Genomic DNA, 288,358 nt, shown 5'->3' on the forward strand with positions numbered 1-288,358 from the left:
TGCAGTTAACTTTAGCTCGCTCTCATTGGTCTTTCTCCTCCCGCCGAATCCCGTGGCTCCTCCTGCGTGCGATCCCCCGATGGCCGCTCCTTCAGCCAATGCTCCCGGAGTCATCTCGTCTCGCTCAGCACCATCTGCTTCTAAAACATTCCATTCATGCACAACCCCCGCAACCAGTTTCGCGCCACCAGTCACACTCTCAGCATTTTACAATATCACATTTTCATACATTGGATGCACCAACATCTAATGAACTATGTTAAGCTCAAACTCTTATATTCCTTTAATAGTCAAAAGTATGAAATCCTTTAAGTGTAACTGAAGTTTAGACCATGCTAATGACCAGACACTCAGGAGAGGAATGCAGGAAGATTAGATCACAGCTGCACCACAGGAGGTGTGAACGAGACCCCTCTGAAACAATGGACTTCCATGCCAGGATCACAAAAGTGGCTCCGAGCAGTCTAACCTTTGTTCAGTTTTAAATTGACTGCCATTTACATTATCCTTTAATATATATATATATATATGTATATGTATGTAACACGAGACAATCTCGCTTGGCCACAGATATTCGCTTTTCCATTAGAATTTTTTGCGGCCAAATGGCGCTAATGAGACTGGTTTTCCGAATCATATAGAAGGTGGTACCCCATCACCAGCTAATTGGGGCTCTGTGGGTCTACTCCCTCACTATCATCTGATTGTCTAATAGTAAATGAACGCTGAGTTAATTTTGAACTAATTGTGCTCTTATTTAACTTTTCAACTTCAGGATCATTTTTTCTCCGCTGCGAAGGGAAAAATCCCTGCGACTGGCTATATCCAGGAACGTTTTCTGAACCTCCAACGGAAAGTCAGCAAACAAAAAGGAGGGAGAGCTGTCACTGTTCACAAAGTGTCTGGAAAGGCTCATAACTCACTTTGTGGTCGTGGAATTACTGTCATTGGTAAGAGCATCTCAACTCAACTGTATTTATAAAGCACTTTAAGACAACCACCGCTGTATGCATACTGCTGTACATGGAGAAATGTAAGTTATACAACAACCAAAAAATAAAACAAATTAATAATGAAGACAGTAAAAAGCATAAAAACAGTAAAACCAAAAAACAAAGTCTTTTGGTGATTCAAAAGCCAAAGAATAAAAAATTATTTTAAGACTAGTTTTAAAGATGGGAAGGGAGGGGGCTTGCCTAACGTTTCGCGGGAGATAATCCAAAGAGTGCGAATATATATATATATATATATAGCATAGATGACGCAGACTTTGGCCAGCAGGGTGTGCGAACATGCACTCTGCAATGCCCCAAAGGGACAGGCTCACTAGTCGAGAGAGTTGTTCAGTCTATCGAATAGGCATGCCGCATAGGCATGCCTTGTTAGTTTTGGGGGAAATTTGAGACTTCTAAGTGTGCCTTATAGTCGCGAATATACGGTAGGTCTAATTAGACTTGGTATAGTTTAACTATTGGATGGTGATGCACATTTAATTTTGCATCTGACTGGTCTAATTTAAATAGAAGCATACAATTCCAAAAGAAAATTATTGCATGTCTGCGATATACATATTCCATGTGCCAATATTGATCCTGATAGAGTGTGCTGCACTAATTAGATGTCCCTTGTGATGTTGTTGCTTTAAATTACTTATCTGTGGTAGAATGGTAAATGTCAGTTTTTAAATTTCAGCACCAGATGTTATGGAAGCCACGATAACAGAAAAGCGCAACTGGCTTAAGCACAATATAGAGCCCCGACACCTAATGAGGACCTACATGGCAGACACCAGACAGTCCAGGATGTACTGGATACATGGAGCTGAGCAACCATCCATAAGTGAGATTTTGACTGCCTATCCTCGTTTTGCAGATCCAGATGCTTACATATGGGTAAGCTATGCGTGCGTTACTTTTTGTTAAGATCACTATTTAGGACACTTTCTTTGACTTTCTAATTTTTGTCCTTTTAATTTTTTTAACAGATTGATGAAGACTTTCAGATGCTGTTCAGTGATGTGACGAGCCACTTTACGTCTAAGTGGGAGAGTTATGCCAAAAAGTTACTACCACAGCTGAAAATGGACTGCAAGGACAGCTCTGCGAAGCAGCTGCTAGCAGAGCTATTCAACCCCAATTTGTCACCTGGTTCCAAACTGGACATGATGGAAATGCAGGAGGAATATTTGCCATCTCAGGGTGAGTGTGATTACTAGTATAATTTAACACTCAAGCACTCCTTAAAAAGTCACTTTGTAACTCTTGAAGCCATTTTTGACACCGGGTTCCATTTCCAAACAATAAAGACAAAAAACACAACTAAGTCATCGCTGTGTAAGAAGTATGTCCAATTTGGTAATTTAAAAAAAAAATAGTGTTAATGGAATGTCTCTAAAGGCCTCAACACACCAATGCGGGGTTGGCTGTTCTGACCAACTTTCGCATTGGACCGGAAAATGACGAAAGCACACACCGCAAAAGGCGACAGAGGCGCAAACTACTCCGCACCTTCTGCGCATGCGTGTGAAGTAGTACCCCTCCATGCCATTGGCAGCGATAGTCAATGCGTAGCCTTTGACGTTGATGTGAAATAATATTTTTTCTTGAATGGAAGTGATTACTTAGCGCTCTTCTGTCCAACCAGCTATTATGTGTATAGAAATGTGAAAATGAACAAAGTTCATTTAGTCCTTGAGAAATAAATACCTTCAATTTTCACAGTTTTTTTGCTCTCGTCACTTCCTATTCTTGTCCAGTGCACTGATTCGCTAGAATTAAACACGACAGCCTTAGCCGATTGGACGTGTTGAATCTGCTGAACATGCCCCGCCCCTATATAAGTAGCGCGTCAACTAGAAATGGTCCCAGTCTGTCAAGCGGCTCATCATAGTCATACAACAATTACAGATTTTGCAACTCAGTGCACACGTAAGGTGCGACAGATTATAAGGCGCCCCGTCCATGTTGAACAAAATTTAAGACTTTTAAGAGTGCCTTATCGTCGTGAAAATACGGTATTACAGGGAGGAGAATTTTCCGTCAATTTGAAAATTTTGGACATATTCGGAGGATCAAAGGCTTAATTGCATTTTATCAAAACTGATCAATATATTAGAATTTTGCATTGGGGCTGCTGGTCTGGTTACTGCCATTATTACTTCTTTCTTTTTTAATTTTCCACATTGCAGAAGAAATTGCAGCAACCATCTTATTTTTGCTGCCAGCCTTGCTGCCCCCACGACTAGTGTCAACACAGTCAACCAAGAAAAAATGGAGGCCCACCATTGCAGAGGGACGCAGGGCATTCATTGACCTACAGATGGTGTGCATGTCCAAGATTAGCTGGATGCTTATGTTTTTAAGAGTCTTGACACATATAGCAAATTGAAATTAGTACTTGCATGTTTTAGCCATTCTGTTTTGAAATGCAGTAAACTGTATTTTCTATTCTCATTCCAGCCTGGAACATACCTCCTTGCTTATAAAAGGAAACGGGAGGAGGAATGTGAAAAGAGAGGGATCACACACCAGCCCCAAATAGTTGCCTCTGGGGCCACAGTCTTGGCAGCAAATATGTTTTACCTCCTTTATGATGATGTAATCTGCCAATTCGATTCTCTTATCAAAACGGTAGATATCTGCTTTAAGTTATTTTTTGTTTTTAATGTGGAATACCCAGCAGAAGTTGCAGATGTATGGATGTTTCTTCAGAGGGGTGTGTATGGCATTGTCACAACCTCTGATGTCTTGACCCCACGAGTTAAAGAACTAGTTGGACTCATAAAAACAAAATAGTGATTGTTGTATCGCAACATCAATAGTTCCAAATATTATGTTCTAAAACGTTTTGTATACTGCAATGTATTGTATTATAGTATTATGTATGTATTGTTGTATATAGTTTATTGTTGTTGAAATGAAAATAAAGTGCATTGGTGTTTTAACCTTGGTCATTTATTTACTCCAGATATGGGTGTTAAATTTCAAGCCTGCAGTGGCAATATTAATGGTCCAATATAACCAATTAAAATAGTCATTATAACCAATATAGATGGTTCTGATCCAGCCAATTTATATTGGTTACTCCCATTAGGGTTCTACACAAATTAACCAATATCTTGGTCAAAAGGACTGATGTGTATTGGTTGGAACCAACAAACAATAAACATTGGTTGAAAACACTATCAATTCTCAATTGGTTGTTTTAACCAAAAGATCAGTCGGACACATAACTACCAACTAGATTGGTCATTTTTTTGGTTAATCTCACCAATCCTTTTTTAGAGTGTACCAACCCCCCCTTTTTGCAGAACAGGAGCACGCAGTGGCGGTCCCCTCCGTTCAGGAGCACATCCGTCGGGCCAAGGGAGTCTGGGCGGAGGTAAAAGCTTCCCTCACCCGCTCGGCGCAGCGGAACAAGCTCCGACCGTCATCGAACCCCGGCCCCCGACTACCAGGCCGGTCAACTGGTCTGGCTCTCGACCCGCGACCTTCCCCTCCTAACCGAGTCACGTAAGCTGTCCCCGCGATACATTGGTCCCTTCCCCATCACCAAAATCATCAACCCCTGCTCCGTCAGGCTCAAGCTTCCCGATTCCCTCAAAATCCACCCTACATTTCACGTTTCTCTCCTCAAGCCGGTGTCTTCCAGCCCTCTAAGCCCTCCGACCATCTCCCCTCCACCCCCCCTGATGATCGACGACCACCCAGCTTTTACTGTGTCCAGAGTGTTGGACGTGAGGCGTCGGGGGAGGGGTTTCCAGTACCTTGTAGACTGGGAGGGTTACGGTCCGGAGGAACGCTCATGGATCCCCCGCAAGCTCTTCTTGAGCGACTCCCCGATCCGGGAGTTTTATGCCCTACACCCAGACAAGCCAGGTAGGACGCCAGGAGGCGTCCGTTGAGGGGGGGGGGGGGTACTGTGGGGGTTCGGGTTTGGGGGGGGGGCCTGGCGAGTTTCTCTCTTTTCAGATTTCCGGCAATCTCCCGCCAGGCACACCTCCGGCTGGAGAGGGCGTCGGCTCCCGCACAGCTGCAGCTTGTCAACAGCAATCACCGCGGGGTTTAAAAGCTCAGCGCTGCCAGGAGCCAGACGCCGGATGATCCCGTGACCTACCGTGGTACCCGGCTCATGTCGTCGTTCGCCTCGCACACGCCTGGTTCGAGTGACAAGCTCTCCGAGTTAACCCCTGTCTGTCCTCGTTCTCCCTCCAGCCGCCCAGCGCCTGTCCGAGCCCGACCCTCAGCCGCCGAGTTCCAGAGCGCCATTCGCATCTCGGCCGTTCCTACGCCGCCTGCCTGCCATTCTCCGCTTCCGCCGGCTCGCCGCCGTCTTCGCCTCCACGCCGATCTCCTCGCCCGCGCTCATCCCGCCACAGCGCCGGTCTGCTCTCCGCCCGTCACCCCCGCTGCACCTCCGCCGGCGCGCATCTCTCCACTGCTGCGGGCGCACTTGCACCGCCTCGCCGCTCCACCACCTGCCCTCCTTCCCTGGCTTCCGAGCCCGCTCCTCTCCCCCCGATCCTATCAATAAATCTACCTCAATGCTTGCCTGTGGGTCCAGTCTTCCTCCCGCTCAGTTCTTAGAACCGCCACACTCTTGTTGTGATGAATACATTGTTTGTAGCTGTTTTCCGAAACCACCAAGGAAGATGTGGATATTTTGATCCGCATGCTCGACAATGCGATGGGCTTCCTGCTGCTCACGGTACGTCACACGGTACAGCTGTAATGGTGCTTTTTACATTTCTGAATGATCTGATAGATAAGTTGGTACAGGTTTTCACCGCAGCTGGCACTTCTCCTACAACCCAGTATGAATTGATGCCGGTAATATTTCAACCTGTTGATGACACCGCCAGTGACCACGAGATGGCGCCATGCGCAGATTGGTCTCGTTTGACAACGCGCAATGAAGACACTACGCAGGTATGTCCAAAATTGCTTGGCCCACGACTGCTGAAAATGGAGATAAAGGACAGGAGAAAATTTTCAAGACGAATTAAAGCTCGGGAAAAAAATAAACCATAAGATAACGGGGAAAGCTATAAAGCAGACAACAAGGCGATTAAATGTCAACATGAAAAACAAGGAAATATACAGACAAACTCCAGAGATCAGACGACGTAAACAGTCTTACATGATGACTCGCTATCATCAAGACCTAAATATTTGTGTAAAAAAAAAGGCACTTGTTATGAAACGCTATTACAAAGATGACGCGATTAAAATAAGGCAGTGCGCCAATATCAATAAGCGATACAGTTTGGATAACGATTTTAGGAACAAAAAGTGCTCCTATAGTAGACAGAGACATTGTGAAAATGCTGATGCGTTCCGGACCAAACTGCGCTCCTATATTAAACAGAGATATAGATGTGATGATGACTTTAGAACCAAACAGCGCTCCTATATCAAAAATAGATATAGTCATGATGATGACTTTCGAACCAAACAGTGCTACTATATCAAACAGAGATATAGTCGTGATGATGACTTTAGAACCAAACAGCGCTCCTATATCAAAAATAGATATAGTCGTGATGATGACTTTAGAACCAAACAGCGCTCCTATATCAAACAGAGATATAGTCGTGATGATGATTTTAGAACCAAACAGCGCTCCTATATTAAACAACGTTATGCAAATGACCCAGCATTCAGAGACAAGCAAAAGGAAAAAATGAGATTGCTATGGCGAGCGAACCACGATGCAGCGAGAACTAATACAAACCGCGCCGCGATGAAACTGCTTCAAAGATATAGAATCATCAACAGACTATGTAGAGAAAGAAATGACCGACAATCATGAAAGCCGTTGAGCTATTTAAAGGTCAGGTAAAAAACGGACCAACTTTCATTTGCACGGTTTGCCACCGAGCGTTATTTCCGAATCAAGTACGTAAGCTGTCCCAATATAAAAAAAACAAGCCAATTGTTGCAAGTTGCCTCACAGGAAAGTTTGTTCACGTTTGTGATCAACAGTGTAAGACATTGTGCAGAGTTCCGGATGAGAGAAAGCTTGAGTGGATATGCCACACCTGCCATGCGCATCTCAAAGATGGTAAAATGCCAGCGCTCGCCGTGGCTAACAATCTCCAACTTGCGGACATTCCTGCTGAATTGTGTGATTTAAACATACTGGAGAGACATCTTGTTTCCAAAAGCATTTCATTTGCCAAAATTGTACCTCTTCCAAAGGGTCAACAACGAGCCATTCGAGGAAATGTCGTGTGCGTGCCATCGGAAGTACAAGAGACGGTCAACGTCTTGCCCAGAGTAAGAAGTCGCTCTCAATTGTTGAGAGTGAAACTGAAGCGACGACTTTCCTACAAAGGCCATCAGCTCTTTCAAACTGTGACTTGGTCGAACCTGGTGAGTGCCCTGATTAAACTGAAACAAATTCACCCGCAGTACAGAGACATTACCATTTGCGACGACGCCGACCTTTGCGACCCGACCCTCACTGATGACAAGAGTAGCTCCGATGAAGAAGAAATGCGTGAACGTGACTACGATGAGGAAGATCTGATGGAGATCGACCGATTTGAGAGCGATGCCGTTCTAAACGGTGAGAGTGTTAAACCGCAGCGACGACAAAATGCCGAAACCGCAGAAGAAGGCGACGAAGCGAACGGCGGAGTTATCCTCGAGTCTTGTCTCCAACCGAATGACGTGTCGGAGGAAATAATGAGTTTCACTGAGGGAATTTACTCCGTCGCTCCCGCGGAAAGAAATAACCCGGTAAGTTTTTTCAAGACTCCCAAACTCGAAGCCATGGCGTTTCCTGTCCAGTTTCCAACTGGGAAAAACACCCTCGATGAGGACAGACCGATTAAACTCACGCCGAGCAAATATTTCAAAACGCGTCTGTGTTGCGTGGATGAGCGTTTTGCCAGAGATACAAATTACCTGTTTTTCGCTCAGTTTGTGGCTGAAATCTACCAGGCGACGTCAAGCATGAGAATCCAGCTGCGCAAAGGTAAACCTTTTACCAGGGATGGTCGCAGAATAAACAATTCTATGTTGCAGGATAAGCGGGAAGTTGAAAAGCTGGTGCGCAGCAAAGACGCGATCCGCTTCATGACGCCGTTGAGAGGCACGCCAGCCTATTGGCAAAGAACCACAAAAGATCTTTTTGCCATGATCCGACAGCTGGGCACACCCACGTTCTTCTGCACATTTTCTGCTGCTGAAATGCGTTGGCCGGAGGGCATCACTGCCATTAAAGCACAACAAGGTGAGCAGGTGAATTTTGCTGAACTCGACTGGGCCACCAAGTGTGAAATCCTACGCAGCAATCCTGTGACGACTATGCGCATGTTTGACAAACGTGTGGAAGCTCTATTCCGAGATCTGATCCTGTCTCCGGCACAACCGATCGGTAAAGTTGTTGACTATTTTTACAGATTAGTATGTATGACAAAGTATGAGTGTCAACATTTGCTAATAATCCTCAAGAAACCACTGCCATGCAACAGCCGGTCCCAAGATGCGGAAAGAAAGGAATCCAAACTATTTTGACCCCATTGACTTTGATTCTACCTTTTGTTGAAATACTGTATTTTTGTGGGTAATGACATTTCTTTTATTTATTTTTTTGTGTGTATTTTTCCCTCTTGTTTGTATTATTGTTTTTCATTTGTAAATGTATGATTGAAGTTTGTATTGTGAGTTATACCTAAATCTGATGTTTTTTTTTTGAGCAACAGTACATAACTCCTTGTAAAATATGCTATATGAATAAAGTAGCGCTGTCTTGTATTGTACTCGGGGGCGCAACTGCAACTAGTATGTTGAGTTTATCAGCAAACTGTAAAGAAAATAATTAGAATAAAAAAATACCACACATTTAAGTGTCTTTAAAACATAAAAACGTGTTTCCATTAATTGTTAATTGCCGTCAGCCGTGGGTATGCGTAATTGCCGTCAGCCGTGGGTATGCGTCAAGGGCTATATAAACGTGAGAAACTTGCCGTTGGTCTTTTCAACTTGACTGACTACAAGGTAGGATGATTGATTGGCTTAGACACCTGTATTTTTCTCCCTAGAATATTTTCACATCTACCTTGCTCAAAGGTATTTTCGCTGTGATTTAATTAATTTTAAATTCGACGTTTTTCTTTATGCCACAAAAAAATTGTTAATTGCCGACAGCCGTCGGTAGGTGCTGGCGTTTTTCATTCTGATGACAAGGTTGGATGGTTAATTAGTTTAGACGTACCCCAGGGTATATGCACGTCTGCTTTTATTTAATTTTTAACTTGAAAATGTTTTTAATGTAACAAAAATAAATAAATTTCATCACTTCCAAAAGGAATTGTAAAAATGAAAATGGGTTATTCATTTAACCTAACATGTTGACTCAAACGAATAACCCACAAGACAACCAGTTTAAGTTTATTTTACTAAACATTTTTGTTTCGTTATCCACTTGACCCGAAAATGTTTGGTTAGCAACCTTTTTACTTTTTATCCATGTTGCCATATTTTTTATCTAACTGATATTGTGGTGTAGGTCTAAATTCTTCCCTTAATTTTCCCCCCCGTTTCTCCAGCATGGAACAAATCTTCACCATGAAGATTGCTGCGCCGCTTAGGGCGAAGGTGGTGGCCATGAGCGCCACCACGGCATACCGAAATTGGACTCTTTAAGAGGACGGGACGATGGCGGCTGGGTCCACTTTCAAAAACGTGAACGTAGCCCTCAGTGATGGAAAAACGCACTGCCGCATGGTGCTTTTTGAAGCTCTGGCCTCGGAGGTTTCCGAGGGCCAGAGCTTCTTATTAAAAAAATATACTGTTGGGAGGGATGAGCGGGTCCACCTCTCCCGCCCAGACACTGAATTATTTCGTTGTGCAGACGTAACAGTGTCTGGGGAGTTGGGGGAGGAGGCCGCCCGGCTCATCCTTCCCATTGCCAGGACAGTCCACATCCGGGACGTTCCCCAGGAACGGGGTCCTGGTCAACATCGAAGGCGTCATCACTGAAGTAATGTATCACACTCGCACCGTCTCAGTGTGTGCGTGATAAAATTGTTTAATCCTTTTGTTTCTCCCTTAGATCAAAGCCATCAGGATGGTGAGGGTGCGAGGCCAGCTCGTGCCCATGGGTGTCATCCTCCTCCAAAAAGTGAATATTTTGCGTTTTACCTCAACTATTGTAATCTAAATATGCTGCAGCGGGCAATTCTCATTGTACGTTTTGTATTACAGGACGGGGCGTCGGCAAAGGTGGTGCGTTGGAGGGAGGCGAATCTCTTTGTCGTTTACGTGGGCCAAAAGGTGAAGGTGACCCACCTTGTGGGCAAGCCTTCACCCTATGGCTTCTCCCTCCAAACGACCAACTCCACCGAGATCAAAGTAAGTAGGCCGGCTAATACAAAATGTGTAGAAAAAAATCAACTAGATTGAAATATTTCCATTGACAGACTTTAATATCTATTCACCACCCGTTTTCTGAATTTCGTAATTTTACGTTGGAAAGGTGAACCGTGATTACCTGAACACCTGTTATTTTCAGTCGACAGCGAGTGTCAAACGGGCACGTTTGTGTTGCTCTCGGGTGTGATAGTAGAAGTCATGAAAATAAAACTGTTCATCCTACGTCTGTTCATAAAGTGTTCTTTTACACAGGAATTGGAAGATACCCCCTTCCTGGTGGTGGGCTACAGACTTCGGGGGGACCTGGTGGAAGTCATAGACGGGGACGACAATACAAGATCACTCCCTCTCGCCACCTGGAGGGAGCGATTCCCCGAGGACCCCCTCGTCCCCCAAGAGGGATTTGTTTTGTAATTACAGTGGAACCTCGGTTCTCGACCATAATCCGTTCCTGAACCCTGTTCGAAAAGCGAATTGTTCGAACACCGAAACCACTCCTTTGCTGCTTGCACTGACTTTCTTTGGAGGCATGATTAGGGGCTAAAACACTTCGTACACCGATATAAAACGCGAGAGCAAAACGCAGCACGTCCGCACGCGACAACAGTTGGTCATAAAGAGAGAAAGAGAGCGATCTACACCCGTACGCCGCTCAGCCCCCACCCTCGCGTGCGCACTCACGCGTCATACCGGCGTTCGAACTCCGAGGTTTGTTCGAACTGCGAAGCAAGAATTTCTCTTTTTTTTTTGTTTGAACTCCGATTTGTTTGACCTCAGAGTCGTTCCAGAACCGAGGTTCCACTGTATTTATTTAATGCTTAAAAAAATAAAACTTTTTATTTCCATATTGTGTCTTAACTTGATTTCTTTATTTAATCTGGTTTAACAAGATTCAGCATGCACACGCATACTCATCACCCCGTTCATACTCACTCCTTCCACGGATACACGCGCGTGGGGGCGGTCCCACGCAACGCACACGCACGCTAACCACTTGCACACCATTTCCTTTTATCCCGCATGCTACTCCTTCCACATTTTTCTTCGGATTCTCACCGTTCCAACTTCTCCAATCGCTTCCAAAAAAGAACGCCATGCGGGCTTCTTTTCCATTTAGTGTTATTCAACATACTTCCACCTTCCATCATTCACTATCAATCCACATTCTCATTCAATTCTATTCTCTACGATTCAAACTCATTCAATTTCATTCTCTATGATTCAAAAATCATTCAATTTCATTCCACATGCTTCCACCCAGATGGCTTCAACTCCGGAGCCTTCACACGCGATTTCTCCAGAAATTGCATTCTCTAGTTTAATGTGCGTTGCAAGTGGGAATGTCGAATTTTCATGACCTACACAAGTTCAACACATTTAAATAAGTCATAAATGTAGCATATGAGAATAGTAAACACAATCACATGTCTTCACTGTGCAAACTACTACTAGTTTCATTTGATAAATGTATTTTGTTTAATAAATGCAGTGACAAACATGTCAGGGTTTTGGTATGGAGGTTGAGTGAGAGGAGGACCCAGATACAGTGAAGTGAGGCAGGAGTAACTTCATGGAAATTAAAGGTAAAGAAAACAAAGCACACAAGGCATGGGGAAAAAACTAAAATATCAAACGTACAAAACAGGCATTTAAAAAAAACACAAGGACTAGGACTCGTCTTATTTCGACAAGGCGCGACAGGCAGGACAGCTAACTGGGACACTGAACCAAAGAGAACTGAAAGCAAACAAGGAACTATATACAAACAAAGTAACGAGACAACAAGGAACACCTGGACAAGACACAAAGGGTTGGAGGGAGCTGATTGCTTCACACAAGGGAATGGGGCTCCAAGCACAGCTGGACACAATCAGGTTTAACAAGAGACACACACCAAACACAAGGAAAAAAATTAAACTAAATACGAAACCAAAAACAACATACATACACCATGACATATGAACCTGTAATTAATTGGCATTCTGCTACCACGACATATTACAATCCTTCATAACCTAAACACTCACTTGTGCTCAGAAAGCCATAAGTCCTCTGAATTGGGGTACTTCTGGACCACACTAAGTCAAACTTTTTCAATGCGATTTCTTGACTTCAACATAGCACAATATGCCAGTTTGTCTCCAAATGTAATCAAACCTAACCACTTTCTCCTGTTCTGAAAGCAGTAATTGCTTCATGTTGGGTAGTTCTGGTCATTTTGCAGACAACAGTGAGAAGAAGTTTTTCATTTTAATTTTGTCACTTAAAAAAGCAAAAGATCAACAATTACTCACCAAGTTTAGTAAACTTAAGCAGTCTGAAAGCAGTAAGAACTTCTTGTTCAGATATTTCTTTGTGTACTGCGTTTGGCTGTTTTTGCAATATTGAAACATTTGTAAAATGTTCTACAAGTCATATTGTGATGGCCTGAAATGGAACCGATGTTTTTCTTTGGGTTCGGGTCAACCTAACCCTAAGTTTTCCTCTCTCACACCTTGAGAGCAAAACACGGGAATCTGTTGAAGTGTGGACTTCTGTCTTGCCTGACAAATACAATTTAAAACAAAAAACAAAGACTTTGAAGAAATGTTGTGCATGGCTGATTTTTCATATACATTGGTGTTGATGAGGAAGACACGGGCATGGAGCAACGACTTTTCTGCGATCGACCTTGTTTTGACATCATTTGTTTTTAACTGGAATTAAAGCGAAGCCTTTTTTTGTTCAACTCCAACTGTGTCGTTTTTTTGGTGTTGTCATTGCTGGAATGAAAGACTCGTCAAAGAAAGGCACCAGTCAGGATTTTCATGCCCTGCTCACATAGCGACAAAAAAAGAGTGTAAGTTGCTCCGACAGTGCATAATGTTTAAAAAGATAAATTCAAGATAAGAAAAGAAAAAATTAAATAAAACATTTGTTACACTCCATTCCCTGACATTGCAGTATTTTCTCAAGATAAGACATGCGATGAAGTCCTATTTCATACTTTTGTGATTTTGTGAATTGTTGCTGCAGATGAAATGTTCTTGGTACCAAATAACATATTGTCAGCCTCTTAAAAATAATGTCCCTAGTCATATTTTGACAAAGTATTATTTAACAAGTCCTTACACAATCAATGTACAGCACTAATACTGCTTTCAGACTGCAGATGAGTGCTGAAGTTTACTAAACTTGGTGAAACGGTTGGGTGGAACTGTAATGGTGCGAAAAGGACCCAAGAGCAATCGGAATATGAGAAGGGGTTTATTTTGGGGGAAGCAAGTGAAGGCAGTGGATCCGGAGTTCAGCAGGGCCAGGCGGTGGAGTGGTCGACGCGGTCCGGTCTTCAAGGGCAGGAGGTGGGGATACGGGGCTTGGCCAGACAGGCAGATGGCTTGAGGAAGCACACAACAAATAAATGATCTGAGGAAGGACATAGTGGTTCAACAACCTGAGCCTCGGCGATGGATTCAGATGAGCCGTTCTAATTTTCTGAAGCATCCCTCCATCGTCTCCCTATTCTCTGGAGGAATAATACCTTGCTGCGGTCCCAACTGAGAGAGGAAAATTTAGGGTTAGGGATAGAGATAGGATTAGGGTTAACCTAACCCTAATCCAAAGAGAGGCCATAACAATGTGACTTGCTGAACATTATAAAAATGTTTCAGTTTTGCAAAACAGACAAACACAGTTCGGAAAGTACCCAGATCTACCTTAACAAGAAGAACTTACTGCTTTCAGACTACAGATGATTGCTTCGGTTTACTGTACGGTGAGGAATTGGGATCTTTTGCTTATTTTAAACGAATAAATTGAATTAAAAAACTTCTAACAGTAGTACGCAAAATGACCAGAACTACCCAATATGAAGCAATTACTGCTTTCAGAACAGGAGAAAGTGGTTTGGTTTGATTACATTTGGAGACAAACTGGCATATTGTGCTCTGTTGAAGTCAGGAAATTGCATTGAAAAAGTTTGACCAAGTGTGGTCCAGAAGTACCCCAATCAGGAGTACCTATGGCTTTTTGAACAAAAGTGAGTGCTTATGTAGCGGATCCCAATCTGGTCACCGCTGGCAGATGTATAAATAATCGTGGAAATATAAGAAATAATACACATTAACTAGAAAATGCAATTCCTGAAGAAATTGTGTGTGAAGGCGGAGAAGTTGGATTTTTTTTTGTGGAATGACATTGAATGATTTTGAATGACACTGAATGTTTTTGAATAATATTGAATGACACTGAAATATTGAATGAGGTTGAATGAATTTGAATCATATTGAATGATTTTGAATGATAGTGAATGAAATTGAATGTTATTAAATCAAAGTGAATAATATTGACTGATGTTGTGAGAAGTTAGAACAATTAATGTCAAAACACTCTTCAAATACATGTTGTTTGATGTGCAGAGCATGATTTACACCTCACCATTTTATTGCATGCACTAAGCAGGTTAGACATTTTTCTGTCCATGGGATGGCGTAGTCAAGAAAAATGAATCATCTCGAAGCCCATATGTGTGCTAAGTATTCCCCTGCAGGGCTTGACTGCTTTATGGGGCTTATTTTGCAATCACTAGTTTCAGATAGTTATAATTTTTGAAAGAGCATTTTTGTTTTATGTTTTTCATTATCGAAATGTTTTTTTTCTATTCTAGTTTTTAGTTCTTTTTCGTTTACTAAAATAACCTTGGGCTGCACCCACTATCACAGCAACGGCTCACCATATTTTGGCCGGCTAATTTGTCAGAGAGAAGACAGCGACAACGGATGGCCCAATCGCAATAAACACTCTACACCATACGTGTACACGCGGTGTTGGAGAGCACATGTTACAAGCGTACCGATATTGCAGAATTGGGACAATGCGTGTGATGTCACCAACTTCCTCTTCTTATTAGAATTAGAATTAGAATTAGAAATCCCTTTATTGTCATTGTACTCAAGTGTGTTATTATTATTTAGTTAATTGTAACAATTTTGTCGTTGACTTAAGTAATGTAGTGGTTAAGTAAAAACCCTGGCTTGGGACCCACCGAAAGGAGCTATTGCTCCATTTGTACTATTTGCGGCGGTCACACGATCTGCGGCCCCTGCACAAAATGTCGCAAAGTACGGTAGCAGCACTTGGACAAAACACGTAGGTGACTTTAAAACAGTGATGAAAATTGTACACAGGCAACTGATAAATATGTCACAATTCGATATGTACATTTGAAGAGAATTTATTTTCGACATGGGCCCAAGAATTCCACCGAACATCGTCAGTTTCCTGGTATTTTGGTTAAATCCGCAAATAATTGTGGACAGTATACTTTGGCTGCGCGCTCCAACAATTTTACTATATACTTCAATGAGAGTGTAGCGTGGGAATCGAGATTTGCGCGAGCCCTTTAAACACACCCTAACACGAAGCTGACCAACCGCCACAGCTAGTGATGGGTAGATGAGGCATCCTGTATCGTTTCGTCACAGTGACGCACTGTATTGACACTGTGTTGCTGAATACTGACACCTGGCGGACTTGCAGGAAACATTTGACAGGGTCATCTGACACTGATCTGTCAAACTAATTTTATCCAATTCCATTGATTAGGCATTTCCATTCACATTATTTTTACATATACGTACTTTCATAAAAAAAAATCTTTGATATTCGAGATGCAGTTGATAAATTAAGTAAAAATCTGTCTGAATGCCTAAGTAAAAGTGTTGTGAATGACAATGGACTCATTGTAATTTAAGATTTTTATTGAAAAAAATTAGTTTCTCCAGGGTTTTGTTATTCAGTCTATTTCTTTTTTTTTAGGCAATTTCCCCCGCCTTTATTCCAAAAAAATAGTTTCTCCAGCGTTTTGTTATTCAGTCTATTTCTTTTTTTTTAGGCAATTTCCCCCGCCTTTATTAAAAAAAAATATGTTTCTCCAGCGTTTTGTTATTCAGTCTATTTCTTTTTTTTGAGGCAATTTCCCCCGCCTTTATTCCAAAAAAATATGTTTCTCCAGCATTTTGTTATTCAGTCTATTTCTTTTTTTTTTTTTAGGCAATTTCCCCCGCCTTTGAGCAGATCCTCTCACAAGGCACTGAAGAGGCCGGCGTGCACAAAACCTGTGTGGCCAATATAAATAGGTGAGGGAACGTTGCCTCCATGGACTTCCAGTATAAGAGCGGGTCTTCCGTACGTGCAACGTGTCCTGGTGACCTATAGCGCTGCACCTATGAGTGCGCACACGGCAGAAAACTTGCGTTTACCAGTGACGTCTCCCATCTTGCGGATATTTAACGCAGAGCAACGCGCCAATAACTCGATGCTTGTTTTGAGCATCCATCCTGTTGACAGATGCGCTTTCTTATAAACATAGTTTGGCGAGCGACCGCTGTGTCGACACGGTTCCGGTAGTGGTCACGTGACTTTCTTAAAGCAAGTACGCGCACCGACACGGGGTTTGCCCTGGAAGCTTGGCGCACACAACGACTCCTCAATGTCGCTGGACCCATCACTAGCCACAGCCTTTTAATGACGAAATTATGAAAAAAAAACAAAAATACTGTCAAACAACATACCATTAAAAAAATTACCATAAACTAACATATACAAACGTTTATACTCAAGAACATTATTCTCAGGTTGCCCAAAAGACGATGACACGGGAGCGCCTTGGTCATGTTCATCTTCTGTGTGTAGGCGCATGACGTTTTAAGGTGCTTGCCCGTCACCTGCTGGGCTGAACTATGTATTAAATAAGAAAAGCAAATTGTTGAATGTTGTTTCCCCATGAAGACTGAATTGTAAAATACCCGGAGATGGCTTCCCTGTGCATTAAAAAAAATTTCAGATTGTCCTTTTTTGTTAAGATAATTGTTTAATATTGTAAGTGGTAATCGAGTTTCTGTCAGGTTTAAATTCCCTGACGCCGTTTGGGAGAGCTTTCTTTCTAAAGGTGGCCGAGGCCAGAAGGAACCAGGCAAGGTTGTTCATTTTTACCGGTCGCGAGCGGGAGAGAGGCAGAGAGCAGACAGGCAACTCGCTCAGTTCAGCTCCGCGCACCCTCTGGCCTTCCGCCCCGCCGCCTCCTCTTTTATTAGAGCTTGAAGCAAACTCATAACGAAACAGAAACTAACTCATCATGGCTTACAACGAAAGCAAGGAAACAGAAACTTAACTCATAACGAAAGTTTAGATTAGACAACAAAAACTCAACTCGAGAGCAAAAATGTAGGGGTGTGTGCGTGTGCAATCATTAATGCAATTGGTGTATAAAAACATGATTAGAAATACACAAACTGATTATATAAGGTTACTTGAGGTTATTATGATCTTCAGATTATCTTACAGTTTAAGATATTATTTGAACCAGTGGAGGGCCGTGCATTTCACACCTGGGCCTTCAGTGAAGTCCTACTTCGTCCTACTTGAATAAATCCCCCTCATAATACCATCATTTATGACACCACGGCTGGATAAACAATATAGAGAAACACACTTACACGGCACTGAGCGAGTGTTGGACGATATAGCTTCTCTTGAAAGGTCCGTCTTGAAAATGGCCCTGCATGTGTATCTTCAATTAACCTACACTTTTCCCTCCTTCAGCCACAGTGGTTTAAAAAAACAAGAATATATTTGTGATTTTCGAACGGTCGCCAGTCACGGCTTCCGGGTGTGTTGATTCCGCATAGCGCTGCCCCCTCACCAGTAAGTATCCGATCACAAGACGCTTCATCATCTTCAAGGGCAGCAAGAAGGCTCACTGTAACCAACTCGTGATCTAATTGGCTATCGCAACTGTCTATCAAATCTGAAATCTCATTTACTTTGACAAAAGACGTACAAATTATTATAATTATTATTTTTTTATTTTATTGTTGAAATATACCAAAAATTAAAGCACATATTGAATATAACTGCTTAGTTGAACAACACGAGTTAGGAAAGCAAAAAAATAAAGATAAAGAATTAAAAATAAAATAAATAAATATATAAAACAATAAACAGGTAAGAACAATGTGAGGATCTGTCAGGGTCGCCCGGAGGGCGGTGTGGAGAAGGACCCAGGAATGCGGGGAAGCCAGGCAAGGGGTAACTTAAAAGGATTTTAATGAGTGAACTAAAACGGACAACAAGGTGCTGGGAGAAACAAACAAACGTGACCAAGTGCCAACATAACAAAGACAGACTAAACATGACTAAACCGAATAAACTGACGAAGAAACAGGGAAAAGGACAAATCGCGATGAGCGATGGCATGAACGAGAGCGAGAATGAAATCAAGGAGCGGCCGTGACATTCCTCCAAGGGAAGCAATGTTCCGACGCCCAGCAGTTGGTCCTGAGCGCATAAATAGTCCGGGTAATTAGGGGAGCAAATGGGAGTCAGGTGTGAGGCTGGTGGGGAACGAGCGCTGAAGGACACGCCCCCACTCAGATGACAAAATAAACAAACAAAGACCAGGCATGGGAAACGGAACGTGACAAAAAAAACAACAAAAGACCTGGCATGACCGCCACGGGTCATGACAGGATCTTAATCTAGAAGGGCAAAATGTTCCATTAAACAAAAAAATCTCTGGGCATTATTGTTCGTCATGTCAGCAAAGGATCTTTAGCTTTTTGAGGGATTGGATACGATAAATACTGTTTACTTATTTTTTTGTTCTTTTTGCCTCAGCAGGACTGAAAACACGTTAGAACATAGTTTCTTTTCAAGGTAAGCATAGCATCTTTAAGTGAAAACCGTTCTAACAAATTTATTGGAAAATTGATTACTATCAAAATTGAATCCCTCCACAGACAGCGGCCTCATGTCCGACACATTCTGATACACCACCAGTTGTTGAGTCATTGCTTTTAAGGGGGCTGGAATGGCTTTAATTACTTTATTGTCTTCACTAGCTGAGCACAGAAATTTGTATTTAACACAGAAGTCACTATGAGTTAAAAAATACCTTGTTCATTCATTAAATGAGAAATGGACCAAATTCTTTTATCCATCCAGCTACCCAAAAACAATGACTTGCAGTTGAACAAAAGATAACTTGCGGAATTCTGATTGGATAAAAACTCACACCTAAAAAGACAACGCTTGGATCGAACATGACATCAATGTGGAGAATAAGATCATTTTTTCTTGATTATGTTAGGCCAGCAGAGAAGGCCTTGACGGCCCGATACTGAGATGAACATATTCAACGTTACCTTTTGTGTAGTAATGACTGATAATGTTAGATTGTTTGCTAATGGAGTCAATTAAATAAGCACTAAACTGTATTATTCACTATTCATCAAAAATCAAAGCTGAAACCCATGAAAATAGGGTTAGCCTCAAAATGATTCCTCAAACTTTTCATTTTTACGCAAAAGAAATAAAAAAACGAATACATGACACATTAATAACATTTAAAATAAAGTGACACTCGAAAAATGACATTTGTTTTCTTTTTATTTTATGTGAAGTGTGTGGGCGTGTGTGTGTGTGCAAGAGTGTATTATATCTGAATGTGTGTTATAATGCCATTTGTTTTGGTAGCCTCAATAGCCAGCCCTGCTGGCGGTATTGCTGGGGGCTCCTCAAAACATTCCCTCCAGACATTGATGGGAATGGAGGTCGAGTCCCCGTTGAGGTCCACTACCTCAATGTGGTCGTTTATAACTGCAAATCCCAAAATATTCAACGTAACGGTGGAGTTGCAGCCCTGTTGATGAAAAATAGTTTTAGTGATTTAGAACCCACTTTTACCAAAGAGGGGAAATAACAAAGTACAATCTTGTATCCAGCACTTTGTACTTGGCTGAGTATTACTTAACCTACTGCTTACTGCTTTCATGAAGGACTCAAGAAATCAGAGAATAATTACTGTTAGTAGGCTGAATTCAGATGATTTGGACAATTTTAAATTAAACAATGGCTCGAGATGATTACTTGTTGACTTGCATAGTTGTTGTTTAATTTGAATTGATTAGTTAATCTTGACACCACAACTACTAATGGTCAGTCTGTTTTGAGAGGCAGCAAACACACTCCTACAATTAATTTATGAATGCAGCCTTCATTGTTGTAAACTGTTGACATCTTCCCTGTATGCAACAATTAAAAAGGGCCTTAGTACAGGCACCACAGATATGTAGCGACCTTTTGAGTACCATTGACCAAGAGCCATTAATTTACTCACTGTAATTTCCGAAAATTGGGTCGTGTGGAGGGTCAACCCAATATGGTTCATCTTGGCCTTTAAGTGGGTGAAAATATATCCATTGCCAACCTCTAGATGTACCAAATTGGCCTCCCGCCAAATGCCTATCTTGACCTCCACATCGTTCTGCAATAGTTAGAAAAATGCATATTCAGGGTGTATAATTGAAATGCATAAAAAGGAAAACTATAAATGATGTACTTACTTTTTTTATGGTCACATTGCGCATGGGCACAGGCGGGGCCCCACGTAGCCGCACCATGCGAATTGGACGTATCTAATGTGGACCAAATAGAAAAAAAGCTAAAAAAAACATTTGTATGTTTGCGCAAATGATGCGTGTGCGAACAGAACTGACAGAGGCTGACACGGAAGAACAAAACAGAAAGAAAACTGGGTTATATTGCAATGCTTAATGCAAGGGAACACATGTTTTTATATGCATCAATGTCATTCTGGTCGAGAATTAACAATTCATTCAAGCACGATTCGATTTGATATTTATCTTTTTTTTTTTATTTCTGCCATGTCTCTGTGCACTTGTGTGGTGCTGCAGCCATCCACAAACACAATATGCATTGATGTTTAGCGCAAGCGTGTAAATGTTTAGCGAGTTTTTAATGGAACCAGAAACTATAGAATATGCAGAGTTGCACTGCTACTTTGAAACTACTCATCCATCCATCCATTATCAGTACCGCTTGTCCTCACAAGGGTCACGGGGGCTGCTGGAGCCTATCCCAGCTATCATCGGGCAGTAGGTGGGGTACACCCTGAACTGGTTGCCAGCCAATCACACGGCACGCATAGACAATCAACCATCATCCACGCACACACCCATTCCTCAGGGCAATTTAGAGTGTTCAATCAACCTTCCATGCATGTTTTTGGAATGTGGGAGGAAACCGAAGTACCCGGAGCAAGGCCACATAGGTACGGGAGAACTTGCAAACTCCTCACAGGAAGGCCGGAGCCGGAATCGAACACACGACCTCTGCACGGTGAGGCCATTGTGCTAACCAGTTGTCCACCGTGACGCCCGTGAAACTACCCATGAGCCCCAACAGAAATCTGTGTGGCCCCACTTAAGTGATTTATGTGATATTCTAAAATATATTTTCAAAATATTTCCTCAGGCCCCTATCTGAACCAAGCAACCCCCTTTAGCCCCAGAAAAGAAAAAATATCTCCAAACTGTCCCTGGTTGGAAGGCAATGTTTATTCTGAGGGAATGTTAATATATTTTCCCCACATCTTACCTCTGGAGCGCCTATGTGTGTGTGTGTGGGTGTGTATGTGTGAAATATACTTACGTCGGTTATGTGCCCATCCACGGTCACCATCTCCCCAGGAGCCATTTGTGCGACCTCCAGAGGAGATGATGAGGTTGAGACCGGGAATACCAACGCACGTGCCGCAGCCTCCATATCAGCATCGATGGTGACGACGGGGCCCACATATATTTTGGATTTGGGGCGGGTAAGCAGAAAAGAGTCTTGACCCGCCCCAAATCCAAAATGCGCAAAGACATAGCTGTTGCCCTCTGTGACGAGGGCCGCCAGTGTGTCAAAGAGACACACGGTGTAATTTTTTGCCCCGTCACAGAGGGCAACAGTGAAATTATTGTAGGCCCCATTCATGGCCAAGGTGCCATTTGGTGTCAGGGACCAATTTTTGGCCCGGACCTGGAGCTTCTTGGCCACCACTTTTGCAATAAGGAGATTTGTCGTCATCCTGAAAGAGAAAGTTTTGAAACAATTAAAATCTATTATTTTATTTCTTATCGGTGGATATTTTGAGCGGTTTATATCGATATAAAATAGATTTCTGATGTTCTTTACATCCCTGGTAGTTAACCATGGAACTTTCAAATGATTTAATCATTAATCTCATATTTAGTTGTCATCAAAATATCGCACTTGACACACGTTCACATTTTTTCACTGTCTACATAGCAAAGACATCAAAGGTATTTTAAAAATTGACAAAGGTTAAGTCATACCACAACTGCTACAAAACTCCCCACAACAATGCAGAACTTATTGTATTTGTAATTGAATAAAATGTCAGCTGAGGCTGCTTGCAAAGATTTTAACCATCCACCAGGTGTCAGTGATGAACATACAGAATCAACAGATCAGGAATGTGCAGCTGCTATTGCAGATAGTGGAGTTTACTAAAGTGGTTCAGCAACATTTACTGGCTTGCGGTTGGAGCTTACGTAGCTAATTAATAGAATTGTACCGATACCACTACTAGTATCAGTATCAATACGATACACCATTAAAACACTGGTATCGACAAATACGAACAAATAATGTGCCGATACCATTTGGCGATACTCTAATTGAAGTGTCTCACTCTCACAAACATGAAGAGTGACGGAAATTGGCTGTTTATTCAACATCCTCTCGGATTTTGAACCGCTTCTGAATACTGGGGCAAAGATGGTTATTGTATGCTTTTTACATCACGTGTGCTGTTTTACACTCGACAAAGCCGTAGAATTTCAGTGTTTAATTTGACAAATGATGGATTGGTTGGTTCTAGATCATTTGCAAAGATGATATGTTGGTATGGCTCTTTTTTTCTTATAGATAGGCTAAGCATTTGTTGTCTATGTATTTCACCATATCTCCGCACAATAAGTAACGGAGGGCAGTAATAATGAACAGTATAATTTACGATTAATTTTTTAGGAGATCCTTAGTTTTATAAAGCATACCAATAGTTGCACATATTATACACTTAACACTTTCTGTTGGCACTTCTCAGCATGGATTTCATCAATAACAAGACCCAGAAATTGTAATTCATTTACATGTTACGTCTCGCCTCGACTATTGTAACGCTTTGTTCTCGGGTCTCCCCATGTCGAGTATTAAAAGTCTGCAGTTAGTTCAAAATGCAGCAGCTAGACTCTTAACTAAGACGAGAAAGTTTGATCATATTACCCCGATATTAGCCAATTTGCATTGGCTTCCGGTCCACTTGAGATGTGATTTTAAAGTTCTGCTACTTACTTTTAAAATATTGCACGGCTTAGCACCTTCTTATCTCGTTGACCTCGTGGTACCATATGTTCCGTCCCGAAACCTTCGCTCACAAAATGCTGGTCTTTTAGTGATCCCGCGAGCCAAAAAGAAGTCCGCAGGTTCTAGAGCGTTCTCTATTCGGGCACCAATGCTTTGGAATGCACTACCCTCAGATATTAGAGGCGCCACCTCAGTAGAAATGTTCAAAACACTATTAAAGACGCATTTATACTCTTGTGCATTTAGCTGAAATATTTGTTGGCCTGTTTACTGCCGCTTTTTTTTTCTTTTGTTTTCTTTTCTGCCCCCTTTTCCCCCGGCTGGGGGATTAGGTGACGGTGACCCACTAGGAAGTTTAAGGCATTGACCAACTGGGCATGCACCTGTTCCAGTGATGTCGTCTTCCTGCAGCGCGACATTTGATCAATTTATTTATATACTTTAGCATCTAATTTAATTATTTGTTGGCCTGTTTACTGCCGCTTCTTCTCTTTTCTGCCCCCTCCTTCCCCTGCTTGGGAATTAGGTGATGGGGACATGCTTTGAAGATTAAGGCACTGACGAACCGGGAAGGGACCTGCTCTGCCGAAGTCGTCTTCATGCAGCGCCTTTTCTGATTTCCTTATATTTCAGCACTTCATTGAACTACTTGTTGGCCTGTTTGCTATTTCTGTTCTTTCTTTTCTGTTCCCAATTCCCCGAATTAGGTGATGGCGATTCACTTGGAAGTGGCTAACTGAATTTACACCAACTGACCGGTACAAGATCGAAGGCTCATCTTCGGATATGCTGCCATGGATATTACGGCCCTGGATGAGGACCCACTCCACTGAAGTCATCTTCCTGCAGCACTTCATTCAATTGACTCTTATATTATCTCATCTATTATTGCATAGCATCATTGTATGTGTCAAATGTTGCCCAGTTGGCATCCATTGCAGCCTGGTCATCCTGGAAGGGGGATTCCCCCATCTGTGGTCCCTTCTCAAGGTTTCTCACTTTTCCCCTAATGAGGTTTTGTGAGTTTTTCCTTGCCCTCCTGGGGGTTAAGATTGGGGATGTCGATTGTGGCTATGTAAAGCCCTTTGAGACTGTCTGTGATTAAGGGCTATACAAATAAAATTGACTTGACTTGACTTGACATTGGTTTTAATTTTTTAAAGAGCGTTTTTGTTTTATATTTTCATTTTCAAAAATGTGCTTTCTATTCTAGTTATTTAGTCAGAGAGAAGACCGCGACAAAGAATGGCCCAATCGAAATAAACACTCGACATCATATGTACCTTGTTGAAGTGTACACGTGGTGTCAGAGAGCACAGGTTACAAGCGTACCAATATTGCAAAATTGGGACTATGCGTGTGACGTAATCGACTTCCGTCTCTGATGTCATCGAGAATGGCGGCACGTTTTTGTTTTTTAAATAACAATTCTTCAGTTTAAAGTGACATTCAAACTTAAGTAATGAAGAAGTCAAGTAAAAACTCAGGGACGGCCTTCCCACTGATAGGAGCTATGGCTCCATTTGAACCATTTGCGGCGCCTAATCGATCTGCAGCATATGCAAAAGGTCGCCAAGTACGGTAGCTGCACTTGGACAAAACAAGTGGATGACTTTAAACATTAATCGAAATTACACACATACAACTGATAAATTATGTAATAATTTGATATGTACACTTGAAGAGACTCGTTTTTTCGTCACCGACGCAAGAATTCCACCGAACATCGCCAGTTTCATGGTATGTTGGTCAAATCCTAAAAGAATTGTCGGCAATATGCTTTGGCTGTGCTCTCAAACACTTGTACGCCGTACATACGTCATGAGAGTGTAGTGTGGGTATCGGGTGTCATGATCCGTCTCTGTCTCGCCACGTGTTTTTCGGTCTCTGTTTTTGTTTTCTCAGCTGACCCGTGGGCGTGTCTCCCGGCATTTTCATCATGCCATGTTTTCACGGCCGGAGAGGTACGCCCACCGGTCACTCAGCTGTAACCTGTCATGTCTTGATTGCCGCCCTGTATTTAAGCCTCACGCCACGTACCACGCCTTGTATTGATTTCTCGAACCTCTTGTTATGACCCTTGTTACGCCCATTGACTACGCATCGCGCCCTGCTCTCGTCGGATCCCTTCGCTCGTTTCTGATTGACTCCCCTTGCCCTTTTGCGGCAAGCGATTTCCGTTCTCGTTCTCCTTTCTTGCGTTGCAAGCTCTTTTTGTTGTCGATATCGTTTCCCCCCTGGAGTGGATTTGCCCTCCAGCGCTTTATGTTGTCCTTCGTCGGCTCCACGCCAATTTGCATTGTAAGTACCTGTGTTCTAATAAACATCCTGTTAAACGCTGCATCTCCTGTGTCCGCGGTTAAAGGGTTCCATCTACACTGCTTTCTCAGCCGCGGCTGGGGAAGCAGCTCCTTACAGAATAATCCGACCACCATGGACCCTGCGGACGCAGCGAGAGTGTATAGAGCCTTGGCCAGTCAAGGAGAGATGGTGGGGCAGCAGTCGGCGGAACTCGCGGAGCTCCGCAGCGTCGTCGGCCAGCTGTCCCACCGCCTCGAGATTCTCGACACCCACCTTGGTAGCCTCCTGCCGTGGACCGGCGAAACCCCCGATCCGACGGTTCTCGCGGCCGGAGCCTCCCCAACCGCCTTTTTCGGACGGGAGCCAAATTTACCACACCCCCCTCGCTACGGAGGGGAGCCCGGCACTTGCGCGCAATTTATTCACCAGTGCCGTCTGATCTTCGATCAGCAACCAATCACCTATGCTCACGACAGCGCCAAGGTGGCATTCATGATGAGCCTGTTGACCGGCCAAGCCAGCGCCTGAGCAATGCCCGGTCCGATCTTCGTTCCTCCTTTCCCGCTTTCCTGGAGGAATTCGAGCGGGTTTTCCACCACCCAGTTCAGGGGAGGGCGGCGGGGGGGGAACTCCTCGACTGCACCCAGGGCAGCCGATCCGTTGCTGACTACTCGATCGCCTTCCGCATTTGCGCGGCGGAGAGCGGATTTAATGACGTTGCCTTACGGACTTTGTTCCGCCGCGGACTCAATACGGCCCTGAAGGACGAGCTCGCCGTTCGCGAGGACTCCTCCTCCCTGGAGGAGCTCATCTCCTTGGCAATCCGCTTGGACAATCGCCTGCGAGAGAGACGCCAGGAGAGGGGAGCTGAGCAGCCGCGCACCGAGGCGGCGCGTCATCCGGTCGCCGCCTTTCGCCCCGCCGACGAGCCAATGCAGCTGGGAGGGGGCCGGCTGGATTCGACGGAGCGCCAAAGACGTCTGCGTTCCGGATCGTGTTTCTACTGCGGCACGTCTGGTCACCGCGTGTCCTCCTGCCCGGCACGCCCCCCACGCGGCTCTCCGCCGGCAACCCCCAAGGAACTCTGTAAGTCGTCCGCCGTGCCACCCGATCCTCCCTCCCCTCAGGGGGAGGTCGCCGACGATCTCCCTACCGATCGGGGGGATACGGAGCCCGAAGCACCTAAGAGAATTGAGTTGAGTGGAGAGGTAATCGCTCCGGGCGCCCGGTATAGCGTCCAGTCGTTAGTGGACTCCGGCGCCGACGACTGCTTTATTGACCCCGGGTTGGTCGCCAAGTTAGGTTGCACGGTAGAAACTCTCGCGAAGCCCAAGAGGGTCTGTGACCTCGACGGGCAGCTCCTGGCGGAGATCAGGCAGGTAACCCCCCCACTTACGTTAAGAGTCCTAGGCAACCACGTAGAGAGGCGGGCGGTTTTTGTTATGCCGTCCAGAGCGGCCCCCATCGTTCTCTGTCTACCCTGGTTACGTCGCCACCGACCCGTCATCGATTGGGACCGGTTGTCTATCGACAACTGGAGCCCCCATTGTCACGCAAATTGCTTACGCGCGGCGGAGGAGGGGCCGAGCCCCCGGTCCTCAACCCCCGAGGTGATCTGTCTCGATAACGTGCCCCGAGTCTACCACGACCTCCGGGGGTTTTTTAGTAAAGATAGGGCCCAGTCCCTGCCTCCCCACCGCCCGTACGACTGCGCCATAGATTTGGTGCCCGGCGCGCCCCTCCCATCGGCGCGCCCATATAAGCTCTCTCAGCCGGAGCAAGCTGCGATGAAGGCGTATATTTCCGAGTCCCTTGCGGCAGGGCTGATTAGGCCGTCGAAGTCCCCGGTAGGCTCGGGCTTCTTCTTCGTTCCAAAGAAGGATAAGACATTACGCCCATGTGTAGATTACAAGGGGTTAAACGAAATCACGGTAAAGAACCGGTACCCTCTCCCGCTGCTCGACTCCGCTTTCGCCCGCTGCAATCCGCCACGGTGTTCACAAAATTAGATCTGCGCAGTGCCTACCATTTAGTGCGCATTAGGGAGGGGGACGAGTGGAAGACCGCGTTCAAAACCCCCATAGGGCACTTCGAGTACCGGGTCATGCCTTTTGGGTTGACCAACGCCCCCGCCGAATTTAATTAACGACGTGCTCCGCGACATGTTAAACGTCTCGTGTTTCGTCTACCTCGACGATATCTTGATTTTCTCTCGCTCCATCGAGGAGCACCAGCACCACGTCCGGGCCGTGTTACAGCGCCTTCTCCAGAACCGCCTATACGTGAAAGCGGAGAAGTGCGAGTTTCACGCACGCTCGGTTCAATTTTTGGGCTTCATAGTAGAGGAGGGGCAGCTTAAGGCCGATCCGGCCAAGATAAGCGCTGTGGTGGATTGGCCGACACCCACAAACCGTAAACAGCTCCAACGTTTTCTCGGGTTCGCTAATTTCTATCGACGCTTTATTCAGGACTACAGCCGCCGAGCGCTACCCCTTACGCGCCTCACATCCACCAAGACGGGCTTTGCGTGGGATCGGGCTGCTGAAGACGCGTTTTCGGCCCTCAAGAAAGCTTTCACTAACCCGCCCGTTTTACACCATGCTAACCCCGATCTCCCTTTCATGGTAGAAGTAGACGCGTCTGATTCAGGGGTGGGGGCGGTGCTGTCCCAGCGCTCCCCGGTCGACCAGAGGCTCCACCCCTGCGCCTTCTTTTCTCGCCGCCTCACCCCTGCCGAGGCCAACTATGACGTGGGGAACCGGGAGCTGCTGGCCGTCGTCATCGCCCTCCAGGAATGGCGCCACTGGCTGGAGGGCGCGCCCCATCCGTTCACCGTGTACACCGACCACAAGAACCTGTCATATATCCGATCCGTCAAGAGACTAAGTCCACGCCTGGCACGGTGGTCCTTGCTCCTCAGCCGCTTTGACTACGTTCTGACCTACCGACCCGGCTCCCAGAACCTCAAGTCCGACGCCCTGTCAAGAGTCCACGATCCCGTGGCGGAGGAGGCGGAACCGGACAGCGTCATCCCGGACCACCGCCTGGTGGGATCCCTGCGCTGGGAAATCGAGCAACGCATTCAGCGGGCACAGGAAGGCGACGGCGAACCATCTGGATGCCCGGCGGGCCGGTTGTTCGTGCCGGATCAGCTTCGCGGGGAGGTACTAAAGTGGGGACACTCCTCCCGGGTGGGCTGTCACCCCGGAGTTCGCCGCACCCTCGGCCTCGTCGCCCAGCGCTTCTGGTGGCCCGAGCTAAGGGCCGACGTCAAGGACTATGTCAAGGCCTGCCCCGCCTGCGCGACGAGCAAGGCGTCGCACCAGCCGCCGGCAGGGCTACTTCATCCATTACCTATTCCTACCCGACCTTGGTCACACATCGCCTTGGACTTCGTGACCGGCCTGCCCCCCTCCAGGGGCAACTCTGTCATCCTCACCGTCGTCGATCGTTTTTCCAAGTCCGCTCATTTCGTCGCCCTGCCGAAACTCCCCTCGGCTCTTGAAACCGCTAAATTGCTGATTTTACATGTCTTCAGGCTCCATGGGATTCCTGCCGACCTTGTGTCGGACCGCGGCCCGCAGTTCGTCTCACGGGTCTGGAAGCTGTTCTGCCGAGCGCTGGGGGCCACGTCAAGCCTGTCCTCCGGGTACCACCCCTAGTCGAACGGGCAGTCCGAGAGGGCCAACCAGGACCTAGAGGCCACACTTCGGTGCGTATGCAGCGACCGACCATCGTCATGGGCGGACCACTTGCCCTGGGTGGAATACGCCCACAATACTCTGGTGTCGTCGGCCACGGGACAGTCGCCCTTCATGGCGGCCTACGGCTACCAGCCCCCGCTCTTCCCGTCCCAGGAGGGGATGGTCGAGGTACCCTCCGTCCAGCTGCACCTCAAGCGCGCCCACCATGTCTGGCGGGAGGCCAGAGCGGCCTTGTCCCGCACCGCCGAACGCAACCGGCAGATCGCTGACCGCCGTCGCCGACCGGCCCCGACCTACCACTCGGGCGACAAGGTATGGCTCTCGTCCCGCGATCTCAACCTTGCAGGCTCCTCACGCAAGCTGGGTCCACGCTTCTTGGGCCCGTTCGAGGTCGACTCCGTCATCAACCCGGTGGCGGTCAAGCTCAAGCTCCCGACTACCATGAAGGTCCACCCCGTCTTCCACGTGTCCCTCCTCAAGCCCGCCTCCTCCTGCCCACTGCTTCCTCCATCCGCCCCACCTCCACCGCCGAGGATCATCGAGGGAGGTCCGGTGTACACGGTGCGGGAGATTCTGGACTCCAGGCGCAGGGGCCGGGGTGTGCAGTACCTGGTAGACTGGGAAGGCTACGGACCGGAGGAGCGCCAATGGGTCCCCCGCTCCTGGATTATGGACCCCACTCTTATGAAAGACTTCCATGATAGCCACCCCGGCAAGCCAGGTAGTCCGCCAGGAGGCGTCCGTTAAGGGGGGGTACTGTCATGATCCGTCTCTGTCTCGCCACGTGTTTTTCGGTCTCTGTTTTTGTTTTCTCAGCTGACCCGTGGGCGTGTCTCCCGGCATTTTCATCATGCCATGTTTTCACGGCCGGAGAGGCACGCCCACCGGTCACTCAGCTGTATCCTGTCATGTCTTGATTGCCGCCCTGTATTTAAGCCTCACGCCACGTACCACGCCTTGTATTGATTTCTCGAACCTCTTGTTATGACCCTCGTTACGCCCATTGACTACGCATCGCGCCCTGCTCTCGTCGGATCCCTTCGCTCATTTCTGATTGACTCCCCTTGCCCTTTTGCGGCAAGCGATTTCCGTTCTCGTTCTCCTTTCTTGCGTTGCAAGCTCTTTTTGTTGTCGATATCGTTTCCCCCCTGGAGTGGATTTGCCCTCCAGCGCTTTATGTTGTCCTTCGTCGGCTCCACGCCAATTTGCATTGTAAGTACCTGTGTTCTAATAAACATCCTGTTAAACGCTGCATCTCCTGTGTCCGCGGTTAAAGGGTTCCATCTACACTGCTTTCTCAGCCGCGGCTGGGGAAGCAGCTCCTTACATCGGGATTGAGCCACTCGCCTTGCACGAGACCTTGAAACACACATACACGCGCACACACCCCCACACACGCTCACACCCCCACACACGAAGGTGACCCTCCAACCCCCACAGCCATTTAATGACACAATTAATAAAATAAACTAAAATAATGTCAAACAACAGCCAATTAAAAAAATGAATCCCCTCATACGTACATTCAAGTGACTGAAAACAACCCCCCCTCACCAACTTTTATCCTCAAGAACATAATTCTCAGGTTGACCGACAGAAGAGGGAGAACCTCCATCACATTCTTCTTTCGTGGTCGGCGGATGACATCTGACGTTTTGAGGTGCTCGTCTGCCACCTGCTGTGCTGAACTATGTATTAAACAAGAAAATCAAATTGTTGAATGTTTTCCCATGAAGACTGAATTGTAAAATACCCAGAGATGGCTTACCTGTTTTACTGTGCATAAACATTTTTCCGATTGTGCTTTTTGTTGAGATAACTGTTTAATATTGAAATTGCACACGGAACTGGTAATTGAGTTACAGATACTATATTAACATACTAAATGTTAAGTTTTGTACAGTAATGATTGATAAGGGTGCATAGTTAGTTAATTGAGTCAATTAAATAAGCGCTGAACTGTATTATTCACTATCCATCAAAAATAAAAGCTGAAACCCATGAGACGAGGCGAAGCGCCAAAATGAATCCACAAACTTTCACATTTTTAGGATATGAATTTTTATTTTTAATGATGTGGTGTGTGTGGGTGTGGATGTGAATGACAAGGTTACTAAAATGTCATTTGAAACAATTAATGTTGAATACTCAATGTCCAAGGTAAAGTATCAAAAGGAAGGTCTTATTTCTATACTGCAAAATCAAACTAGCACAATTTGTTTTGCTCCAGGAAACTCATTCGAATGAAACGGATGAACATTTTTGGACAACTTAATCTTGAGACAAAATATTTTTTTCACATGGTACTTCATCATCTGCTGGTGTAGCAATTCTATTCAATAATCAAGCCAAAATAATTACTACTATATCTGATGATCTGATCTGGGGAATATTTATGGTCATTGCAGCATAGCACAAAATAAGTCTCCTCTCTAAAATAAAAGAAGTGATACATATTTTATTTGGAGTTGAAGTATCAGAAAACATTATTTTAGGAGGCGACTGGAATATGGTTAAAGACGAATGGCTCGACAGATTTCCCAGCAAGTATAATTCTCTACACCTAAAATGTACATTGTCCCATTACTATGACTTCTTAAATCTTATTGACCCATGGCAGACAAAGAAATCCAGATAAAAGACAATATAGCTGGTTCAAACTAGATTGTTCAGCAAAGTCCAGACTAGATTGCTGGTTAATTTTGATGATGTACGCAATCAAATTTCCAAATGTGAAATACAGTGAACCCCCGCTACTTCGCGGTTCACCTTTCGTGGGTTCAGTGCTTCGCGGGTCTAAAAAATATTCGGGAGCATTGTAGTTTCGCCGAGCGGCACAAGGGGGCGCTGAAGCGGTTAGACGGCCGGCGTGCGCCGAAGAGGAGAGTGGCCGAAGAAGAGCAGGTTCCCCCGGACACGATTGGTGGCGACGGACACGATCGGACACCGTGCGTGAGCTCCGAAGGAGACCGGCCGGCGTGCGTGGTAGTTAAGCCGAATAGGAGCACCTTTCGCCCGGGCAACGGCGGAGAGCGAGGCTGTCAGTTATGAATGAATAAATAAATAAATGAAGAATGCCACCTTTCATTTCACTATCATGATCCGTGCCTGTCATGCCGCGTGTGTTTTTGTTTTTTCAGCTGTGTGGGCGTTCCTCCAGCGATCGTCTCACGCCATGCCATCAGCTGCTGCGAGACGCGCTGATTACACTGACTATATTGTGATTATAATAAATATTGTAACGTTGTATAATAAATCAGGCCAATTTGTCCATCAGCGAACGCTTTTATTATTAAGCCAAAAACGGCTGCTGTTGGCCGCAACCACGCCGATCAGAGAGAGAGCAACACAACGACAACAACATAACGTTCACTCCCCTGCTGCCTTCACAGCCTCCACAGAAAAGAGGAAAACACAGAACCCTTGAACTATTTACAAAGTCGCTACACTATCTTTGTATCACCACCTTTTTTCCCGTGTCTGCGTTTGGAGAGTCCTGTTCAATCCTCCAGTACTGCTGGAGGATCATAACATTCACAGGGCACACCGGACGGCATACCAGCAGGTAAAAGTCGAAGTAATTAAATAAATACAAAAAGAAGTAATTGAATAAATACAAAAATAATGGCTGGGGAATAAAAAAATAATAAGTTTTAATAATAATTTGTTTTTTTGTTATAACATGAATTTCACTCTCTCCCTCTCTTCCAGTATATATATATATATATATATATATATATATACATATATATATATATAGGTGCGAAGTATATATACACACGGTGTTTTTTTTTTTTTTGTTTGTTTTTTAAGGTGCGACGCTACTTCGCGGATTTTCAGATTTCGCGGGTGGTCTCGGTCCCCATTAACCGCGATAACCGGGGGTTCACTGTATTACCTTCACGTAACGCCTCTCCCAAAACCTGCCAGAAAAAAATGGATACCGGAAAATCCTCTGTGTTTCGATTTTTGTCAAGGCATTGAGGACCTTATAAAAAACACCCTTGAAAATGAATCATTTGAGTAATGTACCCAAAAATTTGAATTTTTGACATATTAAATTCGTCAATATTCAATTTTGTATACTGAGCAATTTAAAAAGAAAAACTATTGAAGAAGAAAAGATAAAAGACAAACTTGCAATTGCTTTGTGTCCTACAATCTCAGACAATGACCTTAAACCTTTGCAACTACAAGGAAAATTTGATCAAATGTATGGAAGGAAAGTTCAAAGGGATAGAGGATGGTGAAAAAAAACATTGCATACTGAAGTATTGTATTACGGTTAGTGTTATTATTTTAAACATTAACGTGACGGAATGTCAATCAGTAAATAAAAGCAGGTTCATATTAATGGCAGGTGTTAAACATTGATTAAACAAGAAGCATTTATCAAATGGAACTAGAAGCCCTTTTATACTGTCTGTGATTAAGGGCTATACAAATAAAATTGACTTGACTAGAAGGACCGTGAACAGTATAGACTTGGATTGGATGATATTTCCTGATTATCATATATTTCTCATATGCTAGATTGATATTACTTAGTTAAACTGTGTCGAATTTTCCTTTGTAGACAACGCACGCACATAGTATTTTCATGACCAACACTCACATTTACAGCGCACACTTACTCATAGACAGAACAAATATGATAAAGCACATTTGGCACATGGGCTTGAGAGCTGCAGACACTACGAATTGGCCATGGAGGGCTCACTAGGACGTCATTGCAAAAAGACACGATAATTTGGGATCAGATCGGAGATGTTTTAATAATAATAATAAGAATAATATTCCCTTTATTAGTCCCACAATGGGGAAATCAAGATTCGAACCCAGGCCTCCTGGGGAGACTGGGTCCTGAACGCGGCGCCTTAGACCACTCGGTTTTTGTGCAAATCTAAACAACTGCTTCTGGTTTTATAACCGGTTTTTGATCAATGGAGTTTTATATCGCAGTCAAAACTACGACAGACTGAAGAAGAGGTACAATAGTGCTATATGCTTGAAAGATGGCACATTTTGTTTCATCAAAGATCTGGTTGTTTTCAAACAAGCATGTTCACATCCGTTTTCTGCATTTTGTTCATGTGCCAAACTATGTTGCGTTTTAGTTGAGGCTCTTACTAAATCAGTTAACCCAGTATGTACAAACTCACAGATCAATGTGAAAAGTACATTCATATATGGTGTAAAGGACTATGGGCCTATTAGCGAATTTGTTTTGCAATACAGTGAACCCTCGGTTATCGCGGTTAATGGGGACCGAGACCACCCGCGAAAACTGAAAATCCGCGAAGTAGCGGCGCACCTTAAAAAATGTTAAAAAAAAAAAAAAGTGCGAAGTAGCGGCGCACCTTCAAAAATGCTCAAAAAAATAAATAAAATATATATATATATATATATATACGGGTAGAGAGAGAGAGAGAGTGAAATTCATGTTATAACAAAAAAACAAAACAAATTATTATTAAAACTTATTTTTTTATTCCCCAGCCATTATTTTTGTATTTATTTAATTACTTCGACTTTTACCTGCTGGTACGCCGTTCGGTGTGCCCTGTGAAATGAAAGGTGGCATTCTTCATTTATTTATTTATTCATTCATAACTGACAGCCTCGCGCTCCGCTCATGCCCGGGCGGAAGTTGTTCCTCTTCGGCTTAACTGCCACGCACGCCGGCCGGTCTCCTCCGGAGCTCTTGCACGGTCCCGAGCGAAGCGAAATGTCGCCGCGCCCGTGCCCGGGGAAGGTGCTCCTCTACGGCTTAACTGCCACGCACGCTGGCCGGAGCTCTGGTACGGTCCGAACCGCGCAAAACGTCGCCCCAAATCGTGCCCGGGGGAACATGCTCTTCTTCGTCCACTCTCTTCTTCGTCCACTCTCCTCTTCCCTAACCGCTCCAGCGCCCCCTTGTGCCGCTCGGCGAAACTACAATGCCCCGAATATTTTTTAGACCCGCGAAGCACTGAAGCGAAAGGTGAAGCGTGAAGTAGCGAGGGTTCACTGTACCAGACTTTTTTTTTTTACTTCCTGTTGGGCGGAAGTTTTACTTTGAAGGAACACGGAAGTGGATAACTACTGAATGGATGCTGTTTGACAGTCCGTATCAAGACGATTCGGAAGAAAGAAAAAAAGGATTCTCCGACGACAAGATTGATAATTTAAAGATACTTAGCCCGGTTGAAAGTGTCAATAAGGTGAATATTTGTGTTTATCGGTCTACAGATTTCTGATTTGAATATGCGTTTAATTAAGTGCACTTTGCATGTATAGAGAGAATTGAAACTCGTGGCGTCATGTTTGTTTATTTTTTAGCGCCAGGTGTAAGAGGTTTTGTGTGTACGAGACAAAAGGAATAAAAGGAGAAACTTCGGACCACCAGTAAAGCTTCATTATTTCAACCGACGCTACATATGATGTTAAAAGAATGGAAATAATTTCAGCTGTCTGGCCTGAAATGTCTTGTTGAAACACATGATGCTGTGTATATGACGCCACTGCCAAATCCTTATGAAAGGGACTAAAACCTGGATTAATCAAGTCAAGTCAAATGTTTCTGAATCTTTTTGTGTGTTTTTAATGTATATAAAGAATGCAGTTGAGCACATTTACGGCGCAATTGTAAACCTGAAAACTACAGCACTATAATGTTCAACATGTACAACTTAAAGCCAACTGCTTTTCAGTATAGTGAAAAACATGTTTGTTCTTCTAACGTTAATGCAAACATGAATCGGAAACGACCAATATGGACAGGGCTAAGTATTCGCACTTTGTGGTAGAGTACAATATATGCTTTCATATAGATGTAAGTCGCAGTATTAATGTCCTTATAACCTTGTATTTTTCCTGTGTACTTTACAGAAGGAACGAGTATACTTTAAGCTTCCATGTAAGTAAAATTTTATCTTGGACTTTTCTGTATACTTTTCAGTACAAGCCAAGTATTTTTAAGCATACTTCTGTGAAGTTTATAAAACCTAGTATTTTTAAGTACACTTAAAGTATACTGCCTATGTTTTAGTATAAAACAAGTATACTTGCAGTATACTTAGATAAACTTCTTTTTCGTAAGGGTTGATAAGGCTATTTTATGTGTTTAAAACTAGACCGCTCACCAGGGACAGATGGCTTAGCTGGCAACTTTTACAGACACTTCTGGAAATCACATAGGAACATACTTTTTCAAGTTTTTAAGGGAACAATCAATAATCTAATCCTATTAACGAGAACGAAACAAGGTATGATCGCTCTAATCCCGAAACTGGACAAAAATCCAAAGCTATGAAAGCATTGTACTTCTAAATAATAACTACAAGCGACAAACATACACATATAATGACAGACTTTAAGAAATTAAATACTAATTATCTGTGAAACACAATCGGGCTTTGTAAACAAAAGATCAATTCAAATTGACATCAAATTCGTTAAAGACCTCTTAGATTATTATGATGAGATAGAAGACCAGGGTGGCACGGTGGACGACTGGTTAGCACGATGGCCTCACAGTGAGAGACAGCATCGGTCGTGGGTTCAATCCCGGCTCCGGCCATCCTCTGTGGAGTTTGCATGCTCTTCCCGTGCCTGCGTTGATTTCCTCCAGGTACTCCGGTTTCCTCCCACATTCCAAATACATGCATGGCAGGCTGATTGATTATGAATGTGAGCGTGAATGGTTGTTTGTTTCTGTGTGCCCTGCAATTGTCTGGCAACCAGTTCAGGGTGTCCCCCGCCTACTGCCCGATGATAGCTGGGATAGACTCCAGCAGCCCCGCGACCCTTGTGAGGACAAGCGGTACAGATAATGGATGGATGGATGGATAGAAGACCAAGGATTCATCCTCTTCATTGACTTTCAAAAGGCTTTTGATAAATTGGAAAATCAGTTACTTTTTGAATTGTTGCCTGCACATGGCTTTGAACCTCGATTCTGCGAGAACATTGAAACTTTTTATACTGAGCCTATAAGTACAGTCATACTCCCAACCGGCACTGTGTGATACCCACTGTGTGTGATCACAGTGGTGTATGTTTTTTAAAAAATTTTTTGTCAAGACATCTGAGACTGATTTTTATTTCCCCTCTGATATTCTGGCGTGTCAGACAATCATTCAACTTGGTCAGGAGATGGCAGTGTGAGCCGAGTGGTAAGCCTGCGACACCTGCGATGGTCGTCAATCGCGCATGCGCGCAGCCATTTCCTCATTGCCGATGAGAATTGGCGAACAACCGACTGCAGTGTCGCTGGCTCTACACCACCTCACACTTTAACCTGTTTTTCAGGTGGGTAAAGGTTTACAAATTAACATTATAATGTGATTATATAGACGTTTACTTTATATTTCATTGTTGCATCATAGCTCTTCATAAAATGAGTATATAACCGTTTTGTATCGTCGTCTTGTGTTGCCGGTGTAGGTACTAGATGTGGACGGGTCGATAGAAGTGGACGGGATCCTTCGGAGGCTGCGCGCTTGCTAATGACGCCACACGTTAACACGTATTTTCAAATATATTTCTTTGCCCAGTGGTTCACTCAGGCTACAAGATTGTAGGAATAGAATGTCTGTATATAGTGTAAAACATTTCTTAATAAAACATTCCCAAATTTTTCCTCCGACCCTTAACCGGTCTGATTCCCAAAGCAACGTAGCATTAACGTGACGTTTTCTACAGGCACGCAGAGGACACCAAACGAAAAAAAAAAAAAAAGGATGATCCTCGCAAAATTAGCAGTAAATGTTCTACTTTATTATTATTGTTTTAATTGTGATTATTTCGTAACTCAGAACATACAAATGTAACAAACAGGGGTGACAAAAATGGAGTCAAAGGTCATCAGCAGACGCGAAGGCTACCGAAGGACCCCTCCACATCTAGCAAACCCAATTTTCTCTATTATTTTTCGTTATTTTTTTAATGGCTTTATTTAACATTTGCACAACTCACAAAAATAGCATTTTTACAATCAAATGAAACAGAACAATGTATGAACGAAATGCACATTAACAAGAACAACAAAAATACAACAACAATACAACCAACCTAATACAATAATTACGCTGTAATTTGACATTTTATCTGAAAAAACAAAGGACTCAACACTTTAACACATTCCCAATTTGGTCAGGGGTGACAGAAAACGTCTCAGCTAAGTGTGACAACGTGTGCAGACTTTTCTTGTTTTTCACGAGGGACAGTACATCTCAAACAAAAACACACAAAGAAGAGAAGAAGAATGAAATAAATTTGCCTTATGAATGTGGAATTTCCCCAAAAGTAAATTAGTAACATTCATCACATAACGGAGTGATACATCTTCAGAGTCAAAACAGTTATGCTATCTTTAGACTCAATCGTTATACATTTGCCGGTGTTTGTCAAAATAAAGTCCCTTACATCACTCCAAAACTTAGATGTAACTGAGCAGCGACAAAATAAGTGAATGGTGGTTTCCGGATCAATTTGGCAAAAGGAACAAGTTGCACTAATATCAACAAAATTGGAAATAATTACCTTACTTGGATAGATATTGTGTAAGATTTTGAAATGAATTTCTTTGCACTTATTTGAGATACAGAATTTAAAGGGGTATAACCAAGCTCTGTTCCAATTGATATCATCAAGAACTGTCTCCAATGTCCAAATTCATTATGGTCCTTTATTCCTAACAATATTTTCAAGAAAGTAGGAGGTTTGAAATTTTGGCTTGGATGTAACTATTCAGTAACAAAATTGCCAATCAAACTCTCCGAATTCTGTGAGCGTAAAAGTCTCTATAATGGGCATAACTTTAATTGCAGATCTTTTTGATCATAATGGAAATCTCTGTAGTTCTGAAGACTTCATGAAAACAAAAATCTTTCCAATCCCACATAAAGAATTTTCTTCTGTTACAAAAGGATTGCCCACAGGCATAATTGTATTAATGAAATCCTGCGTGGTTGCCATTTCTTTTCGATTTAAGCAATCCTTGTACATAAGAAATAAAACATCCTTAATTATATCACATCCAGGTGACTTCATTCGTTTCATCGAATGAACAGCATCAGTAATTTCTTCACAAGAAAGCTCATTATCGCAATTTTCTTGAAATTGGGCAGATATTTTTGGAATAAACTGGCCAATTTTCTCCATAATTGTGTCACATTTTGCTTGGTCAAACACTGAGGTGTATATTTGCCATAAGATGAAGTAACACATTTTGAAATCTCAGCAGGGTCTGTACTGATTGTGTCATTAATATTGAGAGAGACAATGTTATTGCGTCGCCTATTTCTTTTTTCGAGACCAAAAAAGTAACTTGAATTCCTTTCGCCTTCTTCTAACCACTTAGTTCTGGACCTGATAAAAGCACCTTTGGCCAAATTAATATACATATGATCTAAACCGTCACTGAGATTTTGAAACTCTCTTTTCTCGTCTTCAGATAATATTTGTTTGGAATTCAACTGTCGCAGTTGGGTCAACAAACGATCATCTTTACTCGTGTTTGGCTTCTTGTTTTCCTTAGGCCTTTTCATCGCAGAATCTCTCACTTTAAATGTAAAGAATTCCCATTTCTGGATTGGGTACATTTCTTTCGCATTAAAGATATCCTCAGCAAGTAATTCTACACTTTCTTTAAATTGTTTGTCTTTCAAAATATTATTATTTAACTTCCAATACCCCCTAATATTTGTCTTTTCTTTCGAACCCTTCAATCTTAAATGTTCAGACAGCGGAGCATGGGCATGAGATACGTCAGATATATACTGTTACCCTTTTGTGGATAACAACCAAAGATCAATCCTTGACTAAACGGATCTACTCATGTTGGTTCATGTGTAGTCTCTGGCATCAGGGTTCATGAATCTCCAATCATCCGAAAGCACATTTGTCACATAAAAATAAAGTGGGTTGAAATCCAGAGTTTGAAAGAGTTCTTGGAGGCCACCGATCCATTTCTTCATCTGGAGCGTCATTTTAGTCTCCACCAATGACAAAAATATATTCCTTGTATTTTTCCTTTAGATTATCCAATTTAAGAGAAAGTTTAGAAATAGCTCTTTTGCTTGTCCAGATCTATTGGGTCCATAAACATTGCAAATAATAAACGTCATATTGTCCACTTTCACAACCAAAATGATCCATCTCCCCTCCACATCGAGCCAATGTTCCAAAACGTCCCCATTAAACTTGTTCAATAAAACCGCAACTCCAGCAGAGTGATTTGAGTCGAAAAAGATAATTGGTCCCCCCCGTTGTGATTTCCAGAACTTTTCATCATCGCTGCATGAGTGTGTTTCTTGTCAAAAAATTAAGTTTACATTATAGCGTCTACAAAAAAGGAATACAGCTTTTCGCTTTGTTTTATCGCGCAACCCCCTGACATTTGTTGAACATAAGCTTAAGGCACTAAACTCAAATTTTGTCATAAATCAGCGTTGAATAATGTCAACAACAACAAATAAATATAGATAGAGATAAAAATAGAAAAAAAATAAAATGCGCTAACCAACAGTAGCTCGAGCTTCAACTACGAGTACCTTGTAAAAAAAAAATTGTATTGTAAACCAGGATCTGTTAAACATCATCACCAGTGTAACTTGTTAACGAGAGAACCTTTGATAAGAAACCAGTTGGGTACACATCTTCATCAGTCGGTCGTCGTCACCTTCTTCCCCTCGATGTACGCGTCGGGACCACAAAAGCCAGCCCGCTTCCCCTGTCTCCTAGCAGCCTCCTCCAGTGGTCAAAGCTTGTTTCGTTGCAACTTGTGACTGAGCGTCAGATCCTCCTTGACAATAAGTTTCTTCTCTTTCAAGATCTTGTGATCTCGTGATGTTCTCCACAGTTTGTCTTTGAAAGATCTCATAGTAAATTGAATGACGACGGGCCGAGTTTCATCCTCGCGCCTGACTCCAACTCTGTGAACTATGTCAACAAGAAAGCCCAGTTTCTCCTTATCTTCTGGTGCAAGTGTTGCAAGGAGCCGGCATACTTCTTTTCGAATATTCTCTGTGACCGTCTCCTTCATCGCATACAGGCGTAGATTCCATCTCCGGCTGTAGCGCTCCGCATCCTCACTCTGTCTCCGCAGCCCTTGAGACTTGTTCTCCAGCAGTGTCCAACTTTATTTTGTTGCTCCTTATGTCTTCTTCATTCTTCTCTACCCTTATCTCGATTCCGTTCATGTGCTCCCATATCTCATTGATGACTTTTGTATTTTGAGACAAATTCAGCTCAAGAGCAGTGAAACGCGCCGTCAGTTCAACGACAGCTTTCAGAATGTCAGCATTTGAGAGGTTCACGGGCTCAGAGTCCATTTTATTCGCACTGCAGACCTCTTCGTGCTCCTTTGCTTTCGTACATTGTTTTTTCCCAGATGGACTGCTGAGTGGTGACTCGGAGAGCGGTGCGCACAAGCCATCAAATGTTTCAATTTCCTGGCTCAACAGAGACATATTCTTGTCGATACGTTTACTATCTCTTTTTCCTGACATCACTGCCACAATCTATTGGTGGATATCAAGGCCCGAAAGTTGCTATTTAGCAGTCAGTCAATTAGCAACTTTTTCTCCTTGACGAATTCACACTAACAACCACGTTAGCTGCTATTTTTTTGGTTCACATAGCAATATAACATATCTCGAGTCTGGTTTATCCGCCTTTTTTTAACGTGATACAGAATAGTTTCGGAGCTCGCTACGCATCCACCGCCCAGGACGCCATCTTGACCGCCTCTCCCGTCTAGCAATCCGTCCCTATCTAGTACCTACACCGAGCGTCGAGCAGTGGAATAGCGTCTACTTGGTGAAGTGAGCCGTGACATGGCTGTGTTATAGCTTTCCCATCCAAATAGGATGTTAATATTAAACTACTACGTGGTTCAAACTTTGTAAAAAATATTTAACTGACTAAAAAGCATTTCAATTGTTATATTTTGTACTGTATACTAGTGCTGTCAAGCGATTAAAATATTTAATTATAATTCATCGCATTTTTCATAATTAACTCGTAGTTAATCGCACATTTTATTCATTGTAAAAAAAAAAATCCCTCCCATTTTTTTGTACATTATGTCTATAATTCAATGTTTTATTGAATTGCAATACCTTTAAATTGATTTTTTTGTTTTTATGCAAATACTTAATTTTTTTAATTGAAAAAACAAATCATAGTATTTGACTCAAAACAGCATCTCAACAGCCTTTCTAAGGGATCAAATTGGAGTCATATAAGAAATATAAAATGCCAACAAAGTGCAAATGAAATGGGTCAAAATAATGGGCTGTCATACCGAGGGTACCGAGTGCGACTGCTTCCGCCTTCTCCGCTTCCTGCAAGTCTTGAATGCGGGTTGCAATGGTGTATCTCGAGGACAATTTGTAAGTGCAGTCGTTGGATGCAATGCGAAGTATTTCAGCCAGACCTTCGTCCTCCACGATCCGAACAGGCAGTGGCCACCCACTTAACGATGGCTTCGGTGAGTCTCTTTTAAATTGACCCATCCATCGGTTTCTGTCGCAAATTATCCATGGATGCCTGGGTTCGACAAGGGGCTGGAGAATTGGCATCAGGGGTGTGCTTGGCCATCAAATGGTATTTTAAACTGGATGTGCTGTGATGGGAGTTCAGTTCACGATGGCAATACCATTAATAACGCGTTTTTCTGACACCTCTACTATATACGTATTGTTGGAGTTGAGTCACAGAGGAAAATAAAAAGTAGTTGGTAAATGAACCTTAAAAGCCAAACTTACTCCAATGCGAGTTCGTTTTTTTGTACTCAAGAAGAAAAGGTTCAAATAAAGACCCAACAACTGATTAAAGCTCCGATATTTAGTTTCTTCGATTTCTGGAGTTCAGGAAATAGTACAAAGACAGATATCTGGGCAGCTTTTTCTTAATCTCACGAGAAACTGTACTCGGGCGAGCACAGCCGAAAAATGGCGCGCATCTTTCAGCCCAGTTTCAGATTTTATTGGAGTTTTTTTATGTCAAGGATAACGTAGGTTGAATCGGTCGTCTTCGCTCCCTCCCACGGCACGGGTCCACGTACAAGGGAAGATCCTCTCCAGTTTAGTTATCGTCTGGAAGGTTGATTCACGTCTGCTCCCCAAGACTGGCCCGCCAAGGCTGGAATTCTCCGGCGGGCAGTCTCTTTGTCTCTCGTGCTGGCATTTCCCTGTAATCTTGTCGGTGTGCATGTGTGCGTTTGTATGTGCGTGTGTGTGTGCTCCAACCTCAAATTGTTATGTCTTTCGGAATGCCTTTTTACGATAGCGTCCCTGTGACACCTCCAGTACCAAATTCGGTATGTTTGCATCTCTACAGCCAATGTGGAGAATGTGCTTTGTCGTATTTGTCCATGAATTGCTGTGAATGTGAGTGCAGGTTATGGAAATGCGATATGTGCAAGTTTGTCTCACGACTGAAAATTTCAACAAAGTTCACACATTAAAACTAAGTAGAATAAATTTAGCATATGCGAATAATATAATAAATCAGTAAACATCAGGACTACAATCCCAGTCATTCTTGTGACCTGTGCTTCTAGTTTCTATTTATAAATGCTTCTTGTTTAATCAATGTTTAACATATTCAGCAAATATGAACCTGCTAAATTAAATAATCGACGTTCTGTCCCGTAAGTGTTTAAATTAATGCCAGTAATCGTAATACAATCCTTCAGTGAGGTGCACTCTATAGGGGTAGAAGGAAATGTCATCATTGATTCACATAACCTGAGATCTTCTCATATACGCTCCATGTTTTAAACTTTGATCATATAAAAGTGCGATTTTCAGCAATTAGTGTCACATTGGAGCTTTTAATCAAATCGTAACAGAAAAAGCAGGTTGACTAAAAAGGCCTAAGTAAAAGTGTGAGCTGCGCTTTGAAAATTAATAGATTTGTGTTCCAGTCGCACGTTTTACCTGGTCAGTCAGGTATGTGGTCATCAATGCGCTGCCACTGGACACAGCACGTGCAAGGTTACTGAAAAGCTTTGGGAGATGGAAGTTGCAATTCACATGTTGAAAAGTTATCGAACCTTGTTCAGGTAATGCTGAATCTGAATCTCTACCATGAAACATGAACCTTACTCCCTAAGAGCATTGCTAAAAAAAAATTGCTTAACTTACCTGTGAACACTTACCTTAGCTAAAAAGTGTCAAGGAGTAACAGGAATTTCTAGTAGCGACTTACTGTATGTAAGGAACATATGAACATGAACAACGCAAGCAGAAAAAAGAAAAACAAAAAACATAAACTCACAGTCCAAACATAACTGCCGAGCTTCCCCACCAAAAAACAAGACATGCAAGCAAGCATCTAAGGTATTTGGTTCTCATAGCAGGATTACATGGTCAAATATTTTTTTATTAAACAAACATGCAAGGGATAAAGAGTCAAATTTGAAAGCACACTACTTTAAACGTAAACATCGAAACTCGTTTAAATCCAGTAGTAGACCTTTACGGCTCTTAGACCCAGACTTAGATATCAACAAAAGGAACCAGTAATCATCTTTCTGTTAAAAACCTGAAGACTTCAAGGTAGCGGCCATCTCCAAAGCCACTAGGGTGGATTGAATCAAAATACTGCATAATCGTCAGTCTTAGGAGTTTTATTAATTGGAGTTGCAAAAAGTTTGGTTCAAGACCCAAATCAATTTGAAAAAAAAAATCATACAAATTACAGTGATAGTAATTTGCATATTCATAAATGGAGAGAAGCATGAATATTTGTTTCAAAAGTAGTTTTCAACTGATTGCCCTCATTCACCCACCATTGACCCTTTGCATGTTATTTCACAGCCTGCGTAGGAACTCCCTCTGGCTTGCAACCAGTTCAGAATGCGCCCCGCATACTGCTCAAAGACAGCTGGGAAAGGCTCCAGCACACCTGCGACCCTCGTGAGGAGAAGCGGATTGGTAAACGGATGGATGTACATTTCAGATCCGGAAATTATGTCAAAACAGATTTACTCACACAGTGCCCAGGGAGCAAAGCAGGGAGAAGCGCCACATCTTTGGATGCAAAGTCACACTGAAGAAAACATAAACTAAAGACTTCAGAGAGGAACTTAATTGATTGTGAGTAATAATCTGACATAATTTATACCTCAGCTTTTAAATTGTGGGAGAGGGCTCATATGGAGGAACCCAGGTTACCACCACATCGCCATCCACAGGCACGGTTGCAATGCCCTATATTCGAAAGCAGATGCTTAACACACTCTGTCTAGGCAGCATAACTGTGCCGCGACACACCAGTGTGGACATGGTGTGGCCAGTTAGCGTGCATGTGTGTGGAGTTCCCAAATGGTGTCGCTTAAAAACAAATGTTGCTCACTTGCTGGTGTGTTTTGGTTCGTGTTTTTATTTTTTTTTGCACTGGTGATGATGGACAGTCCAATTCGGCAGGTGAGTTGTTACGCACTCCTTGGCGCGTTCCGACTTCCATGGCCACCGTCCTGCTGTCTATATCGACCAACACCTTTTCTAGGGTCTGATGAGCGTCAGCATCGGGCGCGCTAACCCGGCGTTCAGTTCATCCCCCAGCGCCAGTTCTGCTTACCAAAAGTGGCCCACTAGGCGGCTCGCATTCCACGCCAGCGAGCCGGGCCTCTTACCCATTTAAAGTTTGAGGAAAAATAAAATAAAATAAAATTTATGAGGCACATAATGATACGGTGCAGTGACTGGATGGTTTCTTATCACAAAAGGGAGCACAGAGATATTGTCAGGTGTGCCGTGGGAAATAATGCAATTTGTGTGCCTGTGCGGTCTCGCGCCTGGCAAAGTAATCATGTAGTACTCTTCCATACCAGTAATCGGCAACAGCAGCAGCTGATACCTAATTGCCTGGTGCTTGGAGACAAGCAAATTAGTGACGCATTCGTGAGCTGGATCCATTGTCAGGTGCACCAAAGTCTCTGTAAGTGAAGGGGGAAAAAAAACTGATATGATCATTATGCACTGTTTTTTTATACTGCAAACCCCTCGTATTCAAAACTTTACCAGCAGACCTCGTTCCTGTGTTGGATGATGTTGTGCGCATGGTAAAATTTGCGAAAAGTCGCATATTTGCGGCTTTGAGGAACTGGTAGCGGAGCATAAAGCCTCGCTGTTTCATACGGACGTCCGATGGTTGTCCAGCGGCAAGGTGCGGGCCGGTGTGTATGAGCTGCGAGAAGAACTTAGTGTTTCTGACAAATGAGGGGTCCGCTTACGCAATGCTGATTGCAAGCTATGAGTGGTGTGCAAGGCTGGCATACCTGGCATATATTTTTCATTTTCTGACTGAACTGAACTTTTTTTCCCGATGTAACAAAAGAAAAATGTATTTTACATCAAAAAGGAATTGGCAAAAAAAAATAGTAGGATACATATCCAGTCTTACAAAACATAATCAAGTGCCATTTATAGTTTTAAAACATAAAAAAATCCGTCCAATTGTTTATTGTCGTCGGTATAAATATATTTAAAAAGTAATCTCATCAAAAAGAAATTGGCAAAAAAGTAGGATATATATTCTCTTACAAAATATAGTTATGTGTCGTTTATACCTTAAAAAGAAAAAATCCATAATTTCATTAATTGTTCATTGTCGTCAGTATGTCAAGGGCGTTTGGGCTGATCACCGTGACGTAGGTGGCCATTTTTCATTCTACAGTTGACTGACCAAGAGGTAGGATGATTTATTAGTTTAGACATACAGAAAACTCCTTTTTGTACTCTGCAGTGTTCTCTGTAAAACACCATTATTCATTTATTAGTCTGTAATTGTTAGTATGTAACTGTCCCTTTATCAGGTAGAAAACCGAATATGCCAATTTGGTTAACTTTAGCTGTGCTGTACATGTTGACTGTAATTGATGTCAGAGTCGCAAATTTTGATTTTGGTTGTAGGTCTAAATTAAATTCATATTCTTTCACATTTGGCTCAACAAATGGCCTTTGTTGAATATCTAATTCTGAATATTCATTTTAATTTAGCATTCCTCCTTCATCAAGGGTTGCTAGCTAAGTGCGCACATGGCGATCGATAACTCTTACACAACACACAGTCACGTATAATGAATGAACATTTATTTAAATATTCCATATTCAACACTTTTCCATGTGATCTTTCGTTTATTTGCGCACCTTTATTTATTTATTTTTGCTCATAAGTCGTCCAAAGTTATTGTAAGCTCCCCCCCCTCCAAAAGAGACACCGTGGGAAAATGAATGTGTGAATCTCATTCATTTTCCCACGGTTTCGCGGTGGAGGTCGGAGGGGAGCGGAGCGATGAGCGCATGCGCGGAGTTTCCTGGTCAGGAACAGGGACTGGGGTTCCTTCGAAGATAAAAAAACTCCAAGAGCGCATTGCTTCACTCTTATGGTTCGGAAACTCGGGGAGTGTTCAAATTTGCCGTTGAAGTTTTTCAGTATGGCCCAAAAGAAGCAGTTCCGGAGCATGCTCTCTGGATCCGATCCTGTTGGGGATGCGGTGCGCAAAGTGCGTCAGGGAGAACGGGTGGAAAGAGTTCAAGCATGAGCTGCGGATTGCTTTAGAACATTGGGTAGGGATCGCTAAATAATGGGAGGGTAGCGTGCACCTGTTCTTCAAGACACACACTTCTCAAGTCGTGTTCGTCAGAGTGATGGATTATTTAATTAAATATGGAATTAAATAAATCAGATAAATAAATATACGCACCATTAAATATTTAGATAAGTGACATTAATTAAATGTTTCATGTATTAAGTAAATATGAAATTAAATAAATCAATGTGTCATTAATTAATTACATTACCATTATATGTAAAAATATGAATTTATAATTATTTCAGAATTAAACATTTAATTAATTAATTACTATTGTATCATGGTGTATTTTTTTTTATTTAATCTTGGCACTTTCATCCTCTGTAGAACTTCACTGAAGGCCTACGTGTTAAATGCACGGCCCGCCACTGCATTATTCAATATAAGCTTCCAAAAATGTGTTTGGAATTAAACATCAAAATAAGTGGTCTACCTCTTTGCGATGGATTTAAAACCGACAACAACCAAAAATGAATTACAAATACCAATTATTTTTATGTTCTTATGACCTTCATAGCCCACCGTTTAATTATGTCGTGGTCCGCGGCTTTGGACTGTTTTGCAGTTAAGTATGCATCCGACACTGAATGGCTTTTTTTAAGGACACTGCCACAACCTTTGCGCATTTTGAGGGACCAAGTTACGAGATTCCAAAAATGATCAACTGCACGCGATGTTAGACTCTCGTGGTTGTGAAAAAATGCTTCATGCGTGTTGATGTGGCAGCAGTTGCGTTTTGCTGAGTTATGTACGAGTTTTATGATATGCGTCACGCACGAGATTTCTCTCTCTCTCTCTCTCTCGGTTTTGTAAGAATAAAAATTTGAATTTAATGGCGGTCTGACGCGTGTCTTTTGAAGATGCTACAGTACATTTTCTCACTTTTATTCATATGATTTCGGTCCCTTCTACATTAAAAAAATGGATTGTTGCTCAAGACAAGTGGAAATTGTTTACAAGTATTTATTTTAGTATTCATGGATAGTTCCATTGGCATAGTGCATAGTTTTTGGTTCAATTTAAAATGCACGAAACATTTACACACTTGCACTAAACAATGCATATTGCGTTCGTAGAGGGCTTACAGCACCACACAAACACACAGAGACGAGCATGGCAGCAATTAAAAAAAAATAAATTAAATTATTGAATCATATCAGGAACTGAAAATTTTGTTGTTAAATGTCAAAGTAGGACGCATTCAATATGCTCTGCTTCAGCTATTCTCCTTCAACACTGATATCTTAAAGTATACCTGGAAAGAAAAAATAATAATTCATTGTTTTTCCACTTTCTCTTTCAGAATGGCATCAAATATCATAAAAGCAAAGGCAGTCGCAGTACGGGAGGCTGTTAGGGCCAAAAATTGGTCCCTCTCCACTGACGGCTCCCTCAAAGATTAGATTAGAAATCCCTTTATTGTCATTGTACTCAAGTGTGCAACGAGATTAGAGGCCGTTGGGACGTACAAAAATAAAACTGTTGCCCTCTGTGGCCACCATTTTCAAAATGTGGTTGTTTGAGAATTTGGCTGCCCAAGTCACAGAGGGCAACAGTTTTGTCTTTCTTAATTTTGGCTTTCAGCCAGGGCAGGAGTCCGCCCTTCTCACCCGGCCCAATTCAAAAATCTACGTTGGCGCAGCTATAGAGGTCACCGCTGCACTGGAGGAGCAGGCCAGGCTACTCCTATTTCCGCCGTCCTCAGGAGGTGAAGGATTACCCTCCTGAGGGGATGGTGTCCTTGGAGGGGCAAATAGTAGATGTAAGTTTATTGCACGCATGCATACACAAATTTACAAATGTACACGCACACACACAAACACACATGCACGCATGCACATACATACACTTGTGAACACATTAACATTCCCTCAGAATTAACCTTGCGTTCCAACCAGGGACAGCTACAGGATTTTTTTTCTCTCTCCTGAGGCTAAAGATGGGCTTGATTGATTCAGATAGGGGCTGCGAAAATATTTTTTAAATATATTTTCGAATATCACTTAACTGGGACTACGCCGATTTCTGTTGGGGCTCGATCACCCTACATCCCTTGCTCCTATTTAGCGTCATCCCTGGTTCCGATGCAATAATTGCATTTTCCTGCAATCCTGTTTTTTGAGCAATGGAATAAATTTTTTAATTAATAATTTTTTTCAAATGCAAGATACAGTCCTTCTGGGTCTACTTTCAAATAAACAAATGAAGCGCCCCAGGCACTTGAGGCTTCAAAAGTCACTTTTATGGTTGACTAAAACGAAATAATCCAAAGTCTTTTTATTTCATTCATTCATATTACACATTCAAAAATTGGATTGGTGCCCAAGGAAACTGAAATATGTTCACAAGTATTTCTTTTATTATTCATAAGTAGTTTCATAGTAATAGTTCAACTTGGCATCGTGTATAGCTATTGGTTCCATTTAAAATGCACGAAACATTAACTCGCTTGCGCTAAACATCAATGCGTATTGCGTTTGTGCATGGCTGCAGCACCACATGAGTGCACAGAGACAAGCATGGCAGCAATTAAAAAAAATAAAAATATCAAATCGAATCATGCTTGAGTGAATTGTTAGATCCCCACCAGACTGACATTGATGCATATTAAACATGTGTTCCCTTGCATTAAGCATTGCGATATAATACAATCCAATTTTATTTAAATAGCCCATTTGACAACAGCTGGAGCTGTAACAGAACGCTTTCCATATGCCGTCAAATAAATTAGCAGGTAATTAGAACACAAATCAAAACACATAAACACATTTGCACATTTAGCTGAATCGCGACAGTCTCATGTTGAGTCGAAAGCAAAAGAATAAAAATGTGTTTTTAAATAGGTTTTAAAAATGGAAAGAGATGGGAGCTCATTCATTCTGACACAATCATTGCAATGTGCTATTGCGAGGGTACCCTCTTTTCTTTTTGTTGTTCTTCCGTGTCAGTTCTGTTTGCACACACATCATGCGCACAGACATACAAATGTTTTTGGGGTTTTTTCCTATTTGTTCCACATTAGATGCGTCCAATTTGCATGGTGCGGCTGCGTGGGGCCCGGCCTGTGCCCATGCGCAACGTGACCATAATAAAAGTAAGTACATCATTTATAGTTTTCCTGTTTTTGCATTTCATTCATACACACTGAATATGCCTTTTTAAACTATTGCAGGACGATGTGCAGGTGAATGTTGCAATCTGGAAAGAGGCCAATTTGGTCAAAATCGCATCGGGATGCAGCTACAATTTCACACACCTCATCGTGCGGAAAAATGATTTCGGGTTGAACCTCCAAACAACCCAATACACTGAAATCAAAGTGAGTAAATACATTGCTCTAGATCAATGGTAGTCAAAAGGTTGCTACATACTTGTGGTCCCCGTACTAAGGCCCTTTTTAATATCAACCCAGAACAGGTGTTCCCCATCCTTATTTATACTTATTATTTAATTTCTTCAAGAGATCTTGGGTAAAAGTTGTTTCCAATTCACAAAAACTGTTTTTCTTTGACAGAGCTGTAACTATCAGAAAACCATCCCAATAATTGGATATTCTGTGGTGGAGTCGAAGGTGGAGGTGGTGGATGCAGCGGGTCAGCTGACCGAAATTCCCCTCAATGTCTGGGAACAGACTTTTCCTCACCCCCCAATCACCCCCCCTGGTGATAATGGACTCTCTGTGATGATAATGTCAGAGGGAGAAATTATCCAACTACAACAATAATACAAACACACGCACACACACGCACACACACCCCGACCTGCATATACACATGCATACACACACGCACACATGCACACCGACATGATTACAGAGGAATGCCAGCGGGGAGAGAGACGGAGAGACTGCCCGCCGGAGAAGGCCAGCCTTGGAGTGCCAGTCTTGGGGACCAGACAGGAATCAACCATCCAGACGATGACGAAACTGGGGAGGACCTTCCCTTGGACGTGGACCCATGCCGTGAGAGGGAGCGAGGACGACGGGTTCAACCGATTAAACCTACATTACCCTTGACATAAAAAACTCCTATAAAAACTGAAGCGAGGCTGAAAGATGGCACGCATTTTTCGACTGTGCTCGCCCGAGTGCAATGTCCCGTGAGATTAAGAAAAAGCCGCCCAGATATCTGTCTTTGTACTATTTCCTGAACTCCAGAAATTTTAGAAACTAAATATCGGAACTCTAATCAGTTGTTGAGTCTTTATTTGACCCTTTTCTTCTTGAGTACAAAAAACGAACACGCATCTCATTTCCACGGTGACTCAACTTCAACACCGGATCTGATACACATGGATCAGACAGGTTTTATAAGGTTCAGACAAACTCAAGATAACATTAGAAAAACACGACACATAATAAGCCAAATTACTGAACAAAATCTAGTGACCTTAATTTTAAGTTTAGATGCCGAGAAGGCATTCGACTCAGTGAGGTGGTCATAACTATTCAAGGTACTTGCAAAATTCGGTTTCCACACAAGCTTGTTCGACATTTTTTCCGCCCTATACAAATCTCCCTCTGCTAGACTCAAGGTTAATGGTGTGATGAGTGATGAGTGGTGTGCAAGGCTGGCATACCTGGCATATATTTTTCATTTTCGTAGGTGGCCATTTTTCATTCTTCTGTTGACTGACCAAGAGGTAGGATGATTTATTAGTTGAGACATACAGAAAACTCCTTTTGAACTTTTTGTACTCTGCAGTGTTCTCTGTAAAACACCATTATTCATTTATTAGTCTGTAATTGTTAGTATGTAACTGTCCCTTTATCAGGTAGAAAACCGAATATGCCAATTTGGTTAACTTTAGCTGTGCTGTACATGTTGACTGTAATTGATGTCAGAGTCGCAAATTTTTATTTTGGTCGTAGGTCTAAATTAAATTCATATTCTTTCACATTTGGCTCAACAAATGGCCTTTGTTGAATATCTAATTCTGAATATTCATTTTAATTTAGCATTCCTCCTTCATCACGGGTTTCTGGCTAGGTGCGCACATGGCGATCGCTAACTCTTACACAACACACAGTCACTGTCAGGGTTCGCCGGTCGGCGAGGAGGAGGTGGACCCAAAATGCGAGGAAGCAGGAGAAGGTGAAGTTAAGGGAATTTATTAAGGGACCGAAAATAATGACAAACAATGCGGCAGGGTGCAAAATAACAAAGTCGAACTAAATGTGACTAAACAGAACAAAAAACCGAGGAACAAAGACAGTGACAAAAACTAGGGACAAGAGCGGGAGCAAGAGCGGGGGCGAGAACAAGAGGATGAACGTGAACGAGATCAGGGAGCGGTCGTGACAGTCCAAACGGAGCAATGCACCGACAATGAGTTGTTGGAGTGAGGTGTTCATATAGTCCAGTAATTAGGGGAGCAGATGGGCATCAGGTGTGTGAGGCTAACGGGGAACAGGTGCGTGGCTGGTGGGGAACGAGTGCTGAAGGGAAACGCCCCACTCAGCTGACCAAATAAACAGAATGAAGACATGGCAGGGAGGTGAAGAAAAACAATAACAAAAACACTGACATGACCAACACGGGTCACGTATAATGAATAAAAATTTATTTAAATATTCCATATTCAACACATGCGATCTTTCGTTTATTTGCACACCTTTATTTATTTATTTTTGCTCATAAGTCGTCCAAAGTTATTTTAAGTCACCCCCCCCCTCCAAAAGAGACAAATCATAATGAATGTGTGAATCTCATTCATTTTCCCACGGTTTCGCGGTGGGGGTAGGAGGGGAGCGGAGGGAAGGGGAGGGGAAGGGAGCGATGAGCGCATGCGCGGGTTTTCCTTGTCAGGAACAGGGACTGGGGTTCCTTCGAAGAAAAAAAACTCCAAGAGCGAATTGCTTCACTCTTCTGGTTCGGAAACTCGAGGAGTGTTCAAATTTGCCGTTGAAGTTTTTCAGTATGGCCCAAAAGAAGCAGTTCCGGAGCATGCTCTCTGGAACTGCTCCAGTTGGGGATGTGGTGCGCAAAGTGCGTCAGGGAGAACAGGTGGAAACAGTTCAAGCAAGAGCTGCGGATTGCTTTAGAACAGAGGTATTCAATTAAAAGTCACAGGTCCACGACTAAAATTTTTTCCAATTAAAAGGTCCGAACCAAAGTCTGTCTAGCCTATGTTCACATTTTTATGTAGTTTCAATATTTAGTCATTTTCAACAGAGCGCACGCATATACTAAATATTTAGCAATGTTCCCATGAAACACCTTTGCCAGTCAAACAAATATAAGGCGTTTATTTCACATTCAAGAAAATGTGGCTCCAGGAACTCAAGGGTGCCACTTCCGGAAAAAATAGTAAAATATCTCCTGCGGAAATATATCAAGTGCTAAGCATTGAGTGAACAACTTTTACCGTTTTTTTCTTAAATCAAAGAGTCATCAGCCTAAAAAAAACGGAAAGCCTAATTATCAAAGGTAACACAGGTCAACATGTTCAGGACACAATCAATATAAATGGCTGTCCTCATGAAAAACTAAGTCAAAATGAGCTTTGACACCACTTTTTCTTTTGAATATTTTTTTAACTTCTCCGAATGAGAAAAATTAGTTTGTGACTGCCCTGCCAGTGACTTAAATCTGGGTTGGAACGACGTCGGGGCCATTGGGATTTGGTAGATTATTTCACACATCTGGGCTTTGTGTTTTCCTTTAAATAATGTTTGTGCAACCAAATTTAAGCACTCCTTCACAACTTCCCCATCACTGAATGTTTTTTTTTTTTTTATGTTTCTCCAAAATCCATGATACTTTTAGTGAACATTCATTTGCATGCCGCTGGGCTGTAAACGAAAATGTAAAAATCTGTTATACTGCACTCGAAGTTCGATGTTTTTGCGTGCGCTCACCTCAAACTTCAGCAGATAACTTTGCACAAAAGGGCGGTGCTTTGTTTCGTAGTGGTTTTGGAGAATATGATGCACACTGGTTTTGGTTTGGTTTCTGCTGCAGCCAGAACAAAACTAAATTTCTCCATCCATTCATTTAAAACAAGACGCATCGACCTCGCTAACTTTTTAGCAAGGCATACTGTCAGCAGCACTCTCTACTGGTCTGCGGCGCAATTGGCAGTGGATCGTAAACAAAAGATTTGATTGGCTCAAATTAGTGACGCCTTTTCCGCATTAACTAGAATTGCGGCGTCAACGTTTGCGAATGCGCCCTGAGAAAAAATTCATCATAGATTGGTCATGGGTCCGGTCCGAACCATCTGTCGGTCCGGATCCGGACCGCGGTCCGCCATTTGGTGATGCCTGCTTTAGAACAGAGGGTAGGGATTGCGAAATAATGGGAGGGTAGCGTGCACCTGTTCTTCGAAGACACACACTTCTCAAGTCGCACCCAGAGAGAGAGAGAGTATTTTATTTTATTTTTTGCCAAGATGGCGGCGCGTATGGACGCAGCGGCTCAGGGCTCTCCCCACCAGTCTCTAATCTCGTTGCACACTGTACAATGACAAAGGGATTTCTGACTGAAAGTCCCCAAATGAAATTAATAAACCATGAAATGTTTAATCAAATTTGTAATTAATTACTTGTTTAATCCATTAAATATGGACTAAAATAAATCCGATGAATAAATAAATGCAAATTTAAATATTTAGATAAAAGTGTCATGAATTAAATGTTTCATTTATTAATTAAAGATGGAATTTAATAAATCAGTGTGTCATTGATTAAATTACCAATGAATATTTGGATATATTTCCATATGTAATTATTTCTAAATGAAACATTTAATGACAATTTTATAATGTTGTATTTATTTATTTAATTTTGGCACTTTCAGTCCTCCAGAGAACTTCACTGAAAGCCTCCTGTTAAATGGGGCCTGCCACTGCTCCTCGCCTCGCACACGCACTTTCTACACGCGCACACAAGCACACTCCTATCCCACGCACACAGCCCAAAAGACACGCACGTATATTCACTCCTCCGAGCACGCGAACGCATGCGCGCGCACACACTCCTCACGCAGCACTCACCAAGTCTCGAGTTTGCTCTGGTTATTAAATTTGTGTTTAATTCTATTATATGAAATAAATCCAATGGGACGTGGTATGTGCATGCTAAAATTTTTGCAGTTTTGACAAAAGATGTGTCATTGCAAGTTTAAGAATGCTTTTTACATAAAACCTATTTTCTCCCATGGATATTTGCACCTCTGCTTTGCATTTTCCTTTTCATTTAATATTAACTTTATTCTTTTTCCCAATGAAAGAAAAGAAAAATATATTTTAAATGTCATCACACCAAAAAGGATTTGGCAAAAAAATAGTTGGCTATATATCCAGTCTTACAAAACATAGTCAAGTGGCATTTATAGTTTTAAAACAAAACAACAAAAACATCCAGTATTTCATTAATTGTTTATTGTTGTCGGCGTTTGGGCTGATCCCCGTGACGTAGGTGGCCATTTGTTCATTCTACAGTTGACTGACCACGAGGTAGGATGATATATTAGTTTAGACCTACAGAAAATGTAGGAAAATATTCCCTGTAAAATACCATTATTACATGTATTTATTTATTTATTATTCTGTAATTTCTTTTGTGTAATTGTCCCTTTATCAGGTGGAAAATCTAAAATGCCAATTTGGTTACCTTTAGTTGTGCTGTCCATGTTGACTGTAATTGATATGTCAGAGTCCAAAAATTTGATTTTGGTCGTAGATCTTAAATTAAATCCACTTTCTTTCAAATTTGGCTCAACAAATGGCCTTTGTTGAATATCTAATTTTGAATATTCATTTTAATTAAGCATTCATCCTTCATCAACGGTTGCTAGCGAGGTGCGCACAAGATGCATGCTAGGTAGGCGAACCGTGAGATGACTTGGGACGACTTATGACAAAAAAAAATAAAAATAAAAACAAAGTTGCGCAAATAAACGAAAGATCACATGAAAAAGTGTTGAATATGGAATATTTAAATAAGTGTTCATTAATTTTTACATGACTGTGTGTCGTGTGCTGAGGATCACATTGACTTTCTGAAAGTAACTTTATGTAATCAGTTTTGTGTATTTCTAATCATCATCTATAGAATACTTGTATCAGTAATGATTGCACACACACAGACGCTTACACTTTTGTTTTAGGCTTTCATTGTCAGTCGCTTTCCAGTCTTCTGGAAATCAGTTTAGCCTAAAACAGACCTGTATTGTCAGTTGTCAGTTAACCACCTGTTTCCAGGAGTCAAACACGAATAAAAGAGGAAGTGGCGGGATTGAGAGACCAGAGAGAGAAGTGAGCAAGGCTGAACTAAGCAAGACGCTTTGTCTTCTCTGCTGTATCTCTCTCTCCCGTTCGCGACCGGTCAGAACGAAAACCATGCCTGATTTATTTCTGATTTTCAGCCATTTTTATTAAGTTATTACAGTCCAAGAAAGGCGTCAGGGCATTTAAACCTGACACATTAATCCCCTTGTTGTTGTGTGCTTCCTCAAGCCATCTGCCTGTCTGGCCAAGCCCCGTATCCCCACCTCCTGCCCTTGAAGACCGGACCGCGTCGACCACTCCACCGCCTGGCCCTGCTGACCGCCGGATCCACTGCCTTCACTTGCTTCCCCCAAAATAAACCCCTTCTCATATTCCGATTGCTCTTGGGTCTTTTTCGCATCATTACAGTTCCACCCAACCGTTACACCAAGTTTAGTAAACTTCAGCACTCATCTGCAGTCTGAAAGCAGTATTAGTGCTGTACATTTATTGTGTAAGGACTTGTTAAATAATACTTTGTCAAAATATGACTAGGGACATTATTTTTAAGAGGCTGACAATATGTTATTTGGTACCAAGAACATTTCATCTGCAGCAACAATTCACAAAATCACAAAAGTATGAAATAGGACTTCATCGCATCTTGAGAAAATACTGCAATGTCAGGGAATGGAGTGTAACAAATGTTTTATTTAATTTTTTCTTTTCTTATCTTGAATTTATCTTTTTCACATTATGCACTGTCGGAGCAACTTACACTCTTTTTTTGTCGCTATGTGAGCAGGGCATGAAAATCCTGACTGGTGCCTTTCTTTGACGAGTCTTTCATTCCAGCAATGACAACACCAAAAAAACGACGCCGTTGGAGTTGAACAAAAAAAGGCTTCGTTTTAATTCCAGTTAAAAACAAATGATGTCAAAACAAGGTCGATCGCAGAAAAGTCGTTGCTCCATGCCCAACGTGTCTTCCTCATCAACACCAATGTATACGAAAAATCAGCCATGCACATTTGTTCAAAGTCTTTGTTTTTTGTTTTTAATTGTATTTGTCAGGCAAGACAGAAGTCCACACTTCAACAGATTCCTGTGTTTTGCCCTCGAAGTATGAGAGAGGAAAACCTAGGGTTAGGTTTACCCGAACCCAAAGAAAAACATCGGTTCCATTTCAGGCCATCACAATATGACTTGTAGAACATTTTACAAATGTTTCAATATTGCAAAAACAGCCAAACGCAGTACACAAAGTTACCAGAAATATCTGAACAAGAAGTTCTTACTGCTTTCAGACTGCTTAAATTTACGAAACTTGGTGAGTAATTGTTGATCTTTTGCTTTATTTAAGTGACAAAATTAAAATGAAAAACTTCTCAGCACTGTTGTCTGCAAAATGACCAGAACTACCCAACATGAAGCAATTACTGCTTTCAGAACAGTAGAAAGTGGTTCGGTTTGATTACATTTGGAGACAAACTGGCATATTGTGCTATGTTGGAGTCAAGAAATCGCATTGAAAAAGTTTGACTTAGTGTGGTCCAGAAGTACCCCAATTCAGAGGACTTATGGCTTTCTGAGCACAAGTGAGTGTTTAGGTTATGAAGGATTGTAATATGTCGTGGTAGCAGAATGCCAATTAATTACAGGTTCATATGTCATGGTGTATGTATGTTGTTTTTGGTTTAGTATTTAGTTTAATATTTTTCCTTGTGTTTGGTGTGTGTCTCTTGTTAAACCTGATTGTGTCCAGCTGTGCTTGGAGCCCCATTCCCTTGTGTGAAGCAATCAGCTCCCTCCAACCCTTTGTGTCTTGTCCAGGTGTTCCTTGTTGTCTCGTTACTTTGTTTGTATATAGTTCCTTGTTTGCTTTCAGTTCTCTTTGGTTCAGTGTCCCAGTTAGCTGTCCTGCCTGTCGCGCCTTGTCGAAATAAGACTAGTCTTTGTGTTTTTTTGATCCCTGTTGTTTTGTACGTTTGATATTTTAGTTTTTTCCCCATGCCTTGTGTGCTTTGTTTTCTTTACCTTTAATTTCCATGAAGTTACTCCTGCCTCACTTCACTGTATCTGGGTCCTCCTCTCACTCAACCTCCATACCAAAACCCTGACATTATGTTTGTCACTGCATTTATTAAACAAAATACATTTACCAAATGAAACTAGTAGTAGTTTGCACAGTGAAGACATGTGATTGTGTTTACTATTCTCATATGCTAGATTTATGACTTATTTAAATGTGTTGAACTTGTGTAGGTCATGAAAATTCGACATTCCCACTTGCAACACACATTAAACTAGAGAATGCAATTTCTGGAGAAATCGCGTGTGAAGGCTCCGGAGTTGAAGCCATCTGGGTGGAAGCATGTGGAAGGAAATTGAATGATTTTTGAATCATAGAGAATGAAATTGAATGAGTTTGAATCGTAGAGAATAGAATTGAATGAGAATGTGGAATGATTGTGAATGATGGAAGGTGGGAGGATGTTGAATGATATTGAATGAGTTTGAATTATAGCAAATAGAATTGAATGAGAATGTGGATTGATAGTGAATGGCGGAAGGATGTTGAATGATAGTAAATGATGTTGAATAACACTAAATGGAAATGGAAAAGAAGCCCGCATGGCGTTCTTTATTGGAAGCGATTGGAGAAGTTGGAACGGTGAGAATCCGAAGAAAAATGTGGAAGGAGTAGCATGCGGGATAAAAGGAAATGGTGTGCGTGTGCATGCTGAATCTTGTTAAACCAGATTAAATAAAGAAATCAAGTTAAGACACAATATGGAAATAAAAAGTTTTATTTTTTTAAGCATTAAATAAATACAGTGGAACCTCGGTTCTCGAACGACTCTGAGGTCGAACAAATCAGAGTTCGAACAAAAACGCTCTCGCGTTTTATATAGGTGTACGAAGTGTTTTAGCCCCTAATCATGCCTCCAAAGAAAGTCAGTGCAAGCAGCAAAGGAATGGTTTCGGTGTTCGAACAATTCGCTTTTCGAACAGGGTTCAGTAACGGATTATGGTCGAGAACCGAGGTTCCACTGTAATTACAAAAAAAATCCCTCTTGGGGGATGAGGGGGTCCTCGGGGAATTGCTCCCTCCAGGTGGCGAGAGGGAGTGATTTTGTATTGTCGTCCCTGTCTATGACTTCCACCAGGTCCCCCCGAAGTCTGTAGCCCACCACCAGGAAGGGGGTATCTTCCAATTCCTGTGTAAAAGAACACTTTATGAACAGACGTAGGATGAACAGTTTTATTTTCATGACTTCTACTATCACACCCGAGAGCAACACAAACGTGCCCGTTTGACACTCGCTGTCGACTGAAAATAACAGGTGTTCAGGTAATCACGGTTCACCTTTCCAACGTAAAATTACGAAATTCAGAAAACGGGTGGTGAATAGATATTAAAGTCTGTCAATGGAAATATTTCAATCTAGTTGATTTTTTTCTACACATTTTGTATTAGCCGGCCTACTTACTTTGATCTCGGTGGGTCACCTTCACCCTTTGGCCCACGTAAACGACAAAGAGATTCGCCTCCCTCCAACGCACCACCTTTGCCGACGCCCCGTCCTGTAATACAAAACGTACAATGAGAATTGCCCGCTGCAGCATATTTAGATTACAATAGTTGAGGTAAAACGCAAAATATTCACTTTTTGGAGGAGGATGACGCGCCCATGGGCACGAGCTGGCCTCGCACCCTCACCATCCTGATGGCTCGGATCTAAGGGAGAAACAAAAGGATTAAACAATTTTATCACGCACACACTGAGACTGTGCGAGTGTGATACATTACTTCAGTGATGACGCCTTCGATGTTTACCAGGACCCCGTCCTCCTGGGGAACGTCCCGGATGTGGACTGTCCTGGCAATGGGAAGGATGAGCCGGGCGGCCTCCTCCCCCAACTCCCCAGACACTGTTACGTCCGCACAACGAAATAATTCAGTGTCTGGGCGGGAGAGGAGGACCCGCTCATCCCTCCCAACAGTATATTTTTTTAATAATAAAGGATTTTATAAGCTTGACTACAAGTGACATGTATTCAGTTTAATGCAATAAAGATATATACTGATTGGGCTTTAAATCAATGCATGAGAAAAGGTCAGGCCAGGCTGTGTGAAATGCATGGGTGGCAGATGTTTTGTGCAGGATGAGCCGCACGTCGGAGAACTGAGTGTGCAGACGCGAAGGGTCCCGGACTTCGATCAAGGCCACCCGTCTGTTGTTGTGTGAGATGGTCACACGGTCGACCGTGAGAGCAGAATAACAGATCCAGTGGTTCATCGGCAGTGGAGCGCACAAACAACTGCCATGGCGCGCACCGTGGGAAGAGCCGACACGTCACCTTGCGGGCAGAAGACGTCCACTAAGAGAAAGCTAAAGTTAACTGCAGATGACACATAGCCAATAGGGGAAGAGTAGGAAGTCTTGGCTTTGTTTGCTGTAATGTATAAATGATCCTGGGCAACTTAGGGGGGGGGTTGTTTTTTTCCTGTTGGTTGCTGTAACCGGGCCTCTTAGACTTTGTATTAGATCTCCTGTTAAGAATAAATCCACTCCCGTGTGAAGTTGCCGGCATCCTGGTCATCTTTCTCTCAAAACGAGCGCGCATAATTGTTGGAAGAATGGAGGTTGTGTTTGGTTAACCATTAATGGAGTCAGATAATTAATTCGAACTATTTTGGTAAACTTTTGGTACATTTAAAGTTAAAAACTCCAACAATTTATGGTGACCTCGACGTGATCGGAGGGAGAGGACTACAAAAGAAATCCACAGACTTCGAATAAGAGAACCACAGGGTCTGGGACCCAGGGTCAGGGACCCGTATCCACACCAAGTGACGACTTGTTGAACGGAAAGGAAATCCCGACTTAGACCTGTTTTCCTCTGGTGGTACCACATCTAAAAGGTAAGCAGAATACCTGTTACTACATGTCTGAATTCTGCACAATTGGGGAAAAATAAATGTAACAGAGGAAAACGGGGATAATTGGGAAATTAAATTTTAAAAGTGTGGATTGTGACACGGTGTAAAATCTGGGATTTACGTGTCACGGTGATACGGTGTAAAATCTGGGATTTACGTATCACGGTAATAAGGTGTAAAATCTGGGATTTACTTATTACTAAATTTGTGGTTCTGATACGGTGTAAAATCTGGGATTTACGTATCGCGAAGTCGTAATAAGGTGTAAAATCTGGGATTTACTTATTACAAAAATAGTCTGAGACTATATGTGGTATTGATACGGTGTAAAATCTGGGATTTACGTATCGCAAAGTCGTAATAAGGTGTAAAATCTGGGATTTACTTATTACAAAAATAGTCTGAGACTATATGTGGTATTGATACGGTGTAAAATCTGGGATTTACGTATCGCAATTTGTGTGCAAGTGTAAGCAGTGTGATTGGTGTGATATAATTTGGACTGTTTTGTTTGATATTTGGCTGGGACGCACCGGAGTGGATTGTTCAGGAGGAGTGGGGATAGGTGAGATATGGGGCTCGGTTGCGATGAACCGTATGAAAGTGATGGTGTGAGGCAAGAAATTGATGGACATTATGTGAAGTTGGAGACGCAATTAATGAGTGGAATTGAGGAGAAAAAAGATAAACAAAAAAAAAAGAGAGCAAAAGAGAGGTATCGGAAGGTGTTGTTGAAATTACAAGTGGATGACCACATGGGATATGATTAAGTTGGCTAAGCAGGTGCAAAAGAAAGAGAGGAAAATGTTGAATGACATCAAACAATTGAAAAGGGGCAAAAGATAAAGCTAAATGGATTCGGAAAGGTAAAATGGAAAAAGAATTGGCAATGGTGGAGGAGGACAGACTTAGTGTGCATCAAGTGGCGACAATGGCGACAGCATTGGCAAACATAAAATTGGAAGGAAAGGTTAAGAAGGTTGTGAAAGTGGATAAGAAGGAGAGGCACGTGAGAAAAAGGAGATGTTGAATGTTGTGGAGGGTTGTGCAAGTGACAAGATTGGTAAAGGGTGATATTGAACTGGTCGTTGAACCTTTGGCGTATATTTGTAGTCAATCATGTATGTCAGGGGTTTCCAGGCAAAAAGAAAATGGCAAAAGTTATTCCAGTTTTGTTATATTATTGATTGAGCTCACTTTGCTTGTTGGTGCTCGGCTCGGCTGGTTAGCACGTGGCTGCGGCCATCCAGAGTGGAGTTGTTTTAGGAATACTGTTCGGAATATTACAGTTTGAAAACTGACAAGTTTAAAACTACTTATTTTGAGACTATTGTCATTGATATGGGCCTACTAGTATTTTAGTAGTTTTCTAAATCTGGTCACGTAAAATGTTCCTGTTCTATCGGTAGATAATATTATTTATTTTCTTTATGATTTTTCTGAGTTATGATTTTTCCCTGATGAATTCTAGACAAATAGGAGGGGAAAACACTGAGGCCCTGAGTGGCCCACGGCCCCTATGTTTGTTTCCATACAACCCATCCCTTCACAGCCCAGTTTGTCTCTTTTCATGACACTCAGCTCCTCACTGTGTGTGTGTCTGTGTTCCCTTTGGCTGATAAACATAGCTGGTTGTTTGGTCTACGATAGTTTTGTTTACTTTCTTTGCTGCCTACTCTCTGTAGGTTATTGTTAATTTGATTCTCCTTGTGATGTGGCATGAAGAAAAATTTTTAAGGATCCATTGGCATAAATAATGAGGAATTTGTGTTCCCCATAAGAAAATATGAGCCTTGATAGGAGATTGGTTTACCAAATATAAAGTTGGATTAAAAAGTTCTGTAGATGATTTATTAACTGATGTGAATTAAATGTGACAAAGGTGGAAGACAGATGTTTTATGACTGTACGACGCGAACTCTGACATGACAACTTTTAAGGGACATGACAGCATTTCCATAAATGCCAGACTGCTAACATCCACATCTATGAGGTGTTTGACGTCACAGGTGCAGGATCGTCAGCCACGTCCAGGAGAAACGACATCACGGGGACTCAATGGGAAAATCAAGAGACCCACAGTAGTAAATTTTGGCATACGCTGGCTAAATTGAGGCAAAATTATGGATCTGCCAGCACAAGTCTTAGTGAAACCAAGGCGGACGCGCCAAGGGAGGGGTCTCTGTGTGGAATTGGAAAGTGGAAATTATCTTTTTGGGTAAGGAATTAGATACCTAGAGGTGAATGAAAGTGTGAAAGAAAAAGTGTTTGTATGTCTATGTGGTTTGAGTGAATGTTTAAGGGACGGGCGGCCTCAGGAAAGAAACCTGATTAAGTGCACCGACAAGCCCTTACAGTACGTAGGGTGCAATGGGCGGACAGGCCTGATCAACCTGAATCCCTATTGCACTCCCGAGTATTGATTTCCAAATTATTATTGGTGACAGATTGGAGTAATTAAATTCAAGCATCAAGTGAATGGTTCATTGACGTTATTACACAAAATGTATGCAAAACTGAAAGTTTCAGAATGGAGGTAATTTGGCCCTTCTCACTGGCAATTGCTACTCCTCCAGCTCTCTCCACAGGTTTGAAGGGACATGTGACCTGTGTGTCCAGAAGGCCGGAGAACGCTTCAAATAGCGCCTCATCACGCCCAGGTTCTCCTCAACAAAGAGGGAGAATAAGATAGTTGTTGATTTAGCCTGCTTTTGTGCCCAGCAGGTTTTATGATTCACATTGGGTGCACGACTAGATAACACACACCCAGTCCAGGATAGGGCAAAATTTTGTTGGATTGTTTAGACGTTTCCATGTAATATGGCACCACAGCAGTGATACTTGAAGTTAATGTCAGTTAAGTGGGGCAGTTGCGCTGTTTTCATGAAAAATTACTCACTTAATGCGAGGGTTGGTCCTCCGTAGGGGGATGCGAGAGTTACATTCGGGACAAAATTTACTTGTCAGGAACTGTCCTCACTTGAGGCCGAGGCCAGACTTACAGACCAGCATGATGGTCATCGGCTGAATGGGGACACCTCAGGTGAGATTGGCCGTGCCGTGCATCAGAGTATTTCTGGCCCCGTTGGGGCCGATGTTGCTGTGTCTTTCAGATGGGGAGGGGAGGAGACAGGCCTGGTCTATGTGGCCAGGGTGAGATGTGAATGGAGTGAGCCTTCCGGAAGTGACCCGTCAATAATGTCGTCATGACACAGCTGTTCCAGTGGGCCGTCCTCATGGGCGTGCCCCTTCCGGGTGCAGACATCATGCGAAGCAGTCCATCAATGAAAAAATGCTAAATCGGTCTAAGTAGAGCACATTTTGTACACAATTTTGCACAACATCAGAAAAGGAAAATATGGGAGTGGATTAAGGAGCGTTACTAAAAATTGTTGTACTCGCAGGTTAAGGAGGCCAAGAGAGATAAAAAAAAAAAAGGGGGAGCAGCGAAGGCAGCAGCCCATGGCTGCCATTGGAACTGCTCCTTCCACTTCTGCTGCTCGTAGGCAAGGTTCGGGTGACGCGGCGCCACAGCAGACCGGCGGTCCATAGCAGGGCGGTCAACGAGGTCGGGATTGCGGTAACAGAGGTAGGGGTGGTTATAGACAGGGGTTGTGAGTGGGGTGTGCTCGTGCTGCGGGGTGTGGGGTCACTGGGTGATGGGCTGTCCATGCTGAGCCACTTTCTGGAATGTGGCATCCTCTGGTCCGGTGCCATATCTGTCGCAAGGAGCGCTCCACCAGCGCAGGGGGCGCCACCGTTACCCACTCCCAACGCACTATTGACACCAACCCGCTGGTACCCCATTCCATGACAGGGGGCCACGGAGCTTCAGCGTTCGAGGACTGGCAGGTCCCTGCATTCCGGGGACGGTGGATGGACAGATTTTCGATGGTGCTGGATATTAGGGCGAGCTATGAGCTCCTTCCGCATCTCCCAGTGAGCCTTGTGGACTCTCGAGATTGCCTGAGTCACTGCCCTAGACTGAACGAACACTGGAATTCGAGTGGCATTTCTGGATGGGACTGAACTTGACTGTGCCTATCCTTCGGAGGGAGCATATGTCGTGCTCTCTTCCTTCCCAGTGGCTGAACTAAACTGAAACATCTGAGGGCAGCTCTGAAACCTGGTTCTTCATCCTCCCGCGGTGGGTATGCCCTGTTCCTGCTCTGGTCTGAGTGGTGTAGCAACCTCCACCCATTCAATTCACCAATTGACATTACATTGTACATGTGGTCACACATGGTTTGGTTTATCAAAATGCATTCATCTAAATTTAGGCAGGAGTAGATCTTCCATTAGGATTATATATTTGTTATGTCTACCGGCGTTGCCTCGTACGCCTGCCTTGTCCCTGAGCAGCGGAAATGGTATGAATTGTTTACTTTCACCGAGCCACAAATCACATTGAATATCGATGCACATCATCATACAAAAGATCTAGGCCCCATAGTTGTTGAATACTCCGCGTCACTATCAGAATATCATATTTTAACACCCACTACAAATTCTTCGGCTTTGGAAACATCCAAAATTTCACAAGACGGGTCACTCGGAAGAGGTAATTCGGTGTGTGTATTGTTTTTACTGTCTCTACACCCTCCCCAGTTGACAGAAGCAGTGTGGGCACGGCCTGGAGGTGGATTGAAGCATTCGGGAGACAATGGGAGGTGAAGACTGGTCTTGGAGCTGTCTATGTCTTGAAGAGCACCTATTCTTCCCGTTAAAAAAAAAAAAAGGTTTAATTGGGTATCTGCGTTATTATAGTTTTGGGAATTTTTATTTTAAGCATAAATGGTTACTATTTCATTTGGGTTGCTTTAAATATTTGTCAAAAAACAGTCAAAATTAGAGCGTTAGCTCGAGGCTTAAATTGTAATCTCTAAACACAGTTAGATATTTGAACTCAGTGAACTAAATTTTATTTAATCCAGGAATGATTTGCCTATGTTGCGAAGCCAGATTCTAGTGTTGTGCCATATTAGCTGGATATCATTAGGACATTATTGCGAACCAACACTGCTTATGGTGATTATCAGCAAAACTAAATTTATACGTTGGAGAATTGTTTCTGGGGCCAATGCCTGTGAGGATGACACGGTCTAGATTATATTCGAAGAAAGCTATTACAACAGTCTGGGAATTGAAATAGATATAATATTTGGTGGGTTTACGTTAATTAAAATATATTATTCAAGTGACTGATACAAGCTTCACAAACAAATTGAAAAAAGGTGATTGAATACAATTAGTTATGGTATTATTGTGATTATTTAGCATGCATTTTTTGAAGGATTGTAGAACGATTGCTGGCATTATTTTAAACACTTACGGGACAGAAGGTCAAATATTTAATTTAGCAGGTTCATATGTACTAAGTATGTTAAACATTAATTAAACAGAAAGCATTTATCAAATGAAAATACGGTGCAATTAGATACAAAAGGTTGTAAGTGGTTCTATTACACACAACTTCAACCCGCACCGGAGTTCTTTCCCCGATATGGTGAGCCTGAAGGTTGACCGCCCGGATGGGCAGGTCAAGAGAGGGGGAGATACTGACCAATTGAAACACATACAAATCAAACATAAAAATGGACACGGCTGTCCTTTTCCTTATTATTTCTGAATTATAGGCTTGCTTTCTACGCTTTTAGTATGTTTGCTTCTAATCTATGAGACTGTTTTTTAGACAGACGGAGGGGAGACAAAAATTGTGATGTTACAGTACCACTGCAACCAGACGGTCATGTACGAGGAACGGGAGGACAGCTCGGATAGGTTGACAGACGCACAGGTGATATTGTTTTATAAAATTTGTGACCAAGACCCCGAGGTTGGTATATATGCGAAATTATTCAATCACACAATTGATTTAGAGAATTTAAGTGATTGATAATAAGGTGGCCAAGCAAAATTTTACATGTTTGAAGTTGAATGGAGCAGGACACACAATTGGACAAATACCGTGGGATTGGTGTGAAACGAATGTGTCTCTTCCAGCAGGACCCCCGCTTTCCCGTGCAGACGTCTGGTTGTGTTATGGTGGAAAATTTCTATACGACAGGCTGCCGACCAATGCCTCTGGCAGGTGTGCCCTGGTGACTTTAATTATGCCGGTGAGTGTGACACCTGTAGATTTGGACCAGTTAAATTGGGATCAATTAGAGGCGGTACATAAACAATTGTCAAAAACCTTATTAATAATGTTTCAAAATAGGATTGCTTTAGATAGGTTATTGGCTGAAAAACAAGGAGTGTGCGGGATATTTCGGGATCAATGTTTCATCCCAAACAACACGGCACCGGATGGGCGTCTCACCAAGGCATTGGAAGGTTTGCAAACTTTGAACAAGGGGATGAAAGAACATTCAGGTGGAGATTCGGAAATGTGGTCAGGATGGTTGAATGTCTTTGCTAAATGGACAGGTCTGATTAGCTCTATATTAATCGTAGTGGCAGTATTTACAGCTATTATGGTGCTTTGCGGATGTTGTTGTATACCTTGTATCAGATCTCTTACAGTTAAAACCCTCGAGCGCACCTTGGGCCCGCTGCCACCGAGTGGCAAGTACATGATCCCCCTGTCGGACCCAGAGCCGGTTCCTCTGGCAAACAGAAGGTCCATGGGGTCCAGCGGAGTAAGTGGTAATGGCCTCAGTTGTCTGAGGCCATGAGAGGGATTAAAATTTTATATATCATTCCACATCTTTTATTTTTTACTGTTATTATTTTTCTCTTATTATTTTGGCGGGGGTGATGGCCTCAGTTCGCTGAGGCCATGAGAGGGATTAAAGGATTTTATAAGCTTGACTACAAGTGACATGTATTCAGTTTAATGCAATAAAGATATATACTGATTGGGCTTTAAATCAATGCATGAGAAAAGGTCAGGCCAGGCTGTGTGAAATGCATGGGTGGCAGATGTTTTGTGCAGGATGAGCCGCACGTCGGAGAACTGAGTGTGCAGACGCGAAGGGTCCCGGACTTCGATCAAGGCCACCCGTCTGTTGTTGTGTGAGATGGTCACACGGTCGACCGTGAGAGCAGAATAACAGATCCAGTGGTTCATCGGCAGTGGAGCGCACAAACAACTGCCATGGCGCGCACCGTGGGAAGAGCCGACACGTCACCTTGCGGGCAGAAGACGTCCACTAAGAGAAAGCTAAAGTTAACTGCAGATGACACATAGCCAATAGGGGAAGAGTAGGAAGTCTTGGCTTTGTTTGCTGTAATGTATAAATGATCCTGGGCAACTTAGGGGGGGGGGTTGTTTTTTTCCTGTTGGTTGCTGTAACCGGGCCTCTCAGACTTTGTATTAGATCTCCTGTTAAGAATAAATCCACTCCCGTGTGAAGTTGCCGGCATCCTGGTCATCTTTCTCTCAAAACGAGCGCGCATAATTGTTGGAAGAATGGAGGTTGTGTTTGGTTAACCATTAATGGAGTCAGATAATTAATTCGAACTATTTTGGTAAACTTTTGGTACATTTAAAGTTAAAAACTCCAACAATAAGAAGCTCTGGCCCTCGGAAACCTCAGTGGCCAGAGCTTCAAAAAGCACCATGCGGCAGTGCGTTTTTCCATCACTGAGGGCCATGTTCACGTTTTTGAAAGTGGACCCAGCCGCCATCGTCCCATCCTCTTTGAGAGTCCAATTTCGGTATGCGGTAGTGGCGCTCATGGCCACCACCTTCGCCCTCAGCGGTGCAGCAATCTTCGTGGTGAAAATTTGTTCCATGCTGGAGAAATGGGGGGAAAATTAAGGGAAAAATTTAGACCTACACCACAATATCAGTTAGATAAAAAATATGGCAACATGGATAAAATGTAAAAAGGTTGCTAACCAAACATTTTCGGGTCAAGTGGATAACGAAACAAAAATGTTTAGTAAAATAAACTTAAACTGGTTGTCTTGTGGGTTATTCGTTTGAGTCAACATGTTAGGTTAAATGAATAACCCATTTTCATTTTTACAATTCCTTTTTGAAGTGATGAAATTTATTTATTTTTGTTACATTATAAACATTAAGTTAAAAATAAAATAAAAGCAGACGTGCAATATACCCTAGGGTACGTCTAAACTAATTAACCATCCAACCTTGTCATCAGAATGAAAAACGCCAGCACCTACCGACGGCTGTCGGCAATTAACAATTTTTTTGTAGCATCAAGGAAAAACGTCGAATTTAAAATTAATTAAATCACAGCGAAAATACCTTTGAGCAAGGTAGATGTGAAAATATTCTAGGGAGAAAAATACAGGTGTCTAAGCCAATCAATCATCCTACCTTGTAGTCAGTCAAGTTGAAAAGACCAACGGCAAGTTTCTCACGTTCATATAGCCCTTGACGCATACCCACGGCTGACGGCAATTAACAATTAATGGAAACACGTTTTTATGTTTTAAAGACACTTAAATGTGTGGTATTTTTTTGACAATTCATTTTTTGATACTAATTATTTTCTTTACAGTTTGCTGATAAACTCAACATACTAGTTGCAGTTGCGCCCCCCGAGTACAATAAAAGACAGCGCTACTTTATTCATATAGCATATTTTACAAGGAGTTATGTACTGTTGCTCCAAAAAAAAAAACATCAGATTAAGGTATAACTCACAATACAAAATATCTGTTGCAACTTCAATCATACATTTACAAATGAAAAACAATAATACAAACAAGAAGGAAAAATACACACACAAAAAAATAAATAAAAGAAATGTCATTACCCACAAAAATACAGTATTTCAACAAAAGGTAGAATCAAAGTCAATGGGGTCAAAATAGTTTGGATTCCTTTCTTTCCGCATCTTGGGACCGGCTGTTGCATGGCAGTGGTTTCTTGAGGATTATTAGCAAATGTTGACACTGATACTTTGTCATACATATGGGACAGTATGTTCAAAAAGTGCGACATTATTATTAACACATTTTGACAATTATGGCCCTGAGCTGAATTTTACATAAATAAAAAAAAAATACAATAAAAATTGTTGGAATTTTTTTTTAAGCTAAATGGAAAAAGCATTCATATATAAGATGAAAAAAAAAATCCAAAATGAAGACAGTTACCACCATCAGTGCAAATATTGAATACTTGTGTAATCGGTTCAAAACTCAGTAGGAATTTCGATCAATAATTATTTGCTTTTTTTGCTATAAAAACCAATGAACATTTTTTGGCTGGCAGTTGTTAGGTCGAAATGGCAGCATAAGGTTTCATGTTTCAAATGTGAGGAGGAGCGGTGAGGAAAGATGTGCATGCACACGCCATTAAAATCATTATTTTGAGCAATCGTACAGTGGAGAGACAGCATTTCATCAAACTAAGTTCCCTCAACTTCCGAAATGATGAAAAACGTGAATTAATAAACAAACAGATGTATCAAAGCAAGTGTAAAAAAAATTTTAATGAAAAAGAATCTTTCAGGTCAAACAGTTTCGCCGCTCACTTGGACAAAATTTTAATGTTCAAACCACTACCCAGGGAGAGAACACAAACCTCTGAGATAGGATCCACAGCTTTATGACGTCATCAACCAGAGTGGGCAATTCTATCTAAAAAAGAATGTGAAGTTAACATCATTGCACCTCAATGACAGTAAGGAATGTAAATGTTACCTTGCCTGTCGCACTGACAATGGTTTGATCCTGGAGCAGATCATTTTTATTGCCATTTATTATGGAAAATGTTTGCATAATCACCAACAAATGGAGGTTGATCACACTCCAACAAGACTGTCGACCGCACAAATTAGATGTAAAATAAATAAATAAATAAATGGCTGTTGCATCCACTAAAGTCTTCAAAAATCGTTCACACTGCAACCTTTCTAAGAATCATCATCACTAATAATGGCATTAATTTAGACAATCTAGCTGTACAGAGAACCGTATGGGGATTGTTTTAGAAGACTTGACTTTTCAAAAAATAGAAAATGGTCTGAAGAGAACAGAAAACAGACTATTTGATCCTTGGGAGAACATGTCACGAGCCTTCTAAGCAGGTCAGCAAGTCCTTCCGTCGTCGGGCAAGCAAAGCAGGTTTCATCGCGCTTTCTCACGAGGGCGACTGAGCTTCCGACAGTTCTTTGTCTCGACGAACAGAGCGTGATGAGCCAACAGGGGCGGTGGACAACGCACTAACGGAAATAAATAAGTGGTGAGGCGCATATTCTACGAGTCTTTTTGAAGAGAAAAGGAAATTACAGGATGACCAACTTACCTTTTCCTTTCAATAAATAGAAACAGTCCGAAGAGAACAGAGAACAGGCTTGACTTGGCTCTTAGGAGAAAATTAGTGCCATGGACCTTCCAAACGCGTCTGCAAGGCCTTTCTTCGTCAGCAAGCACAGCCACGTCTCATGGAGAGCTCATACCGGGGTGACCGAGCTTTCTTCTCTTCCACGTCCAGACGAACGGAGGATGCGGAGCCGCGGGCCACGTGAAGAATGTTCTAACAAAAAAATAAAGTTGGTGGTGAGGACAAAAGCTGACAAAGTGTAAAATTACGGACGTTTCCTGCCAAAGTTCAATTCGGCGAGAAGGGAAAGAAGTACCGCACGGTTGCCACCCTGGTTTCGGATTCAGTGTTCCCTGACAAGTGTTTTGGCGCCTGTCCTCCAAATCTTTTGGTTGAGAGAAGAGCATAATACAGGATCAGCGAGTCAAAATTTAGGCGGTGCTGAGACAGGTTTTGCTGTGACTCACAATATATTAAAAAAAATCATGATCATTTTTTTTTCTTAAATCGCTTAACAGTTAATGAATATGTCACACTAATACAGTAGAAAATAGATCAATGAGGGACACAAACTCACATACCCGTTACCTCCGATCTTTCTCCAGAATGAAGGACCTGTTAAAAGTATAGGACAGTAAAATTCTAACATTTACTGGCTTTACAAAAAAGAAAGGAGCCGTTTAATGATGAGCTACCTACCTTTTCTCTTCAATAAATAGAAATGGTCCCAAGAGAATAGAGAACAGACTTTACTTGAGCCGAAGGAGAACACTAGTGCCGCGGACCTCGGAAACTCTGCAGCAAGTTCTTCCTTCGTCAGGCGAAAGCGGCCACGTCTCATTGAGAGCTCGTAGCAGGGTGACCGAGCTTCCATCTCTTCTTTGTCTGCACGGTTGCCACCCTGGTTTTCGGGGTCAGTGTTCCATGTTGTACTCTTTTGTGCGCCCGTTTGCCGAATCTGATGGCGGAGAAAAGGCAGACATGGGACCGGTGAGTCAAAATCCTCCCAAGGATCTAGGTACAATAGTTAGGTACACACATACCCGTGACCTCCATTGCGGTGTGAGCAGCTAAGGTGTATTTTTTTTGCTTGTTTTTTCCCCTCGTCCTCCCAGGGGTTAGAAACGGGGGATGTTAATTTTTGTCAATGAAGCCCGATGCCAATGAGGCCCTTTGAGACGTTGCTGTGGTTTTATTTTCTCCAGAACAAAGACCTGTTAAAAGCAGAAGAGAGTAAAATGACATTTACTGTCATTACAAAAAAAGATCTGTTTAACAATGGCTCACTTACCTTGTCAGTTTTCTGTTCTCATCCCATGCCAACGATCGGTACGTTTAAAATGTTAAAAAAAGTTACAAATCTAACCACTCTCTCTTCCCTCGACGTCACTTTCGCCGACCCCTCCACTTGCCTTCCTGCGACCCTCCACCGACCGACTGTTGGACCTCCTTAATTCCCTCTCTCTCACTCCTCCCAATGCTCTTCTGCCACTCACCTTCTAGTTCACACGCTAAACCAGGGGTCCTCAATCCTGTTCCTCGAGGGCCGGTGTCCTGCAGGTTTTCCATCTCTCCCTGCTGCAACACAGCTGATTCAAATGATCAGATAATCAGCAAGGTCTGCAGAAGCTAGATAACGATCGCTCAGGTGTGTTCCACCAGGGAGAGGTGGAAAACGGGCAGGACACCGGCCCTCGAGGAACAGGATTGAAGACCCCTGCGCTAAACCATCTTCACTCCAAATCTCATCTCAAAATCTCAAACCAACTGGAACCCATGACAACTTTTAATCATTTAAATCTCACTCTGTATTGCTTTACTTACTGCCATATTTCATTATTTGGATATCATGTATCTGAGATTTACAAGCACTATATCACAATAAAAATTAAAAAATCCACCACCGTCTCTGCCCTTCATTCACTCTGTCGATGAGTCCGCAGTCCACCGCTCCCTCTCGCCGTTGTTTACTCTCACACATCCTTCTCAAGTCAACCGAACTTCTCACACTGATTTTTGGGCTTTTCTGTTTCAGTCTTACTTGTCCCAGTAAGATGTTTGAAATTTTCATTTGCAGCATTGATCGGCTCGCACCCAACTTTTCGCGGGCGTCCGACCGAAACCTCCGCCTTCACACAACGAGAAAATGCGATTCCCGAAGAAATTGCGTGTGAAGGCAGAAAAGCTGGATTTTTTGGGGGGGAATTATTTTGAATGACACTGAATGTTTTTGAAAAATCCTGAATAACACTGAAATGTTGAATGGGGTTGAATGAATTTGAATCATAGTGAATGAAATTGAATGATTTTGAATCATCCATCCATCCATCCATTATCCGCCGCTTATCCGGGGTCGTGGAGGCAGCAGCTTCAGCAGGGAAGCCCAGACTTCCCGCTCCCCAGCCACATCTTCCAGCTCTGCCGGAGGGATGCCGAGGCGTTCCCAGGCCAGCTGGGAGACGTAGACGAACCTCTTCGTCATGATAGCATCAGCTGTTTGTGTGTTCCGGTCTGAGAGTGTCTGCTAAATGGCTGACGTAGTCAACATCTTATATTATGTCTAGAGACGTATTGATTGAAATACAACAATTCTGTTCATACCTGTTGGCTCTCCACCAGGGATGTAAAGAGTCATCGAAACTCAATTTAACATCGATATAAACTGCTCAAAATATGTATCGATGTGAAGAATCGATTGGCAAAACCATGTTAACCAAAGCCATTCTCTCACTACGGCAATGCCATGCACGAGATGACTCGGCGATGCATATGATTGTACTCGATCATAATGGTATTGGCGATAGTGGTAGGTGCGTGTTGTGTTAAACCGTTCCTGCTTGCCGCCCAACCATGGTCGGGAAACGCTCCTCTTACAGAGCACAGAGAGACAGGGATCGCATTGCAGTTTAGGGCTTAACAATTGATCATTTTAGGAATGAAATCGCGACCTCAGACGCGTTTTCGAGATTGTCAAAGCTGGGTCATAAAAAAAAAAAAAAAGCGTTGTGGTGCGTCTTCTTTCACCGCTGCTTGAGCGCTCGGCGCTAAGCTATCTTGCGAACTCTGTCGCAATAAATAATTGATAGCCTGGTGGCATGGATCGATATTTTAAAACAACACACATAATGGATTGGCCTTGTCGTCACCGTCTGTATTTAATCTCTCCTGTGCTGTGTGTGGGGGCAGATAAAAAGTGAAGTTGACTTTAGTTTTACTCATCCATCCAAAAGAGAATATAAGAAATCAAAGCTTCTGAACATTAAATGAAATTTACTTTCCACAGTTCAGAACCCATATAACTTACCGTAGTCAAATGTATTTAGAATGCTGCATGCTTGTCATTAACTATGGTAATGAAATGTTTTTGAGTTTGAGTACTGAACACTCAAACAAATATGTTACTGAAATCAAAAATGTCCAAGTCACACTTTTTACGAGAGGAGTTGTTTTTTTTTTGTCAACTAAAGTTGACTTATATTTTACAATGTAGTACTACCACTATACAAAGTACCAAGTTTTTATCATTTTTGAGGGTGACTCACAAAAAAAACTACAAAAATTGTCACGGTTCGCCGTTCGGCGAAGAGGGGGTGGACCCAGAAAGCGAGGAAGCAGGGAACGGGTAAACTTAAAGGGAATTTATTACACTTAACAACGAGGACAAACAACGTGGCGTGGACAAACTAACGTGGCAGGGTGCAAAGTAACAAAGACAGACAAAACGTGACCTAACAGAACGAAAAGGACAAGTGACGAGGATCGTGACAAACGCTAGGGACCGTGAGCTTGAGCATGGGGCAAGAGCATGGGGCTAGAGCATGGGGCCAGAGCATGGGGCCAGAGCATGGGGCCAGAGCATGGGGCCAGAGCATGGGGCCAGAGCATGGGGCTAGAGCATGGGGCTAGAGACAAAACGAGAGAGAGAAGGAGGGTGGTCGAGAGAGTCCGTAACGGGCGTAGCAGGAGGAATGTTCCGACGCTGAGCTGTCGGCAAGGGGTGCTTAAATAGTCCATGATTAGGGGAGCAGATGGGAGTCAGGTGCGCTAATGATAACGGGGAACAGGTGCGTGTCTGGTGAGACAGAGTGCTGAGGGGAAACGCCCTACTCAGCTGACAAACATAAACAAAAGTGCACATGGCAGGAATGTGACAAAAACAATAACAAAAACACTGACCTGACCGACACGGGTCATGACAAAAATAAAATACTGTAAATTAAATTTGACAACACGCCATATAAACATACCATAGTATTTTTCCATTGTAGCAAAATTCAAACATGAAAACCTTCAGGGCATCATGGTAGAGTCTCAGTCTGTTTTCACGTTCCTGTTTGCTTATAACTTCACCTCGATATTCAATAAGAAAGTCTCCCTTCTGAAAGCGGCAGCAACTGAACACTCCTCGACCTTACAAGGGAAAGAATTAGGATGAATTAGAATCATTAAATTAAAACAATGGTGAAAACAAGGCTCAAACTAAAGAAGTGATTGCCAATCCTCACCTTAAAATGAATTTATATATTTTATGAGGAACCTATCCTTGTCCTTGCCCAAGGATGAAAAATATGCTACCTCTTCTTTGGGTTTAACCTTAGTTCCTTGTGGCCTCATTGCTGACATATCTTGCTGAAGATGAAGACCTAAAGAAAGCCATAAGGCGGGAATTACAAGTTAAACTATCCGGTGTATAATTACTTGGTGCAGATCTGTTTAGCAGTTATATTTCAGTCTTTCAGTGTACCATGAGAGCCTATGTAGTAAATACAATACAAAACTAAATAAAATATATTGCATGTGTCACAGCACAGCTCTACTAAACGTCGGTAGAAATGAGGTGTAAATATACACTCATAGACTACAATGTTTTCATTAAAAGAGTTCAGATTTAAGTAAAAACAAATGCAGCATTTTACCAAATCATGAGTGCAGAAGTCCTCGAATTTTGTCCATATTGATTACACCTAGTCATTATTTAGAACATTTCAATTATTATTATTTAAAACAGCAAAGGCAATTGAACTTTAAATGAATAGACAAAATTACAGCTCAGCTTGGAAATTGCAGTGCGATGTTGTTTTCGGCTAGATTTATTTACCTGACATGTTTCGGCGAGTCTTTCGCCTTCTTCAGGGTGTCGCATGATGGTGTCTTGTTACTCGTCTTTATCAGCTGATGTTCCATGAGGGCGTGACTTACCTGTCAAAAATAATGTCAAGTCACGCCCCCCGGGGAGCCTTCATCCTGTCAACCACCTGGAGCAGCATCTTGGAGGAGTGAACGGACAGCATTATGACCATCGGCCAATCAAAAGCTGTGAAATATAGACTGTGTGAATTATTAAGTAGGGGGTGCAATACAAGGTCCTGCCTACAGGGGCGTTTTCTCACACAATAATACACAACATTCATGTTATTGTGGTTTAAAGGGACATTGGCTAAAATTTGGAATTTGAGCATTCTACACCCTTAGAAACATGATAGCATTGTCCGAATTACGAGGACATGGGTTGCGTCCTCGTAATTCAAATTGTCCTTGCAGTGTTGCGTGTATTCAGGTCAAATGTCCCTGCAATGCATGAAAACAAACATACACACACACACACACATCTGTTTTATGGATTCAATTAGTTTGGAGGATTACAACTCCCAGACGATTGCCCGACCTCATCTTCTTCCGGCTCAGAGCCACGCAGTCATATCGAAATTAATACTTTTGAAATTAATCCCAAATGCTGGTATATTCAATTAATAGCCCATGGCAAAAACGGAGGACATATTCCCGAAAATTATAGGTGGTTTTAGTTTTGTAAACATAAAAAGTAGTTTCAGATACAGTGACGGGCCATGCATTTCACACGCAGGCCTTCAGTGAAGTCCTACTTAGTCTGACTTGAATAAACACCCCTCAGAACACCATAATTTCACCATAATCACAACGGCTGGAGAAATAATATACAGAAACACACTTGCACACTACTGAGTGAGTGTTGGACGACCTAACTTCTCTTGAAAGGTCCGCCGTGAAAATGGCCTCGCAAGTATATCTGAAATTAAATTCCCTACATTGGTTTTAATTTTTTAAAGAGCGTTTTTGTTTTATATTTTCATTTTCAAAAATGTGCTTTCTATTCTAGTTATTTAGTTCGTTTTCGTTTACTAAAATAACCTTGTGCTGCACCTGCTATCGCAGCAACTGCTCACCATATTTTGGCCACGGAATATGCCAATTGGTCAGAGAGAAGACCGCGACAAAGAATGGCCCAATCGAAATAAACACTCGACATCATATGTACCTTGTTGAAGTGTACACGTGGTGTCAGAGAGCACAGGTTACAAGCGTACCAATATTGCAAAATTGGGACTATGCGTGTGACGTAACCGACTTCCGTCTCTGATGTCATCGAGAATGGCGGCACGTTTTTGTTTTTTAAATAACAATTCTTCAGTTTCAAGTGACATTCAAACTTAAGTAATGAAGAAGTCAAGTAAAAACTCAGGGACGGCCTTCCCACTGATAGGAGCTATGGCTCCATTTGAACCATTTGCGGCGCCTAATCGATCTGCAGCATATGCAAAAGGTCGCCAAGTACGGTAGCTGCACTTGGACAAAACAAGTGGGTGACTTTAAACATTAATCGAAATTACACACATACAACTGATAAATTATGTAATAATTTGATATGTACAATTGAAGAGACTCATTTTTTCGTCACCGACGCAAGAATTCCACCGAACATCGCCAGTTTCATGGTATGTTGGTCAAATCCTAAAAGAATTGTCGGCAATATGCTTTGGCTGTGCTCTCAAACACTTGTACGCCGTACATACGTCATGAGAGTGTAGTGTGGGTATCGGGTGTCATGATCCGTCTCTGTCTCGCCACGTGTTTTCCGGTCTCTGTTTTTGTTTTCTCAGCTGACCCGTGGGCGTGTCTCCCGGCATTTTCATCATGCCATGTTTTCACGGCCGGAGAGGCACCCCCACCGGTCACTCAGCTGTATCCTGTCATGTCTTGATTGCCGCCCTGTATTTAAGCTAGTCAGTGTCGGATTATTCCTTCCGATTGCTCACGCCACGTACCACGCCTTGTATTGATTTTTCGAACCTCTTGTTATGACCCTCGTTACGCCCATTGACTACGCATCGCGCCCTGCTCTCGTCGGATCCCTTCGCTCGTTTCTGATTGACTCCCCTTGCCCTTTTGCGGCAAGCGATTTCCGTTCTCGTTCTCCTTTCTTGCGTTGCAAGCTCTTTTTGTTGTCGATATTGTTTCCCCCCTGGAGTGGATTTGCCCTCCAGCGCTTTATGTTGTCCTTCGTCGGCTCCACGCCAATTTGCATTGTAAGTACCTGTGTTCTAATAAACATCCTGTTAAACGCTGCATCTCCTGTGTCCGCGGTTAAAGGGTTCCATCTACACTGCTTTCTCAGCCGCGGCTGGGGAAGCAGCTCCTTACAGAATAATCCGACCACCATGGACCCTGCGGACGCAGCGAGAGTGTATAGAGCCTTGGCCAGTCAAGGAGAGATGGTGGGGCAGCAGTCGGCGGAACTCGCGGAGCTCCGCAGCGTCGTTGGCCAGCTGTCCCACCGCCTCGAGATTCTCGACACCCACCTTGGCAGCCTCCTGCCGCGGACCGGCGAAACCCCCGATCCGACGGTTCTCGCGGCCGGAGCCTCCCCAACCGCCTTTTTCGGACGGGAGCCAAATTTACCACACCCCCCTCGCTACGGAGGGGAGCCCGGCACTTGCGCGCAATTTATTCACCAGTGCCGTCTGATCTTCGATCAGCAACCAATCACCTATGCTCACGACAGCGCCAAGGTGGCATTCATGATGAGCCTGTTGACCGGCCAAGCCAGCGCCTGGGCCGTGGCAGTGAGCAATGCCCGGTCCGATCTTCGTTCCTCCTTTCCCGCTTTCCTGGAGGAATTTGAGCGGGTTTTCCACCACCCAGTTCAGGGGAGGGCGGCGGGGGGGGAACTCCTCGACTGCACCCAGGGCAGCCGATCCGTTGCTGACTACTCGATCGCCTTCCGCATTTGCGCGGCGGAGAGCGGATTTAATGACGTTTCCTTACGGACTTTGTTCCGCCGCGGACTCAATACGGCCCTGAAGGACGAGCTCTCCGTTCGCGAGGACTCCTCCTCCCTGGAGGAGCTCATCTCCCTGGCAATCCGCTTGGACAATCGCCTGCGAGAGAGACGCCGGGAGAGGGGAGCTGAGCAGCCGCGCACCGAGGCGGCGCGTCATCCGGTCGCCGCCTTTCGCCCCGCCGACGAGCCGATGCAGCTGGGAGGGGGCCGGCTGGATTCGACGGAGCGCCAAAGACGTCTGCGTTCCGGATCGTGTTTCTACTGCGGCGCGTCTGGTCACCGCGTGTCCTCCTGCCCGGCACGCCCCCCACGCGGCTCTCCGCCGGCAACCCCCAAGGAACTCTGTAAGTCGTCCGCCGTGCCACCCGATCCTCCCTCCCCTCAGGGGGAGGTCGCCGACGATCTCCCTACCGATAGGGGGGATACGGAGCCCGAAGCACCTAAGACTTGAGTTGAGTGGAGAGGTAATCGCTCCGGGCGCCCGGTATAGCGTCCAGTCGTTAGTGGACTCCGGCGCCGACGACTGCTTTATTGACCCCGGGTTGGTCGCCAAGTTAGGTTGCACGGTAGAAACTCTCGCGAAGCCCAAGAGGGTCTGTGACCTCGACGGGCAGCTCCTGGCGGAGATCAGGCAGGTAACCCCCCCACTCACGTTAAGAGTCCTAGGCAACCACGTAGAGAGGCGGGCGTTTTTTGTTATGCCGTCCAGAGCGGCCCCCATCGTTCTCGGTCTACCCTGGTTACGTCGCCACCGACCCGTCATCGATTGGGACCGGTTGTCTATCGACAACTGGAGCCCCCATTGTCACGCAAATTGCTTACGCGCGGCGGAGGAGGGGCCGAGCCCCCGGTCCTCAACCCCCGAGGTGATCTGTCTCGATAACGTGCCCCGAGTCTACCACGACCTCCGGGGGGTTTTTAGTAAAGATAGGGCCCAGTCCCTGCCTCCCCACCGCCCGTACGACTGCGCCATAGATTTGGTGCCCGGCGCGCCCCTCCCATCGGCGCGCCTATATAAGCTCTCTCAGCCGGAGCAAGCGGCGATGAAGGCGTATATTTCCGAGTCCCTTGCGGCAGGGCTGATTAGGCCGTCGAAGTCCCCGGTAGACAACGCACGCACATAGTATTTTCATGACCAACACTCACATTTACAGCGCACACTTACTCATAGACAGAACAAATATGATAAAGCACATTTGGCACATGGGCTTGAGAGCTGCAGACACTACGAATTGGCCACTGGAGGGCTCACTAGGACGTCATTGCAAAAAGACACGATAATTTGGGATCAGATCGGAGATGTTTTAATAATAATAATAATAATAATATTCCCTTTATTAGTCCCACAATGGGGAAATTCAAGATTCGAACCCAGGCCTCCTGGGGAGACTGGGTCCTGAACGCGGCGCCTTAGACCACTCGGTTTCTGTGCAAATCTAAACAACTGCTTCCGGTTTTATAACCGGTTTTTGATCAATGGAGTTTTATATCGCAGTCAAAACTATGACAGACTGAAGAAGAGGTACAATAGTGCTATATGCTTGAAAGATGGCACATTTTGTTTCATCAAAGATCTGGTTGTTTTCAAACAAGCATGTTCACATCCGTTTTCTGCATTTTGTTCATGTGCCAAACTATGTTGCGTTTTAGTTGAGGCTCTTACTAAATCAGTTATCCCAGTATGTACAAACTAGCAGATCAATGTGAAAAGTACATTCATATATGGTGTAAAGGACTATGGGCCTATTAGCGAATTTGTTTTGCAATACAGTGAACCCTCGGTTATCGCGGTTAATGGGGACCGAGACCATCCGCGAAAACTGAAAATCCGCGAAGTAGCGGCGCACCTTCAAAAATGTTTAAAAAAAAAAAAAGTGCGAAGTAGCGGCGCACCTTCAAAAATGCTTAAAAAGAAAATAATATATATATATATATATATATACGGGTAGAGAGAGAGAGAGAGAGTGAAATTCATGTTATAATAAAAAAACTAAACAAATTATTATTAAAACTTGTTTTTTTATTCCCCAACCATTATTTTTGTATTTATTCAATTACTTCTTTTTGTATTTATTTAATTACTTCGACTTTTACCTGCTGGTACGCCGTCCGGTGTGCCCTGTGAAATGAAAGGTGGCATTCTTCATTTATTTATTTATTCATTCATAACTGACAGTCTCGCGCTCCGCTCATGCCCGGGCGGAAGTTGTTCCTCTTCGGCTTAACTGCCACGCACGCCGGCCGGTCTCCTCCGGAGCTCTCGCACGGCCCCGAGCGAAGCGAAATGTCGCCGCGCTCGTGCCCGGGCGGAAGGTGCTCCTATTCGGCTTAACTGTGACACACGCCCGCCCTCCTCCTCCGGAGCTTCCATTCGGTTAAACTTAGGGGCCGCTTGGCACCGCCCGTGCCCGGGGAAGGTGCTCCTCTACGGCTTAACTGCCACGCACGCCGGCCGGAGCTCTGGTACAGTCCGAACCGCGCGAAACGTCGCCCCAAATCGTGCCCGGGGGAACGTGCTCTTCTTCGTCCACTCTCTTCTTCGTCCACTCTCCTCTTCGGCACACGCCGGCCGTCTAACCGCTCCAGCGCCCCCTTGTGCCGCTCGGCGAAACTACAATGCCACCGAATATTTTTTAGACCCGCGAAGCACTGAAGCGAAAAGTGAAGCGCGAAGTAGCGAGGGTTCACTGTACCAGACTTTTTTTTTTTACTTCCTGTTGGGCGGAAGTTTTACTTTGAAGGAACACGGAAGTGGATAACTACTGAATGGATGCTGTTTGACAGTCCGTATCAAGACGATTCGGAAGAAAGAAAAAAAGGATTCTCCGACGACAAGATTGATAATTTAAAGATACTTAGCCCGGTTGAAAGTGTCAATAAGGTGAATATTTGTGTTTATCGGTCTACAGATTTATGTTTCTGATTTGAATATGCGTTTAATTAAGTGCACTTTGCATGTATAGAGAGAATTGAAACTCGTGGCGTCATGTTTGTTTATTTTTTAGCGCCAGGTGTAAGAGGTTTTGTGTGTACGAGACAAAAGGAATAAAAGGAGAAACTTCGGACCACCAGTAAAGCTTCATTATTTCAACCGACGCTACATATGATGTTAAAAGAATGGAAATAATTTCAGCTGTCTGGCCTGAAATGTCTTGTTGAAACACATGATGCTGTGTATATGACGCCACTGCCAAATCCTTATGAAAGGGACTAAAACCTGGATTAATCAAGTCAAGTCAAATGTTTCTGAATCTTTTTGTGTGTTTTTAATGTATATAAAGAATGCAGTTGAGCACATTTACGGCGCAATTGTAAACCTGAAAACTACAGCACTATAATGTTCAACATGTACAACTTAAAGCCAACTGCTTTTCAGTATAGTGAAAAACATGTTTGTTCTTCTAACGTTAATGCAAACATGAATCGGAAACGACCAATATGGACAGGGCTAAGTATTCCCACTTTGTGGTAGAGTACAATATATGCTTTCATATAGATGTAAGTCGCAGTATTAATGTCCTTATAACCTTGTATTTTTCCTGTGTACTTTACAGAAGGAACGAGTATACTTTAAGCTTCCATGTAAGTAAAATTTTATCTTGGACTTTTCTGTATACTTTTCAGTACAAGCCAAGTATTTTTAAGCATACTTCTGTGAAGTTTATAAAACCTAGTATTTCTAAGTACACTTAAAGTATACTGCCTATGTTTTAGTATAAAACAAGTATACTTGCAGTATACTTAGATAAACTTCTTTTTCGTAAGGGTTGATAAGGCTATTTTATGTGTTTAAAACTAGACCGCTCACCAGGGACAGATGGCTTAGCTGGCAACTTTTACAGACACTTCTGGAAATCACATAGGAACATACTTTTTCAAGTTTTTAAGGAAACAATCAATAATCTAATCCTATTAACGAGAACGAAACAAGGTATGATCCCTCTAATCCCGAAACTGGACAAAAATCCAAAGCTATGAAAGCATTGTACTTCTAAATAATAACTACAAGCGACAAACATACATATATAATGACAGACTTTAAGAAATTAAATACTAATTATCCGTGAAACACAATCAGGCTTTGTAAACAAAAGATCAATTCATATTGACATCAAATTCGTTAAAGACCTCTTAGATTATTATGATGCGATAGAAGACCCGGGTGGCACGGTGGGCGACTGGTTAGCACGATGGCCTCACAGTGAGAGACAGCATCGGTCGTGGGTTCAATCCCGGCTCCGGCCATCCTGTGTGGAGTTTGCATGCTCTTCCCGTGCCTGCGTTGGTTTCCTCCAGGTACTCCGGTTTCCTCCCACATTCCAAATACATGCATGGCAGGCTGATTGATTATGAATGTGAGCGTGAATGGTTGTTTGTTTCTGTGTGCCCTGCAATGGGCTGGCAACCAGTTCAGGGTGTCCCCCGCCTACTGCCCGATGATAGCTGGGATAGACTCCAGCAGCCCCGCGACCCTTGTGAGGACGAGCGGTACAGAGAATGGATGGATGGATGGATAGAAGACCAAGGATTCATCCTATTCATTGACTTTCAAAAGGCTTTTGATAAATTGGAAAATCAGTTACTTTTTGAATTGTTGCCTGCACATGGTTTTGAACCTTGATTCTGCGAGAACATTAAAACTTTTTATACTGAGCCTATAAGTACAGTCATACTCCCAACCGGCACTGTGTGATACCCACTGTGTGTGATCACAGTGGTGTATGTTTTTTTTTTTTTTTTTTTGTCAAGACATCTGAGACTGATTTTTATTTCCCCTCTGATATTCTGGCGTGTCAGACAATCATTCAACTTGGTCAGGAGATGGCAGTGTGAGCCGAGTGGTAAGCCTGCGACACCTGCGATGGTCGTCAATCGCGCATGCGCGCAGCCATTTCCTCATTGCCGATGAGAATTGGCGAACAACCGACTGCAGTGTCGCTGGCTCTACACCACCTCACACTTTAACCTGTTTTTCAGGTGGGTAAAGGTTTACAAATTAACATTATAATGTGATTATATAGACGTTTACTTTATATTTCATTGTTGCATCATAGCTCTTCATAAAATGAGTATATAACCGTTTTGTATCGTCGTCTTGTGTTGCCGGTGTAGGTACTAGATGTGGACGGGATCCTTCGGAGGCTGCGCGCTTGCTAATGACGTCACACGTATTTTCAAATATATTTCTTTGCCCAGTGGTTCACTCAGGCTACAAGATTGTAGGAATAGAATGTCTGTATATAGTGTAAAACATTTCTTAATAAAACATTCCCAAATTTTTCCTCCGACCCTTAACCGGTCTGATTCCCAAAGCAACGTAGCATTGACGTGACGTTTTCTACAGGCACGCAGAGGACACCAAACGAAAAAAAAAAAAAAAAGGATGATCCTCGCAAAAGTAGCAGTAAATGTTTTACTTTATTATTATTGTTTTAATTGTGATTATTTCGTAACTCAGAACATACAAATGTAACAAACAGGGGTGACAAACATGGAGTCAAAGGTCATCAGCAGATGCGAAGGCTACCGAAGGACCCCTCCACATCTAGCAAACCCAATTTTCTCTTTATTATTTTTCGTTATTTTTTTAATGGCTTTATTTAACATTTGCACAACTTACAAAAATAGCATTTTTACAATCAAATGAAACAGACCAATGTATGAACGAAATGCACATTAACAAGAACAACAAAAATACAACAACAATACAACCAACCTAATACAATAATTACGCTGTAATTTGACATTTTATCTGAAAAAACAAAGGACTCAACACTTTAACACATTCCCAATTTGGTCAGGGGTGACAGAAAACGTCTCAGCAAAGTGTGACAACGTGTGCAGACTTTTCTTGTTTTTCACGAGGGACAGTACATGTACATATGAATGCAGCTCAAACAAAAACACACAAAGAAGAGGAGAAGAATGAAAGAAATTTGCCTTATGAATGTGGAATTTCCCCAAAAGTAAATTAGTAACATTCATCACATAACGGAGTGATACATCTTCAGAGTCAAAACAGTTATGCTATCTTTAGACTCAATCGTTATACATTTGCCGGTGTTTGTCAAAATAAAGTCCCTTACATCACTCCAAAACTTAGATGTAACTGAGCAGCGACAAAATAAGTGAATGGTGGTTTCCGGATCAATTTGGCAAAAGGAACAAGTTGCACTAATATCAACAAAATTGGAAATAATTACCTTACTTGGATAGATATTGTGTAAGATTTTGAAATGAATTTCTTTGCACTTATTTGAGATACAGAATTTAAAGGGGTATAACCAAGCTCTGTTCCAATTGATATCACCAAGAACTGTCTCCAATGTCCAAATTCATTATGGTCCTTTATTCCTTACAATATTTTCAAGAAAGTAGGAGGTTTGAAATTTTGGCTTGGATGTAACTATTCAGTAACAAAATTGCCAATCAAACTCTACGAATTCTGTGAGCGTAAAAGTCTCTATAATGGGCATAACTTTAATTGCAGATCTTTTTGATCATAATGGCAATCTCTATAGTTCTGAAGACTTTATGAAAACAAAAATCTTTCCAATCCCACATAAAGAATTTTCTTCTGTTACAAAAGGATTGCCCATAGGCATAATTGTATTAATGAAATCCTGCGTGGTTGCCATTTCTTTTCGATTTAAGCAATCCTTGTACATAAGAAATAAAACATCCTTAATTATATCACATCCAGGTGACTTCATTCGTTTCATCGAATGAACAGCATCAGTAATTTCTTCACAAGAAAGCTCATTATCGCAATTTTCTTGAAATTGGGCCGATATTTTTGGAATAAACTGGCCAATTTTCTCCATAATTGTGTCACATTTTGCTTGGTCAAACACTGAGGTGTATATTTGCCATAAGATGAAGTAACACATTTTGAAATCTCAGCAGGGTCTGTACTGATTGTGTCATTAATATTGAGAGAGACAATGTTATTGCGTCGCCTATTTCTTTTTTCGAGACCAAAAAAGTAACTTGAATTCCTTTCGCCTTCTTCTAACCACTTAGTTCTGGACCTGATAAAAGCACCTTTGGCCAAATTAATATACATATGATCTAAACCGTCACTGAGATTTTGAAACTCTCTTTTCTCGTCTTCAGATAATATTTGTTTAGAATTCAACTGTCGCAGTTGGGTCAACAAACGATCATCTTTACTCGTGTTTGGCTTCTTGTTTTCCTTAGGCCTTTTCATCGCAGAATCTCTCACTTTAAATGTAAAGAATTCCCATTTCTGGATTGGGTACATTTCTTTCGCATTAAAGATATCCTCAGCAAGTAATTCTACACTTTCTTTAAATTGTTTGTCTTTCAAAATATTATTATTTAACTTCCAATACCCCCTAATATTTGTCTTTTCTTTCGAACCCTTCAATCTTAAATGTATGACTTTGTGGTCAGACAGCGGAGCATGGGCATGAGATACGTCAGATATATACTGTTACCCTTTTGTGGATAACAACCAAAGATCAATCCTTGACTAAACGGATCTACTCATGTTGGTCCATGTGTAGTCTCTGGCATCAGGGTTCATGAATCTCCAAGCATCCGAAAGCATATTTGTCACATAAAAATAAAGTGGGTTGAAATCCAGAGTTTGAAAGAGTTCTTGGAGGCCACCGATCCATTTCTTCATCTGGAGCGTCATTTTAGTCTCCACCAATGACAAATATAGATTCCTTGTATTTTTCCTTTAGATTATCCAATTTAAGAGAAAGTTTAGAAATAGCTCTTTTGCTTGTCCAGATCTATTGGGTCCATAAACATTGCAAATAATAAACGTCATATTGTCCACTTTCACAACCAAAATGATCCATCTCCCCTCCACATCGAGCCAATGTTCCAAAACGTCCCCATTAAACTTGTTCAATAAAACCGCAACTCCAGCAGAGTGATTTGAGTCGTGCGAAAAAAATAATTGGTCCCCCCCGTTGTGATTTCCAGAACTTTTCATCATCGCTGCATGAGTGTGTTTCTTGTCAAAAAATTAAGTTTACATTATAGCGTCTACAAAAAAGGAATACAGCTTTTCGCTTTGTTTTATCGCACAACCCCCTGACATTTGTTGAACATAAGCTTAAGGCACTAAACTCAAATTTTGTCATAAATCAGCGTTGAATAATGTCAACAACAACAAATAAATATAGATAGAGATTAAAAAAATAAAATGCGCTAACCAACAGTAGCTCGAGCTTCAACTACGAGTACCTTGTAAAAAAAAAAATTGTATTGTAAACCAGGATCTGTTAAACATCATCACCAGTGTAACTTGTTAACGAGAGAACCTTTGATAAGAAACCAGTTGGGTACACATCTTCATCAGTCGGTCGTCGTCACCTTCTTCCCCTCGATGTACGCGTCGGGACCACAAAAGCCAGCCCGCTTTCCCTGTCTCCTAGCAGCCTCCTCCAGTGGTCAAAGCTTGTTTCGTTGCAACTTGTGACTGAGCGTCAGATCCTCCTTGACAATAAGTTTCTTCTCTTTCAAGATCTTGTGATCTCGTGATGTTCTCCACAGTTTGTCTTTGAAAGATCTCATAGTAAATTGAATGACGACGGGCCGAGTTTCATCCTCGCGCCTGACTCCAACTCTGTGAACTATGTCAACAAGAAAGCCCAGTTTCTCCTTATCTTCTGGTGCAAGTGTTGCAAGGAGCCGGCATACTTCTTTTCGAATATTCTCTGTGACCGTCTCCTTCATCCCATACAGGCGTAGATTCCATCTCCGGCTGTAGCGCTCCGCATCCTCACTCTGTCTCCGCAGCCCCTGAGACTTGTTCTCCAGCGGTGTCCAACTTTATTTTGTTGCTCCTTATGTCTTCTTCATTCTTCTCTACCCTTATCTCGATTCCGTTCATGTGCTCCCATATCTCATTGATGACTTTTGTATTTTGAGACAAATTCAGCTCAAGAGCAGTGAAACGCGCCGTCAGTTCAACGACAGCTTTCAGAATGTCAGCATTTGAGAGGTTCACGGGCTCAGAGTCCATTTTATTCGCACTGCAGACCTCTTCGTGCTCCTTTGCTTTCGTACATTGTTTTTTCCCAGATGGACTGCTGAGTGGTGACTCGGAGAGCGGTGCGCACAAGCCATCAAATGTTTCAATTTCCTGGTTCAACAGAGACAGAGGCCGTGTCCAAATTAACAGGCTGTGACCTCCGAAGGCTGCTTTTTCGGCCGCATGACGTCACTTTCGGCGGGACACGACCGCGCGTGGTGTCCAAATTCACGGCTGTCACGTGCGACCTTCGAATCCAGCCTTGGAATTGGTCTTCGTTTCCATGGAGCCAAGGCCGCTTGGCGCAACATTTACGTTACGCCCCCATATACTTTGCTCCTCTGTTCGACGCAGGTGATAAGTATTTGCGGTGGATTTATAAACGGCTTGGATAATCAATGGATAATCAGCGACGAGCGCCAGACCGAAGGCATCGGCTTAGCAAAACATTTGTATTATTTCATTTTAAACGATGGAACGCGAACTTTTCTTCATTTTATTTCACTTTTTAGTTTATTTCCATTTTGTTCTTGAGGAGAGGAGGATCACGCTTTCCCATCGCAGAGTTGTCCTTTATCGAAGGAATTAAGTAAGTTCTTAATCCGTCTATCAGCATTTTCACACTATTACCAACATTGACAGGTCAATAGGGTTATAACGTGATTGTTACAGATGAACTAAAAACATCAGTAGTACATGTGTTAGCTTCATAATAGAACGAATATTGAATGGAAATGATAAAATTATATACATTCTGAAAGAGTTTTTATGAATTTAGATACTTGTGACGGCTTTATTGCCCCCGTGATTAGTTTATACATATGGCAAAACACCAGAATACCACTAGAGAGTTTAGGGCCAGAGTTATTAAAATTAAGTTGGTGATACTGTAGGAATGATGCAAGCAAACGAAACAAGTACAATAATTAATGCGTTCATGTTTTTTTTTTTTTTTTATTCAAAACATTAACAGCCAAGAAGTCCATACTGCAGGACAAACCTGGGTGTGCCAGTGTTGGATCGTTTTTTCAATGGAGAGGATCTCCAAACAGACTTTCGCCTGAGCAGGGACTCATTCAGAGTGTTGCTGAACCTCCTGGACCAAGACCGACGACATGGATGGGGTGTCGAGATAGAGGTCCTTGTCTTTCTCTTCTGGCTGGCGAGTGGGGCATCATATCGGGTGGTGGCACGAGCATTTGGGATGCCGCGGTCCACTGTCCACGACATCATCCACCGGGTCACTGGGGAAGTGGTGGCTCTTCGCCACAGAGTTATCCACTTCCCCAACACTGCAGGAGACCTTCAGGCAGTGACCCAGGGATTTGCAGGGCTGGCGAAGCACCATGCATTTGCAAGAGCTGCTGGAGCAATAGATGGTTGTCATGTCCGAATCAAGCCTCCAAGTGGCCCTGATGGTCATGACTACAAGAACCGCAAGCTTTTCAGCAGCATAATCATGCAAGCTGTGTGTGACCATCAGGGTCGCTTTCTGGACATATACGTGGGTTGGCCTGGATCAGTCCACGACTCCAGGGTCCTCCGGCACAGCCCTCTTTACCAAAGAGGGCTGTATCCTCCTCCAGGGCACTTCATCTTGGCAGATGGAGGGTATCCGTGCCTCCAGCGACCACTCCCCCTCATCACTCCTTACAAGCGGCCGGTGCAGGGCGTGGGGGCCCGGCGCTTCAAAGTTCATCATTCCAAGGCACGCTCAATAATTTTGGAATGATGAAGGTGAGATTCCGGGCCATCTTTTTCCACGCCCTGGAGGTGCACCACACCTTTGCACCACATAAAATAAATAAAAAAGTATAATTGATACTTATACTTTCAATATGTTGCTCTTTATTCAGGATCAAATCATGTCCTGTTCAGTGCAATAACTATCAAATATAGCTAATATACAGCATTTCCTTTTTATTTCTTTTAGGTCATCGCTGCCTGTGCCGTCCTCCACAACATCTGCCTTGGGGTGGGAGACCTCATGGCCTCGGAGGACGAAGGGGAAGAGGAGGCTGCTGTGGAAGAGGTGGCTGACACAGTCGCTGGAGTGCAGTGGAGGGACCACCTGTCTGCTCAGGTGTCTGCCCTGGAGGAGGTACCAGAGGACCACGAGTATATTTAGGTATTTAAATACTTTTAACTGCACAATGGTATTTGAGCAATCATCCCATCAAATATGCCACAAAATAATCTTTAACTGAATCATCAAACAGCACAGCCACACAAACATGGCAAAATATCAGAAGATGGAAAAATAGATTCATATACAATGTAATGAATGGTTAATAAATCTATCCCATCTTTTGTAGTGACATGGCAGCCATCCCTGCAAACCCCCACGTAATGGATGATGTAGTGGACACTGCAACCGGTATGATGCCCCACTTCAAGTCACGAGATGAAGATCAGGACTCTTGCTCGTGCCCCATCCATGTCATGGGTCCTGGAACAAAGTTTCCATCCATGCTCCAAATGAGTCCCTGCTCAGGCGAAAATTGGCAAAACAGCACTGACACACTCGGGTTTATCCTGCAACAGTTATGAACTGGGAAATGCTTTTTTATTTTCTGTGAATAGTTACTGTGAATTATAATGTACTAAATGTATGTCTTGTTTGTCCACCAGTTTTTCAATAAATTAAGTTTGTAAGCAAAACAGACATGGTGGAGTCTTCATATTATTGTAAAAGTTTTGGTCTTTCACAAACCTGGGCTTTTTCACTTTTGTCTGAAGAAGCTAATCTCAAGATGTGACTGGGATACGAACTAGTTCATCTGTTTTAAAAGTACCCCGGTTTTTGTTTACTCTTAAATGAATGTTATCTAAATTTCAGTCTTGAACACCAAGCATATTTCCCTCATTTTTTATTTTGATCCATCATCTTTTCCATCAAACTGAAAAACCTTTCAAATGTCTCCCTCCTCTCAGTTGCCCTTCCCTCCTCTGCCAACCTCTGTCTCTCCAATTCCTGTCTCCGCATTGCCAAGTCGAGTCTGTATAGTTTGATCATTTCATCCTCTCTCCTTCGCTTTCTCCCTCTCGGTCGTTGCTCCGGCTGTTGGCCTCGCTCTTCTTCTTCTTCTACGACTTCTTCTTCTTCTTCCTCCTCCTCCTCCTCTTGCGCCACCCTGGCCCGACTTGGCCCTGGGAGTTCTTCAGGGATGGCCTGACTTGGCCCTGGTCTTTCCTCAGGGATGGAGGCAATTAGGACAGGGGGGGTGATGGACGGTCTCTGTCCGAGCACTCCATCCATGAGGGCGAAGTATCGGCAGTAGCTCTCCCTGCCACCCCTTCGCCAGTGCCTGGATTTTTGCAATCTTTTATATGAAAAGAAGCAAAAAGATAAAACAATTATATCTTCATTTTCACACACAAGAAAAAGAAATGTGGACTTCCATACTTTATACTTCATTTTTAAATTATCCCATTTTTTTTTTGCCTGCAGGGGCGTCACTTTGCCCTGCAGCTCAAGCTTTTCAACGATGATCCTGTATTAAATAAATAAAAATGCATGCAAAAATAAAGGATGAAAAAATGGGTAAAAAAGATGCAAACATTAGTCAGAAATCCTGGTGTTATGGGTAACATGCAGATTTACGCACTTCAGTACATTAGTTCATGACCGTTTCAGTGCGTTTTATCATGTTAATGTGGAGGGTGATTCGTATATTATTCATCAATATCAGTAATTGGGGAGCACATTGCAGGAGGTACATGGAATTTATACAGGGCACATTCTGTGCTAGGATAAACAGCTGCGTGTTAGCGCAAATCTAATTCAAACACAAATGGCTGATGAATGGAAACTAAAATTGCTATAGTGGGCCTCGCCATTCTTATGCGTTTTCTTTTTGATATTTTGAGTTTAAATGGATGTAAATGAGACAATAACCTGTCAAATATTTTTCCCGATAGTAATTGTATTTTTACCTCCATGCTGTGGCTGCGGAGAACTTGGCCTCCGTAAAGAGGCTGTCGTACTCCCCGCGCAGCTTGATCAGCCGCGCGGTCATCTCCTTGCTCCCTAAAACATAAGGGAAAGATTAAATAAAATAATGCTAACATGCAGAAATAAGACAATTGAAATGTTTCAGCCGTACCTCCTATGCAATAGTTCTTAGAGCTACCTAAGTTATATTTGGCCGATATCGCAACTAATAAAATTATCTTAATCTGGAGCTAAATATCCAAACATTGCTGCCCAATATTTCTCATGAGTGATGTTTTAATATTGCATATAAATAACTTAAAATACTTACATCTGAAAGTGCACTCCGATGAGGCGGAACACGTGGCTTCGGTAGTTTGCATCTTGCGAGTGTAGAACGGCGTAGAAGAAGAGCGAGGCTTTTAAGGCTGCGAAGGTTGCATGCTCGTAGCCTTCACTCAGGGCCCGTTTCCATGGAAACTCCATGGAAACGAGGACAGATTATAAGGCTAGTACTCGGAGGCCGCGTGAATTTGGACACCGGTGTAAGCATTCTTGTCGCACCGGAAGTGACGTCTTCTGTCAGCCATATTGGACATCGAAGGACGCAGCCTAATTATTTGTACGTAGCTATCGAGCCTGTCCAAATTCACCACGGGTTATGCAGTCCATATAAGGCTACATGAGGAGGAGCCTTCTTAGGCTTCGAGGACCCAGCCTGCGAACTGGCCTTCGGAGGTCGCAGCCTGTTAATTTGGACACGGCCATATTCTTGTCGATACGTTTACTATCTCTTTTTCCTGACATCACTGCCACAATCTATTGGTGGATATCAAGGCCCGAAAGTTGCTATTTAGCAGTCAGTCAATTAGCAACTTTTTCTCCTTGACGAATTCACACTAACAACCACGTTAGCTGCTATTTTTTTGGTTCACATAGCAATATAACATATCTCGAGTCTGGTTTATCCGCCTTTTTTTAACGTGATACAGAATAGTTTCGGAGCTCGCTACGCATTCACCGCCCAGGACGCCATCTTGACCGCCTCTCCCGTCTAGCAATCCGTCCCTATCTAGTACCTACACCGGGCGTCGAGCAGTGGAATAGCGTCTACTTGGTGAAGTGAGCCGTGACATGGCTGTGTTATAGCTTTCCCATCCAAATAGGATGTTAATATTAAACTACTACGTGGTTCAAACTTTGTAAAAAATATTTAACTGACTAAAAAGCATTTCAATTGTTATATTTTGTACTGTATACTAGTGCTGTCAAGCGATTAAAATATTTAATTATAATTCATCGCATTTTTCATAATTAACTCGTAGTTAATCGCACATTTTATTCATTGTAAAAAAAAAATCCCTATATTCGTTGTAAAAAAAATCCCTCCCATTTTTTGTACATTATGTATATAATTCAATATTTTATTGAATTGCAATACCTTTAAATTGATTTTTTTGTTTTTATGCAAATACTTAATTTTTTTAATTGAAAAAACAAATCATAGTATTTGACTCAAAACAGCATCTCAACAGCCTTTCTAAGGGATCAAATTGGAGTCATATAAGAAATATAAAATGCAAACAAAGTGCAAATGAAATGGGTCAAAATAATGGGCTGTCATACCGAGGGTACCGAGTGCGACTGCTTCCGCCTTCTCCGCTTCCTGCAAGTCTTGAATGCGGGTTGCAATGGTGTATCTCGAGGACAATTTGTAAGTGCAGTCGTTGGATGCAATGCAAAGTATTTCAGCCAGACCTTCGTCCTCCACGATCCGAACAGGCAGTGGCCACCCACTTAACGATGGCTTCGGTGAGTCTCTTTTAAATTGACCCATCCATCGGTTTCTACGCAAATTATCCATGGATGCCTGGGTTTGACAAGGGGCTGGAGAATTGGCATCAGGGGTGTGCTTGGCCATCAAATGGTATTTTAAACTGGATGTGCTGTGATGGGAGTTCAGTTCACGATGGCAATACACACAACTGACTTTGCTCTTATCAACGACACCATTGAGGTAACTTTTTTTTAAATAAAACTTGCCATTCAGAATTTAATTTGCGTCATTTTTACCACTCACCATGATGCTTTTAGTTCTATAAACTGGCAAAAACTCCACACAGGAAGCCCATGCAGGTGTGTCCTAAATTTCGCGTGCTTGATGTTTTTTTCCGGTCTCATAAGCGTCAGCGCTACGTCATAGGTCTACATTTTTTATTAGAACAAGATGTTAAAAAAATTGACAGCGTTAAAAGTGGGTTGGATTAAGCCCATTAATAACGCGTTTTTCTGACACCTCTACTATATACGTATTGTTGGAGTTGAGTCACCGAGGAAAATAAAAAGTAGTTGGTAAATGAACCTTAAAAGCCAAACTTACTCCAATGCGTGTTCGTTTTTTTTGTACTCAAGAAGAAAAGGTTCAAATAAAGACCCAACAACTGATTAAAGCTCCGATATTTAGTTTCTTTGATTTCTGGAGTTCAGGAAATAGTACAAAGACAGATATCTGGGCAGCTTTTTCTTAATCTCACGAGAAACTGTACTCGGGCGAGCACAGTCGAAAAATGGCGCGCATCTTTCAGCCCAGTTTCAGATTTTATTGGAGTTTTTTTATGTCAAGGATAACGTAGGTTGAATCGGTCGTCTTCGCTCCCTCCCACGGCACGGGTCCACGTCCAAGGGAAGATCCTCTCCAGCTTATTCATGGTCTGGAAGGTTGATTCACGTCTGCTCCCCAAGACTGCCCGCCGGAGAATTCCAGCCTTGGCGGGCCAGTCTCTTTGTCTCTCGTGCTGGCATTTCCCTGTAATCTTGTCGGTGTGCATGTGTGCGTTTGTATGTGCGTGTGTGTGTGCTCCAATCCCAAATTGTTATGTCTTTCGGAATGCCTTTTTACGATAGCGTCCCTGTGACACCTCCAGTACCAAATTCGGTATGTTTGCATCTCTACAGCCAATGTGGAGAATGTGCTTTGTCGTATTTGTCCATGAATTGCTGTGAATGTGAGTGCAGGTTATGGAAATGCGATATGTGCAAGTTTGTCTCACGACTGAAAATTTCAACAAAGTTCACACATTAAAACTAAGTAGAATAAATTTAGCATATGCGAATAATATAATAAATCAGTAAACATCAGGACTACAATCCCAGTCATTCTTGTGACCTGTGCTTCTAGTTTCTATTTATAAATGCTTCTTGTTTAATCAATGTTTAACATACTCAGCAAATATGAACCTGCTAAATTAAATAATCGACGTTCTGTCCCGTAAGTGTTTAAATTAATGCCAGTAATCGTAATACAATCCTTCAGTGAGGTGCACTCTATAGGGGTAGAAGGAAATGTCATCATTGATTCACATAACCTGAGATCTTCTCATATACGCTCCATGTTTTAAACTTTGATCATATAAAAGTGCAATTTTCAGCAATTAGTGTCACATTGGAGCTTTTAATCAAATCGTAACAGAAAAAGCAGGTTGACTAAAAAGGCCTAAGTAAAAGTGTGAGCTGCGCTTTGAAAATTAATAGATTTGTGTTCCAGTCGCACGTTTTACCTGGTCAGTCAGGTATGTGGTCATCAATGCGCTGCCACTGGACACAGCACGTGCAAGGTTACTGAAAAGCTTTGGGAGATGGAAGTTGCAATTCACATGTTGAAAAGTTATCGAACCTTGTTCAGGTAATGCTGAATCTGAATCTCTACCATGAAACATGAACCTTACTCCCTAAGAGCATTGCTAAAAAAAAATTGCTTAACTTACCTGTGAACACTTACCTTAGCTAAAAAGTGTCAAGGAGTAACAGGAATTTCTAGTAGCGACTTACTGTATGTAAGGAACATATGAACATGAACAACGCAAGCAGAAAAAAGAAAAACAAAAAACATAAACTAACAGTCCGAACATAACTGCCGAGCTTCCCCACCAAAAAACAAGACATGCAAGCAAGCATCTACGGTCTTTGGTTCTCATAGCAGGATTACATGGTCAAATATTTTTTTATTAAACAAACATGCAAGGGATAAAGAGTCAAATTTGAAAGCACACTACTTTAAACGTAAACATGGAAACTGGTTTAAATCCAGTAGTAGACCTTTACGGCTCTTAGACCCAGACTTAGATATCAACAAAAGGAACCAGTAATCATCTTTCTGTTAAAAACCTGAAGACTTCAAGGTAGCGGCCATCTCCAAAGCCACTAGGGTGGATTGAATCAAAATACTGCATAATCGTCAGTCTTAGGAGTTTTATTAATTGGAGTTGCAAAAAGTTTGGTTCAAGACCCAAATCAATTTGAAAAAAAAAAATCATACGAATTACAGTGATAGTAATTTGCATATTTATAAATCGAGAGAAGCATGAATATTTGTTTCAAAAGTAGTTTTCAACTGATTGCCCTCATTCACCCACCATTGACCCTTTACATGTTATTTCACAGCCTGCGTAGGAACTCCCTCTGGCTTGCAACCAGTTCAGAATGCGCCCCGCCTACTGCTCAAAGACAGCTGGGAAAGGCTCCAGCACACCTGCGACCCTCGTGAGGAGAAACGGATGGATGTACATTTCAGATCCGGAAATTCTGTCAAAACAGATTTACTCACACAGTGCCCAGGGAGCAAAGCAGGGAGAAGCGCCACATCTTTGGATGCAAAGTTACACTGAAGAAAACATAAACTAAAGACTTCAGAGAGGAACTTAATTGATTGTGAGTAATAATCTGACATAATTTATACCTCAGCTTTTAAATTGTGGGAGAGGGCTCATATGGAGGAACCCAGGTTACCACCACATCGCCATCCACAGGCACGGTTGCAATGCCCTATATTCGAAAGCAGATGCTTAACACACTCTGTCTAGGCAGCATAACTGTGCCGCGACACACCAGTGTGGACATGGTGTGGCCAGTTAGCGTGCATGTGTGTGGAGTTCCCAAATGGTGTCGCTTAAAAACAAATGCTGCTCACTTGCTGGTGTGTTTTGGTTCGTGTTTTTTTTTTTTTTTTTGCACTGTTGATGATGGACAGTCCAATTCGGCAGGTGAGTTGTTACGCACTCCTTGGCGCGTTCCGACTTCCATGGCCACCGTCCTGCTGTCTATATCGACCAACACCTTTTCTGGGGTCTGATGAGCGTCAGCATCGGGCGCGCTAACCCGACGTTCAGTTCATGCCCCAGCGCCAGTTCTGCTTACCAAAAGTGGCCCACTGGGCGGCTCGCATTCCACGCCCGGCTCCACGCCAGCGAGCCGGGCCTCTTACCCATTTAAAGTTTGAGGAAAAATAAAATAAAATACAATTTATGAGGCACATAATGATACGGTGCAGTGACTGGATGGTTTCTTATCACAAAAGGGAGCACAGAGATATTGTCAGGTGTGCCGTGGGAAATTATCCAATTTGTGTGCCTGTGCGGTCTCGCGCCTGGCAAAGTAATCATGTAGTACTCTTCCATACCAGTAATCGGCAACAGCAGCAGCTGATACCTAATTGCCTGGTGCTTGGAGACAAGCAAATTAGTGACGCATTCGTGAGTTGGAGCCATTGTCAGGTGCACCAAAGTCTCTGTAAGTGAAGGGGGAAAAAAAACTGATATGATCATTATGCACTGTTTTTTTATACTGCAAACCCCTCGTATTCAAAACTTTACCAGCAGACCTCGTTCCTGTGTTGGATGATGTTGTGCGCATGGTAAAATTTGCGAAAAGTCGCATATTTGCGGCTTTGAGGAAATGGTAGCGGAGCATAAAGCCTCGCTGTTTCATACGGACGTCCGATGGTTGTCCCGCGGCAAGGTGCGGGCCGGTGTGTATGAGCTGCGAGAAGAACTTAGTGTTTCTGACAAATGAGGGGTCCGCTTCCGCAATGCTGATTGCAAGCTATGAGTGGTGTGCAAGGCTGGCATACCTGGCATATATTTTTCATTTTCTGACTGAACTGAACTTTTTTTCCCGATGTAACAAAAGAAAAATGTATTTTACATCAAAAAGGAATTGGCAAAAAAAAATAGTAGGATACATATCCAGTCTTACAAAACATAATCAAGTGCCATTTATAGTTTTAAAACATAAAAAAATCCATCCAATTGTTTATTGTCGTCTGTATAAATATATTTAAAATGTAATCTCATCAAAAAGAAATTGGCAAAAAAGTAGGATATATATTCTCTTACAAAATATAGTTATGTGTCGTTTATACCTTAAAAAGAAAAAATCCATAATTTCATTAATTGTTTATTGTCGTCAGTATGTCAAGGGCGTTTGGGCTGATCACCGTGACGTAGGTGGCCATTTTTCATTCTACAGTTGACTGACCAAGAGGTAGGATGATTTATTAGTTTAGACATACAGAAAACTCCTTTTGAACTTTTTGTACTCTGCAGTGTTCTCTGTAAAACATCATTATTCATTTATTAGTCTGTAATTGTTAGTATGTAACTGTCCCTTTATCAGGTAGAAAACCGAATATGCCAATTTGGTTAACTTTAGCTGTGCTGTACATGTTGACTGTAATTGATGTCAGAGTCGCAAATTTTGATTTTGGTCGTAGGTCTAAATTAAATTCATATTCTTTCACATTTGGCTCAACAAATGGCCTTTGTTGAATATCTAATTCTGAATATTCATTTTAATTTAGCATTCCTCCTTCATCAAGGGTTGCTCGCTCAGTGCGCACATGGCGATCGATAACTCTTACACAACACACAGTCACGTATAATGAATGAACATTTATTTAAATATTCCATATTCAACACTTTTCCATGTGATCTTTCGTTTATTTGCGCACCTTTATTTATTTATTTTTGCTCATAAGTCGTCCAAAGTTATTGTAAGCTCCCCCCCCTCCAAAAGAGACACCGTGGGAAAATGAATGTGTGAATCTCATTCATTTTCCCACGGTTTCGCGGTGGAGGTCGGAGGGGAGCGGAGCGATGAGCGCATGCGCGAAGTTTCCTGGTCAGGAACAGGGACTGGGGTTCCTTCGAAGATAAAAAAAACTCCAAGAGCGCATTGCTTCACTCTTATGGTTCGGAAACTCAGGGAGTGTTCAAATTTGCCGTTGAAGTTTTTCAGTATGGCCCAAAAGAAGCAGTTCCGGAGCATGCTCTCTGGAGCCGATCCTGTTGGGGATGCGGTGCGCAAAGTGCGTCAGGGAGAACAGGTGGAAAGAGTTCAAGCATGAGCTGCGGATTGCTTTAGAACATAGGGTAGGGATCGCTAAATAATGGGAGGGTAGCGTGCACCTGTTCTTCGAAGACACACACTTCTCAAGTCGTGTTAGTCGGAGTGATGCATTATTTAATTAAATATGGAATTAAATAAATCAGATAAATAAATATACGCACCATTAAATATTTAGATAAAAGTGACATTAATTCAATGTTTCATGTATTAAGTAAATATTAAATTAAATAAATCAATGTGTCATTAATTAATTACATTACCATTATATGTAAAAATATGAATTTATAATTATTTCAGAATTAAACATTTAATTAATTAATTACTATTGTATCATGGTGTATTTTTTTTTATTTAATCTTGGCACTTTCATCCTCTGTAGAACTTCACTGAAGGCCTACGTGTTAAATGCACGGCCCGCCACTGCATTATTCAATATAAGCTTCCAGAAATGTGTTTGGAATGAAACATCAAAATAAGTGGTCTACCTCTTTGCAATGGATTTAAAACAGACAGCAACAACCAAAAATGAATTACAAATACCAATTATTTTTATGTTCTTATGACCTTCATATCCCACCGTTTAATTATGTCGTGGTCCGCGGCTTTGGACTGTTTTGTAGTTAAGTATGCATCCGACACTGAATGGCTTTTTTTAAGGACACTGCCACAACCTTTGCGCATTTTGAGGGACCAAGTTACGAGATTCCAAAAATGATCAACTGCACGCGATGTTAGACTCTCGTGGTTGTGAAAAAATGCTTCATGCGTGTTGATGTGGCAGCAGTTGCGTTTTGCTGAGTTATGTACGAGTTTTATGATATGCGTCACGCACGAGATTTCTCTCTCTCTCTCTCTCTCGGTTTTGTAAGAATAAAAATTAGAATTTAATGGCGGTCTGACATGTCTTTTGAAGATGCTACAGTACATTTTCTCACTTTTATTCATATGATTTCGGTCCCTTCTACATTAAAAAAATGGATTGTTGCTCAAGACAAGTGGAAATTGTTTACAAGTATTTATTTTAGTATTCATGGATAGTTCCATTGGCATAGTGTATAGTTTTTGGTTCAATTTAAAATGCACGAAACATTTACACACTTGCGCTAAACAATGCATATTGCGTTCGTAGAGGGCTTACAGCACCACACAAACACACAGAGACGAGCATGGCAGCAATTAAAAAATTTTTTTTTTAATTATTGAATCACATTCAATATGCCCTGTTTCTGCTATTCTCTTTCAACACTGATATCTTAAAGTATACCTGGAAAGAAAAAATAATTCTTTGTTTTTACACTTTCAGAATGGCATCAAATATTATCAAAGCGAAGGCAGTTGCAATCCGGGAGGCTGTTAGGGCCAAAAATTGGTCCCTCAGCCTGGATGGCTCCCTCAAAGCCATTGGGACACATCTAAACAAAACTGTTGCCCTCTGTGACGGGACAAACATATTCAAAATGGTCTTATTTGAGAATTTGTCTGCCCAAGTCACAGAGGGCAACAGTTTTGTGTTTCTAAATTTTGGCTTTCAGCCAGGGCAGGAGACCACACTCCTCACCCGGCCCAATTCCAAAATATTTGTTGGCGCCGCAGTAGAGGTCACTGCGGAACTTGAGGAGCAGGCCAGGCTACGCCTATTTCCACCGTCAGTGACATCATCTCCTCAGGAGGTGAAGGATTCCCCCCCTGAAGGGATGGTGTCCTTGGAGGGGCAAATAGTGGATGTAAGTTTAGTGCACGCATGCATACACAAACTTACAAATGTACACGCACACACACAAACACACATGCACGTATGCGCATACATACACTTGTGAACACATTAACATTCCTTCAGAATTAACCTTGCGTTCCAACCAGGGACAGCTCAAGGATTTTTTTTCTCTCTCCTGAGGCTAAAGATGGGCTTGATTGATTCAGATAAGGGCTGCGAAAATATTTTTTAAATATATTTTCGAATATCACTTAACTGGGACTACGCCGATTTCTGTTGGGGCTCGATCACCCTACATCCCTTGCTCCATATAAAACATGTGTTCCCTTGCATTAAGCATTGCGATATAATACAATACAATTTTATTTAAATAGCCCATTTGACAACAGCTGGAGCTGTAACAGAACGCTTTCCATATGCCGTCAAATAAATTAGCAGGTAATTAGAACACAAATTAAAACACATTTACACATTTAGCTGAATCGCGACAGTCTCATGTTGAGTCGAAAGCAAAAGAATAAAAATATGTTTTCAAACAGGTTTTAAAAATGGAAAGAGATGGGAGCTCATTCATTCTGACACAATCATTGCAATGTGCTATTTATTGCGAGGGTACCCACTTTTCTTTTTGTTGTTCTTCCGTGTCAGTTCTGTTTGCACACACATCATGCGCACAGACATACAAATGTTTTTGGGGTTTTTTCAATTTGGTCCACATTGGATGCGTCCAATTCGCATGGTGCGGCTGCGTGGGGCCCGGCCTGTGCCAATACGCAACGTGACCATAATAAAAGTAAGTACATCATTTATAGTTTTCCTGTTTTTGCATTTCATTCATACACACTGAATATGCATTTTTAAACTATTGCAGGACGATGTGCAGGTGAATGTTGCAATCTGGAAAGAGGCCAATTTGGTCAAAATCGCATCGGGATGCAGCTACAATTTCACACACCTCATCGTGCGCTACAACGATTTTGGGTTGACCCTCCAAACAACCCAATTCACAGAAATCAAAGTGAGTAAATACATTGCTCTAGATCAATGGTAGTCAAAAGGTTGCTACATACTTGTGGTCCATGTACTAAGGCCCTTTTTAATATCAACCCAGAACAGGTGTTCCCCATCCTGATTTATACTTATTAATTCATTACTAAAAGAGATCTTGGGTAAAAGTTGTTTCCAATTCACAAAAACGGTTTTTCTTCGACAGAGCTGTAACTACGAGAAAACAATTGCAATAATTGGATTTTCGGTGGTGGAGTCAAAGGTGGAGGTGGTGGATGAAGCGGGTCAGCTCATTGAAATTCCCCTCAACATCTGGGAGAATCGCCCCAATGTGGAGGAGCGACTCACTCCTTGGCAAGTAGGAATTCGGACACGGACCGCAGTCAGCAAGTTTCTGGCCAGGAGAGATGAAACCCCAGTGAACAGGTCTGATCTCTGAACCTCCAATTCTCCCCGGGCCTTTTATTGAGAATCATAAGTCACGTCGACATGTGCCGACACATTACAATTAATACAGAAATCAATACAGGTTTACACAACAGTATCAAAGGTACATGAAATCTCAAAGGTATGTGTATTCTGGTCCTAGCCGATGTTTGTCCGGTCCACATCTGTCTCCTTTCATGTTTATTTAGAGTGGAGTTTGTTCGGTTGCCCTGACCTGAGTGGTTGCCTCAACCTAGGTGCAGGTGGCTGTGTTGTTTGGTTCCCAGATTTGTTGGTTAATGAATGAACCGAAATTAGCAACAATATCTCATAATATAGTGTTGTGTGGTGTGAGTCTTTATTCTTTTGTAATGTTGAGTGATGTTTAGACTTTGTGTGATATTTGACTGTTGTGATATTAGGTTTATTCCTGATTACATTTGATAACATGATTGCTCCTATAATATTCTTCACAATCTGGGAACATACTTTTCCTCAACCCCCCACTCTCCCCCCTGGTGATAATGGACTGTCTATCAAGATAACTATGTCAGAGGGAGAAATTGTCCAACTCCAACAATAATACAAACACACGCACACACCACATCATTAAAAATAAAAATTCATATCCTAAAAATTTTAAAGTTTGTGGATAGATTTTGGCGCTTCACCTAGTCTCATGGGTTTCAGCTTTTATTTTTGATGGATAGTGAATAATACAGTTCAGCGCTTATTTAATTGACTCAATTAACTAACTATGCACCATTATCAATCATTACTGTACAAAACTTAACATTTAATATGTTAATATAGTATCTGTAACTCAATTACCAGTTACGTGTGCAACTTCAATATTAAACAGTTATCTCAACAAAAAGGACAATCGGGAAAATGTTTATGCACAGTAAAACAGGTAAGCCATCTCTGGGTATTTTAAAATTCAGTCTTCATGGGAAAACATTCAACAATTTGATTTTCTCGTTTAATACATAGTTCAGCACAGCAGGTGGCAGACGAGCACCTTAAAACGTCAGATGTCTTCCGCCTACCACGAAAGAAGAACGTGATGGAGGTTCTCCCTCTTCTGTCGGTCAACCTGAGAATTATGTTCTTGAGGATAAAAGTTGGTGAGGTGGGGTTGTTTTCAGTCGCTTGAATATAAGTATGAGGGAATTTATTTTTTTTAATTGGTTGTTGTTTGACATTATTTTGGTTTATTTTATTAATTGTGTCATTAAATGGCTGTGGGGGTTGGATGGTCACCTTCGTGCGTGCGCGTGTTTCAGGGTCTCGTGAAAGGCGAGTGGCCCAATCCCGATACCCACACTACACTCTCATGACGTATGTACGGCGTACAAGTGTTTGAGAGCGCAGCCGAAGCATATTGCCTACAATTCTTTGAGGATTTGACCGAAATACCATGAAACTGGCGATGTTCGGTATAATTCTTGCGTCCGTGACGAAAGAATGAGTCTCTTCAAGTGTATATATCGAATTATTACATAATTTATCAGTTGAAGGTGTGTAATATCGATTGTTTTAAAGTCACTTAGGTGTTTTGTCCAAGTGCAACTTGGCCACCTTTTGCGTATGCCGCAGATCGATTAGGCGCCGCAAATGGTTGAAATGGAACCATAGCTCCTATCAGTGGGAAGACCGTCCCCGAGTTTTTACTTTACTTCTTCATTACTTAAGTTTGAATGTCACTTTAAACTGAAGAATTGTTATTTACAAAACAAAAACGTGCCGCCATTCTCGATGACATCAGAGGTGGAAGTCGGTTACGTCACACGCATAGTCACAATTTTGCAATATTGGTACCCTTGTAACCTGTGCTCTCTGACACCACGTGTACACTTCAACGAGGTACGTATGATGTCGAGTGTTTATTGCGATTGGGCCATTCTTTGTCACAGTCTTCTCTCTGACAAATTGGCATATTCCGCGGCCAAAATATGGTGAGCAGTTGCTGCGATAGCAGGTGCAGCACAAGGTCATTTTAGTTAACAAAGATGAACTAAAATAGACAAAACACATTTTTAAAAATGAAAAAATAAAACAGAAATGCCCTTAAAAAAATTAAAACTACATGAAACCAGTGATGGCAAAATGAAGCCCCAAATAGTAGTCAACCCATGCAGGGAAATACCACATGTGTCAGGCTCGCTTGTAGCGAGGTGAAGGAGGAAGAGAGAAGGACCCAAAATGCAGGGAAGCCAGGCAAAATGTAACATAAGGGGAGTTTTAATTAATGCAACCAATGAATTCGGGGAAACAAACGTACGAAGTGAAAAGCAATGAGGATGACAAAGAACGCGACTGGACAGAACTAAACTTGACGAGGAAAACAGAGACAGTGACAAATAACTTAGGCACGTGAACGAGAACGAGAACGATTGCAGGAATCGGCCGTGACAGTCAGGGAAAGGAAGCAATGTCCCGACAACAAGCTGTCGGTCCCAAGCACTTAAGTAGTCCGGGTGATTGACAGTCAATGTGACACAGCTGCGTGACTGATGAGGAACCGGTGTGTGGCTGGTGGGCGCGACTCTCATGCCCCGATGACAAGGGAAGGGAACGAGCGCTGGAGGAAACGCCCCCACTCAGCTGGGAGAACAAAAACAAAGACATGACATGACCGAACGGGTCATGACAACATGTAGGAGCTTCAAGATGATTCATTTTTCTTGACTACGCCATGGACAGAAAAATGTATAGCATGCTTGGTGCATGCAATAAAATGGTGAGGTGTAAATCATGCTTTGAACACCAAAAATTATATATTTGAAGAGTGTTTTGACATTAATTGTTCCGTGTTACTTTGTCGATGTTTGTGCTTATGCGACCAGTGAAATGTGAAATAAGGCGGTAAAATTAAGTGCTTATTCATCTTTATTTAAAAAACAAGTGAATCAACAACAAGTTATCCATTCATTGTCATTCAGTATCATTCAAAGTTCAATCTTATTCAGTTCCATTTCAAATTATTTCATGTCATTCAGTATCATTCCACATCCTTCCACCAAAATTTCTTCAGCTGCTCAGCTTTCACACGCAATTTCTCCAGAAATTACATTGCCTAGTCATTTATTATTCATTTGAATGTAATTATAAAGTAATTTTTTCGATTCCTTGCTGTTCGATCATAGATGAACTCCAAAGGATCCTTTTTCACAACAAAGCGGAATAAACATTGGCTGAAATTGTTTCAATAGGCACAGTTTTTTGGAATGTTCAAAAAAAAGGGAGGGAGGATGAGCCTAAATGTTCTCACCCACACATAAAGCCCTAAAATTAAATGGAGTAAGGTTGCTGTCAAAAAGGCATGTGTAATGAAACGATTCGTATCCGTAATTATTTCCCCGTGAGTACAAATTGGAGTTGATTTTTTTCTTGTAAGGATCAAAATTGTGAGGGTTTGAATTTTTTTTTGGAGAGTACAAATCAAAATTGTGGGTGTGAAATGTTTTGTGAATACAACTCTCGTTTCTACAACTACGAATTTTCACTTCGCACGAGTTGCCAGCTGAGGATATGAATCACCCTGTGAGAGTACGAATCTGCACAACATGCAAATTAGGATGACGTCACGAACGCCTCAGGCAGGTCCCAGGGTAAGCTAATCAAGCCGCGATTCCTGCTCTCGCGCATGCAGATTGAAGAAAACAAAGATGGCGAACGCGAGCGGATCGGACGGCGCTTCCAGCGGCTCAAGAGACGCATCTTCACCGCAGGTAAAGTCAGCAACGTGTTTATACAATTTCTTAATAATTATTTCATACAGTCATTATATATAATAGCTATATAATAAATATATGTAATAGCTTTGGACTCACAAGCTAATGATGCATTTTTACTGTGTTAGCATTAGCACATAGCGTTGGCGTACAAAATGTAAGTGCATAATTGGCCGCAATCACATTTATTGGGATTGTCTCATAAACAATATTGTGAATGTTATTCTGTTTAAAAAAAGAACTATTTATTTTATTCAAAGATGAGTCCCTTCCTTTATCAAATTTGGTAAATATGATAACTTTACGAGGTAAATGCTATATTCACTCCAGAAAATGGAAAAATAAGGCCTTGTCTGTCAGGACCGCTTCCCAGCCGAGGCTGGAAAGCGGTGGAAGGTGGACCCTTAAGCGCAGACTCAGGAGGTAGGATTGACAGGGCGTTTATTGAAGTCCGTCAAGCAACACACAATAATCACTATGGGATCAATATTTATAAATTTGTTAACCGAAAAAACAATGCTTACCACAAAAGGGTGAAGACAAATCCAATGGGAACGAGAACTTAAAGCGAGCCGTAACGTAGCTGAGCAGAAACCAACATACAAATACGCAAACAACAAAACGAGATCAAATCACGAGGAGAGCAAACTATGAACATGAGCAAAAGCATAAGCAACGCAGGATAATAATCCGATGCGGGTCTGTCCGCGTCGGCTGCTTAAGTAGTCCGTAATTAGTGTCCTGATGAGGCGCAGCTGTGGCGATCGTGAGCGCGTCCCGCTCGTGGCCGCTTCCCGGAGTGCAGCCGCCGGGCCACGCCCACTCTCTGGAACCACAACAGAAGGATCGTGACATTGTCACTGTAATGTTTAAAAAACAAGTCAAACGAATAATTCCAATCTTTAATTCTAATGGCAGCTAGACGTGAAAGGATAAATGGTTTGGTGGAAACTGCAAAACAATATAATTTGTTTGATCTGTTTGAGAATTTTTTTTTCTCCTTTCTTGGTTCAAGATGGCAGCCACTCTGCACTTCGCCCCAATTAGTCCAGGCTCCATCTAGTGTTGTAAAATATGTCATTGCTGGCCTGTAAAAAAAATGTCCATTATGTTTTCCATTTTTCACATGCAATGGATTGAAGTCATTTTTATGTTAATGGTGTTTCTGCGCTACAGACATCCCATTAACATAATATTAAAAAAAAGTTTGACGAAATTGGACATATATGTTTCTCACAGCACAGTGACGATACGCATGGTGAGCAATGACGTGCAAAATCTGAAATGAAAGAGACGTAAAGTTGATCAGAATTCAACGACCAATTTATGAATACTACTATTCATTAATCTCAGCCAGAAGATGGCCCGTGCAAGTTCAAGACTAGAACTGGACTGTGACTATTATTGCCACCACCAGTTATACTTATCGGTCATAAATCTGAGTCCAGCAGTCAATCACTTTCGAGCAGGACTACAAGTGTGATTGGCATTGGTCCAGGCTGGTGTGTTCTTTGGTGTGGATGCTGACCCAAGTGTGTGATTAGAGAAGTTATTTAGCAGGCATTGTACAATAATGAAAATACTTATGTCTAGAACAGAAGTTGTATTTTTCTCACTCAGGCCCAATTAAGAGAGGTGCTCACCACTCCTCAAAATCTGGTGCAGATGCCGAGCAGTGTAAAGGGCAACATAAACCAGGGAGAAGCTGCTGTCGGACAGGGAGCACAATCAGCTCCAACAGGGCGGCCTCAGCAGACAGCCCAACAGATAAGAACTGGTCACACTGGCCCTGAACACTCAATGTCTCAGTAAATGGCACGGTATGCTACAAGGGTCATTTGACTGCAGTAATTCCACACCCAGTTCAGGCACATTCAACAGACAAGGTACCTGATTGTGATTCAGGCAGAAAGCAGAACAGCAGTAGCCTGTGAATATTTCCTGAAACTCCAAGGAACATTGTTTCGAATGTTTAGATTTTTCAATGTTAATTCATTTGAAAAACATGCTATTAACGTCAATAATATGGCCAAAAAATCATCAATGTAATTTTTTTTTAATATAATCGTATGTCTATTTCTGTCTATTAATCGCAAATTATATTACACTTCAAATTTAGGCATTTTATTACGTCACCATTAAATGGCTTTGTGTCAAAGAAATTAGTTTATCATATTATCAAGTTTCAAACTATGCTTACAGGTCAATTGAAGTTCAAATGAACATGTACCTGTGATTCAGTGTTAACAGAAGTGCCTGCGCTGACAGGAAGCCACAAAACAGATGCACATCTCAAACTGTTTAGAACAGGAAACCGGTCAGCTCAAACTTAGCAGAAGTGTGAACCAAAAGATGTCTTGAAAGCTGAAACTGTTAGACGGGTGCGATAATGTCTGAGTCTTCAAGTTTTCCATTCTGTATGAGATGCATATTCAAATTGCTTTGCTGTGATGCAATAAAAAACACACGGGAGCAGGAAGCTTTAGCTTTTTCTCTGGGCCTTCTCACTGTGACTGCTCCTCGCGAGTGACAAAGACTGGCTGGTTGATTCATTTGTTCAGGCTGTTTTTATAGCAACATCCCTCAAACTTTGAATTTTTTTGGAAAAATCCACTCATTCCTTTTCAGACCAAAACCATTTAAATCAGTGACTCTATACTTTTGACCCTTGGGACCCCCATCTTTTTATTGTTGCACTTTTATAGAAGTCATGATTCATGACCAATGGTTTCTTTGTATCATTGTATCCTCTGAAAATACTTTCACAGGAATTTATACCGTTGCCGTTTCAATTGAGTTTCTGCTAGTTATGATCTCTGCTAACCTAAGGCTGAGCTGTACTGTATTTTTGTACACATTAATGACTAGAGCGCAAATGAGTCACATTTCCTGATGTTAATCCTATTTTGTACATTCTGTGGAAACATTTTACAGCTCTCTATTGTTAAAACTCTAGGAAAAACTGTAAATACAAATGCATGTCATTTTTCAGGAGCTGTCACAATGGGACCAAAACCCACTTTTGGGTCCTGACCACAATCACTGATCGAAACTATTGCACAAAACAAATATTATTTTATTTATATAGCATATTTCACAACAGTTGGAGCTGTAACAAATATGCTATCAAAGCACATTTATATACAGTCAAGTTAACACCATCATTTTGATTGTTAACATATTCTGAAGAAGGTTGTTTTATGTTGAATGGAATATAAAATAAAGAGAATAATTGTATGCCATATTTACAGGTCTTTTCCTGGATTTTTAAAAGAAAAGCTACAGGAAAAAGCTTTTTTTTAACCACCTAAAAAGGCAACAACAAGCCGGGAAGAGGTTGTCCGTCAACTTCTTTCTTTTTGAAAAAGAATACGCAAAAATGCCAAGAGCAGAATACAACCATCCTCTGCTTCCAAAGATTATGTTGCAGCCTCAAAATAAAGACACATCTCTCTTCTTTGATTGAGCCAATTTCTTTTTTCTTCTTTTTGTTCAGTTGGAGTTTTTCGTGAAGCTTATTAGATTGAACCAACAGTAACCGTCTCTTCTCCTTCATGACGTCAGCCGCCACTCCAACTCGAAAACCCCTGGGTCCTAACAACCCGATAATTATTACAGAACATGTAAACATACCGGCATGACAAAGTAAGGATGTTACCCAAACTGAAACACTATTTGTTTTTAAACACATGAATGAAATATAAATCCCTTAGCACTTCTAGGTTGCAACAATGGCACGGAAAACTAGAGCCGAATGGGTTGAGAGCGGGAAGGTAAATGGTGTCATGGCCTGGTTAGTGGCAGGCTTGGCAGAATCAGCGGGGAACGAAGACCCTGATGAACTTGACTTGCGTCTGGCATTATGAAGACACATTAGGGGTGTAGAATTAGTGGGAGACCCCGCCCTCGGGCCACCACCGCCGGTGAAATACCACTACTCATCATTTTTTTCCACTTACCCGGTGAGGCGGAAAGGCAAACTCCGCGCGGGCTCTCGCTTCTGGCGCCAAGCGCGCATCCCGGGCGCTTTGGCGAGAGTGGCAGGGGAGGAGTTTGACTGGGACACCTGTCAAACAGTAACGCAGGTGTCCTGAGGCGAGCTCAGGGTGGACAGAAACCTGCGGTGGAGCAGATATTGTTTGGGGTTAGGAGGAAGCCCGCATTGTTTGAAAAATTCTTTCCTTGATGTTATGCCTACGTTATCTCTTACTGGGTAGCATGTTCAAATATTGTGTCATTGGCATACTTTTTTCATTTACGTTTTGACTCTTTATTTGTTGTAGTTGTTTGATGCGTTTGTCACACCTGCGTCGGCAGCTGCTAAAACAAAAAAGGCAGGCATGGTAAAAGCCAATAAGGAGTCTGGAGATGATGAGCATGACAACGACGATGATGAAGAAACCGAAGAGGAGCCCACACCACCCAAGAAAGCAGCTAAGTCTGGTGCAACAGCCCATGCGGAAATATTCACCCTAACATTTCCCTCCTGTTTATCACATATTTACTCATATTCTCACATCAGTGAGATTTTCGACTGTAGGATCATATTTATGAAAACAAATACATTTACCCTCAGAGGCAATGTTAATTATTTGCAGTTCCCAGGGTCAGGGAACAATTCAAGTAAGTCATAAACCATGTCATTATTTTCATCATTGCCATTACCTTCATAATCAGGGCCAAGCAAAGGATACAATTGAGTCAACCGGTTGTCCATGGGCAATATTGCTTTGATTATCAATCTGTTAATGAGAGAACGCAGACACGGAATTCAACAGCATCCTCACAAGATCAAGAATGCTGCAAAAACAGCGGTTGATACCAAATCAAGGACACCAGGGCTTTGTGTTGTCCAAAGGCATTCGTCCAGGAACTTCACATGGTGGCGTCAAAACCAGATTGTCCTTTCATTTTACCATTAAGAGTCTGAAGACCTTCTATAGCCCTGGTCTGACTTACCACCCGCCGTTGTGTTGTTGAGAATAAATGTGCAACATTGTTCACCGAACAGAGCACACCACCTCTCTCATCCAACGACATATCAACAGCTATCCTGTTTCGGAATGCCATAAGGGATTGGCTGATAGCCTTTCATGCACAGTTTCAAACCCTTTTTGCGTCCAATTACCCAATTTTGTGCACATTGTGATGGATGCAATTGACCTGTCTGCGTTCTTCGTTCGAGGACTCAAATGTTGCTGTTACTTGAGCTACGAATTTATACTAACTTAGTCCACCAATAGCTTCAATGTATATTGAATTATTTTGGCCGTGCCACCCTGCTTTCCCTTTTTTTAGCGTCACCGATGCCCTGGCATGACAGTGGACAGTTCGCAAAGTTTATACACAAACAATATAAAACATACAATTTCCGATCAATCAAGTACATTTTGTGGAATGGCACTCTCCAGAAGCTACCAATAATTCGACAGCAATTCACTGGCATACAACCAAAAGCCCTCAAATGTTAACTTTAGATTCAAACAAACAACAATGTGACATGTTACATACAAGCGTTGCTTCTGTTGGAGTAAATAGCTTCTGCTGGATCGCAGTTGGATTCAAAGTAAAGGATAATGTAATTATGGCAGTCAATCTAAACAGAGCAAAGGGTAGACTGCTAGGAGCCACTTTTGTGGTCCCGGCATGGAAGTCCATTGTTTCAGAGGTGTCTCGTTCACACCTCCTTTGTTGCAGCCTTGATCCAATCTTCCTGCATTCCTCTCCTGAGGGTCTTGTCATTAGCATGGTCCAAACTTCGGTTACACTTAAAGGATTTCATACATTTGACTATTAAAGGAATATAAGAGTTTGAGCTTAACATAGTTCATTAGATGTTGCTGCATCCAGTGTATGAAAATGTGATACTGTAAAATGCTGAGAGTGTGACTGGTGGAGCGAAACTGGTTGCAGGGGTGTGGAAGAATGGAATGTTTTAGAAGCAGACGGTGCTGAGCGAGACGAGATGACTCCGGGAGCAGTGGATGAAGGAACGGCCATCGGGGGATCGCACGCAGGAGGAGCCACGGGATTCGGCGGGAGAAGAAAGACCAATAAGAGCAAGCTAAAGTTAACTGCAGGGTACACATAGCCAATAGAATCATGCCAGGATGCTTTTGTCTGTGTGTCATTTACATATTGTATAGTCACTACTGGGGAACTCGGAAAAAGTAGAGTAGAGTTCTGTGGATGGCAGGAGAGGTGTAGAGTTGTATTGAGAGGGATCCGAGACCCAGGCGATTATGTAATAAATCTGTGTATTGGGAATAAATCCACTCGTGCGTGAAAATGCCGGCTTCCTGATACCTTTCTATTGCAGAACGAGCGTGCATATTGTTGGATGAGTGAGAGTTGGGTAAGGTCGCAAATTGGAGTCAGATTACTAATCTGAGGTCACATTGGTTTAAGATTAAATTCTAACATTAATTTAGAGCTAAATTCCAACAAAAGCCATCTCTCTTTCAACAACTCTATATTTCCCTCCCACACGTAGTTGAGCCATTAACACTTCCTGATTTAGGTTACATCCGCCAAAATAAAAGCATGCCTTTCAAAATAAAAGTCGTCATAAACAAATAAACTTTGCCTGAAAGGCAGAACAATCTATCATATCCACACCACTATCAGATTTCCCCTCTTGGTTGTGGATTGAAGTTTATTTTAACCACTGTCAAAACCAGACACAATGGTGTTGATAAAGTTCCTAACCGCTCTGGTCTGTCAGCAACATTTATACAATTGAAATTTTCAAGAGCTATTTTTTTTTATAGAAAACATGTTGATCATCCACTCTAGTCACAGGAAACACCCAATCCATCCATGTATTATCAAGATTAGCATTATTCATAATGTCAACAACACAATTTTGTTTGCGTAATTTGGAAATCTTGTTTTCGAAGTGCTATCCTTTCATGAAAGTACATACCATCCCTCGCAACTTTTTTCTGTGGACCAATAGTTACCCACTTGAGTACTAATTAGAGAGTTCCAACGCAAATCTAAAACATGTCCTCCACAAATACGTCTCATTACCTTTTTCAGTTATCTGCTTGGTGTTTGCAAATGCCTTTTCATTTGTAATTGGGACTCGCAATTTTGGTATTGTACGATCACATCAGAGTTTGCTTATGTAACTCTGGGTCATCCCCACATATAACATAACAGAAATATCAGAATACCATTGAACATCCATCGAACATGGAACAGCTACGTTTAACCACTTCTGGGACATTTCAGCTAAAATATACGTTCTACTTAGTCAGGTGTCTTATGAAATAAGACCATCTTATTATCAGACTTTTTCTCATCTCCTTTGTAGGAGTTTTCAACCGAAATGACCTTTTTAGAACGCGTCAAATGAACCAAAGCTGACTTTCCTGCCATCCTTACCGCTGTGAGCGTTGTCAATAAAACTTAAAATGTTTCTTACAAATGTTTCTTCTTCACACTTTGTATTCTAACATTTTTCTCTTACAGTCAGCTAAAGTAGCTTCATCATATATTTCCCATTGGTTCTTAAATTTGAGGTCTTCTATAAGGCCTTATAATACAATATAATACAATGCAATGGGATTGTCTGTATAGAACTCAAATTATATCACATTAACACATATAAAGTAGATACGAGAAAAACTGCCGCACAGCAACATTCTCATGTTGATTTATAAGCCCCAAAAAAATGTATCTTCAAATGAGTTTTAAAAGTGGACAGAGAGGCGGCTCGCATAACATTTAATGGAAAGCGACAGTGCTTGTCGTGTTCACAGTTTTACTAATTCTACATACTGTGTCCACTGCCTCCCCATTTCCTCAATACATAGCCTTTTTTTCCTCTTTTTTTTCATTCATTCTTTTGTAATTGTGTTTGTGTTCAGATCACAAGTTGTGGCTTCTTCAAATGTGTTTTTCGCAATGGTGTTCTTGTGATCTCTTCAGTGTCAAATTCATTGCGTCTTTGGCTCTACTGTCTGCGTGGCAGATGTGCTTTTTTGATTTTGTTGTATCTTTGGGAGAATATGAATTGTCATCAGTTGTATATGCAGACTGAGTATGTGTGTGCTTTGCAAAATTTTGTTTCTGAAGATTCAATGTGTGTGTGCTGCAAGTGGGAAAGTAGAATTTTCATGACCTACACAAGTTCAACACATTTAAATAAGTCGCGTATATCTAGCATATAAGAATACTATCATAATCAGTAAACACAATCATGTGTCATTACTGTGCATACTACTACTAGTTTCATTTGATAAATGTATTTTGTTTAATTAATGCAGTAGCAAACATGATGTCAGGGTTTTGGGATGGAGGTTGAGTGGGAGGAGGACCCAGATACAGTGAAGTGAGGCAGGAGTAACTTCATGGAAATTAAATGTAAAGAAAACAAAGCACACAAGTAGTGATGGGTCCAGCGACACTGAGGCGTCGATGCGCGCGCCGAGCTTCCAGGGCAAACCCCGTGTCGGTGCGCGTACCACTTTGAGAAAGTCACGTGACCACTACCAGAATCGTGTCGACACAGTTGTCGCGCGCCAAACTGTGTTCATAAGGAAGCGCATCTGTCAACAGGATGGACGCTCAAAACAAGCATCGAGTTATTGGTGCGTTACTTTGCATTAAATATCCGCAAGATGGAAGACGTCACTGTTGATGCGCACTCAGAGGTGCTGCGCTATATGTCAGCAGGACACGTTGCACGTACGGAAGACCCGCTCTTATACTGGAAGTCCATGGAGGCAACGTTCCCTCACCTATTTATATTAGCCACACAGGCGTTGTGCACACCGACCTCTTCAGTGCCTTGTGAGAGGATCTTCTCAAAGGCGGTGGAAATTGCCTCAAAAAAAGAAACAGACTGAATAACAAAACGCTGGAGAAACTAATTTTTTTTAATAAAAATCTTTAATTACAATGAGTCCATTGTCATTCACAACACTTTTACTTGGGCATTCAGACAGATGTTCTCTTAATTTATCAACTGCGTCTCGAATATTAAAGATTTTTTTAATGAAATTGCGTGTATGTAAAAATAATGTGAAAGCAAATGCCTAATCAGAATCAGAAATCCCTTTGTCATTGTACTCAAGTGTGCAACGAGATTAGAGAGCTCCCCTCTCCAGTGCAATACAACAATAATTCAGTTAAATATATAAATTAGATAAATAAGAGAATAATTAGTGCGATGGAAAGTAATACGAAATAGGATATATAAAAACACATCACGTCGCTAATCAATGGAATTGGATAAAATTAGTTTGACAGATCAGTGTCAGATGACCCTGTCAAATGTTTCCTGCAAGTCCACCAGGTGTCAGTATTCAGCAACACAGTGTCAACATAGTGTCAATACATTGTGTCACTGTGTCGAAACGAGACAGGATGCCTCATCTACCCATCACTACACACAAGGGCCGTGTCCAAATTAACAGGCTGCAACCTCCGAAGGCTGCTTTTTCGGCCGCATGACGTCACTTTCGGCGCGACACGACCGCGCGTGGTGTCCAAATTCACGGCTGTCACGTGCGACCTTCGAATCCAGCCTTGGAATTGGTCTTCGTTTCCATGGAGCCAAGGCCGCTTGACGCAACATTTACGTTACGCCCCCATATACTTTGCTCCTCTGTTCGACGCAGGTGATAAGTATTTGCGGTGGATTTATAAACGGCTTGGATAATCAATGGATAATCAGCGACGAGCGCCAGACCGAAGGCATCGGCTTTGCAAAACATTTGTATTATTTCATTTTAAACGATGAAACCCGAACTTTTCTTCATTTTATTTCACTTTTTAGTTTATTTCCATTTTGTTCTTGAGGAGAGGAGGATCACGCTTTCCCATCGCAGAGTTGTCCTTTATCGAAGGAATGAAGTAAGTTCTAAATCCGTCTCTCAGCATTTTCACACTATTACCAACATTGACAGGTCAATAGGGTTATAACGTGATTGTTACAGATGAACTAAAAACATCAGTAGTACAACTTCAGTAGTACATGTGTTAACTTCATAATAGAACAAATATCGAATGGAAATGATATAATTATATACATTCTGAAAGAGTTTTTATGAATTTAGATACTTGTGACGGCTTTATTGTCCCCGTGATTAGTTTGTACATATGGCAAAATACCAGAATACCACTAGAGAGTTTAGGGCCAGAGTTATTAAAATTAAGTTGGTGATACTGTAGGAATGTTGCAAGCAAACGAAACAAGTACAATAATTAATGCGTTCATGTTTTTTTTTTTTTTTATTCAAAACATTAACAGCCAAGAAGTCCATACTGCAGGATAAACCTGGGTGTGCCAGTGTTGGATCGTTTTTTCAATGGAGAGGATCTCCAATCTGACTTTCGCCTGAGCAGGGACTCATTCAGAGTGTTGCTGAACCTCCTGGACCAAGACCGACGACATGGATGGGGTGTCGAGATAGAGGTCCTTGTCTTTCTCTTCTGGCTGGCGAGTGGGGCATCATATCGGGTGGTGGCACGAGCATTTGGGATGCCGCGGTCCACTGTCCACTACATCATCCACCGGGTCACTGGGGAAGTGGTGGCTCTTCGCCACAGAGTCATCCACTTCCCCAACACTGCAGGAGACCTTCAGGCAGTGACCCAGGGATTTGCAGGGCTGGCGAAGCACCATGCATTTGCAAGAGCTGCTGGAGCAATAGATGGTTGTCATGTCCGAATCAAGCCTCCAAGTGGCCCTGATGGTCATGACTACAAGAACCGCAAGCTTTTCAGCAGCATAATAATGCAAGCTGTGTGTGACCATCAGGGTCGCTTTCTAGACATATACGTGGGTTGGCCTGGATCAGTCCACGACTCCAGGGTCCTCCGGCACAGCCCTCTTTACCAAAGAGGGCTGTATCCTCCTCCAGGGCACTTCATCTTGGCAGATGGAGGGTATCCGTGCCTCCAGCGACCACTCCCCCTCATCACTCCTTACAAGCGGCCGGTGCAGGGCGTGGGGGCCCGGCGCTTCAAAGTTCATCATTCCAAGGCACGCTCAATAATTTTGGAATGATGAAGGTGAGATTCCGGGCCATCTTTTTCCACGCCCTGGAGGTGCACCACACCTTTGCACCACATAAAATAAATAAAAAAGTATAATTGATACTTATACTTTCAATATGTTGCTCTTTATTCAGGATCAAATCATGTCCTGTTCAGTGCAATAACTATCAAATATAGCTAATATACAGCATTTCCTTTTTATTTCTTTTAGGTCATCGCTGCCTGTGCCGTCCTCCACAACATCTGCCTTGGGGTGGGAGACCTCATGGCCTCGGAGGACGAAGGGGAAGAGGAGGCTGCTGTGGAAGAGGTGGCTGACACAGTCGCTGGAGTGCAGTGGAGGGACCACCTGTCTGCTCAGGTGTCTGCCCTGGAGGAGGTACCAGAGGACCACGAGTATATTTAGGTATTTAAATACTTTTAACTGCACAATGGTATTTGAGCAATCATCCCATCAAATATGCCACAAAATAATCTTTAACTGAATCATCAAACAGCACAGCCACACAAACATGGCAAAATATCAGAAGATGGAAAAATAGATTCATATACAATGTAATGAATGGTTAATAAATCTATCCCATCATTTGTAGTGACATGGCAGCCATCCCTGCAAACCCCCACGTAATGGATGATGTAGTGGACACTGCAACCGGTATGATGCCCCACTTCAAGTCACGAGATGAAGATCAGGACTCTTGCTCGTGCCCCATCCATGTCATGGGTCCTGGAACAAAGTTTCCATCCATGCTCCAAATGAGTCCCTGCTCAGGCGAAAATTGGCAAAACAGCACTGACACACTCGGGTTTATCCTGCAACAGTTATGAACTGGGAAATGCTTTTTTATTTTCTGTGAATAGTTACTGTGAATTATAATGTACTAAATGTATGTCTTGTTTGTCCACCAGTTTTTCAATAAATTAAGTTTGTAAGCAAAACAGACATGGTGGAGTCTTCATATTATTGTAAAAGTTTTGGTCTTTCACAAACCTGGGCTTTTTCACTTTTGTCTGAAGAAGCTGATCTCAAGATGTGACTGGGATACGAACTAGTTCATCTGTTTTAAAAGTACCCCGGTTTTTGTTTACTCTTAAATGAATGTTATCTAAATTTCAGTCTTGAACACCAAGCATATTTCCCTCATTTTTTATTTTGATCCATCATCTTTTCCATCAAACTGAAAAACCTTTCAAATGTCTCCCTCCTCTCAGTTGCCCTTCCCTCCTCTGCCAACCTCTGTCTCTCCAATTCCTGTCTCCGCATTGCCAAGTCGAGTCTGTATAGTTTGATCATTTCATCCTCTCTCCTTCGCTTTCTCCCTCTCGGTCGTTGCTCCGGCTGTTGGCCTCGCTCTTCTTCTTCTTCTACGACTTCTTCTTCTTCTTCCTCCTCCTCCTCCTCTTGCGCCACCCTGGCCCGACTTGGCCCTGGGAGTTCTTCAGGGATGGCCTGACTTGGCCCTGGTCTTTCCTCAGGGATGGAGGCAATTAGGACAGGGGGGGTGATGGACGGTCTCTGTCCGAGCACTCCATCCATGAGGGCGAAGTATCGGCAGTAGCTCTCCCTGCCACCCCTTCGCCAGTGCCTGGATTTTTGCAATCTTTTATATGAAAAGAAGCAAAAAGATAAAACAATTATATCTTCATTTTCACACACAAGAAAAAGAAATGTGGACTTCCATACTTTATACTTCATTTTTAAATTATCCCATTTTTTTTTGCCTGCAGGGGCGTCACTTTGCCCTGCAGCTCAAGCTTTTCAACGATGATCCTGTATTAAATAAATAAAAATGCATGCAAAAATAAAGGAAGAAAAAATGGGTAAAAAAGATGAAAATATTAGTCAGAAATCCTGGTGTTATGGGTAACATGCAGATTTATGTACTTCAGTACATTAGTTCATGACCGTTTCAGTGCGTTTTATCATGTTACTGTGGAGGGTGATTCGTATATTATTCATTAATATCAGTAATTGGGGAGCAAATTGCAGGAGGTACATTGAATTTATACAGGGCACATTCTGTGCTAGGATAAACAGCTGCGTGTTAGCGCAAATCTAATTCAAACACAAATGGCTGATGAATGGAAACTAAAATTGCTATAGTGGGTCTCGCCATTCTTATGCGTTTTCTTTTTGATATTTTGAGTTTAAATGGATGTAAATGAGACAATAACCTGTCAAATATTTTTCCCGATAGTAATTGTATTTTTACCTCCATGCTGTGGCTGCGGAGAACTTGGCCTCCGTAAAGAGGCTGTCGTACTCCCCGCGCAGCTTGATCAGCCGCGCGGTCATCTCCTTGCTCCCTAAAACATAAGGGAAAGATTAAATAAAATAATGCTAACATGCAGAAATAAGACAATTGAAATGTTTCAGCCGTACCTCCTATGCAATAGTTCTTAGAGCTACCTAAGTTATATTTGGCCGATATCGCAACTAATAAAATTATCTTAATCTGGAGCTAAATATCCAAACATTGCTGCCCAATATTTCTCATGAGTGATGTTTTAATATTGCATATAAATAACTTAAAATACTTACATCTGAAAGTGCACTCCGATGAGGCGGAACACGTGGCTTCGGTAGTTTGCATCTTGCGAGTGTAGAACGGCGTAGAAGAAGAGCGAGGCTTTTAAGGCTGCGAAGGTTGCATGCTCGTAGCCTTCACTCAGGGCCCGTTTCCATGGAAACTCCATGGAAACGAGGACAGATTATAAGGCTAGTACTCGGAGGCCGCGTGAATTTGGACACCGGTGTAAGCATTCTTGTCGCACCGGAAGTGACGTCTTCTGTCAGCCATATTGGACATCGAAGGACGCAGCCTAATTATTTGTACGTAGCTATCGAGCCTGTCCAAATTCACCACGGGTTATGCAGTCCATATAAGGCTACATGAGGAGGAGCCTTCTTAGGCTTCGAGGACCCAGCCTGCGAACTGGCCTTCGGAGGTCGCAGCCTGTTAATTTGGACACGGCCATATTCTTGTCGATACGTTTACTATCTCTTTTTCCTGACATCACTGCCACAATCTATTGGTGGATATCAAGGCCCGAAAGTTGCTATTTAGCAGTCAGTCAATTAGCAACTTTTTCTCCTTGACGAATTCACACTAACAACCACGTTAGCTGCTATTTTTTTGGTTCACATAGCAATATAACATATCTCGAGTCTGGTTTATCCGCCTTTTTTTAACGTGATACAGAATAGTTTCGGAGCTCGCTACGCATTCACCGCCCAGGACGCCATCTTGACCGCCTCTCCCGTCTAGCAATCCGTCCCTATCTAGTACCTACACCGGGCGTCGAGCAGTGGAATAGCGTCTACTTGGTGAAGTGAGCCGTGACATGGCTGTGTTATAGCTTTCCCATCCAAATAGGATGTTAATATTAAACTACTACGTGGTTCAAACTTTGTAAAAAATATTTAACTGACTAAAAAGCATTTCAATTGTTATATTTTGTACTGTATACTAGTGCTGTCAAGCGATTAAAATATTTAATTATAATTCATCGCATTTTTCAAAATTAACTCGTAGTTAATCGCACATTTTATTCATTGTAAAAAAAAAATCCCTATATTCGTTGTAAAAAAAATCCCTCCCTTTTTTTGTACATTATGTATATAATTCAATATTTTATTGAATTGCAATACCTTTAAATTGATTTTTTTGTTTTTATGCAAATACTTAATTTTTTTAATTGAAAAAACAAATCATAGTATTTGACTCAAAACAGCATCTCAACAGCCTTTCTAAGGGATCAAATTGGAGTCATATAAGAAATATAAAATGCCAACAAAGTGCAAATGAAATGGGTCAAAATAATGGGCTGTCATACCGAGGGTACCGAGTGCGACTGCTTCCGCCTTCTCCGCTTCCTGCAAGTCTTGAATGCGGGTTGCAATGGTGTATCTCGAGGACAATTTGTAAGTGCAGTCGTTGGATGCAATGCAAAGTATTTCAGCCAGACCTTCGTCCTCCACGATCCGAACAGGCAGTGGCCACCCACTTAACGATGGCTTCGGTGAGTCTCTTTTAAATTGACCCATCCATCGGTTTCTGTCGCAAATTATCCATGGATGCCTGGGTTTGACAAGGGGCTGGAGAATCGGCATCAGGGGTGTGCTTGGCCATCAAATGGTATTTTAAACTGGATGTGCTGTGATGGGAGTTCAGTTCACGATGGCAATACACACAAATGACTTTGCTCTTATCAACGACACCATTGAGGTAACTTTTTTTTTAAATAAAACTTGCCATTCAGAATTTAATTTGCGTCATTTTTACCACTCACCATGATGCTTTTAGTTCTATAAACTGGCAAAAACTCCATGCAGGTGTGTCCTAAATTTCGCGTGATTGATGTTTTTTTCCGGTCTCATAAGCGTCAGCGCCACGTCATAGGACTACATTTTTTATTAGAACAAGATGTTAAAAAAATTGACAGCGTTTAAAGTGGGTTGGATTAATCCCATTAATAACGCGTTTTTCTGACACCTCTACTATATACGTATTGTTGGAGTTGAGTCACCGAGGAAAATAAAAAGTAGTTGGTAAATGAACCTTAATGTAACGGTTCAGGGAACCGTGAGAAAGGAAAACTGGACCCAAGAGCAAGCGAGGATGGTTGAGGAGGATTTATTGAAGGGTTCGGGGGGAGAGGAACGGGTTCCGGTAGCAGGGCAGGAGGACAGGTGGAGGAGCGGCGAGTCAGCGCCGGGGTGCTCGCCGGGGTGGCGAGATGTGCGCTCGCGGAGGTGCAGCGGAGACGGCGCGCTGAGTGTGCACCGGTGCTGTGGCGGGAGGAACGCGGGCGCGGAGAGCGGCGTGGAGGCGAAGGCGGCGGCGAGCCGGCGGAGGCTGAGAAGGGCAGGCAGGCGGCGTACGGGCGTACGAGGTGCGATCGACGCTCCGGGGCTCGGCGGCTGGCGGCGGAGGATCGGGCTCGGGCTGGCGCTGGGCGGCTGGAGGGAGAGCGAGGAAAGACAATGGTTAACTCGGGTTGCATAACACAAAGCGCGGACGTGCACGAGGCGAACGTCGACGTGGACCGGGTACCGAGGTAGGTCACGGAATAATCCGGCGTCTGGCTCCTGGCAGCGCTGAGCTTTAAACCCCCGCGGTGATTGCTGATGATGGGCAGCAGGTGCGCAGGAGCCGACGCCCTCTCCGGTCGGAGGCGTGCCTGGCGGAAAACAGCCGGAACCTAGGGAAAAGGGAAAAAGCTTGGCAGGCCCCCTAACCCGAACCCCCACAGTACCCCCCCCTCAACGGACGCCTCCTGGCGTCCTTCCTGGTTTGTCCGGGTGTGTGGCGTAAAACTCCCGGATCGGGGAGTCGTCAATGAAGAGCTTGCGGGAGATCCAAGAACGTTCCTCCGGACCGTACCCCTCCCAGTCCACGAGGAACTGAAACCCCCTCCCCCGACGTCTAACGTCCAACACTTTGGAGACCGTGAAGGCTGGGTGGTCGTCGATCATCAGGGGGGGTGGAGGGGAGATGGTCGGAGGGCTTAGGACGCTGGAAGAGACCGGCTTGAGGAGAGAAACGTGGAAGGTGGGGTGGATCTTGAGGGAATCGGGGAGCTTTAGTCTGACAGAACAGGGGTTAATGATCTTGGTGATGGGAAAGGGACCAATGTAGCGCGGAGACAGCTTACGTGAATCGGTCTGGAGGGGAAGGTCGCGGGTCGAGAGCCAGACCTGCTGACCGGGCTGGTAGTCGGGAGCTGGGGTTCGACGACGGTCCGCCAGGCGCTTGTTGCGTTGCGCCGAGCGGGTGAGGGAGGCCTTGACCTCTGCCCAGACGGCCTTGGCCCGACTGATGTGTTCCTCCACCGAGGGAACCGCCACTGCATGCTCCTGCTCCGTAAAAAGGGGAGGTTGGTAGCCAAGACAGGCCATGAACGGCGACATACCTGTCGAGGCGCAGGAGAGGGAGTTGTGGGCGTACTCGATCCATGCGAGAGCCTCGCTCCATGTCTCGGGGTTCCGGGCCACCACGCACCGCAGCGCTGCCTCCAGGTGTTGATTGGCCCGCTCGGTCTGCCCGTTGGTCTGCGGGTGGTAACCGGAGGAAAGGCTGGCTGTGGCGCCCACTGCCTTACAGAACTCCCTCCAGACCTGGGAAGAGAACTGGGGGCCCCGGTCGGAGACGATGTCTTGCGGGAGGCCGTGGAGCCGGAAAACGTGCTGGGTCAGGAGTGTGGCTGTCTCCAAGGCGGTGGGTAGCTTGGGAAGGGGAACGAAGTGGACGCTCTTGGAGAAGCGGTCGATAATGGTGAGGATAACTGTGTGTCCTTTGGACGAAGGAAGACCCGTGACGAAGTCCACAGCGATGTGGGACCAGGGGCGGCTCGGGATAGGCAGAGGGTGGAGAAGACCGGCCGGAGCCGTGTGTGAGGCCTTTCCGCGGGCGCAAACCGAGCATGCCAGCACGAATTCTCGCGTGTCTCTTGTCATACTGGGCCACCAGAAGTGCGCTTGGAGGAAGCGAAGGGTGCGCGTGACGCCAGGGTGGCAGGTGAGCGAGGAGGAGTGCCCCCACTGGAGGACCTGGGAGCGTGCGGCATCGGGGACGAAGAGGAGGTCCGAGGGGTCAGGTCGGGGATCGGGTTGGGTTTTCTGCGCCTCGCGAACCGTGCGCTCGATCTCCCAGGAGGCCGCCCCCAGGAGACAGGAGGACGGGAGAATGGTCTGTGTGGTCTCTGGGCTGGCAGGCGGAGCGAACATCCGGGAGAGGGCGTCCGCCTTGCCGTTGTTCGACCCGGGACGGAAGGAAAGGGTGAAGTTGAATCGGCTCAAGAAGAGGTGCCAACGGGCTTGACGGGGGTTCATCCGCTTGGCTGACTGCAGGTAGGCCAGATTTTTGTGGTCGGTCCAGACGAGGAAGGGGACGGCGGTGCCCTCCAGCCAGTGCCGCCACTCCTGGAGAGCCCAGACGACTGCCAGCAACTCCCGATTGCCGACGTCATAGTTCTTCTCGGCGGGGGACAGGCGTCGGGAGAAGAAGGCGCATGGATGAGTCTTCTGGGTGTCGGGGTCCCGTTGGGAGAGCACCGCTCCCGCCCCCGTGTCGGAAGCATCCACCTCCACCACGAACTGGAGTGCGGGATCGGGGTGTCTGAGGACCGGAGCGCTGGTGAAGGCTTCCTTTAGATGCCCGAAAGCTTGAGCCGCTCCCGGAGTCCACTGAAAGGGGGTGAGGGTGGAGGTGAGGGCCGTGAGAGGACTAGCAACCTTGCTGTAATTGCGGATGAATCGCCGGTAGAAATTAGCGAACCCCAGGAAGCGTTGGAGTTCCTTGCGAGTAGTGGGAGTAGGCCACTCCACCACCGCCTGGATCTTGGCGGGATCCGGCTGGAGTTGACCCCGGGCGATGACGTAGCCCAGGAAATGGATCGATGGGACGTGGAACTCGCATTTCTCCGGTTTCACGAACAGGCGGTTCTCCAGCAGGCGCTGGAGGACTGATCGGACGTGGCGGCGGTGGTCCTCGAGGGATCGGGAGAAGATGAGGATGTCATCCAGGTAAATAAAGACGAAACGGTTGAGCATATCCCGGAGAATGTCGGTCATGAGAGCTTGAAAAACGGCGGGGGCGTTGGTGAGGCCGAAGGGCATGACGAGATACTCAAAATGTCCAAGGGGGGTATTGAAGGCCGTCTTCCATTCATCGCCCTCGCGGATGCGGACCAAATGGTAGGCGTTCCGGAGATCGAGCTTGGAGAAGACTTGGGCTTCGCAGAGGGGCTCGAACGAGGGGTCTATGAGGGGCAGAGAGGTCTTATTTTTGACTGTGATGCCGTTGAGAGCCTTGAAGTCAATGCAAGGGCGAAGGGAGGAGTCTTTCTTCTTGACAAAAAAGAAACCCGCTCCCAGGGGCGAGGAAGAGGGCCGAATCAGACCGGCCGCCAGGGAGTCGCGGATGTAGGTCTCGAGGGCCTCCTTCTCGGGACGGGAGATGTTGTACAGCCGGGAGCTGGGCAGCGGAGCTCCGGGAAAGAGGTCTATGGCGCAGTCATAGGGCCGATGGGGAGGAAGGGTGCGGGCGAGGTCTTTGCAAAAAACCTGGGCCAGGTCATGGTAGTCCGTGGGGACGGACGCCAGGTCGGGTGGAGCCGGGGAGCAAGGAACCGAGCGGGGAGCGGGGTCGGCGGACAGAAGGCACTGTGAGTGGCAAAGCTCGCTCCACCCGGTGATTGCACATCTCCTCCAGTCTATCGCGGGGTTGTGTAGCTGGAGCCACGGGAAACCCAGGACCAGGGGGACTTGTGGCGAGTGGATTAGGAGGAGCTGGATGGTCTCCCGGTGGTTACCGGAAACAATAAGGGTTAGGGGTCCCGTTTGATGGAAGACCTGGGAGATGAGGCGTCCATCCAGAGCCACCACGCGCCGTGGGGAAGGGAGAGGCTCCAGGGGGACACCCAGCCGGCGAGCCAGAGCCAGGTCCAGGAAGTTCCCATCCGCTCCGGAGTCCACCAGTACGGCGACCGAGAGGGATTGGGTCTGCCAGAGGAGGCGGGCTGGGATGGACATGCGTGAAGAGGAGCCCGTAGCTGACACGTTATGGCTCGCCGCGGGACTCCTGATCAGCGGCGAGCCCCCCTCTTTTGGCTTCACGTGGCAAGCGGCGATGTAGTGACCGGGGTTGCCACAATAGAGGCATAGCTGGCTCGAGAGGCGCCTCTGGCGTTCCTGAGGATCCAGGCGGGTTCTCCCCAGCTGCATGGGCTCCTCCTGTCCGACGGGAGGCGTAACCGGTAGTCGCGGAGGGAAGTCGACGGGAGGTGCGGGAGCGCGTGCCGCCGGACGGGGCGACCTACGCGTCCGCTCGGACTGCCGCTCCCGCAACCGGTTGTCTACCTTAATAGCCAGGGCAATGAGGTCTTCGAGAGAGGCGGTCTCATCCCGAACGGCCAGCTCATCCTTGAGCTGGTCCGTCAGCCCGTTGAGGAACACTCCCCGAAGGGCGGGCTCGTTCCACCCGCACTCGTGGGCGAGAATGCGGAACTCCACCGAAAAGTCGGCGGCGGAGCGGGAACCCTGCCGGAGTGCGAGCAATCGGCGGGTGGCCTCGCGTCCCTTGACGGGATGGTCGAATACCCGCCGCAACTCTTGGCAGAAGTGGGAGTAGGAGGTCATCGCCGGGGCCGATGCCTCCCACAAGGCGGTGGCCCATTTCGCGGCGCGGCCGCGGAGCAGGTTCACCATGTAGGCGATGCGAGCTCGATCGGTCGGGTAACTTTGGGGTTGGAGATCGAACACCAACGAGGTGCTCAATATGAACTGGCTACAAGAGCCCAGATCACCGGAAAACGGCTCGGGAGTGGGGACATGGGGTTCCCTGCCGCTCGAAGAGAACACGGCGGGCGGAGGAGGGGGAGAAGGGACCGGGGAGGTGCCCTCCGGGAGGCCGGAAGCAGAGGGAAGAGAGCTGACCTGCTTCGAAAGGAGCGCGAGTTGGTGGTGGAGAGCCTGGACGGAGTCCATGAACTCCTGCATCATCCTCTCGTGTCTTCCCAGCTGTCTGCCTTGGTGGGAGAGGGCCTCTTGGAGGGAATCCGAGCTCGCTGGGTCCATTGGGGCCGGATTATTCTGTAACGGTTCAGGGAACCGTGAGAAAGGAAAACTGGACCCAAGAGCAAGCGAGGATGGTTGAGGAGGATTTATTGAAGGGTTCGGGGGGAGAGGAACGGGTTCCGGTAGCAGGGCAGGAGGACAGGTGGAGGAGCGGCGAGTCAGCGCCGGGGTGCTCGCCGGGGTGGCGAGATGTGCGCTCGCGGAGGTGCAGCGGAGACGGCGCGCTGAGTGTGCACCGGTGCTGTGGCGGGAGGAACGCGGGCGCGGAGAGCGGCGTGGAGGCGAAGGCGGCGGCGAGCCGGCGGAGGCTGAGAAGGGCAGGCAGGCGGCGTACGGGCGTACGAGGTGCGATCGACGCTCCGGGGCTCGGCGGCTGGCGGCGGAGGATCGGGCTCGGGCTGGCGCTGGGCGGCTGGAGGGAGAGCGAGGAAAGACAATGGTTAACTCGGGTTGCATAACACAAAGCGCGGACGTGCACGAGGCGAACGTCGACGTGGACCGGGTACCGAGGTAGGTCACGGAATAATCCGGCGTCTGGCTCCTGGCAGCGCTGAGCTTTAAACCCCCGCGGTGATTGCTGATGATGGGCAGCAGGTGCGCAGGAGCCGACGCCCTCTCCGGTCGGAGGCGTGCCTGGCGGAAAACAGCCGGAACCTAGGGAAAAGGGAAAAAGCTTGGCAGGCCCCCTAACCCGAACCCCCACACTTAAAAGCCAAACTTACTCCAACGCATGTTCGTTTTTTTGTACTCAAGAAGAAAAGGTTCAAATAAAGACCCAACAACTGATTAAAGCTCCGATATTTAGTTTCTTCGATTTCTGGATTTCAGGAAATAGTACAAAGACAGATATCTGGGCAGCTTTTTCTTAATCTCACGAGAAACTACTCGGGCGAGCACAGTCGAAAAATGGCGCGCATCTTTCAGCCCAGTTTCAGATTTTATTGGAGTTTTTTTATGTCAAGGATAACGTAGGTTGAATCGGTCGTCTTCGCTCCCTCCCACGGCACGGGTCCACGTCCAAGGGAAGATCCTCTCCAGCTTAGTTATCGTCTGGAAGGTTGATTCACGTCTGCTCCCCAAGACTGGCCCGCCAAGGCTGGAATTCTCCGGCGGGCAGTCTCTTTGTCTCTCGTGCTGGCATTTCCCTGTAATCTTGTCGGTGTGCATGTGTGCGTTTGTATGTGCGTGTGTGTGTGCTCCAATCTCAAATTGTTATGTCTTTCGGAATGCCTTTTTACGATAGCGTCCCTGTGACACCTCCAGTACCAAATTCGGTATGTTTGCATCTCTACAGCCAATGTGGAGAATGTGCTTTGTCGTATATGTCCATGAATTGCTGTGAATGTGAGTGCAGGTTATGGAAATGCGATATGTGCAAGTTTGTCTCACGACTGAAAATTTCAACAAAGTTCACACATTAAAACTAAGTAGAATAAATTTAGCATATGCGAATAATATAATAAATCAGTAAACATCAGGACTACAATCCCAGTCATTCTTGTGACCTGTGCTTCTAGTTTATTTATAAATGCTTCTTGTTTAATCAATGTTTAACATATTCAGCAAATCTGAACCTGCTAAATTAAATAATCGACGTTCTGTCCCGTAAGTGTTTAAATTAATGCCAGTAATCGTAATACAATCCTTCAGTGAGGTGCACTCTATAGGGGCAGAAGGAAATGTCATCATTGATTCACATAACCTGAGATCTTCTCATATACGCTCCATGTTTTAAACTTTGATCATATAAAAGTGCAATTTTCAGCAATTAGTGTCACATTGGAGCTTTTAATCAAATCGTAACAGAAAAAGCAGGTTGACTAAAAAGGCCTAAGTAAAAGTGTGAGCTGCGCTCTGAAAATTAATAGATTTGTGTTCCAGTCGCACGTTTTACCTGGTCAGTCAGGTATGTGGTCATCAATGCGCTGCCACTGGACACAGCACGTGCAAGGTTACTGAAAAGCTTTGGGAGATGGAAGTTGCAATTCACATGTTGAAAAGTTATCGAACCTTGTTCAGGTAATGCTGAATCTGAATCTCTACCATGAAACATGAACCTTACTCCCTAAGAGCATTGCTAAAAAAAAATTGCTTAACTTACCTGTGAACACTTACCTTAGCTAAAAAGTGTCAAGGAGTAACAGGAATTTCTAGTAGCGACTTACTGTATGTAAGGAACATATGAACATGAACAACGCAAGCAGAAAAAAGAAAAACAAAAAACATAAACTAACAGTCCGAACATAACTGCCGAGCTTCCCCAACAAAAAACAAGACATGCAAGCAAGCATCTACGGTCTTTGGTTCTCATAGCAGGATTACATGGTCAAATATTTTTTTATTAAACAAACATGCAAGGTATAAAGAGTCAAATTTGAAAGCACACTACTTTAAACGTAAACATGGAAACTGGTTTAAATCCAGTAGTAGACCTTTACGGCTCTTAGACCCAGACTTAGATATCAACAAAAGGAACCAGTAATCATCTTTGTTTTTGTATTTGTAATTGTATTCAGTCTTAGGAGTTTTATTAATTGGAGTTGCAAAAAGTTTGGTTCAAGACCCAAATGAATTTGAAAAAAAAAATCATACGAATTACAGTGATAGTAATTTGCATATTTATAAATAGAGAGAAGCATGAATATTTGTTTCAAAAGTAGTTTTCAACTGATTGCCCTCATTCACCCACCATTGACCCTTTGCATGTTATTTCACAGCCTGCGTAGGAACTCCTTCTGGCTTGCAACCAGTTCAGAATGCGCCCCGCCTACTGCTCAAAGACAGCTGGGAAAGGCTCCAGCACACCTGCGACCCTCATGAGGAGAAGCGGATTGGAAAACGGATGGATGTACATTTCAGATCCGGAAATTATGTCAAAACAGATTTACTCACACAGTGCCCAGGGAGCAAAGCAGGGAGAAGCGCCACATCTTTGGATGCAAAGTCACACTGAAGAAAACATAAACTAAAGACTTCAGAGAGGAACTTAATTGATTGTGAGTAATAATCTGACATAATTTATACCTCAGCTTTTAAGTTGTGGGAGAGGGCTCATATGGAGGAACCCAGGTTACCACCACATCGCCATCCACAGGCACGGTTGCAATGCCCTATATTCGAAAGCAGATGCTTAACACACTCTGTCTAGGCAGCATAACTGTGCCGCGACACACCAGTGTGGACATGGTGTGGCCAGTTAGCGTGCATGTGTGTGGAGTTCCCAAATGGTGTCGCTTAAAAACAAATGTTGCTCACTTGCTGGTGTGTTTTGGTTCGTGTTTTTATTTTTTTTTGCACTGGTGATGATGGACAGTCCAATTCGGCAGGTGAGTTGTTACGCACTCCTTGGCGCGTTCCGACTTCCATGGCCACCGTCCTGCTGTCTATATCGACCAACACCTTTTCTGGGGTCTGATGAGCGTCAGCATCGGGCGCGCTAACCCGGCGTTCAGTTCATCCCCCAGCGCCAGTTCTGCTTACCAAAAGTGGCCCACTAGGCGGCTCGCATTCCACGCCAGCGAGCCGGGCCTCTTACCCATTTAAAGTTTGAGGAAAAATAAAATAAAATAAAATTTATGAGGCACATAATGATACGGTGCAGTGACTGGATGGTTTCTTATCACAAAAGGGAGCACAGAGATATTGTCAGGTGTGCCGTGGGAAATAATGCAATTTGTGTGCCTGTGCGGTCTCGCGCCTGGCAAAGTAATCATGTAGTACTCTTCCATACCAGTAATCGGCAACAGCAGCAGCTGATACCTAATTGCCTGGTGCTTGGAGACAAGCAAATTAGTGACGCATTCGTGAGCTGGATCCATTGTCAGGTGCACCAAAGTCTCTGTAAGTGAAGGGGGAAAAAAAACTGATATGATCATTATGCACTGTTTTTTTATACTGCAAACCCCTCGTATTCAAAACTTTACCAGCAGACCTCGTTCCTGTGTTGGATGATGTTGTGCGCATGGTAAAATTTGCGAAAAGTCGCATATTTGCGGCTTTGAGGAACTGGTAGCGGAGCATAAAGCCTCGCTGTTTCATACGGACGTCCGATGGTTGTCCAGCGGCAAGGTGCGGGCCGGTGTGTATGAGCTGCGAGAAGAACTTAGTGTTTCTGACAAATGAGGGGTCCGCTTACGCAATGCTGATTGCAAGCTATGAGTGGTGTGCAAGGCTGGCATACCTGGCATATATTTTTCATTTTCTGACTGAACTGAACTTTTTTTCCCGATGTAACAAAAGAAAAATGTATTTTACATCAAAAAGGAATTGGCAAAAAAAAATAGTAGGATACATATCCAGTCTTACAAAACATAATCAAGTGCCATTTATAGTTTTAAAACATAAAAAAATCCGTCCAATTGTTTATTGTCGTCGGTATAAATATATTTAAAAAGTAATCTCATCAAAAAGAAATTGGCAAAAAAGTAGGATATATATTCTCTTACAAAATATAGTTATGTGTCGTTTATACCTTAAAAAGAAAAAATCCATAATTTCATTAATTGTTCATTGTCGTCAGTATGTCAAGGGCGTTTGGGCTGATCACCGTGACGTAGGTGGCCATTTTTCATTCTACAGTTGACTGACCAAGAGGTAGGATGATTTATTAGTTTAGACATACAGAAAACTCCTTTTTGTACTCTGCAGTGTTCTCTGTAAAACACCATTATTCATTTATTAGTCTGTAATTGTTAGTATGTAACTGTCCCTTTATCAGGTAGAAAACCGAATATGCCAATTTGGTTAACTTTAGCTGTGCTGTACATGTTGACTGTAATTGATGTCAGAGTCGCAAATTTTGATTTTGGTTGTAGGTCTAAATTAAATTCATATTCTTTCACATTTGGCTCAACAAATGGCCTTTGTTGAATATCTAATTCTGAATATTCATTTTAATTTAGCATTCCTCCTTCATCAAGGGTTGCTAGCTAAGTGCGCACATGGCGATCGATAACTCTTACACAACACACAGTCACGTATAATGAATGAACATTTATTTAAATATTCCATATTCAACACTTTTCCATGTGATCTTTCGTTTATTTGCGCACCTTTATTTATTTATTTTTGCTCATAAGTCGTCCAAAGTTATTGTAAGCTCCCCCCCCTCCAAAAGAGACACCGTGGGAAAATGAATGTGTGAATCTCATTCATTTTCCCACGGTTTCGCGGTGGAGGTCGGAGGGGAGCGGAGCGATGAGCGCATGCGCGGAGTTTCCTGGTCAGGAACAGGGACTGGGGTTCCTTCGAAGATAAAAAAACTCCAAGAGCGCATTGCTTCACTCTTATGGTTCGGAAACTCGGGGAGTGTTCAAATTTGCCGTTGAAGTTTTTCAGTATGGCCCAAAAGAAGCAGTTCCGGAGCATGCTCTCTGGATCCGATCCTGTTGGGGATGCGGTGCGCAAAGTGCGTCAGGGAGAACGGGTGGAAAGAGTTCAAGCATGAGCTGCGGATTGCTTTAGAACATTGGGTAGGGATCGCTAAATAATGGGAGGGTAGCGTGCACCTGTTCTTCAAGACACACACTTCTCAAGTCGTGTTCGTCAGAGTGATGGATTATTTAATTAAATATGGAATTAAATAAATCAGATAAATAAATATACGCACCATTAAATATTTAGATAAGTGACATTAATTAAATGTTTCATGTATTAAGTAAATATGAAATTAAATAAATCAATGTGTCATTAATTAATTACATTACCATTATATGTAAAAATATGAATTTATAATTATTTCAGAATTAAACATTTAATTAATTAATTACTATTGTATCATGGTGTATTTTTTTTTATTTAATCTTGGCACTTTCATCCTCTGTAGAACTTCACTGAAGGCCTACGTGTTAAATGCACGGCCCGCCACTGCATTATTCAATATAAGCTTCCAAAAATGTGTTTGGAATTAAACATCAAAATAAGTGGTCTACCTCTTTGCGATGGATTTAAAACCGACAACAACCAAAAATGAATTACAAATACCAATTATTTTTATGTTCTTATGACCTTCATAGCCCACCGTTTAATTATGTCGTGGTCCGCGGCTTTGGACTGTTTTGCAGTTAAGTATGCATCCGACACTGAATGGCTTTTTTTAAGGACACTGCCACAACCTTTGCGCATTTTGAGGGACCAAGTTACGAGATTCCAAAAATGATCAACTGCACGCGATGTTAGACTCTCGTGGTTGTGAAAAAATGCTTCATGCGTGTTGATGTGGCAGCAGTTGCGTTTTGCTGAGTTATGTACGAGTTTTATGATATGCGTCACGCACGAGATTTCTCTCTCTCTCTCTCTCTCGGTTTTGTAAGAATAAAAATTTGAATTTAATGGCGGTCTGACGCGTGTCTTTTGAAGATGCTACAGTACATTTTCTCACTTTTATTCATATGATTTCGGTCCCTTCTACATTAAAAAAATGGATTGTTGCTCAAGACAAGTGGAAATTGTTTACAAGTATTTATTTTAGTATTCATGGATAGTTCCATTGGCATAGTGCATAGTTTTTGGTTCAATTTAAAATGCACGAAACATTTACACACTTGCACTAAACAATGCATATTGCGTTCGTAGAGGGCTTACAGCACCACACAAACACACAGAGACGAGCATGGCAGCAATTAAAAAAAAATAAATTAAATTATTGAATCATATCAGGAACTGAAAATTTTGTTGTTAAATGTCAAAGTAGGACGCATTCAATATGCTCTGCTTCAGCTATTCTCCTTCAACACTGATATCTTAAAGTATACCTGGAAAGAAAAAATAATAATTCATTGTTTTTCCACTTTCTCTTTCAGAATGGCATCAAATATCATAAAAGCAAAGGCAGTCGCAGTACGGGAGGCTGTTAGGGCCAAAAATTGGTCCCTCTCCACTGACGGCTCCCTCAAAGATTAGATTAGAAATCCCTTTATTGTCATTGTACTCAAGTGTGCAACGAGATTAGAGGCCGTTGGGACGTACAAAAATAAAACTGTTGCCCTCTGTGGCCACCATTTTCAAAATGTGGTTGTTTGAGAATTTGGCTGCCCAAGTCACAGAGGGCAACAGTTTTGTCTTTCTTAATTTTGGCTTTCAGCCAGGGCAGGAGTCCGCCCTTCTCACCCGGCCCAATTCAAAAATCTACGTTGGCGCAGCTATAGAGGTCACCGCTGCACTGGAGGAGCAGGCCAGGCTACTCCTATTTCCGCCGTCCTCAGGAGGTGAAGGATTACCCTCCTGAGGGGATGGTGTCCTTGGAGGGGCAAATAGTAGATGTAAGTTTATTGCACGCATGCATACACAAATTTACAAATGTACACGCACACACACAAACACACATGCACGCATGCACATACATACACTTGTGAACACATTAACATTCCCTCAGAATTAACCTTGCGTTCCAACCAGGGACAGCTACAGGATTTTTTTTCTCTCTCCTGAGGCTAAAGATGGGCTTGATTGATTCAGATAGGGGCTGCGAAAATATTTTTTAAATATATTTTCGAATATCACTTAACTGGGACTACGCCGATTTCTGTTGGGGCTCGATCACCCTACATCCCTTGCTCCTATTTAGCGTCATCCCTGGTTCCGATGCAATAATTGCATTTTCCTGCAATCCTGTTTTTTGAGCAATGGAATAAATTTTTTAATTAATAATTTTTTTCAAATGCAAGATACAGTCCTTCTGGGTCTACTTTCAAATAAACAAATGAAGCGCCCCAGGCACTTGAGGCTTCAAAAGTCACTTTTATGGTTGACTAAAACGAAATAATCCAAAGTCTTTTTATTTCATTCATTCATATTACACATTCAAAAATTGGATTGGTGCCCAAGGAAACTGAAATATGTTCACAAGTATTTCTTTTATTATTCATAAGTAGTTTCATAGTAATAGTTCAACTTGGCATCGTGTATAGCTATTGGTTCCATTTAAAATGCACGAAACATTAACTCGCTTGCGCTAAACATCAATGCGTATTGCGTTTGTGCATGGCTGCAGCACCACATGAGTGCACAGAGACAAGCATGGCAGCAATTAAAAAAAATAAAAATATCAAATCGAATCATGCTTGAGTGAATTGTTAGATCCCCACCAGACTGACATTGATGCATATTAAACATGTGTTCCCTTGCATTAAGCATTGCGATATAATACAATCCAATTTTATTTAAATAGCCCATTTGACAACAGCTGGAGCTGTAACAGAACGCTTTCCATATGCCGTCAAATAAATTAGCAGGTAATTAGAACACAAATCAAAACACATAAACACATTTGCACATTTAGCTGAATCGCGACAGTCTCATGTTGAGTCGAAAGCAAAAGAATAAAAATGTGTTTTTAAATAGGTTTTAAAAATGGAAAGAGATGGGAGCTCATTCATTCTGACACAATCATTGCAATGTGCTATTGCGAGGGTACCCTCTTTTCTTTTTGTTGTTCTTCCGTGTCAGTTCTGTTTGCACACACATCATGCGCACAGACATACAAATGTTTTTGGGGTTTTTTCCTATTTGTTCCACATTAGATGCGTCCAATTTGCATGGTGCGGCTGCGTGGGGCCCGGCCTGTGCCCATGCGCAACGTGACCATAATAAAAGTAAGTACATCATTTATAGTTTTCCTGTTTTTGCATTTCATTCATACACACTGAATATGCCTTTTTAAACTATTGCAGGACGATGTGCAGGTGAATGTTGCAATCTGGAAAGAGGCCAATTTGGTCAAAATCGCATCGGGATGCAGCTACAATTTCACACACCTCATCGTGCGGAAAAATGATTTCGGGTTGAACCTCCAAACAACCCAATACACTGAAATCAAAGTGAGTAAATACATTGCTCTAGATCAATGGTAGTCAAAAGGTTGCTACATACTTGTGGTCCCCGTACTAAGGCCCTTTTTAATATCAACCCAGAACAGGTGTTCCCCATCCTTATTTATACTTATTATTTAATTTCTTCAAGAGATCTTGGGTAAAAGTTGTTTCCAATTCACAAAAACTGTTTTTCTTTGACAGAGCTGTAACTATCAGAAAACCATCCCAATAATTGGATATTCTGTGGTGGAGTCGAAGGTGGAGGTGGTGGATGCAGCGGGTCAGCTGACCGAAATTCCCCTCAATGTCTGGGAACAGACTTTTCCTCACCCCCCAATCACCCCCCCTGGTGATAATGGACTCTCTGTGATGATAATGTCAGAGGGAGAAATTATCCAACTACAACAATAATACAAACACACGCACACACACGCACACACACGCACACACACCCCGACCTGCATATACACATGCATACACACACGCACACATGCACACCGACATGATTACAGAGGAATGCCAGCGGGGAGAGAGACGGAGAGACTGCCCGCCGGAGAAGGCCAGCCTTGGAGTGCCAGTCTTGGGGACCAGACAGGAATCAACCATCCAGACGATGACGAAACTGGGGAGGACCTTCCCTTGGACGTGGACCCATGCCGTGAGAGGGAGCGAGGACGACGGGTTCAACCGATTAAACCTACATTACCCTTGACATAAAAAACTCCTATAAAAACTGAAGCGAGGCTGAAAGATGGCACGCATTTTTCGACTGTGCTCGCCCGAGTGCAATGTCCCGTGAGATTAAGAAAAAGCCGCCCAGATATCTGTCTTTGTACTATTTCCTGAACTCCAGAAATTTTAGAAACTAAATATCGGAACTCTAATCAGTTGTTGAGTCTTTATTTGACCCTTTTCTTCTTGAGTACAAAAAACGAACACGCATCTCATTTCCACGGTGACTCAACTTCAACACCGGATCTGATACACATGGATCAGACAGGTTTTATAAGGTTCAGACAAACTCAAGATAACATTAGAAAAACACGACACATAATAAGCCAAATTACTGAACAAAATCTAGTGACCTTAATTTTAAGTTTAGATGCCGAGAAGGCATTCGACTCAGTGAGGTGGTCATAACTATTCAAGGTACTTGCAAAATTCGGTTTCCACACAAGCTTGTTAGACATTTTTTCCGCCCTATACAAATCTCCCTCTGCTAGACTCAAGGTTAATGGTGTGATGAGTGATGAGTGGTGTGCAAGGCTGGCATACCTGGCATATATTTTTCATTTTCGTAGGTGGCCATTTTTCATTCTTCTGTTGACTGACCAAGAGGTAGGATGATTTATTAGTTTAGACATACAGAAAACTCCTTTTGAACTTTTTGTACTCTGCAGTGTTCTCTGTAAAACACCATTATTCATTTATTAGTCTGTAATTGTTAGTATGTAACTGTCCCTTTATCAGGTAGAAAACCGAATATGCCAATTTGGTTAACTTTTGCTGTGCTGTACATGTTGACTGTAATTGATGTCAGAGTCGCAAATTTTGATTTTGGTCGTAGGTCTAAATTAAATTCATATTCTTTCACATTTGGCTCAACAAATGGCCTTTGTTGAATATCTAATTCTGAATATTCATTTTAATTTAGCATTCCTCCTTCATCACGGGTTTCTGGCTAGGTGCGCACATGGCGATCGCTAACTCTTACACAACACACAGTCACTGTCAGGGTTCGCCGGTCGGCGAGGAGGAGGTGGACCCAAAATGCGAGGAAGCAGGAGAAGGTGAAGTTAAGGGAATTTATTAAGGGACAACAACAATGCGGCAGGGTGCAAAATAACAAAGTCGAACTAAATGTGACTAAACAGAACAAAAAACCGAGGAACAAAGACAGTGACAAAAACTAGGGACAAGAGCGGGAGCAAGAGCGGGGGCGAGAACAAGAGGATGAACGTGAACGAGATCAGGGAGCGGTCGTGACAGTCCAAACGGAGCAATGCACCGACAATGAGTTGTTGGAGTGAGGTGTTCATATAGTCCAGTAATTAGGGGAGCAGATGGGCATCAGGTGTGTGAGGCTAACGGGGAACAGGTGCGTGGCTGGTGGGGAACGAGTGCTGAAGGGAAACGCCCCACTCAGCTGACCAAATAAACAGAATGAAGACATGGCAGGGAGGTGAAGAAAAACAATAACAAAAACACTGACATGACCAACACGGGTCACGTATAATGAATAAAAATTTATTTAAATATTCCATATTCAACACTTTTCCATGCGATCTTTCGTTTATTTGCACACCTTTATTTATTTATTTTTGCTCATAAGTCGTCCAAAGTTATTTTAAGTCACCCCCCCCTCCAAAAGAGACAAATCATAATGAATGTGTGAATCTCATTCATTTTCCCACGGTTTCGCGGTGGGGGTAGGAGGGGAGCGGAGGGAAGGGGAGGGGAAGGGAGCGATGAGCGCATGCGCGGGTTTTCCTTGTCAGGAACAGGGACTGGGGTTCCTTCGAAGAAAAAAAACTCCAAGAGCGAATTGCTTCACTCTTCTGGTTCGGAAACTCGAGGAGTGTTCAAATTTGCCGTTGAAGTTTTTCAGTATGGCCCAAAAGAAGCAGTTCCGGAGCATGCTCTCTGGAACTGCTCCAGTTGGGGATGTGGTGCGCAAAGTGCGTCAGGGAGAACAGGTGGAAACAGTTCAAGCAAGAGCTGCGGATTGCTTTAGAACAGAGGTATTCAATTAAAAGTCACAGGTCTAAAATTTTTTCCAATTAAAAGGTCCGAACCAAAGTCTGTCTAGCCTATGTTCACATTTTTATGTAGTTTCAATATTTAGTCATTTTCAACAGAGCGCACGCATATACTAAATATTTAGCAATGTTCCCATGAAACACCTTTGCCAGTCAAACAAATATAAGGCGTTTATTTCACATTCAAGAAAATGTGGCTCCAGGAACTCAAGGGTGCCACTTCCGGAAAAAATAGTAAAATATCTCCTGCGGAAATATATCAAGTGCTAAGCATTGAGTGAACAACTTTTACCGTTTTTTTCTTAAATCAAAGAGTCATCAGCCTAAAAAAAACGGAAAGCCTAATTATCAAAGGTAACACAGGTCAACATGTTCAGGACACAATCAATATAAATGGCTGTCCTCATGAAAAACTAAGTCAAAATGAGCTTTGACACCACTTTTTCTTTTGAATATTTTTTTAACTTCTCCTAATGAGAAAAATTAGTTTGTGACTGCCCTGCCAGTGACTTAAATCTGGGTTGGAACGACGTCGGGGCAATTGGGATTTGGTAGATTATTTCACACATCTGGGCTTTGTGTTTTCCTTTAAATAATGTTTGTGCAACCAAATTTAAGCACTCCTTCACAACTTCCCCATCACTGAATGTTTTTTTTTTTTTTATGTTTCTCCAAAATCCATGATACTTTTAGTGAACATTCATTTGCATGCCGCTGGGCTGTAAACGAAAATGTAAAAATCTGTTATACTGCACTCGAAGTTCGATGTTTTTGCGTGCGCTCACCTCAAACTTCAGCAGATAACTTTGCACAAAAGGGCGGTGCTTTGTTTCGTAGTGGTTTTGGAGAATATGATGCACACTGGTTTTGGTTTGGTTTCTGCTGCAGCCAGAACAAAACTAAATTTCTCCGTCCATTCATTTAAAACAAGACGCATCGACCTCGCTAACTTTTTAGCAAGGCATACTGTCAGCAGCACTCTCAACTGGTCTGCGGCGCAATTGGCAGTGGATCGTAAACAAAAGATTTGATTGGCTCAAATTAGTGACGCCTTTTCCGCATTAACTAGAATTGCGGCGTCAACGTTTGCGAATGCGCCCTGAGAAAAAATTCATCATAGATTGGTCCTGGGTCCGGTCCGAACCATCTGTCGGTCCGGATACGGACCGCGGTCCGCCATTTGGTGATGCCTGCTTTAGAACAGAGGGTAGGGATTGCGAAATAATGGGAGGGTAGCGTGCACCTGTTCTTCGAAGACACACACTTCTCAAGTCGCACCCAGAGAGAGAGAGTATTTTATTTTATTTTTTGCCAAGATGGCGGCGCGTATGGACGCAGCGGCTCAGGGCTCTCCCCACCAGTCTCTAATCTCGTTGCACACTGTACAATGACAAAGGGATTTCTGACTGAAAGTCCCCAAATGAAATTAATAAACCATGAAATGTTTAATCAAATTTGTAATTAATTACTTGTTTAATCCATTAAATATGGACTAAAATAAATCCGATGAATAAATAAATGCAAATTTAAATATTTAGATAAAAGTGTCATGAATTAAATGTTTCATTTTTTAATTAAAGATGGAATTTAATAAATCAGTGTGTCATTGATTAAATTACCAATGAATATTTGGATATATTTCCATATGTAATTATTTCTAAATGAAACATTTAATGACAATTTTATAATGTTGTATTTATTTATTTAATTTTGGCACTTTCAGTCCTCCAGAGAACTTCACTGAAAGCCTCCTGTTAAATGGGGCCTGCCACTGCTCCTCGCCTCGCACACGCACTTTCTACACGCGCACACAAGCACACTCCTATCCCACGCACACAGCCCAACAGACACGCACGTATACTCACTCCTCCGAGCACACGAACGCATGCGCGCGCACACACTCCTCACTCAGCACTCACCAAGTCTCGAGTTTGCTCTGGTTATTAAATTTGTGTTTAATTCTATTATATGAAATAAATCCAATGGGACGTGGTATGTGCATGCTAAAATTTTTGCAGTTTTGACAAAAGATGTGTCATTGCAAGTTTAAGAATGCTTTTTACATATTTTTTACATAAAACCTATTTTCTCCCATGGATATTTGCACCTCTGCTTTGCATTTTCCTTTTCATTTAATATTAACTTTATTCTTTTTCCCAATGAAAGAAAAGAAAAATATATTTTAAATGTCATCACACCAAAAAGGATTTGGCAAAAAAATAGTAGGATATATATCCAGTCTTACAAAACATAGTCAAGTGGCATTTATAGTTTTAAAACAAAACAACAAAAACATCCATTATTTCATTAATTGTTTATTGTTGTCGGCGTTTGGGCTGATCCCCGTGACGTAGGTGGCCATTTTTTCATTCTACAGTTGACTGACCACGAGGTAGGATGATATATTAGTTTAGACCTACAGAAAATGTAGGAAAATATTCCCTGTAAAATACCATTATTACATGTATTTGTTTATTTATTATTCTGTAATTTCTTTTGTGTAATTGTCCCTTTATCAGGTGGAAAATCTAAAATGCCAATTTGGTTACCTTTAGTTGTGCTGTCCATGTTGACTGTAATTGATATGTCAGAGTCCAAAAATTTGATTTTGGTCGTAGATTTTAAATTAAATCCACTTTCTTTCAAATTTGGCTCAACAAATGGCCTTTGTTGAATATCTAATTTTGAATATTCATTTTAATTAAGCATTCATCCTTCATCAACGGTTGCTAGCGAGGTGCGCACAAGATGCATGCTAGGTAGGCGAACCGTGAGATGACTTGGGACGACTTATGACAAAAAAAAATAAAAATAAAAACAAAGTTGCGCAAATAAACGAAAGATCACATGAAAAAGTGTTGAATATGGAATATTTAAATAAGTGTTCATTAATTTTTACATGACTGTGTGTCGTGTGCTGAAGATCACATTGACTTTCTGAAAGTAACTTTATGTAATCAGTTTTGTGTATTTCTAATCATCATCTATAGAATACTTGTATCAGTAATGATTGCACACACACAGACGCTTACACTTTTGTTTTAGGCTTTCATTGTCAGTCGCTTTCCAGTCTTCTGGAAATCAGTTTAGCCTAAAACAGACCTGTATTGTCAGTTGTCAGTTAACCACCTGTTTCCAGGAGTCAAACACGAATAAAAGAGGAAGTGGCGGGATTGAGAGACCAGAGAGAGAAGTGAGCAAGGCTGAACTAAGCAAGACGCTTTGTCTTCTCTGCTGTATCTCTCTCTCCCGTTCGCGACCGGTCAGAACGAAAACCATGCCTGATTTATTTCTGATTTTCAGCCATTTTTATTAAGTTATTACAGTCCAAGAAAGGCGTCAGGGCATTTAAACCTGACACATTAATCCCCTTGTTGTTGTGTGCTTCCTCAAGCCATCTGCCTGTCTGGCCAAGCCCCGTATCCCCACCTCCTGCCCTTGAAGACCGGACCGCGTCGACCACTCCACCGCCTGGCCCTGCTGACCGCCGGATCCACTGCCTTCACTTGCTTCCCCCAAAATAAACCCCTTCTCATATTCCGATTGCTCTTGGGTCTTTTTCGCATCATTACAGTTCCACCCAACCGTTACACCAAGTTTAGTAAACTTCAGCACTCATCTGCAGTCTGAAAGCAGTATTAGTGCTGTACATTTATTGTGTAAGGACTTGTTAAATAATACTTTGTCAAAATATGACTAGGGACATTATTTTTAAGAGGCTGACAATATGTTATTTGGTACCAAGAACATTTCATCTGCAGCAACAATTCACAAAATCACAAAAGTATGAAATAGGACTTCATCGCATCTTGAGAAAATACTGCAATGTCAGGGAATGGAGTGTAACAAATGTTTTATTTAATTTTTTCTTTTCTTATCTTGAATTTATCTTTTTAAACATTATGCACTGTCGGAGCAACTTACACTCTTTTTTTGTCGCTATGTGAGCAGGGCATGAAAATCCTGACTGGTGCCTTTCTTTGACGAGTCTTTCATTCCAGCAATGACAACACCAAAAAAACGACGCCGTTGGAGTTGAACAAAAAAAGGCTTCGTTTTAATTCCAGTTAAAAACAAATGATGTCAAAACAAGGTCGATCGCAGAAAAGTCGTTGCTCCATGCCCAACGTGTCTTCCTCATCAACACCAATGTATACGAAAAATCAGCCATGCACATTTGTTCAAAGTCTTTGTTTTTTGTTTTTAATTGTATTTGTCAGGCAAGACAGAAGTCCACACTTCAACAGATTCCTGTGTTTTGCCCTCGAAGTATGAGAGAGGAAAACCTAGGGTTAGGTTTACCCGAACCCAAAGAAAAACATCGGTTCCATTTCAGGCCATCACAATATGACTTGTAGAACATTTTACAAATGTTTCAATATTGCAAAAACAGCCAAACGCAGTACACAAAGTTACCAGAAATATCTGAACAAGAAGTTCTTACTGCTTTCAGACTGCTTAAATTTACTAAACTTGGTGAGTAATTGTTGATCTTTTGCTTTATTTAAGTGACAAAATTAAAATGAAAAACTTCTCAGCACTGTTGTCTGCAAAATGACCAGAACTACCCAACATGAAGCAATTACTGCTTTCAGAACAGGAGAAAGTGGTTAGGTTTGATTACATTTGGAGACAAACTGGCATATTGTGCTATGTTGAAGTCAAGAAATCGCATTGAAAAAGTTTGACTTAGTGTGGTCGAGAAGTACCCCAATTCAGAGGACTTATGGCTTTCTGAGCACAAGTGAGTGTTTAGATTATGAAGGATTGGAATATGTCGTGGTAGCAGAATGCCAATTAATTACAGGTTCATATGTCATGGTGTATGTATGTTGTTTTTGGTTTAGTATTTAGTTTAATATTTTTCCTTGTGTTTGGTGTGTGTCTCTTGTTAAACCTGATTGTGTCCAGCTGTGCTTGGAGCCCCATTCCCTTGTGTGAAGCAATCAGCTCCCTCCAACCCTTTGTGTCTTGTCCAGGTGTTCCTTGTTGTCTCGTTACTTTGTTTGTATATAGTTCCTTGTTTGCTTTCAGTTCTCTTTGGTTCAGTGTCCCAGTTAGCTGTCCTGCCTGTCGCGCCTTGTCGAAATAAGACTAGTCTTTGTGTTTTTTTGATCCCTGTTGTTTTGTACGTTTGATATTTTAGTTTTTTCCCCATGCCTTGTGTGCTTTGTTTTCTTTACCTTTAATTTCCATGAAGTTACTCCTGCCTCACTTCACTGTATCTGGGTCCTCCTCTCACTCAACCTCCATACCAAAACCCTGACATTATGTTTGTCACTGCATTTATTAAACAAAATACATTTACCAAATGAAACTAGTAGTAGTTTGCACAGTGAAGACATGTGATTGTGTTTACTATTCTCATATGCTAGATTTATGACTTATTTAAATGTGTTGAACTTGTGTAGGTCATGAAAATTCGACATTCCCACTTGCAACACACATTAAACTAGAGAATGCAATTTCTGGAGAAATCGCGTGTGAAGGCTCCGGAGTTGAAGCCATCTGGGTGGAAGCATGTGGAATGAAATTGAATGATTTTTGAATCATAGAGAATGAAATTGAATGAGTTTGAATCGTAGAGAATAGAATTGAATGAGAATGTGGAATGATTGTGAATGATGGAAGGTGGGAGGATGTTGAATGATATTGAATGAGTTTGAATTATAGCAAATAGAATTGAATGAGAATGTGGATTGATAGTGAATGGTGGAAGGATGTTGAATGATAGTAAATGATGTTGAATAACACTGAATGGAAATGGAAAAGAAGCCCGCATGGCGTTCTTTATTGGAAGCGATTGGAGAAGTTGGAACGGTGAGAATCCGAAGAAAAATGTGGAAGGAGTAGCATGCGGGATAAAAGGAAATGGTGTGCAAGTGGTTAGCGTGCGTGTGCGTTGCGTGGGACCGCCCCCACGCGCGTGTATCCGTGGAAGGAGTGAGTATGAACGGGGTGATGAGTATGCGTGTGCATGCTGAATCTTGTTAAACCAGATTAAATAAAGAAATCAAGTTAAGACACAATATGGAAATAAAAAGTTTTATTTTTTTAAGCATTAAATAAATACAGTGGAACCTCGGTTCTCGAACGACTCTGAGGTCGAACAAATCAGAGTTCGAACAAAAACGCTCTCGCGTTTTATATAGGTGTACGAAGTGTTTTAGCCCCTAATCATGCCTCCAAAGAAAGTCAGTGCAAGCAGCAAAGGAATGGTTTCGGTGTTCGAACAATTCGCTTTTCGAACAGGGTTCAGTAACGGATTATGGTCGAGAACCGAGGTTCCACTGTAATTACAAGAAAAATCCCTCTTGGGGGATGAGGGGGTCCTCGGGGAATTGCTCCCTCCAGGTGGCGAGAGGGAGTGATTTTGTATTGTCGTCCCTGTCTATGACTTCCACCAGGTCCCCCCGAAGTCTGTAGCCCACCACCAGGAAGGGGGTATCTTCCAATTCCTGTGTAAAAGAACACTTTATGAACAGACGTAGGATGAACAGTTTTATTTTCATGACTTCTACTATCACACCCGAGAGCAACACAAACGTGCCCGTTTGACACTCGCTGTCGACTGAAAATAACAGGTGTTCAGGTAATCACGGTTCACCTTTCCAACGTAAAATTACGAAATTCAGAAAACGGGTGGTGAATAGATATGACTGTCCTGGCAATGGGAAGGATGAGCCGGGCGGCCTCCTCCCCCAACTCCCCAGACACTGTTACGTCCGCACAACGAAATAATTCAGTGTCTGGGCGGGAGAGGAGGACCCGCTCATCCCTCCCAACAGTATATTTTTTTAATAAGAAGCTCTGGCCCTCGGAAACCTCAGTGGCCAGAGCTTCAAAAAGCACCATGCGGCAGTGCGTTTTTCCATCACTGAGGGCCACGTTCACGTTTTTGAAAGTGGACCCAGCCGCCATCGTCCCATCCTCTTTGAGAGTCCAATTTCGGTATGCGGTGGTGGCGCTCATGGCCACCACCTTCGCCCTCAGCGGTGCAGCAATCTTCGTGGTGAAGATTTGTTCCATGCTGGAGAAATGGGGGGAAAATTAAGGGAAAAATTTAGACCTACACCACAATATCAGTGAGATAAAAAATATGGCAACATGGATAAAATGTAAAAAGGTTGCTAACCAAACATTTTCGGGTCAAGTGGATAACGAAACAAAAATGTTTAGTAAAATAAACTTAAACTGGTTGTCTTGTGGGTTATTCGTTTGAGTCAACATGTTAGGTTAAATGAATAACCCATTTTCATTTTTACAATTCCTTTTTGAAGTGATGAAATTTATTTATTTTTGTTACATTATAAACATTAAGTTAAAAATAAAATAAAAGCAGACGTGCAATATACCCTAGGGTACGTCTAAACTAATTAACCATCCAACCTTGTCATCAGAATGAAAAACGCCAGCACCTACCGACGGCTGTCGGCAATTAACAATTTTTTTGTGGCATAAAGGAAAAACGTCGAATTTAAAATTAATTAAATCACAGCGAAAATACCTTTGAGCAAGGTAGATGTGAAAATATTCTAGGGAGAAAAATACAGGTGTCTAAGCCAATCAATCATCCTACCTTGTAGTCAGTCAAGTTGAAAAGACCAACGGCAAGTTTCTCACGTTCATATAGCCCTTGACGCATACCCACGGCTGACGGCAATTAACAATTAATGGAAACACGTTTTTATGTTTTAAAGACACTTAAATGTGTGGTATTTTTTTGACAATTCATTTTTTGATACTAATTATTTTCTTTACAGTTTGCTGATAAACTCAACATACTAGTTGCAGTTGCGCCCCCGAGTACAATAAAAGACAGCGCTACTTTATTCATATAGCATATTTTACAAGGAGTTATGTACTGTTGCTCCAAAAAAAAAACCATCAGATTAAGGTATAACTCACAATACAAAATATCTGTTGCAACTTCAATCATACATTTACAAATGAAAAACAATAATACAAACAAGAAGGAAAAATACACACACAGAAAAATAAATAAAAGAAATGTCATTACCCACAAAAATACAGTATTTCAACAAAAGGTAGAATCAAAGTCAATGGGGTCAAAATAGTTTGGATTCCTTTCTTTCCGCATCTTGGGACCGGCTGTTGCATGGCAGTGGTTTCTTGAGGATTATTAGCAAATGTTGACACTGATACTTTGTCATACATATGGGACAGTATGTTCAAAAAGTGAGACATTATTATTAACACATTTTGACAATTATGGCCCTGAGCTGAATTTTACATAAATAAAAAAAAAATACAATAAAAATTGTTGGAATTTTTTTTTAAGCTAAATGGAAAAAGCATTCATATATAAGATGAAAAAAAAAATCCAAAATGAAGACAGTTACCACCATCAGTGCAAATATTGAATACTTGTGTAATCGGTTCAAAACTCAGTAGGAATTTCGATCAATAATTATTTGCTTTTTTTGCTATAAAAACCAATGAACATTTTTTGGCTGGCAGTTGTTAGGTCGAAATGGCAGCATAAGGTTTCACGTTTCAAATGTGAGGAGGAGCGGTGAGGAAAAATGTGCATGCACACGCCATTAAAATCATTATTTTGAGCAATCGTACAGTGGAGAGACAGCATTTCATCAAACTAAGTTCCCTCAACTTCCGAAATGATGAAAAACGTGAATTAATAAACAAACAGATGTATCAAAGCAAGTGTAAAAAAATGTAAATGAAAAAGAATCTTTCAGGTCAAACAGTTTCGCCGCTCACTTGGACAAAATTTTAATGTTCAAACCACTACCCAGGGAGAGAACTGAGATAGGATCCACAGCTTTATGACGTCATCAACCAGAGTGGGCAATTCTATCTAAAAAAGAATGTGAAGTTAACATCATTGCACCTCAATGACAGTAAGGAATGTAAATGTTACCTTGCCTGTCGCACTGACAATGGTTTGATCCTGGAGCAGATCATTTTTATTGCCATTTATTATGGAAAATGTTTGCATAATCACCAACAAATGGAGGTTGATCACACTCCAACAAGACTGTCGACCGCACAAATTAGATGTAAAATAAATAAATGGCTGTTGCATCCACTAAAGTCTTCAAAAATCGTTCATACTGCAACCTTTCTAAGAATCATCATCACTAATAATGGCATTAATTTAGACAATCTAGCTGTACAGAGAACCGTACGGGGATTGTTTTAGAAGACTTGACTTTTCAAAAAATAGAAAATGGTCTGAAGAGAACAGAAAACAGACTATTTGATCCTTGGGAGAACATGTCACGAGCCTTCTAAGCAGGTCAGCAAGTCCTTCCGTCGTCGGGCAAGCAAAGCAGGTTTCATTGCGCTTTCTCACGAGGGCGACTGAGCTTCCGACTGTTCTTTGTCTCGACGAACAGAGCGTGATGAGCCAACAGGGGCGGTGGACAACGCACTAACGGAAATAAATAAGTGGTGAGGCGCATATTCTACGAGTCTTTTTGAAGAGAAAAGGAAATTACAGGATGACCAACTTACCTTTTCCTTTCAATAAATAGAAACAGTCTGAAGAGAACAGAGAACAGGCTTAACTTGACTCTTAGGAGAAAATTAGTGCCATGGACCTTCCAAACGCGTCTGCAAGGCCTTTCTTCGTCAGCAAGCACAGCCACGTCTCATGGAGAGCTCATACCGGGGTGACCGAGCTTTCTTCTCTTCCACGTCCAGACGAACGGAGGATGCGGAGCCGCGGGCCACGTGAAGAATGTTCTAACAAAAAAATAAAGTAGGTGGTGAGGACAAAAGCTGACAAAGTGTTAAATTACGGACGTTTCCTGACAAAGTTCAATTCGGCGAGAAGGGAAAGAAGTACCGCACGGTTGCCACCCTGGTTTCGGATTCAGTGTTCCCTGACAAGTGTTTTGGCGCCTGTCCTCCAAATCTTTTGGTTGAGAAAAGAGCATAATACAGGATCAGCGAGTCAAAATTTAGGCGGTGCTGAGACAGGTTTTGCTGTGACTCACAATATATTAAAAAAATCATGATCATTTTTTTTTCTTAAATCGCTTCACAATTAATGAATATGTCACACTAATACAGTAGAAAATAGATCAATGAGGGACACAAACTCACATGCCCGTTACCTCCGATCTTTCTCCAGAATGAAGGACCTGTTAAAAGTATAGGACAGTAAAATTCTAACATTTACTGGCTTTACAAAAAAGAAAGGAGCCGTTTAATGATGAGCTACCTACCTTTTCCCTTCAAAAAATAGAAATGGTCCCAAGAGAATAGAGAACAGACTTTACTTGAGCCGAAGAAGAACACTAGTGCCGCGGACCTCAGAAACTCGGCAGCAAGTTCTTCCTTCGTCAGGCGAAAGCGGCCACGTCTCATCGAGACCTCGTAGCAGGGTGACCGAGCTTCCATCTCTTCTTTGTCTGCACGGTTGCCACCCTGGTTTTCGGGGTCAGTGTTCCACGTTGTACTCTTTTGTGCGCCCGTTTGCCGAATCTGATGGCGGAGAAAAGGCAGACACGGGACCGGTGAGTCAAAATCCTCCCAAGGATCTAGGTACAATAGTTAGGTACACACATACCCGTGACCTCCATTGCGGTGTGAGCAGCTAAGGTGTATTTTTTTTGCTTGTTTTTTCCCCTCGTCCTCCCAGGGGTTAGAAACAGGGGATGTTAATTTTTGTCAATGAAGCCCGATGCCAATGAGGCCCTTTGAGACGTTGCTGTGGTTTTATTTTCTCCAGAACAAAGACCTGTTAAAAGCAGAAGAGAGTAAAATGACATTTACTGTCATTACCAAAAAAGATCTGTTTAACAATGGCTCACTTACCTTGTCAGTTTTCTGTTCTCATCCCATGCCAATGATCGGTACGTTTAAAATGTTAAAAAAAAGTTACAAATCTAACCACTCTCTCTTCCCTCGACGTCACTTTCGCCGACCCCTCCACTTGCCTTCCTGCGACCCTCCACCGACCGACTGTTGGACCTCCTTAATTCCCTCTCTCTCACTCCTCCCAATGCTCTTCTGCCACTCACCTTCTAGTTCACACGCTAAACCAGGGGTCCTCAATCCTGTTCCTCGAGGGCCGGTGTCCTGCAGGTTTTCCATCTCTCCCTGCTGCAACACACCTGATTCAAATGATCAGATAATCAGCTAGGTCTGCAGAAGCTAGATAACGATCGCTCAGGTGTGTTCCACCAGGGAGAGGTGGAAAACGGGCAGGACACCGGCCCTCGAGGAACAGGATTGAAGACCCCTGCGCTAAACCATCTTCACTCCAAATCTCATCTCAAAATCTCAAACCAACTGGAACCCATGACAACTTTTAATCATTTAAATCTCACTCTGTATTGCTTTACTTACTGCCATATTTCATTATTTGGATATCATGTATCTGAGATTTACAAGCACTATATCACAATAAAAATTAAAAAATCCACCACCGTCTCTGCCCTTCATTCACTCTGTCGATGAGTCCGCAGTCCACCGCTCCCTCTCGCCGTTGTTTACTCTCACACATCCTTCTCAAGTCAACCGAACTTCTCACACTGATTTTTGGGCTTTTCTGTTTCAGTCTTACTTGTCCCAGTAAGATGTTTGAAATTTTCATTTGCAGCATTGATCGGCTCGCACCCAACTTTTCGCGGGCGTCCGACCGAAACCTCCGCCTTCACACAACGAGAAAATGCGATTCCCGAAGAAATTGCGTGTGAAGGCAGAAAAACTGGATTTTTTGGGGGGGAATTATTTTGAATGAGACCGAATAACGTTGAATTATTTTGAATGACACTGAATGTTTTTGAAAAATCCTGAATGACACTGAAATGTTGAATGGGGTTGAATGAATTTGAATCATAGTGAATGAAATTGAATGATTTTGAATCATCCATCCATCCATTATCCGCCGCTTATCCGGGGTCGCGGAGGCAGCAGCTTCAGCAGGGAAGCCCAGACTTCCCGCTCCCCAGCCACATCTTCCAGCTCTGCCGGAGGGATGCCGAGGCGTTCCCAGGCCAGCTGGGAGACGTAGTCTCTCCAGCGTGTCCTGGGTCGTCCTCTGGGCCTCCTGCCGGTGGAACATGCCCGGAACACCTCCCCAGGGAGGCGTCCAGGAGGCATCCTAAACAGATGCCCGAGCCACCTCATCTGGCTCCTCTCTACGTGGAGGAACAGCGGCTCGACACTGAGTCCCTCCCGGATGGCCGAGCTTCTCACCCCTATTTTGAATCATTTTGAGTAAAATTGAATGATATTAAATATAATAAAATTGAACGATATAAAATCAAAGTGGATGATATGAATACTGAATGACATTAAATAATTTTACATGGAAGTGAATAACATTGAATGATACTTAATTACAATGAATGATTGTGAATTACATTAAATAATTTTGAATGAAAGTGAATAATCTTGAATGATTTTGAATCATATTGAAAGGAATTGAATGAGATTTTATTATATTGAATGATATGAAACCATATTGAATCATAGTGAATATAATTGAATGATATTGAATTATATTGCATGAAATAGAATGATTGTGAATAATATTGAATCACAGTGAACAAAATTGAATGATTTTGAATTATAGTGAATATTAAATAAAGGAATATAAGAGTTTGACCTTAACATAGTTCATTAGATGTTGCTGCATCCTGTGTATGAAAGTGTGAGACTATAAAGTGCTGAGCGTGTGGAGCGGAACAGAGTAGGGGGTGCAAGAATGTGCAGGAATGGAATGTTTTAGGACAGACGGTGCTGGCAGCAAGGAGGGGGCGGAGACGAGATGACTCAAGCACAACCAGGAGGAGCCACCACGTGATTCTTCAGGGGAAGAAAGACCAATAAGCTAAAGTTAACTGCAGGATACACATAGCCAATAGAATCATGCCAGGATGCCTTTGTCTTTGTATAATTTACATATTGTATAGTATGAATCACTACTGGGCAACTCGGATACAGAGTACATCTGCTGGTGGCAACAGAGGCGTACAGAGTTGTATTGAGAGGGACCCGAGACCCAGGTGCATGTATCAGTTTTATGTGTTAGGAATAAATCCACTCGTGCGTGAAAATGCCGGCTTCCTGATACCTTTCTATTGCAGAACGAGCGCGCATATTGTTGGATGAGTGAGAGTTGGGTAAAGTCACAAATTGGAGTCAGATTGCTAATTTGAGTTTACATTTATTTAAAATTAAATTCTAACATTGATTTAAAACTAGATTCCAACACAAATTATATTGAATCGTAGTGAATGTAATTGAGTGATTTTAAATCAAAGTGAATGAAATAGAGTGATTTTAAATTAAAGTGAACAACATTGAATGATATTGAATCATAGTGAATGAAATTGAATGATTTAGAATTATAGGGAATGAATTTGAATGATTGTGAATAACATTGAATGATTTCGAATCAAAGTGAAAAAAACTGAATGATATTGAATCATAGTGAATGAAATTGGATGGTTTTGAATCGTAGTGAATAAAATTGAATACTGAATGACATTTAATAATTTTTCAATGGAAGTGAATAACACTGAACAACTTTGAATGATATTGAATGACATTAAATAATTTTGAACAAAACTGAATAACAATGAACAACTTTGAATGATCCCGAATTACAAGCAATGATTGTGAATGAAAATGAATGATGCTGAAAGACATAAATTTATTTTATACGGATCTGAATAACATTGAACAACTTTGAATGAAACCGAATGACAACTAAAGATTGTGAATGATAATGAATGACATTGAATGATTTTGAATTATGCTTAATGAAAATGAAAGACGTTGAATGATACTGAATAACATTAAATAATTTTAAATTGAACTGAAAAACATTGAACAACTTTGAATGATACTGTATTACAATGAATAATTGTGAATAACAAGCAATGATTGTGAATGAAAATGAATTATGTTGAATGACAATTTATACTAAATACATCTGAATAACATTGAACAACTATGAATGAAACTGAATGACAACTAAAGATTGTGAATGCTCCTGAATGACATCAAATAATTTTGAATGAAACTGAATAATATTGAACAACTTTGAATGATACTGAATGACACAGAATGATTGTGAATGAGGCTGAATGACATTAAATAATTTCGCATGATACTGAATAACATTGAACAACTTTGATCTCTCTCTCTCTCTCAGTGGTGTCAGAAAAACACGTTATGTGATTAATAATAATATTAATATGCCCTTTATTAGTCCCACAATGGGTAAATTCGAGATTCGAACCCAGGCCTCCTGGGGAGACTGGGTCCTGAACGCGGCGCCTTAGACCACTCGGCCATCCTGGCAGCCAAGATTCGAACCCAGGCCTCCTGGGGAGACTGGGTCCTGAACGCGGCGCCTTAGACCACTCGGCCAATCCAACCCCCTTTTAATGCAGTCAATCTTATAAAGGAGCGATTAAGACTCATCTGGGCCTAATAAACAATGTAGTCCTATGATGTAGCGCTGACGCTTGAGAGACCGGAAAAAAACCTCAAGGACCTGAAATTTAGGGCACGCCTGAACCCTATGGTGAAAATATTTTTTAGATGAATATTTAATATGCGTTTGACATTGAACCTCTTCGTCATGATAGCATCAGCTGTTTGTGTGTTCCGGTCTGAGAGTGTCTGCTAAATGGCTGACGTAGTCAACAGCTTATATTATGTCTAGAGACGTATTGATTGAAATACAACATTTCTGTTCATACCTGTTGGCTCTCCACCAGGGATGTAAAGAGTCATCGAAACTCAATTTAACATGTATGTATGTATCGATGTGAAGAATCGATTGGCAAAACCATGTTAACCAAAGCCATTCTCTCACTACGGCAATGCCATGCACGAGATGACTCGGCGATGCATATGATTGTACTCGATCATAATGGTATTGGCGATAGTGGTGTTGTGTTAAACCGTGTTGTGTTAAACCGTTCCTGCTTGCCAACTAACCATGGTCGGGAAACGCTCCTCTTACAGAGCACAGAGAGACAGGGATCGCATTGCAGTTTAGGGCTGAACAATTGATCATTTTAGGAATGAAATCGCGACCTCAGACGCGTTTTCGAGATTGTCAAAGCTGGGTCATATAAAAAAAAAAAAGCGTTGTCGTGCGCCTTCTTTCACCGCTGCTTGAGCGCTCGGCGCTAAGCTATCTTGCGAACTCTGTTGCAATAAATAATTGATAGCCTGGTGGCATGGATCGATATTTTAAAACAACACACATAATGGATTTGCCTTGTCTTCACCGTCTGTATTTAATCTCTCCTGTGCTGTGTGTGGGGGCAGATAAAAAGTGAAGTTGACTTTAATTTTACTCATCCATCCAAAAGAGAATATAAGAAATCAAAGCTTCTGATCATTAAATGAAATTACCGTAGTCAAATGCATTTAGAATGCTGCATGCTTGTCATTAACTATGGTAATGAAATGTTTTTGAGTTTGAGTACTGAACACTCAAACAAATATGTTACTGAAATCAAAAATGTCCAAGTCACACTTTTTACGAGAGGAGTTGTTTTTTTTTTTTGTCAACCAAAGTTGACTTATATTTTACAATGTAGTACTACCACTATACAAAGTACCAGGTTTTTATCATTTTTGAGGGTGACTCACAAAAAAAACTACAAAAATAAAATACTGTAAATTAAATTTGACAACACGCCATATAAACATACCAGAGTATTTTTCCATTGGAGCAAAATTCAAACATGAAAACCTTCAGGGCATCATGGTAGAGTCTCAGTCTGTTTTCACGTTCCTGTTTGCTTATAACTTCACCTCGATATTCAATAAGAAAGTCTCCCTTCTGAAAGCGGCAGCAACTGAACACTCCTCGACCTTACAAGGGAAAGAATTAGGATGAATTAGAATCATTAAATTAAAACAATGGTGAAAACAAGGCTCAAACTAAAGAAGTGATTGCCAATCCTCACCTTAAAATGAATTTATATATTTTATGAGGAACCTATCCTTGTCCTTGCCCAAGGATGAAAAATATGCTACCTCTTCTTTGGGTTTAACCTTAGTTCCTTGTGGCCTCATTGCTGACATATCTTGCTGAAGATGAAGACCTAAAGAAAGCAATAAGGCGGGAATTACAAGTTAAATTATCCGGTGTATAATTACTTGGTGCAGATCTGTTTAGCAGTTAAATTTCAGTCTTTCAGTGTACCATGAGAGCATATGTAGTAAATACAATACAAAACTAAATAAAATATATTGCATGTGTCACAGCACAGCTCTACTAAACGCCGGTAGAAATGAGGTGTAAATATACACTAAAAGACTACAATGTTTTCATTAAAAGAGTTCAGATTTAAGTAAAAACAAATGCAGCATTTTACCTAATCATGAGTGCAGAAGTCCTCGAATTTTGTCCATATTGATTACACCTAGTCATTATTTAGAACATTTCAATTATTATTATTTAAAACAGCAAAGGCAATTGAACTTTAAATGAATAGACAAAATTACAGCTCAGCTTGGAAATTGCAGTGCGATGTTGTTTTCGGTTAGATTTGTTTACCTGACATGTTTCGGCGAGTCTTTTGCCTTCTTCAGAGTGTCGCATGATGGTGTCTTGTTACTCATCTTTATTAGCTGATGTTCCATGAGGGCGTGACTTACCTGTCAAAAAAAATGTCAAGTCACGCCCCCCGGGGAGCCTTCATCCTGTCAACCACTTGGAGCAGCATCTTGGAGGAGTGAACGGACAGCATTATGACCATCGGCCAATCAAAAGCTGTGAAATATAGACTGTGTGAATTATTAAGTAGGGGGTGCAATACAAGGTCCTGCCTACAGGGGCGTTTTCTAACACAATAATACACAACATTCATGTTATTGTGGTTTAAAGGGACATTGGCTAAAATTTGGAATTTGAGCATTCTACACCCTTAGAAACATGATAGTGTAACCAAGTTAAAAATACTCAAATATTTTTGACTAAATGTTATTCAATTTCTAATAAGTTGTTTGTTGTATTATAATATTTTTGGGGAATGTGCTTGTTATAATAGCCCATGAAACAAATTAGGTACACAGTTTGTGTTGTAATTTTGTATTTAGTTTTGTTATTAAAATGAGCGGATTACATCCGGAGGAGGAGCGAGTGAGCGAGAGAGTGAGCGAGGAGTGGGCGAGCGAGCGAGAGAGGGACAACGGCGATTGCGGCGGCGATAGGAGAACGAAGGCAGACGAGTGTACAAAAAGTAGACTGTTAGAGTTGGTTAACGAAAGTGTTCAAACCGGACTCTTTTAGAAACCATTAACAGTGATAGAGTTGGTCAGTTTGAGTGGACTACTTGACTTAAGATCTATGTGTTTGGAATTAGCCGTTAGCCCAGCGGCTAATGAGTGGCATGGACTTAGCTCTGCAGTTGGCAACAAGCTAACGCATTATCTAAGGCCTGCGTGGCTGAAGACGTGGACGACGCCGATCGGGACGCCGGGCGGTCAACAGTGTGTTGTGGACTGAGAGGACCGGGCCAACATCGCAGCGTGGACGTGGAATATAATTTTTGTCTTTACCTTTTTCTTGCCGGTGGGACCATAGGAGTGAACCTGCTTCATTGGGAGGTATCATTGTTTATTTTCTGCCTTTGGGTGAAGGAGCCATTTTGTTTTAGGCTACTACGCACACAAGCATCGATCTGGCCAGCAACGTTACTTAACATTGGGGTACGTGACTTTGGTGACTGCCTGCTGCGAGGTAAAGTGACTGGGCCCTTAGATTAATGTTGTGTAGGTGGACCTTTTTTTGTTTAACCTTGTACTGTTTACTAGGCATTCATTTGTGTAACACACCAATTTAAGAGAACATTTTTTTCCCTGCCTTATTTATTTTCTATAAGTAAATGTTTTTGTTTTCTGTATAAGCAAGTATGTTTATTGCCTACTTGAAAGATTGGGTTATAAATTTGAGTGCTTTTTGAAGTCCAATAATTTTGTACGGTTATTGTCCTCTTAAGAGAGATTAGAAGCGGGGCAACGATTATTAGCCATTTAAGAAAGCAAATTGCCAGATACTACTTTGCAACGATTCAGTAAATAGATGTACATACGATAAACTGTTGAGGGATAGTTATAAAACAAAAGAACCTAGGTTAGCCACCTCTCAATATAGTCACCCCGGCTAGAGAGGCGCTACAATAGCATTGTCCGAATTACGAGGACATGGGTTGCGTCCTCGTAATTCAAATTGTCCTTGCAGTGTTGCGTGTATTCAGGTCAAATGTCCCTGCAATGTATGAAAACAAACATACACACACACACACATCTGTTTTATGGATTCAATTAGTTTGGAGGATTACAACTCCCAGACGATTGCCCGACATCTTCTTCCGGCTCAGAGCCACGCAGTCATATCGAAATTAATACTTTTGAAATTAATCCCAAATGCTGGTATATTCAATTAATAGCCCATGGCAAAAACGGAGGACATATTCCCGAAAATTATAGGTGGTTTTAGTTTTGTAAACATAAAAAGTAGTTTCAGATACAGTGACGGGCCATGCATTTCACACGCAGGCCTTCAGTGAAGTCCTACTTAGTCTGACTTGAATAAACACCCCTCAGAACACCATAATTTCACCATTATCACAACGGCTGGAGAAATAATATACAGAAACACACTTACACACTACTGAGTGAGTGTTGGACAACCTAGCTTCTCTTGAAAGGTCCGCCTTGAAAATGGCCTCGCAAGTGTATCTGAAATTAAATTCCCTACATTGGTTTTAAATTTTTAAAGAGCGTTTTTGTTTTATATTTTCATTTTCAAAAATGTGCTTTCTATTCTAGTTATTTAGTTCGTTTTCGTTTACTAAAATAACCTTGTGCTGCACCTGCTATCGCAGCAACTGCTCACCATATTTTGGCCACGGAATATGCCAATTGGTCAGAGAGAAGACCGCGACAAAGAATGGCCCAATCGAAATAAACACTCGACATCATATGTTCCTTGTTGAAGTGTACACGTGGTGTCAGAGAGCACAGGTTACAAGCGTACCAATATTGCAAAATTGGGACTATGCGTGTGACGTAACCGACTTCCGTCTCTGATGTCATCGAGAATGGCGGCACGTTTTTGTTTTTTAAATAACAATTCTTCAGTTTCAAGTGACATTCAAACTTAAGTAATGAAGAAGTCAAGTAAAAACTCAGGGACGGCCTTCCCACTGATAGGAGCTATGGCTCCATTTGAACCATTTGCGGCGCCTAATCGATCTGCAGCATATGCAAAAGGTCGCCAAGTACGGTAGCTGCACTTGGACAAAACAAGTGGGTGACTTTAAACATTAATCGAAATTACACACATACAACTGATAAATTATGTAATAATTTGATATGTACAATTGAAGAGACTCATTTTTTCGTCACCGACGCAAGAATTCCACCGAACATCGCCAGTTTCATGGTATGTTGGTCAAATCCTAAAAGAATTGTCGGCAATATGCTTTGGCTGTGCTCTCAAACACTTGTACGCCGTACATACGTCATGAGAGTGTAGTGTGGGTATCGGGTGTCATGATCCGTCTCTGTCTCGCCACGTGTTTTCCGGTCTCTGTTTTTGTTTTCTCAGCTGACCCGTGGGCGTGTCTCCCGGCATTTTCATCATGCCATGTTTTCACGGCCGGAGAGGCACCCCCACCGGTCACTCAGCTGTATCCTGTCATGTCTTGATTGCCGCCCTGTATTTAAGCTAGTCAGTGTCGGATTATTCCTTCCGATTGCTCACGCCACGTACCACGCCTTGTATTGATTTCTCGAACCTCTTGTTATGACCCTCGTTACGCCCATTGACTACGCATCGCGCCCTGCTCTCGTCGGATCCCTTCGCTCCTTTCTGATTGACTCCCCTTGCCCTTTTGCGGCAAGCGATTTCCGTTCTCGTTCTCCTTTCTTGCGTTGCAAGCTCTTTTTGTTGTCGATATCGTTTCCCCCCTGGAGTGGATTTGCCCTCCAGCGCTTTATGTTGTCCTTCGTCGGCTCCACGCCAATTTGCATTGTAAGTACCTGTGTTCTAATAAACATCCTGTTAAACGCTGCATCTCCTGTGTCCGCGGTTAAAGGGTTCCATCTACACTGCTTTCTCAGCCGCGGCTGGGGAAGCAGCTCCTTACAGAATAATCCGACCACCATGGACCCTGCGGACGCAGCGAGAGTGTATAGAGCCTTGGCCAGTCAAGGAGAGATGGTGGGGCAGCAGTCGGCGGAACTCGCGGAGCTCCGCAGCGTCGTTGGCCAGCTGTCCCACCGCCTCGAGATTCTCGACACCCACCTTGGCAGCCTCCTGCCGCGGACCGGCGAAACCCCCGATCCGACGGTTCTCGCGGCCGGAGCCTCCCCAACCGCCTTTTTCGGACGGGAGCCAAATTTACCACACCCCCCTCGCTACGGAGGGGAGCGCGCAATTTATTCACCAGTGCCGTCTGATCTTCGATCAGCAACCAATCACCTATGCTCACGACAGCGCCAAGGTGGCATTCATGATGAGCCTGTTGACCGGCCAAGCCAGCGCCTGGGCCGTGGCAGTGAGCAATGCCCGGTCCGATCTTCGTTCCTCCTTTCCCGCTTTCCTGGAGGAATTCGAGCGGGTTTTCCACCACCCAGTTCAGGGGAGGGCGGCGGGGGGGGAACTCCTCGACTGCACCCAGGGCAGCCGATCCGTTGCTGACTATTCGATCGCCTTCCGCATTTGCGCGGCGGAGAGCGGATTTAATGACGTTTCCTTACGGACTTTGTTCCGCCGCGGACTCAATACGGCCCTGAAGGACGAGCTCGCCGTTCGCGAGGACTCCTCCTCCCTGGAGGAGCTCATCTCCCTGGCAATCCGCTTGGACAATCGCCTGCGAGAGAGACGCCGGGAGAGGGGAGCTGAGCAGCCGCGCACCGAGGCGGCGCGTCATCCGGTCGCCGCCTTTCGCCCCGCCGACGAGCCGATGCAGCTGGGAGGGGGCCGGCTGGATTCGACGGAGCGCCAAAGACGTCTGCGTTCCGGATCGTGTTTCTACTGCGTGTCCTCCTGCCCGGCACGCCCCCCACGCGGCTCTCCGCCGGCAACCCCCAAGGAACTCTGTAAGTCGTCCGCCGTGCCACCCGATCCTCCCTCCCCTTAGGGGGAGGTCGCCAACGATCTCCCTACCGATCGGGGGGATACGGAGCCCGAAGCACCTAAGACTTGAGTTGAGTGGAGAGGTAATCGCTCCGGGCGCCCGGTATAGCGTCCAGTCGTTAGTGGACTCCGGCGCCGACGACTGCTTTATTGACCCCGGGTTGGTCGCCAAGTTAGGTTGCACGGTAGAAACTCTCGCGAAGCCCAAGAGGGTCTGTGACCTCGACGGGCAGCTCCTGGCGGAGATCAGGCAGGTAACCCCCCCACTCACGTTAAGAGTCCTAGGCAACCACGTAGAGAGGCGGGCGTTTTTTGTTATGCCGTCCAGAGCGGCCCCCATCGTTCTCGGTCTATCCTGGTTACGTCGCCACCGACCCGTCATCGATTGGGACCGGTTGCCTATCGACAACTGGAGCCCCCATTGTCACGCAAATTGCTTACGCGCGGCGGAGGAGGGGCCGAGCCCCCGGTCCTCAACCCCCGAGGTGATCTGTCTCGATAACGTGCCCCGAGTCTACCACGACCTCCGGGGGGTTTTTAGTAAAGATAGGGCCCAGTCCCTGCCTCCCCACCGCCCGTACGACTGCGCCATAGATTTGGTGCCCGGCGCGCCCCTCCCATCGGCGCGCCTATATAAGCTCTCTCAGCCGGAGCAAGCGGCGATGAAGGCGTATATTTCCGAGTCCCTTGCGGCAGGGCTGATTAGGCCGTCGAAGTCCCCGGTAGGCTCGGGCTTCTTCTTCGTTCCAAAGAAGGATAAGACATTACGCCCATGTGTAGATTACAAGGGGTTAAACGAAATCACGGTAAAGAACCGGTACCCTCTCCCGCTGCTCGACTCCGCTTTCGCCCCGCTGCAATCCGCCACGGTGTTCACAAAATTAGATCTGCGCAGTGCCTACCATTTAGTGCGCATTTGGGAGGGGGACGAGTGGAAGACCGCGTTCAAAACCCCCATAGGGCACTTCGAGTACCGGGTCATGCCTTTTGGGTTGACCAACGCCCCCGCCGTGTTCCAGAATTTAATTAACGACGTGCTCCGCGACATGTTAAACGTCTCGTGTTTCGTCTACCTCGACAATATCTTGATTTTCTCTCGCTCCATCGAGGAGCACCAGCACCACGTCCGGGCCGTGTTACAGCGCCTTCTCCAGAACTGCCTATACGTGAAAGCGGAGAAGTGCGAGTTTCACGCACGCTCGGTTCAATTTTTGGGCTTCATAGTAGAGGAGGAGCAGCTTAAGGCCGATCCGGCCAAGATAAGCGCCGTGGTGGATTGGCCGACACCCACAAACCGTAAACAGCTCCAACGTTTTCTCGGGTTCGCTAATTTCTATCGACGCTTTATTCAGGACTACAGCCGCCGAGCGCTACCCCTTACGCGCCTCACATCCACCAAGACGCGCTTTGCGTGGGATCGGGCTGCTGAAGACGCGTTTTCGGCCCTCAAGAAAGCTTTCACTAACCCGCCCGTGTTACACCATGCTAACCCCGATCTCCCTTTCATGGTAGAAGTAGACGCGTCTGATTCAGGGGTGGGGGCGGTGCTGTCCCAGCGCTCCCCGGTCGACCAGAGGCTCCACCCCTGCGCCTTCTTTTCTCGCTGCCTCACCCCTGCCGAGGCCAACTATGACGTGGGGAACCGGGAGCTGCTGGCCGTCGTCATCGCCCTCCAGGAATGGCGCCACTGGCTGGAGGGCGCGCCCCATCCGTTCACCGTGTACACCGACCACAAGAACCTGTCATATATCCGATCCGTCAAGAGACTAAGTCCACGCCTGGCACGGTGGTCCTTGCTCCTCAGCCGCTTTGACTACGTTCTGACCTACCGACCCGGCTCCCAGAACGTCAAGTCCGACGCCCTGTCAAGAGTCCACGATCCCGTGGAGGAGGAGGCGGAACCGGACAGCGTCATCCCGGACCACCGCCTGGTGGGATCCCTGCGCTGGGAAATCGAGCAGCGCATTCAGCGGGCACAGGAAGGCGACGGCGAACCATCTGGATGCCCGGCGGGCCGGTTGTTCGTGCCGGATCAGCTTCGCGAGGAGGTACTAAAGTGGGGACACTCCTCCCGGGTGGGCTGTCACCCCGGAGTTCGCCGCACCCTCGGCCTCGTCGCCCAGCGCTTCTGGTGGCCCGAGCTAAGGGCTGACGTCAAGGACTATGTCAAGGCCTGCCCCGCCTGCGCGACGAGCAAGGCGTCGCACCAGCCGCCGGCAGGGCTACTTCATCCATTACCTATTCCTACCCGACCTTGGTCACACATCGCCTTGGACTTCGTGACCGGCCTGCCCTCCTCCAGGGGCAACTCCGTCATCCTCACCGTCGTCGATCATTTTTCCAAGTCCGCTCATTTCGTCGCCCTGCCGAAACTCCCCTCGGCTCTTGAAACCGCTAAATTGCTGATTTTACATGTCTTCAGGCTCCATGGGATTCCTGCCGACCTTGTGTCGGACCGCGGCCCGCAGTTCGTCTCACGAGTCTGGAAGCTGTTCTGCCGAGCGCTGGGGGCCACGTCAAGCCTGTCCTCCGGGTACCACCCCCAGTCGAACGGGCAGTCCGAGAGGGCCAACCAGGACCTAGAGGGCACACTTCGGTGCGTATGCGGCGACCGACCATCGTCATGGGCGGACCACTTGCCTTGGGTGGAATACGCCCACAATACTCTGGTGTCGTCGGCCACGGGACAGTCGCCCTTCATGGCGGCCTACGGCTACCAGCCCCCGCTCTTCCCGTCCCAGGAGGGGATGGTCGAGGTACCCTCCGTCCAGCTGCACCTCAAGCGCGCCCACCACGTCTGGCGGGAGGCCCGAGCGGCCTTGTCCCGCACCGCCGAACGCAACCGGCAGATCGCTGACCGCCGTCGCCGACCGGCCCCGACCTACCACCCGGGCGACAAGGTATGGCTCTCGTCCCGCGATCTCAACCTTGCAGGCTCCTCACGCAAGCTGGGTCCACGCTTCTTGGGCCGGTTCAAGGTCGACTCCGTCATCAACCCGGTGGCGGTCAAGCTCAAGCTCTCGACTACCATGAAGGTCCACCCCGTCTTCCACGTGTCCCTCCTCAAGCCCGCCTCCTGCTTCCTCCATCCGCCCCACCTCCACCGCCGAGGATCATCGAGGGAGGTCCGGTGTACACGGTGCGGGAGATTCTGGACTCCAGGCGCAGGGGCCGGGGTGTGCAGTACCTGGTAGACTGGGAAGGCTACGGACCGGAGGAGCGCCAATGGGTCCCCCGCTCCTGGATTATGGACCCCACTCTTATGAAAGACTTCCATGATAGCCACCCGGGCAAGCCAGGTAGTCCGCCAGGAGGCGTCCGTTAAGGGGGGGGTACTGTCATGATCCGTCTCTGTCTCGCCACGTGTTTTTCGGTCTCTGTTTTTGTTTTCTCAGCTGACCCGTGGGCGTGTCTCCCGGCATTTTCATCATGCCATGTTTTCACGGCCGGAGAGGCACGCCCACCGGTCACTCAGCTGTCATGTCTTGATTGCCGCCCTGTATTTAAGCCTCACGCCACGTACCACGCCTTGTATTGATTTCTCAAACCTCTTGTTATGACCCTCGTTACGCCCATTGACTACGCATCGCGCCCTGCTCTCGTCGGATCCCTTCGCTCGTTTCTGATTGACTCCCCTTGCCCTTTTGCGGCAAGCGATTTCCGTTCTCGTTCTCCTTTCTTGCGTTGCAAGCTCTTTTTGTTGTCGATATCGTTTCCCCCCTGGAGTGGATTTGCCCTCCAGCGCTTTATGTTGTCCTTCGTCGGCTCCACGCCAATTTGCATTGTAAGTACCTGTGTTCTAATAAACATCCTGTTAAACGCTGCATCTCCTGTGTCCGCGGTTAAAGGGTTCCATCTACACTGCTTTCTCAGCCGCGGCTGGGGAAGCAGCTCCTTACAGAATAATCCGACCACCATGGACCCTGCGGACGCAGCGAGAGTGTATAGAGCCTTGGCCAGTCAAGGAGAGATGGTGGGGCAGCAGTCGGCGGAACTCGCGGAGCTCCGCAGCGTCGTCGGCCAGCTGTCCCACCGCCTCGAGATTCTCGACACCCACCTTGGCAGCCTCCTGCCGCGGACCGGCGAAACCCCCGATCCGACGGTTCTCGCGGCCGGAGCCTCCCCAACCGCCTTTTTCGGACGGGAGCCAAATTTACCACACCCCCCTCGCTACGGAGGGGAGCCCGTCACTTGCGCGCAATTTATTCACCAGTGCCGTCTGATCTTCGATCAGCAACCAATCACCTATGCTCACGACAGCGCCAAGGTGGCATTCATGATGAGCCTGTTGACCGGCCAAGCCAGCGCCTGGGCCGTGGCCGTGAGCAATGCCCGGTCCGATCTTCGTTCCTCCTTTCCCGCTTTCCTGGAGGAATTCGAGCGGGTTTTCCACCACCCAGTTCAGGGGAGGGCGGCGGGGGGGGAACTCCTCGACTGCACCCAGGGCAGCCGATCCGTTGCTGACTACTCGATCGCCTTCCGCATTTGCGCGGCGGAGAGCGTATTTAATGACGTTGCCTTACGGACTTTGTTCCGCCGCGGACTCAATACGGCCCTGAAGGACGAGCTCGCCGTTCGCGAGGACTCCTCCTCCCTGGAGGAGCTCATCTCCTTGGCAATCCGCTTGGACAATCGCCTGCGAGAGAGACGCCGGGAGAGGGGAGCTGAGCAGCCGCGCACCGAGGCGGCGCGTCATCCGGTCGCCGCCTTTCGCCCCGCCGACGAGCCGATGCAGCTGGGAGGGGGCCGGCTGGATTCGACGGAGCGCCAAAGACGTCTGTGTTCCGGATCGTGTTTCTACTGCGGCGCGTCTGGTCACCGTGTGTCCTCCTGCCCGGCACGCCCCCCACGCGGCTCTCCGCCGGCAACCCCCAAGGAACTCTGTAAGTCGTCCGCCGTGCCACCCGATCCTCCCTCCCCTCAGGGGGAGGTCGCCGACGATCTCCCTACCGATCGGGGGGATACGGAGCCCGAAGCACCTAAGAGACTTGAGTTGAGTGGAGAGGTAATCGCTCCGGGCGCCCGGTATAGCGTCCAGTCGTTAGTGGACTCCGGCGCCGACGACTGCTTTATTGACCCCGGGTTGGTCGCCAAGTTAGGTTGCACGGTAGAAACTCTCGCGAAGCCCAAGAGGGTCTGTGACCTCGACGGGCAGCTCCAGGCGGAGATCAGGCAGGTAACCCCCCCACTTACGTTAAGAGTCCTAGGCAACCACGTAGAGAGGCGGGCGTTTTTTGTTATGCCGTCCAGAGCGGCCCCCATCGTTCTCTGTCTACCCTGGTTACGTCGCCACCGACCCGTCATCGATTGGGACCGGTTGTCTATCGACAACTGGAGCCCCCATTGTCACGCAAATTGCTTACGCGCGGCGGAGGAGGGGCCGAGCCCCCGGTCCTCAACCCCCGAGGTGGTCTGTCTCGATAACGTGCCCCGAGTCTACCACGACCTCCGGGGGGTTTTTAGTAAAGATAGGGCCCAGTGTCGGATTATTCCTTCCGATTGCTCACGCCACGTACCACGCCTTGTATTGATTTCTCGAACCTCTTGTTATGACCCTCGTTACGCCCATTGACTACGCATCGCGCCCTGCTCTCGTCGGATCCCTTCGCTCGTTTCTGATTGACTCCCCTTGCCCTTTTGCGGCAAGCGATTTCCGTTCTCGTTCTCCTTTCTTGCGTTGCAAGCTCTTTTTGTTGTCGATATCGTTTCCCCCCTGGAGTGGATTTGCCCTCCAGCGCTTTATGTTGTCCTTCGTCGGCTCCACGCCAATTTGCATTGTAAGTACCTGTGTTCTAATAAACATCCTGTTAAACGCTGCATCTCCTGTGTCCGCGGTTAAAGGGTTCCATCTACACTGCTTTCTCAGCCGCGGCTGGGGAAGCAGCTCCTTACATCGGGATTGAGCCACTCGCCTTGCACGAGACCTTGAAACACACATACACGCGCACACACCCCCACACACGCTCACACCCCCACACACGAAGGTGACCCTCCAACCCCCACAGCCATTTAATGACACAATTAATAAAATAAACTAAAATAATGTCAAACAACAGCCAATTAAAAAAATGAATCCCCTCATACGTACATTCAAGTGACTGAAAACAACCCCCCCTCACCAACTTTTATCCTCAAGAACATAATTCTCAGGTTGACCGACAGAAGAGGGAGAACCTCCATCACATTCTTCTTTCGTGGTAGGCGGATGACATCTGACGTTTTGAGGTGCTCGTCTGCCACCTGCTGTGCTGAACTATGTATTAAACAAGAAAATCAAATTGTTGAATGTTTTCCCATGAAGACTGAATTGTAAAATACCCAGAGATGGCTTACCTGTTTTACTGTGCATAAACATTTTTCCGATTGTCCTTTTTGTTGAGATAACTGTTTAATATTGAAATTGTACACGGAACTGGTAATTGAGTTACAGATACTATATTAACATACTAAATGTTAAGTTTTGTACACTAATGATTGATAAGGGTGCATAGTTAGTTAATTGAGTCAATTAAATAAGCGCTGAACTGTATTATTCACTATCCATCAAAAATAAAAGCTGAAACCCATGAGACTAGGCGAAGCGCCAAAATGAATCCACAAACTTTCAAATTTTTAGGATATGAATTTTTATTTTTAATGATGTGGTGTGTGTGGGTGTGTGTGTGTGTGAATGTGGATGTGAATGACAAGGTTACTAAAATGTCATTTGAAACAATTAATGCTTAATACTCAATGTCCAAGGTAAAGTATCAAAAGGAAGGTCTTATTTCTATACTGCAAAATCAAACTAGCACAATTTGTTTTGCTCCAGGAAACTCATTCGAATGAAACAGATGAACATTTTTGGACAACTTAATCTTGAGACAAAATATTTTTTTCACATGGTACTTCATCATCTGCTGGTGTAGCAATTCTATTCAATAATCAAGCCAAAATAATTACTACTATATCTGATGATCTGATCTGGGGAATATTTATGGTCATTGCAGCATAGCACAAAATAAGTCTCCTCTCTAAAATAAAAGAAGTGATACATATTTCATTTGGAGTTGAAGTATCAGAAAACATTATTTTAGGAGGCGACTGGAATATGGTTAAAGACGAATGGCTCGACAGATTTCCCAGCAAGTATAATTCTCTACACCTAAATTGTACATTGTCCCATTACTATGACTTCTTAAATCTTATTGACCCATGGCAGACAAAGAAATCCAGATAAAAGACAATATATAGCTGGTTCAAACTGGATGGTTCAGCAAAGTCCAGACTAGATTACTGGTTAATTTTGATGATGTACGCAATCAAATTTCGAAATGTGAAATATTACCTTCACGTAACGCCTCTCCCAAAACCTGCCAGAAAAAAATGCATACCGGAAAATCCTCTGTGTTTCGATTTTTGTCAAGGCATTGAGGACCTTATAAAAAACACCCTTGAAAATGAATCCTTTGAGTAATGTACTGTTGGAATTTAGCTTTATATCAATGTTAGAATTTAACTTTAACCCAATGTAAACTCAAATTAGTAATCTGACTCCAATTCGCGACCTTACCCAACTCTCACTCATCCAACAATATGCGCGCTCGTTCTGCAATAGAAAGGTATCAGGAAGCCGGCATTTTCACGCACAAGTGGGTTTATTCCCAATACACAGACTTTCTACATGGCACCTGGGTCTCGGGTCCCTCTCAATACAACTCTACACCTCTCTTGCCACCAGCGAATGTACTACCCGAGTTGCCCAGTAATGATTCATCCTATACAATATGCAAATGGCACAGAGACAAAGGCATCCTGGCATGATTCTATTGGCTATGTGTATCCTGCAGTTAACTTTAGCTTGCTCTTATTGGTCTTTCTTCAAGTGGTGGCTCCTCCTGCTTGTGGTTGAAGGGTCCAGTTTCTTGTCGACCCCTTCCCGCTCGAGGTGTCTGTCTGCGCCAGGCACCAACCTAAAACCTCCCAAACCTTCACATTCTTTCACTTTCTTTGTTCAGCTTCACCAGCCACACACTCAGCATTACACAGAATAACAGTGACACAAGATGCAGGACATCGAATAAAACTAGCCAGGTTTAAATTCTTCCACTCCTTTAGTACCCAAAAATTGGAATTTTTGACATATTAAATTCGTCAATATTCAATTTTGTATACTGAGCAATTTAAAAAGAAAAACTATTGAAGAAGAAAAGATAAAAGACAAACTTGCAATTGCTTTGTGTCCTACAATCTCAGACAATGACCTTAAACCTTTGCAACTACAAGGAAAACTTGATCAAATGTATGGAAGGAAAGTTCAAAGGGATAGAGGATGGTGAAAAAAAACACTGCATACTGAAGTATTGTATTACGGTTAGTGTTATTATTTTAAACATTTACGCGACGGAATGTCAATCAGTAAATAATAGCAGGTTCATATTAATGGCAGGTGTTAAACATTGATTAAACAAGAAGCATTTATCAAATGGAACTAGAAGCCCTTTTATACTGTCTGTGATTAAGGGCTATACAAATAAAATTGACTTGACTAGAAGGACCGTGAACAGTATAGACTTGGATTGGATGATATTTCCTGATTATCATATATTTCTCATATGCTAGATTGATATTACTTAGTTAAACTGTGTCGAATTTTCCTTTGTAGACAACGCACGCACATAGTATTTTCATGACCAACACTCACATTTACAGCGCACACTTACTCATAGACAGAACAAATATGATAAAGCACATTTGGCACATGGGCTTGAGAGCTGCAGACACTACGAATTGGCCATGGAGGGCTCACTAGGACGTCATTGCAAAAAGACACGACAATTTGGGATCAGATCGGAGATGTTTTGTGCAAATCTAAACAACTGCTTCTGGTTTTATAACCGGTTTTTGATCAATGGAGTTTTATATCGCAGTCAAAACTATGACAGACTGAAGAAGAGGTACAATAGTGCTATATGCTTGAAAGATGGCACATTTTGTTTCATCAAAGATCTGGTTGTTTTCAAACAAGCATGTTCACATCCGTTTTCTGCATTTTGTTCATGTGCCAAACTATGTTGCGTTTTAGTTGAGGCTCTTACTAAATCAGTTAACCCAGTATGTACAAACTCACAGATCAATGTGAAAAGTACATTCATATATGGTGTAAAGGACTATGGGCCTATTAGCGAATTTACAGTGAACCCTCGGTTATCGCGGTTAATGGGGACCGAGACCACCCGCGAAAACTGAAAATCCGCGAAGTAGCGGCGCACCTTCAAAAATGTTTAAAAAAAAAAAAGTGCGAAGTAGCGGCGCACCTTCAAAAATGCTTAAAAAGAAAATAAAATATATATATATATATATATATACGGGTAGAGAGAGAGAGAGAGTGAAATTCATGTTATAACAAAAAAACTAAACAAATTATTATTAAAACTTGTTTTTTTATTCCCCAGCCATTATTTTTGTATTTATTCAATTACTTCTTTTTGTATTTATTTATTATTTATTTTAATTTTTACTTCGACTTTTACCTGCTGGTACGCCGTCCGGTGTGCCTTGTGAAACGAAAGGTGGCATTCTTCATTTATTTATTTATTCATTCATAACTGACCAGCCGAAGAGGAACAACTTCCGCCCGGGCATGAGCGGAGCGCGAGGCTAACTGCCACGCACGCCGGCCGGTCTCCTCGGGAGCTCTCGCACGGTCCCGAGCGAAGCGAAATGTCGCCGCGCTCGTGCCCGGGCGGAAGGTGCTCCTATTCGGCTTAACTGTGACACACGCCCGCCCTCCTCCTCCGCAGCTTCCATTCGGTTAAACTTAGGGGCCGCTTGGCACCGCCCGTGCCCGGGGAAGGTGCTCCTTTACGGCTTAACTGCCACGCACGCCGGCCGGAGCTCTGGTACGGTCCGAACCGCGCAAAACATCGCCCCAAATCGTGCCCGGGGGAACGTGCTCTTCTTCGTCCACTCTCTTCTTCGTCCACTCTCCTCTTCGGCGCACGCCGGCCGTCTAACCAACCGCTCCAGCGCCCCTTGTGCCGCTCGGCGAAACTACAATGCCCCCGAATATTTTTTAGACCCGCGAAGCACTGAAGCGAAAGGTGAAGCGCGAAGTAGCGAGGGTTCACTGTACCAGACTTTTTTTTTTTACTTCCTGTTGGGCGGAAGTTTTACTTTGAAGGAACACGGAAGTGGATAACTACTGAATGGATGCTGTTTGACAGTCCGTATCAAGACGATTCGGAAGAAAGAAAAAAAGGATTCTCCGACGACAAGATTGATAATTTAAAGATACTTAGCCCGGTTGAAAGTGTCAATAAGGTGAATATTTGTGTTTATCGGTCTACAGATTTATGTTTCTGATTTGAATATGCGTTTAATTAAGTGCACTTTGCATGTATAGAGAGAATTGAAACTCGTGGCGTCATGTTTGTTTATTTTTTAGCGCCAGGTGTAAGAGGTTTTGTGTGTACGAGACAAAAGGAATAAAAGGAGAAACTTCGGACCACCAGTAAAGCTTCATTATTTCAACCGACGCTACATATGATGTTAAAAGAATGGAAATAATTTCAGCTGTCTGGCCTGAAATGTCTTGTTGAAACACATGATGCTGTGTATATGACGCCACTGCCAAATCCTTATGAAAGGGACTAAAACCTGGATTAATCAAGTCAAGTCAAATGTTTCTGAATCTTTTTGTGTGTTTTTAATGTATATAAAGAATGCAGTTGAGCACATTTACGGCGCAATTGTAAACCTGAAAACTACAGCACTATAATGTTCAACATGTACAACTTAAAGCCAACTGCTTTTCAGTATAGTGAGAAACATGTTTGTTCTTCTAACGTTAATGCAAACATGAATCGGAAACGACCAATATGGACAGGGCTAAGTATTCGCACTTTGTGGTAGAGTACAATATATGCTTTCATATAGATGTAAGTCGCAGTATTAATGTCGTTGTACTTTACAGAAGGAACGAGTATACTTAAAGCTTCCATGTAAGTAAAATTTTATCTTGGACTTTTCTGTATACTTTTCAGTACAAGCCAAGTATTTTTAAGCATACTTCTGTGAAGTTTATAAAACCTAGTATTTTTAAGTACACTTAAAGTATACTGCCTATGTTTTAGTATAAAACAAGTATACTTGCAGTATACTTAGATAAACTTCTTTTTTGTAAGGGTTGATAAGGCTATTTTATGTGTTTAAAACTAGACCGCTCACCAGGGACAGATGGCTTAGCTGGCAACTTTTACAGACACTTCTGGAAATCACATAGGAACATACTTTTTCAAGTTTTTAAGGAAACAATCAATAATCTAATCCTATTAACGAGAATGAAACAAGGTATGATCACTCTAATCCCGAAACTGGACAAAAATCCAAAGCTATGAAAGCATTGTACTTCTAAATAATAACTACAAGCGACAAACATACACATATAATGACAGACTTTAAGAAATTAAATACTAATTATCTGTGAAACACAATCGGGCTTTGTAAACAAAAGATCAATTCATATTGACATCAAATTCGTTAAAGACCTCTTAGATTATTATGATGAGATAGAAGACCAGGGTGGCACGGTGGCCGACTGGTTAGCACGATGGCCTCACAGTGAGAGACAGCATCGGTCGTGGGTTCAATCCCGGCTCCGGCCATCCTCTGTGGAGTTTGCATGCTCTTCCCGTGCCTGCGTTGATTTCCTCCAGGTACTCCGGTTTCCTCCCACATTCCAAATACATGCATGGCAGGCTGATTGATTATGAATGTGAGCGTGAATGGTTGTTTGTTTCTGTGTGCCCTGCAATTGTCTGGCAACCAGTTCAGGGTGTCCCCCGCCTACTGCCCGATGATAGCTGGGATAGACTCCAGCAGCCCCGCGACCCTTGTGAGGACAAGCGGTACAGATAATGGATGGATGGATGGATAGAAGACCAAGGATTCATCCTCTTCATTGACTTTCAAAAGGCTTTTGATAAATTGGAAAATCAGTTACTTTTTGAATTGTTGCCTGCACATGGCTTTGAACCTCGATTCTGCGAGAACATTGAAACTTTTTATACTGAGCCTATAAGTACAGTCATACTCCCAACCGGCACTGTGTGATACCCACTGTGTGTGATCACAGTGGTGTATGTTTTTTTAAAAAATTTTTTGTCAAGACATCTGAGACTGATTTTTATTTCCCCTCTGATATTCTGGCGTGTCAGACAATCATTCAACTTGGTCAGGAGATGGCAGTGTGAGCCGAGTGGTAAGCCTGCGACACCTGCGATGGTTGTCAATCGCGCATGCGCGCAGCCATTTCCTCATTGTCGATGAGAATTGGCGAACAACCGACTGCAGTGTCGCTGGCTCTACACCACCTCACACTTTAACCTGTTTTTCAGGTGGGTAAAGGTTTACAAATTAACATTATAATGTGATTATATAGACGTTTACTTTATATTTCATTGTTGCATCATAGCTCTTCATAAAATGAGTATATAACCGTTTTGTATCGTCGTCTTGTGTTGCCGGTGTAGGTACTAGATGTGGACGGGTCGCTAGAAGTGGACGGGATCCTTCGGAGGCTGCGCGCTTGCTAATGACGTCACACGTTAACACGTATTTTCAAATATATTTCTTTGCCCAGTGGTTCACTCAGGCTACAAGATTGTAGGAATAGAATGTCTGTATATAGTGTAAAACATTTCTTAATAAAACATTCCCAAATTTTTCCTCCGACACTTAACCGGTCTGATTCCCAAAGCAACGTAGCATTGACGTGACGTTTTCTACAGGCACGCAGAGGACACCAAACGGAAAAAAAAAAAAAAGGATGATACTCGCAAAAGTAGCAGTAAATGTTCTACTTCATTATTATTGTTTTAATTGTGATTATTTCGTAACTCAGAACATACAAATGTAACAAACAGGGGTGACAAACATGGAGTCAAAGGTCATCAGCAGACGCGAAGGCTACCGAAGGACCCCTCCACATCTAGCAAACCCAATTTTCTCTTTATTATTTTTTTAATGGCTTTATTTAACATTTGCACAACTTACAAAAATAGCATTTTTACAATCAAATGAAACAGACCAATGTATGAACGAAATGCACATTAACAAGAACAACAAAAATAGGAAAAAATAAATAAATAATACAATACAACCAACCTAATACAATAATTACGCTGTAATTTGACATTTTATCTGAAAAAACAAAGGACTCAACACTTTAACACATTCCCAATTTGGTCAGGGGTGACAGAAAACGTCTCAGCTAAGTGTGACAACGTGTGCAGACTTTTCTTGTTTTTCACGAGGGACAGTACATGTACATATGAATGCAGCTCAAACAAAAACACACAAAGAAGAGGAGAAGAATGAAAGAAATTTGCCTTATGAATGTGGAATTTCCCCAAAAGTAAATTAGTAACATTCATCACATAACGGAGTGATACATCTTCAGAGTCAAAACAGTTATGCTATCTTTAGACTCAATCGTTATACATTTGCCGGTGTTCGTCAAAATAAAGTCCCTTACATCACTCCAAAACTTAGATGTAACTGAGCAGCGACAAAATAAGTGAATGATGGTTTCCGGATCAATTTGGCAAAAGGAACAAGTTGCACTAATATCAACAAAATTGGAAATAATTACCTTACTTGGATAGATATTGTGTAAGATTTTGAAATGAATTTCTTTGCACTTATTTGAGATACAGAATTTAAAGGGGTATAACCAAGCTCTGTTCCAATTGATATCATCAAGAACTGTCTCCAATGTCCAAATTCATTATGGTCCTTTATTCCTAACAATATTTTCAAGAAAGTAGGAGGTTTGAAATTTTGGCTTGGATGTAACTATTCAGTAACAAAATTGCCAATCAAACTCTCCGAATTCTGTGAGCGTAAAAGTCTCTATAATGGGCATAACTTTAATTGCAGATCTTTTTGATCATAATGGCAATCTCTGTAGTTCTGAAGACTTTATGAAAACAAAAATCTTTCCAATCCCACATAAAGAATTTTCTTCTGTTACAAAAGGATTGCCCACAGGCATAATTGTATTAATGAAATCCTGCGTGGTTGCCATTTCTTTTCGATTTAAGCAATCCTTGTACATAAGAAATAAAACATCCTTAATTATATCACATCCAGGTGACTTCATTCGTTTCATCGAATGAACAGCATCAGTAATTTCTTCACAAGAAAGCTCATTATCGCAATTTTCTTGAAATTGGGCAGATATTTTTGGAATAAACTGGCCAATTTTCTCCATAATTGTGTCACATTTTGCTTGGTCAAACACTGAGGTGTATATTTGCCATAAGATGAAGTAACACATTTTGAAATCTCAACAGAATCTGTACTGATTGTGTCATTAATATTGAGAGAGACAATGGGATTGCGTCGCCTATTTCTTTTTTCGAGACCAAAAAAGTAACTTGAATTCCTTTCGCCTTCTTCTAACCACTTAGTTCTGGACCTGATAAAAGCACCTTTGGCCAAATTAATATACATATGATCTAAACCGTCACTGAGATTTTGAAACTCTCTTTTCTCGTCTTCAGATAATATTTGTTTAGAATTCAACTGTCGCAGTTGGGTCAACAAACGATCATCTTTACTCGTGTTTGGCTTCTTGTTTTCCTGAGGCCTTTTCATCGCAGAATCTCTCACTTTAAATGTAAAGAATTCCCATTTCTGGATTGGGTACATTTCTTTCGCATTAAAGATATCCTCAGCAAGTAATTCTACACTTTCTTTAAATTGTTTGTCTTTCAAAATATTATTATTTAACTTCCAATACCCCCTAATATTTGTCTTTTCTTTCTAACCCTTCAATCTTAAATGAATGACTTTGTGGTCAGACAGCGGAGCATGGGCATGAGATACGTCAGATATATACTGTTACCCTTTTGTGGATAACAACCAAAGATCAATCCTTGACTAAACGGATCTACTCATGTTGGTCCATGTGTAGTCTCTGGCATCAGGGTTCATGAATCTCCAAGCATCCGAAAGCATATTTGTCACATAAAAATAAAGTGGGTTGAAATCCAGAGTTTGAAAGAGTTCTTGGAGGCCACCGATCCATTTCTTCATCTGGAGCGTCATTTTAGTCTCCACCAATGACAAAAATAGATTCCTTGTATTTTTCCTTTAGATTATCCAATTTAAGAGAAAGTTTAGAAATAGCTCTTTTGCTTGTCCAGATCTATTGGGTCCATAAACATTGCAAATAATAAACGTCATATTGTCCACTTTCACAACCAAAATGATCCATCTCCCCTCCACATCGAGCCAATGTTCCAAAACGTCCCCATTAAACTTGTTCAATAAAACCGCAACTCCAGCAGAGTGATTTGAGTCGTGCGAAAAAAATAATTGGTCCCCCCCGTTGTGATTTCCAGAACTTTTCATCATCGCTGCATGAGTGTGTTTCTTGTCAAAAAATTAAGTTTACATTATAGCGTCTACAAAAAAGGAATACAGCTTTTCGCTTTGTTTTATCGCGCAACCCCCTGACATTTGTTGAACATAAGCTTAAGGCACTAAACTCAAATTTTGTCATAAATCAGCGTTGAATAATGTCAACAACAACAAATAAATATAGATAGAGATAAAAAAAAAAAAATGCGCTAACTAACAGTAGCTCGAGCTTCAACTACGAGTACCTTGTAAAAAAAAATTGTATTGTAAACCAGGATCTGTTAAACATCATCACCAGTGTAACTTGTTAACGAGAGAACCTTTGATAAGAAACCAGTTGGGTACACATCTTCATCAGTCGGTCGTCGTCACCTTCTTCCCCTCGATGTACGCGTCGGGACCACAAAAGCCAGCCCGCTTCCCCTGTCTCCTAGCAGCCTCCTCCAGTGGTCAAAGCTTGTTTCGTTGCAACATGTGACTGAGCGTCAGATCCTCCTTGACAATAAGTTTCTTCTCTTTCAAGATCTTGTGATCTCGTGATGTTCTCCACAGTTTGTCTTTGAAAGATCTCATAGTAAATTGAATGACGACGGGCCGAGTTTCATCCTCGCGCCTGACTCCAACTCTGTGAACTATGTCAACAAGAAAGCCCAGTTTCTCCTTATCTTCTGGTGCAAGTGTTGCAAGGAGCCGGCATACTTCTTTTCGAATATTCTCTGTGACCGTCTCCTTCATCCCATACAGGCGTAGATTCCATCTCCGGCTGTAGCGCTCCGCATCCTCACTCTGTCTCCGCAGCCCCTGAGACTTGTTCTCCAGCGGTGTCCAACTTTATTTTGTTGCTCCTTATGTCTTCTTCATTCTTCTCTACCCTTATCTCGATTCCGTTCATGTGCTCCCATATCTCATTGATGACTTTTGTATTTTGAGACAAATTCAGCTCAAGAGCAGTGAAACGCGCCGTCAGTTCAACGACAGCTTTCAGAATGTCAGCATTTGAGAGGTTCACGGGCTCAGAGTCCATTTTATTCGCACTGCAGACCTCTTCGTGCTCCTTTGCTTTCGTACATTGTTTTTTCCCAGATGGACTGCTGAGTGGTGACTCGGAGAGCGGTGCGCACAAGCCATCAAATGTTTCAATTTCCTGGCTCAACAGAGACATATTCTTGTCGATACGTTTACTATCTCTTTTTCCTGACATCACTGCCACAATCTATTGGTGGATATCAAGGCCCGAAAGTTGCTATTTAGCAGTCAGTCAATTAGCAACTTTTTCTCCTTGACGAATTCACACTAACAACCACGTTAGCTGCTATTTTTTTGGTTCACATAGCAATATAACATATCTCGAGTCTGGTTTATCCGCCTTTTTTTAACGTGATACAGAATAGTTTCGGAGCTCGCTACGCATCCACCGCCCAGGACGCCATCTTGACCGCCTCTCCCGTCTAGCAATCCGTCCCTATCTAGTACCTACACCGGGCGTCGAGCAGTGGAATAGCGTCTACTTGGTGAAGTGAGCCGTGACATGGCTGTGTTATAGCTTTCCCATCCAAATAGGATGTTAATATTAAACTACTACGTGGTTCAAACTTTGTAAAAAATATTTAACTGACTAAAAAGCATTTCAATTGTTATATTTTGTCCTGTATACTAGTGCTGTCAAGCGATTAAAATATTTAATTATAATTCATCGCATTTTTCATAATTAACTCGTAGTTAATCGCACATTTTATTCATTTAAAAAAAAAAATCCCTCCCATTTTTTTGTACATTATGTATATAATTCAATGTTTTATTGAATTGCAATACCTTTAAATTGATTTTTTTGTTTTTATGCAAATACTTAATTTTTTTAATTGAAAAAACAAATCATAGTATTTGACTCAAAACAGCATCTCAACAGCCTTTCTAAGGGATCAAATTGGAGTCATATAAGAAATATAAAATGCCAACAAAGTGCAAATGAAATGGGTCAAAATAATGGGCTGTCATACCGAGGGTACAGAGTGCGACTGCTTCCGCCTTCTCCGCTTCCTGCAAGTCTTGAATGCGGGTTGCAATGGTGTATCTCGAGGACAATTTGTAAGTGCAGTCGTTGGATGCAATGCGAAGTATTTCAGCCAGACCTTCGTCCTCCACGATCCGAACAGGCAGTGGCCACCCACTTAACGATGGCTTCGGTGAGTCTCTTTTAAATTGACCCATCCATCGGTTTCTGTCGCAAATTATCCATGGATGCCTGGGTTTGACAAGGGGCTGGAGAATTGGCATCAGGGGTGTGCTTGGCCATCAAATGGTATTTTAAACTGGATGTGCTGTGATGGGAGTTCAGTTCACGATGGCAATACACACAAATGACTTATCAACGACACCATTGAGGTAACTTTTTTTTAAATAAAACTTGCCATTCAGAATTTAATTTGCGTCATTTTTACCACTCACCATGATGCTTTTAGTTCTATAAACTGGCAAAAACTCCACACAGGAAGCCCATGCAGGTGTGTCCTAAATTTCGCGTGCTTGATGTTTTTTTCCGGTCTCATAAGCGTCAGCGCTACGTCATAGGTCTACATTTTTTATTAGAACAAGATGTTAAAAAAATTGACAGCGTTAAAAGTGGGTTGGATTAAGCCCATTAATAACGCGTTTTTCTGACACCTCTACTATATACGTATTGTTGGAGTTGAGTCACCGAGGAAAATAAAAAGTAGTTGGTAAATGAACCTTAAAAGCCAAACTTACTCCAATGCGTGTTCGTTTTTTTTGTACTCAAGAAGAAAAGGTTCAAATAAAGACCCAACAACTGATTAAAGCTCCGATATTTAGTTTCTTTGATTTCTGGAGTTCAGGAAATAGTACAAAGACAGATATCTGGGCAGCTTTTTCTTAATCTCACGAGAAACTGTACTCGGGCGAGCACAGTCGAAAAATGGTGCGCATCTTTCAGCCCAGTTTCAGATTTTATTGGAGTTTTTTTATGTCAAGGATAACGTAGGTTGAATCGGTCGTCTTCGCTCTCTCCCACGGCACGGGTCCACGTCCAAGGGAAGATCCTCTCCAGCTTAGTTATCGTCTGGAAGGTTGATTCACGTCTGCTCCCCAAGACTGGCCCGCCAAGGCTGGAATTCTCCGGCGGGCAGTCTCTTTGTCTCTCGTGCTGGCATTTCCCTGTAATCTTGTCGGTGTGCATGTGTGCGTGTGTGTGTGCTCCAATCTCAAATTGTTATGTCTTTCGGAATGCCTTTTTACGATAGCGTCCCTGTGACACCTCCAGTACCAAATTCGGTATGTTTGCATCTCTACAGCCAATGTGGAGAATGTGCTTTGTCGTATTTGTCCATGAATTGCTGTGAATGTGAGTGCAGGTTATGGAAATGCGATATGTGCAAGTTTGTCTCACGACTGAAAATTTCAACAAAGTTCACACATTAAAACTAAGTAGAATAAATTTAGCATATGCGAATAATATAATAAATCAGTAAACATCAGGACTACAATCCCAGTCATTCTTGTGACCTGTGCTTCTAGTTTCTATTTATAAATGCTTCTTGTTTAATCAATGTTTAACATATTCAGCAAATATGAACCTGCTAAATTAAATAATCGACGTTCTGTCCCGTAAGTGTTTAAATTAATGCCAGTAATCGTAATACAATCCTTCAGTGAGGTGCACTCTATAGGGGCAGAAGGAAATGTCATCATTGATTCACATAACCTGAGATCTTCTCATATACGCTCCATGTTTTAAACTTTGATCATATAAAAGTGCAATTTTCAGCAATTAGTGTCACATTGGAGCTTTTAATCAAATCGTAACAGAAAAAGCAGGTTGACTAAAAAGGCCCAAGTAAAAGTGTGAGCTGCGCTTTGAAAATTAATAGATTTGTGTTCCAGTCGCACGTTTTACCTGGTCAGTCAGGTATGTGGTCATCAATGCGCTGCCACTGGACACAGCACGTGCAAGGTTACTGAAAAGCTTTGGGAGATGGAAGTTGCAATTCACATGTTGAAAAGTTATCGAACCTTGTTCAGGTAATGCTGAATCTGAATCTCTACCATGAAACATGAACCTTACTCCCTAAGAGCATTGCTAAAAAAAAATTGCTTAACTTACCTGTGAACACTTACCTTAGCTAAAAAGTGTCAAGGAGTAACAGGAATTTCTAGTAGCGACTTACTGTATGTAAGGAACATATGAACATGAACAACGCAAGCAGAAAAAAGAAAAACAAAAAACATAAACTAACAGTCCAAACATAACTGCCGAGCTTCCCCACCAAAAAACAAGACATGCAAGCAAGCATCTACGGTCTTTGGTTCTCATAGCAGGATTACATGGTCAAATATTTTTTTATTAAACAAACATGCAAGGGATAAAGAGTCAAATTTGAAAGCACACTACTTTAAACGTAAACATGGAAACTGGTTTAAATCCAGTAGTAGACCTTTACGGCTCTTAGACCCAGACTTAGATATCAACAAAAGGAACCAGTAATCATCTTTCTGTTAAAAACCTGAAGACTTCAAGGTAGCGGCCATCTCCAAAGCCACTAGGGTGGATTGAATCAAAATACTGCATAATCATCAATCTTAGGAGTTTTATTAATTGGAGTTGCAAAAAGTTTGGTTCAAGACCCAAATCAATTTGAAAAAAAAAAATCACACGAATACAGTGATAGTAATTTGCATATTTATAAATAGAGAGAAGCATGAATATTTGTTTCAAAAGTAGTTTTCAACTGATTGCCCTCATTCACCCACCATTGACCCTTTGCATGTTATTTCACAGCCTGCGTAGGAACTCCCTCTGGCTTGCAACCAGTTCAGAATGCGCCCCGCCTACTGCTCAAAGACAGCTGGGAAAGGCTCCAGCACACCTGCGACCCTCGTGAGGAGAAGCGGATTGGAAAACGGATGGATGTACATTTCAGATCCGGAAATTATGTCAAAACAGATTTACTCACACAGTGCCCAGGGAGCAAAGCAGGGAGAAGCGCCACATCTTTGGATGCAAAGTCACACTGAAGAAAACATAAACTAAAGACTTCAGAGAGGAACTTAATTGATTGTGAGTAATAATCTGACATAATTTATACCTCAGCTTTTAAATTGTGGGAGAGGGCTCATATGGAGGAACCCAGGTTACCACCACATCGCCATCCACAGGCACAATTGCAATGCCCTATATTCGAAAGCAGATGTCTAGGCAGCATAACTGTGCCGCGACACACCAGTGTGGACATGGTGTGGCCAGTTAGCGTGCATGTGTGTGGAGTTCCCAAATGGTGTCGCTTAAAAACAAATGCTGCTCACTTGCTGGTGTGTTTTGGTTCGTGTTTTTTTTTTTTTTTTTTGCACTGGTGATGATGGACAGTCCAATTCGGCAGGTGAGTTGTTACGCACTCTTTGGCGCGTTCCGACTTCCATGGCCACCGTCCTGCTGTCTATATCGACCAACACCTTTTCTGGGGTCTGATGAGCGTCAGCATCGGGCGCGCTAACCCGGCGTTCAGTTCATCCCCCAGCGCCAGTTCTGCTTACCAAAAGTGGCCCACTGGGCGGCTCGCATTCCACGCCCGGCTCCACGCCAGCGAGCCGGGCCTCTTACCCATTTAAAGTTTGAGGAAAAATAAAATAAAATAAAATTTATGAGGCACATAATGATACGGTGCAGTGACTGGATGGTTTCTTATCACAAAAGGGAGCACAGAGATATTGTTAGGTGTGCCGTGGGAAATTATCCAATTTGTGTGCCTGTGCGGTCTCGCGCCAGGCAAAGTAATCATGTAGTACTCTTCCATACCCGTAATCGGCAACAGCAGCAGCTGATACCTAATTGCCTGGTGCTTGGAGACAAGCAAATTAGTGACGCATTCGTGAGCTGGATCCATTGTCAGGTGCACCAAAGTCTCTGTAAGTGAAGGGGGAAAAAAAACTGATTTGATCATTATGCACTGTTTTTTTATACTGCAAACCCCTCGTATTCAAAACTTTACCAGCAGACCTCGTTCCTGTGTTGGATGATGTTGTGCGCATGGTAAAATTTGCGAAAAGTCGCATATTTGCGGCTTTGAGGAAATGGTAGCGGAGCATAAAGCCTCGCTGTTTCATACGGACGTCCGATGGTTGTCCCGCGGCAAGGTGCGGGCCGGTGTGTATGAGCTGCGAGAAGAACTTAGTGTTTCTGACAAATGAGGGGTCCGCTTCCGCAATGCTGATTGCAAGCTATGAGTGGTGTGCAAGGCTGGCATACCTGGCATATATTTTTCATTTTCTGACTGAACTGAACTTTTTTTCCCGATGTAACAAAAGAAAAATGTATTTTACATCAAAAAGGAATTGGCAAAAAAAAAATAGTAGGATACATATCCAGTCTTACAAAACATAATCAAGTGCCATTTATAGTTTTAAAACATAAAAAAATCCATCCAATTGTTTATTGTCGTCGGTATAAATATATTTAAAATGTAATCTCATCAAAAAGAAATTGGCAAAAAAGTAGGATATATATTCTCTTACAAAATATAGTTATGTGTCGTTTATACCTTAAAAAGAAAAAATCCATAATTTCATTGATTGTTTATCGTCGTCAGTATGTCAAGGGCGTTTGGGCTGATCACCGTGACGTAGGTGGCCATTTTTCATTCTACAGTTGACTGACCAAGAGGTAGGATGATTTATTAGTTTAGACATACAGAAAACTCCTTTTTGTACTCTGCAGTGTTCTCTGTAAAACACCATTATTCATTTATTAGTCTGTAATTGTTAGTATGTAACTGTCCCTTTATCAGGTAGAAAACCGAATATGCCAATTTGGTTAACTTTAGCTGTGCTGTACATGTTGGCTGTAATTGATGTCAGAGTCGCAAATTTTAATTTTGGTCGTAGGTCTAAATTAAATTCATATTCTTTCACATTTGGCTCAACAAATGGCCTTTGTTGAATATCTAATTCTGAATATTCATTTTAATTTAGCATTCCTCCTTCATCAAGGGTTGCTAGCTCAGTGCGCACATGGCGATCGATAACTCTTACACAACACACAGTCACGTATAATGAATGAACATTTATTTAAATATTCCATATTCAACACTTTTCCATGTGATCTTTCGTTTATTTGCGCACCTTTATTTATTTATTTTTGCTCATAAGTCGTCCAAAGTTATTGTAAGCCCCCCCCCCCTCCAAAAGAGACACCGTGGGAAAATGAATGTGTGAATCTCATTCATTTTCCCACGGTTTCGCGGTGGAGGTCGGAGGGGAGCGGAGCGATGAGCGCATGCGCGGAGTTTCCTGGTCAGGAACAGGGACTGGGGTTCCTTCGAAGATAAATAAACTCCAAGAGTGCATTGCTTCACTCTTATGGTTCGGAAACTCAGGGAGTGTTCAAATTTGCCGTTGAAGTTTTTCAGTATGGCCCAAAAGAAGCAGTTCCGGAGCATGCTCTCTGCGCACCGCATCCCCAACAGGATCGGCTCCAAAGTGCGTCAGGGAGAACAGGTGGAAAGAGTTCAAGCATGAGCTGCGGATTGCTTTAGAACATAGGGTAGGGATCGCTAAATAATGGGAGGGTAGCGTGCACCTGTTCTTCGAAGACACACACTTCTCAAGTCGTGTTAGTCGGAGTGATGGATTATTTAATTAAATATGGAATTAAATAAATCAGATAAATAAATATACGCACCATTAAATATTTAGATAAAAGTGACATTAATTAAATGTTTCATGTATTAAGTAAATATTAAATTAAATAAATCAATGTGTCATTAATTAATTACATTACCATTATATGTAAAAATATGAATTTATAATTATTTCAGAATTAAACATTTAATTAATTAATTACTATTGTATCATGGTGTATTTTTTTTTATTTAATCTTGGCACTTTCATCCTCTGTAGAACTTCACTGAAGGCCTACGTGTTAAATGCACGGCCCGCCACTGCATTATTCAATATCAGCTTCCAAAAATGTGTTTGGAATGAAACATCAAAATAAGTGGTCTACCTCTTTGCAATGGATATAAAACAGACAACAACAACCAAAAATGAATTACAAATACCAATTATTTTTATGTTCTTATGACCTTCATATCCCACCGTTTAATTATGTCGTGGTCCGCGGCTTTGGACTGTTTTGCAGTTAAGTATGCATCCGACACTGAATGGCTTTTTTTAAGGACACTGCCACAACCTTTGCGCATTTTGAGGGACCAAGTTACGAGATTCCAAAAATGATCAACTGCACGCGATGTTAGACTCTCGTGGTTGTGAAAAAATGCTTCATGCGTGTTGATGTGGCAGCAGTTGCGTTTTGCTGAGTTATTTACGAGTTTTATGATATGCGTCACGCACGAGATTTCTCTCTCTCTCTCTCGGTTTTGTAAGAATAAAAATTAGAATTTAATGGCGGTCTGACACGTGTCTTTTGAAGATGCTACAGTACATTTTCTCACTTTTATTCATATGATTTCGGTCCTGTTGGAATTTATCTTTAAATCAATGTTAGAATTGAATTTTAAACCAATGTAAACTCAAATTAATAATCTGACTCCAATTTGTGACTTTACCCAACTCTCACTCATCCAACAATATGCGCGCTCGTTCTGCAATAGAAAGGTATCAGGAAGCCGGCATTTTCACACACGAGTGGATTTATTCCTAACACACAAATCTACAACTTGAGTTTGGGTCCCTCTCAATACAGCTCTCTTTGTCTTCGCTGTTCAGCATTAATTTATAGACACAATATGCAAATGACACAGAGACAAAGGCATCCTGGCATGATTCTATTGGCTATGTGTATGCTGCAGTTAACTTTAGCTTGCTCCTCTTGGTCTTTCTTCAAGTGGTGGCCCCTCCTGCTTGTGGCTGAAGGGTCCAGTTTCTTGTGCATCCCTTCCCCCTCGAAGTATCTGTCTGCGCCAGGCACCGACCTAAAACCTCCCAAACCTCACATTCTTTCACTTTCTTTTTCCAACTTCACCAGCCACCCACACAACATTCCACAGAATAACAGTGACACAAGATGCAGGACATCGAATAAAACTAGCCAGGTTTAAACTCTTCCACTCCTTTAGTCCCTTCTACATGAAAAAAATGGTGTTTCTGCGCTGCAGACATCCCATTAACATAATATTAAAAAAAAGTTTGACGAAATTGGACATATGTTTCTCACAGCACAGTGACGATACGCATGGTGAGCAATGACGTGCAAAATCTGAAATGAAAGAGACGTAAAGTTGATCAGAATTCAACGACCAATTTATGAATACTACTATTCATTAATCTCAGCCAGAAGATGGCCCGTGCAAGTTCAAGACTAGAACTGGACTGTGACTATTATTGCCACCACCAGTTATACTTATCGGTCATAAATCTGAGTCCAGAGTCAATCACTTTCGAGCAGGACTACAAGTGTGATTGGCATTGGTCCAGGCTGGTGTGTTCTTTGGTGTGGATGCTGACCCAAGTGTGTGATTAGAGAAGTTATTTAGCAGGCATTGTACAATAATGAAAATACTTATGTCTAGAACAGAAGTTGTATTTTTCTCACTCAGGCCCAATTAAGAGAGGTGCTCACCACTGCTCAAAATCTGGTGCAGATGCCGAGCAGTGTAAAGGGCAACATAAACCAGGGAGAAGCTGCTGTCGGACAGGGAGCACAATCAGCTCCAACAGGGCGGCCTCAGCAGACAGCCCAACAGATAAGAACTGGTCACACTGGCCCTGAACACTCAATGTCTCAGTAAATGGCACGGTATGCTACAAGGGTCATTTGACTGCAGTAATTCCACACCCAGTTCAGGCACATTCAACAGACAAGGTACCTGATTGTGATTCAGGCAGAAAGCAGAACAGCAGTAGCCTGTGAATATTTCCTGAAACTCCAAGGAACATTGTTTCGAATGTTTAGATTTTTCAATGTTAATTCATTTGAAAAACATGCTATTACCGTCAATAATATGGCCCAAAAATCATCAATGTAATTTTTTTAAATATAATCGTATGTCTATTAATCGCAAATTATATTACACTTCAAATTTAGGCATTTTATTACGTCACCATTAAATGGCTTTGTGTCAAAGAAATTAGTTTATCATATTATCAAGTTTCAAACTATGCTTACAGGTCAATTGAAGTTCAAATGAACATGTACCTTTGTGATTCAGTGTTAACAGAAGTGCCTGCGCTGACAGGAAGCCACAAAACAGATGCACATCTCAAACTGTTTAGAACAGGAAACCGGTCAGCTCAAACTTAGCAGAAGTGTGAACCAAAAGATGTCTTGAAAGCTGAAACTGTTAGACGGGTGCGATAATGTCTGAGTCTTCAAGTTTTCCATTCTGTATGAGATGCATATTCAAATTGCTTTGCTGTGATGCAATAAAAAACACACGGGAGCAGGAAGCTTTAGCTTTTTCTCTGGGCCTTCTCACTGAGAGGTCCGGAAGACTGCTCCTCGTGAGTGACAAAGACAATCTTGGCTGGTTGATTCATTTGTTCAGGCTGTTTTTATAGCAACATCCCTCAAACTTTGAAATTTTTTGGAAAAATCCACTCATTCCTTTTCAGACCAACACCATTTAAATCAGTGACTCTATACTTTTGACCCTTGGGACCCCCATCTTTTTATTGTTGCACTTTTATAGAAGTCATGATTCATGACCAATGGTTTCTTTGTATCATTGTATCCTCTGAAAATACTTTCACAGGAATTTATACCGTTGCCGTTTCAATTGAGTTTCTGCTAGTTATGATCTCTGCTAACCTAAGGCTGAGCTGCACTGTATTTTTGTACACATTAATGACTAGAGCGCAAATGAGTCACATTTCCTGATGTTAATCCTATTTTGTACATTCTGTGGAAACATTTTACAGCTCTCTATTGTTAAAACTCTAGGAAAAACTGTAAATACAAATGCATGTCATTTTTCAGGAGCTGTCACAATGGGACCAAAACCCACTTTTGGGTCCTGACCCCAATCACTGATCTAAACTATTGCACAAAACAAATATTATTTTATTTATATAGCATATTTCACAACAGTTGGAGCTGTAACAAATATGCTATCAAAGCACATTTATATACAGTCAAGTTAACACCATCATTTTGATTGTTAACATATTCTGAAGAAGGTTGTTTTATGTTGAATGGAATATAAAATAAAGAGAATAATTGTATGCCATATTTACAGGTCTTTTCCTGGATTTTTAAAAGAAAAGCTACAGGAAAAAGCTTTTTTTTAACCACCTAAAAAGGCAACAACAAGCCGGGAAGAGGTTGTCCGTCAACTTCTTTCTTTTTGAAAAAGAATACGCAAAAATGCCAAGAGCAGAAGACAACCATCCTCTGCTTCCAAAGATTATGTTGCAGCCTCAAAATAAAGACACATCTCTCTTCTTTGATTGAGCCAATTTCTTTTTTCTTCTTTTTGTTCAGTTGGAGTTTTTCGTGAAGCTTATTAGATTGAACCAACAGTAACCGTCTCTTCTCCTTCATGACGTCAGCCGCCACTCCAACTCGAAAACCCCTGGGTCCTAACAACCCTATTATTATTACAGAACATGTAAACATACCGGCATGACAAAATAAGGATGTTACCCAAACTGAAACACTATTTGTTTTTAAACACATGAATGAAATATAAATCCCTTAGCACTTCTAGGTTGCAACAATGGCACGGAAAACTAGAGCCAAATGGGTTGAGAGCGGGAAGGTAAATGGTGTCATGGCCTGGTTAGTGGCAGGCTTGGCAGAATCAGCGGGGAACGAAGACCCTGATGAACTTGACTTGCGTCTGGCATTATGAAGACACATTAGGGGTGTAGAATTAGTGGGAGACCCCGCCCTCGGGCCACCACCGCCGGTGAAATACCACTACTCATCATTTTTTTCACTTACCCGGTGAGGCGGAAAGACAAACCCCGCGCGGGCTCTCGCTTCTGGCGCCAAGCGCGCATCCCGGGCGCTTTGGCGAGAGTGGCAGGGGAGGAGTTTGACTGGGACACCTGTCAAACAGTAACGCAGGTGTTCTGAGGCGAGCTCAGGGTGGACAGAAACCTGCGGTGGAGCAGATATTGTTTGGGGTTAGGAGGAAGCCCGCATTGTTTGAAAAATTCTTTCCTTGATGTTATGCCTACGTTATCTCTTACTGGGTAGCATGTTCAAATATTGTGTCATTGGCATACTTTTTTCTTTTACGTTTTGACTCTTTGTTTGTTGTAGATGTTTGATGCATTTGTCTGCACACCTGCGTCGGCAGCTGCTAAAACAAAAAAGGCAGGCATGGTAAAAGCCAATAAGGAGTCTGGAGATGATGAGCATGACAACGACGATGATGAAGAAACCGAAGAGGAGCCCCCACCACCCAAGAAAGCAGCTAAGTCTGGTGCAACAGCCCCTGCGGAAATATTCACCCTAACATTTCCCTCCTGTTTATCACATATTTACTCATATTCTCACATCAGTGAGATTTTCGACTGTAGGATCATATTTATGAAAACAAATACATTTACCCTCAGAGGCAATGTTAATTATTTGCAGTTCCCAGGGTCAGGGAACAATTCAAGTAAGTCATAAACCATGTCATTATTTTCATCATTGCCATTACCTTCATAATCAGGGCCAAGCAAAGGATACAATTGAGTCAACCGGTTGTCCATGGGCAAAATTGCTTTGATTATCAATCTGTTAATGAGAGAACGCAGACACGGAATTCAACAGCATCCTCACAAGATCAAGACTGCTGCAAAAACAGCGGTTGATACCAAATCAAGGACACCAGGGCTCTGTGTTGTCCAAAGGCATTCGTCCAGGAACTTCAAATGGTGGCGTCAAAACCAGATTGTCCTTTCATTTTACCATTAAGAGTCTGAAGACCTTCTATAGCCCTGGTCTGACTACCACCCGCCGTTGTGTTGTTGAGAATAAATGTGCAACATTGTTCACCGAACAGAGCACACCACCTCTCTCATCCAACGACATATCAACAGCTATCCTGTTTCGGAATGCCATAAGGGATTGGCTGATAGCCTTTCATGCACAGTTTCAAACCCTTTTTGCGTCCAATTACCCAATTTTGTGCACATTGTGATGGATACAATTGACCTGTCTGCGTTCTTCGTTCGAGGACTCAAATGTTGCTGTTACTTGAGCTACGAATTTATACTAACTTAGTCCACCAATAGCTTCAATGTATATTGAATTATTTTGGCCGTGCCACCCTGCTTTCCCTTTTTTTAGCGTCACCGATGCCCTGGCATGACAGTGGACAGTTCGCAAAGTTTATACACAAACAATATAAAACATACAATTTCCCATCAATCAAGTACATTTTGTGGAATGGCACTCTCCAGAAGCTACCAATAATTCGACAGCAATTCACTGGCATACAACCAAAAGCCCTCAAATGTTAACTTTAGATTCAAACAAACAACAATGTGACATGTTACAGACAAGCGTTGCTTCTGTTGGAGTAAATAGCTTCTGCTGGATCGCAGTTGGATTCAAAGTAAAGGATAATGTAATTATGGCAGTCAATCTAAACAGAGCAAAGGGTAGACTGCTAGGAGCCACTTTTGTGGTCCCGGCATGGAAGTCCATTGTTTCAGAGGTGTCTCGTTCACACCTCCTTTGTTGCAGCCTTGATCCAATCTTCCTGCATTCCTCTCCTGAGGGTCTTGTCATTAGCATGGTCCAAACTTCGGTTACACTTAAAGGATTTCATACATTTGACTATTAAAGAAATATAAGAGTTTGAGCTTAACATAGTTCATTAGATGTTGCTGCATCCAGTGTATGAAAATGTGATATTGTAAAATGCTGAGAGTGTGACTGGTGGAGCGAAACTGGTTGCAGGGGTGTGCAAGAATGGAATGTTTTAGAAGCAGACGGTGCTGAGTGAGACGAGATGACTCCGGGAGCAGTGGATGAAGGAGCAGCCATCGGGGGATCGCACGCAGGAGGAGCCACGGGATTCGGCGGGAGAAGAAAGACCAATAAGAGCAAGCTAAAGTTAACTGCAGGATACACATAGCCAATAGAATCATGCCAGGATGCTTTTGTCTGTGTGTCATTTACATATTGTATAGTCACTACTGGGGAACTCGGAAAAAGTAGAGTAGAGTTCTGTGGATGGCAGGAGAGGTGTAGAGTTGTATTGAGAGGGATCCGAGACCCAGGCGATTATGTAATAAATCTGTGAATTGGGAATAAATCCACTCGTGCGTGAATATGCCGGCTTCCTGATACCTTTCTATTGCAGAACGAGCGCGCATATTGTTGGATGAGTGAGAGTTGGGTAAGGTCGCAAATTGGAGTCAGATTACTAATCTGAGGTCACATTGGTTTAAGATTAAATTCTAACATTAATTTAGAGCTAAATTCCAACAAAAGCCATCTCTCTTTCAACAACTCTATATTTCCCTCCCACACGTAGTTGAGCCATTAACACTTCCTGATTTAGGTTACATTGGCGAAAATAAAAGCATGCCTTTCAAAATAAAAGTCGTCATAAACAAATAAACTTTGCCTGAAAGGCAGAACAATCTATCATATCCACACCACTATCAGATTTCCCCTCTTGGTTGTGGATTGAAGTTTATTTCAACCACTGTCAAAACCAGACACAGTGGTGTTGATAAAGTTCCTAACCGCTCTGGTCTGTCAGCAACATTTATACAATTGAAATTTTCAAGAGCTATTTTTTTTATAGAAAACATGTTGATCATCCACTCTAGTCACAGGAAACACCCAATCCATCCATGTATTATCAAGATTAGCATTATTCATAATGTCAACACAATTTTGTTTGCGTAATTTGGAAATCTTGTTTTCGAAGTGCTATCCTTTCATGAAAGTACATACCATCCCTCGCAACTTTTTTCTGTGGACCAATAGTTACCCACTTGAGTACTAATTGGAGAGTTCCAACGCAAATCTAAAACATGTCCTCCACAAATACGTCTCATTACCTTTTTCAGTTATCTGCTTGGTGTTTGCAAATGCCTTTTCATTTGTAATTGGGACTCGCAATTTTGGTATTGTACGATCACATCAGAGTTTGCTTATGTAACTCTGGGTCATCCCCACATACAGTGAACCCCCGCTACTTCGCGGTTCACCTTTCGCGGGTTCAGTGCTTCGCGGGTCTAAAAAATAATCGGGGGCATTGTAGTTTCGCCGAGCGGCACAAGGGGGCGCTGAAGCGGTTAGACGGCCGGCGTGCGCCGAAGAGGAGAGTGGACGAAGAAGAGAGTGGTCCAAGAAGAGCAGGTTCCCCCGGACACGATTGGTGGCGACGGACACGATTGGTGGCGACGTTTCGCGCGGTTCGGACCGTATCAGAGCTCCGGCCGGCGTGCGTGGCAGTTAAGCCGTAGATGAGCAGCTTCCCCGGGCACGGGCGGTGCCAAACGGCCCCTAAGTTTAACTGAATGGAAGCTCCCGAGGAGGAGGGCATGCTCGCGTCACAGTAAGCCGAAGAGGAGCACCTTCTCCGGGCACCGGCGGAGCGCGAGGCTGTCAGTTATGAATGAATAAATAAATAAATGAAGAATGCCACCTTTCATTTCACTGTCATGATCCGTGCCTGTCATGCCGCGTGTGTTTTTGTTTTTTCAGCTGTGTGGGCGTTCCTCCAGCGATCGTCTCGTGCTGCGAGACGCGCTGATTACACTGACTATATTGTGATTATAATAAATATCTTTGTATCACCACCTTTTTTCCCGGGTCTGCGTTTGGAGAGTCCTGTTCAATCCTCCAGCTCTACTGGAGGATCATAACATTCACAGGGCGTACCAGCAGGTAAAAGTCGAAGTAATTAAATAAATACAAAAAGAAGTAATTGAATAAATACAAAAATAATGGCTGGGGAATAAAAAAATAATACGTTTTAATAATAATTTGTTTTTTTGTTATAACATGAATTTCACTCTCTCTCTCTACCCGTATTCTATATGGTGTACTGTATACAGGGGGGTATATAATTGCATCATTTTGCAAAATTTTAAAACGCAAAGAAATGCACATTCAATACGGTAAGCACCACGGGCAATTGGTCAATTGGCCAATTCACTACAGTAGCCCAAGCTTCTCCCGATGCCCATCAGTCCACACTCATCTCGTATACGTATGTACAATACGCTTCTGGCCATAGATCGCGGTTAGTTAGTCTTTGTCTCGCAGTAATTTTTTAAGTGTAAAAGTTTTGTGGAGCCATTCGTGATGCCTCCCAAACGCTCTTTATCCCTTGGTGCATCTAGTGAACCGAAGAGGAGCAGTAAAGCTCTTCATGCCCCTGCGCAAAACGACGGACTAATTATGTTAGTGTTTGCTTGTTTTTGTATGTTTGTTTTGTTTTTGATTGGTTGTTCTTAAGTAAATTGTTTGGTAGAACAGTGTTCTAGTGTGTTCACTCTCTCTCTCTCTACCCGTATATATTTTTTTAATATATATTTTTTTAAGCATTTTTGAAGGTGCGCCGCTATATATAATTTATTTATTTATTTTTTTTTTTTTTGAAGGTGCGACGCTACTTCGCGGATTTTCAGTTTCGCGGGTGGTCTCGGTCCCCATTAACCGCGAAAACCGGGGTTTTTTTTTTTTTCTTTTTTTTTTTTGAAGGTGCGACGCTACTTCGCGGATTTTCAGTTTTCGCGGGTGGTCTCGGTCCCCATTAACCGCGATAACTGGGGGTTTCACTGTAGAACATAACAGAAATATCAGAATACCATTGTACATCCATCGAACATGGAACAGCTACGTTTAACCACTTCTGGGACATTTCAGCTAAAATATACGTTCTACTTAGTCAGGTGTCTTATGAAATAAGACCATCTTATTATCAGACTTTTTCTCATCTCCTTTGTAGGAGTTTTCAACCGAAATGACCTTTTTAGAACGCATCAAATGAACCAAAGCTGACTTTCCTGCCATCCTTACCGCTGTGAGCGTTGTCAATAAAACTTAAAATGTTTCTTACTAGGGCTGGGCGATAAACCGAAAATTTACCGTTACCGAAATTTATTAGAATGACCGACATCATTTTGCCCATGTCGGTAAATTCGGTGTCTAAAAAAATAAAATAAAAAAAGCAGTCAATATGCATTTCCTGCATTTATTTTGATTTTGGTCCTCAGGGGTAATTTATCGCGCATTTATCGTTATCGAGGTAAAACTGCCTAATTTATCGCGATATTGATTTTAGGTCATATTGCCCAGCCCTATTTCTTACAAATGTTTCTTCTTCACACTTTGTATTCTCACATTTTTCTCTGACAGTCAGCAAAAGTAGCTTCATCATATATTTCCCATTGGTTCTTAAATTTGAGGTCTTCAATAAGGCCTTATAATACAATATAATACAATGCAATGGGATTCTCTGAATAGAACTCAAATTATATCACATTAACACATATAAAGTAGATACGAGAAAAACTGCAGCACAGCAACATTCTCATGTTGATTTATAAGCCCCAAAAAAATGTATCTTCAAATGAGTTTTAAAAGTGGACAGAGAGGCGGCTCGCATAACATTTAATGGAAAGCGACAGTGCTTGTCGTGTTCACAGTTTTACTAATTCTACATACTGTGTCCACTGCCTCCCCATTTCCTCAATACATAGCCTTTTTTTTCTCTTTTTTTTCATTCATTATTTTGTAATTGTGTTTGTGTTCAGATCACTAGTTGTGGCTTCTTCAAATGTGTTTTTCGCAATGGTGTTCTTGTGATCTCTTCAGTGTCAAATTCATTGCGTCTTTGGCTCTACTGTCTGCGTGGCAGATGTGCTTTTTTGATTTTGTTGTATCTTTGGGAGAATATGAATTGTTATCAGTTGTATATGCAGACTGAGTATGTGTGTGCTTTGCAAAATTTGGTTTCTGAACATTCAATGTGTGTGTGCTGCAAGTGGGAAAGTAGAATTTTCATGACCTACACAAGTTCAACACATTTAAATAAGTCGCGTATATCTAGCATATAAGAATACTATCATAATCAGTAAACACAATCATGTGTCATTCCTGTGCAAACTACTACTAGTTTCATTTGATAAATGTATTTTGTTTAATTAATGCAGTAGCAAACATGATGTCAGGGTTTTTGTTATGGAGGTTGAGTGGGAGGAGGACCCAGATACAATGAAGTGAGGCAGGAGTAACTTCATGGAAATTAAATGTAAAGAAAACAAAGCACACAAGTAGTGATGGGTCCAGCGACACTGAGGCGTCAATGCGCGCGCCGAGCTTCCAAGGCAAACCCCGTGTCGGTGCGCGTACCACTTTGAGAAAGTCACGTGACCACTACCAGAATCGTGTCGACCGACACAGTTGTCGCGCGCCAAACTGTGTTCATAAGGAAGCGCATCTGTCAACAGGATGGACGCTCAAAACAAGCATCGAGTTATTGGCGCGTTACTTTGCATTAAATATCCGCAAGATGGAAGACGTCACTGTTGATGCGCACTCAGAGGTGCTGCGCTATATGTCAGCAGGACGCGTTGCACGTACGGAAGACCCGCTCTTATACTGGAAGTCCATGGAGGCAACGTTCCCTCACCTATTTATATTAGCCACACAGGCGTTGTGCACACCGACCTCTTCAGTGCCTTGTGAGAGGATCTTCTCAAAGGCGGTGGAAATTGCCTCAAAAAAAGAAACAGACTGAATAACAAAACGTTGGAGAAACTATTTTTTTTTAATAAAAATCTTTAATTACAATGAGTCCATTGTCATTCACAACACTTTTACTTGGGCATTCAGACAGATGTTCTCTTAATTTATCAACTGCGTCTCGAATATTAAAGATTTTTTTATGAAATTGCGTGTATGTAAAAATAATGTGAAAGCAAATGCCTAATCAGAATCAGAAATCCCTTTGTCATTGTACTCAAGTGTGCAACGAGATTAGAGAGCTCCCCTCTCCAGTGCAATACGTACAATAATTCAGTTAAAGATATAAATTACATAAATAAGAGAATAATTAGTGCGATGGAAAGTAATACGAAATAGGATATATAAAAACACATCACGTCGCTAATCAATGGAATTGGATAAAATTAGTTTGACAGATCAGTGTCAGATGACCCTGTCAAATGTTTCCTGCAAGTCCACCAGGTGTCAGTATTCAGCAACACAGTGTCAACACAGCGTCAATACATTGTGTCACTGTGTCGAAACGAGACAGGATGCCTCATCTACCCATCACTACACACAAGGGCCGTGTCCAAATTAACAGGCTGCAACCTCCGAAGGCTGCTTTTTCGGCCGCATGACGTCACTTTCGGCGCGACACGACCGCGCGTGGTGTCCAAATTCACGGCTGTCACGTGCGACCTTCGAATCCAGCCTTGGAATTGGTCTTCGTTTCCATGGAGCCAAGGCCGCTTGACGCAACATTTACGTTACGCCCCCATATACTTTGCTCCTCTGTTCGACGCAGGTGATAAGTATTTGCGGTGGATTTATAAACGGCTTGGATAATCAATGGATAATCAGCGACGAGCGCCAGACCGAAGGCATCGGCTTAGCAAAACATTTGTATTATTTCATTTTAAACGATGGAACCCGAACTTTTCTTCATTTTATTTCACTTTTTAGTTTATTTCCATTTTGTTCTTGAGGAGAGGAGGATCACGCTTTCCCATCGCAGAGTTGTCCTTTATCGAAGGAATGAAGTAAGTTCTAAATCCGTCTCTCAGCATTTTCACACTATTACCAACATTGACAGGTCAATAGGGTTATAACGTGATTGTTACAGATGAACTAAAAACATCAGTAGTACAACTTCAGTAGTACATGTGTTAACTTCATAATAGAACAAATATCGAATGGAAATGATATAATTATATACATTCTGAAAGAGTTTTTATGAATTTAGATACTTGTGACGGCTTTATTGTCCCCGTGATTAGTTTGTACATATGGCAAAACACCAGAATACCACTAGATAGTTTAGGGCCAGAGTTATTAAAATTAAGTTGGTGATACTGTAGGAATGTTGCAAGCAAACGAAACAAGTACAATAATTAATGCGTTCATGTTTTTTTTTTTTTTATTCAAAACATTAACAGCCAAGAAGTCCATACTGCAGGATAAACCTGGGTGTGCCAGTGTTGGATCGTTTTTTCAATGGAGAGGATCTCCAAACTGACTTTCGCCTGAGCAGGGACTCATTCAGAGTGTTGCTGAACCTCCTGGACCAAGACCGACGACATGGATGGGGTGTCGAGATAGAGGTCCTTGTCTTTCTCTTCTGGCTGGCGAGTGGGGCATCATATCGGGTGGTGGCACGAGCATTTGGGATGCCGCGGTCCACTGTCCACTACATCATCCACCGGGTCACTGGGGAAGTGGTGGCTCTTCGCCACAGAGTCATCCACTTCACCAACACTGCAGGAGACCTTCAGGCAGTGACCCAGGGATTTGCAGGGCTGGCGAAGCACCATGCATTTGCAAGAGCTGCTGGAGCAATAGATGGTTGTCATGTCCGAATCAAGCCTCCAAGTGGCCCTGATGGTCATGACTACAAGAACCGCAAGCTTTTCAGCAGCATAATCATGCAAGCTGTGTGTGACCATCAGGGTCGCTTTCTAGACATATACGTGGGTTGGCCTGGATCAGTCCACGACTCCAGGGTCCTCCGGCACAGCCCTCTTTACCAAAGAGGGCTGTATCCTCCTCCAGGGCACTTCATCTTGGCAGATGGAGGGTATCCGTGCCTCCAGCGACCACTCCCCCTCATCACTCCTTACAAGCGGCCGGTGCAGGGCGTGGGGGCCCGGCGCTTCAACGTTCATCATTCCAAGGCACGCTCAATTATTGAGCGTGCCTTTGGAATGATGAAGGTGAGATTCCGGGCCATCTTTTTCCACGCCCTGGAGGTGCACCACACCTTTGCACCACATGTAAGTAAATAAAAAAAAAAATGTATAATTGATACTTATACTTTCAATATGTTGCTCTTTATTCAGGATCAAATTATGTCCTGTTCAGTGCAATAACTATCAAATATAGCCAATATACAGCATTTCCTTTTTATTTCTTTTAGGTCATCGCTGCCTGTGCCGTCCTCCACAACATCTGCCTTGGGGTGGGAGACCTCATGGCCTCGGAGGACGAAGGGGAAGAGGATTCTGCTGTGGAAGAGGTGGCTGACACAGTCGCTGGAGTGCAGTGGAGGGACCGCCTGTCTGCTCAGGTGTCTGCCCTGGAGGAGGTACCAGAGGACCACGAGTATATTTAGGTATTTAAATACTTTTAACTGCACAATGGTATTTGAGCAATCATCCCATCAAATATGCCACAAAATAATCTTTAACTGAATCATCAAACAGCACAGCCACACAAACACGGCAAAATATCAGAAGATGGAAAAATAGATTCAAATACAATGTAATGAATGGTTAATAAATCTATCCCATCTTTTGTAGTGACATGGCAGCCATCTATTGCCCCGACCATCCCTGCAAACCCCCACGTAATGGATGATGTAGTGGACACTGCAACCGGTATGATGCCCCACTTCAAGTCACGAGAGGAAGATCCGGACTCTTGCTCGTGCCCCATCCATGTCATGGGTCCTGGAACAAGGGTTCCATCCATGCTCCAAATGAGTCCCTGCTATGGCGAAAATTGGCAAAACAGCACTGACACACTCAGGTTTATCCTGCAACAGTTCTGAACTGGGAAATGCTTTTTTATTTTCTGTGAATAGTTACTGTGAATTATAATGTACTTAATTTATGCCTTGTTTGTCCACCAGTTTTTCAATAAATTAAGTTTGTAAGCAAAACAGACATGGTGGAGTCTTCATATTATTGTAAATGTTTTGGTCTTTCACAAACCTGGGCTTTTTCACTTTTGTCTGAAGAAGCTGATCTCAAGATGTGACTGGGATACGAACTAGTTAATCTGTTTTGAAAGTACCCCGGTTTTTGTTTACTTTTTAATGAATGTTATCTAAATTTCAGTCTTGAACACCAAGCATATTTCACTCATTTTTTATTTTGATCTATCATCTTTTCCATCAAAGTAAAAAACCTTTCAAAAGTCTCCCTCCTCTCAATTGCCCTTCCCTCCTCTGCCAACCTCTGTCTCTCCAATTCCTGTCTCCGCATTGCTAAATCACGTCTGTATAGTTCAATCAATTCATCCTCTCTCCTTCGCTTTCTCCCTCTCAGTCGTTGCTCCGGCTGTTGGCCTTGCTCTTCTTCCTCTTCTACGACCACGACTTCTTCCTCCTCCTCATCCTCCTCTTGCGTCACCCTGGCCCGACTTGGCCCTGGGAGTTCTTCCGGGCTGGCCTGACTTGGCCCTGGTCTTTCCTCAGGGATGGAGGCAATTAGGACAGGGGGGGTGATGGACGGTCTCTGTCCGAGCACTCCATCCATAAGGTCAAACCAGGGCCAAGTATCGGCAGTAGCCCTCCCTGTCACCCCTTCGCCAGTGCCTGGGTTTTTGCAATCCTTTATATGTAAAGAAGCAAAAAGATAAAACAATTATATCTTCATTTTCACACACAAGAAAAAGAAATGTGGACTTCCATACTTTATACTTCATTTTTAAATTATCCCATTTTTTTTTTGCCTGCAGGGGCGTCACTTTGCCCTGCAGCTCGAGCTTTTCCACGATGGTCCTGTATTAAATAAATAAAAATGCATGCAAAAATAAAGGAAGAAAAAATGGGTAAAAAAGATGCAAATATTAGTCAGAAATCCTGGTGTTATGGGTAACATGCAGATTTATGCACTTCAGTACATTAGTTCATGACCGTTTCAGTGCGTTTTATCATGTTAATGTGTTGGGTGATTCGTATATTATTCATTAATATCAGTAATTGGGGAGCACATTGCAGGAGGTACATGGAATTTATACAGGGCACATTCTGTGCTAGGATAAACAGCTGCGTGTTAGCGCAAATCTAATTCAAACACAAATGGCTGATGAATGGAAACTAAAATTGCTATAGTGGGTCTCGCCATTCTTATGCGTTTTCCTTTTGATATCTTGAGTTTAAATGGATGGAAATAAGACAATAACCCGTCAAATATTTTTCCCGATAGTAATTGTATTTTTACCTCCATGCTGTGGCTGCGGAGAACTTGGCCCCCGTAAAGAGGCTTGATCAGCCGCGCGGTCATCTCCTTGCTCCCTAAAACATAAGGGAAAGATTAAATAAAATAATGCTAACATGCAGAAATAAGACAATTCAAATGTTTCAGCCGTACCTCCTATGCAATAGTTCTTAGAGCTACCTTAGTTATATTTGGCCGATATCGCAACTAATAAAATTATCTTAATCTGGAGCTAAATATCCAAACATTGCTGCCCAATATTTCTCATGAGTGATGTTTTAATATTGCATATAAATAACTTATACTTACATCTGAAAGTGCACTCCGATGAGGCGGAACACGTGGCTTCGGTAGTTTGCATCTTGCGAGTGTTGAACGGCGTAGAAGAAGAGCGAGGCTTTTAAGGCTGCGAAGGTTGCATGCTCGTAGCCTTCACTCAGGGCCCGTTTCCATGGAGTTTCCATGGAAACGAGGACAGATTATAAGGCTAGTACTCGGAGGCCGCGTGAATTTGGACACCGGCGTAAGCGTTCTTGTCGCACCGGAAGTGACGTCTTCTGTCCGCCATATTGGACATCGAAGGACGCAGCCTAATTATTTGTACGTAGCTATCGAGCCTGTCCAAATTCACCACGGGTTATGCGGTCCATATAAGGCTACATTAGGAGGAGCCTTCTTAGGCTTCGAGGACCCAGCCTGCGAACTGGCCTTCGGAGGTTGCAGCCTGTTAATTTGGACACGGCCAGTATCTCTGTGCTCCCTTTTGTGATAAGAAACCATCCAGTCACTGCACCGTATCATTATGTGCCTCATAAATTTTATTTTATTTTTCCTCAAACTTTAAATGGGTAAGAGGCCCGGCTCGCTGGCGTGGAGCCGGGCGTGGAATGCGAGCCGCCCAGTGGGCCACTTTTGGTAAGCAGAACTGGCGCTGGGGGATGAACTGAACGCCGGGTTAGCGCGCCCGATGCTGACGCTCATCAGACCCCAGAAAAGGTGTTGGTCGATATAGACAGCAGGACGGTGGCCATGGAAGTCGGAACGCGCCAAGGAGTGCGTAACAACTCACCTGCCGAATTGGACTGTCCATCATCACCAGTGCAAAAAAAAACACGAACCAAAACACACCAGCAAGTGAGCAGCATTTGTTTTTAAGCGACACCATTTGGGAACTCCACACACATGCACGCTAACTGGCCACACCATGTCCACACTGGTGTGTCGCGGCACAGTTATGCTGCCGAGACAGAGTGTGTTAAGCATCTGCTTTCGAATATAGGGCATTGCAACCGTGCCTGTGGATGGCGATGTGGTGGTAACCTGGGTTCCTCCATATGAGCCCTCTCCCACAATTTAAAAGCTGAGGTATAAATTATGTCAGATTATTACTCACAATCAATTAAGTTCCTCTCTGAAGTCTTTAGTTTATGTTTTCTTCAGTGTGACTTTGCATCCAAAGATGTGGCGCTTCTCCCTGCTTTGCTAGCTGGGCACTGTGTGAGTAAATCTGTTTTGACATAATTTCCGGATCTGAAATGTACATCCATCCGTTTTCCAATCCGCTTCTCCTCACGAGGGTCGCAGGTGTGCTGGAGCCTTTCCCAGCTGAGCAGTAGGCGGGGCGCATTCTGAACTGGTTGCAAGCCAGAGGGAGTTCCTACGCAGGCTGTGAAATAACATGCAAAGGGTCAATGGTGGGTGAATGAGGGCAATCAGTTGAAAACTACTTTTGAAACAAATATTCATGCTTCTCTCTATTTATAAATATGCAAATTACTATCACTGTAATTCGTATGATTTTTTTTTTCAAATTGATTTGGGTCTTGAACCAAACTTTTTGCAACTCCAATTAATAAAACTCCTAAGACTGACGATTATGCAGTATTTTGATTCAATCCACCCTAGTGGCTTTGGAGATGGCCGCTACCTTGAAGTCTTCAGGTTTTTAACAGAAAGATGATTACTGGTTCCTTTTGTTGATATCTAAGTCTGGGTCTAAGAGCCGTAAAGGTCTACTACTGGATTTAAACCAGTTTCCATGTTTACGTTTAAAGTAGTGTGCTTTCAAATTTGACTCTTTATCCCTTGCATGTTTGTTTAATAAAAAAATATTTGACCATGTAATCCTGCTATGAGAACCAAAGACCGTAGATGCTTGCTTGCATGTCTTGTTTTTTGGTGGGGAAGCTCGGCAGTTATGTTTGGACTGTTAGTTTATGTTTTTTGTTTTTCTTTTTTCTGCTTGCGTTGTTCATGTTCATATGTTCCTTACATACAGTAAGTCGCTACTAGAAATTCCTGTTACTCCTTGACACTTTTTAGCTAAGGTAAGTGTTCACAGGTAAGTTAAGCAATTTTTTTTTAGCAATGCTCTTAGGGAGTAAGGTTCATGTTTCATGGTAGAGATTCAGATTCAGCATTACCTGAACAAGGTTCAATAACTTTTCAACATGTGAATTGCAACTTCCATCTCCCAAAGCTTTTCAGTAACCTTGCACGTGCTGTGTCCAGTGGCAGCGCATTGATGACCACATACCTGACTGACCAGGTAAAACGTGCAACTGGAACACAAATCTATTAATTTTCAAAGCGCAGCTCACACTTTTACTTGGGCCTTTTTAGTCAACCTGCTTTTTCTGTTACGATTTGATTAAAAGCTCCAATGTGACACTAATTGCTGAAAATTGCACTTTTATATGATCAAAGTTTAAAACATGGAGCGTATATGAGAAGATCTCAGGTTATGTGAATCAATTATGACATTTCCTTCTACCCCTATAGAGTGCACCTCACTGAAGGATTGTATTACGATTACTGGCATTAATTTAAACACTTACGGGACAGAACGTCGATTATTTAATTTAGCAGGTTCATATTTGCTGAATATGTTAAACATTGATTAAACAAGAAGCATTTGTAAATAGAAACTAGAAGCACAGGTCACAAGAATGACTGGGATTGTAGTCTTGATGTTTACTGATTTATTATATTATTTGCATATGCTAAATTTATTCTACTTAGTTTTAATGTGTGAACTTTGTTGAAATTTTCAGTCGTGAGACAAACTTGCACATATCGCATTTCCATAACCTGCACTCACATTCACAGCAATTCATGGACAAATACGACAAAGCACATTCTCCACATTGGCTGTAGAGATGCAAACATACCGAATTTGGTACTGGAGGTGTCACAGGGACTCTATCGTAAAAAGGCATTCCGAAAGACAACAATTTGAGATTGGAGCACGCACATACAAACGCACACATGCACACCGACAAGATTACAGGGAAATGCCAGCACGAGAGACAAAGAGACTGCCCGCCGGAGAATTCCAGCCTTGGCGGGCCAGTCTTGGGGAGCAGACGTGAATTAACCTTCCAGACGATAACTAAGCTGGAGAGGATCTTCCCTTGGACGTGGACCCGTGCCGTGGGAGGGAGCGAAGACGACCGATTCGACCTACGTTATCCTTGACATAAAAAAACTCCAATAAAATCTGAAACTGGGCTGAAAGATGCGCGCCATTTTTCGACTGTGCTCGCCCGAGTACAGTTTCTCGTGAGATTAAGAAAAAGCTGCCCAGATATCTGTCTTTGTACTATTTCCTGAACTCCAGAAATCGAAGAAACTAAATATCGGAGCTTTAATCAGTTGTTGGGTCTTCTTCTTGAGTACAAAAAAACGAACAAGCATTGGAGTAAGTTTGGCTTTTAAGGTTCATTTACCAACTACTTTTTATTTTCCTCTGTGACTCAACTCCAACAATACGTATATAGTAGAGGTGTCAGAAAAACGTGTTATTAATGGGATTAATCCAACCCACTTTTAACGCTGTCAATTTTTTTAACATCTTGTTCTAATAAAAAATGTAGTCCTATGACGTAGCGCTGACGCTTATGAGACCGGAAAAAAACATCAAGCACGCGAAATTTAGGACACACCTGCATGGGCTTCCTGTGTGGAGTTTTTGCCAGTTTATAGAACTAAAAGCATCATGGTGAGTGGTAAAAATGACGCAATTTAAATTCTGAATGGCAAGTTTTATTTAAAAAAAAGTTACCTCAATGGTGTCGTTGATAAGAGCAAAGTCATTTGTGTGTATTGCCATCGTGAACTGAACTCCCATCACAGCACATCCAGTTTAAAATACCATTTGATGGCCAAGCACACCCCTGATGCCAATTCTCCAGCCCCTTGTCAAACCCAGGCATCCATGGATAATTTGCGACAGAAACCGATGGATGGGTCAATTTAAAAGAGACTCACCGAAGCCATCGTTAAGTGGGTGGCCACTGCCTGTTCGGATCGTGGAGGACGAAGGTCTGGCTGAAATACTTCGCATTGCATCCAACGACTGCACTTACAAATTGTCCTCGAGATACACCATTGCAACCCGCATTCAAGACTTGCAGGAAGCGGAGAAGGCGGAAGCAGTCGCACTCGGTACCCTCGGTATGACAGCCCATTATTTTGACCCATTTCATTTGCACTTTGTTGGCATTTTATATTTCTTATATGACTCCAATTTGATCCCTTAGAAAGGCTGTTGAGATGCTGTTTTGAGTCAAATACTATGATTTGTTTTTTCAATTAAAAAAATTAAGTATTTGCATAAAAACAAAAAAATCAATTTAAAGGTATTGCAATTCAATAAAATATTGAATTATATACATAATGTACAAAAAAATGGGAGGGATTTTTTTTACAACGAATATAGGGATTTTCTTTTACAATGAATAAAATGTGCGATTATCTACGAGTTAATTGTGAAAAATGCGATGAATTATAATTAAATATTTTAATCGCTTGACAGCACTAGTATACAGTACAAAATATAACAATTGAAATGCTTTTTAGTCAGTTAAATATTTTTTACAAAGTTTGAACCACGTAGTAGTTTAATATTAACATCCTATTTGGATGGGAAAGCTATAACACAGCCATGTCACGGCTCACTTCACCAAGTAGACGCTATTCCACTGCTCGACGCCCGGTGTAGGTACTAGATAGGGACGGATTGCTAGACGGGAGAGGCGGTCAAGATGGCGTCCTGGGCGGTGGATGCGTAGCGAGCTCCGAAACTATTCTGTATCACGTTAAAAAAAGGCGGATAAACCAGACTCGAGATATGTTATATTGCTATGTGAACCAAAAAAATAGCAGCTAACGTGGTTGTTAGTGTGAATTCGTCAAGGAGAAAAAGTTGCTAATTGACTGACTGCTAAATAGCAACTTTCGGGCCTTGATATCCACCAATAGATTGTGGCAGTGATGTCAGGAAAAAGAGATAGTAAACGTATCGACAAGAATATGTCTCTGTTGAGCCAGGAAATTGAAACATTTGATGGCTTGTGCGCACCGCTCTCAGAGTCACCACTCAGCAGTCCATCTGGGGAAAAACAATGTACGAAAGCAAAGGAGCACGAAGAGGTCTGCAGTGCGAATAAAATGGACTCTGAGCCCGTGAACCTCTCAAATGCTGACATTCTGAAAGCTGTCGTTGAACTGACGGCGCGTTTCACTGCTCTTGAGCTGAATTTGTCTCAAAATACAAAAGTCATCAATGAGATATGGGAGCACATGAACGGAATCGAGATAAGGGTAGAGAAGAATGAAGAAGACATAAGGAGCAACAAAATAAAGTTGGACACCGCTGGAGAACAAGTCTCAGGGGCTGCGGAGACAGAGTGAGGATGCGGAGCGCTACAGCCGGAGATGGAATCTACGCCTGTATGGGATGAAGGAGACGGTCACAGAGAATATTCGAAAAGAAGTATGCCGGCTCCTTGCAACACTTGCACCAGAAGATAAGGAGAAACTGGGCTTTCTTGTTGACATAGTTCACAGAGTTGGAGTCAGGCGCGAGGATGAAACTCGGCCCGTCGTCATTCAATTTACTATGAGATCTTTCAAAGACAAACTGTGGAGAACATCATGAGATCACAAGATCTTGAAAGAGAAGAAACTTATTGTCAAGGAGGATCTGACGCTCAGTCACAAGTTGCAACGAAACAAGCTTTGACCACTGGAGGAGGCTGCTAGGAGACAGGGGAAGCGGGCTGGCTTTTGTGGTCCCGACGCGTACATCGAGGGGAAGAAGGTGACGACGACCGACTGATGAAGATGTGTACCCAACTGGTTTCTTATCAAAGGTTCTCTCGTTAACAAGTTACACTGGTGATGTTTAACAGATTCTGGTTTTACAATACAATTTTTTTTTTACAAGGTACTCGTAGTTGAAGCTCGAGCTACTGTTGGTTAGCGCATTTTTTTTTTTTTTATCTCGATCTATATTTATTTGTTGTTGTTGACATTATTCAACGCTGATTTATGACAAAATTTGAGTTTAGTGCCTTAAGCTTATGTTCAACAAATGTCAGGGGGTTGCGCGATAAAACAAAGCGAAAAGCTGTATTCCTTTTTTGTAGACGCTATAATGTAAACTTAATTTTTTGACAAGAAACACACTCATGCAGCGATGATGAAAAGTTCTGGAAATCACAACGGGGGGGACCAATTATTTTTTTCCCACGACTCAAATCACTCTGCTGGAGTTGCGGTTTTATTGAACAAGTTTAATGGGGACGTTTTGGAACATTGGCTCAATGTGGAGGGGAGATGGATCATTTTGGTTGTGAAATTGGACAATATGACGTTTATTATTTGCAATGTTTATGGACCCAATAGATCTGGACAAGCAAAAGAGCTATTTCTAAACTTTCTCTTAAATTGGATAATCTAAAGGAAAAATACAAGGAATCTATTTTTGTCATTGGTGGAGACTAAAATGACGCTCCAGATGAAGAAATGGATCGGTGGCCTCCAAGAACTCTTTCAAACTCTGGATTTCAACCCACTTTATTTTTATGTGACAAATATGCTTTCGGATGCTTGGAGATTCATGAACCCTGATGCCAGAGACTACACATGGACCAACATGAGTAGATCCGTTTAGTCAAGGATTGATCTTTGGTTGTTATCCACAAAAGGGTAACAGTATATATCTGACGTATCTCATGCCCATGCTCCGCTGTCTGACCACAAAGTCATACATTTAAGATTGAAGGGTTCGAAAGAAAAGACAAATATTAGGGGGTATTGGAAGTTAAATAATAATATTTTGAAAGACAAACAATTTAAAGAAAGTGTAGAATTACTTGCTGAGGATATCTTTAATGCGAAAGAAATGTACCCAATCCAGAAATGGGAATTCTTTACATTTAAAGTGAGAGATTCTGCAATGAAAAGGCCCAAGGAAAACAAGAAGCCAAACACGAGTAAAGATGATCGTTTGTTGACCCAACTGCGACAGTTGAATTCTAAACAAATATTATCTGAAGACGAGAAAAGAGAGTTTCAAAATCTCAGTGACGGTTTAGATCAGGAGTCCCCAAACTTTTTCCTGTGAGGGCCACATAACTTTTCCCTTCTCTGATGAGGGGCCGGGGTCAGTTTGTAACAGAAAAAGTGTGATGATTGCAGGAGTGCCTAAATGTAAAAATGTATTGTTTTCCAGAAAGCCACAATCAAATAACCCTTTCTGGATTCTTTACAGAACAAAAGTCAGAAAATAAATAACACTATTAATTAAATAAATAATAACCAAAAAAACATCTCTAGGTTCTTCACAGAAAAAAAAAGTCCATGGAACATAAACTTTCTGTTGTGCCGTGCACAGTCTTAATAGATCCAAGTTCCATGGTTTGGTACAATTTGCCGAAAATATCCTCCCTCGTCGTAGTCCCTTTCAGACTTTGGAGTGCTGCCAGCTCCTCACACATCTCAAAGTTTGCACTAACTCCACGAATAAAAATGAGCAGCTGCGCAGTGTCCTGCACGTCTGTGCTCTTATCCAGTGCTAATGAAAAAAATTCAAATTCTTTTGTCTTCTGCTGCAGCTGGGAATATACATTACCCCCGATTTCTTCAATGCGTCTGGTGATTGTACTCGCTGATAGACTCACGGCATTAAAGGCATCTTTCTTCTCGGGACACACCTCCTCCGCGACAGCGTTCATGCATTTCTTGACAAACTCTCCCTCAGTGAAAGGTTTACCACTGCTTGCTATCAGTTGAGCAACCCGAAAGCTGTCCCGAACAGACGACTGGTTCAGCTGAGCTTGGCGTACAAATATATACTGCTGAGCTAACAGTCCACTTTTTTAGCTTTGAGAGTTTGTCTGCTCGCATTTGGCCTTGCAAGCTATCATACTTGTCTTGGTGACGGGATTCATCGTGTTGTCGCAGATCGTATTCTTTGAATACCTCCACCGCCTCTTGACAGATCAAACTACACAACTTTCTTTGCATTGAACAAAAAAATAATCGTTTGTCCACTCCAGGTTAAATGCCCTGCATTCTGAATCAATTTTTCTCGTACCTAATCTTTTCACCATCATTCCGCTCTCTCTTTGAGAGGGGCGTGTTTAGGATTTTTTTTCTGGGGGTTGCCAGATAGGGGCACAGACTGCAGAAGGTTGTAACAAAATGTCACGTTATATGCGTGTATCAAATAGTTACTAACTAATTGTTAATAATGAAAATAGTTCATAACTAAGGAACATTTTATTGCAAAAGTCCAACTTTATTATCAAATACAAATACACATATGAAAAAAAAAATCAATATGCTTTCTGGTATTGTTCAGGGGGCCGGACCAAATGTGGAGGCGGGCCGTATCCGGCCCGCGGGCCGTAGTTTGGGACCACTGGTTTAGATCATATGTATATTAATTTGGCCAAAGGTGCTTTTATCAGGTCCAGAACTAAGTGGTTAGAAGAAGGCGAAAGGAATTCAAGTTACTTTTTTGGTCTCGAAAAAAGAAATAGGCGACGCAATAACATTGTCTCTCTCAATATTAATGACACAATCAGTACAGACCCTGCTGAGATTTCAAAATGTGTTACTTCATCTTATGGCAAATATACACCTCAGTGTTTGACCAAGCAAAATGTGACACAATTATGGAGAAAATTGGCCAGTTTATTCCAAAAATATCGGCCCAATTTCAAGAAAATTGCGATAATGAGCTTTCTTGTGAAGAAATTACTGATTACAATTGGAAGAGAGCTTGGTTATACCCCTTTAAATTCTGTATCTCAAATAAGTGCAAAGAAATTCATTTCAAAATCTTACACAATATCTATCCAAGTAAGGTAATTATTTCCAATTTTGTTGATATTAGTGCAACTTGTTCCTTTTGCCAAATTGATCCGGAAACCACCATTCACTTATTTTGTCGCTGCTCAGTTACATCTAAGTTTTGGAGTGATGTAAGGGACTTTATTGTCCTGACCCGTGTCGGGCATGTCAATGTTTTTGTTATTGTTTTCTTCCCTCCTTCCTGCCATGTGCTTCTGTTATTGTTTTGTCAGCTGTGTTAGCGTTTCCCCTCAGCACTCGTCATCACCAGCCACGCACCTGTTCCCCGTTACCCTCATCAAGCACCTGCTTCCCATCTGCTCCCCTAATGACTCGGACTATTTAAACCTCCCAGACCGACAACGCAGTGTCGGGTCATTTTCGCCTCTGTGTCTCGCTTTGTTGCCGCATTTCATGGACTGCCACGACCGCGTTTATTTCCGGCCCTGTTCATGCTCTCTGGTTCCTTGTCCTTGTGCCCGTTCAGTCTTGGTTAGTTGCCTTTGTTGTTTTTTGTCCACGCCCCGTTGTTGTCCCTGCTGAGCTCTTCAATAAATCCCCTTTAAGTTTCCCCTACCCCGGCTTCCTCGCTTCTTGGGTCCACCTCCTCATCGCCGCAGGGCGAAACCTGACATTTATTTTGACGAACACCGGCAAATGTATAACGATTGAGTCTAAAGAAAGCATAACTGTTTTGACTCTGAAGATGTATCACTCCGTTATGTGATGAATGTTACTAATTTACTTTTGGGGAAATTCCACATTCATAAGGCAAATTTCTTTCATTCTTCTCCTCTTCTTTGTGTGTTTTTGTTTGAGCTGCATTCATATGTACATGTACTGTCCCTCGTGAAAAATAAGAAAAGTTTGCACACGTTGTCACACTTAGCTGAGACGTTTTCTGTCACCCCTGACCAAATTGGGAATGTGTTAAAGTGTTGAGTCCTTTGTTTTTTCAGATAAAATGTCAAATTACAGCGTAATTATTGTATTAGGTTGGTTGTATTGTTGTTGTATTTTTGTTGTTCTTGTTAATGTGCATTTCGTTCATACATTGTTCTGTTTCATTTGATTGTAAAAATGCTATTTTTGTAAGTTGTGCAAATGTTAAATAAAGCCATTAAAAAAATAACTAAAAATAATAAAGAGAAAATTGGGTTTGCTAGATGTGGAGGGGTCCTTCGGTAGCCTTCGCGTCTGCTGATGACCTTTGACTCCATGTTTGTCACCCCTGTTTGACTCCATGTTTGTCACCCCTGTTTGTTACATTTGTATGTTCTGAGTTACGAAATAATCACAATTAAAACAATAATAATAAAATAGAACATTTACTGCTACTTTTGCGAGGATCATCCTTTTTTTTTTTTTCCGTTTGGTGTCCTCTGCGTGCCTGTAGAAAACGTCACGTTAATGCTACGTTGCTTTGGGAATCAGACCGGTTAAGGGTCGGAGGGAAAATTTGGGAATGTTTTATTAAGAAATGTTTTACACTATATACAGACATTCTATTCCTACGATCTTGTAGCCTGAGTGAACCACTGGGCAAAGAAATATATTTGAAAATACGTGTTAACGTGTGGCGTCATTAGCAAGCGCGCAGCCTCCGAAGGATCCCGTCCACTTCTATCGACCCGTCCACATCTAGTACCTACACCGGCAACACAAGACGACGATACAAAACGGTTATATACTCATTTTATGAAGAGCTATGATGCAACAATGAAATATAAAGTAAACGTCTATATAATCACATTATAATGTTAATTTGTAAACCTTTACCCACCTGAAAAACAGGTTAAAGTGTGAGGTGGTGTAGAGCTAGCGACACTGCAGTCGGTTGTTCGCCAATTCTCATCGGCAATGAGGAAATGGCTGCGCGCATGCGCGATTGACGACCATCGCAGGTGTCGCAGGCTTACCACTCGGCTCACACTGCCATCTCCTGACCAAGTTGAATGATTGTCTGACACGCCAGAATATCAGAGGGGAAATAAAAATCAGTCTCAGATGTCTTGACAAAAAAATTTTTTAAAAAACATACACCACTGTGATCACACACAGTGGGTATCACACAGTGCCGGTTGGGAGTATGACTGTACTTATAGGCTCAGTATAAAAAGTTTCAATGTTCTCGCAGAATCGAGGTTCAAAGGCATGTGCAGGCAACAATTCAAAAAGTAACTGATTTTCCAATTTATCAAAAGCCTTTTGAAAGTCAATGAATAGGATGAATCCTTGGTCTTCTATCCATCCATCCATTATCTGTACCGCTTGTCCTCACAAGGGTCGCGGGGCTGCTGGAGTCTATCCCAGCTATCATCGGGCAGTAGGCGGGGGACACCCTGAACTGGTTGCCAGCCAATTGCACGGCACACAGAAACAAACATCCATTCACGCTCACATTCATAATCAATCAGCCTGCCATGCATGTATTTGGAATGTGGGAGGAAACCGGAGTACCTGGAGGAAACCAACGCAGGCACGGGAAGAGCATGCAAACTCCACACAGGATGGCCGGAGCCGGGATTGAACCCACGACCGATGCTGTCTCTCACTGTGAGGCCATCGTGCTAACCAGTCGTCCACCGTGCCACCCTGGTCTTCTATCTCATCATAATAATCTAAGAGGTCTTTAACGAATTTGATGTCAATATGAATTGATCTTTTGTTTACAAAGCCCGATTGTGTTTCACGGATAATTAGTATTTAATTTCTTAAAGTCTGTCATTATATATGTATGTTTGTCGCTTGTAGTTATTATTTAGAAGTACAATGCTTTCATAGCTTTGGATTTTTGTCCAGTTTCGGGATTAGAGTGATCATACCTTGTTTCATTCTCGTTAATAGGATTAGATTATTGATTGTTTCCTTAAAAACTTGAAAAAGTATGTTCCTATGTGATTTCCAGAAGTGTCTGTAAAAGTTGCCAGCTAAGCCATCTGTCCCTGGTGAGCGGTCTAGTTTTAAACACATAAAATAGCCTTATCAACCCTTACGAAAAAGAAGTTTATCTAAGTATACTGCAAGTATACTTGTTTTATACTAAAACATAGGCAGTATACTTTAAGTGTACTTACAAATACTAGGTTTTATAAACTTCACAGAAGTATGCTTAAAAATACTTGGCTTGTACTGAAAAGTATACAGAAAAGTCCAAGATAAAATTTTACTTACATGGAAGCTTTAAGTATACTCGTTCCTTCTGTAAAGTACAACGACATTAATACTGCGACTTACATCTATATGAAAGCATATATTGTACTCTACCACAAAGTGCGAATACTTAGCCCTGTCCATATTGGTCGTTTCCGATTCATGTTTGCATTAACGTTAGAAGAACAAACATGTTTTTCACTATACTGAAAAGCAGTTGGCTTTAAGTTGTACATGTTGAACATTATAGTGCTGTAGTTTTCAGGTTTACAATTGCGCCGTAAATGTGCTCAACTGCATTCTTTATATACATTAAAAACACACAAAAAGATTCAGAAACATTTGACTTGACTTGATTAATCCAGGTTTTAGTCCCTTTCATAAGGATTTGGCAGTGGCGTCATATACACAGCATCATGTGTTTCAACAAGACATTTCAGGCCAGACAGCTGAAATTATTTCCATTCTTTTAACATCATATGTAGCGTCGGTTGAAATAATGAAGCTTTACTGGTGGTCCGAAGTTTCTCCTTTTATTCCTTTTGTCTCGTACACACAAAACCTCTTACACCTGGCGCTAAAAAATAAACAAACATGACGCCACGAGTTTCAATTCTCTCTATACATGCAAAGTGCACTTAATTAAACGCATATTCAAATCAGAAACATAAATCTGTAGACCGATAAACACAAATATTCACCTTATTGACACTTTCAACCGGGCTAAGTATCTTTAAATTATCAATCTTGTCGTCGGAGAATCCTTTTTTTCTTTCTTCCGAATCGTCTTGATACGGACTGTCAAACAGCATCCATTCAGTAGTTATCCACTTCCGTGTTCCTTCAAAGTAAAACTTCCGCCCAACAGGAAGTAAAAAAAAAAAGTCTGGTACAGTGAACCCTCGCTACTTCGCGCTTCACCTTTCGCTTCAGTGCTTCGCGGGTCTAAAAAATATTCGGGGGCATTGTAGTTTCGCCGAGCGGCACAAGGGGCGCTGGAGCGGTTGGTTAGACGGCCGGCGTGCGCCGAAGAGGAGAGTGGACGAAGAAGAGAGTGGACGAAGAAGAGCACGTTCCCCCGGGCACGATTTGGGACGACGTTTTGCGCGGTCCGGACCGTACCAGAGCTCCGGCTGGCGTGCGTGGCAGTTCAGCCGTAGAGGAGCACCTTCCCCGGGCACGGGCGGTGCCAAGCGGCCCCTAAGTTTAACCGAATGGAAGCTGCGGAGGAGGAGGGCGGGCGTGTCTCACAGTTAAGCCGAATAGGAGCACCTTCCGCCCGGGCACGAGCGCGGCGACATTTCGCTTCGCTCGGGACCGTGCGAGAGCTCCGGAGGAGACCGGCCGGCGTGCGTGGCAGTTAGCCTCGCGCTCCGCTCATGCCCGGGCGGAAATTGTTCCTCTTCGGCTGGTCAGTTATGAATGAATAAATAAATAAATGAAGAATGCCACCTTTCGTTTCACAAGGCACACCGGACGGCGTACCAGCAGGTAAAAGTCGAAGTAAAAATTAAAATAAATAATAAATAAATACAAAAAGAAGTAATTGAATAAATACAAAAATAATGGCTGGGGAATAAAAAAACAAGTTTTAATAATAATTAGTTTAGTTTTTTTGTTATAACATGAATTTCACTCTCTCTCTCTCTCTACCCGTATATATATATATATATATATATATTTTATTTTCTTTTTAAGCATTTTTGAAGGTGCGCCGCTACTTCGCACTTTTTTTTTTTTAAACATTTTTGAAGGTGCGCCGCTACTTCGCGGATTTTCAGTTTTCGCGGGTGGTCTCGGTCCCCATTAACCGCGATAACCGAGGGTTCACTGTAAATTCGCTAATAGGCCCATAGTCCTTTACACCATATATGAATGTACTTTTCACATTGATCTGTGAGTTTGTACATACTGGGTTAACTGATTTAGTAAGAGCCTCAACTAAAACGCAACATAGTTTGGCACATGAACAAAATGCAGAAAACGGATGTGAACATGCTTGTTTGAAAACAACCAGATCTTTGATGAAACAAAATGTGCCATCTTTCAAGCATATAGCACTATTGTACCTCTTCTTCAGTCTGTCATAGTTTTGACTGCGATATAAAACGCCATTGATCAAAAACCGGTTATAAAACCAGAAGCAGTTGTTTAGATTTGCACAAAAACCGAGTGGTCTAAGGCGCCGCGTTCAGGACCCAGTCTCCCCAGGAGGCCTGGGTTCGAATCTTGAATTTCCCCATTGTGGGACTAATAAAGGGAATATTATTATTATTATTATTATTAAAACATCTCCGATCTGATCCCAAATTATCGTGTCTTTTTGCAATGACGTCCTCGTGAGCCCTCCAGTGGCCAATTCGTAGTGTCTGCAGCTCTCAAGCCCATGTGCCAAATGTGCTTTATCATATTTGTTCTGTCTATGAGTAAGTGTGCGCTGTAAATGTGAGTGTTGGTCATGAAAATACTATGTGCGTGCGTTGTCTACAAAGGAAAATTCGACACAGTTTAAATAAGTAATATCAATCTAGCATATGAGAAATATGTGATAATCAGGAAATATCATCCAATCCAAGTCTATACTGTTCACGGTCCTTCTAGTCAAGTCAATTTTATTTGTATAGCCCTTAATCACAGACAGTATAAAAGGGCTTCTAGTTCCATTTGATAAATGCTTCTTGTTTAATCAATGTTTAACACCTGCCATTAATATGAACCTGCTTTTATTTCCTAATTGACATTCCGTCGCGTAAATGTTTAAAATAATAACACTAACCGTAATACAATACTTCAGTATGCAGTGTTTTTTTTCACCATCCTCTATCCCTTTGAACTTTCCTTCCATACATTTGATCAAATTTTCCTTGTAGTTGCAAAGGTTTAAGGTCATTGTCTGAGATTGTAGGACACAAAGCAATTGCAAGTTTGTCTTTTATCTTTTCTTCTTCAATAGTTTTTCTTTTTAAATTGCTCAGTATACAAAATTGAATATTGACGAATTTAATATGTCAAAAATTCCAATTTTTGGGTACTAAAGGAGTGGAAGAATTTAAACCTGGCTAGTTTTATTCGATGTCCTGCATCTTGTGTCACTGTTATTCTGTGTAATGCTGAGTGTGTGGCTGGTGAAGCTGAACAAAGAAAGTGAAAGAATGTGAAGGTTTGGGAGGTTTTAGGTTGGTGCCTGGCGCAGACAGACACCTCGAGCGGGAAGGGGTCGACAAGAAACTGGACCCTTCAACCACAAGCAGGAGGAGCCACCACTTGAAGAAAGACCAATAAGAGCAAGCTAAATTTAACTGCAGGATACACATAGCCAATAGAATCATGCCAGGATGCCTTTGTCTCTGTGCCATTTGCATATTGTATAGGATGAATCATTACTGGGCAACTCGGGTAGTACATTCGCTGGTGGCAAGAGAGGTGTAGAGTTGTATTGAGAGGGACCCGAGACCCAGGTGCCATGTAGAAAGTCTGTGTATTGGGAATAAACCCACTTGTGCGTGAAAATGCCGGCTTCCTGATACCTTTCTATTGCAGAACGAGCGCGCATATTGTTGGATGAGTGAGAGTTGGGTAAGGTCGCGAATTGGAGTCAGATTACTAATTTGAGTTTACATTGGGTTAAAGTTAAATTCTAACATTGATATAAAGCTAAATTCCAACAGTACATTACTCAAAGGATTCATTTTCAAGGGTGTTTTTTATAAGGTCCTCAATGCCTTGACAAAAATCGAAACACAGAGGATTTTACGGTATGCATTTTTTTCTGGCAGGTTTTGGGAGAGGCGTTACGTGAAGGTAATATTTCACATTTCGAAATTTGATTGCGTACATCATCAAAATTAACCAGTAATCTAGTCTGGACTTTGCTGAACCAGCTATATATTGTCTTTTATCTGGATTTCTTTGTCTGCCATGGGTCAATAAGATTTAAGAAGTCATAGTAATGGGACAATGTACAATTTAGGTGTAGAGAATTATACTTGCTGGGAAATCTGTCGAGCCATTCGTCTTTAACCATATTCCAGTCGCCTCCTAAAATAATGTTTTCTGATACTTCAACTCCAAATGAAATATGTATCACTTCTTTTATTTTAGAGAGGAGACTTATTTTGTGCTATGCTGCAATGACCATAAATATTCCCCAGATCATATCATCAGATATAGTAGTAATTATTTTGGCTTGATTATTGAATAGAATTGCTACACCAGCAGATGATGAAGTACCATGTGAAAAAAATATTTTGTCTCAAGATTAAGTTGTCCAAAAATGTTCATCTGTTTCATTCGAATGAGTTTCCTGGAGCAAAACAAATTGTGCTAGTTTGATTTTGCAGTATAGAAATAAGACCTTCCTTTTGATACTTTACCTTGGACATTGAGTATTAAACATTAATTGTTTCAAATGACATTTTAGTAACCTTGTCATTCACATCCACATTCACACACACACACCCACACACACCACATCATTAAAAATAAAAATTCATATCCTAAAAATTTGAAAGTTTGTGGATTCATTTTGGCGCTTCGCCTAGTCTCATGGGTTTCAGCTTTTATTTTTGATGGATAGTGAATAATACAGTTCAGCGCTTATTTAATTGACTCAATTAACTAACTATGCACCCTTATCAATCATTAGTGTACAAAACTTAACATTTAGTATGTTAATATAGTATCTGTAACTCAATTACCAGTTCCGTGTACAATTTCAATATTAAACAGCTATCTCAACAAAAAGGACAATCGGAAAAATGTTTATGCACAGTAAAACAGGTAAGCCATCTCTGGGTATTTTACAATTCAGTCTTCATGGGAAAACATTCAACAATTTGATTTTCTTGTTTAATACATAGTTCAGCACAGCAGGTGGCAGACGAGCACCTCAAAACGTCAGATGTCATCCGCCTACCACGAAAGAAGAATGTGATGGAGGTTCTCCCTCTTCTGTCGGTCAACCTGAGAATTATGTTCTTGAGGATAAAAGTTGGCGAGGGGGGGTTGTTTTCAGTCACTTGAATGTACGTAATGAGGGGATTCATTTTTTTAATTGGCTGTTGTTTGACATTATTTTAGTTTATTTTATTAATTGTGTCATTAAATGGCTGTGGGGGTTGGAGGGTCACCTTCGTGTGTGGGGGTGTGTGCGTGTGTGGGGGTGTGTGCGCGTGTATGTGTGTTTCAAGGTCTCGTGCAAGGCGAGTGGCTCAATCCCGATGTAAGGAGCTGCTTCCCCAGCCGCGGCTGAGAAAGCAGTGTAGATGGAACCCTTTAACCGCGGACACAGGAGATGCAGCGTTTAACAGGATGTTTATTAGAACACAGGTACTTACAATGCAAATTGGCGTGGAGGCGACGAAGGACAACATAAAGCGCTGGAGGGCAAATCCACTCCAGGGGGGAAACGATATCGACAACAAAAAGAGCTTGCAACGCAAGAAAGGAGAACGAGAACGGAAATCGCTTGCCGCAAAAGGGCAAGGGGAGTCAATCAGAAACGAGCGAAGGGATCCGACGAGAGCAGGGCGCGATGCGTAGTCAATGGGCGTAACGAGGGTCATAACAAGAGGTTCGAGAAATCAATACAAGGCGTGGTACGTGGCGTGAGCAATCGGAAGGAATAATCCGACACTGGGCCCTATCTTTACTAAAAACCCCCCGGAGGTCGTGGTAGACTCGGGGCACGTTATCGAGACAGATCACCTCGGGGGTTGAGGACCGGGGGCTCGGCCCCTCCTCCGCCGCGCGTAAGCAATTTGCGTGACAATGGGGGCTCCTGTTGTCGATAGACAACCGGTCCCAATCGATGACGGGTCGGTGGCGACGTAACCAGGGTAGACAGAGAACGATGGGGGCCGCTCTGGACGGCATAACAAAAAACGCCCGCCTCTCTACGTGGTTGCCTAGGACTCTTAACGTAAGTGGGGGGGTTACCTGCCTGATCTCCGCCTGGAGCTGCCCGTCGAGGTCACAGACCCTCTTGGGCTTCGCGAGAGTTTCTACCGTGCAACCTAACTTGGCGACCAACCCGGGGTCAATAAAGCAGTCGTCGGCGCCGGAGTCCACTAACGACTGGACGCTATACCGGGCGCCCGGAGCGATTACCTCTCCACTCAACTCAAGTCTCTTAGGTGCTTCGGGCTCCGTATCCCCCCGATCGGTAGGGAGATCGTCGGCGACCTCCCCCTGAGGGGAGGGAGGATCGGGTGGCACGGCGGACGACTTACAGAGTTCCTTGGGGGTTGCCGGCGGAGAGCCGCGTGGGGGGCGTGCCGGGCAGGAGGACACACGGTGACCAGACGCGCCGCAGTAGAAACACGATCCGGAACGCAGACGTCTTTGGCGCTCCGTCGAATCCAGCCGGCCCCCTCCCAGCTGCGTCGGCGGGGCGAAAGGCGGCGACCGGATGACGCGCCGCCTCGGTGCGCGGCTGCTCAGCTCCCCTCTCCCGGCGTCTCTCTCGCAGGCGATTGTCCAAGCGGATTGCCAAGGAGATGAGCTCCTCCAGGGAGGAGGAGTCCTCGCGAACGGCGAGCTCGTCCTTCAGGGCCGTATTGAGTCCGCGGCGGAACAAAGTCCGTAAGGCAACGTCATTAAATACGCTCTCCGCCGCGCAAATGCGGAAGGCGATCGAGTAGTCAGCAACGGATCGGCTGCCCTGGGTGCAGTCGAGGAGTTCCCCCCCCGCCGCCCTCCCCTGAACTGGGTGGTGGAAAACCCGCTCGAATTCCTCCAGGAAAGCGGGAAAGGAGGAACGAAGATCGGACCGGGCATTGCTCACGGCCACGGCCCAGGCGCTGGCTTGGCCGGTCAACAGGCTCATCATGAATGCCACCTTGGCGCTGTCGTGAGCATAGGTGATTGGTTGCTGATCGAAGATCAGACGGCACTGGTGAATAAATTGCGCGCAAGTGCCGGGCTCCCCTCCGTAGCGAGGGGGGTGTGGTAAATTTGGCTCCCGTCCGAAAAAGGCGGTTGGGGAGGCTCCGGCCGCGAGAACCGTCGGATCGGGGGTTTCGCCGGTCCGCGGCAGGAGGCTGCCAAGGTGGGTGTCGAGAATCTCGAGGCGGTGGGACAGCTGGCCGACGACGCTGCGGAGCTCCGCGAGTTCCGCCGACTGCTGCCCCACCATCTCTCCTTGACTGGCCAAGGCTCTATACACTCTCGCTGCGTCCGCAGGGTCCATGGTGGTCGGATTATTCTGTAAGGAGCTGCTTCCCCAGCCGCGGCTGAGAAAGCAGTGTAGATGGAACCCTTTAACCGCGGACACAGGAGATGCAGCGTTTAACAGGATGTTTATTAGAACACAGGTACTTACAATGCAAATTGGCGTGGAGCCGACGAAGGACAACATAAAGCGCTGGAGGGCAAATCCACTCCAGGGGGGAAACGATATCGACAACAAAAAGAGCTTGCAACGCAAGAAAGGAGAACGAGAACGGAAATCGCTTGCCGCAAAAGGGCAAGGGGAGTCAATCAGAAACGAGCGAAGGGATCCGACGAGAGCAGGGCGCGATGCGTAGTCAATGGGCGTAACGAGGGTCATAACAAGAGGTTCGAGAAATCAATACAAGGCGTGGTACGTGGCGTGAGCAATCGGAAGGAATAATCCGACACTGACTAGCTTAAATACAGGGCGGCAATCAAGACATGACAGGATACAGCTGAGTGACCGGTGGGGGTGCCTCTCCGGCCGTGAAAGCATGGCATGATGAAAATGCCGGGAGACACGCCCACGGGTCAGCTGAGAAAACAAAAACAGAGACCGAAAAACACGTGGCGAGACAGAGACGGATCATGACACCCGATACCCACACTACACTCTCATGACGTATGTACGGCGTACAAGTGTTTGAGAGCACAGCCAAAGCATATTGCCGACAATTCTTTTAGGATTTGACCAACATACCATGAAACTGGCGATGTTCGGTGGAATTCTTGCGTCGGTGACGAAAAAATGAGTCTCTACAAGTGTACATATCAAATTATTACATAATTTATCAGTTGTATGTGTGTAATTTCGATTAATGTTTAAAGTCACTTACGTGTTATGTCACATTTTTGAAAATGAAAATATACAACAAAAACGCTCTTTAAAAAATTAAAACCAATGTAGGGAATTTAATTTCAGATACACTTGCGAGGCCATTTTTAAGGCGGACCTTTCAAGAGAAGCTAGGTCGTCCAACACTCACTCAGTAGTGTGTAAGTGTGTTTCTGTATATTATTTCTCCAGCTGTTGTGAAATTATGGTGTTCTGAGGGGTGTTTATTCAAGTCAGACTAAGTAGGACTTCACTGAAGGCCTGCGTGTGAAATGCATGGCCCGTCACTGTATCTGAAACTACTTTTTATGTTTACAAAACTAAAACCACCTATAATTTTCGGGAATATGTCCTCCGTTTTTGCCATGGGCTATTAATTGAATATACCAGCATTTGGGATTAATTTCAAAAGTATTAATTTCGATATGACTGCGTGGCTCTGAGCCGGAAGAAGATGTCGGGCAATCGTCTGGGAGTTGTAATCCTCCAAACTAATTGAATCCATAAAACAGATGTGTGTTTGTGTGTATGTTTGTTTTCATACATTGCAGGGACATTTGACCTGAATACACGCAACACTGCAAGGACAATTTGAATTACGAGGACGCAACCCATGTCCTCGTAATTCGGACAATGCTATCATGTTTCTAAGGGTGTAGAATGCTCAAATTCCAAATTTTAGCCAATGTCCCTTTAAACCACAATAACATGAATGTTGTGTATTATTGTGTGAGAAAACGCCCCTGTAGGCAGGACCTTGTATTGCACCCCCTACTTAATAATTCACACAGTCTATATTTCACAGCTTTTGATTGGCCGATGGTCATAATGCTGTCCGTTCACTCCTCCAAGATGCTGCTCCAGGTGGTTGACAGGATGAAGGCTCCCCGGGGGGCGTGACTTGACATTTTTTTTGACAGGTAAGTCACGCCCTCATGGAACATCAGCTGATAAAGACGAGTAACAAGACACCATCATGCGACACCCTGAAGAAGGCGAAAGACTCGCCGAAACATGTCAGGTAAACAAATCTAACCGAAAACAACATCGCACTGCAATTTCCAAGCTGAGCTGTAATTTTGTCTATTCATTTAAAGTTCAATTGCCTTTGCTGTTTTAAATAATAATAATTGAAATGTTCTAAATAATGACTAGGTGTAATCAATATGGACAAAATTCGAGGACTTCTGCACTCATGATTTGGTAAAATGCTGCATTTGTTTTTACTTAAATCTGAACTCTTTTAATGAAAACATTGTAGTCTATCAGTGTATATTTACACCTCATTTCTACCGGCGTTTAGTAGAGCTGTGCTGTGACACATGCAATATATTTTATTTAGTTTTGTATTGTATTTACTACATAGGCTCTCATGGTACACTGAACGACTGAAATTTAACTGCTAAACAAATCTGCACCAAGTAATTATACACCGGATAGTTTAACCTGTAATTCCCGCCTTATGACTTTCTTTAGGTCTTCATCTTCAGCAAGATATGTCAGCAATGAGGCCACAAGGAACTAAGGTTAAACCCAAAGAAGAGGTAGCATATTTTTCATCCTTGGGCAAGGACAAGGATAGGTTCCTCATAAAATATATAAATTCATTTTAAGGTGAGGATTGGCAATCACTTCTTTAGTTTGAGCCTTGTTTTCACCATTGTTTTAATTGAATGATTCTAATTCATCCTAATTCTTTCCCTTGTAAGGTCGAGGAGTGTTCAGTTGCTGCCGCTTTCAGAAGGGAGACTTTCTTATTGAATATCGAGGTGAAGTTATAAGCAAACAGGAACGTGAAAACAGACTGAGACTCTACCATGATGCCCTGAAGGTTTTCATGTTTGAATTTTGCTACAATGGAAAAATACTATGGTATGTTTATATGGCGTGTTGTCAAATTTAATTTACAGTATTTTATTTTTGTCATGACCCGTGTCGGTCAGGTCAGTGTTTTTGTTATTGTTTTTGTCACCTTCCTGCCATGTGCACTTTTGTTTATGTTTGTCAGCTGAGTAGGGCGTTTCCCCTCAGCACTCTGTCTCACCAGACACGCACCTGTTCCCCGTTATCATTAGCGCACCTGACTCCCATCTGCTCCCCTAATCATGGACTATTTAAGCACCCCTTGCCGACAGCTCAGCGTCGGAACATTCCTCCTGCTACGCCCGTTACGGACTCTCTCGACCACCCTCCTTCTCTCTCTCGTTTTGTCTCTAGCCCCATGCTCTAGCCCCATGCTCTGGCCCCATGCTCTGGCCCCATGCTCTGGCCCCATGCTCTAGCCCCATGCTCTTGCCCCATGCTCTTGCCCCATGCTCAAGCTCACGGTCCCTAGCGTTTGTCACGATCCTCGTCACTTGTCCTTTTCGTTCTGTTAGGTCACGTTTTGTCTGTCTTTGTTACTTTTCACCCTGCCACGTTAGTTTGTCCACGCCACGTTGTTTCCACGCCACGTTGTTTGTCCTCGTTGTTAAGTGTAATAAATTCCCTTTAAGTTTACCCGTTCCCTGCTTCCTCGCTTTCTGGGTCCACCCCCTCTTCGCCGAACGGCGAACCGTGACAGAATGTTCCGACCCCATCCGGACCCAGCGGGAAGCTCTCGGCGGCGTCGCCGTCGGCGCCGCTCAGACTACTCCCCTCCGCCTGCCGACCAACCCCGTGTCCTCCACGTAGGTTCCATTTTTCGTTCCACATCGGTCTCACCCTTTTTGTTTCACGATCACGATAATGAGTACCCCTCCGTCACGCACCCTCCCGTGCAATTCAACTCGGAGTTAGACGACGACTCCGAGTCGGAATTCGCGGATGACTCTCCCTCTGACGATGAGTTGTGGGCACCCCTCCGGGTTGACCCTTTCTCCCCCATTGCCACAGCGAGCCCTTACTGGGGCACCCGGTTGGCCTTCCGGGCACCCCCACGTAGCGGTCAACGATGGCGCCTCAGTGGGGGTTCGGCTACTCTCCAGAGTACCACGCGCGCCTCACTCCCCGAGTCGCGCAAGTCACAGCCACGTCGTTCACCTAGTCACGTTCCCGTCGCGCCTCACGGTTCACGTACACCTCGCTCCCCATCGGTTTCAGCACCTGGTCACGTTCCCGTTTCGTCTCATAGCTCACGTTTACCAGCACCCCTAGTCTCGGTCCCTCGCGTCTCCCATTCCCCTGATCCCCTATGGCGGCAGGCGGATAGGGATCAGGTTCCCCGTCTCGGCTGCGCCCGGCCCGCTTGCTGCGCCCGGCCCACCGCAGCCTCCCCGTCAGCGGCACAGACCATGCCGCCTCCATGTCAGCGGCGGCAGACCACGCCGCCTCCTCGCCAGCTGCTGAGCCCCGTCCCGGCTCCCCGCCAGCTGCTGAGCCCCGTCCCGGCTCCCCGCCAGCTGCTGAGCCCCGTCCCGGCTCCCCGCCAGCTGCTGAGCCCCGTCCCGGCTCCCCGCCAGCTGCTGAGCCCCGTCCCGGCTCCCCGCCAGCTGCTGAGCCCCGTCCCGGCTCCCCGTCAGCTGCTGAGTCCCGTTCCGGCTCCTCGCCAGCTGCTGAGTTCCGTTCCGGCGCTTCAAGTCCCTGTTCCGGCGGCGCATGTCCCGCGTCCGCCCCAAGTCCACGTTCAGGCGGAGCACATTGTGCGTCCGTCCCAAGTCCACGTTCAGGCGGAGCAGACCCTGCGTCCGCCCCAAGTCCACGTTCAGGCGGAGCACATTGTGCGTCCGCCCCAAGTCCACGTTCAGGCGGAGCACATTGTGCGTCCGTCCCAAGCTCACGTTCAGGCGGAGCACGTTGTGCGTCCGTCCCCAGGTCACGTTCAGGCGGAGCACGTTGTGCATCCGTCCCAAGCTCGCGTTCAGGCGGAGCACGTTGTGCGTCCGTCCCCAGGTCACGTTCAGGCGGAGCACGTTGTGCGTCCGTCCCCAGGTCACGTTCAGGCGGAGCACGTTGTGCGTCCGTCCCCAGGTCACGTTCAGGCGGAGCACGTTGTGCGTCCGTCCCCAGGTCACGTTCAGGCGGAGCACGCTTTGCTTCCGCCCCAAGCTCACTTTTCGGCAGAGCACGGCCCGCAGCCATCACTCCGCAGCCGCTCCCGGTTCCGGTGCCCGCGATGGACGACGGTCCACCGCCGCGTCTCGCCTTAGTCTCGGCGACGCACGACGACCCACCATCGCGCCCCGCTCTTGTCTCGGCGGCATCCGACAACCCGTCGCCACTGCTCGTCTTGGTCCCGGCAGCGCCTGACGACCCACGGCCGCTCCTGGTTCCTGCTTTGGCGGCGTTCGACGATCTGCCGTTACTCCAAGTTCCGGTCCCGGCGGTGCCTGATGATCCGTCGCCACTCCACGTTCCTGTCTTGGCGGGGTTCGACGACCAGCCGCCGCTCCACGTTCCTGTCTCGGCGGGGCTCGACGACCAGCCGCCGCTCCACGTTCCCGTCTCGGCGGGGCTCGACGACCAGCCGCCGCTCCACGTTCCCGTCTCGGCGGGGCTCGACGACCAGCCGCCGCTCCACGTTCCCGTCTCGTCGACGCTCGACGACCAGCCGCCGATCCACGTTCCGGTCTCGTCGACACTCGACGACCAGCCGCCGCTCCACGTTCCTGTCTCGGCGGGGTTCGACGACCAGCCGCCGCTCCACGTTCCTGACTCGGGTGCGCCCGGACGTCCGCCTGAATGGCCACGGGTGGACTCATGGATCTGGCCTCCCGGACGTCCGCCCGAAGGGCCTCGATGGGACTCGCTGGTCTGGCCTCCTGGACATCCGCCAGACCCGTCTCGTTCGCGGATCTTGGTCCCACCTCCCGGCCCCTTCCGCCCACCCTCGTTTTTGGACATTTTTTCTTTTTTTATGTTTAAGTGTTTGGGACGTCTGGAATCCGTCCCTTAATGGGGGGGTACTGTCATGACCCGTGTCGGTCAGGTCAGTGTTTTTGTTATTGTTTTTGTCACCTTCCTGCCATGTGCACTTTTGTTTATGTTTGTCAGCTGAGTAGGGCGTTTCCCCTCAGCACTCTGTCTCACCAGCCACGCACCTGTTCCCCGTTATCATTAGCGCACCTGACTCCCATCTGCTCCCCTAATCATGGACTATTTAAGCACCCCTTGCCGACAGCTCAGCGTCGGAACATTCCTCCTGCTACGCCCGTTACAGACTCTCTCGACCACCCTCCTTCTCTCTCTCGTTTTGTCTCTAGCCCCATGCTCATGCCCCATGCTCAAGCTCACGGTCCCTAGCGTTTTTCACGATCCTCGTCACTTGTCCTTTTCGTTCTGTTAGGTCACGTTTTGTCTGTCTTCGTTACTTTGCACCCTGCCACGTTAGTTTGTCCATGCCACGTTGTTTGTCCTCGTTAAGTGTAATAAATTCCCTTTAAGTTTACCCTTTCCCTGCTTCCTCGCTTTCTGGGTCCACCCCCTCTTCGCCGAACGGCGAACCGTGACAATTTTTGTAGTTTTTTTTGTGAGTCACCCTCAAAAATGATAAAAACCTGGTACTTTATATAGTGGTAGTACTACATTGTAAAATATAAGTCAACTTTAGTTGACAAAAAAAAAAAAAACTCCTCTCGTAAAAAGTGTGACTTGGACATTTTTGATTTCAGTAACATATTTGTTTGAGTGTTCAGTACTCAAACTCAAAAACATTTCATTACCATAGTTAATGACAAGCATGCAGCATTCTAAATACATTTGACTACGGTAAGTTATATGGGTTCTGAACTGTGGAAAGTAAATTTCATTTAATGTTCAGAAGCTTTGATTTCTTATATTCTCTTTTGGATGGATGAGTAAAACTAAAGTCAACTTCACTTTTTATCTGCCCCCACACACAGCACAGGAGAGATTAAATACAGACGGTGACGACAAGGCAAATCCATTATGTGTGTTGTTTTAAAATATCGATCCATGCCACCAGGCTATCAATTATTTATTGCGACAGAGTTCGCAAGATAGCTTAGCGCCGAGCGCTCAAGCAGCGGTGAAAGAAGACGCACCACAACGCTTTTTTTTTTTTTTTATGACCCAGCTTTGACAATCTCGAAAACGCGTCTGAGGTCGCGATTTCATACCTAAAATGATCAATTGTTAAGCCCTAAACTGCAATGCGATCCCTGTCTCTCTGTGCTCTGTAAGAGGAGCGTTTCCCGACCATGGTTAGGCGGCAAGCAGGAACGGTTTAACACAACACGCACCTACCACTATCGCCAATACCATTATGATCGAGTACAATCATATGCATCGCCGAGTCATCTCGTGCATGGCATTGCCGTAGTGAGAGAATGGCTTTGGTTAACATGGTTTTGCCAATCGATTCTTCACATCGATACATATTTTGAGCAGTTTATATCGATGTTAAATTGAGTTTCGATGACTCTTTACATCCCTGGTGGAGAGCCAACAGGTATGAACAGAATTGTTGTATTTCAATCAATACGTCTCTAGACATAATATAAGATGTTGACTACGTCAGCCATTTAGCAGACACTCTCAGACTGGAACACACAAACAGCTGATGCTATCATGACGAAGAGGTTCGTCTACGTCTCCCAGCTGGCCTGGGAACGCCTCGGCATCCCTCCGGCAGAGCTGGAAGATGTGGCTGGGGAGCGGGAAGTCTGGGCTTCCCTGCTGAAGCTGCTGCCTCCGCGACCCCAGATAAGCGGCGGATAATGGATGGATGGATGATTCAAAATCATTCAATTTCATTCACTATGATTCAAATTCATTCAACCCCATTCAACATTTCAGTGTCATTCAGGATTTTTCAAAAACATTCAGTGTCATTCAAAATAATTCCCCCCCAAAAAATCCAGCTTTTCTGCCTTCACACGCAATTTCTTCGGGAATCGCATTTTCTCGTTGTGTGAAGGCGGAGGTTTCGGTCCGACGCCCGCGTTAAGTTGGGTGCGAGCCGATCAATGCTGCAAATGAAAATTTCAAACATCTTACTGGGACAAGTAAGACTGAAACAGAAAAGCCCAAAAATCAGTGTGATAAGTTCGGTTGACTTGAGAAGGATGTGTGAGAGTAAACAACGGCGAGAGGGAGCGGTGGACTGCGGACTCATCGACAGAGTGAATGAAGGGCAGAGACGGTGGTGGATTTTTTTTAATTTTTATTGTGATATAGTGCTTGTAAATCTCAGATACATGATATCCAAAGAATGAAATATGGCAGTAAGTAAAGCAATACAGAGTGAGATTTAAATGATTAAAAGTTGTCATGGGTTCCAGTTGGTTTGAGATTTTGAGATGAGATTTGGAGTGAAGATGGTTTAGCGCAGGGGTCTTCAATCCTGTTCCTCGAGGGCCGGTGTCCTGCCCGTTTTCCACCTCTCCCTGGTGGAACACACCTGAGCGATCGTTATCTAGCTTCTGCAGACCTTGCTGATTATCTGATCATTTGAATCAGCTGTGTTGCAGCAGGGAGAGATGGAAAACCTGCAGGACACCGGCCCTCGAGGAACAGGATTGAGGACCCCTGGTTTAGCGTGTGAACTAGAAGGTGAGTGGCAGAAGAGCATTGGGAGGAGTGAGAGAGAGGGAATTAAGGAGGTCCAACAGTCGGTCGGTGGAAGGTCGCAGGAAGGCAAGTCGGCGAAAGTGACGTCGAGGGAAGAGAGAGTGGTTAGATTTGTAACTTTTTTTTAACATTTTAAACGTACCGATCGTTGGCATGGGATGAGAACAGAAAACTGACAAGGTAAGTGAGCCATTGTTAAACAGATCTTTTTTTGTAATGACAGTAAATGTAATTTTACTCTCTTCTGCTTTTAACAGGTCTTTGTTCTGGAGAAAATAAAACCACAGCAACGTCTCAAAGGGCCTCATTGGCATCGGACTTCATTGACAAATATTAACATCCCTTGTTTCTAACCCCTGGGAGGACGAGGGGAAAAAACAAGCAAAAAAAATACACCTTAGCTGCTCACACCGCAATGGAGGTCACGGGTATGTGTGTACCTAACTATTGTACCTAGATCCTTGGGAGGATTTTGACTCACCGGTCCCGTGTCTGCCTTTTCTCCGCCATCAGATTCGGCAAACGGGCGCACAAAAGAGTACAACGTGGAACACTGACCCCGAAAACCAGGGTGGCAACCGTGCAGACAAAGAAGAGATGGAAGCTCGGTCACCCTGCTACGAGGTCTCGATGAGACGTGGCCGCTTTCGCCTGACGAAGGAAGAACTTGCTGCCGAGTTTCCGAGGTCCGCGGCACTAGTGTTCTCCTTCGGCTCAAGTAAAGTCTGTTCTCTATTCTCTTGGGACCATTTCTATTTATTGAAGGGAAAAGGTAGGTAGCTCATCATTAAACGGCTCCTTTCTTTTTTGTAAAGCCAGTAAATGTTAGAATTTTACTGTCCTATACTTTTAACAGGTCCTTCATTCTGGAGAAAGATCGGAGGTAACGGGTATGTGAGTTTGTGTCCCTCATTGATCTATTTTCTATTGTATTAGTGTGACATATTCATTAATTGTGAAGCGATTTAAGAAAAAAAAATGATCATGATTTTTTTAATATATTGTGAGTCACAGCAAAACCTGTCTCAGCACCGCCTAAATTTTGACTCGCTGATCCTGTATTATGCTCTTCTCTCAACCAAAAGATTTGGAGGACAGGCGCCAAAACACTTGTCAGGGAACACTGAATCCAAAACCAGGGTGGCAACCGTGCGGTCTTTCCCTTCTCGCCGAATTGAACTTTGGCAGGAAACGTCCGTAATTTAACACTTTGTCAGCTTTTGTCCTCACCACCTACTTTATTTTTTTGTTAGAACATTCTTCACGTGGCCCGCGGCTCCGCATCCTCCGTTCGTCTGGACGTGGAAGAGATGAAAGCTCGGTCACCCCAGTATGAGCTCTCCATGAGACGTGGCTGTGCTTGCTGATGAAGGAAGGTCTTGCTGATGCGTTTGGAAGGTCCATGGCACTAATGTTCTCCTAAGAGTCAAGTTAAGCCTGTTCTCTGTTCTCTTCAGACTGTATCTATTGATTGAAAGGAAAAGGGAAGTTGGTCATCCTGTAATTTCCTTTTCTCTCCAAAAAGACTCGTAGAATATGCGCCTCACCACTTATTTATTTCCGTTAGTACGTTCTCCACGGCCCCTGTTCGTCGAGACAAAGAACAGTCGGAAGCTCAGTCGCCCTCGTGAGAAAGCGCGATGAAACCTGCTTTGCTTGCCCGACGACGGAAGGACTTCCTGACCTGTTTAGAAGGCTCATGACATGTTCTCCCAAGGATCAAATAGTCTGTTTTCTGTTCTCTTCAGACCATTTTCTATTTTTTGTCAAGTCTTCTAAAACAATCCCCGTACGGTTCTCTGTACAGCTAGATTGTCTAAATTAATGCCATTATTAGTGATGATGATTCTTAGAAAGGTTGCAGTGTGAACGATTTTTGAAGACTTTAGTGGATGCAACAGCCATTTATTTATTTTACATCTAATTTGTGCGGTCGACAGTCTTGTTGGAGTGTGATCAACCTCCATTTGTTGGTGATTATGCAAACATTTTCCATCATAAATGGCAATAAAAATGATCTGCTCCAGGATCAAACCATTGTCAGTGCGACAGGCAAGGTAACATTTACATTCCTTACTGTCATTTAGGTGCAATGATGTTAACTTCACATTCTTTTTGAGATAGAATTGCCCACTCTGGTTGGTGACGTCATAAAGCTGTGGATCCTATCGCAGACCAATCGCAGCAGTTTGTGTTCTCTCCCTGGGAAGTGGTTTGAACATTAAAATTTTGTCCAAGTGAGCGGCGAAACTGTTTGACCTGAAAGATTCTTTTTCATTTAAATTTTTTTACACTTGCTTTGATACATCTGTTTGTTTATTAATTCAAGTTTTTCATCATTTCGGAAGTTGAGGGAACTTAGTTTGATGAAATGCTGTCTCTCCACTGTACGATTGCTCAAAATAATGATTTTAATGGCGTGTGCATGCACATTTTTCTTCACCGCTCCTCCTCACATTTGAAACGTGAAACCTTATGCTGCCATTTCGACCTAACAACTGCCAGCCAAAAAATGTTCATTAGTTTTTATAGCAAAAAAAGCAAATATTATTGATCAAAATTCCTACTGAGTTTTGAACCGATTACACAAGTATTCAATATTTGCACTGATGGTGGTAACTGTCTTCATTTTGGATTTTTTTTTTCATCTTATGTATGAATGCTTTTTCCATTTAGCTTAAAAAAAAATTCCAACAATTTTTATTGTATTTTTTTTTTATTTATGTAAAATTCAGCTCAGGGCCATAATTGTCAAAATGTGTTAATAATAATGTCTCACTTTTTGAACATACTGTCCCATATGTATGACAAAGTATCAGTGTCAACATTTGCTAATAATCCTCAAGAAACCACTGCCATGCAACAGCCGGTCCCAAGATGCGGAAAGAAAGGAATCCAAACTATTTTGACCCCATTGACTTTGATTCTACCTTTTGTTGAAATACTGTATTTTTGTGGGTAATGACATTTCTTTTATTTATTTTTTTGTGTGTGTATTTTTCCTTCTTGTTTGTATTATTGTTTTTCATTTGTAAATGTATGATTGAAGTTGCAACAGATATTTTGTATTGTGAGTTATACCTTAATCTGATGTTTTTTTTTTGGAGCAACAGTACATAACTCCTTGTAAAATATGCTATATGAATAAAGTAGCGCTGTCTTTTATTGTACTCGGGGGGCGCAACTGCAACTAGTATGTTGAGTTTATCAGCAAACTGTAAAGAAAATAATTAGTATCAAAAAATGAATTGTCAAAAAAATACCACACATTTAAGTGTCTTTAAAACATAAAAACGTGTTTCCATTAATTGTTAATTGCCGTCAGCCGTGGGTATGCGTAATTGCCGTCAGCCGTGGGTATGCGTCAAGGGCTATATAAATGTGAGAAACTTGCCGTTGGTCTATTCTACTTGACTGTCGGTAGGTGCTGGCGTTTTTCATTCTGATGACAAGGTTGGATGGTTAATTAGTTTAGACGTACCCCAGGGTATATGCACGTCTGCTTTTATTTTATTTTTAACATGAAAATGTTTTTAATGTAACAAAAATAAATAAATTTCATCACTTCAAAAAGGAATTGTAAAAATGAAAATGGGTTATTCATTTAACCTAACATGTTGACTCAAACGAATAACCCACAAGACAACCAGTTGAAGTTTATTTTACTAAACATTTTTGTTTCGTTATCCACTTGACCCGAAAATGTTTGGTTAGCAACCTTTTTACATTTTATCCATGTTGCCATATTTTTTATCTAACTGATATTGTGGTGTAGGTCTAAATTTTTCCCTTAATTTTCCCCCCGTTTCTCCAGCATGGAACAAATCTTCACCACGAAGATTGCTGCACCGCTGAGGGCGAAGGTGGTGGCCATGAGCGCCACTACCGCATACCGAAATTGGACTCTCAAAGAGGATGGGACGATGGCGGCTGGGTCCACTTTCAAAAACGTGAACGTGGCCCTCAGTGATGGAAAAACGCACTGCCGCATGGTGCTTTTTGAAGCTCTGGCCTCTGAGGTTTCCGAGGGCCAGAGCTTCTTATTAAAAAAATATACTGTTGGGAGGGATGAGCGGGTCCACCTCTCCCCCCCAGACACTGAATTATTTCGTTGTGCGGACGTAACAGTGTCTGGGGAGTTGGGGGAGGAGGCCGCCCGGCTCATCCTTCCCATTGCCAGGACAGTCCACATCCGGGACGTTCCCCAGGAGGACGGGGTCCTGGTACACATCGAAGGCGTCATCACTGAAGTAATGTATCACACTTGCACCGTCTCAGTGTGTGCGTGATAAAATTGTTTAATCCTTTTGTTTCTCCCTTAGATCCGAGCCATCAGGATGGTGAGGGTGCGAGGCCAGCTCGTGCCCATGGGCGTCATCCTCCTCCAAAAAGTGAATATTTTGCGTTTGACCTCAACTATTGTAATCTAAATATGCTGCAGCGGGCAATTCTCATTGTACGTTTTGTATTACAGGACGGGGCGTCGGCAAAGGTGGTGCGTTGGAGGGAGGCGAATCTCTTTGTCGTTTACGTGGGCCAAAGGGTGAAGGTGACCCACCTTGTGGGCAAGCCTTCACCCTATGGCTTCTCCCTCCAAACGACCAACTCCACCGAGATCAAAGTAAGTAGGCTATTACAAAATGTGTAGAAAAAAATCAACTAGATTGAAATATTTCCATTGACAGACTTTAATATCTATTCACCACCCGTTTTCTGAATTTCTTAATTTTACGTTGGAAAGGTGAACCGTGATTACCTGGACACCTGTTATTTTCAATCGACAGCGAGTGTCAAACGGGCACGTTTGTGTTGCTCTCGGGTGTGATAGTAGAAGTCATGAAAATAAAACTGTTCATCCTACGTCTGTTCATAAAGTGTTCTTTTACACAGGAATTGGAAGATACCCCCTTCCTGGTGGTGGGCTACAGACTTCGGGGGACCTGGTGGAAATCATAGACGGGGACGACAATACAAGATCACTCCCTCTCGCCACCTGGAGGGAGCGATTCCCCGAGGACCCCCTCGTCCCCCAAGAGGGATTTTTTTTGTAATTACAGTGGAACCTCGGTTCTCGACCATAATCCGTTCCTGAACCCTGTTCGAAAAGCGAATTGTTCGAACACCGAAACCATTCCTTTGCTACTTGCACTGACTTTCTTTGGAGGCATGATTAGGGGCTAAAACACTTCGTACACCGATATAAAACGCAGCATGTCCGCACGCGACAACAGTTGGTCATAAAGAGAGAAAGAGAGTGATCTACACCCGTACGCCGCTCAGCCCCCACCCTCGCGTGCGCACTCACGCGTCATACCGGCGTTCGAACTCAGAGGTTTGTTCGAACTGCGAAGCAAGAATTTCTCTTTTTTTTTTGTTTGAACTCCGATTTGTTCGACCTCAGAGTCGTTCGAGAACCGAGGTTCCACTGTATTTATTTAATGCTTAAAAAAATAAAACTTTTTATTTCCATATTGTGTCTTAACTTGATTTCTTTATTTAATCTGGTTTAACAAGATTCAGCATGCACACGCATACTCATCACCCCGTTCATACTCACTCCTTCCGCGGTCCCACGCAACGCACACGCACGCTAACCACTTGCACACCATTTCCTTTTATCCCGCATGCTACTCCTTCCACATTTTTCTTCGGATTCTCACCGTTCCAACTTCTCCAATCGCTTCCAAAAAAGAACGCCATGCGGGCTTCTTTTCCATTTAGTGTTATTCAACATTTACTATCATTCAACATCCTTCCACCATTCACTATCAATCCACATTCTCATTCAATTCTATTTGCTACAATTCAATATCATTCAACATCCTCCCACCTTCCATCATTCACAATCATTCCACATTCTCATTCAATTCTATTCTCTACGATTCAAACTCATTCAATTTCATTCTCTATTGTCATGATCCGCGTCGAGCAGGACAGGCCTTTGTTATTGTTTCTGTATGCACGTGGGTTTTGTTATTGTTTGCGTTGTTGTTTTCTCCCCTCCTTCCCGCCATGTGTTTTCTGTTATTGTTTTGGTCAGCTGTGATAGCGCCTCCCCTCAGCACTCGTCCTCACCAGCCACGCACCTGTTCCCCGTTATCATCAACACACCTGATCCCCATCTGCTCACTTAATGACTGGACTATTTCAACACCTCAGCCCGACAGCTCAGCGTCGGAACATTGTTTCTCCTGCTACTCCGTTTGGACTGTCACGACCGCTCCCTGATCTCCTTCACGGCCATGTTCTTGCTCTCGCTCCCTCTCATGTCCCTGGTTTTTGTCACTGTCTTGTTCCTCGGCTTTTGTTCTGTTTAGTCACGTTTAGTTCGTCTTAGTCATTTTGCACCCTGCCAACGTTTGTTTGTCCACGCCATGTTGTTTGTCCTCATTTGATTAATTTAATAAATTCCCTTTAGTTTACCCTTTTCCCTGCTTCCTTGCACCTCTGGGTCCACCTCCTCCTTGCCGAACGGCGAACCCTGACAGAATGTTCCGACCACATCCGGACCCAGCGGGAAGCTCTCGGCGGCGTCGCCGTCGTCGTCGCTCCGACTACTCTCCCTCGGACGATGACGACTGGGCACCCCTTCGGGTTGACCCTTTCTCCCCTTCTGCCACCGCGAGCCCTTACTGGGGCACCCGGTTGGCCTTCCGGGCACCCCCACGTGGCGGCCAACGATGGCGCCTCAGTGGGGGTTCGGCTACTCGCCAGCTGCAGCGTCCCGTCCCGGCTCCCCGCCAGCTGCTGAGCCCCGTCCCGGCTCCCCGCCAGCTGCTGAGCCCCGTCCCGGCTCCCCGCCAGCTGCTGAGCCCCGTCCCGGCTCCCCGCCAGCTGCTGAGCCCCGTCCCGGCTCCCCGCCAGCTGCTGAGCCCCGTCCCGGCTCCCCGCCAGCTGCTGAGTCCCGTTCCGGCTCCTCGCCAGCTGCTGAGCCCCGTTCCGGCGCTTCAAGTCCCTGTTCCGGCGGCGCATGTCCCGCGTCCGCTCCAAGTCCACGTTCTGGCGGAGCAGACCCTGCGTCCGCCCAAAGTCCACGTTCGGGCGGAGCAGACCCTGCGTCCGCCCCAAGTCCTCGTTCAGGCGGAGCACGTCGTGCGTCCGTCCCAAGTTCACGTTCCGGCGGAGCACGTTGTGCGTCCGTCCCAAGTTCACGTTCCGGCGGAGCACGTCGTGCGTCCGTACCAAGTTCACGTTCAGGCGGAGCACATTGTGCATCCGTCCCAAGCTCACGTTTCAGCGGAGCCCGTCCGGCGTCCGCCCCAAGTCTATGTTCCGGCGGTGCACGTCGTGCGTTCGCCCCAAGTCCAGGTCCCGGCGGTGCACGTCCTGCGCCCGCCCCAAGTCCATGTTGCGGCGGAGCACGTTCCGCGTCCGCCCCAAGTCCATGTCCTGGCGGTGCACGTCGTGCGTCCGCCTCAAGTCCACGTTCCTGTCTCGGCGGGGCTCGAGGACCAGCCTCCGCTCCACGTTCCTGTCTCGGCGGGATTCGACGACCAGCCGCCGCTCCACGTTCCTGTGTCGGCGACACTCGACGACCAGCCGCCGCTCCACGTTCCCGTCTCGGCGGGGCTCGACGACCAGCCGCCGCTCCACGTCCCTGACTCGGCGGGGTTCGACTACCAGCCGCCGCCCCACGTTCTTCACTCGGCGGGGTTCGACGACCAGCCGCCGCCCCACGTTCCTGACTCGGCGGGGCTCGACGACTCGCCGCCGCTCCGCGTCCCGGTCCCGGCTGCATCTGGTTCGTCACCCCTCCAAGCTCCTGCCTCTGCTGATCCCGGGGTCCCACCGCCGCTTCTCGTCCCAGCCCCATCAGCGGACTCCATGTGGCGTTCGGGTCGTTCCGGACGTCCGCCTGAATGGCGCCAATGGGACGCACTGGCCTGGCCACCCTCACGGCCCCCTGAAAGGCCACGAAAAGACTCGCTGGTCTGGCCTCCCGGGAATCCGCCAGACCGGCCCGATCACGGGTTGTTGACCCACCTCCCGACCCCTTCCGCCCACCCTCGTTCCTGGACATGGTTTTTCTTTCTTTTTGGTCCTTTTTTGGGACGTCTGGAATCCGTCCCTTGAGAGGGGGGTACTGTCATGATCCGCGTCGAGCAGGACAGGCCTTTGTTATTGTTTCTGTATGCACGTGGGTTTTGTTATTGTTTGCGTTGTTGTTTTCTCCCCTCCTTCCCGCCATGTGTTTTCTGTTATTGTTTTGGTCAGCTGTGATAGCGCCTCCCCTCAGCACTCGTCCTCACCAGCCACGCACCTGTTCCCCGTTATCATCAACACACCTGATCCCCATCTGCTCACTTAATGACTGGACTATTTCAACACCTCAGCCCGACAGCTCAGCGTCGGAACATTGTTTCTCCTGCTACTCCGTTTGGACTGTCACGACCGCTCCCTGATCTCCTTCACGGCCATGTTCTTGCTCTCGCTCCCTCTCATGTCCCTGGTTTTTGTCACTGTCTTGTTCCTCGGCTTTTGTTCTGTTTAGTCACGTTTAGTTCGTCTTAGTCATTTTGCACCCTGCCACGTTTGTTTGTCCACGCCATGTTGTTTGTCCTCATTTGATTAATTTAATAAATTCCCTTTAGTTTACCCTTTTCCCTGCTTCCTTGCACCTCTGGGTCCACCTCCTCCTCGCCGAACCCTGACATCTATGATTCAAAAATCATTCAATTTCATTCCACATGCTTCCACCCAGATGGCTTCAACTCCGGAGCCTTCACACGCGATTTCTCCAGAAATTGCATTCTCTAGTTTAATGTGTGTTGCAAGTGGGAATGTCGAATTTTCATGACCTACACAAGTTCAACACATTTAAATAAGTCATAAATGTAGCGTATGAGAATAGTAAACACAATCACATGTCTTCACTGTGCAAACTACTACTAGTTTCATTTGGTAAATGTATTTTGTTTAATAAATGCAGTGACAAACATAATGTCAGGGTCTTGGTATGGAGGTTGAGTGAGAGGAGGACCCAGATACAGTGAAGTGAGGCAGGAGTAACTTCATGGAAATTAAAGGTAAAGAAAACAAAGCACACAACATGGGGAAAAAACTAAAATATCAAACATACAAAACAACAGGGATCAAAAAAACACAAAGACTAGTCTTATTTCGACAAGGCGCGAAAGGCAGGACAACTAACTGGGACACTGAACCAAAGAGAACTGAAAGCAAACAAGGAACTATATACAAACAAAGTAACGAGACAACAAGGAACACCTGGACAAGACACAAAGGGTTGGAGGGAGCTGATTGCTTCACACAAGGGAATGGGGCGACAAGCACAGCTGGACACAATCAGGTTTAACAAGAGACACACACCAAACACAAGGAAAAACATGAAACTAAATACTAAACCAAAAACAACATGACATATGAACCTGTAATTAATTGGCATTCTGCTACCACGACATATTACAATCCTTCATAACCTAAACACTCACTTGTGCTCAGAAAGCCATAAGTCCTCTGAATTGGGGTACTTCTGGACCACACCAAGTCAAACTTTTTCAATGCGATTTCTTGGCTTCAACATAGCACAATATGCCAGTTTGTCTCCAAATGTAATCAAACCTAACCACTTTCTCCTGTTCTGAAAGCAGTAATTGCTTCATGTTGAGTAGTTCTGGTCATTTTGCAGACAACAGTGATTAGAAGTTTTTCATTTTAATTTCGTCACTTAAAAAAAGCAAAAGATCAACAATTACTCACCAAGTTTAGTAAACTTAAGCAGTCTGAAAGCAGTAAGAACTTCTTGTTCAGATATTTCTTTGTGTACTGTGTTTGGCTGTTTTTGCAATATTGAAACATTTGTAAAATGTTCTACAAGTCATATTGTGATGGCCTGAAATGGAACCGATGTTTTTCTTTGGGTTCGGGTAAACCTAACCCTAGGTTTTCCACTCTCACACCTCGAGGGCAAAACACAGGAATCTGTTGAAGTGTGGACTTCTGTCTTGCCTGACAAATACAATTTAAAACAAAAACAAAGACTTTGAAGAAATGTCCATGGCTGATTTTTCATATACATTGGTGTTGATGAGGAAGACACGTTGGGCATGGAGCAACGACTTTTCTGCGATCGACCTTGTTTTGACATCATTTGTTTTTAACTGGAATTAAAGCGAAGCCTTTTTTTGTTCAACTCCAACGGCGTGGTTTTTTTGGTGTTGTCATTGCTGGAATGAAAGACTCGTCAAAGAAAGGCACCAGTCAGGATTTTCATGCCCTGCTCACATAGCGACAAAAAAAGAGTGTAAGTTGCTCCGACAGTGCATAATGTTTAAAAAGATAAATTCAAGATAAGAAAAGAAAAAAATAAATAAAACATTTGTTGCACTCCATTCCCTGACATTGCAGTATTTTCTCAAGATAAGACATGCGATGAAGTCCTATTTCATACTTTTGTGATTTTGTGAATTGTTGCTGCAGATGAAATGTTCTTGGTACCAAATAACATATTGTCAGCCTCTTAAAAATAATGTCCCTAGTCATATTTTGACAAAGTATTATTTAACAAGTCCTTACACAATAAATGTACAGCACTAATACTGCTTTCAGACTGCAGATGAGTGCTGAAGTTTACTAAACTTGGTGTAACGGTTGGGTGGAACTGTAATGGTGAGAAAAGGACCCAAGAGCAATCGGAATATGAGAAGGGGTTTATTTTGGGGGAAGCAAGTGAAGGCAGTGGATCCGGAGTTCAGCAGGGCCAGGCGGTGGAGTGGTCGACGGGGTCCGGTCTTCAAGGGCAGGAGGTGGGGATACGGGGCTTGGCCAGACAGGCAGATGGCTTGAGGAAGCACACAACAAATAAATGATCTGAGGAAGGACATAGTGGTTCAACAACCTGGATGTGTAGCTACGCAACCATGACATAACATTAACCAGCTCCCGGTAAATGATCGGAGGAAGGACATAGTGGTTCAAAAACCTGAGCCTCGGCGATGGATTCAGATGAGCCGTTCTAATTTTCTGAAGCCATCTCTCCATCGTCTCCCTATTCTCTGGAGGAATAATACCTTAGCGTTAGGGATATAATGCCTTTATTAGTCCCACAATGGGGAAATTCGAGATTCGAACCCAGGCCTCCTGGGGAGACTGGGTCCTGAACGCGGCGCCTTAGACCACTCGGCCATCCTGGCAGCCTCGAGATTCGAACCCAGGCCTCCTGGGGAGACTGGGTCCGGAACGCGGCGCCTTAGACCACTCGGCCATCCTGGCAGCCCCTAGGGATAGAGATAGAGATGGAGTTAGGGTTAAGGGTTAACCTAGCCCTAATCCAAAGAGAGGCCATAACAATGTGACTTGCTGAACATTATACTCATGTTTCAGTTTTGCAAAACAGCCAAACACAGTTCGGAAAGTACCCAGATGTACCTTAACAAGAAGCACTTACTGCTTTCAGACTACAGATGATTGCTTCGGTTTATTGATCTGCTCCAGGATCAAACCATTGTCAGTGCAATAGGCAATGTTTTAGGTAACATCTTTACATTCTTTACTGTCATTGAGGTGAAATGATGTTAACTTCAAATTCTTTTGTGAGATAAAATTCCCCACTCTGGTTGATGACGGCAGAAAGCTGTGGATCACATCACAGACCAATCACAGCAGTTTGTGTTCTCTTCTTCGGCTGTGGTTTGAAAGTTTTGACCAAAATTGTTTGACCTTAGAGATTCTTTTTTTATTATTTGTTTGCATTTGCTTTCATACATCTGTTTGTTTATTAATTCTCGTTTTTCATCATTTTGATCATGATGAAATTCTGTCTTTCCACTGCATGATAACTCAACTGAGGCATTCTAATGATGTACTTTTCCTCTCTGCTCACTGTTCCTCACCTTAGAAAATAATTTCAACCTAACTGCTAGGCAAACAAAGTTCAACGGGTTTCATTTTTAAAAAAGCAGTTATTTATTGATCACAATTCTGACTGTGTTTTGAAACAATTTCCCAACCATCACAAATGTTGAACATGTGTACCGCCAGTGGTACATTCATTTGTTATTTTTTCTAATTCTAAATGTTTTTCTCATATGGATTTAAAAAGAAAAGACCCTAACCCCAAACATACATATGCAACCCTTCTGCAGAAATTTATTGGTAAACGTTTTAGACTTTATATATATATTCCAGTTTGCCATTCACGTTTGTTGTGGTTATGAGTGAATGCTGCCAGCATATGAATGCGTGCTTCACAATGAAAGATGGCAGTTATTGTACAGTGGAAACACTCATGTTATGCTTTGGGCCGATACTTTTCTCATCTGCCAAAATGAAAAGACATTTTCCATTGTCTTTAAATATTATTATCGGGGAAGTCATGTAAAAAAAAATTCTTAACAATATGTTGCTCCCCAATAATCTAAAAACTATATTGTGATCAATATTGCATTTGTGGAATCTTGATGAGCCAGAAAATCCACCCATTTTTTTATTTATTTAATCTTAGGGGACTGTCCTTTTTGCCACTCGCTATCGTGTGAAAATAACATCAGTGGATAAAAACGTGATTTTTTTTCTTTTCTGCCTTCCCTATACGGTGCCTAACTCAAAAGTTTTTTCCACCATTGAGCTTTGTACTCATGTATTTATGATCAATGACTTGTATTGTTCTGTCAGAGTAATCCGACAAAAAGGTTGAATCAAAAAAGCAACATCACACATACTGGATACTAAGGTCAGACCACTTCATTGTGTTCCTCATTACTGCACACATTGCCCTGGGAAGGAGAACACAACCTTTGACAAGAATCAACGCTATCAGCGTCAACCTGTTCCTGACACAGGTCACCATCCTGTCCTGCCTGAAATATGTTCTTGCACCGGTGCATAACAAAAAAAAAAGAAAAACCTCATTGACAACCATCTTGTTACCTGACCTCCACTAACCACAGCCCTGAAGTTAATCCTCAAAATGTATCAAATACATATTTCTGACCATTTTTGTGACATGCTGTCACATAGGTATCATGAAGTTTGACTGGCAACATCCGAAAATAATAATGACAATAAATGCAGGAGCACCTCCCATCATGCGGAAAGAAAGTAAACCACAGTAGTTTGGCTTCAACTGACTTTGATTCAACCTATTGTTGAAATACATTTTTGTGGGTAATGCTATTTAATTTTTTGTGCATTTTTTTCTCTCTGTATTCTTGTTTATCATTAATAATTTATCATTAATAGATGATTGAAGTTGCAAAACGTTAGATGATTTTGTATTGTGTGTTATACCTTGATGTGGTGTTTTTTTTTTCAAAAGTAATTCTTTTTTTTGGGGGGGGGGCTCTTTGAGCAGTTGGACATTATAAATACTGGTCAAGGCAGACAGCCGCCCACATCAAGTCTGGAGTCTGCTCTGATTAATTTATTAATGTGTGTTTCATGCTATTATATGAAATAAATCCAACAGGACATGGTGTGTGTATGCAAAAAAAGTTGCAGTTTCGACAAAAGATGGGTCATTGCGTGTTTAAGAATGATTTTTACTCAGCAAACATATTTTCTCCCCTGGATATATGCACTTCTGCTTTGCATTTTCCTTATCACTTCATTTTAACTTGAACTTTTTTTCCTATGCAACATAGAAATAATTTGATTTAAAATGTCATCACATCAAAAACAAATTGATAAAAAAGTAGATTATATGTTCTATATCTTACAAAACATAGTTATGTGTCATTTATACCTTGAAAAAAAATCCATTATTTCATTGTTTCTTGCCGTCTGTATGTCGGGGGCGTTTGGGCTGATCACCGTGACGTAGGTGGCCATTTTTCATTCTACAGTTGACTGACCAAGAGGTAGGATGATTTATTCGTTTCGACATTCAGAAAACTCCTTTTTAACTTTTTGTATTCCGCAGTGTTCTCTGTAAAACACCAATATCTATTTATTGGTATGTAATTATTAGTATTTAATTGTCTCTTAATCAGGTAGAAAACCGAATATGCCAATTTGGTTAACTTTAGCTGTGCTGTACATGTTGACTGTAATTGATATGTCAGAGTCACAAATTTTGATTTGGGTCGTAAGGTCGAAATTACATTCACATTCTTTCACATTTGGATCAACAAATGGCCTTTGTTGAATATCTAATTGTGAATATTAATTTTTAATTTAGCATTCATCCTTCATTAAGGGTTGCTAGCTAGGTGCGCACATGGCGATCAATAAGCCTTACACGTCACACAGTCACGTATAATGAATGAACACTTATTTAAATATTCACTTTTCCGTGCGATCTTTAGTTTATTTGCTCACCTTTATTTATTTTTGGTCATAAGTCGTCCTAAATGATTGTTAGTCACCACCCTTCCAAAAAGAGACACCGTGGGAAAATGAATGTGTGAATCTCATTCATTTTCCCACGGTTTCACGGTGGGGTGGGAGGGAAGAGGAGGGGAAGGGAGTGACCTCTTAGGTTTGGAAACTGGGGGAGTGTTCAAATTTGCCGTTGAAGTTTTTCAGTATGGCCCAAAAGGATGCGGTGCGCAAAGTGCGTCAGGGAGAACACGTTGAAACAGTTCAAATAAGAGCTGCAGATTGCTTTATAACATATAGGGTAGGGATCGCTAAATCATGGGAGGGTTGCGTGCACCTGTTCTTCGAAGACACACACTTCTCAAGTCGTGTTAGTCGGAGCGATATATATCCAGTATTACAAAACAGTCAAGTGCCATTTGTAGTTTGTAAACATAAAAAAAAAAAATCCATTATTTCATTCATGGTTTATTGTCGTCGGAATGTCGAGGGCGTTAGGGCTGATAACCGTGACGTAGGTGGCCATTTTTTCATTCTACAGTTGACTGACCACGAGGTAGGATGATACATTGGTTTAGACATACAGAAACCACATTTTCAACCTTTTGTACACTGTAGTGTATGTTTAAGCCTATTCCCCGTATAATACAATTATTACATGTATTTATTTCTTCATTATTCTGTACTTATTAGTGTGTAATTGTCCCTTTATCAGGTAGAAAACCGAATATGCCAATTTGGTTAACTTAGCTGTGCTGTACATGTTGACTGTAATTGATATGTCAGAGTAAAAAAAAAAAGATTTTAGTCGTAGATCTTAAATTAAATCCACTTTCTTTCACATTTGCCTCAACAAATGGCCTTTGTTGATTATCTAATTCTGAATATTCAATATTCAATTTAGCATTAATCCTTCATTAAATATTGCTAGCTAGGTGCGCACATGGGGATCGATAACTCTAACACGACACACAGTCACGTAAAATGAATGAGCACTTATTTTAATATTCCATGCGATCTTTTGTTAATTTGCGCAAGTTTAAGTTTTTATTCTGTTTTTGTTTTGGGTGTTAAATCGTCCTAAGTCATTGTTAGCCCCCCTAATCCCCCCCCCCCCCTTCCCTGGACACCGTGGGAGAATGAATGAGATGCACACGTTCCTTTCCCAGTCGGGCGGGAGGGGAGTGTTGAACGCAATGTACGGTGTTTCCTCCTCTTGGAGCAGGGGTTACTTACAAAAAAAAATCCCCAGAGAGCGCATTGCTTCTCTCATGTGGTTCGGAACCTCGGAGCACAGACTTTGGGCATTATGAGCGATCGAGTAGCATAATTCCTAAAATTATCAACTGCACGCGGTTAAAGGCCCTCGCGGTCCGCCTCGTACAAGTTTAAGTAATAATTTATAGTGTTTAAAAAAAAATAGATAAATGAATAAAGATCTGGGCTTCGTGCATGGTCTGTCAATAACAGTGTCGCCATTATGGTACGACCTTCCAAAACTGTATTTGCAGTGAGGATGCAAAAGGCATGCATATTAACAATTTGTTGTTCATATCTTGAATCACTTTTTTATAATTTATTTATTTTTTATGCATGGCACCTTGTTTCGGGGAATGTCTTTTACATTAAATCTGTTGAAAAAACTCGGTTGTTAACAATAAATTGTTGTTGAATTTAAATAAGATCTAAGTTCACAATCTTTGGCACCAGCTCAAATTAAACAATAAGTCAAAATCACTGTTGAATCTCTTGAAACAGAAAGGTTAAATGAATTACAATTTCTGGGTCTTGTTATTGATGAAAACCATGCTGAGAAGTGCCAACAGAAAGTGTTAAGTGTATAATATGTGCAACTATTGGTATGCTTTATAAAACTAAGGATCTCCTAAAAAATGAATCGCAAATTATACTGTTCATTATTACTGCCCTCCGTTACTTATTGTGCGGAGATATGGTGAAATACAGAGACAACAAATGCTTAGCCTATCTACAAGAAAAAAAGAGCCATACCAACATATCATCTTTGCAAATGATCTAGAACCAACCAATCCATCATTTGTCAAATTAAACACTGAAATTCTACGGCTTTGTCAAATGTAAAACAACACAAGTGATGTAATAAGCATACAATAACCATCTTTGCCCCAGTATTCGGAAGCGGTTCAAAATCAGAGAGGATGTTGATTAAACAGCTAAATTCCATCTCTCTTCATGTTTGTGAGAGTGAGACACTTCAATTAGAGTATCGCCAAATGGTATCGGCACATTATTTGTTCGTATTTGTCGATACCAGTGTTTTAATGGTGTATCGTATTGATACTGATACTAGTAGTGGTATCGGTACAATTCTATTAATTAGCTACGTAAGCTCCAACCGCAAGCCAGTAAGTGTTGCTGAACCACTTTAGTAAACTCCACTATCTGCAATAGCAGCTGCACATTTCTGACCTGTTGATTCTGTGTGTTCATCACTCACACCTGGTGGATGGTTAAAATCTTTGCAAGCAGCCTCAGCTGACATTTTATTCAATTACAAATACAATAAGTTCTGCATTGTTGTGGGGAGTTTTGTAGCAGTTGTGGTATGACTTAACCTTTGTCAATTTTTAAAATACCTTTGATGTCTTTGCTATGTAGACAGTGAAAAAATGTGAACGTGTGTCAAGTGCGATATTTTGATGACAACTAAATATGAGATTAATGATTAAATCATTTGAAAGTTCCATGGTTAACTACCAGGGATGTAAAGAACATCAGAAATCAATTTTATATCGATATAAACCGCTCAAAATATCCACCGATAAGAAATAAAATAATAGATTTGAATTGTTTCAAAACTTTCTCTTTCAGGATGACGACAAATCTCCTTATTGCAAAAGTGGTGGCCAAGAATAATAATATTCCCTTTATTAGTCCCACAATGGGGAAATTCGAGATTCGAACCCAGGCCTCCTGGGGAGACTGGGTCCTGAACGCGGCGCCTTAGACCACTCGGCCATCCTGGCAGCTCCAGGTCCGGGCCAAAAATTGGTCCCTGACACCAAATGGCACCTTGGCCATTAATGGGGCCTACAATAATTTCACTGTTGCCCTCTGTGACGGGGCAAAAAATTACACCGTGTGTCTCTTTGACACACTGGCGGCCCTCGTCACAGAGGGCAACAGCTATGTCTTTGCGCATTTTGGATTTGGGGCGGGTCAAGACTCTTTTCTGCTTACCCGCCCCAAATCCAAAATATATGTGGGCCCCGTCGTCACCATCGATGCTGATATGGAGGCTGCGGCACGTGCGTTGGTATTCCCGGTCTCAACCTCATCATCTCCTCTGGAGGTCGCACAAATGGCTCCTGGGGAGATGGTGACCGTGGATGGGCACATAACCGACGTAAGTATATTTCACACATACACACGCACATGCACGCACACTTGCATGTGCATACACTTGTGAACACCCACACACACACACACACACATTGGCGCTCCAGAGGTAACATGTGGGGAAAATATATTAACATTCCCTCAGAATAAACATTGCCTTCCAACCAGGGACAGTTTGGAGATATTTTTTCTTTTCTGGGGCTAAAGGGGGTTGCTTGGTTCAGATAGGGGCCTGAGAAAATATTTTTTAAATATATTTTAGAATATCACATAAATCACTTAAGTGGGGCCACACAGATTTCTGTTGGGGCTCATGGGTAGTTTCACGGGCGTCACGGTGGACAACTGGTTAGCACAATGGCCTCACCGTGCAGAGGTCGTGTGTTCGATTCCGGCCTTCCTGTGAGGAGTTTGCAAGTTCTCCTGTACCTATGTGGCCTTGCTCCGGGTACTTCGGTTTCCTCCCACATTCCAAAAACATGCATGGCAGGTTGATTGAACAGTCTAAATTGCCCTGAGGAATGGGTGTGTGCGTGGATGATGGTTGTTTGTCTATGTGTGCCGTGTGATTGGCTGGCAACCAGTTCAGGGTGTACCCCACCTACTGCCCGATGATAGCTGGGATAGGCTCCAGCAGCCCCCGTGACCCTTGTGAGGACAAGCGGTACTGATAATGGATGGATGGATGAGTAGTTTCAAAGTAGCAGTGCAACTCTGCATATTCTATAGTTTCTGGTTCCATTAAAAACTCGCTAAACATTTACACGCTTGCGCTAAACATCAATGCATATTGTGTTTGTGGATGGCTGCAGCACCACACAAGTGCACAGAGACATGGCAGAAAAAAAAAAAAAAAAGATCAATATCAAATCGAATCGTGCTTGAGTGAATTGTTAATTCTCGACCAGAATGACATTGATGCATATAAAAACATGTGTTCCCTTGCATTAAGCATTGCAATATAACCCAGTTTTCTTTCTGTTTTGTTCTTCTGTGTCAGCCTCTGTCAGTTCTGTTCGCACACGCATCATTTGCGCAAACATACAAATGTTTTTTTTAGCTTTTTTTCTATTTGGTCCACATTAGATACGTCCAATTCGCATGGTGCGGCTACGTGGGGCCCCGCCTGTGCCCATGCGCAACGTGACCATAAAAAAAGTAAGTACATCATTTATAGTTTTCCTTTTTATGCATTTCAATTATACACCCTGAATATGCATTTTTCTAACTATTGCAGAACGATGTGGAGGTCAAGATAGGCATTTGGCGGGAGGCCAATTTGGTACATCTAGAGGTTGGCAATGGATATATTTTCACCCACTTAAAGGCCAAGATGAATCATTTCGGGTTGACCCTCAGCACGACCCAATTTACAGAAATTGCAGTGAGTAAATTATTGCCTCTCGGTCAATGGTACTCAAAAGGTCCCTACATATCTGTGGTGCCCGTACTAAGGCCCTTTTTAATATCAACCCAGAACAGGTGTTCCCAACCCTTATATAGACTTATTAATTCATAACTTAAAGAGATGAGTTTAATGTATCCATCCTAATGTATTTGTTTGTTTTTCACAGAGATGATTGGTTTTATCATTTGTTCAAATTTATTGATAAAATGGAAATTGAATTAGATTTCCGTTTCTACTTAGTACTTTTGTTGTTTTAAACACATTTGCATATGAGAATATATGACTGTTACTAACACCGGGTGTCCATAAAATAATTTTACAAATCTAAGATTTCTACAAAGGCACTTGAGCCATAGCCAGATTTGTTTTCTTGTAATCATTTGTTGTCAGTTTTGTTTTTGTGCTCATATACTTGATTTAATACACCTCTACATAGGCACCGTTAGAGGCCCCAAGTGCATGAAGACGATTCCCCGATGTCTTGTCATGTTTGCTGTTGCATGTAACATCAGGCGTCTCCTGTAAAATGGATTGTCGGATGACAAACAGGTACCCAGGCTGCTGACAGATGATGAATGACGGACTGGCAAACTTAAGTAAAATGCCCACCTCTGCAAACTGCCCAAAATAATGAATTCTTAACATTTTAAAATGACGTGATGGACACCCTGTATATTACTATGTAACATAATTGTTATTGTTGCATACAGGGAAGATGGAAACAGTTTAAAAAATGAAGGCTGCATTCATAAATTAATTGTAGGAGTGTGTTTGCTGCATCTCAAAACAGACTGACCATTAGTAGTTGTGGTGTCAAGATTAACTAATCAATTCATATTAAACAACAACTATGCAAGTCAACAAGTAATCATCTCGAGCCATTGTTTAATTTAAAATTGTCCAAATCATCTGAATTCAGCCTACTAACAGTAATTATTCTCTGATTTCTGGAGTCCTTCATGAAAGCAGTAAGCAGTAGGTTAAGTAATACTCAGCCAAGTACAAAGTGCTGGGAAAAAAATACAGGATTGTACTTAGTTATTTCCCGTCTTTGGTAAAAGTGGTTTCTAAATCACTAAAACTATTTTTCATCAACAGGGCTGCAACTCCACCATAACAATAAATATACTCTGATTTAATGTTATGAACGACAACGTTGAGGTAATGGACCTCAACGGGGACCCGACCTCCATTGTTGGAATTTATCTTTATATCAATGTTAGAATTTAACTTTAACCCAATGTAAACTCAAATAAGTAATCTGACTCCAATTTGCGACCTTACCCAACTCTCACTCATCCAACAATATGCGCGCTCGTTCTGCAATAGAAAGGTATCAGGAAGCCGGCATTTTCACGCACGAATGGATTTATTCCCAATACACAGATTTCTACATGGCACCTGGTTCTCAAGTCCCTCTCAATACAACTCTACACCTCTCATGCCACCAGCGAATATGTTCTACCTCCGAGTTGCCCAGTACTGATTCATACTATACAACATGCAAATGGCACAGACAAAGGCATCCTGGCATGATTCTATTGGCTATGTGTATTGCAGTTAACTTTAGCTCGCTCTCATTGGTCTTTCTCCTCCCGCCGAATCCCGTGGCGACTCCTCCTGCTTGTGCTATCCCCCGATGGCCTCTCCTTCGTCCACTGGTCCCGGAGTCATCTCGTCTCGCTCAGCACCATCTGCTTCTAAAACATTCCATTGATGCACAACCCCCGCAACCAGTTTCGCGCCACCAGTCACACTCTCAGCATTTTACAATATCACATTTTCATACATTGGATGCACCAACATCTAATGAACTATGTTAAGCTCAAACTCTTATATTCCTTTAATAGTCAAAAGTATGAAATCCTTTAAGTGTAACTGAAGTTTAGACCATGCTAATGACCAGACACTCAGGAGAGGAATGCAGGAAGATTAGATCACAGCTGCACCACAGGAGGTGTGAACGAGACCCCTCTGAAACAATGGACTTCCATGCCAGGATCACAAAAGTGGCTCCGAGCAGTCTAACCTTTGTTCAGTTTTAAATTGACTGCCATTTACATTATCTTTTAATCCCTCTCATGACCTCAGACATCTGAGGTCATCACTTGAACACCTTATTTCATTGCTGCACACGAGCTCGACATCACTTGCCATAAAACTAAAACACATCAAACAATTAGTAAAAGAATAAGAATCAGTAGAAAATTTCCTTCCCTCCTTATGGCCTCAGGTCCCCGAGGCCATCTTTCCATACTCACATCCTGGACTCCCGGAGGGCCACGCTACCTCCGCCTCCTGGGGGTCCTTTTGAGGGATCATCATGTACTGACCCCCCGGAGGGAGTGGCCCCAACGTGCGTTCTATTGTCTTAACAGTTAATGATCTGATACATGGAATACAGCAACATCCGCATAACACCATAATAGCGGCAAACACAGCGATAGAAATCAGTACTGATGCAATCAGGCTTTTATATTTACCTAAAGATGTTTAACCAGTCAGAATACCAACTGGTGTCCACACCTGAGTGCTCCTTCATTTTGTTACTTAGCGTGCGCAGACCCTCCAATGCCTTGGTAAGGCGACCGTCAGGAGATGTATTGTTGGGAATCAGAGTACAACACTGATCCCCAAAAATACCACACACCCCTCCTCTTTCGGCTAACACCATATCTAAGCTTATTCTGTTCTGGAATGCCATAAGAGACGTGCAGCCAATTGCTCATGCACTGCCTGGAGTGCTGAGGTGGTAAAATTCGCCAATCGTTGGACATTATAGTGGACATAATTAATCCGGTCCACATTTTTGTTTACTGTAACGAACAGGAAAAGACTCTCCCATCCTGCTGCAATTTGATCCACCAATTTATACTCGTCAGGGATCCCTCTTGGAACTCCAATTGCATCTATATACGTGGGATCTCCTGCATTCAACCATTCTTGCATGTCCCTTCTCTTCCTGTTAAGGAAGGGGATTCTTCCCCATTGTCCAACACCTTCCCACTCCATTTTGGCCAGATCTAAGGCTGTCACACTAACTGGCATGATCAGCGTTACCAGGGCGCACTTACCTGAGGCATTGGTGGGACGCCTATCGTACAGCACTTTCTCTCCACACCACAGCCAAACATCAGCACGAGCGAGAGGGATTCCGACTGGCAAAGACACATTTTCATTACACCATGACTCCTGGAGATTTCCAATCCCAGGACCAGTCCCATTTAACTTTTAGGCAGGTGAACTTTTGTTTTGCAACTTGGGTGTCAAAAATAGGCTCTTTCTTTTTTATTCCCACATCATTCCATGGGTGTGTCCATTTAAAATTGTCACCCAAGTGTTCACCTGTGTCGGTTGTTTACATTTCAGATTTAGCAGTAGTTGTTGTGTCTGTGTCAGCGTCTTACCATCATCTCGCTCTGCTCCATACCATACCATTCCATTACATGCTCCTTTCGCTCCATCACTTCTGTCATCCCGCATCCTATGTTCAAACGCCAACATCGTCCACACAAAGCACACGCCAGCAGGCAAAATAGTCAATAAGTTAAACATTTGCATCGTCATCGTCTTTGTTCAGACTCGAAAGTGTCTGACTTTGATCCAATTCATGCCATCTACACATTCCCTCTCTTGACCTGCCCGTCCGGGCGGTCAACCTCTAAGCTCAACCTTGGCGGGCACAAATACTGGGGCCGGGCGCAACTGTGAATTATGGTACCACTTTTGTCCCGTAGTTCCCAATTGGATGGCGCGTGAGGTTCTAGCCAGAACTCTAAACTGTCCTTATCAGCGAGATTGAGTCCACCTCCGGGAAAGCACCCGGAGGTTGATGTACGGAGTGATGTCCGACTCCAGTGATGCTGAGTTCACTGAGTTCAAATATCTAACTGTGTTCCGAGATTACAAATTAAGCCTCGAGCTAACGCTCCAATTTTGACTGTTAATTGACAAATTTTAAAGCAACACAAATGAAATAGGAACCATTTATGCTTAAAATAAAAAATCCCAAAACTATAATAACGCAGACACCGAATTAAACCTCTATTTTTTCTTTTTTTTTATGGGAAGAAAAGGTGCTCTACAAGACATAGACAGCTCCAAGACCGCTGCAGTCTTCACCTCCTATTGTCTCATGATTGGCTCAATCCACCTACAGGCTGTGCCCACACTGATTCTGTCAACTGGGGGAGGGGGTAGAGACAGTAAAAACAATCGCGGAGCTGTGGAGCCGAGCCCCAAATCAGTCGGGCCCTGGGTCCACAACACCTCTAGCAGAGACACACACACAGAACTACCATTTCCGAGCGACCCTTCCCTGGAAATTTTGAAATTTAGTAATGTCCCCAAAACCAAAGAATTTGTAGTCGGTGCTGAAATATGATCTCCCGATTGTGACGCGGAGTATTCAACAACTATGGGGTCTAGATCTCAAGTATGATGACGCTCATCAATATTCAATGCGATTTGTGGCTCGGCAAAAGTAAACAATTCATACCATTTCCGCTGCTCAGGGACAAGGCACGCGTGCGAGGCAACGCAGGTAGACATAACAAATATATAATTCTAACGCAAGATGCACTCATGACTAAATTTGGATGAGTGCATTTTTGATAAACCAAATCATGTTTGTGATCACATGTACAATGTGATATGTCAATCGGTGAATTGAAAGGGTGGCGGTTGCTAAACCACTCAGACCAGAGCAAGAACAGGGCATACCCACCGCGGGAGGATGGGAACCAGGTTTCAGAGCTGCCCTCAAATGTTTCAGTTCAGTTTAGCCACTGGGAAGGAAGAGAGCACGACATATGCTCCCTCCGACGGATGTGCAGAGTCAAGTTCAGTCCCATCCGGGAATGCCACTCGAATTCCAGTGTTCGTTCAGTCAATGGCAGTGACTCAGGCAATCTTGAGAGTCCACATGGCTCAGTGGGGGTTGCGGAAGGAGCTCATAGCTCGCCCCAATATCCAGCACCATCGAAAACTTGTCCATCCACCGTCCCCGGAATGCTAGGACCTGCTAGTCCTCGAACGCTGAAGCTCCGCGGCCCCCTGTCATGGAATGGGGTACGAGCGGGTTTGTGTCAAGTGCGTTGGGAGTGGGTAACGGTGGCGCCCCCTGCGCTGGTGGAGCTCTTTGTGACAGATATGGCACCGGAGGATGGCACATTCCAGAAAGTGGCTCGGCATGGACAGCTCATCACCCAGTGACCCCACACCCCGCAGCCAGAGCACACCCCACTCACAATCCCTGTCCATAACCACCCGTACCTCTGTTACCGCGGTCCCGACCTCGTTGACCGGCCTGCTTTGGACGCCAGTCTGCTGTGGCGCTGCGTCACCCGAACCTAGCCCAGAAGCAGCAGAACTGGAAGGAGCAGGTCCAATGGGAGCCGCTTGCGTCGGTGGCTGCCTTAGCTGCTTCCTCTTTTTAAATATTTTTATCTCTCTTGGCCTCCTAAACCTGCAAGTACAACAAAAATGCAAAATCATGTACAAAATGTGTTCTACTTAGGCCGATTAGCATTTTTCATTGATGGACTATTTCGCCTGATGTCTGCCACTTGAAGGTGCACGCCCTTGTGGACGGCCAACTGGAACAGCTGTGTAATGTCGACATTATTGGATGGGTCACTGCCGGAAGTCTCACTCCATTCACGTCTCGCCCTGGCCACATAGACCAGGCCTGTCTCCCCCTTCCCCACCTGAACGACACAGCAACATCGACCCCAACGGGCCAAAAATATCTGATGCACGGCACGGCCAATCTCACCTGAGGTGTCCCCATTTAGCTGGTGACCATCATGCTGGTCAGCAGATCTGGCCTCGGCCTCAAGTGAGGATAGTTCCTCTGAAATAAATTTTGTCCCGCTTGTAACTCTGTATAAACCTCTTAGTCTGGTGTCTCCTTTGTAGGAGATTTCAACCAACGTGACCTCTTTACAACGTGTCGAATAAACCAATGTTGACCTTTCTGCTATCTTTACAGCTGTGAGAGCTGTCACTAACCCCTCCTTCCCCCTTGGGTAATTACAAATGTCTTATCTTCAAACTTCTTACAAGCACCCAGTATCCTGGCTTCACTAGATTACTACCCTGCTGGGAGACGGAAAGAGCTTTGTCACTCTAAATTTGCGCCTGTCTTTTGTTTTCCTAACATTTTTCACATATGGTCAACTAAAGTTGCTTCAACATCTATTTCCCATTTGCTCTTAAATTTGAGGTATTCTATAAGTTCTTCCAAACAGTGTTTTACAATGTCTTAGTCCTAAATACAATGAAATACGTTACAATGGAAAATATCAGAATAAAATTTCATACATCCAACATAAGACACGTGCTTGTGACCACTTCAGGGTCAGTTTTGTCTGAAATATCTCCTCTACAACAACTTACCCTTGCGTTAAGTGAGTAATTTTCCATAAAGACAGTGCCACTAATTCGACATTAATTTCAAGTATCACTGCTGTGGTGCTGTATTATATGGAAAGGTCAAACAATCCAAGAAAATTTTGCCCCATCCTGGACTGGGTGTGTGTTATCGAGTCGCGCATCCAATGTGAATAATAATAACTCCTGTGGAGCACATGAGCAGGCTAAAGCAACAACTATATCTTAATCTGTACCTGTCCCTAAATTAGAATATCTTATTTCTCCCTCCTTGTTGAGGAGAACCTCCGGGATGGGCGTGGTGAGGCGCTATTTGAAGCATTCTCTGGCCTTCTGGTCACACTGGTCACATGTCACCTCAAACCTGTGGAGATAACTGGAGGTGTGGCAATTGCCAGTGAGAAGAGACAAATTATCTTCCTTCCAAAACTTTCAGTTTTGCATAAATTTTGTGTAATAACGTCAATCAATCATTCACTTGATGCTTGAATTTAATTACTCCAATCTTTCTCCAAAAACAATTTGAAAATCAATACTTGGGAGTGCAATAGGGATTCAGGGTGATCAGGCCTGTCCGCCCATTGCACCCTACGTGCTGTAAGGGCTTGCCGGTGACCTCAATCAATTTTCCTTCCTGAGGCTCCCGTCCCTTAAACATTCACTCAAACCACATAGACATACAAACACTTTTTCTTTCACACTTTCATTCAACAAAAGATACTTTCCAATTCCACACAGAGACCCCTCCCTTGGCGCGTCCGCCTTGATTCCACTGAGATTTGTGCTGACAGTTCCTTAATTTTGCCTCAATTTAGCCAGTGTATGCCAAAATTTACAACTGTGGGTCTCTTGCTTTTCGCATTCACTCTCCGTGATGTCGTTTCTCCTCTCCTGGACGTAGCTGACGAAACTGCACCTGTGACATCAAACAGCTCATAGATGCGGATGTTAGCAGTCTGGTATTTATGGAATGCTGTCATGTCCTTTAAACTTGTCATGTCAGCGTTCGCGTCGTACAGTCAAAAAAACATCTGTCTTCCACCTTTGTCACATTTAATACACATCAGTTAATAAATCATCTACAAAACTATTTAGTCCAACTTTATATTTGGTAAACCAATCTCCAATGGCTAGATATTCCCCGTTCCAAAGATTTTCTTTCAACATGTTCATAGAATACTTCACTTAAAACTTATCCCAAAACCATAATCCCTTTGCTTAAAAATTTAAATTTTAATAAGACTGTCGCTGCTCTGCCGTTCCTCAGGTGTCCCCTGCATGTTTCAGTGTTCAACTTGCGTTCATACTCCCTGCCAATTTATATTTATTGTTCGGTTGAATATATACTTTACCCCATGCTCTACTCCACTAGTATCGCAAAAGAATTGCTCCACAGCATGAACCATGCTCGACCACATGGATGAGACCCCCCGGAGAGCGAACGCCTGAAGACTGGATTCCATTGCTGTAACATCAAGGGAGGTGTGCCTGAGACACACCTCTGACACAAAAGGACTGAGTGCCACAGCAACAAAAGGCATATCTTCCTTTTCAATCAGTTAACGACTGCCATTGATGCCTGTTTTTCCTCTTGTGTCTGAAATGTTTACATGTTCCTGCTGGTGCTCTCTGTGACTCGTTATCTTTTGCATCTCAAACCATTCTGCCCCCCCAAGGTGACTACGGGGCCATTAATTGCGCCGTCGGAACGGGCGGCGGCTCAAACACATACTGTTGCGAGTCTGGCAACTGTGGATAAATGCCTCTCAGACATTCCGTCTTTTCTTCCACTTTTTCAATCACTTCATCCTCTTTCTCTGACTTCCTCCCCCTACTTGGGAACGAGCATCTAACTTCAAAGAGCTGTGAACTCTTTGTTACAGCACACTCATGATTTTACGATTACACCTCCACCCATTGCCTTCTGTAAAATCTTTCTCACTCTTATTTTTTAACACCAATCTCTTCTTTTTCCTCGTGTCATTTCCATCTGTACATTTCATTCCAGTTACTAATTACAGTTACCTCAATATAAAGACCATCAACTCGAGTATGAAACATAAAATATTTATTTCTTCAATTCCTCCTTACAGCAGACCCTAATTCTTATCCTTTTCATTTGTTCAATTCACACCTTCTTCAATACTGCCTGTTTCATCATCCTCCTTTCAATGGAACATTAATTGTTCCTTTCTCTTTTCTTATTGAACTTCCAATCTCTACACTGACACAATTTCTTCTCTTTTCTCTAGCTTTCTCTTTTCTTATTTCATCCCTACTTCATGTTTTTCTTCTCTTTTTTATGTTTCATTTTTATGAATTTATCCTTAATCTCCGTGCCACACCCGGACCCGAGACCACTATCACACTTACAACTCTCCTTCGCCATCTTGAAATCAAAATCCACTCGTGCGTGTCCCAAACACACTTCTTACGCAGGACAATTTTAGCCTTTACATTCACACAGCTTCCACACAGACACGTAAATCCCAGATTTTAAACCGTGTCCCGATACGTAAATCCCAGATTTTATACCGTATCTTAACCACGAATAGTTCCAAACTATTCTAGTAGGTAAATCCCAGATTTTACACCCTACTAACGTCCACACTATTACACTTCATTAATTATGCTAGTAGGTAAATTCCAGATTTTACACACTACCAGCGTCCACACTGTTACACTTTTACTTCGTTCCGCTCCTCCTTCCTCTTATATTTTAGCGTTGCCAATGTGCAGAATTTGAAAGGGTTCTGCTTACCTTGTTTCACTGTGGGCCCAAGAGGAAAGACGGTCGGATGTGTGGCTCTTTCATCCTTTATCAGGTCGTCACCTGGTGTGGACGTGCGAGACCCAGTCTCATGTGGTTTTTCTCGAAGTTCCAAACTTCTTTTACCTCTCATGCATCGCGTCGGCGTCACCATAAATTGTTGGAATTTATCTTTATATCAATGTTAGAATTTAATTTTAAACCAATGTAAACTCGAATTAGTAATCCGACTCCAATTCGCGACCTTAACCAACTCTCACTCATCCAACAATATGCGCGCTCGTTCTGCAATAGAAAGGTATCAGGAAGCCGGCATTTTCACGCACAAGTGGGTTTATTCCCAATACACAGACTTTCTACATGGCACCTGGGTCTCGGGTCCCTCTCAATACAACTCTACACCTCTCTTGCCACCAGCGAATGTGTTCTACCTCCGAGTTGCCCAGTAATGATTCATCCTATACAATATGCAAATGGGACAGAGACAAAGGCATCCTGGCATGATTCTATTGGCTATGTGTATCCTGCAGTTAACTTTAGCTTGCTTTTCTTGGTCTTTATTCAAGTGGTGGCTCCTCCTGCTTGTGGTTGAAGGGTCCAGTTTCTTGTCGACCCCTTCCCGCTCGAGGTGTCTGTCTGCGCCAGGCACCAACCTAAAACCTCCCAAACCTTCACATTCTTTCACTTTCTTTGTTCAGCTTCACCAGCCACACACTCAGCATTCCACAGAATAACAGTGACACAAGATGCAGGACATCGAATAAAACTAGCCAGGTTTAAACTCTTCCACTCCTTTAAGAGTGATAGTTTTGTAGAATATATTATCCAGAATATTAACTTTGAATAAAAATGAGTAATGTGTTGAGAAAAATATTGTTTTTTGGCTACAGAAGCCATGGATCTGCAGATATAATAAATAGAACAATTACATATAATACTGATGTTGATGATAAAGACCCTGTCACTGAAAAAATGTTATTGTTTATGCAAAAAGTGCGTGTCATGTCTTTGAAGCTTTTTCAAACGCCTTGGGAATCTTTTGTGCAACACGTCATATCTGTGAGTCGGTCGGGTTTTGCTGGGACGTTTCAAAATGTTTGGGAAAATTAGATAAATGTAGGTCATGTACTCACCATACTTACGCTGTTTAACGATGAGATAAGATACCGTCTCCGTCATCAACAACCTGTGGCGGTCGCGCATGAACTGAAGATGTATGAAGATATGTTGGAAGCAAAAGTTAATCCTTCTGTTTTAACCATGACTTCTAGACTTTTTTCGACTTAGAGATTTCATATCATTATGTAGATGTTTGTGTGTGTAACCATATTTAACCTTGTCAGATGTTTTTTTTTTAATGTCACCAGCATGTTTCATCTTATTAGCACGACTCACAAAGTTATTACCTTGCTGTGAACCAATAAAAATAGATGTTTGTCAAAAAAGCAGCATTTGTGTCTGTGTGTTTAGATAAATATTGGTGTGATGATTGAAACTAAATCATAAGCCATCATGAGCGTGAAGAGGTGGTTGAAAAAACTTTACTACGATCCCACTCAACCCGCCAGCTTTGGAGGCGTAGATCGCCTTCATTTAGCTGCGCGGGAGAAATTGGGTGAAAAAGTGACGCGTCATAAAGTCAAGGACTTTTTATCATCGCAAGATGCATACACCTTGCACAAACCGGCTCGAATTAATTTCCCTAGGAACAGAGTGTTTGTTTCAAAACCTATGAATCAATTTCAGGCCGATCTATGTGACATGCAGGCTCTGGCGGAGTACAACGACGGTTTTAAATATTTACTCACGGTCATCGATGTGTTTTCAAAGCGTGCATACGCGCGTGTCTTGATGAACAAGACGGGACCAGAAGTCGTTCGAGCCTTTGAATCGGTTTTGCTCTTTAGCGGCGTCCCTCAAAAATTACAAACAGACGAGGGGAAGGAATTTTTCAACAAGCATTTTCAAAGGCTGATGAAAAAACACAATATTCATCATTTTGCAACTGCCAGTGATTTGAAAGCCTCGGTGGTGGAAAGGTTTAATCGAACTTTAAAAACCAGAATGTGGAGATATTTCACCGCAGAGAACACACGTCGTTATATCGACGTATTACAAGATCTACTCGACAGTTACAACGAAAGTTATCATACAAGTATAAAAATGAAACCTAATCAAGTCACTCCAGAGAATACTTGGCAGGTCTTCCAAAACCTGTACGGCAACCTAAAACCTGTAGGTAGTGATAGAATAAAAATGAAATTTAAATCGGGGGATCTTGTTAGAATATCAAAAGTGCGAGGCGTCTTTGACAAGAAATATGAACTGAGATTTACAGATGAACTGTTTACGATAGCAGAGTGTGTACCACGTTTTCCGCCTGTTTACAGGCTTAAAGACTACGACGGCGAAATCGTGCGAGGATCTTTCTATTCACATGAACTCTAGAAAGTCACGATAACTAAGGATCAAATCTTTCGTGTGTAGAAGATTATCAAACGGCGTAAAGTCGGCGGACAGAAACAGTTTCTCATACGTTGGAAGGGCTGGCCTATGAAATATGACAGTTGGGTCCCCGCTACACAAGTCGTTGATCTATAAATAAGAAGCTTTTACAAGAACTATCGACATTTGACACCATGGATCCGAATCTCGAAGGTGGATTTTACGTCACCCTCCCCTCCAATTCAAGTTCTGATGTGTATATAGACAATACGATAGCGGAATACAGAGTGAATCTGGCCCATCACATAGCTCTCGAAGGGAACTGGGAAGTGGCGTTGAGTGAAATATCATATCCCCATACATGGTTCAACGTACGTGAAGACCATTCAACTTTTGAATATGTGGACACATGGGAAAACGGGGCCCCGGCTGAAGGTACTTTGATACCTCAATACCTTGACGAAAGCAAATTCACCATCAAAACTTTAACCCTGCCTGCGGGTTACTACGATAATGTAAAAATCGGAAACAATGTGGATGCTCTCCTCAAAAAAATCCATCCAGAAAACAAAGTCATATATACACCGCTAAAGGGGAGATTTTTTTGGTCAGGGATTGGTTGTTTCAGGATACGATTCCATGCGACATTAGCTTACATTTTTGGAGCATCCCCCGATGAATGGATTAGCTGCAGACCACAGTGGACAGCGACCCATCGGATATAAAAGCGAGCATGTACCATCTATATGTTTATACAGACGTGGTGTATCATCAGGCAGTGGGTGACGCTTTTGCTCCGCTCCTGAGAACTATACCTGTCGAGGACAGTCACGGAAACATTGTGTTTAAAGCCTTTAACCCTCTTTATTACATGCCAGTCAGTAGAAGGCATATTGAAGATATAAGAATCAAAATCAAGTCGGATCAGAATCAACCCGTGGAATTTACACACGGGAAAGTTATCGTCACTCTACACTTCAGACCCAGATAGAAAAAATGGTGGTGTTGGAGACGCATCCTGATCTTTACCGTTTTGTCGACTATTACGAAAACCCAGCGGGCGGCTCGTTATCCGGTTTTCACGGATTACCTGTCCAATAAGGCCGAGGCTTGGGATCAATCTTTGCCAAATTATTTCGTTTTGTGAGTCCATTAATCAGAAGAGGGTTCAGCGTCGCCAGACCTCACCTGCAAACAGCTGCTAAAAACATTGCAACGGATGTAGCAGGTCGTGTGTTAGAACGAATACGCCGTAAGGCGGAGCCTCAAGAAGGTTCGGGTTTAATGGTTCTGGCACAAAGACCTGCAAAACGGCCCGTCGGTCAGCGGCTGAGAGCACCTAAAAAACGCAAACGCACATCCAAGAAGAAATCAGTCACAAAAAGGAGACGCCGAAGAAACAAGGGAGACATTTTCTCTTAAGAAATATTGACCAACGTTTTTCTTTTCATCATGGCTCTTTTACACCACAAGTCCGCAGAGTGCACCCTAACGGAACTCGACTTGTTTACCCCACCCATGACACAACTATCGATCGAACAAAGTCAATATGTGGAAATGTTACCTTTCTCAGCTCTCACCGATGATGGTCCTGTGGAGTTTTTCGTGCCTGCAGAAGGATCCAAATATCTCGACCTGTCAGACACCCTGCTTCGACTGTATCTGAAAGTGCTCAACAGAGATGGTAGCAATTTGCCGCATGATGAACGAGTCGGCATCATTAATTATTCTTTGAATACAATATTCTCACAAGTGGACGTGACGTTGGGCGACTGGTTGATCTCACAATCTAGCGCAACCCATCCATACAGAGCTATGATAGAGACATTGTTCAACTTTTCAGAAGCCTCTCTAAAAAGCCAATTCACAGCGGCTATGTTTTACAAAGATACACCAGGACATATGGATTCAACAGCCTGATACGCAGAGCGGAATTTGTGACGGGTTCCCGACCATTCACCGTGATAGGACCTCTACACACCGACATATTCTTTTGTGAGAGACATCTTCTCAATAACGTGGATCTGCGAGTGAAACTCATCAAAGCCAACGACCAATTTTGTTGAATGAGTCCTCCCAATATGAACTATCATCTGAAAATCATGGGCGCATCCCTCTTTGTGAAAAGAGTCGCCGTCTCACCGGCCATCTCTATCGGTCATGCTGCGGCACTCAACAAAGAAAATGCTTCATACCCGTTATCAAGAATTAACATGAAAACTTATTCTATCCCCCAACATTCCAGAACATGTCAGCAAGACAACCTTTTCCTCGGCCATACACCTCGTTATGTGGTGTTAGGGCTTGTCAACCACAACGCCTTTGTGGGCAGAAAAGATTTGAATCCTTTTAATTTTTCGCATCATAATTTGGAATATTTAGCGCTATGCCAAGAAGGGGGACAGATTCCAGCCAAAGCCTTCCAACCCCAATTTAATGCGGGAAACGCTGTTCGAGAGTTTCATAACTTGTTTACAGCGACAGGAAGACAATTGAAAGATTTACCTCTTTGTATCAACCGCGAGGATTTTTCAGGCGGATACGCGCTCTATGTTTTTAATTTAAACCCCAATGATGACTCGGGAGATCTTGCACCCGTCTCCAACGGGAGTTTGAGGTTAGAGATGAGATTCAGAGTCCCACTCCCTCACACAACCACCCTTATCGTGTACGCATGCTACGATTCCATCCTGGAAATTAATTCAAAACGGCAAGTCTTGGTGGATTATTACTGATGAATGGGAGAGAGCTGGAGAAACTCATGAAACGTCTACAAGGGCGTTTATTTGGAGGCGTTTACGCTTCGGATGAAATAAATTCGCTGCAACCTACCCCACCAATCTTCTACATCGTCAACACACAACCTACCTGGAGAGCATTGGCTAGCTCTAACGCTGGAAAAAGATGGAACGAGTACTTTTTTCGATGCTTTTGGATTTCCCCCGGAATTTCAATATTATTCGCAAACCATAAACTCATTTTTGAAAAAACATTCCCGCCGTATTTTGTACCATAACAGACGGCTACAACACGAACTGTCAATCACCTGTGGTCAGCATTGCGTCTATTATTTAACCCATAGAGGTTGCGGGTTGAGTTATCAGGATGTGTTAGCATGCTACAAGGATGATGTGTTACAGAACGACGCCATGGTGTCTACTTTTGTTAAACATTATCAAACGTGTGTAGAAAAGCCATGTAACGGACAGGCGGCGTGTTCTTTTCACAAATTTAAAACGTCATTGTCTGTAATCATTTCAAAATGTTTTTATTGAATAAAACATTTGTAAAAAACATACAAACATTTTCGATTTTTCATTGACACCTATGAGGGGGAATAACCCAACCACTTTACAGAAGCATGTCTTCTTTTTCTACTCATCTTCTTCCTACTGGATGTCCTCTTCTCAATATCACCATCATGAGAGCTTAACGACCCTCGGAGTTTCAATCTTCTGAATTCATCGCGGGCGTGGGGGTTGACGATGGTGGTTTCAGGAATATTGAGTTCGTATAGTGTGCAGAAACTCCTTCCAGCCTCTGGGTGTTCGAGTCGCGATGTTTTTGCCCGTCACAGTAATCTGTCTGAGTAAATCGGTCATATGAGATCCTTTTATCGGTTTATCTTGATACATAAATTCGTGACGAGAGGTCCAACTTCTATGAGTGTCCTTGAGTTTTCTCAAAACATAGTTGGTGTTTTTCCGATAACGAGTCGGAACGTTTTGCAGTATAACGAACCAGGACTCAGTTTCATCCCCCACCTTTTTGTCTTGCACTTCGACAACCGAGCTCTTTGAAGGGTTCAAAACTTCTGGTGTTAGCGGTAGGGCCATTGCTAGGGGTCGTTCTTCCTTTTCTCCTTGTTTGTGAAGAGTTAAATAACGGTGCAGTAAAGACTGCAACTATATTTTTTCATGCTGGGTTAACGATCGATCTTCTAAAATGGCTTTCATCTTCACATCCAAAGCCTGTTCTAGGTTTTTTCAGTCGTTCCAGTTGTTGAGGCGATAGAAGAAACATCTTCTGGGTTGCTTTCAAACTCATGATGGTTAGTTTTTGTTGATTAATCCTCCTAAAAGATTACCGAGGAGGGGTACAACAGTTCCCAGCAGAGGAAGAATAAATCCGCCCCTTTGAGTCAAAGCAGCGCGTTTTTTCTTCAGGCTCGTTTTTTTTATGGGCCTATAGTCTCATAATCTTCTTTTGTTTTTCTAATTTCTTAAACTGTGCAGGTGAAAGGGGTATATGACCTTTCAACAGATTAAAAGCAATTTCGCACAATACCTTGATCAAAGAGGCCGGACCCTTGGTCAGTATGTCTTTACGCTTCTTGGTCGAGGCTTTAAACAGGGTCTTGAGGAGCGGAGCGTTTGTTTCTAAAAGCTTAGTCATGTTAGCTTTTGGGGATGTAGACGGTAGGCCACTGATCCGGAAGTACACTCGTCCTCAAACAATATTGTTCTGGACATGAAGGATTTAAATCCACCAATAAATACCCATGAGCGTCTTTGGTAGCATCTTCAAAACTTTCTAAAAAGTATTTTATCTTCGCAGGGAATATCTGATTAGTCAAAATACTGGTTTGTAATTTATCCCGAGGATTTTTGAACAACACCATGTAGTTCTATGATGTCTATATTGGGTAAAGATTTTCACCACCGAGGCTTGGAAAATCAGATCGTCGAGGATCAGAAGAGTCTGATGGAACGGAAACAGGTTTTCGTCCTCAAAAGACTCCGGGAGACCTTTTATGAATTTTATGTTTTTAATCAGCTTTTGTAATTGGTTGTACATTGGGTTGATACGAGGTATAAATCCAGACTGTTGAAAATAAAATATCCGAAGAAGGAGACAACTAAAACCATAATAAGCCCAGAATAAAGTAAGCATCTTTGAAATGTAAATTAGCCAGCTAAGGATCTTTAAATAAACTGTTAGCATCTCTCCCACAGTGTGGTGCAGACGCTTTTCCATTTTTTTGGGAGGGGGGGGGTTCTGGTGCGGCGATCGGGTTCGAGGGCCTACAATTTTTATGAATAAGGCCGGGGGGGGTCAAGGCCAGAACGGTACAGAGATCATGGCCGGAGGGCAAGGGCCTGACCGCATACTAATATAATTTGTAAGCATTAATTTGACACCATAAAACAAAACAATGACAACAAAGAGTGATGCACAGATGGAATGAAATATCTCAACAAAATACTTGTTCTGTGAGCATCACACATGTAATGTGAATCATGCCAGCCTAAGTTGTTATGATCCATATTTGGTGTTTTTTGTTCCGTATTTAGTTTCATGTTTTTTCCTTGCGTTTAGTGTGTCTCGTCATGTTTATTGTGTCCACCTGTGTTTGTCTACCCAAGCCCCAGTGTAAACCAACCAGGTCCTTCCAACCCTTTGTGTCTTGTCCAGGTGCTCCTCATTGTCTCGTTAATTTGTTTGTATTTAGTTCCCAGTTGTCTTTCCGTATCAGATGTTCATGTCCAAGCCAGTTGTCCTCCAGCCTGTCTCACCTTTTCCAGTTATGTTAAGTCCTTGTGTTTCGTCGCTCCCTGTTGTTTTGTATTTTGTTATTTTATTTATTCCAAGTTCCTTGTTTGCTTTTTATTTCGTCAATTCAGTACCACTTAAGTTTCCCTTGCCTCGCTTCCATGCATTTGGGTCCTCATCCACCTCAACCTCCATGCCTACCATACATGCCAGGATGGCCGAGTTGTCTAAGGCGCCGCGTTCAGGACCCAGTCTCCCCAGGAGGCCTGGGTTCGAATCTCGAATTTCCCCATTGTGGGACTAATAAAGGGAATATTATTATTATTATTATGAGTGTGCAGCTCCTTTTAATTGGGCAGGTTCATGGAATTTCCTGATGGTCAGTATTGCATAATGCGCCTCCTTGAGCACTATTGCGACAACTGTAGGTCATTAGCCAGGGATTACGAGTCCGCGGTGTTTGATTAATGTTAACCTAGGAACACGTCTTGGTGTCAGAGAAATGGCAGAGGCATCCCCTTGCCCTACCTGCTGCGGTCCCTCTTATTCAGCAGAACACCAGGCCTTGCCTCTCCCGCACTGTCAAAAACAGAAGCTTGTTCTATTTGCGGGGCGGCATGGTGGACGACTGATTAGAACAATGGCCTCTCAGTGCAGAGGTCAAGGGTTTGCGTGTTCTCCCCGTGCCTGCGTGGGTTTCCTCCGGGTACTCCAGTTACCTCCCACATTCTAAAGACATGCATGGTAGGATGATTGATCACTCCCCCTGCCGGCCGGCCCCCTCGGTGGGCCCCTGCCGGCAGACCCCCTCGGACGGCCACCTCGGTGGGCCCCCTCAGCGGACCCCCTCGGTGGGCCCGCGCCGGCCCCCTCGGTGGGCCCGTCGGTGGGCCCCTGTCGGCAGGCCGCCTCAGACGGCCCCCTCGGTGGGCCCCCGCCGGCCGGCCCCCTCGGTGGGCCCGTCGGTGGGCCCCTGTCGGCAAGCCCCCTTGGACGGACCCCTCGGCAGGCCCCCTCGGCCCAGCCCCTTATCACCAATATATACCCTAATAACATGGGGGGGCGTTCACTGCTATCCACCGTGGTCACGTACCATTTATTTGACATTATTTAAATTAAATTGGAATAAATGGAAAAATAAAGTGGAACTAATAAAATAAGAACCAATGATATAACCAGTGAAGCTAAAAAAAATGAATGAAGCTTCTCCACACCTGCTAATTGCCACATTAACTATACTTCCCTTTATTGCATTCAGTAAACACCATTTTTTTAAATTGATTTATTAACTTTTTATTTAGTAAACACTCACTGCACCAACCCAACCGGACTGCATCGGGTCATCTGTCTGCTACACCTCTAGACTACGAGGGTCCCCTTTCGGTCTTAATGTGTAGCTCCGGAGCCACACTCAAGTCTCCAGACACGCATTTGCAAATTGCCACACGCATTTGCGAGTCGTCCACGGCGAGACTGTAGCAACACCCAAAGGCGGGGGACGCTGAATCTTGGCATTTTGTGCTCTCAGCCTGTCAGGCGAATATGTTATGAAATGAAAAAAGCAGCTCGCATACTTGCTTACATTTGTCAAAGTTTTTTTTATTTATTTATTTTTTTTGCGGTGCAAAAGCTTACAGCACCTGGTATTCCCAGGCGGTCTCCCATCCAAGTACTAACCAGGCCCGACCCAGCTTAGCTTACGAGATCGGGCGTTCTTTTTTTTTTTTATTTTATTGTAAAATTAACTGTACAAAAAGAGGTCTGATTAAAAATTCCAACATTCGTGAACAAACATCAATAGGGATATCCAAGGATTTCACGGTCGTAACAAAAGATGCATATTAAAAATGAAAGTCCAGACTGTTGGCAGCAGACACAGAAACTAGTCCGTTGTTCGCCGCCAAGTCGCCTTCAAAACGTTGGGGTCGATGTGCATGAAGATGGGTGAGATGTGCGATAACCAAAGATTTGAAGATGGACCAGTGATCGCCTTTCCTTTTTTCATGCAGATGGATGTTTCTGGTGATGACGATGGCATGACGTGCGATGGCCAAGAGCAGTTTGAGAGCTTTGACATTCAGGCCTTTCAATGGCGAAGGGATGACACCGAACAGGAGAAGCCAGGAATTCTGGTCACCGCCACCACAGGCTATCGGCGAGGGGAGTCTCACCCCCAGCCTCCTGGCAATGAGATCCTCTAGTCTGGATCTGAATTGTCGCACGACTCGGCATTGGAGGATGAGATGGTGGAAGTCCTCAGGTTCCTCTCTGCACACTGGACATGTTCTGTCATAGGCACTTGGTAGAAAAGCATGCAGCGTTGTACATGGAAAGATTATCCTGTGTCTTATTTTAAAATCAGTGTTACTTACCTTGAGTGGAGTATACCAGTTGAACATGTCAGCCCAGATGGACGAGGAAGCCAGGGCGGGGTCTGCCTGACGCCACGCGTTTTCTGCAGGGGGCTTTTAAAGTACTTTGGTTAGCAACACCTTATAGAATAGTTTAGTTGTGCACTCTGCCAGTCTAGTCAGTTGAGCCCCATGGGTCAGCACATAATTTAGATCTGACGCAGTGGTGGAGTCTTCGCTCTGTGACATCCGCCCCAGAAGGTGCCCCCAGTGGCAATGCACGGAGTCTCAGATTTTTTCAACTGAGCGTAACACAGTGGCCCTTCGAAAGGGAACTTTGTGGAACCGAAACAAGGTGCGAATGCGTTCAATGTTAAAATTCCCTTTCTGGTCTAATAAATCACCTATTATTCTGATGTGTGCACTTTCTAAAACCCCACTGAACATCCTTTCCCCACTCCCTGGCTCACCGCCCAGGAGGTCGGGGTTGAACCTCAGTGGAATGTTCTGCAGTTGATGCAGTGACATTGGCGCTGTCCTAACCCATGGCCGCAATGCCCACCACGCCTCTAAGATTTCCATTTCAAAGGGGTCCAGAGGGGGGAACATCGTGCGAGGCAACATCTGGCAGAGATTAAAAATGCCGTAGCAGCCTAAACCTTCTAAAATTGGCATAAGAAAGTCCTTCCAGGGAGCAGAGAAGGCAGGATTTAAAAACTTTCTGAGCAGCTTTAAACGTAGTGCAGCCTTCTTGGTACCGGTGTCCATCAAATTTAAGCCACCCAATTTGACATCACCGATCAAGCTATAGTGCCCAATGAAACCTCTTTCCCTCTTCCACAAGAAATAATTAAATGTTAAATTTAATCTATTTAAAACATTCGCAGACATGTGAGTGAGTGAATTAACTTTGAAATGCACAGGTTGTTGATGACCAAAGTTTTCCCTTTCAGAGTTAAATTCCTGAATTTCCACAGATCTAAAGTGGATTTTACTTGCGGTAAAACTGTTTCCCATTGCTGTTCATCACAATGAGAAGTGTTCTCCCCAATCCAAACACCAAGAATTTTTTGGCTGAGCGTGGCCTCTTTAAAACCCCAGGTCTTTGGCACAGCGCTGGTGGTACCAAAAACGGCCATGGTGGACTTATCAAAATTGACTTTAGCACCCGAGGCTTGGCAGAAAATGTTGAGCTCGTTAAGAGCTACACTTAGACTCTCCACGTCTCTGACAAACAGGTTCGTATCGTCCGCATACTGTAGAATCTTAACTTCGCGTCCACTCGGTGTCCAAATGCCTTTTATGCTGTTATTTTGTTTGAGGAGGGCCGCTAGTGGTTCTACAACAAGGCTAATGAGTAGTGAGGACAGGGGGCACCCCTGTCTCACTGACCTTCCCAATTTAACAGGTCCTGTCAGTAGTCCGTTCACTTTAATTTTACTGGCTGCGTTTGCGTACAGGCGTTTTATCCAATTGGTAAAAGAAGACCCAAATCCAAATTTGTCAAGCACCTTCCATAAAAAAGAGTGCTCCACCCTATCAAAGGCTATTTCGAAATCGAGGCTCACATGAATTCCGCACGAGGCAGCCATGTGTTTAGTTAAATACTTTATATTTAAAATAGTGTCTGAAATATCCCTTGTTGGAATGCTATATGACTGCGTTTCGGAGATGATGGTACCTATTACTTTCTTGAGACGAGCTGCTAAAACTTTGGCTAAGATTTTATAGTCAGTGTTCAAAAGACTAATCGGTCTATAGTTGCTCAATTGTTCAGACGCACCTTTTTTGTGTATTAACATAACGGTACCTTCGCAAAATGATGAAGGGACCAGATCTTTTTTTTTCCATGTGATGAAACAAATTAAGCAAAATAGGTGACAGCTTTTTCATAAAAGCCTTAAAGAACTCTGCCGTTAGACCATCGCAACCTGGGCTTTTTTTATTATTTAAATCTTGGATTGGCTTTGTGATTTCAAATTCGGACATTGAATTGTCGCACATGTCTTTATCGTACACACTCAGTACACGGTTTAAGGCGGCTATGGCCTCCGTGGCATGATCTGTCAACGGTTGTCGGAATTTGAAGAGATCAGTATAAAAAAATTCGACCTCTTCTAAAATGTCATCAATACCCGTGACCATCGCGTTAGATTTGTGAGACCACAATTTAGATATATATGCTTTTCCTTGTTTATTTTTTTCCAGTCCCAAAAAGTACGCTGTCGATCGCTCGCCCTCTACAGCATTTTGAGCTTTGGCCCTCAGGGCTGCCCCTCTACACTTCTTTGCTTCAAGCAGCTCGAGTTTATGTTGCAGCGAGAAAAATAACGGGTCCACAGGCCCACGTGTTATCGCCGCAGATAGAGTTATTTTCAGCAATTGGTCCCTCACAGTGTTCTCCTCTAATTTTTCCACCCAAGACTTAGCTCTACAATGATTAATGGACAATTTTTTTAAACGTAGTTTGACACTTTCTCACCCGTCTGTGACTCTGTCTACATACTTAGACTCCTCCTTTATCCCATCAAGAAAAGAGTTTACTTTTGAAATAAAGCTCTCATCCTCTAGAAGCGAATTATTGAAGACCCAGAGACCACCGGTCCGCCTGCTTTTGTGTAGACATAGATCAAACGACAGTAGCGCGTGATCACTCTGTCCAGACCAGCGGTCGGCAACCTTTGACACCGAAAGAGCCATTTGAACCCGATTTCCACGGAAAAGAAAACACTGGGAGCCGCACATCTAAAATGAAAAAAAAAAACTTCTACTACTTTACCGCAGCATGTTTCTTATGAAATCCACGTGCTACAGAGAAAATTACATTTTATTCATTTAATGAACACATTTTGAACATTTTGAATTCTTGAAAAATAATAACAATGAATGTCTCTTTCAGATAAATTAAAAAGCTGGATTTAAATTGTCCATGTAGCTAACGAAAGCAGAAAAATGCCATGAGGCGTCATCCTTATATCCATTTATCTTATCTAAAATGAAGATAACACTGTATATATTGCTTTTTCTTACCTTTACACTTTGTATAAACAACTATAGTGTGGTTATGTCTTATGAAGTGCTACGGAGAAAATTATGTGACGTCTATTTTGAGCGACGAAAAAATTGTCAGGACCGCTTCCCAGCCTGAAGCGGTGTAAGGTGGACCCTTAAGCGCAGACTCAGGAGGTAGGATTGACAGGGCGTTTATTGAAGGCCGACAAGCAACACACAATAATCACTATAGGATCAATATTTATAAATTTACTAACCGCAAGGGTTCTATGATTACCACCGCCGGGAGGGCGAAACGGAAAACGCTGGGTGACCGGGTCACTCCAGGAAATAAATAAGGAAAGAACAGAAATCGCTTGCAACGCAAGGAACCAAAAAGCAATGCTTACCACAAAAAGGGTGAAGACAAGACCAATTGGAACGAGAAAACTTAAAGCGAGCCGTAAAGTAGCTGTGAGCAAACCAAGGACAAAATACGCAAATGACAAAAACGAGAGCAAATCACGAGGAGAACAAACTATGGACAAGACCATGAGCAAGCGCATGAGCAACGCTTAAATAGTCCGTAATCAGAGTCCCAATGAGGCGCAGCTGTGGCGATCGGGAGCGCGTCCGGCTCGTGGCCGCTTCCGGGAGCGGAGCCGCCGGGCCACGCCCACTCGCTGGGAGCGCAACAGACGGATCGTGACAAAAATAATATCAAATAATTTAATTAATATTTTAATATTTCAAGATCACAATAATCTTCAAATTTAGAACTAAAAGAATATAAAAACTAACACAAATAAAACACACTTCAATTAAATAAAAAAAAAAAAAATTGTAATTTATTTTCCCAAGCCAATCAGAGCCGCATTATGAGGATGAAAGAGCCGCATGAGGCTCCGGAGCCGCGGGTTGCCGACTGCTGGTCCAGACCATGTGTACTTGGGAATGTCCAGTCTCTGCACAAGGGAAGCAGACGCTAAGCACAAGTCAATGCGCGATTGTTTAAGCGTGCCCAGTACTATTTGTTTGCGCGAGAAAGCCCTCCCCCTGAGGTTTCGGGTTCTCCAGATTTCTGACATATTATTATTATTGATCAAGTTAAGTAGACAATTTCTGCTCACATCATTTTTGTAGGTGTTGTTGACACTAATATCCAATTTACTCAGGGCGACATTAAAGTCTCCAATCATGATTGTTCTATTGTTGACAAAAGAAAACACATGTAAGAAAAAGTCTCGTCTTTTTAGCTCCAGATTTGGGGGATTTGGAGGTTGATGAGTCGGAGAGGCAATGAGCCATTAAAGTCTACCACTATAAATCTACCCCCCGGGTCAACATGCACCAGGTTGGGGTGGCCCAGTGCACAGGTCATAGACAGGATTGCTACGCCACAAGACCTGGGGGAGCTGAGGGCTACATGTACAGAGCCCCGTACCATGCGACGAATCTTGTCAACATGCTCTTGGCTCCACAAGGTCTCTTGCAGACAAAGAACATCCCACTTTGTGCTATGTAAAATGTTGTCAATTTTGAGGTTGCTCCGCAGCCCACAGGCATTAGCTGACGCAAGGAGAACAGTCATTTTAAAGATAGGAGGGGAAAAGGCTTATCACTTTGACTTCTTCGATTTTCCTTTTCCTCAAGCCTTCAGATTGCCTCTTTTTGGGTTCCGCTGTACTGTGTTCCATTTTGTCATCAGACAATCTACAACTATCATGGCACTTGTCGACCGGTAAGGGGGCTTCTGGATGTTGTTTCTTCTCCAGCTTAGGGATACAACTTTCCATAGTTGTCCCCCCCCTCTCAGGGGCAGAGAGTGGAATCTGCCCAACACTCACGCCCTTCAAAGGTTCGGCCCCGGTCGACATGGGATCAGGGGTAGGGCGATGCGCCCCCCCCCCGCCTCGTTCGTGAGTAGAGCTAGGATTTTGACCTATAACTCCCTCCACTACAGGCACCCTTGTCCCACACAGCACTGTATCAGAGCTCTTCTCACTATTCTCAAACAGGTGAGCTTTTGAAAGGTTTATTTCTGGCAGGCGGACAACCGGCTTTGCAATAGTGGGACTGTCTTCCATTTCTATCGGTGCGCCCACAGAAACATCCTCGCCACAAACACAAAGGACAGGGTATTGTCTGCACACACCACAACGACGAAGGTGAGTCTCATTACATTCCCTGGCATAATGCCCCTGCTTGCCACATTTCCTGCACAAGAATTCCGGACAATCCCTGTACACATGTTCCGGGGACAGGCAACCTCTACACACTTTGACCTGTTGATAATGGATCACCCTGAAATATTCAGGCCCTGAGGCAGTGATGAAGCGAGCAGAATATGGTAAAGATTTTACAGTGTCAGTAAATCTTACTTTAACAAAACGGGTCCCGTCAGCTCCATCGGTGCCCAGCCACATTTTCCTCCGTACATTGGAGGTCGCCGATACGCCTCAGGACTGAAGTTTATCATATATTTCGGAGTCTTCAATATAAGCCGGCAGATGTAAAAAGGATACGACCATTTCGTCGGTTGTTATCTCCCTACCATGTATTCGCGCCGCGCCCATCCGGAAGCCATCAAGTAGCTTCTTCTTCGCTTGAATAGAGCTAACTGTTACTTCAAATTTGTCAGAGGAAATCCTCCGACAGGCCCTTATTGTCACGATCCGTGTCTGTTTGTTTTTCAGCAAGTGGGCGTTCCCTCCGCGCTCGTCCCGTCGCACGTCATCGGGCAGGGAGAGACGCGCCTCAAGCCGCGCAGCTGAAACTGATCAAGTCATGATTACTACTTAAGCCACCGCCGAGGATCAGTCGGCGTCGGATGATTATCCTGCGATGCTCACGTTCATGCTTCACGTTCTTGATTTTGCCTTTCTTGTTCCGTGTATTGATTGTTGCGTTATCTGTATTTTCTGCCTCAGCTACTTTTCGGCTCGCTTTATGTTCTCGTGTTCGCTATTTGGATTTCCCTTATCCTTTCATGGTAAGCCATTCTCGTTTTCTTGTATTCCTTGCTATGCAAGCGCTTTAAGTTTAATCATCGTTTTGCTTTCCTGGTGTGACTGCGTCCACCAGCGTTTTCCGTTATCGTTCCCCGCGACGGTTGTAACTATTGATATGTGCCTCTATTTAGATTCCCCCCTAATTCATACTCCAGTATTTGTGTGGATTGATTACTCTTTGACGGTCCCAATAAACACCTTGTCGGAACCTCTTTCCGCCGTTTTGAGAGTCCACCCTCCGCTTACGGCCTCGGCCGGACAGCGACCTTGTCACTTATCCACCCACACACTTCCTTAATTCCCCTAATTAACAATAAGGGAGTAATCTCATCACCATTGTCTATGTCCAGAAATACCGCAAGGTCTTAATCAAAAATTATGTTCTCAGCCACAACATTGCTCACCATTCCATCGCCGTCCAAACCTTGTCTCTTGGTACCCGCCAGCATGTCATCAGGCACTCGATTCATTGGCTGCTCCATGATTTGTCCTAATGAGTCCATTGAACCTGGATCCGGGAGAAAAAAAGGGGGGAATGGGATAGGGGAGAAGAAACAACAAAACCCCCCCTCCACAGCACGGAGGCTGGGAGGAGAAAAAAAAAACTAAACAAAAACTCCCAAAAATTCTGAAAAGATCAACCAAGATTTACCACAAAAAAAAGACATAAGCCAGGAGCATTGAGCTCTAACTGTCAGCTCTGCACACTCACGCAGAGTGACAATCAGGCACACCTGCAACCACTCAACCAACCACACCTGGGCGTTCTCAGGGTAGTATGGCCGTAAGCAACAATTGCTTTCAAAATTTTGCATTTTATACATGTGGTCTTTATTGTGGCAAATACTTCAATCCAAAAATACGTAACAAGAATCTGAAACTATAACCACAGTCACAAAGGTGTAACAACAATCTACAAATACATGATTGAAGTCTCAAATATATTACAAATATCAGCAAATGTGTACAATGATTTGTTGGCACATACACATGGTTAAATGCGGACAAAAATCCGTAGATGGGCGACCTGTAAAAACGGGACCTTTTGATTGGCTGTGTTCTTACATGTGACGTTTGCAACAGTCCTGCCTCGGACGACTTGCAAATGCGTGTGCTGGTTTACAAATGCGTGTCAGGAGACTTGTGTGTGGCTCCGTAGCTACACATTCGAACCACATGGGGGCACTAATATTATACCAGCCCAGTACCACCAATATATACACCAATAACATTGGGGGGCTTTCACTGCTATCCACCCATGGTCGCGTACCATTTATTTGACATTATGTAAATTAAATTGGAATAAATGGAAGAATAAAGTGGAACGAATAAAATAAGAACCAATGATATAACCAGTGAAGCTAAAAAAAATGAATGACGTTTCACCACACCTGCTAATTGCCACATTAACCATACTTCCCTTTATTGCATTCAGTAAACACCATTTTTTAAAATTGATTCATTCACTTTTTATTTAGTAAACACTCACTGCACCAACCCAACCGGACTGCATCGAGTCATCTGTCTGCTACACCTGTAGACTACAAGGGTCCCCTTTTGGTCTTAATGTGAGGCTCCGGAGCCACACTCAAGTCTCCAGACACTCATTTGCAAATTGCCACACGCATTTGCGAGTCGTCCACGGCGAGACTGTAGTAACACCCAAAGGCAGGGTACGCTGAATGTTGGCATTTTGTGCTCTCAGCCTGTCAGGCGAATATGTGGAAATCTATTAAAAAGCAGCCCGCATACTTGCTTACTTTTGTCAAACTTTTTTTTTTTTTTTTTGCGGTGCAAAAGCTTACAGCACCTGGTATTCCCAGGCGGTCTCCTATCCAAGTAGTAACCAGGCCCGAACCTGCTTAGCTTCCGAGATCGGACGAGATCGGGCGTTCTCAGGGTACTATGGCCGTAAGCAACAATTGCTTTAAAAATTTTGCATTTTATACATGTGGTCTTTATTGTGGCAAATACTTCAATCCAAAAATACGTTACAAGAATCTGAAACTATAACCACAGTCACCAATGTGTAACAACAATCTACAAATGCATGATTGAAGTCACAGATATATTGCAAATATCAGCAAATGTGTACAACGATTTGTTGGCACATACACATGGTTAAATGCGGACAAAAATCTGTAGATGGGCGACCTGTAAAAACGGGACCTTTTGATTGGCTGTGTTCTTACATGTGACGTTTGCCACAGTCCTGCCGCGGACGACTCTCAAATATGTGTGCTGATTTGCAAATGCATATCAGGAGACTTGTGTGTGGCTCCGTAGCTACACATTCGGACCACATGGGGGCACTAATATTATACCAGCCCAGTACCACCAATATATACACCAATAACATGGGGGGGCTTTGGAATAAATGGAAGAATAAAGTGGAACTAATAAAATAAGAACAAATGATATAACCAGTGAAGCTAAAAAAAATGAATGAAGCTTCTCCACACCTGCTAATTGCCACTGGTCGGATAACGGCGGTCCTAAAAGCTTCTGGTACTACACCCGTGGTAAGCGATAGATTAATTATATTTAAAACAGACGGCCCTAGGGTCGTAAACAGTTCTTTAATTAGTTTGCCAGGAAGCGGATTGAGCACACAAGTTGTCGGTTTTGCCGCACTAACCAATTTTGTTAGGCTTTCAAGAGATATTTTTTTAAATTGACATAAGGTTGTCGGACAGTTATCAGCCCCAATGTCCCTATTAACAACATTTATTGCGGAATTCGACGGAATTTTAAGAACAGTGTCTTTAATCTCATCACGAATACACTCAATCTTCTGAGTAAAGAATTGCATGAAATCGTGAGCTGAATAGGAAGAGCTATCCGAGGTAGGTTGCTGTTGCGTTAGCATTGCTACGGTATCAAATAAAATTTTAGGGTTGTTTTTATGTAAGACAATTAATCTAGAATAATAATTAGTTTTGGCAAGATCAAGCGCTTCTTTGTATATTAGTAAACTATCACACCATGCCTGACGGAAGACCTCAAGTTTGGTCGCACGCCATTTGCGCTCAAGCTTCCTACAAGATCGTTTCAGTATGCACGTTTCCTCTGTAAACCACGGAGTAAGCCTCTTTGGACAAGTTTTAGTTTTTAATGGTGCGACGGAGTCAAGCGCATTTAAAAAAGCGACATTAAAGTTGTTTGTGAGATCATTAATCGTACCAATATAACTAGGAAACGAAGCAGTTGCTAAAGGGAGTAGCTCAGAGAGCGCAGCGGTGGTTGAGGAGCTAATGTTGCGGCTGCTATAGCTTTGATTATGGTCAGAACGATGACAATGAGCCAAGACTTCAAATTTGATAAAGTAATGGTCAGATATAGCACTAGTATATGGTAATACAATTATTTTTGAGGATGCTAAGCCTCGGGTTAACACCAAATCTAACGTGTTACCATTTATATGCGTTGCTTCATTTATTATTTGCGTGAAACCAAACATCAATTATTGTCCGAAACGCCACGGTAAGTGGTTCCGACGGGAGATTCATATGAATGTTGAAGTCGCTCATGATAAGTATATTATCCGCATGAGTTACTAAATCAGCTACAAATTCAGAAAATTCATCTAAAAAGCCTGAGTAAGAGCCAGGCGGACGGTAAAGAACGGCAAGATAAAACGGCAGCGCGGCTGTGGATCGCATAATGAGAACTTCAAATGTTTTAAAGGAATTGCTAGGACAAGGACTAAGTTTTAGATTAGATTCGGAAATGAGGGCTACACCCCCGCCTTTCTTTTGAGGGCGCGCAACATGCGAGCTCACGAAGTTTGGAGGCTGTCACGATCGCCTTACGGCGAGGAGGAGGTGGACCCAAAAGGCGAGGAGGCAGGGAAATGGATAACGTTAGGGGAATTTATTAAAGGGATTCAACAAGGAAAAACAACGGGGAAGGGAGCAAAATAACAAAGGTAACAAAACGTGACTAACAGAAAAAGAGGGCGAGGAACGAAAGCAGGGGCAAAACGCTGAGGGACGTAAACGGGAACGAGAATATGAACAAGCACAGGTACGAGAACAAAACGCGGTCGTGATAGTCCGTAAATAGCGGCAATGACCCGACACGGAGTAGTCGGTATGGGGAGCTTAAATAGTCCGGTCATTAAGGGAGCGGATGGGGATCAGGTGTGTGACGGTTAACGGGGAACAGGTGCGTGGCTGGTGAGGACGAGTGCTGAGGGGGAACGCCCCCCCTCAGCTGACAAAACAATAACACAAAAGCATGGAAAGGTAAAAATAATAACAAAACCCTGCCATGCCCGACGCGGATCATGACAGTACCCCCCCCTCAAGGGACAGATTCCAGACGTCCCAAAAAAAATGAACAAAAAGAAAACCATGTCCAAAAACGAGGGTGGGCGGAAGGGGTCGGGAGGTGGGTCAATGACCCGTGATCGAGGCCGGTCTGGCGGATGTCCGGGAGGCCAGACCAGCGAGTCTTTTCGTGGCCCTTCGGGCGGCCGTGCGAGTGGCCAGACCAGTACGTCCCATTGGGGCCATTCAGGCAGAAGTCCGGGACGACCCGAACGCCACATGGAGTCCGCTGACAGGGCTGAGACGAGAGGCGGCGGCGGGACGCTGGGTGCAGCAGAGGACGGAGCTTGGAGCAACGGCGGGCCGTTGGACGCCGCCGAGACGGAGACGAGACGCGGTGGGTCGTCGACCGCCGTCGAGGCAGGAACTTGGAGCGGTGACGAACCAGACGCAGCCGAGGCAGGAACTTGGAGCGGTGACGAACCAGACGCAGCCGAGACAGGAACTTGGAGCGGCGGCTGGTCATCGAGCACCGCCGAGACAGGATCTTGGAGCGGCGGCTGATCGTCGAGCGCCGCCGAGTCAGGAACGTGTAGCGGCGGCTGGTCGTCGAGCACCGTCGAGGCAGGAACTTGGAGCGGCAACGAACCAGACGCAGCCGAGGCAGGAACTTGGAGCGGTGACGAACCAGACGCAGCCGAGACAGGAACTTGGAGCGGCGGCTGGTCATCGAGCACCGCCGAGACAGGATCTTGGAGCGGCGGCTGATCGTCGAGCACAGCTGAGGCAGGAACTTGGGGCGACGGCTGATTGTCGAGCGCCGCCGAGACAGGAAACTGGAGCACCGGCAGAAATCCGAGGCAGCGACGGAAAGCAGCGGCGTTTCCTCGGGCGCCGCCGAGACCGGAATTTGGCGCGGCGGACCGTCGAGTGCCGCCGAGTCAGGAACGTGGAGCAGCGACAGACCTTCGGGCGCCGCCGAGACAGGAACTTGGAGTGGAGGTGGTTCGTCGAGCGCCGCCGAGACAGGAACGTGGAGCGGCGACGGATCGTCAGGCACCGCCGGGACCGGAACTCGGAGCGGAGGCGGATCGTCGAACGCCGCCGAGACAGAAACGTGGAGCGGCAACGGAACTTCGGGCGCCGCCGAGACAGGAACTTGGAGTGGCGGCGGTTCGTCGAGCGCCGCCGCGACAGGAACTTGGAGCTGCGGCTGGTCGTCGAGCCCCGCCGCGACAGGATCTTGGAGCGACGGATCGTCGAGCGCCGCTGAGACAGGAACCAGGAGCGGCCGTGGGTCGTCGAGCGCTGCCGGGGCCAAGACGAGCAGTGGCGACGGGTCGTCGGATGCCGCCGAGGCAAGAGCGGGGCGCGATGGTGGGTCGTCATGCGTCGCAGAGGCTGAGGCGAGACGCGGCGGCGGACCGTCGTCCATCGCGGGCACCGGAACCGGGAGCGGCGGCGCTTCGTCAGACGCCGCTGAGGCAGGAACCTGGAGCGGTAGTGGATTGTCGGACGTCGCCGAAACAGAGGCGAGAAGTGGCGGTGGTTCATCTGGCACCGCCGGGGCAGAGGCGAGAGGCGGCGGCGTGTCGTCCTCCACCACCGGTGCAGGAACGGGGGGCGATGGCGGAACGTCGTCCGCTGCGGGCGCCGGAACCGGGAGTGACGCCGGCGCGAACGTGGCTTGGGACGGCGGGGAATTGTCATCCGCCGTCGAGGCAGGAACTTGCGACGGGTGCAGGACGGGCGCCGTCGGATCGAGGACCTGAGGCGGCTGCGGGACGTGCTCTGCCAGAACTTGAGCTTGGGGCGGAAGCAAGGCGTGCTCCGCTTGAACGAGGACTTGGGGCGGTTGCAGGACGTGCTCTGCCGGAACAAGGGCTTGGGTCGGACGCCGTACAGGCTCCGCAGGTACGTGAACCGGGGACGGACGCAAGGCGTGCTCCACCGGGACAAGGGCTTGGGGTGGACGCCATACAGGCTCCGCAGGTACGTGAACATGGGACGGATGCAGGACGTGCCCCGCCTGAACTTGGACTTGGGGCGGGCGCAATACCTGCTCCGCTGGAACGTGGACTAGGGGCGGACGCAAGGCGTGCTCCGCCGGAACGTGAACGTGGGACGGACGCACAAACTGCTCCGCTGGATCGAGAACTTGGGGCGGATGCAGGACGTGCCCCGCCTGAACTTGGACTTGGGGCGGGCGCAATACCTGCTCCGCTGGAACGTGGACTAGGGGCGGACGCAAGGCGTGCTCCGCCGGAACGTGAACGTGGGACGGACGCACAAACTGCTCCGCTGGATCGAGAACTTGGGGCGGATGCAAGACGTGCTCCGCCTGAACATGAACTTGGGGTGGACGCAGGACGTGCTCCGCTGGAACGTGGACTAGGGACGGACGCACAACGTGCTCCGCTGGATCGAGAACTTGGGACGCTGGCGAGGCGCCGGAACGGGGCTCAGCAGCTGGCGGGGAGCCGGAACGGGACTCAGCGGCTGGCGAGGAGCCGGGACGGGGCTCAGCAGCTGGCGAGGAGCCGGAACGGGACTCATCAGCTGGCGGGGAGCCGAAACGGGACTCAGCGGCTGGCGGGGAGCCGGAACGGGACTCAGCAGCTGGCGGGGAGCCGGAACGGAGCTCAGCAGCTGGCGGGGAGCCGGGACAGGGCTCAGCAGCTGGCGGGGAGCCGGGACAGGGCTCAGCAGCTGGCGGGAAGCCGGGACAGGGCTCAGCAGCTGGCGAGGAGCCGGGACGGGGCTCAGCAGCTGGCGAGGAGCCGGGACGGGGCTCAGCAGCTGGCGAGGAGCCGGGACGGGGCTGAGCAGCTGGCGAGGAGCCGGGACGGGGCTCAGCAGCTGGCGAGGAGCCGGGACGGGACTCAGCAGCTGGCGAGGAGCCGGAACGGGGCTCAGCAGCTGGCGAGGAGCCGGAACGGGGCTCAGCAGCTGGCGGGGAGCCGGGACGGGGCTCAGCAGCTGGCGGAGAGCCGGGACGGGGCTCAGCCGCTGGCGGGGAGCCGGGACAGGGCTCGGCAGCTGGCGGGGAGCCGGGACAGGGCTCGGCAGCTGGCGGGGAGCCGGACAGGGCTCGGCAGCTGGCGGGGAGCCGGGACAGGGCTCAGCAGTTGGCGGGGAGCCGGGACAGGGCTCAGCAGCTGGCGGGGAGCCGGGACAGGGCTCAGCATCTGGCGGGGAGCCGGAGTGGGGCTCTGGAGGCTGCGGCTGATGAGGGGCCGGCACTGGAGGCTGCAGCGGACGAGGAGCCGGCACTGGAGCCTGCAGCTGATGAGGAGCCGGCACTGAAGGCTGCAGCTGACGTGGAGGCGGCATGGGTTGCTGCAGCTGGCATGGAGGCGGCTTGGGTTGCTGCAACAGGCGTGGAGGCGGCATGGTCTGTGCAGTTGACGTGGAGGCTGCATGGGTTGCTGCAGCTGGCGTGGAGGCGACGTGGGTTTCTGCAGCTGACGTGGAGGCGACGTGGGTTGCTGCAGCTGACGTGGAGGCGACGTGGGTTGCTGCAGCTGACGTGGAGGCGACGTGGGTTGCTGCAGCTGGCGTGGAGGCGACGTGGGTTTCTGCAGCTGACGTGGAGGCGACGTGGGTTGCTGCAGCTGACGTGGAGGCGACGTGGGTTGCTGCAACTGACGTGGAGGCGACAGCGGGCCGGGCGCAGCAGTTGGTCCGGGCAAAGCCGAACCGGGGGCCCTGATCCCTATCAGCCTGCCGCCATAGGGAATCAGGGGAACGGGGAACACGTGGGACCAAGGTTACTGGGGCTGGTGAACGTGAGCTAAGAGATGCCAGGGGAATGTGATCAGGCGCTGAAACCAATGGTGAACGAGGTGTGCGACGTGACCGTGACTTCTGAGATTTGGGACGTGAAGCGCGCGAGGTAGAGTGGGAGGTGGTCTCGAAAAACTCAAACGAAAAAGGTGTCAGGAATTGTTCGGGGGGAAGAAAGTGACTGGTCCTAACTGAGTCCGGGTTGCGCTGGGCGTCTAACAGAGCGTAGATGTAGTCGGCGTCGTCCTCGTGATCCGAGTCAACAAAAACGTGTGGGGCATAGTGCTCAGAATCATCGATGGTGTCTGCAACTAGTAGGAAGTCAGTGGGTGAAGGGGCATGGTGCTCAAAATCGTCGTCGTGATCCGAATCTATAATCAGGTGTGGAGGAATTACAGATAGACCGTCGATTACGTAACCGTGAGATGAAGGGAATGAAACAGACGCGGTGCGGGGCTGGTCGGCAGGCTGAGAGGGCGGTTGTCCGTGCGACGGCGTCCATGACGCCGCCGTGAGCCCCTCGCTGGGTCCTTTCTTGGTCGGGTCATTCTGTCACGATCGCCTTACGGCGAGGAGGAGATGGACCCAAAAGGCGAGGACGCAGAAAAATGGATAACGTTAGGGGAATTTATTAAAGGGATTCAACAAGGAAAAACAACGGGGAAGGGAGTAAAATAACAAAGGTAACAAAACGTGACTAACAGAAGAAGAGGGCGAGGAACGAAAGCAGGGGCAAAATGCTGAGGGACGTAAACGGGAGCGAGAATATGAACAAGCACATGGACGAGAACAAAACGCGGTCGTGATAGTCCGTAAATAGCGGCAATGACCCGACACGGAGTAGTCGGTATGGGGAGCTTAAATAGTCCGGTCATTAAGGGAGCGGATGGGGATCAGGTGTGTGACGGTTAACGGGGAACAGGTGCGTGGCTGGTGAGGACAAGTGCTGAGGGGGAACGCCCCCACTCAGCTGACAAAACAATAACACAAAAGCATGGAAAGGAAAAAATAATAACAAAACCCTGCCATGCCCGACGCGGATCATGACAGAGGCGAAGCCTCATTTAGCGGTAAAAACTAATTCGGTTTTAACCAGGTCTCGCAAAGACCAATCATGTTAAGATTATGGTCTCTAATAAGGTCATTAACTAACAAGGCTTTCGATGAAAGTGATCTAATATTTAAAAAACAGTGTTTCAGTAAAATAGGTCTATCTAAGTTATTCCGCGCAACAGGACTCCTGGTCATAATATTAAGGAGATTGCCTTGCCTAGGTCCCGGATTGTACCTCGAGCAACTATAAACGCGGCGAGAATTTCCGACGGTCGGAATCCGATAGTTATTTATCAGCTTTCGAGTGCTATTATTTTGAGAGAATTTTTATTCTATCACTACCTACAGGTTTTAGGTTGCTGTACATGTTTTGTAAGATCTGCCAAGTATTCTCTGGAGTGACTTGATTAGGTGAGTCTGTGCTAAAAATAGAACAGTGCCGTTACTGCACCCGGCGGGCGCTACTATCGCCATGTTGTACTCGTCATCCTAGCGCTATTGTAGCCCTTGTTATGTCATTGTAATGTGAATGTTGATTTATCATCACTTTGGTCTATATTCATATTAATTCAGACATTGTTTTCTTCTGTTTGAGACCACACACACACACACACACACACACCCCCACGCACACCCTCACGCATTCCTACACATATCTGTACACTTCCAATGATATGTGACTCCCCTTGTTGACATTAAAGATATTCCAGTTTCCTGATTCTCTGACCGGAATCAACGGTCCATACTGCCCGCTTCAGCCAGTGTAATTTCTAAGCTAATGTGGACAAGACTGCATTATAACAAGTGGTCCTTCGAGCCGGATTCGAGCAAAGCTAAAGCACTGTGGACCCTGCAGCGACTACGGAAGAGACATCGAGTCGGCCCAGCAGAGAATCCCGTCTGCCCCCTCATCTAATGGACTATGAAGTTGGCTATTCAGTCCCCGGATCACATCCTCCAATCACTTCATCCCGCTCCAGCGGCAGAATCAGAAGTACTTCGAGGAGATCCCATCGCTCTGTAACCAACACCCGTTCCTACTCAGGGAGGCACACAACCTATTCCGTTGGCCACTATCCACAAGATGGAGTCTCCCCAATCCAAGCGGCAATTCTGGACGAGAATACTAAACAACTTCAGCTGGTTAATCTTCAAAGACAGCTGGCTGAAGATGCGGAAGCTGAGCGCGAGCTCCAACAACTGCAAGCTCAAGCCAAACCAGCGCAACAGAAACAAGAAGAAGCCGGGCGGCATGGTGGCCGAATGGTTAGCACGATGGCCTCACAGTGAGAGACAGCATCGGGCGTGGGTTCAATCCCGGCTCCGGCCATCCTGTGTTGAGTTTGCATGTTCTCCCCGTGCCTGCGTGGGTTTCCTCCGGGTACTCCGGTTTCCTCCCACATTCTAAAAACATGCACGGCAGGCCGATTACAGGGACAACGGATGCAAATTAGCCATTGGCTATAATCTGGCATATTTACAGGAAACTGTTTGATTAATATGCACTGTCCCTGTATACTTTCAAAAATAAAAACAAATACAAGCAAAGGAGGCCATTAGCATACGCCTCGAACAAAGCCGCAGACTACAACAATTAAGAGCGGATGTGGAAATAGCTCAACTGGTCACGTCAATGCTCGGCACGAACAGCACCACATCGAGCACAGCTGCTGCAGCACAACCGTTACCTACGGCAGCGCCAACAACGATCCATGATGGAGCGGCTGCTCTAATACAAAGTGAGCAACTTAATACGACTCACGGCCCGTCATTCCAGCAGACAGGCCAAGAATGGGAGCATCCTCGAGCTTCTTCCATTCCCATCCAGGCTCCTACATCAGCACCTGCCCCCTATCCTGGTCTACAGCCACAACTCGGAGCAGATATGCTGATTGCTTCTGCCTTTGGCATCCCAAAGCCAACGCTGCCAGTGTTTGAGAGCGGTTGTGAGAGTGACTTTGCTCTGCTGAAGATGGCATTGGACAGACTACTCAACAACCACACCCACCTGAGTGAGCAGTATAAGTATCAAGTATTACTAAGTCACTTGAAGCTACCTAGTGCTCTCCAACTCGCCAAGGCGTATATGCACCACACAAGTCCATATACAGCTGCCCTCAACGCGCTACAAGGTAAATACGGTCAACCGAGGCATCTCATCCAATCAGAGCTTGGTGCCATCCTGAACTCTCCCGCACTCAAGATAAGTGATGCCAACAGTATTGACTCCTTCGCTTTCTCCATCCAATCTCTTGTGGCCATGCTGAGGACTCTTGAAGGCTACAATGGCATTGAACTTATGTGCGGGTCGCACGTCGACAGACTGTTGAGTAAATTGCCGCCCTATTACCGTGACAGCTTCGTGGAGTATTGTCTCAATAGAGGAATCCTACAATCAGGTTTTGACCAAACCTACACGCTCCCTGATCTTGCTGCATGGCTCCACGTCAAATCACAAGCTAAACGCATCTCCAGCCGTGCCGCAGCCTTGTACCAGCCCGAGCCAAGCAAGACAGCTAAAACTACAAAGAAGTCTAGCTCAACTACTTATAAGGAGCAGTCCACGTCCGTTTTAACTGTGAACGAAGAGTCCCTTCGTTCCAAGCCTGCAAAGCAGAAATCAGCTTCCAAGCCACAGCCCTACTGTCCTCACTGTGACAATAAGGATCATTCCCTGAACTCCTGTGACAATTTCAAGAAGCTCACCCCCACTCAGATCGGCCAATGGATCAAGGATGGAAACCGCTGCTGGAAATGCGGCCGCAGCCACCTCGCTGAGAACTGCAACCTCAAACGTCCTTGTAAGGTCTGCCAAGAACAACACCTCACAGTCCTCCATGATTCCATCCGTGAAACCTCCAATGCCGTCCTGGTGGTGAACCCAGCTTCCACAAAGGTCTATCTTGACCGCCCCAATCGTGCACAGCGAGTGATGCTAAAGGTGGTAAGAGTCCTCATTCATCATGGCAAGCAAGCGATGGAAGCATATGCAATCCTCGACGACGGTTCGGAGCGGACGATTATTTTGTCTCAAGTTGTCCGGTCCCTCAAGCTACCAGGAGCGCCGGAGACCCTTCCCACTCGGACGAAACATCACAATGTAAAACAGCTGGAGGGCCTTACCGTCACATTTGAAGTGTCCCCTCTTGCCACTCCTAACAAGAAATACCTCGTCTCCAATGCATTCTCTGCTGACGGGCTATGCTTTGCTGAGCACAGCTACCCCATCGCTGCTCTACAAAGGGCATATAGGCACTTACGAGGCATCCCACTACAGCCTGTCGACTATGTGCACCCACTCATCCTCATCGGCTCCGATATGTGCCATCTCATCACCCCGGTGCAGCCGACCATCAGTGGTCCCCCAGAGGGTCCCGTTGCAGTCTGTACACGCCTTGGCTGGTGCCTCCAGGGTCCCATGACTCCAGTCCAGAGCCGTCACAGTCCAGCTCAGTGTCTGCATATCTCTACAGCGTCGGTAAATACAGAGTTACTGCATCATGTGCAGCGCCTCTGGCAACTGGACACTCTACCCTACTGTGAGAAGGCAGTTACGAGGTCTAAGCTTGACCAACAAGCACTCAATCTTCTCCAAACCGCTACAATCCGGGTCGACACAAGAGGAATTTCACGCTACGCTACGCCACTACTCCGTCGCTCTCCATCCATTCCACTTCATGCCCCGAAGGAAGCAGCACTACCAAGTCTTCGCAGCACTGAACGTAGACTTGCCAAAGACCCATCCAAAGCTGCCACCTATTGCGCTGAGATCCAAAAGCTGGAAGCTGAAGGCTATGTGGCGAAGATCACAGCTGAAGAAGCACGCAGGTCGGCGGAGTCCTGGTACATCCCGCACCACCTTGTACACCATAACGGCAAGGACCGTATTGTTTTTAATTGCTCCTTTCAATACAAAGGGCAAGTCTTAAACGAACAACTGCTCACAGGCCCCACATTAGGTCCAACTTTGCTGGGAGAGCTTCTGAGGTTTCGCCAGCACAGCGTAGCTATCAGTGGCGATATTCGAAGTATGTTCCACCAGGTGCTCTTGCTCGCCTCTGACAAACCCATCTTGCGTTTCTTGTGGAGAAACATGCAAAGAGAGGAGGAACCTGAGAGTGGCAAGTCCTGCCTTTTGGGACCACCTGCAGCCCCTGCTGCGCAACATACGCTCTGCAGCGACATGTGAAAGACTCCCAAGCCAACCAACAAGGACTTTCAGAAGTTGTGACACAAGCATTCTATGTTGACAACTGTCTTTACAGCATGCCTGATCCTGCACATGCCAAGGCTGTTGTGGACGGAGTATGCAACATCCTCGCCGAAGGTGGCTTCGAGATAAGACAGTGGGCGAGCAATCTGCCTTCAGTCATCGAACACTTGCCCACCAACGCAAGATCTGTCCGTAGCGATCTGTGGTTGTCCCGTGTTAGCCACGACCTGGACGAGCCTACACTGGGTCTACAGTGGAACCGTCTCGACGACACCATGGGCTATCAACACCGCTCACCAGAGCCTCTTCAGCCCACACTGAGAAACCTGTGCAAAACTCTGGCAAGCCAATATGATCCGTTGGGCTTCATTGTACCTTTTACAACTAGAGCCAAGGTTCTCATCCAAGATCTCTGGAAGCAGGATCTGAGCTGGTACGACCCCATAGAACATGAACAGCTTAAAGGGCGGTGGCTTACCTGGGTCGACGAGCTCCCCAACCTCCTTCAAGTGCAGTTTCCCAGAGCTTACACGCCCCCCAGTGCTGATACCTCCACGGCTACCAGGCAGCTTCATGTCTTCTGCGACGCATCGGAGAGGGCCTACGGCTCGGTTGCTTACCTGCGAACAACTGACGACTAAGGTAATGTCCATATCGCCTTTGTGCTGGCCCGCTCAAGGGTCGCTCCCAAGAAATGCTTTTCTATGCCTCATCTTGAGCTCAGTGCAGCATTAACCGGAGCACAACTCGTCGAGCTGCTTGAGACCGAACTCACCATCCCTATCAACCGATTGGTTTGCTGGTCTGACTCCACCACTGTACTCCACTGGTTGCAATCTGAGTCTTGCCGCTATAAAGTGTTTGTTGGAACGCGGGTAGCGGAAATCCAGACGCTGACCGACCCGGCAAACTGGCGGTATGTTGATTCACCTCGCAACCCGGCAGATCATATCACTAGAGGCCTCACATTAAAGGAGTTGTCGGGCCATCAGCAGTGGAGATTAGGACCTAACTTTCTGTCAGAACCTCCAGACCGGTGGCCAACTAGGCCTAACACCGCTGCCGCACCAGATAAAAGCGAGCTCAAGAAGAGTAGCTTCATCGGAGCAGTCGCCGAGCTACCTCGCCGCCAGCTACCTGACCCTAGCCAGTTCTCAACATGGACAGAACTGGTCAAAACTACTGTACACTCCCGTCATGGGGCGGCTAACCTCGATGCTCAAATCAAGGTTTCAGACCTCACCAGCGCAGAGAGGGCCTTGTTAGTTCAAGCCCAAGCTGATTCCTTCCGAGCTGAAGTTAAGGCCCTTAAGGTGCTGCGCCCACTCCCTTCAGGAAGCAGACCCAGTTCCCTTGCGCCGGAGTATGAGCAAGAAACTGGCCTCGTCCGTGTTGGGGGGAGGCTTCGACGAGCTAGGGATCTTGAAGCTGAAACCATCCATCCAATAAATATGGAACCAGGACACCCTCTCACAAAGTTACTCATTAAGGACTGTGATGAAAGGCTCCACCATCCCGGGGCAGAACGCATCCTGGCAGAACTACGGCGCCAATTCTGGATCCTAAGAGGGCGCGAAGCGATCCGCAAGCACCAATATGGCTACCGTGAGTGTCAGTTCTGGCGAGCTAAACCCCAGAGTCCAAGAATGGCCGATCTTCCACCCGCAAGGCTGAGGCTCTACAAACCTCCCTCTAATCTCGTTGCACACTTGAGTACAATGAAAATAAAGGGATTTCTATTTCTATTCTATTTCTATTTCTATTCAGTTGGTGTTGACTGTTTTGGCCCATTCCTTATAAAGATAGGTCGTCGCCAAGAGAAAAGATGGGGCATTTTATTCAAATGCATGACCACAAGATGCCTCCACTTGGACCTTCTCGAGAGCTTAGACTCTGACGCCTTTTTGCTCTGCCTTAGCCGCTTTATAGCCCGCCGAGGGAGGCCATTTGAGATTCTTTGCGATAACGGCACAAACTTCACTGATGGTTGCCGCGAACTCCAGGAGGCCTTCCAGGCAATAAGCTCTCCACTTCAAGCACATCTCGCAGAGCAGAAGATACAGTTCCGATTTAATCCTCCAGCATCCCCGCACTTCGGCGGAACATGGGAGAGAGAGGTGAGGTCGATTAAAGCTTCCCTGAGAGTCGTCCTGAAAGAACAAGTGACTCCGGAGCCAGTTCTCCGCACACTACTCGTCGAGGTAGAAGGTATCCTGAATGCCAAGCCACTTGGATATGTTTCAACGGATATCGCTGATCCAGACCCCATAACACCGAATATGTTGCTCATGGGACGCAGAGATTCATCCTTCCACAAGCCATCTACGACAGTGAAGACCTTCTTGGGCGACGTCGGTGGCGACACAGCCAGGTGCTTGCTGACAACTTTTCATACATACTTGTTTCCAATCAGTATGTTACCAACGATACAAGTCAGGACATGTACCCCTTGGGCCGCCTATATTTGGACAGCCGGATGACGTCATTTATCCCGCCCCCTGTCTCAATCCAGTATAACTAAAGCCCAAACCACGCTCCAGACAGACAAGCCAATTTTTTCCAGCTGAAGAGCCATACCTACACCTCATGAAAATAAAGATGCTCAGAACAAGACGCCTCATGGCCCTGAGCACCACCACCCCAAGAAGGGTGTCACCCATCAGGGCACCTGAACGGGTCGAAAACAACATTGCAGAACTCTCTTCAGGTAAACGATGCAACTAATTATAAGTTACATTTCTATAATCCATATCTAAATAATATTTAATAAAAGTATCTTTGTATTGCAGATAGCGGTATGGACGAACCCACACTCGATCATGATCTGACTATGGTTGAAAAAGCTGTCGATGTAGAGACCGTTACAACTTCAGACAGGAGCCGTGCTGACACCCCTACAAATGTAGGAGAGGACCAGGTTGAGATGCCTGGTCCATCACACGCGAACCAGGCTGTGCCATCGTACTCTACATGGTTTGACGTCCTGGGAACCTGACCTACTACCGTCCCATCCTCGCACAACACCTGCGAGCCGTCATATCGAGGATGGATTCGTCCTGATACTCCGCCTTCGACCCCTCCGATGACCCCCATATCATCTGCTGAATCTTCACAAAACGATGAGGTACAACGACCCAGTTGGTCCGATCAAGCGCTATAAAACATCGAGTATGACTCCTCTAAGGTTCATACTA

At 43.8% G+C, this 288,358-nt stretch overlaps 2 protein-coding genes, 2 long non-coding RNA genes and 1 pseudogene across 4 annotated transcripts; 2 read left to right on the top strand and 3 right to left on the bottom strand.

Moving 5' to 3' along the window:
• The first annotated feature begins 1,802 nt into the window (after positions 1–1,802).
• Positions 1,803–231,294, top strand: LOC148320831 (uncharacterized). The gene is made up of 10 exons (XM_088319436.1): positions 1,803–1,892; positions 1,985–2,198; positions 4,310–4,511; positions 4,726–4,877; positions 4,993–5,061; positions 5,214–5,329; positions 5,626–5,706; positions 5,814–5,927; positions 6,984–8,382; positions 231,139–231,294. The coding sequence occupies exons 1-10, from the start codon at positions 1,803–1,805 to the stop codon at positions 231,177–231,179; spliced, it is 2,478 nt and encodes an 825-aa protein (XP_088175562.1). The 3' UTR covers positions 231,180–231,294.
• LOC148320832 (uncharacterized) lies at positions 19,851–77,234 on the bottom strand. Its single transcript, XR_015839389.1, has 3 exons — positions 77,101–77,234; positions 76,843–77,005; positions 19,851–20,061 (listed from the first exon to the last, which is right to left on the bottom strand). It is a non-coding gene; the product is annotated as an uncharacterized LOC148320832 (long non-coding RNA).
• On the top strand, positions 29,711–30,346 carry LOC148320833 (uncharacterized). The gene has a single exon (XM_088319398.1). It carries the CDS (start codon positions 29,711–29,713, stop codon positions 30,344–30,346), a length of 636 nt encoding a protein of 211 aa, XP_088175524.1.
• LOC148320834 (uncharacterized) lies at positions 60,489–61,169 on the bottom strand. The gene is made up of 3 exons (XR_015846896.1): positions 61,073–61,169; positions 60,896–60,989; positions 60,489–60,622 (listed from the first exon to the last, which is right to left on the bottom strand). It is a non-coding gene; the product is annotated as an uncharacterized LOC148320834 (long non-coding RNA).
• A 42,345-nt stretch (positions 231,295–273,639) lies between the features above and the next one.
• Positions 273,640–273,758, bottom strand: LOC148320835 (5S ribosomal RNA; annotated as a pseudogene).
• Positions 273,759–288,358: the final 14,600 nt, after the last annotated feature.

Source organism: Idiotropiscis lumnitzeri, chromosome 16 (genome assembly GCF_059441095.1).
Source record: "Idiotropiscis lumnitzeri isolate Australia: NSW breed Sydney's pygmy pipehorse chromosome 16, RoL_Ilum_1.0, whole genome shotgun sequence".
Lineage (NCBI taxonomy): Eukaryota > Metazoa > Chordata > Actinopteri > Syngnathiformes > Syngnathidae > Idiotropiscis > Idiotropiscis lumnitzeri.

What these genes read in the sequence shown, in the direction of transcription:
- LOC148320831 (XM_088319436.1), top strand. Translation starts at nt 1,803, where the DNA reads ATGTACTGGATACATGGAGCTGAGCAACCATCCATAAGTGAGATTTTG. An exon ending in GGAATATTTGCCATCTCAGG is followed by an intron (nt 2,199 to 4,309) that starts GTGAGTGTGATT and finishes CCCTTTTTGCAG; the next exon opens with AACAGGAGCACGCAGTGGCG. An exon ending in GTCTCCGGCACAACCGATCG is followed by an intron (nt 8,383 to 231,138) that starts GTAAAGTTGTTG and finishes CCGTTTCTCCAG; the next exon opens with CATGGAACAAATCTTCACCA.
- LOC148320833 (XM_088319398.1), top strand. Translation starts at nt 29,711, where the DNA reads ATGGCGGCCTACGGCTACCAGCCCCCGCTCTTCCCGTCCCAGGAGGGG.